Below are 288,358 nucleotides of genomic sequence, written 5' to 3'. Positions count from 1 at the left end.
CACTCACTATATCTGTAGTTAAATATTCACTTACATACTACACCATAATTATTATTATTTTGTTTGTTTCTTTGCATTATATATGTCCATAATTGTTGCATTTGTGAGGGTAAGTCCCTACATTTATTTTAAAGCGCTGCATTCGCACTTTATATGTTCGGGGTATATCACCTAAACTAAGGTGCACATTTTACATATATTTTAATGTTAACCTATAAATAAATTCCAATACTCTGAAATGTAGTCACATTTCAAGTTTCTGTGTCCCAATAGCTCCCAATAAGAGAAGGAATTAATTTCAGATAGAAGTGTGATCCGATACCATTTTACCATACATTTATAAAATTAGTTGACATTTACATTTTGTAGATCATGCTATGCTATATAATGCACTATGTGTATCTTTTTTATTATACAATCTGGCTATAGCAAAGAAAACAAATAACCAGTCACACCTGCACTAAGCAGAAAATCAATTGAATGTGCTAATATTGATTTTTGGGCTGACTTGTGTCTCAATAAATTAGAGCAAGGTCCTGGAGGAAGGGGGAGAAACTCGGGGATCTATTAATGAATGTACAAACTTTCAAACACAGTTATGCTCACATGTGCACAAGGCACCACACTCACATATGATAAATGCTAATCCAATACCTACCTGATAAGATAGCACTGATTGGTTGAACACGTCCATCAAATTACTTGTTGCTGCGAACTGAGCAGCATCAGGGAAGAGAGCATACAGGGTTTTTTTTCAGCTTAGTATGTTTTGTATTTATTTTCTAATCTTTGTGTTATTTAATATTAATAACCAATATTACCAGGAAAGGTTAAAGGATCTTAACATGTATAGCTCGGAGGAAAGATGAGACGGGGAGGGTGAGGCATGATAGAAACATTTAAATACATAAAGGGAATCAACACAGTAAAGGGGGGGGGAGTATATTTAAAAGAAGAAAAACAACTACAAGAAGAGGACATAGTACTAAATTAGAGGGGCAATTTACGTAGAGAGTAGTGGATGCATGGAATAGCCTTCCACCTGAAGTGGTAGATGTTAACACAGTGAAGGAGTTTAAGCATGTGTGGGACAGGCATAAGGCTATCCTAACTATAAGATAAGGCTAGGGACTAATGAAAGTATTTAGAAAATTGGGCAGACTAGATGGGCCGAATGGTTCTTCTTATTATTTTATGATTTATATAGCGCCATCAGATTCCATAGCGCTTATCTGCTGTCACATTCTATGTTTCTTTTTTAGTCTGTCATGGCAAAACTTGCACATCAAAGCACTAATGGGTTTAATTCACTGAACATCAACTGGCAGTGAATTGAAAGCTGAATTGAAAATTTTAGGTTTAAATAGAAAAGCTGTGACTGTGGTTAAGTTGGAGAATTTTTCCAACTGAAAAGGTTTTGACTGTATTCTGCAGTTTTTCTTTCAATTGTATAAAATTAAATTTGTCAGTGAAAAAAGACTTGCTCAGGACTTTAAGCATCCAACACGCCGCTATTTACCTATGGCCCCTGCAGTAGGTTATGTAAAACTATAGTGTTATGTTAGGTAAGTGATATAAAATGCTAGGTTGCAACCACATAACCAGAGGAACCTATGCCAGCTCCCCAATATTAGAAGGACACTATAACCACAGCAATGTGGTCCTACATGTAAGGGAAGCTATGAAATGATGGTTTTACAAGAAATAGGGAAACAAGACTTTCAAATAAAAAACACATTTTATTACTCACATACTGCCAGACTACATGAAGCAATGATCTATAAGCAATCTGTTTTCTTTGTTTTGTTTTTTGTGTTTTTAAGTTTACACAGAATGAAATAGTGATATAGTAATATGTAAAAAAGTAAATGGTAAAACCCACAGATTAAAAAATTCTACATTTTATGAGAAGAGATGGTTATTAATTTGGATGGTTCAAAGTCTACAAAAGCATAGCTGCTTTGGCAGAAGGTACTTCTCTTACAGCTCAGCACATCGACAAGACAAATCGTAGAAACTGAACTTTGACCCACTGTTCTTGCTGAATTCTCATATTGCTTCATTTTGAAAGATTTCATTGAATACAACTGTTTCACTGAAAACAATTGGAAATGACTGTTGTATCATGATAATTTGATTAAACCTATCAGTTGAAAGCTCAACTTCCTCCATCATTTTGTGTTTGAACAGGTCTCTTGTGATAAAAGCTTGCTAAAGAAGTGACCTCACTGTGAACTATCTTGGACTGAGCTTGCACAGATGACATTTCACAATCCTTTTGTTAAACTGCCAGATTTAAATTTGATTAGTAATAACACTGAAATCTTTAACTGCATTCCAAACTTAGTGCCATTGTGAAGTGAATTTTCCTCATTGATTGGAGTAACAAGCGAAAACTGTGATGACAGTCTGATGGAGAAGGTAGAAAACATGGATTGTCCATGATATCTATACTCTATTATATTTGCCATATTATTTGTGGGGGCCATACTATTCCAATACTGCTGATACGAAATAAAGAATTCATGAGCATCTTGACAATTTTTATAAGGCTACCAAACCCTTACAATCACAGTTAATCTCTACACTACTCTAGTCCTAACAAAATGCCAAATGTTTAACCAATAAACTACCAGCTCTTACTACCCACAGCCTTTCAAGGGACACTATAGGCAACGAAACAAATTAATGGTTTGTGTGTATATATCATGCCAGGGCTGCCATCAGAAATTTCGGGGCCCCTGACACAGTTCAAAGTGTGGGCCCCCTGGGCCCGCCCCCGAGGGCCCATTCTGAGTCCACCCACAAGGATGGCCTGTGTGGTGTGTAAAATGGATACAAATTGCACATTTGTATAATGAATGTAGTTTTGTGTGTTTTAGATAAAGTGTGTGTTTGTGTGGTGAATGCAGAGTGTTTGTGTTGTGGTTTTAGTGTGTGTATGGTGAATGCTGTGTGTGTTTGTGTTGTGGTTTAAGTGTGTGTATGGTGAACGCAGTGCGTGTTTGTGTTGTGGTTTTAGTGTGTGTATGCAGTGTATCTGCGTAGGAGTGGGTATTAGTGTGGTTACGGTGTGTGGTCGAGGCTTGCTGCGGTGGGTGATGCCCCCGTGAGGTGGGGTATATGGTGCTCTGATGTTCCGGATTTGGAACACAGGGTCTGATCTGGAAGAGGGGGGGGAGAGGGCGGCCTGTGGGCAGCAGGGAGATGTGGGTCGAGGTATCCCTTCAGTTGCAGTAGCCTGTAGCGTGAGGTCGTAGGTTCTGGGGTCCTCGGTTAGCAGGTTGGTCCGTGGTGCGTGGTGGGGTGGTCTGTCGCCGGGGTTCTGTAGTGTGTGTTTGCTATGCGTCCCCGATGGGGCCCCCGGTCGCCACCTGGAGTGTGGCTTGTGGCGGCCTCTGCCAGGCGTGGGAGGGGGTCGTGTGTGTCAGGTGTCTCAGGTGGTTCTCTTGCTCGGCATTGTCACTCTGGTAGGGGGTGACGTGCGGTCAGGAGTAGTAGGAAGGGGGTAAAAGGGAGGTGGTGATGGAGGGGGGTGACGAGGAGTTAGTGTGGGTGTGCCTGGGTGTGAGAGGTGGGGTGCGGGCTTCGGGTGCCCGGGCCTGGGTCCGCGTCCCAGCTCCCCCCGTCCCCGGGTCCGGCATCGGCGTGCTCGTCCCGGATCCGTCGGTCCGGCGGGTCTGCCTCCGGTGTTCCGTCGTTCCTGTCTGGGCCCTTCGGCAGGGGGGGCCTCGTGGTTGATCCCGGGGGCTGTGTGTCTCCTCCGGTCCCGGTGGGGGAGGCGAGCCATCTTAGCCAGTGGTACCAGGTGTCATGGTAGCGCTGTAAACGTCCCGCCGCCGAGAGGATCAGCTCCTCGATCTGTCTGATGTCCTCCACTCTGGCTAGCCATTCTTTTAGTGTCGGAGCCGTGGGTTGTTTCCAGTGTGTTGGAATAAGACTACGTGCCGCGTTTAGGAGATGTGGTATCACTGATCTTTTGAATCCAATTGTGGGGATTGAGGTTAGTTGGAGCAGGTAGGTTTCAGGTGTGAGTTGTATGTTTGCGTCCGTTATGGTCACCATGACAGCATGGATCGCCGTCCAAAAGGGTTTGATGAGTGGGCAGGTCCACCAAATGTGGAAGAGGGATCCCAGTTCCCTCCCGCACCTCCAGCATTCGGGTTCGCAGGCAGCTGCCATTATGGATAGTTTCTCAGGTGTCCTGTACCAGTGCGAGAGCATTTTATACCCAGTTTCCTGGAATTTGGTGGCTATGGATGCTTTGTGTATGAGCGTAAACACTGTGGTCCATTGTTCCGCTGGGAGTGCGTGTCCTAGATCCCTTTCCCAGTATTTAGTGAAGTAAGGGAGAGGTGCATCGGTGGGTGGTGTAATCTGTATGCGGTAGAGCAACGATATTGCGTGCGGTGGGCTCGGGGGGTTCGTGCACATCGTCTCAAAGGCAGTGAGTGCTCGGGCCGCTGAGTCCAGTCCAGGCGTGGTCTGCAGGAACCTCTTCAGTTGATGGTATTTGAAGAGGAACGACCAAGTGTGCGGGTTATTTGGGACCAGTTCTCCCAGGGGCGTGATTGTGCCCTGTTTGTACACGCCCTTCAACCTGCAGGGAGTTGGTAGTCCCAGCGCTGTAGTGTAGCGGGGGTCCTCCGCCAGAGGGAGTCGTGGGTTGTGCGATACAGGACAGAGAGGTGAGAGCTCCGGAGCCATGTCCTTTTGTAGGGCCAGTCTCCTCCAGATGGTCATTGTGATGACGCATTTCTGCGCTTCCCATATGGTGGGCAGTGTGCAGTCAGGTGGCTTGTTGGTGAGGAAGTAGTGTTCCAAAGCGGTGCGTATATCTGTTTGAATGATTGGGTCTTCCAGGAGGGATTCATTAAGCTTCCACGTCCATTGCGGTTTGTAGGGCCTGGGATTATCGATGGTGAGGATTAGTGGTGCGTGGTCGGACCAGGTTATGGGTGCGATGCGGGCAGATCTCAGCGTGTCTAGGTCCCTGTGTTGGATGAAGAAGTAGTCTATTCTCGAGTAGGAGCTGTGTGGTGTCGAGTAGTATGTGTAGTCCCTTTCCGTATTGTGGAGGATGCGCCAGCAGTCCGCTAGTTGATGCTCGGAGAGAAGGGATCTCATGCCTCGGAGGACATGGTCCGGTATCGTGGAGACGCCTTTCGACGTGTCGATCCTGGGGTCCAGAGGGGTATTGAAGTCCCCTCCAATTATGACGGTGCCTTCTCCAAATGTTTCCAGAGTTCGCAGGGCGGAGGACAGGAATTGCTTCTGGCCCTTGTTCGGGAGGTATAAATTTGCCAGGGTGATTTTGGAGTTGCCTATATTCCCTTTAATGAAAAGGTATCTGCCTTCCGCGTCCTTTATCTCCGCTTCGAATTGGAATTGGATGTCCGCTGAGAGCAGAATGGCCACTCCCTTGGATTTGTTCAGGGGGTTGTGGGCAAAGTATCCGGTGGGATAGTATCTGTTGGAGAATCTAGGGGCCTGGGGAGCGTGGAAGTGGGTTTCCTGGAAGAAGGCCACCGATACCCCTAGCACCCTGATCTCTCGCAGGGCTCTGGCTCGTTTGTGTGGTGAGTTGAGGCCCCTTGCCTTGATCGTGTAGAGGTTGATGGAGTTGCCATCGCTTCTGCCCGCGCCGGGGGCGTGGGGAGCAGGGGGGGGTGAACCCATGCCACTGGGTCACCCTTGGGCCCGAATTGGGTGGTGTAAGGGGGGAGGGGTGGGAGCAGTGAGGAGTGGTGTGGGGTGTGGTAAGTGTGATTGGGTCGCAGAGGCGACAGTAAGTAGGGGTAATGTGCCGCTGGGAGGTGGAGGTCCAGGGACGTAGTCCTGTGGGTCCACCTCACAGGTTGTTGGCAGTGCACCCGTGGAGATCTAATGTTTAAACTTCCTTTATTGCATAGTTTGTTTAATTTAGAATGTCTTATGTTCAGGTATGTTAATAGCCTGCTATAGTCTGCAGGATTCTCCTGTATGTCAATTAAAGTTCAATTTCTTGAAGACTGTATTGCCAACTCTAGCCAGAGCTGGCGATACAGATGGAAGCCCATAAGACCCTCAGGGAAACCTCTGTACCCCCAGGGAATAAGGAAGCTTAAAAAATACATATACCCCCTCACATACACACACTCACAAAGTCACACTTACGCTGTCACAGTCACCCTGTCACATTCACTGTCCCACAGTTACTCTGCCACAGTCAACCTGTCAAACTCACCCTGTCACACTCACTCTGTCACAGAAATCCTGACACACACAAAGGCATCCCTCACACACACAGAGACCAGTCTCACCATAAACACAACACACACATCAAAACCACAAGCAGCAATCCCATGTACTTAAAACACTGCAAACAGTTTTCTCACTAACATACACTCCTGGGTCCAGATTACTTGATACATTAATATTTAAGAGTCTTTCTATCAACCAAAATGTTTATATTGCCATGTTGTCTATGCATACTAAAACAAACAAAATACCTTTAAACATTACTTTCCAGGACACCCAAAATACTAACATTCTGGGGTTTGCTTGGGTTTAGTCATGGGTTAATACAAAGTTCATTGCATCCTCTGTTTATAATATATTTAAAAATTCCGTACTGGACAGTCATTGTGGAATAAAAAGCACATTGTATTCAACATTTATTGTCCTTCTTATATTGTTTATGCATGCATGTTTTGCTCTGACTGTTCAATAAAGTAATTTCTAAAAAATAGAAGACTGTTAGATTTCCTGGGAGCATTTAAATAATTTGACAGAAGATTAATGTCTTTGTTTTACATGTGTAAACGTCAGACACAGCAACAAAAATTAATGAGTAGGGAAATGGTTTGGTGACGTTGTGACTAAAATAAAATAACAGTGTTGCTTTATGCTAATAGTCTACATAGTCTTACATATATTGAGTAGACTGGATCATTTAGAATTACAAGGACAAAGAAAAACATTGATTGATCAAGTAGTAGAAGGTGGAAGAAGATTCATTGAAAAAATACACACAATGGCACTCAATACAACACTTTGATGTTTTAATCTACTAAAGAAAATATTTTTTAAGTCTACTCTACTTCACAACTGGTTTTTATTGCTTGGTTAACGTGCAGTGGTTGCGTGAGGCATATTGCCTGTATAATTATTGCAATTCTTTACCTTCTAGACTTGGATGGAGAATAATGAAATTATCTTTGAAGGTACCACACGGCCATGCTACAAGGAATGACCATCAGGATGGGTGTGCTGTGTACATCCCCCTTCTGCCTTTTATGTGGGCAGACTGCCAATGCCACCCTCCATATGAATATACAAATTGATCTTACATTGTGCTAGAAGAAAAGCTTTCAAAATGTCTAAATTTTAAGAAAAAAAGCAATCTAAAAAATATTGCCACATAATTTACAACTGAGTGACAGAAGAAAGTACAAGACAGGAGTATCTGAACTACATTCAGATGACAACATGTGGGCAATAAGCCTAACATATCATTGTCATGGGAAATGTCAAAGTAGGGTCAGTCCCGTGGCAAGGGGTGGGAGTAGCAGGGATGTGCTCTACAACAAAATTAGCAATCGATTAAATTATTTATGATAAATTATATTTTCATTGCTTATGGTGAAGAGTGATGCAGTCAATGTGAACCTGTTATGACAGCTTTACTTTAAAAACAATCTATATTAAAGGGACACTATCGGCACCAACACAACTCGGGCATAATGAAGAAGTTTTGTTGTACAGATCAAGCCACTGCAGCCTCATTTCTCAATTCTCTGCCAAAGTGCCATTCACTTTGTTTATAGTCACATTTACCTGCATAAGACCTACACAGCCTTCCTAAACACTTCCTCTATAGAGACACCTAATGTTTAAACTTCCTATATAGCACAGTCTGCTTAATTTAGAATGTCTTATCTCCTGCACTGTTAATAGCTTGCCAGACATTGCAGGAGCTTTCTGTATGTAAGTTCAACTTAGAGAGCTTGAGATAAGTATGTATAAAGCAAGTTAACATCTGATTGGCAGGGAATTGAGCAGTGAGACAACAGGTAAAAATCTAAACACCAAATCTGCTTCATTAAACTAGAGTTGTTATGATGGCAATAGTGTCCCTTTATCATAACTCAAACATAAAACAACACATGAGTACTTGTAAAGTTTGCTTCAATGTGTCAATGTTTCTCTTTTGACTCAACCATTGCCAGTATGTATCCATATAGTTCAAGGAAGGAAATAAATTTAAATATGTATCACTAGGATCAGGGCTCGAGTCCTGCAGGAATGCATGGGAACGGCGTTCCTGCACTTTTTTCAAAGCAGGAACATAATTCCCGCTAGTAGTCCTGCAGGACCTGCCCTGCTACCTGCACATGGGGGCCCAGCACACTCTGTGTTCCCTCTCCAGCTGCTCTGTGTCTCACATTTGCAAGACCCGCAGCCACCAAAGCGTTGTCATGGGTTACCATGGCAACCCTCCGCACAGCACGCAGACGAGACTTGCGAGAATTAGAGCTGGAGAGGGAACACAAAGTGTGCTGTGCCCCCGTGTGCAGCGGCTGGCCCCTCCACCATACCACCGGACCACCAGGCGATCTCCCCCCTCCCTGACAACATAAGAAGCAGGGAGGGGGGAATAAAATAAAATATACACACATATATTGAAAAAAAATGCTTCCCCCCTAACACACACACATAAGCACACACACACACACACATCATCCAACACACACACACACACACTACATTCATTATACACACACTGCACTCACTACAAACACTACATACACTATACAAACGCTGCACTCATTACAAACACACTACATTCACTACACACACTGCATTCATTATACACACTCTGCACTCACTACAAACACTACGTTCATTATATGTTGTGGCGGAACCAACCTCGCCACTGGGCATTGGAGATGCCTGTTTGCCCGCCTCCTGCCTGCTGACTATGGCCCCTGGGAGATTTGACCCTTTAAATACAGGATTTGGGCATGTTGCATTGTATTATGCTGCTACTGGCCCTTTAAGAACCATCTGGGGACATACTGTGGAGTTACTGGGTGGCCACCATTTCATGCATCAGAGGCACATGGTGAGAACAATGGATGAAGCACATGGTGAGAACAATGGATGGCGGCCATTTTAACTCACAGACACTGTTGTGACTTTTCTACACGGTGCCATCTCGCCGGTATTTGGTGCACAAAGACATCGTGCAGTAGTTTTAAACTATACAACAGGGGACACATTATACAGTAATTTTTTTTTATATATTTCTCTGTCTGTGATAATTATATTTCCCATTGTGTTCAGTAATTATATCACAGGCAGAGGGGAGGATTTTGTGTGGGAGTGTCTGTGTGTATTGTACGGATTGATTGGCTGTTCTGTAAAACCCTGTGGGCAGTACTAAGTTTGTGGATTGGGAATAAAAGAGGCTGTATGTGCCAGTACAGTCAGTTCTGCTTGACCTCAAAACGAAGTGCCGTCTCGTTATTTGGGGAATTGGATTGTATGCTGATTGCCAGGAGTGTATGCTTTTCCTGTTCAGCTGTTTACAGCATTCATATTCATTCTTATGCTTCTCCGGTTCGGTGGTTGTGGTGTCTGCTGCAGCGCTAGGAGCATCCTTCAACGGAGGTACCCAGTCAGGGTGCCCGTCGATCTGTTACATATGTAATTTTTTTTTTTTTTGGGGTGGGTGGGGGGAGGGGGAATCTTGGGTGAATTCCCACACTTTTTTCCCCAGGACTTGACCCCTGACTAGAATGTTAACATATAACATCATCATTGCAAATTATTGAAAATTACATAATCAAATGTAGTCTAGGAAGAACAAAGTGTTATCATGTTCAGCATTATCTTTTATGCATTCAGAATTCAGAATGAATCCAGTCTCACAAAAGCATAATACCATTCTTAGTTTATGTGAAATGTCACCATCAATTATTAGAAGTCTTTAGTCAAAAACTACAAATGTTTTTTACCTGTCTCTTCCAGGCTGTCAAACATTGTGAGTGATGGTCATTGTATCAGGAGCTATCAGAGTTAAACTATAACACAAGTCTTTGAGCAATGGATGGGAATTATGATGGAACAATAAATTAATGCAGGGTTTACTCTACTTACTAAATATAATTTTTCATCATAGACGTCAACCAATAATATGCTATTTAGTAAGCAGAGTGGACAGGGGTTATCATGGGCACGCTACTTAGCCCCATATGCAGAGATGCATTGTGTGTTCTCACACATTTCTATCATGGCCAGCATTACATTTTTCAGCAATCCGAGCTATGGTAGCTTTTCTGAGTGAACGAACCAAGCAAAAAGATCTGAGTGACTTTGACAAAGGCCAAATAGTGATGACTAAATCACTAGGTCAGAGCATCTCATAAACGGCAAGTCTTGTAGGGTGTTCCCAATATGCATTGGTTATAACCTATCAAAAGTGGTGCTAGGAAGGACAACTAATGAACCAGCGCCAGGATCATGGGCACTCAAGGCCATTGATGCATTCAGCGGTCCAATCGAATCTGTTGCAATTGGCTGGATGCATTCTTTTCTTTACCAACCAAAATCTATACAAAGTTTAGGATTCTAAATATTTATAAAGTGCTGCTTTTAAACAAAAAAAAACCTTGACCATATGCATTCACAAATTATTGTTTACTTTCTTTTTGCAAGCAAGCAATAATTTTTAAGTGCTATTTGCCCACTGGCAGCACTAGCAGACAGTGGTAAAAAAAAAAAAAAAAAAAAAAAAAAAAAACTTGGCGGCACTATGGTTAAACATGTGATGGCCGGACAACACTTGCTAGCCAACTGCCACATTAAAGTTAAGAAAAAAAGTTCCATATTTCTATAAACCTCCCATATACATTTATCTACCTGCCAAGCTTTTGGGTTGGGGTATGTCTGTAAAGTAACAGGGGTGGCTAGAGCCCCCATGGGCATCAGGTGGGGGACTGAGATACTAGGTCCTCCCTATTTAATATATAGCATCCATGCACTGGCCACGGTTGGGAGCTATTCAATTAAAAAAAACAGAACAAGGGAATATCCCACCTCTGCCCTCACCTGTAGTCAGAGGGTAACTGCTACATATTAAACAGGAGTGAGGTACCTAGTGTCCACCCCGAGTAATAACTTTAAACTAATAGGTATAAAGGGGAGACCTAGTGTCAACCGCCAGCCACCCACCATAGGTGGTGGGTGGGAACACTAACTATCATACAAAGTGTCCCCTTCAGCCCACACCCTTAGGTGGCAGGTGTCTGCTCTCATTATCATACAATGGGGGATCTGGTGCCCCCTCAGACCCCACCCATGGGCAGTGGGAAGGGGCTCTAATTACATATGCAAGGCAATTACTCCAGCCTAATTTCTAGTACTAAACCCCCAAGCCTCTATCCACCCTCCCATAAAATAAATTTACCCTACCTACCTACCCTCAACCTAATAATAGTGAGGGGGCAATAAAAATATTACCTGTAAAAAAATGAGATATATATATATATATATATATATATATATATATATACTTACCATCAGAAGTCTTCTTTCTTCTAATTCTTCTTTTCCTTTGCCTTCCAAATAGACCACATTAAAATACTCAACAACACAACTATTGAAAATAAAACAACTATCCAATTGACAAAACAACAACAGCAAATTTAAATACCTGAAGCTAAAAGAAATAGATCCATCTTTGCCCCACGAGTGCTCTTCTCAGACTGAGCTTTCTTTAAGAAGGGAGATGCCTTTATATATATATATATATATTTCTTTATATCTATATATTTGTGCAAAAATAAAAATAAAAATCTGTATGTGAGCAGTAGGTAATTGCACCGGATATCAACTAAAATCTAACGATATATTGTTAAAAACCGTGAACCACTATATCTTTCTTAATAGACAACACAAATACAAATCAGGGCACTCGTTAAAATCAATCTCATTGTTAAAACAGTGGCTTCAAGGGCAAAACGCACCAAGCTTATTAATCAGCATTGATTGGGCAGAGGGTAGTCACCAATGTAATTAACACTTCTGCAAGAAGAAATCACTTTCACAGCATGGACATGTCTGTCATAAGCTGTGGATAATACATTGCCAATACAACCCAGCTCTGCTGCTCGTAATTAGACTGAGCTTCATAAACGAGACTGTCGTCTAATCGCTGAGCTCCAAAGGGAATAGCTACATCTCAGGATAAACTGGTTGTGGCTGGAAGAGCAGACAAAAACAATGTTGAGAAGTCATTTTCAGACACGCACGGTGAAATTGTAGTAGGGCGGATCTGAAATTGCAATTAAAGGTAATTAGGCCAGTATTCACATTGCATTCAAACATCCATTGATTGATAAATTGGATGATATCCTTTAATATTGTTGAGAAAAACCAACCAAGAGCCTTTTGAGTCAGTATAATGATGGTTTTCGTTTACGCACCAGATATTTCATGGCCTTACTTTGCCCTAGTATAATGACAGAATACACTACATTACGTTTTTTTTGGTCTCATTGTATAATTGTTTATTGTATGTATTCCTTTAATATTATTATCTTAATTATTTTACAGCACTGTATAAACAGTAAACAAAATAAAAGAATGAAAAATATGTTTCAAATAGAAATTGAATCGGAAGAGGTAACAGGGCCCTTTTTTATTTTTATTTTTTTAAAGCAAATATCAATGGCACAATCTAGAGAAGCATTGTCCTTTTTAAGTGCACTTTTCCAGCTATGCAGGAGTCCTTGGCGCAGACGGCATCTGTGCTCCCAATCAAAAAAAAAAACAAATGCACTAGCATTTATGGAGCAGAATGATTTCCATAGCAACCAGAAGTGCAGCCTCTCCAGGCATTGGAGCTAATGTTATTATAAAGGTAGATGGATGAAATTTTACCAGAACAATGAGATTTTTGAAGTGAAAATTGTGGAGAATTGACAAGGGATTTGCAAATTACTCCAAAATAACCAAACTGGAAAAAATACTCTCAGTTATATAAAGGAGCTTTTCTGGCAAAAATTTGCAATTTATTTTTCATTTTTTCACAATTACATTTTTTGGTTGGAAAAAACCCAATCCAACGAGTGTAATACAGTCTGTCACCTACATTGGATTGGTACCTTTTTGTAGCACTAGTACTGTATATTGGTATGAAAAAAGAAAGAATGGTGGAACTTAAAATAATCTGCAACGTTGCTGCGAAAAAGTGAAAGTTTAGCTTTAATGCAAGTAGTGTACATGTAGTGTATACCTCCAGCATCATCAATAGCCAAGATCATCAAAGCCAAGATACCCAGCCATTGATAGAACAATGAAGGTGAAGGGTATCAGCAAGAGAAGACGTCATTCACGTACTCCACTGAGAACAAGGAAAATTGTTAACTGTTTTAAACATCTTAATTTGTGCCAGAATATAGTATTAACTGTATACATACTTTGGATCTATTCTGCTATCAATCATGGATTAAGAAATTATGTGGAGAATGTATCTTGGCATGTATTTGACCCTTTAATATGAGCTTGAGGCTGTGCTCCAAGACCAGTTTACAGAGGTAGAAAAGTGGATCGTAAAAAACAAACTGTTCCTGAACACTGACAAAACTGATCTTTGGAACAGTGATCTTTGGAACAGTGCCTAAATTACACAAATTACACAATTCTCACCTATCCATCAAAACTAATTCAAATAGCACACTGACCGCAGTCTACTCTTTCAAATACTTGGGTATGATGTTAGACCCCAATCTATCTTTTGGCCTCCACATAGAAAAGCTTGTATCTAAACGTTATCCAAAACTAGGTGCCCTGTACAGAAACAAATCCTGCCTAAGCCCTTCAGTAAAGGAAAAGATTGTACAGCAAATGCTGATGCCAATCATTGATTATGGGGATGTAGTATACGCATCTGCATCGCAATCCCACATTAATAAACTCAACACATTGTATAACTCGTTCTGCCGATTTGTGCTACAATGTTACTACAGGGCCCACCATTGTAACATGCTAAAATAACTAAACTGGATGTCGCTGGAATCCAGACGCACCCTTCATCTTTCCAGACTTGTGTTTAAGAACTTTTCTGGGAAGCTCTCACCCTACCTGAGCAGAATGCTCTCCTCGGCTTTTCCCACCGCCTATAACCTCCGATCCAGTACCAGCACTTTATTTAGTCTACCTCAATACAAAAAGAAAGCGTCTCGATCCTCCTTCTCCTACAGAGCACCGCAATTATGGAACGACCTCCCGCACACTTTAAAATCTTCCCCAAGCGGAAAATCCTTTAAGAGATCCCTCTCTACATACCTCAAAACAGAATCCACCTGTTAAGGTTGATTATATATTTCCTACCTGTTCTATGTTAAATGTTGTATATATTGTGTATTAATATTGTTTTTGTATTTTATTGTACTACAATCAGGGCCGGCGCGTCCATAAGGCGGCACAGGCGGCCGCCTTAGGGCGCCAGAGGAGGGGGGCGCAAAAATCCGAATCTCCTGCCTCTGGCTGGAGACTCGGATTTGTAAACTCACCTCTCTCCCTGCAGCCAGCACACAGCAGGAGCAGGGCAGTGAAGTCAGCCGTCCTCCTCTGATGATGTCAGAAGGGGGCGGGACTTCTACTGCTCCCAGACTCCCCAGCGGTCCTGACTGCAGCTCCAGCCTCCAGTGCAGCCCCTCCCAGCCGACCACCAGGGGTAAGGTAAGCCTTTGGGAGGGGAAGGGGAAGGGGGTGGGGGAAGGGGAAGGGGAAGGGGAAGGGGGTGGGGGAAGAACTTTTCGTTTTTTTTAATCAAAAGGTTTTTTTTTTCAGCCCCCTTTCTACTCCCCCTGCCCCCACCATACTCCCCCTGCCCCCACTATACTCCCCCTGCCCCCACTATACTCCCCCTGCCCCACCATACTCCCCCTGCCCCCACCATACTCCCCCTGCCCCCACCATACTCCCCCTGCCCCCACCATACTCCCCCTGCCCCCACTATACTCCCCCTGCCCCCACTATACTCCCCCTGCCCCCAACATACTCCCCCTGCCCCCAACATACTCCCCCTGCCCCCACCATACTCCCCCTGCCCCCACTATACTCCCCCTGCCCCCACTATACTCCCCCTGCCCCACCATACTACCCCTGCCCCACCATACTCCCCCTGCCCCCACCATACTCCCCCTGCCCCCACTATACTCCCCCTGCCCCCACCATACTCCCCCTGCCCCCACCATACTCCCCCTGCCCCCACCATACTCCTCCTGCCCCCACTATACTCCTCCTGCCCCCACTATACTCCTCCTGCCCCCACTATACTCCTCCTGCCCCACTATACTCCTCCTGCCCCACTATACTCCCCCTGCCCCCACCATACTCCCCCTGCCCCCACCATACTATCCCTGCCCCACCATACTATCCCTGCCCCACTATACTCCCCCTGCCCCCACTATACTCCCCCTGCCCCCACTATACTCCCCCTGCCCCCACTATACTCCCCCTGCCCCCACTATACTCCCCTGCCCCCACTATACTGCCCCTGCCCCACCATACTCCCCCCTGCTCCCATCATACTGCCCCCTGCCCCCACCATACTACCCCCACCATACTCCCCCTGCCCCACCATACTCTCCCTGCCCCACCATACTCCCCTGCCACCTCTATAGCCCCTGCCCCCACCATACTACCCCTGCCACCTCTATAGCCCCTGCCCCCACCATACTGCCCCTGCCCCCTCTACAGCCCCTGCCCCTCCAAACTGCCCCACCATACCACCCCTGCCCCCTTTACAGCCCCTCAATAGCCCCTGCCCCACCATAGTGCCCCTGCCCCCTCTACTGCCCCATGTGCCCCTCTACAGCACTTATATTTCCCTCAATAGCCCCTGCCCCACCATAGTGCCCCTGCCCCCTCTACTGCCCCATGTGCCCCTCTACAGCACTTATATTTCCCTCTATAGCCCCTGCCCCCTCTATAGCCCCCGCCCCTCTATGTCCCTCTATAGCCCCTGCCCCACCATACTGCCCCCTCTACAGCACCTCTATGCTCCTGCCCCACTATACTGCCCCCTCTATAGCCCCCGCCCCACCATACTGCCCCTGCCCCACCAAACTGCCCCACCATACTACCCCTGCCCCTTAACAGCCCCTCTATAGCCCCTGCCCCTTAACAGCCCCTCTATAGCCCCTGCCCCTTAACAGCCCCTCTATAGCCTCTGTCCCCACTCTACTGCCCCATGTGCCCCTCTCCAGCACTTCTATTTCCCTCTATAGACCCTGCCCCCACCATACTGCCCATGTGCCCTCTACGTCCCTCTATAGCCCCTGCCCCACCATACTGCCCCATGTGCCCCTCTACAGCACCTCTATAGCCCCTGCCCCACCATACTGACCCTGTCCTCCTCTACTGCCTCCTGTGCCACTCTACAGCACCTCTATTTCCCTCCATAACCCCTGCCCCACCATACTGCCCCTCTACAGATCCTCTATTCACATCTACAGCCCCTGCCCTGTCTACAGCCCCTCTTTCCCTCTAAAGCCTCTGCCCCACCATACTGCCTATGCGCCCCTATACAGCCCATGCCCCCCTCTACAGCCCTTGTCCCCACTATACTGCCCATGCCCCCCCTATTGCTTTTGTGCCCCCCTCTTTATCCCCTGTGCCTCCTCTATTTCCCTCTACAGCCCCTGCCTCTGCCAACCTTTCACACGCCTCTACTGCCCCTGTCTCCCCCCTCTACTTCCTCTACCCGCTTCAACAGCCCCTGTCCCCCCTCTACTTCCCATTTATTCCCTACCATACTGTCCCTGTGACACCACTTTATATCCTCAGTGTCCCTCGTTACAGCCTGTGCCCACACCATACTGCCCCTGTGTCCCCCTCTACTGCCCCTGTTTCCCACCATACTGCCCGTTTCCAACCATACTGCCCCTTTGCTCCCACCACAGCCCCTATACTCCCTTCTACAGCCTCTAACTCCCTTACTTCACATCCCTTCCACTCCCTTTTACCCCATAACTCCAGTACAGCCCCTATTCCCTTACTACAGTCCTTACCCCCCACTACAGCCCCTCTCCCCCAATTGCTGCCCATATCCCCCAAACTACAGCCCCTGTTCCCACTTGCAGCCATCAACCTACTTCAGTCCCTAACCCCCTACTACAGACCCAATTCCCCACTACATTTCCTAAGCCCCCAATTACAGCCCTTAACTCCTTAATTAGAGACCCTATTACCCCACTTAAACTCACTACCACCCCCCCCCCCCCCCACCCACCCAAGACTAGGTTCTGGATCTGCCCCTGCTCTGTATGACTATGTCTGTCTGTGTATGAAAGTGTATGTGTGTCTGTATGTCTCTATATGACTGTGTCCGTGTGTTTCTGAATGTCACTGTATGCCTGTCTCTGTATGACCGTATCCATATGTCTCTGTATGCCTTGTTCTGTATATCTTTGTGTGACTGTCTGTGTATATATGTCCTTGCATGCCTGTGTAAGTATGTCTCTGCATGCCTGTATGCCTTGTTCTGTATGTCTCTGTATGCCTGCATCTTCATGTCTCTGTATGTCTGTGTTTGTATAGCTGTGTCTTTATTTATCTATATGCCATTGTCTGCATGTCTCTGTGTGTGTGTCTGTATGACTGTATGTCTGTGTACCTGTATGTGTTCATTGTATGACTGTGTGCCTGTATGGCTGTGTTTGTTTGATTGTGTGCCTGCATATTTCTGTGACTATGTGCCTGTATGTGTGTGTAGCTATATATCTATGTCTATATGGCTTGGGAGGGAAAAGTTACACAAAGGAGCCTGAGGGGAAGAGGGACACACAAAAAACAGGCTGAGGGGAGAGACCCACAGAAAAGGGCTGTGGGAAAGAAAGACACACAATGGGGCTGGGGGGGGGGGGGGGGGGAAGGAGATACACATGGTGGTTGTAAGAGACATACAAGGGGGTGTAAGACACACTAAAGGGGGGTACAATACACTACATGGGGATTTCAAAAGGCTGGATATGAGACACCGCTAAAGATACATCTTATTCGTGTGTGAGGGGGGGCGGCAAAATTCATCTTCGCCTGTGTAGCCAAAAATCCTTGCACCGGCCCTGACTACAATGTATCAATGCGATGTTTTGTAGACCCAAGACATACTTGAAAACAAGAGAAATCTCAATGTATCTTTCCTGGTAAAATATTTTATAAATAAATATAAATAAATTAATAAATTTGAATGCCAGAAAATACCAAACCATTGTTACTGATAATGTACGTCCAATCTATACTCAGTTACTCAGATACTAAAGATTTGGACAGTAACAGAAGGTTTTTTTCTTTTTCCAGCACATAGGATTTCACACGAGGATACATTGCAATCTGACAGCTTTAATTTGAGAACGTACGATCCAGAAAAGGATTTATTGCGTAGTCCCTCCACTGTAGGGAATAGAAAGTAAATGGACAGTTATATGTCCAGGTGTTTCCCTTTTCAAATATGCATGGGTTTCCCTGTATGTTTTAAAATCATTATTTATAAATTAAAATGTAAAACAAACTTACGTAATTCAGTAATAATTCTCATTGAATAACAAAATTAATAGTTTTGTCCAAAAGGTCAAGATGAGTAATTACTTATTTTTATTGTAACAGATTTTACTGCTAATGTTTGTCTGGCGAGCAGTAGGACATTTAATCTACCACCGATAAAAGATTTTACAAGAAAACGCTTAAAAAATAATTCCAGATTCTTTCATTTCTGCTTTGTGAAATCAAAGAAAGTAAGACTGATGGCAGTGTTTATAAGAGTCTTTCCTGTTTTCGGTCCTGCAATGTGGATCTGAGTGTGTTACGGGAAGTGACAAGTCTTTTCTGGAATTCATAAACCTGGGATTTATTACACATCACCCTGACATGAAATATTTGCTCATTTTGCCAAAGGTCCTATCTAGAAAGGGACGGCTGTCTGCTTCACATTCTTGTGCTGGGGTAACTAGTGCGTAATAGATTGCACAAAAGAAAGAATATTCTAACATTTTCTCCTTTGAAGTAGCATTTTTTCGGATAATTGTAGATAAATAAATTACAAGTTTATGTTTCGTGTTTGTCTTGTATGTATTTGATTTAATGTAAAATTAAACTAAGAAAGGCAAGATGTTTGGTGGTCATGGAAGACAGATCACACAATTTTGCTGTTAACAAAAGCTCCATGGTCACGCTTACATCTAATTTTAACCCCCCGCCTGTCTTTATATTTAAAACTTTGTAAACAGTGCACAGGCAGAAACAGAATATAGGTGAAGGTCCAAAGTGATGTAGGGGGAGACAACATTGTGGTCTCTCATAAAGTGCCCAATGGGGGCAATAACACACCTGACAGTTTTACAGTATCCCCCAGTGTGGGTTTCAGTGCTGATCCCCTTAAGGATGAAGGCAATTGTCAAAGTTCTGTACTAAAACAGAACCTACAATTTGCGCTATATGTTGTCCCACCATACGTGCCCCCATACATATTATATGTTGTTTGTTAAAGGACAGAAAGGTATTTTTAAATATCCTATATGTATTCCTAACACAATATTAAATGTGACTATAATATTAAAAAATAGTAAAATATGGGAAAAAAATATATATTCTTCACATTTTTGTGTATAATAATTTTTACACACCCAGTGCAATTAAATAAAAATAACTCAAAATGGAAATACATTTTTGGTAGTTGTACCCACCCTATAAAAATCCCCCTTACACTATACTATACTAACACAACCACTAACCCTATTCTAATCACATACCAACCTTAACCATATCCCGAAAAACATACCCCTACACTTTCCTAATCCCTCCCTACTGCAAAGAATCCCTCTCCTGATATCAGTACTGATAACTTCAGGTGGGCTTACTAGCTAAAACAGTGTGGAGCAATCTATGATCACCATCTATTGGCTGTGTTCAGCATGAGGAAGATCTCCGTAATGGTGATATTCCAGTATGCTGATTACACTGTAATGCATTGCTTCAATGTGGTCTTGTTAGGAAATAATGTCTATCACCCCAACCTGTACTGAATAGGGTCGGGTAAGAGGAGGTAGCCTAGTGAAGTGAATCGTACCACTGGCTCCACCCATAGGGGACAGACCAATTTACAAGGGGAGGGTCTGCCCAAGAATAGGCTGGTCCACTAGGTCACAATCAAGTAGACTGGCCCACTGAGGGTGGACCATGCAGGGAGAGCTGCATGATCCTATTGCATTATTATTATTATTTTTATTATTATAATTTTTATTATTGCCATTTATATAGCGCCAACAGATTCCGTAGCGCTTTACAATATTATGAGAGGGGGGGATTTAACTATAAATAGGACAATTACAGGAAAACGTACAGGAACGATAGGTTGAAGAGGACCCTGCTCAAACGAGCTTACAGTCTGCTCTATGGCATTGAGTGCAGCATAAGCAAACCTATTGATGTGCTTGCGCTATGCGTTTTGAATTTCCTTAGTGTCCCCAAAAGTGGGGCACCAGGGAACAAAGTTGAGATTGCACGACAAGGACTTTAAAACAGGGATTCTCCCACTAAAATTGGGACTGTTAGCCTAGTATAGTGTTACATTGCACAAACAGGTCAAAGCTGTAACCCACAGTTAAGGAACTACTGCTGGCATTCCAGTGCCACTGCCTGCAAGCTAAAGCAAATAGGAGTACCGTATATATGGTATGGAGTACGTGCACCTTCCAGTTCCAACTAGACCAGGGGTGCCCAAAAGGTAGATCACTAGATGTTTTAGAATGACAAAGCATCATGGAAGCTGTAGTTTGAAAACATCTGGGGATCTACGTTTTTGGCACCCCTGCCCTGGAACCATCCAATAATATTCAAGAAGCAACAAGCACATAAGAGTTGTCAAGCAGACACATCAGGAACACAGTCAAATCTTTATTCAATCTAAAATATTTTAAGAGATCTATGGCAATATATTTCAGCACATAATGCACATATCATGGTTGAATATATTTATTACCTGTTATTTATTAAATTTATATATCTTGTTATATATATATTGTCTGTATATTGAATATTTGTAATATTGTATCCTATTGTAACAATGCAATGTTTTGTGGAACCAGAACATACTTGAAAATGAGAGAAATCACAACGTATCCATCCTGGTAAATATTTTATAAGTAAATAAATAAATAACGTATTGTTATGCACTCATTTTTGCCTATTTCAAGGGGAAAATATCTTCCACGTTGTCAATTGTATTCACAAATGGCCAATGGACAGAAATGTTCAGAAATGCCAGACAATTCTCCTCTAAACAGATATTAGTAAACCGCAGAACTAACCACCCTTTCTTTTTCTTGCCAGCATATTATAGACGATCTTCCTGACTATTTGTGAACAATGTATACTTAAGCGGATACACCTGGGATGATCTACAATATATTTGTTATGCATTATAAAAGTCTGATTTGGGCACAGTAATTTTTCAAAACTATATCTCCACAATTCTCACTGAATTTCCAGCTGCAGAGTTTCGTCCATATGACGGGTCGACGCATTTACGAACAAATATTCCGGAAAACAAAATCAGATAATGCAAAAGGGCACATACATGGGACAATTAGAGTACTCCAGAATATATGCATACACTGATCAGCCACAAAATTAGAACCACTGAGAGCAGTGATGTGTATAACATTGGTTATATTGTTACAATGGCACCTGTCAATTGGTGTGATATATCAGGGAACAAGTGAACAATCAGTTCTTGAATTGCATGTGTTGGAAGCAAGTAAAATGGGCAAGCAAAAAGATCTGAGTGAGGGCCAAATAGTGATGGCTTTGACAAGGGACAAATAGTGTATCAGCCTTACAAAACAGTCCAGCGGATTCCTGCATTATCTGCTTCCAACTCAAGAAGGATTATGTCCCCCTTTATTAGCACATCAGCTTGGAACCAGGTATTACAGGCTTTTAATAAAGTGAGCAGTCACATGCACTTTTAAAAACGGTACCTCTCCCGTCTTTCTGAATCACTGCAGGTGGTCCAAGGAAAGGTAAATAGCTTTGTGGAAAGGTATTTTAGCGTCCGCAGCTCACATTCAGTGTGTCCGCTCAGCTTGGCAATGGCACCCTGTAAATACTCTTTGAATATTGCATAGCCCTAATGTTTTTGAATTCTAATATTTGTTGTGTAGGTGTTTCCATCTAAAATACTGCATTTAGCTGTCTTGTTTCATGCACTAGTAACTGATTGACTTGCCTAGGACTCATGTGCTATGGTGTATCTGTCATTAACAAATGCTAAAAATGAACAGCTCGCTCAATTTTTATCTGTATAGAAAACTGTAGACAGGGTGAGGTACAGTTGACAGCAAGGAAAATGGGGGGAAACACATGGTGAGGAGAAATAAAGCACAACATTGCTTTGACAGGAAAGAGTTTACAAGATGAAGGTGGTAATAGACAGGTAAAGATGCATCAGGATACATCATGGTACAGATAAGTGGGATACAAAGAGAGGGTGTTTATTGCCAGGCAATTACAATGGAGACTTTAAAATACATGCAATGATGACTGTGAAGACATTGAATGATATATACAGTGCCTTGTAAAAGTATTCACCCCCTTTGACTTTTTACCTATTTTGTTACATTACAGCCTTAAGTTCAATCTTTTATTAATCTGAATTTTATGTGATGGATCAGAACACAATAGTCTAAGTTGGTGAAGTGAAATGAGAAAAATATATACATAAAACCATTTTTTAGAAATAGAAAACAGAAAATTGGCATGTGCGTATGTATTCACCCCCTTTGTTATGAAGCCCATAAAAAGCTCTGGTGCAAACAATTACCTACAGAAGTCACATGATTAGTGAAATGATGTCCACCTACCTGTGTGCAATATAAGTGGCACATGATCTGTCATTACATATACACACCTTTTTTTGAAAGGCCCCAGAGGCTGCAACACCTAAGCAAGATACACCACGAACCAAACACTGCCATGAAGACCAAGGAACTCTCCAAACAAGTAAGGGACAATGTTGTTGAGAAGTACAAGTCAGGGTTAGGTTATTAAAAAATATCCAAATCTTTGATGATCCACAGGAGCACCATCAAATCTATCATAACCAAATGGAAAGAATATGGCACAACAGCAAACCTGCCAAGAGACGGCCGCCCACCAAAACTCACGGACTGGGCAAGGAGGGCATTTATCAGAGAGGCAGCACAGAGACCTAAGGTAACCCTGGAGGAGCTGCAGCAGAGACTGCACATAGAGTATCTGTACATAGGACGACAATACGTACGCTCCATAGAGTTGGGCTTTATGGCAGAGTGGCCAGAAGAAAGCCATTACTTTCAGCAAAAAACAAAACGGCACATTTTGAGTTTGCGAAAAGGCATGTGGGAGACTCCCAAAATGTATGGAGGAATTTGCTCTAGTCTGATGAGACTAAAATTGAACTTTTCGGCCATCAAAGAAAACGCTATGTCTGGTGCAAACCCAACACATCACATACCCAAAGAACACCATCCCCACAGTGAAACATGGTGGTGGCAGCATAATGATGTGGGGATGTTTTTCAGCAGCCTGGACTGGGAAACTGGTCAGAGTTGAGGGAAAGATGGATGGTGCTAAAAACAGGGATATTCTTGAGCAAAACCTGTACCACTCTGTGCGGGATTTGAGGTTAGGACGGAGGTTCACCCTCCCAGCAGGACAATGACCCCAAACACACTGCGAAAGCAACACTTGAGTAGTTTAAGGGCAAACATGTAAATGTGTTGGAATGGCCTAGTCAAAGCCCAGACCTAAATCCAATAGAAAATCCGTGGTCAGACTTAAAGATTGCTGTTCACAAGCACAACCCATCCAACTTGAAGGAGCTGGAGCAGTTTTGCAAGGAGCAATGGGCAAAAATCCCAGTGGTAAGATGTGGCAAGCTCATAGAGACTTATCCAAAGCGACTTGGAGCTGTGATTGCCGCAAAAGGTGGCTCTACAAAGTATTGACTTTAGGGGGGGGGGGGTGAATATTTGACTTTTGCTGTTATTTTGTCCTATTTGTTGTTTGCTTCACAATAAAAAAAAATAAAAAAAATCTTCAAAGTTGAGGGCATGTTCTGTAAATTAAATTATGCAAATTCTCAAACAATCCATGTTAATTCCAGGTTGTGACACAACAAAAGACGAAAAATGCCAAGGGGGGTGAATACTTTTGCAAGGCACTGTAACTATCCCTTGCAGTGATGTCACAACTCATATGAAGAGAATGGCCACAATAAACACATTCAAAAAGGGTTGAAGAGTTGAAAATGGCGTCAGAAATTGATGCCAGGCAAAGGTACATAATAACATCATTGAAATAAGAATATAAAAGGTGCAATATGTACCGATCATTAAAGGAAATATACAAAGAATAAGTGCTGATCCAAACATAAAAGATACTGCGTTCTCACAGTGGAAACCAGGTGCATCAAAGATCGGGTTGGCAAAACCCAATTTAGTAGATATTAGTAGAAAGTAGGTACAGACACTCAAGGTTTCTTCAAAGAGGCAGATTTATTGAGAACTGGATTTGCAACGTTTCGGCCTTCACAGAGCTTGACAAAGAATAAGTGCTGTCTATGTTGGGTAAGATATGTGTACTAATATAAAAATTGCAATAAATAGAATAAAATAGTTGCAGTGGAAACTTTGGAAATGGCAGGAATATATTATACAGTGACATTTGTGTTACTTTACAATATTTACTAGGAATGAAGTCTTGTTAAAATAGAAAATTAATATGGTAGTAGAATGTGGAATTTATGTTGAAACATTGAAGAGAAAGTAGAATAGTGGATGTGTATCAAGGTCTACTACTAGCACTTAGTGATGTCGCGAACATAACATTTTCGGTTCGCGAACACGAACACGAACTTCCTCAAACTTTCGCGAACCGGCGAACTGGGCGAACCGCCATTGACTTCAATGGGCAGGCGAATTTTAAAACCCACAGGGACTCTTTCTGGCCACAATAGTGATGGAAAAGTTGTTTCAAGGGGACTAACACCTGGACTGTGGCATGCCGGAGGGGGATCCATGGCAAAACTCCCATGGAAAATTACACAGTTGATGCAGAGTCTGGTTTTAATCCATAAAGGGCATAAATAACCTAACATTCCTAAATCACAATGGATATGGATTGACACCTGACATATGACATATTGACACCTTGACATATGGATTGACACCTGTCCTCAGAGACCCTGATACACACTGACACAGAGCACAATAGGGACTGTTCCCCCTACATAGGGTCACTTGGCAGATATGGATTGGCACCTGTCCTCAGGGACCCTGATACACACTGACACAGAGCAGAATAGGGACTGTTCCCCCTACATAGGGTCACTTGGCAGATATGTATTGACACCTGTCCTCAGGGACCCTGATACACACTGACATAGAGCAGAATAGGGACTGTTCCCCCTACATAGGGTCACTTGGCAGATATGTATTGACACCTGTCCTCAGGGACCCTGATACACACTGACACAGAGCAGAATAGGGACTGTTCCCCCTACATAGGGTCACTTGGCAGATATGTATTGACACCTGTCCTCAGGGACCCTGATACACACTGACACAGAGCAGAATAGGGACTGTTCCCCCTACATAGGGTCACTTGGCAGATATGGATTCACACCTATCCTAAGGATCCCTGATACAAGGAGGATTGCAGTGGTTGACGTGGCTGAAGATGCTGGACCAGGAGGAAGATGGCGGCTTTGAGTTTGTGTGCTGCTTGTACTCATGTGTTGATCCCATAGGCGTTTGTGATGTGCGATCATGTGCCTACACAAAGCAGTTGTACCTAGGTGGGTGTTGGACTTCCCACGACTCAGTTTCTTTTGGCACAGGTTGCAATTGGCATCGCTGTTGTCAGAGGCAGACACACAAAAAAATGCCACACTGCTGAGCTCTGCAATGACGGCATTCTGGTGGTGGACACAGCATGCGTTGATTGGCGTGCTGTCGGGCTGACCCCGGGTGCAGATGCATGCTGTCTGACTGTGCCACTAGCTCCTTGCAACGACCTCCCCCTGCTTCCAACTCGTGTCCTCCTCCTCCTCTCTGTCTCCCCATCTGAACTTTCGCCCTGTTCTTCTTCTTGCCGAGCAGGCACCCACGTGACATCCATGGACGCATCGTCATCATTCACCGCTTCACTTGTATCTGACAACTCAGCAAAGGAAGCAGCAGCGGGTACAACATCATCATCATCACATTGTACGTCCATGTGTGTAATGCTGCCTGCCTGAGACATATCCCTGTTATCTACATCCTCTGGCAATAATGGTTGCGCATCACTCATTTCTTCAAACGGATGTGTAAATAACTCCTCTGACATACCAAGTGAAGTGGCTGTGGTGCTAGTGTTGGTGGTGGTGGCAGGCAGGTGAGTGGTATCTTGAGAGGTGCCCTAAGCTAAGCTGGAGGAGGATGGTGCGTCAAGGTTCCGAGCGGAAGCTGTAGAAGATTGGGTGTCCTGTGTTAGCCAGTCAACTATGTCCTCAGAACTTTTCAAGTTCAGGGTACGTGGCCTCTGAAAACTGGGCATTATTCTAGGGCAAAAGGGAATCACAGCACCAAGACCAAGATGGCCCCTGCGGGGTGGCCTGCCTCTGCATGTTATTTTTTTTTTTGGATTAGTGGTACTATGCGTGCAAGCTACTGTGAGACCAGATAGGAGTGGCACTGTGCAGTGGCAGAGGTTGGCAGAGTACATGCTGTAGGCCTGACACACCCGCTTGAAGACAACTAACTGCTATTCAATCTATAACAGTGAAAAATGTTTTTTGGTTTTAAATGCACGCTATTGTGACACCAGATATGAGTGGCAATGTGCACTGGCAGAGGTTGGCAGAGTACACGCTGTTGGCCTGACACACAGACGCTTGCAGACAACTAACTGCTATTCAATCTATAACAGTGAAAAAAGTTTTTTGTTTTTAAATGTACGCTATTGTGACACCAGATATGCGTGGCAATGTGCACTGGCAGAGGTTGGCAGAGTACACGCTGTTGGCCTGACACACACGCTTGAAGACAAGTAACTGCTATTCAATCTATAACAGTGAAAAATGTTTTTTGTTTTTAAATGCACGCTATTGTGACACCAGATATGAGTGGCAATGTGCACTGGCAGAGGTTGGCAGAGTACACGCTGTTGGCCTGACACACAGACGCTTGCAGACAACTAACTGCTATTCAATCTATAACAGTGAAAAAAAGTTTGTGGGTTTTTAAATGCACCCTATTGTGCCACCAGATATGAGTGGCACTGTGCACACTGGCAGAGTACACGCTGTTGGCCTGACACACAGACGCTTGCAGACAAATAACTGCTAATTAATCTATTACAGTGAAAAAAAAATGTTGTGTTTAAATGCAAGCTATTGTGACACCAGATATGAGTGGTGGCACTGGGCAAGTGGGCACAGTATCCACTGTGAGCCTGACTCACAGACACTTGCAGACAACTAACTGCTATTCAATCTATTACAGTGAAAAAAAAGTTTGTGGGTTTTTAAATGCACGCTATTGTGCCACCAGATATGAGTGGCACTCTGCACACTGGCAGAGTAAATGCTGTTGGCCTGACACACAGACGCTTGCAGACAACTAAGTGCTAATTAATCTATTACAGTGAAAAAAAATGTTTTGTTTTTAAATGCAAGCTATTGTGACTCCAGATATGAGTGGTGGCACTGGGAAAGTGGGCACAGTATCCACTGTGAGCCTGACACACAGACGCTTGCAGACAACTAACTGCTATTCAATCTATTACAGTGAAAAAAAGTTTGTCGGTTTTTAAATGCACGCTATTGTGCCACCAGATATGAGTGGCACTGTGCACACTGGCAGAGTACACGCTGTTGGCCTGACACACAGACGCTTGCAGACAACTAACTGCTAATTAATCTATTACAGTGAAAACAATTTTTTTGTTTTTAAATGCAAGCTATTGTGACACCAGATATGAGTGGTGGCACTGGGCAAGTGGGCACAGTATCCACTGTGAGCCTGACACAGAAGCTGGCAGGCAACTGCAATTAGTGAAGTTGCAACAGAGATAAATGGCCATAAAAAAGAATTATACAAAGTAATATTATTCTGACTTGTCATCTTCCCTCTGGTCATTGCGAGCATCCTATTGGATCAAAAGGTTGTGATGTGGACCACCCACCTTCACAGCTTCCAATTAGTCCCCAAGTAAGGTGATAAAATTATAAGCCACAAACACTGTAACTGCATGTTTTGAATGTGTGATGTGTGATGCATATTGTGTTCAATATGTGACAAGCTTCTGTGTCACTTAATGTATTAACATCAGGGCTTTGTCTCTCTCATAAATAGGTTTCTGTTTGCCTTGACATCTCTATGATCACCCTTTGTGAAAAAGGGAAATGTTATTCTATTGTTTATATTCTATCACATGGACTTTTACTGATATTTGTGGTTACATCAGCCAGCGTGTTGGTGCTGCTTGTGTTTGTTTGGATCATGGTTATGTCAGCAGTTCGGTAAGTTCATGGAGAACCATAAGCAATCTTTTCTCTGTAATAAATACATTCCATTAAATGTACAAATCATACACCACAGGCAATGAATCAATCAAACCGTGTCTGTTTTGCAAAGCATTTCATCCTCAAAAACTGGTAATACACAAACAATACTTCCCACAACAAAATAAACCATATGTAAAATAACTGGTATGATAGTATTTGTTTTGTATAAGCTCTTAAAATGTAAGCGAATAAATATAAACTGTATTGTATTGTTTGTTGATTGTTGTTTAATATATTTTGTACTTTCTACACATAATAAAATCTACCAATAGATAAAACATCTATTTCATTGGCATACGTGGCGCAATCATGTAAGGGGAGGAGCAGATACAGAGACTGAACCAGCGCCAAGGGACATTGATGCTAAAATCAGGTAAGTCATAGAATGGGTTTTTAACCCCTTCTGCAACACGGTGAGGGGTGCGAGGGAGGGGGACACTTTAGGGAGCTATAGTGCCAGGAAAACAACTTTGTTTTCCTAGCACTATAGTTTTAATTTAAGCATGAGAGTCTACCCATAAGCATGATGTGCTATTTATGGCATACTTATATCACACAAACACAAACTTGTATCAACAAAAGGATTTTTTAATATAAAGGCCAGGAAAAAAATGAAATATTTATTCAATTTTAATGCAAATTTCCTCTCTTACATGTACCGTGCTCTCCAACCTCTACTTTAACCCCTTAAGGACCAAACTTCTGGAATAAAAGGGAATCATGACATGTCACACATGTCATGTGTCCTTAAGGGGTTAAAAAAATGCAGGTTGAAAAATAGAAGTGAGAACCAAAGATGTCACTTGAATAGAAAGTGACCACAAGGTTACATTTACACTCCACTCCAATAAGATCCTAAAGGAGAAAATAATAATAAATAACAAAAGAACTTTATTAGCAACTCTAAAAAGTACTAGGACAAATTAAACAGTGTGGCCTGATAGGAGGGGGACAGCCCTGAGTGAGATGTTCAATAATAGATAGTCAATAATAAAGCATACCACGCTAGTTCCAAACGGGTATGGATTGGCAGTACGAGAACTAACTGAAGAGGTAGCAATCTCCCCCTTTTTGTGTTTAAGCCCTCATGGAAGTATATCCAGCACTGGTTACGACAGAGCCTAGTGTGATCTTCCAGAAGCAAAAACTACAACGTAAAAGGAATAGTGAGAGATAGGCTAAATGGTGAGAAAAAAGCACACAGGAGAAAATATATAAAATGAATGGTATATACAGAGAGATAAGTAATAGGGATATAACTCTCTCCTCAACCCTCTTCAGTCTGGATTCTGCCCCCTCCAATCCACAGAGACCACTCTGATTAAAGTTACAAATTATCTAATTGCGGCTAAATCCAAAGGCCACTACTCCATACTAATTCTTCTTGACCTTTCTGCTGCCTTTGACACTGTTGATCATGGCCTTCTTCTCCATAATCGTCAATCTCTTGGTCTCTGTGACACAGCCTTCTCTTGGTTCTCCACCTTTATCTCCCAATGTTCATTCTGTGTCTCCTTTTCCAATGACACCTCCTGTCTCAGTTGGAGTCTCTCAAGGTTCAGTTCTTTGTTCCCTTTGTTCTCTCTCTATAGTGCTTCTCTTGGCAAACTCATTCATTTGTTTGTATTCCGCTACCACCTGTATGCTGATGACACCCAGATATATCTCTCCACCCCTGACCTCTCCCCTGCTGTCCTAAAACATGTCACCAATTGCCTTTCTTCCATCTCTGACTGGATGTCCTCCCAATTTCTGAAACTCAATCTCTCTAAAACTGAGTTTTTTGTCTTCCCTACTCCTAATACTGATCACCCTCTTTCACTCTCCTTTCAAGTTAGTGGTACACACACTATCCCTTCTTTGCAAGCGCGCTTTCTTGGCATAATACTTGACTCTGGCCTCACCTTTAAGCCTCACATCCAGTCTGTCACCAAATTCTGTCGATTCCACCTTAACAACATTGCCCGTATCCGCCCCTATCTTACCCAAGATACTACTAAGGAGTTTGTCCAGGCTCTAGTAATGTCTCGCATGGATTATTCTAACCCTGTCCTAATTGGTTTTCCTAGAAGCTGCATTGCCCAGCTACAATCTCTAATGAATGCTGCCACCAGACTGATTTTCCTTTCCAGTCGCTCCTCTCACACCTCACCCCTCTGTCTGCCCTAACATTGGAGTCAATTCAAAGCACTAATCCATACCTATAAAGCACTGAACAATTCTAGCCCATCATATATCTTCACTTATCCGCAAGTATGCCCCATCTCGGTCTCCATCTGTCCATGACCTTCTCCTGTCTGCTGGTCGCACCCGTACGGCCAACTCACACTTGCATGACTTGTCGCAGGTGGTTCCCTTCCTTCGGAATAGCCTGCCTACCATCATCAGACTCTCCCCTAGTCTTCAATCATTTAAAACTCCTCTATTCAGGAAAGCTTATGGCCTCCCAGAGTAACATCTACCTCACATACCTGTCACTTGCTCTCTCCTAAGGGAGGCACTCCTACCTTGTTTGATTGCTAGCTCCTGTCCTATTGTTTTATACCCCAATATAACATAGAATGTAAGCTCTTTTGGCCAGGGTCCTCTTCATCCTATTTTTCCTGTAATTTTTTGTAATTGTCTCATTTATTGTTAAATCTCCTATAATATTGTAAAGCGCTATGGAATTTGTTGGCGCTTTATAAATGCTAATGATAATAATAATAATAATAATGATAATAATAATAATAAAGCAGACAATTACTCAGAACAAAGCTTTTTAAAGACTTCTCATTTGGCTCTATTTGGGATTCTCTGATTGGACAGTCACAGAAAGTCTAGGCTGGGGAAGAAGGGGAGGACTTGCGAAGGCTTCAGACGAGAGATCTGTGCTTTTTTGAATCTATAGAAAGTATGTAAAAAGAGTGAGAGAAAGCAAGGCCTTTGAAAATTTTGTAGACATATATGTCACATACCTAATGTATGTGTAGTTTTCTTTTTAGTGCATAATGAGATTCAAATTACAATGGAGGCACATTACAATCTACTGTTTGATATTTATTGACACATTGACACCTTAGAAGCTGTTGATGAGCTGTTTAGAATGTCAAACATGTTTTGTGCTTCCTGCACAAGCTCCTTGACCTGATTTCACCAACTTGAACAAGTAACCAAGCTTGGGTCTTGATTCAATATTATCAACCAAGCTCAGATAATATTTTATGCATTTTTCTGTCAGCCATTTTTAACAAATTCGGAATGGATTTAATTTAGCTAATCAGATAAACGGGTCGGCTGCTCAAGATGAAAATCCTTGGAAAGCACATTTATCAAGACTTGCTTTCTCTAATTAAATATTAGAGCCTGAATTTCTTTAGATAGGTGATTTTAACTTACCTTGTAAATTTTAAAACTGTATTTTTGTGTGTGCGTTGTTCCTTAATCTGTATTTTGTATACATTTTGGTCTTTACAGCAGCATCACTTCTGAGAAATCCATGTTCCTGCGGTGCTCCCAATTTCCTTTTTCCTATATATATTTGGAATCCAGACCAGATTCCTTTTGAGAACCCCGACACTCCACTAATGGTGCCACCTTGGATGGGAACACAGGAAAAAATTAATTGAGCAGAATCTCTGGAAATAGCTGAAGCAGCAGTAACGTACTAATGGGGGGTGAGGGTGTCAGTACGACCCGGGTAGCACTTGCTAGAAGGGTGCCACTGCAGGGCCAACTTTTGACGTGTGCGGGGTGTGAGAGCTTTGCGGCCTCGCATCACTGCTAACATATTGTTAACTGAATAAAATGTGCTGCATACGGCATGTTTTAATCAGTTCATTACTTGTTTTCCTTCCTGGTACAATCCGCCCGAATAACCTTGAAGCACTATTTGATAGGGAGGAGCTTGGAGCTGCATATCACCATGTACTGACGTCAGTGTGCAGGGCCGGACTGGGAATTCAAAGCAGCCCTGGAAAAAAAATGTATGCCAGCCCCATAAGTTCTTGTGCCACGTAATGTGTATGTGTACACTGGCGTACATATAGCGGTCGCAGGGGTCGCAGCTGTGACCGGGCCTGTCACTCCAGGGGGCCCGGCCGCTCTGCAGACCCCCGCTACCAGGTGCCCGCCATCATCATTTGCGGCCCCAGCCCGCGCGGCAAACCGCCGCGGCCGCATTTTAAGGTGCCCATCGAGTGGCCCTTATAGCATGGGCCACCCGATGGGCAACTTATGATGGGTATGGATTTTCAGGGGGCCCGGTCAGCGCTGCATCGTTTTGAGATCACAAGCTGGGAGGAAGTGACTCCCCGTCACTCATCCCAGCTATCACTGAGAGCCCGCACGGGAGGAAGCAGAGGGAGTCAGAGTAGGAACCCAGGGAAGGTCACCCTCCTGCACTTAAAAGGTAGGAAACAGGAGGGTGACTTAAATATTATGTGTGTTTGTATGTATGTATGTATGTATGTATGTGTCTGTCTGTATTTATGTATGTGTGCCTGTCTGTTTGTATGTATGTGTGTGTGTGTGTCTGTGTGTGTCTGTTTTTCATGTGTGTGTGTGTGTCTGTTTTTATGTATGTATCTTGTGTAAGTGTGTGCCTGTCTGTTTGTATGTATGTGTGCCTGTCTGTTTATATGTATGTGTCTGTATGTATCGGTCTGTCTTTGTGTGTGTCTCTGTATGTGTGTGTGTGTGTGCCTGTCGGGGGAGGGAGTTAGAGGGGGGCCCCATGGATCAGTTTTGAACCGGGGACCCATGGGTTGTGTGTACGCCACTGTATGTGTGTGTGTGTGTAAATAAATATATATATATATATATATATATATATACACCGTTCAATCTTGCCTTGCACTCCTGCTTTAATATAATCACTGTTTTAATACCGGGTGCTAGACTGTGGTCAGAGGCGGCTCTCTAGGCGATTTAGGCAGCTGCCTAAGGCCTTGCGTTGCCTGGGGCCTCGCAGCCACCTAAATCACCTTAGGGCAGACTGTGTTAGGTCCTCGATCAGTGACCGAGGACCCGACACCAGCAGTGGCCCCGGTGGCTTGCTCTGTATGCCGCTGGTTGTGAGCCCCTCCAGTCTGCATGGCCAGAGAGCGCCAATCGCAGACACAGGTCTGCAACTCCACAATGTGCAGAGCTGCAGACCATTCACTCCATCAATACCCCCTCACACCATTAATACCCCCTTCACTCTATTAAACCCCCCTTACACCATTAATACCCCCCTTACACCATTAATACCCCCCTTTACTCCATTAATACCCCCTTTACTCCATGTATACCCCCCTTTACTCCATTAATACCCCCCTTTACTCCATTAATACCCCCCTTACACCATTAATACCCCCCTTTACTCCATTAATACCCCCTTTACTCCATTAATACCCCCCTTTACTCCATTAATACCCCCTTTACTCCATTAATACCCCCCTTTACTCCATTAATACCCCCCTTCACTCCATTAATACCCCCTTTACTCCATTAATACCCCATCTCACACCATTAATACCCCCTCACACCATTAATACCCCCTTCACTCCATTAATACCCCCCTTCACTCCATTAATACCCCCCTTCACTCCATTAATACCCCCTTCACTCCATTAATACCCCCCTTCACTCCATTAATACCCCCTTCACTCCATTAATACCCCCTTCACTCCATTAATACCCCCCTCACACCATTAACACCCCCCCTTCACTCCATTAATACCCCCCCTTCACTCCATTAACACCCCCCCTTCACTCCATTAATACCCCCCCTTCACTCCATTAATACCCCCCTCCCTCGGCTTACTGAAACTCACTACACACACACTTACTACCAACACTCACTACAGACAGACACACTCACAGTATTTAATCCTTACCTGGCACTGGAGTATTCTCTGGGAGGCCACACTCTTATGCCTGTTCCTGCAGCAAGGTCCACTGCTTGTGTGCAGGAGGCGGGGCTTCCATGCGGGGGCGGAGCTACAACGTGGGGGCGGAGGTACCATGCTGGGCCGGTAAGTGCTAAGAAAGGTGCTGGGAAGGGAGACTCAGTGCTCCCTGCGTCTGGCACCAGCCCCCAGCACCTGCCTCCTGAATTCCCTCGGACTGACAGAAGCTGTTACAGTCCGAGGGAAAAATTATTTAAATAAAACATTAGGGCTTCCTGCCGGCCCCAGGTGCTGCGGCCCACCGGGAAAATTCCCGGTATCCCGGTGGGCCAGTCCGGCCCTGTCAGTGTGTACCGCCCTCTCTGTGCTGCAATCAGTGCGCGTCGCAGAAGGATCTGCTCTGAGTGCAGCTGTCTCTCTGCTGGAGCCTTTCCTTGTTTTTATTGCTTTCTTACTGGGTTTTGCGGATGGAGGGGGGTGGGCAGATTGTGATTGTGCAGAGAGGGAGAGAGGAACACTCTGTATTAGAGTATCTATATGTGACTGTATGCTGTATGTGTGTCAATGTGTTTCTGTATGTGTGTGAGTGTGTGTGCCTATGTAGCAGCATGTGTGTCTGTATCTGTGTGTGACTGTGCCTATGTGTTTGTGTGTGTATCTGTGTGTGTGTGTGTGTGTGTACCTATGTGTGTGTCTGTGTATCTGTATGTGCATCTGCGTGTGTATCTGTATGTGTGTTTGTGTTTATAAAGCTGTATCTGTGTGTGGCTGTGTCTATTTATCTGTATGTGTGTATCAGTGTGTGTATATACATATATATATATATATATATATATATATATGTGTGTGTGGGTGTGGGTGTGTATGTGCATACATCTCAGCATGCATCTCTTCAACACTACACACAAATACACCCAGAATTCTAACGTCAACACTACATACAAACACACCCTTGCATTCACTCACCCAGACTCCATATAAAACCATTCTTATGTGCAAATATACTTACACTGCTCAGTGCTAAATAGACAGGGCCGGTGCAAGGATTTTTGCCGCCCTAGGCAAAAAAATTTTTGCCGCCCCCCCATATGTCCAGCCCACCATGTGACATCACAATGCCCCGCCCATATGCTCTGCCATATGGGCCAACGCCAGTCTTCACAAAGTGTCTTATCTGAAAAGACAGTGTGTTTACATTAAAAAGCCTACAGGCACAGGCTATAGACACCAGAACCACTACATTATGCTGTAGTGCTTCTGGTGACTATAGTATCCATTTAATGTGAGGTAAATTAGAGATTAGTGCCACTAATAATATATTGGATTTCCTACTTACCACCAGATGAGGACAAGAGGCTGATGATGGGCTCAGTCTGGCTCCACAGGTCTGGTGTAGAAGAGGCTCTCTGGAGACTGTTTTTAACAGTGCTCACAACAATTAACGAACAGGAAGCAGCTCCATTTTTTAGGGCCCCTTACACAGCTCAAGGTCTGGGCCCCCAGGGGGCATACGCCTACAATGCCCACCCATAAATCCACCTACATGGCCCATCCATGAGTTGGGGATGTTTTATGTGTGCAATTTGTGTAAGGGATGTAGTGTGTTTATAGGGGATGTAGTGTGTGTTTGCGTGTAAGGAATGCATTGTATGTTTCTGTGTGTGTGTGTGTAAGGGGTGCAAGGTTTGTTTCTGTGTATGTAATTGAATGCAGTGTGTGTCTGTAAGGGGTGCATTAATTATGTAAGAGAACGTAAGGGATGAATTGTGTGTTTCGGGTGTGTCTGTGTGTGAGTAGGAATGCATTGTATGTTTCTGTGTGTGTGTGGGGGGGATGCATTGTGTATGTGTGTAGTGTAAAAGAGAGGGTTTGTGGGGTAGGATAGGGACTGAGATGGGAACAGCTTTCTTTAAAAAAAAAAAAAAAAAAAATTCATAGTGCTCTCCCCTCAATTATTGATTTCCCCTTCCCTTCTGTCCCTCCGTGTTCTCCCCTTCTGTCACTTAGTGCTCTCCCTTGGCCCCCTGTCCCTCTGCAGTCCCCCTTGGTGGTCTTCTCACTCCCCCCTCCCCCCTTAGTGGTCCTCCCTCTCCCAAACCACTTAGTAGACATTCCCCTACTCCCCCCACCCCCTTAGTGGTAATCACCCTCCTCCCCTCTCCTTAGTAGTCCTCCCTCCTTACCCCCCTTTGGTGGTCCTTCCCCCTTAGTGGTCCTTATCCCCCCTCCCCTAGTGGTCCTTATCCCCCCCAACCTCCCATAGTGGTTCTTATCCCCCTCCCTCCCTCCCCTAGTGGTCCTTATCCCCCCTCCCCTAGTGGTCCTTATCCCCCCTCCCCTAGTGGTCCTTATCCCCCCTCCCCTAGTGGTCCTTATCCCCCCCTCCCCTAGTGGTCCTTATCCCCCCCAACCTCCCATAGTGGTCCTTACCCCCCCTCCCATAGTGGTCCTTACCCCCCCCCTCCCTCCCATAGTGGTCCTTATCCCCCCCCTCCTCTCCCTTAGTGGTCCTTAAACCCCCCTCTCCCTTAGTGGTCCTTAACCCCCCCCCTTAGTGGTCCTTAACCCCCCCCCTCTCCCTTAGTGGTCCTTAACCCCCCCTCCCTTAGTGGTCCTTAACCCCCCCCCTCCCTTAGTGGTCCTTAACCCCCCCCCCCCCCCTTAGTGGTCCTTACCCTTCCCTCCTGCCCATGTAGCGTGGCCGGGCGGTGCGGAACGCGAGACAGGAACCTTTGTTTCCTGTACCCGGCCACCGGCGGAATGACAGGAAATGCTCACTGAGTGAGCACTTCCTGTCATTCCGCCGGCGGCCGGGTACAGGAAACAAAGGTTCCTGTCTCGCGTTCCGCGCCGCCCGGCCACGCTACATGGAGAGACCGGCAGGAGGGAGCGCTCTGCGCTTCCCTCCTGCCGGTCATAAACCCGGCCGCCCTCCAGGCAGCAGTGCTGCGCCGCCTGGGGCTTGCTAAAGCGCTCAGGCGGCGCAGCATGAGGAGCCACAGCGGGGACAGGGATCCGGCGCCCCCTGGTAAGTTGCGCCCTAGGCGGCTGCCTAGGTCGCCTTACAGGTGGCGCCGGCCCTGTAAATAGAGTAACAAAATAATATACAAATATACAAACACTACTCAATGCTAAATACATGAAAACATTTTGCAGGTGTTTTTTACATTTTAAGGTTTGGGATGTGTGGAGAGGGGGCAGGAGGGGTGCCAAATAAAGGATCCGCCCCAAGTGCCAAATGCTCTAGGTACACACCTGTGTAGGACCCACTGATATTGTGGTACGTTGAAGTAGTGGTTGGCTTAACACGATATGGCAACACAGATATCAAGTACTATCTAAAATATCCAAAAGTAAGTACCATGACCCACTTTTATTTTTTATAACAGATAAACATAAATAGGAAATAATTTGCTGGCTCAAAGCAAGAGCTTGATATTGACTTATATAAAGATAAATTGCTTGAAAAGTTTTTTTTCATTTCTGATGCTGATTCAAACACATTAAATTGAGGTCTTTGTGCTTTGTGGATAGCTTGATTATAGGTCAATACAAAGCACTTGCCTTGAGCCAAAATATTATATATTTTTACATTTATTGTTATAAAAAAAATTGTTGGTCACATCGCACTGGATATATATACCCTATTGTGTTATGCTCATGTGATTCTTGGACAATTTAAAGTATTTTGTAAAGGATTCCATTTATAAAAGAAAGGAGCTGATTGCAAAATCACTTCAATACCTTATGTGGCATTTTGTCACAGATGATTTTTGAGATGAAACAATTTCACAATCCATAGGGTGCTTTAGAAGACAAATCTCAAGCAAGATATTTGATGGCATTTTTTCTCTTTATCTGTAACAAAAATCCAAAGAGATCATGAAGATGAAAATAAATGCGTCTCTTAATTCGCAATAAGTCATCAATCTGAATTTATTTGGTGGCAATAAATGCAAAACATGCATAGCTATAAAATTAAAGGAAGCCACCAAAGACCATAATCACTGCAGCAAGGTTTCCCAATGAGCCATGTATTCATTTCTTATTAATTTATTCTCTGCATTATCCTCCAACATCCATTCTTATCCATCTAGAAAGGTCTGTATATATTAAACCCCTGTTCCAGCCTGGTGCTTTTAAACAAGATTGCTGTTTGTGAAATATATTTAGGTCAGTAGCAGAAAGCAAAGAATTGTAAGTAAACAGTAATAATGCACCATTCCAGCAGACATGAAAGAAGATGACAATACAAATATGTATTTTAATGATGGTCAATAAACTTCAGCCCAGATTCGTGTATTTTAAAGACAAAACTACAAATCAACTTGCTGCTTGGATGCCTGTGATGTTGTGGCTTTGGAGCCCATTTGCGAAGAAATCTACCCTTTTGTGTATACCCTTACGTCTTGTATAATAAGTCTAAAAATGCCATCATAAAAGTGTAAATGTGTCTAAAAGAAAAAGGAAGGACATCGCATACTTAGCCCAGTGAACAAAACCTACACACAGTCCCAAGCTTTAATCTATAATTAAAGAAACAAGTATTTTCATTTAGACATCAAATGTAAGCAAATCACCTGCAAGTCCTATACCAGTGACGGCGAACATTTTTGAGCCCGAGTGCCCAAACTGCAATACAAACCAACTTTTTTTGCTGATATGGAGAAGAGACACTACTGAGAACAGAAAAGAACAATTTGTGTCCAGAAAAACAGCATTTACTAGGTGTACATCTTAAAAAAAAAGAGGGGCCTTTTGTCCCGAACACGACTTTTCAGATGTATTGCATCATTTAACTCTTTAACACCATTCATCCTTTTCTATTTTGTTTGCCAGGGACCCAAATCATTTTTTTATTTTTGGCAAACCATTTGTTAATAATGCAATTAGCTTAATGATGTATTTTTAGTTGTAACATGGTTTGTACTAAAGTGACCTATGTAAAACACATTCATTTTACTCTTGGCAGTACCAAAAGGGTCTCCACAGTCCCAAAGAAGGCAGTGCTACTATCGTAAACCATCAAATGTGAGCAGATGACTGTTCCTTTTCCAACAACTAAAGACCCCAAATTTGTTATCCGCACCCAATGTGGGTCCCGACCCAGGGGATTATGAATGACTAATTTCTATGCTTTATATAGTTCCCAAGTATGAGTGTTGTGATTATACCCTCACGCAGCTTTAACATAGTCTCTGTCTATTAAACAAACTAGTACATTTGGCAAACTAGAGATGCTGCTATCTTAAAGAGCATAATGTCTGCAATTGTTAACTGTTCAAGGAAACCGAAGTACATTTTGACAAAAAGGAAACATCCACAATTAGAGGAAGAACAGGGTGAGGCTTAGAATAATAATTATTGAAAAAAAATGTTTTAACTTTAGAGCCGGGCTTGATTAAAACTTCCTTTACTGATAAGCCACCTATATCACAATTCATTCACAAAGAACATGGATATAAATGGTGGAACAAAAACAGTAATGCAATTTTATATCTGTTGTATCTATCATATAATTTGGAGCAGTGCATACTATTATATGTCGTGAAAACTATTTCCAGACTCATTTCAAATATTATTTTAGCACATTTTGTAAAGTTGTTACTATTTGAAAGAAATGTATTCATATACATTTTGTAGTTTTTTTTAAACACCAGACTTTGAGAGCTATTAAAATATGGATGTAGCTGGGGGACCTTAAAGGCAGAAATTCAGACACTGCAACACAGTGAGGAAATTGAGACATTCTATATGTATTGTGCAGGAGCAACGAGGTTCAGCGTGGAGGCTTTTATTGTAGTTGTATTCTGCATTAGAGTTGGATGAGCACCATGCAACACACTATAATGATAACAGAAGTGGCTGTGGAAGATGATATAGCTCAATAACTTAATTTACCCCCGCAACCACATCATTGACCTACAGAGAATTGTGATGGACAAGGTTGGAAATTAAATAATAGTGAGCAACCTAAATGGGATGTAGAGATGTGCAAGATGGAAACTAACAGGGTGTCATGGTAGTGTACCCCAACACGCAAGATTTAGTCCAACGAGAGACAAGATAAATAAGATACGTCTTACCGAGCCTTAGAATGGCTGGACTCGACGTAGACAGGGAAATGACAGAGTCAAGAACGAGCCGAGGTCACGAGAACCGAGAGACAGAGAAAACAAGAACTAGCCAAGGACTGGTACACAGGAGTCAGGAAACCGGCAAACAAGACAAAGCAGGGATAAAGAGAAAAACAGAGTCAGATACAAAGCCAAGGTCAAGCACGAAAAAAACACTATTAGACGAAACAAGCACTAAAGGGAACTGAATCAGAAACCACAATAGGGCAGGGAGCTAAGGGAAAGGTGAGTATAAATACCTTAGTGTTTAATTTGATTGGCCCCTGTCATATCCACGCCCCCAAAATGTGAGTGTATGGGGAATGTGGAATGACATGGGCCAATGGGAGACCGTTTGGCTCCCACTGTCTCTTTAAAAGCGTGGCCGATACACGGTCAGTGCACGCGGTCATTCTCGCGGTCAGTGCACGCCTTCCGGATCTCCCCGTCGGACGAGCCGCATGCGGCTCGTGCAAATGCAGGACCGCGCGCAGCGGGGAAAGAGGACCTCGACTGCCCCCCGGAGAGTGTAAGTACCACTACACAGGGTTATTCACTACAATCAGAATGGCCCCATATTGAATGGGGCAAAACCATTCGCTGCTGTGTGGTACCATTCATACGGCAAAATCCGTACATTGTTCACACTATTTAACAGTGTCAGGCCTGGATTTCAGCCGGAACAAAAGGGTCATGACCTTTTTAATAGCATAACGGAGATTTTAAACTTGCGAGTTAGGGCATATCTACCAAACAGTGAGCAGCCAGTGGCTACTCACTGTAACTAGAAAGGCCCCATACTGTGTGGATGTGATTCTTATGTTCTGCCCTGCCCCATGGGTGGTGGGGGCTACTCATTTTATTATAACCCAGGGGGACCTAATACCCCACCAGCCCCTACTCATGTGGCCTCCCTGGCTATTAATAAATAAACACCCACTGGTATGAATGGGGTGAAAAAATAGGATGTTCCCCACACTGGATGGGGTCTTATTAGTGACTGGGCAATATTACTTTAGCTTCAGTGGCTACTCACTCTTTAGTAGACATGGAAGGTAGGGCATAAGGGAGGTTTAAAACCTCCTGTACAGCAATATGGGGTTTAAGTTTCTTTAAAAAAATGTTTTACTTTTAATGTGGTGGTTTGGATAGCAAGTCACATGATTAACCCTTGTGCCGCTGAGAGGTTTTTAATAGTACTTCAAATCATTGTTCACTTGCGATAATTTCTGAATATGCATCCTGCCGGATGCATTCAGTCCTAATTCAGTTTAAATGTACCCCTTTGTACATATTCAAATCCTATATTTTACATACGGGTCAGATGCCAAACACACTGATTTTAAACCAGACACTGAAACGTTCGACCGAATGACCAACTTTCGACTGGAAATTGTCATTAGTAAGTATGAGAATTGCTATTCTGGAATTGCCATTCTGGCTATTTTCACCATTTGGACAAAATCCAGTATTTAGAGAATAATTCTGTAACTGAACTGAGTGAATTGTGCAAGTTAGATGAAAAGGACTGAGTCACTCAGAGGGTTATTCATTAAATTGTGACTTTATAGAAAGAATTACACATTTGATGCCAAAATAGATAAATTATGATCATTTTCCAACACAGCTATGTTTTTAGCACATCTAATATGCTTTTAAATTTACATTTCCCTAGTCAGTTTCCTATATCATTAGATATACTTGTAATAGAAAAGAATACATATTGCTAGGTTAAAATGAACATCTTTTGCATAATTTTAAAGTAGGCCTGCAGATTTAATTATTTATCCCGGGCTATAGGAGATTTTGACACCATAATTATCCTAGAACATGTTATATCATTTATAAAGATGAGGATAATAATAGTTCTTAAGCACCTTCACAAAATCCTTTTTTAGAAACACAAAAAAAGGCACAGACAGTGACACCTGCTTGATCTTGCTATTTAAAAGTAATATTCTGTCCTCGGTTCTAATATCCCTTCAATTCTTCCTCCCAACGTGGTCTTTTTCTAGGATGTCTACTAATCTCTATATGAGATGTTAGAATTTTCAGGATCTGTTGATTACCAGTCATTAGACATTAAGTTTTGTACCAGCAAAAATGTAGCCTGTAATTGCTAGGTAGCTTGTGTGTATGAATCAGAACATCACAGACTTCCCACGCAATAAAGCGTACTGTAATTTGGTGTTTCTATGAGTGCATCATGTTAAAATTTTGCAGAGTTGTATTAGCACAACAGCAGCATGTAGAAGTCAGAGCAGGGCACACATGTTAAACTAAGTATTTAAATGGACACTTTAAGCACCAAAACAACGTAATTAACTGGTTGTGTTGTGTAGATCATGAACCTGCTGTCTCAAATGGCAGAGAATTGAGCAGTAAGAATGCAGGGGCATGATCTATACACTAAAACTGCTTTAGTAAGTTAAAGTTGTTTTTGTGTTTAAAGTATCTCTTTAAGAATTATTTCCCTGTGTTTACATTGCAGCACTAAGACTGCCTCTAGTGGCTGTCAATTAAACAGTCACTAGAGGCACTTCCTGGTTGCTAACGGACTTTTGGCTGACGCCGAACGTTCTAACTCCCTGCATGAAAACATCCAGCATCAGTAAAATTCCTATAAGGAAAGCATTTATTCAATGCTTTCCTACGAGAGGGCCTAATACGCTTGAGACACTTGCCTCACATGAGCATTAGCCCACCTATCGAATGATGTCGGAGGAGCCGGAGCGCCGATCCAGCACCAAGGGACATCGTTGCTGGAATCACGAAAAATTATTAAATCAAGATCTTTGTTCCCTGGTGCAAGACCAGAATAACATAGGGCTTGAGAAAATCAAGGTAAAATGAATATTCCATTATTGAAGAAGGTGGGACAATTTTATTCTTGGTGACATATGTGCTGGGTTAATCTCTATCTCTATAGCACTACAAATCAAAGTAATATGAGATGTAAGGGGCGAGGCATCCAATGATACCCTGAACTTGGAGGAGCTACTTTGGATTACAGAAAGTGCTGTTGTTTTGGGTGCCCAGGAATTTCCACCTAGCACCATGGAACTTTGCGCCAGATTGGGGGCTAGCCGCGACCCGCTGAAACTTGGACTTTGATCTAAAATTGGCTAGCCACCTTTTGGACAGAGTGGGTGCTTAAGCTTGCTGGATACACTAGTTGTGAGGGGATGGGGGCAAAGGAACCCAAGTTATGTTGTATTTTGTGCCCCGGTGCAAAGGTGTCTGTCCACTTATTAAATGATCTGCTCAGGTACAGATACCAAGGCGCCAGGAAAGTCGCAATTCTATTGTTCTCCGGGGGTGTGATCACCTGGCTGAACGGCAGTGAATGGGGGTATTGCACGATGCCTTAATATCGAGGCATCGCTGCAATACCGTTAGAGCGGCTTCCAGCGCCCGAATTCGCCACGGACATATCAGGTACGTTCGCTGTCTTTAAGGACCTTTTTTTGTCGGACGTACCTGATACGTCCGCGGCCTTTAAGGGGTTAAAGGAGCACTATAGTGTTAGGAATACAAAAGTGTATAAGACTATTTTACACCTACCTCTTTCCGGTGACAAAGTCCCTCGGCACTGACTTCGACTCTGGGGAATCAATGCTTTCATTGAATCAATGTTTTCCAAGGTGGAAGGCATGCGCAACACTTTGAAGAAGCTTTTGAAGACGCTGGACGTCTCCATGTAACATTTTGTGAAGTTACACTCTTTGTAAATTCTGGAAGCACCTCTATAGGCTGTATCAGAGGCCACTAGAGGCAATCTTAACCCTGCAATATTAACATTGCAGTTTCTCTAAAACTGAGATGGAGTGATCTGGGTGACTGTAGTGAATGCAGCATTGACTCACATTGTTGGATTTGGAAATGCAACAAGCAGAAAATAAAAACATTACATTGTTTTAATGTGCCCTTAAAAAATTGCAGAGTTTTTTTTATTTTGACCATTCCCTGATTCAGTGATCCTGTTGGGCTACCTACAGCACACTTAATGTGTAAACTATTAATTTAAAATAATTCAAATGAGTGAGGGTGTGGCAAGAGATGGGCTGTTCTGAGAACTTTTAGGTGACTTACAAATAATTTATGTAACTAAAATGTAATTTATAACAAGAGCAATGTGTTTTATTTACACAGGCTGATTTCTAAATATGTTTTTTTTTGCAGTTTAGAAACACATTACTGTGAGTATTATTACTGTGGAGGCCTGCTAAACCATATAGAATAAAGTGATGGTCCAGGCACTCAAGTAAATAGCAAAACAGCAGCTCTATTGGAGCAAACACAGAGCAATGTTTCGACCCGACTGGGTCTTTGTCATTTGACTTGATTGCCTGGACCATCACTTTATTCTATGGTATTTGATGTGGGGTCTGACCTGCCCTGGATCTGGTGCGACGTGGTAGCCTAATGAGTGTAGTGTTCTTTAATTTTCTGCTATACCATATAGACCATACCAAAATACTAATCACCTACAAGAGGAACAGAGGGATTTGGGCCAAAATTAAGCACTATCCCTTCTAAATAGGGACATTTGAAGGGAATATGCTTGATATCCCTAGTCTCTTCCTACCTGTGGGAATGGAAAGAACAATTCATTTGGATTTTTGAAAAAACTATTTCACTTCGATGCCACCCAAAGTGGGACGGCTGGAAGGCCTGCAGTCATAATTGTGAAACTCTTACTGACTGTAAATCTTGCAATACTGTTCTGTCAAGTTCTCGCAAACTTTAAGGAAGCATCACTTGTTGTGCGTTTAACTTCAGTGGAATATGTTTAAGGACCCGGAGGGTCCAAGTTAGGTGTATAGCTTGACCTTTTTTCCCTGTTAGTTTTATCTTTCACTGTGCTGAATAAACTATGTTTTAATTTGAGTTTGGACTTATTGTGGAGTTATTTTTTATATCTTCCAGTTTTTCTATTAGGACCTGGAGTTCCACATGGGTAAGTTGTATTACAGTTTTTGGTTTATGTGCTGGGATTATTGTTAGCATGAGTTTGTTAGCCAGGTTCCAAGTATTTGTATGTGCAACTTCAGTATTCAGGCTCCCAACAACACAGGTTTTCCTGCTAGGTAACAGACTGAGACACCACTTCAGTGGGTGGGCATGACAACTTTCCAGGTGGGCCTGCCCATTTTTTCATTATAGGCATCGCCATACACCCTCTGAATGCCTGCCCAACCACCCCAATTCCATAACTCCCAATGTTGGGAGGTATGTCACTTCCATTTTTTATCCTCTCCATCAGACGCTATGGACTAAAATATAGTCACACTCAAGTATTTCATTTGAAATAATAGTTCCAGTCATAAATACAATATAATGCCAACATAAACAATAGCTGAGCTGCTAATCGCATACAAGATTAGTACTTTTAAGGTGCTAGGCTGGGACAGATCATTCCAAATACAAATTACAATTTCAGATATATGGAAAAGCATAGTCTGGAAAACAGCTAGAGCTTCTGGAACGTGAAATGCGTTGATCCCGTATGATGATAATTTTATGCACTGGACATTTTTCTTCTGCTTACCTTCAAGTGATTATTCTAGTTCTACTTGTGTCTAATGAACTATACCTTTGTTTTATGTCTCTGAGTTGTACACTTTGAATACTAAATTCAATCATTAAGGGACTATAAAGGTTATTTGTGTTTTTAAAAACCAAACAACATTTAACATATTTGGATTAAATGTGTTTTCTTTTTGCTTTTTCCACCATTTATCAAAACTAAAAATAGGATTGCCTAGAAAGAAAAAAAAATGAATTACAAATTACATATAGTAATGATTGTAAACAATCGCAAACACTTTCTGGGATTGGTATCTGTCAGCAACAATACCCTGCCCCTAAGCAAAGATTAGCACTTTCTTCAATCCAGAAAAGGCTAAAATTAGAAGTAAAGTGGTCCTTATCAAAAGAAAGAATAAAAAGCATTTAACATGTACTTACATGAAAATTCCACAATGCTTTTAGTGATGTTCAACATAGAAAGCTGCATTTTTGCAAACAGTTAAGAGGTTTATTATAAAGGAACATTTTACTGTTTTCTAATGTATGGTAAATGGTTTCCCGCTATATGATGTTAAAAAATAAATAAAAGAGAGCAAGTGCTGCTCAGCTATTTGAAGATAATAAAATAAAATGATAGCTTCAAATCATGCAGAACAAAAAAAAAAAAAAAATTTACATTCTTAAATCTGTCCATGCAGAGTTATAGTAGATTGTTATTTTAAAGCATGTTAAATTAAACATTGGGTTAGATCTGATAGAAAAAAAAATCCGCTATAAATTGGACTTTCAAGAGTTATTGTTCTCGGATAAAACCTAAAGATCTATGCATAGGCCATAAATGTACCCGCTGTTACAAGCTGGACGGCTTTGAGATTGCCTTTCTTGATGGTTTAAGACTGTAACACTGAACGGTCCCTGTCAGTTAAGGCTATAGAAATCACTGAAGTGGTATAATTTGGGAGTCTTGCAGGAGAGGCTTGTAATTAAATGTCAGATGTCAGACAGTGCTGCTTCCACGCAATGGGGATTTCTAATTTTCTTTCATTCACATCAGGACACTTGTACATTTTTTTCAAGCCTGACCTCTTAGGGTAAGTTCTTTGCAAATACGATTCCAATTTGCATTAGAATACAGGGGTAATGAAGCACAAATTTAAAATCAAAAGTGAATAGCGTCTGCATTAATAAGTGAATAAACCATTGCTTTAAATATCAATTAAGATAATTTTTTCTATAGATAATTCTAAGAGTGCTATACATTTTCAAGATTTACCATCATACTTGCTAGATCACAGACAAATGCTTATCCCACAAAGCAGACACTACATCATGGTAGAAAATGATTTTATAACAGCATATAAGAAGATTCACCGAGACATGCCGAAGATCAATTTTATTAGAGATAAGATGGTTGAAACCCTAATACTGTCATTTTTTTTTCATGTATGCTATTTGGAAAAAAAAAAAAAAAAAAACTAAACAGGCTTCACAAGCAAAATTGTTAAAACCAACAACACCCTGATTTTTTTTTTAATGATTTTTTTTATCTATTTTTTTATTTAAACCTATTGACATTCGAGTAACTCTTTCCCACAACAGAACAGTCACACTGTACTAACACAAAACATGGTCAATTTTAACTTTGTAGGTCTTGGACTGTAAGAAGGTGCACAACCGTTCATTCCTTGTACCAAAAAGGGGGTCAAAAATATACTTATATATTAAACTGCTATTTCTTTATTTACATACCCTATTCATAAATAATTAAACCATAACTTGCTACTGCGCACTGACAAATTAGGATAACGCAAGTGTAAAAAAAAACACAAACCCCAAAACGATATGTTATTGCTCCAACAGACGTATATTAGTGGGTATAGTGTCAGAGCAGCTCAGCCGCCACGTGCTGACTTTCACAGGTACCGCAGAATATGCATGGACGATATTTATTGAATGATGGTAAGAATCTGAAGCCATCAATGTTTCATGCACAAGAACAAAGTGAGAAACCTTCATCCATATTTTAATGAAACATTTCTCTTTCTATATGATGAAAATATACATTGCTTGTTTGAGGAAGATCAGTAAATCCTTGCGGGGAAAAAAGTGCACATTACAACATAAATGTTGCCACAGAAGCCATGTTAAACAAGAGAGGACATAGTTGTAGACATCTGTTGTAGATATTTGTGGAGCTAGCTGAGAAACAACCGATTCTTTAACAAATGTACAGACAGAATAATAAAAGCTCCAAACAATTGTTTTGTGCAAAAATAATAATAATAAATATGTAGTTTCACACTGTAACATTTATTTTCTGTGCAGGTTTAACTTTATCCGCCCAAACAAGCATTGCATTTTTCAAGAAGTCCCTTCAACTGCCAGAGCTGGTTTGGGTTCTAACCACAAACGCTAGCTAAGCTTTTACTTTTCACAAGTCCTCCTCATCAAAGAAGTACTGTACAGTGTGAATGCCATAGTGCAATATCGTACATATACTGAGTGCGATACAACCAGCGTTTCCATTCTCTAAATCACGTTCCTCTTCAGTGCTTGAATAGCCCCCTGCAGTACCCTGCTGTACTGATTAAAATGATTCTTCACAGACCCCTATCCATAGGAAGGGGGCAAACAAGTCTTTTGGCACTTTACAGGGTCCGCACAGCTACTGGGTACAGGAGTGATAAATGTTCGGCCCCCTTGATTGGAAGTTTTCTGGTGGTGTAGAAATGGATGACTTCAGGGACGCTGTCAAAAGGAGGGCTGTTCTGACCCAGTATGTACTTTTCTTTGGTTTTCGACAGTTTCATGTGCATAAAGCCTTGGCTGCTCCTGCAGAGATAAGAAAATATAGTTTAGACACAAAACAAAGAAATTAAATAAGATTTTTTTTTGTTAAAAACCATCATGCCATATTAATGTGCACAAAAAGGCATCAATAAAAATGTGAAGGACATTTATATAGAAACCGTTTCAATACCAAATATTATTCTGGCAAAGCAATCTGGTGGCCTAAAACATACATCTAAGAATGAATACTTTCTATTTAAAGTAAATAGGTGTGATTGAAAGGTGTGGACTAGAGCAGAACTGTCCAGGTCGTTTTTGACCTAGTGATCATTTTATAAAGAATATGATTTACACAAACTAATTTACACATAGAAGGAAGGTTAACCATGCATCACTACAACTTCTAGGAGTATAGTTGTTGAGCAAACCCACAATACCCAATTGACATCACGACAAGTAGTATTGCTGTAGAGCTCAGTGGCAAAATGGGCAACTGGTTATAACCAAAGACTTACACAAGACTTATAACCAAATGCTAGACTTACACAAGCCTGGAATGGGCTACAAGACCATCGCCAAGCAGCTTGGTGAGAAAGTGACAACAGTTGGTGCGATTATTCACAAATGGAAGAAACACAACATAACTGTCAGTATCCCTCGGTCTGGTGTTACATGCAAAATCTCACTTCGTGGAGTTTCAACGATCATGATAACGGTGAGGAATCAGCCCAGAACTACACAGGAGGATTTTGTTTATGATCTCAAGGCAGCTGGGACCATAGTCACCAAGAAAACAATTGGTAACACATTAGGCTGTGAAGGACTGAAATCCTACAGCGTCCGCAAGGTACCCCTGCTCAAGAAACACCATCCCCACCATCAAACATGGAGGTGGAAACATTATGCTTTGGGGGTGTTTTTCTGCTAAGGGGACAGGACAACTGCACCGCATCAAAGGGATGATGGACGGGGCCATGTACCGTCAAATCTTGGATGAGAACCTCCTTCTCTCAGCCTGGGCATTGAAAATAAGTTGTGGATGGGTATTCCAGCATGACAATGACCTAAAACACACAGCCAAGGCAACAAAGGAATGGCTCAAGAAGAAGCACATTAAGATCCGGGAGTGACATAGCCAGTCTCCAGACCTTAATCCCATAGAAAATCTGTGGAGGGAGCTGAAGGTTCGAGTTGTCAAACGTCAGAACTCAAATACTCATTTTACTCCTCGACATGCAAATCAATTTATAACTTTTTTGACATGTGTTTTTCTGGATTTTTTTTAATTTATTTTTTTATTCTGTATCTCACTGTTAAAATACACCTACCATTAAAATTATATACTGATCATTTCAGAGTTCAAAATCAGCAGGGGATCAAATACTTTTTTTCCCCTCACTGTAGTTCATTTTTTGCTATGGCGAACTGTATTTTACACTTCCTGTATGCAATGCTAAATACATGGGTACCCACTGATCAACAAACCCCAAACAAACCCAAGCAAACAAAACATTATTTTTCAGCCAGACTATTGCTACAGAAAATAAAAAAGGGCCACGTCTGTGATTATGATTTCAATGAACCAATCTCACTTTGGTAATATGTCTGCAATACAGACGGGTAATGCCACAGGAAAACTGTCAGCTGAAATAATAGCTCCATAACAGAAGCACTGGGATCCGAATAAACAGCACCATTTACAGCTAGGAGGAAAACAGAATTAATAGGCCACTAAAAAAAGAATGGGGACGGAAATGACTGCAGCACAAAACCATCATAAAGTGACCTATAATCTGTAATCCATCAGGTGCAGGCAAATGAAAACATGGTGCTAGACTTCATATATGGAGCAATGAGATTTGTGTTGTGCTCAGAAATAAGAATCATTATCCGGGAACTGAATTAACTGAATCCAGAATATCTTTTAATAACTGAAAAGGAAATGTATCTAATCAAGTGGTATTATTACATATATGCTCCATAAAAATATACAGAGGCTACGATGCATATACAATGCAATTATTGCAATACATGTAACAATTTAGCTGACATCAAATCCATTCTTGCTGACAAAAACTTTCCAATATTTCAGTTTTGACCAGACAATAGCGCTTCTTTATTAAACAATCAAGTCTCTCCGTATACACCTGTACTGGTTACCTGATTGACAGGTGGACGTTCTTATAGTGGCACAGATGTTTCCAAATGATGGTGCTTAGATTGACCTTTAAAGGTGCAGTGAATACAGGATAGCCAAAAGGGGGATTGTGAGGGGGGGCGGTGGATAGATGCACAAAATAATATTATTCTCATGATTCAGGCTTCGCATCAGGAATATATTTGGTATTTTGTTCAAAGATAAACCTCCCGTATCATTGTCATCTGACAACTAGTGTCTCTATATCCAGGTGCAGCTTTTCATCTGACAGTGCCCAATATTTCCAATGCTTGTTTCAGGCCCAAATAGGGAGGTTCCAGTAGTGTTGGAAATCGCCATATATTTTATACTTGTTATATCATTTTAACAATATACACTCCCCTCCCCCATTTCTGCATTGAAGGGCTCTACTTATACAGAAGCATTGATCATCCCCTCCCATTAATCCAATGCAAAGGGTTGAGGGGATTCGTCTATTATTCATTAGCTCACATTCATAGACCTGCAAGTAAAGGTAAATAAATCTGCAAACGGAGTAGAGGAAATATTTAATTTGTCTCACAGCTTGTTATAGCATATGCATCGCCAAGCTTCTCATATTGTTTTATAACACAACAGAAATATTAGTCACCACATCCAAATAGTGGAATTTCACTAATTTGCAGAAAATGTTCTGTTGCCAGCAACAAATGTTTGATCAACATGCAGTTATTATGGAAATATGCACACCCTTTATGCCACGTCCAACATAAAAAAGAAAATATGCCAACACAACAAAAAAAAAAAAAAACAGGATAGTATTATGTGCACGTAATGCTAACCAAAAAGGATGCCCACCATTATTTTTTTAGGACTCGGAATATCAAGTTATATACTTCTTATCAAGCTAAAATGTAATGGACACAGCAAGCCTGGAGGGTCCAAGACACACTGAACACACATGAACTCTCCAATGTGGACATTCTAAACCCTCTTTTCTATCATGTAAGAATATATCCAAGTTTAAAAGAGGGGAACATAGAATTTCAAAATAATGTGCAGGAACAGGATCCATAAACTGGACTCCTTCTCAAAAATAAGTTTACATTAAATAGTAAATCAAAGGCAGGAATATGCTTTCAGTGTTTATGATATCATCCTGTAATTTGACATTTGATGTAAAATGTATTTCATATTTGGACCTCTATCACAATACATCTGCCTTATATCACAATATAAACTGCATCACTGACATTTACAGATAGTGAGATAACTCTGTTGATCAATGCACTAACTATAGGACCTGTGGAAACCCGGCTGTACACAGTATCTGTGTGAACCACAAACCAAGCATGGACCAACAGCTTGGGAGATGGGAGCTATGCAACATGTTCTCATCGTACAAATATTTCAATGGCTAAAAGAGGAAATAAGAAGTATCTTTTTGTATCACAGGTTGCATGCTGCTGTTTGTTTTTTGTTTTTTAGCATTTATATGCAGAGAGACAGGGACATGTCCTCCTACATTATAAGCTATGCTCTTAGAATTATGTTTAGAATGTCCCTTTAACTAATCAGTTATGAGGGCAACTACCGAATAAACCTAGAGGAACCATATCATGGCTGCTTTTTAACCTACCACTGACAGTCAAATTCACAAAGAAATTATACACAGTGGAAAATACAACAAATCATACAGTTAGCTAAGAGCCATGCTGCCTACATGGATGTAAATGAAGCCAGCCAGGTTCCTGAAAGTGTCAGACAAAAATGGTGTTTCATAAGAGTCCTGTATCAAGTTTCACTAGCCTTAATAATACAGTGTCTATATAAAACATGTACGTTTTGGTAACTATACATTTGCTTTATTTGATGTAGAATTTAACAAGCCAGTTTTTATTTAAACCAACTCAAGATTCAGATTGGTGTGTTTTATTAAATTCAAACAAGAAGGGAATAACATATAGACACACTCACTATTAAATTAAATTAAATCTTTTTAGTATATTTAATACAGTAAAATGCCTATCCAATAACAACACAGACAGTTCAATTGTGTAATATTGTTTACTTTCTCTTTCTATACCATATTTAAAAATAAGGAAACCGTAACAAAATAATACAAGAAATATAGCTTTTAACGTGATTACCATGTTATTTTTACTTTACATCTTGGTTTTACCTCTTGTGAATGTGCTTCTTCTTTGAAATGTCAATAACTTTTCTAACTAATCGCTCATAGGTGGAAAATGTATTTTCTGCATTTTTATTATGCGTAATATGTCCTATTTAGTAAAAAATGAAAGAGTCGATGGGTACTTTAATTATAGACCGTCTGGTTTAGAATCTTCATTTAAATTTCATTTCTTTAAAGGAATTATTCCGTTCTGCTAGACATGATTGCTCAGTTAGACAAGGTGACATCTTCACATACATAATTACGATGAAATAAATACCATTGCAATGACTGTTCATTAAACCTTTCCTGTGTTGGCTGACGGAGGATTTTGACACTAATATATTTTTCTTAGCAGGGAATTGACAGACAATTACAGAAAAAGACGAGTTTTAGAAGGAGTGAGATGGGAAGAGGCTTAGAACAGTAATCTGTGTTGATATATTTTTTTTTAGGTTTTAACACTGTGCCTGCCAGGTAGTTCAAGCAGGAATGGATTATGGTTGTTAGCATTAGCATTTAAAGATCTACAAGTTAAATTAAAACATTCATTTTCTGAATGGATCAATAAATGAGATGGAAATTGTTTAACACCCTGCAATCCTGTCTCTGATACTTGTGACGTCCTGACAGTAACAATCAGATACATCTATATCCCTTTTACCAGAAGAGATTATTAGAAAGTAAAGACTCGAAAAAGATGCTCCGCAATAGCTCTGAAAAACATTACCTCGTTTAACCCCTTAAGGACCAAACTTCTAGAATAAAAGGGAATCATGACATGTCACACATGTCATGTGTCCTTAAGGGGTTAAAAACAAATATTCCAGGCAACAGGATACAAAGGAATGCACAAAAAGGTTTTAGGTAACAAAGGAAAGTAGGAAAGTGGCGTAAGTGGCGCCAACCAAGAGCGGCAGAACGCAAACTTTAGAGAGAAATACTAGTACTACTGTATAACAGGTCTTCCTGTCTATAGATATGTTAGACATTGCTATCTAAAATGTATTTATTGAACAGTTCTTATCCAGAGAGCTTTACATAGATTAAAGGACCACTCTAGGCACCCAGACCACTTCAGCTTAATGAGGTGGTCTGGGTGCCAGGTACCTCTAGGATTAACCCTTTTTTTTTATAAACATAGCAGTTTCAGTGAAACTGCTATGTTTATACTGAGGGTTAATCCAGCCTCCAAAACCTCTAGTGGCTGTCTCATTGACAGCCGCTAGAGGCGCTTGCGTGCTTCTCACTGTGAAAATCACTGTGAGAAGACGCCAGCGTGCATAGGAAAGCATTGTAAATGCTTTCCTATGCGACCGGCTGAATGCGCGCGCGGCTCCTGCCGCGCATGCGCATTCAGCCGATGACGTTGCGAGGAAGGAGGAGAGGAGGAGGAAAGCTCCCAGCCCGGCGCTGGAGAAAGGTAAGTGTTTAACCCCTTCCTCTCTCCAGAGACCAGGCGGGAGGGGGTCCCTGAGGGTGGGGGCACCATCAGGGCACTATAGTGCCAGGAAAACGAGTATGTTTTCCTGGCACTATAGTGGTCCTTTAACACATAATATAATTGGTGAAAATAACATTTTGATACAGTCATTGAGTTGCAATATATGCCTCTAAAACAACTTTCCAATTGATTTATCTACAAAAAAGCTTTAATGGTTACTTCTGTAGATAAGTTATTTCTAAAGTATTTCTAACAGTATTGAATCATTTAGAAAGCTTAGTAAAAACCATTTGAAAAGAAAGCTTATTAAATCAATGCCATTGTTTGGTACAATACTAGAACATAAATCGTCTTAGACTAAACAATTACAGCAAATTATTGAACAAACAAGGATAGCAAGGCCGCATAAAAGAAATTATAGAACAACAAAAGTCCTCCTATGCTATGGTACATATTTCCAACAAAACTAATTGGGTTATAGCTTGGACAGGTAAGGCTGAAAGATGAACAGGTATGGAGAGAGGGATATTGGGGAGGGTGAACTGAGGGGATCAAACCCCCAAAAATAGTTATTGCATATCAGAGAATGTTTGGGTAAAAAGTGACTCTTCAGAAGTTTGCAAAAGGAGAGAGAAATGGCTGACTAAATGTGTGGTAGGAGCTTGTTCCAGTACTAGGGGGCTAGGAGAATGATCATAATAAAAAGGAAGCACATGGGTACAAAGGCTGTTTAAGGGATGTGTTAGAGAGGGTGGATATGGGTATAGTAAGATATCAGTGCGGAGAGATCGGAGGGGGCAAGGCTGTAAAGGGATTTGTACACAAGAGTGAGGTATTTGAAAATAGAGTGCTGCCGAATTAGAATCCAATAGAGTTTTGAAAAAGTGTCATGTCATTGGTAGCTGCATTTTGGATTTGCTGGAATGGAGTGATGGAGTGTCGAGGAAAGCCAAGCAGGACACAGTTGCAGTTATCTAGCCTGGATGAGTATAAAATGCATAAGAAGCATAGCAGCAGAGAATGTGAGAAAATAACTGATCTGAAGAGGTGAAAGTATCAGGTGCAATTAACATCGGCTGAAAGAGTCAAATTTTTTTTTCCTACATTGTGTGTTGTGGGGGAACTGGGCAGGGTATCAAAGACAAAAGAAGGTGGTGAAAAGAATATGTTGAGTTGGTATCTCCTGATCTGTATGAATAAAATCAGCAAATTAAGTTTGAATGGAAACAGTCATTTTCCTTCTATTAGAAAAAGAAAAGTAGAGTGAGAGAGATTAGTGAAATACAATTTTTTTTTACACATTTGTTATGGCAGAAACTAACTCTTTGTTGGCTTGAATTACCTTGTACCTGGTAAGCCCTTTTTTTGGATTCTATTATATATTACAATGAAAGGGTATTATAAGTCATGAGACCAAAGACTGATATAAATATATATTAGATACCCTGTATTCACTTGAACAACCCAGTGGAGATGTTGAGGTGGAAGCTAACCCACACTAGGAGCATACGTTGTCAGTGGGGCTAGCCCTGGTTCTGAGTACCTTTGAGCACTAGCTACTATACAGTGTTAATACTCTGTGTAAATGAGCAGGATGCTCAATGCTCCTTCTCTGGAATAAACACTCATAGCTGCAATCCTGCAATTACAAGAAATGGCCTCCAGACCTGCTCCTAGTATGGTAAGGCAAAGAATAAAATGTGATGTAGGCGTTGTGTGTGACTTTGGCATTAACTGGAAAATATGACTGAGAGAGATATGGCTTGAGGAGATAAGTGGCTGAGAGTAATAAGAGGTTGTGGAATCTAGGAAAGGAGCAATAAGAGAGATTTGGAATTCTCACAGTAGCGCTCAGTATGAACAGGAGGAATGTATGTAAGCACCTGTGTTTCTGTGTTTGTATATAAGAATGAACATCTGTGTATGAGAGTGAGTAATTGAGAGTGGATATTTATGTGTGTGAGAATGTGCTGCTGCTTTTATATTTTTGATTGTCAAACTTTGGAAGAGAACTGAGAAGGCACGGCCATAAGATGAAAAGGCAGTGTTCAGTTAAGTGGTGGAGTCTGGGTTTGACCCAGGATGGGGTCTTGGTAACTCTTCCTGGGTTGATTTAGGCTCCAGCTCTAGATGTATTTGGGGCCTTGAAATACCCCAGGTGCATAATTCGTCTTTTATATATAATATTGAAGTCTGACCTAACTTTGGTTTGCACCCCTCCTGGTTCGCACGTTCTTATTTATCCTTACACTGCAGACTGTCCAAAAAGGATGAATTCCGCAATATGTATGTTAATCTCATTAGATCAGGCATTGGCTAATTGCCAAAAATGTGGTATTCTCTGTAACCAGTTGCATGTTAATGTAACATGTACAGTAAAAAAATTAGCAAATAATTCCTCAGAAAAAGATATTTAATTGTTCATTGTAATGAACAACTACAGTAGAATCTGTTCATTGTAATGAACTCAACAGTAGAATCTGAAGCTAATTTTTAGGCACTGGATTACAGCCTTATATACGTATAGACTGCAATCAGCCTGCAAGCTGGGTGTTAATAGTTTGCCTGACACAGAATGTGTATTGAGATGCAGGATCAATATTCCTGTGTTGTAGGCAGTTATTTCAAATCTCACAGAGCAGATTGTAAATTTTGCCATGGTAGCATTGACTGAAAAAATTGCTTTTAATATTAAGCATGGGCAGTATTCCTTGCACTAAAGCCCAAGCCAAGCAGGGCTTTATTTAAATCAAAGTGTGTCACATACTTTAAACAATTCCACATATGAAATGAATGAAATCATTTAAGGTTATGTGGTTAAGTATGAAAGACTAAAAACAAAGCATTCTTAATAATTTATTTCCATCTGGTCTAGTGACAGCACCAAAAAACAACTACCCCCTTAAAATACCCTATACATTAAAATATAACACCAATTTTCACTCTCTGAATGGATGTTGATTACATTGCTATGGAAACAAAAATGCCTCTGAAAAGCTTGGCTTCACATTAAAAAAGCTACTTGAAACAGGATGAATGGCTGTGTTTCTGCCACTAAACCTCACCTCCTTATATATACTCGTGTGTGTGTGTGTGTGTATATATATATATATATATATATATATATAAAATGACAAAAGCAAGTTAGGTATACTCATTTAAAAATAATAATAATTTAATAATAAATAATTTACAAGCATACACATATTGTAATGTAATGTTACAGAGAGGATTAGCAGAAATTCAGTCCTATTGTCAATATGAGTGTATCCCAATTAACAATATAAGAAATTAGTTAGAAGCAGTGGAGTACTGAGGGGGGGAGATCCGCCCCGGGTGCCACAAGGTAGGTGGGTGTCAATAGAGCTGGCCAGGCTTGGGGTTGTGTGAGCTGTGTAGCTGCACAGGTTGCCATGGCAGCAGCCGACACAGCTCACACACGCAGGAGCCGACAGGAGAAGAGCAGGAGAACTTCTCGGATTGTTGGGGGTGGGGTCAAATCTGCTTCTAAAGGCATCTGCAGCTAAAGGCAGCCTCCACTCGGTGCTCTTACTGCAGCACACTGAGGGGAAGCAGGAAGGAGTCCCTGTTTCCCCAACAACTGCACCAACAACACCAGGGACTTCAACCACTCCACTCCTCCACCAGCCCATACTGTCAGTAAGTGAGAGAGAGAGAGAGAGAGTGTGTGTCTGTGTGTAACTGGGATTGTGTCTGTCTGCGACTGTGTGTGTGACTGTCTACCTGTGACTGTGTGTGATTGCTCGTGACTGTCTGCCTGTGACTGCATATGTGACTGGCTGATTGTGACTGTGTGTGTGACTGTCTACCTGTGACTGCGTCTGTGACTGTGCATGTGTGTGTGTGACTGTCTACCTGTGACTGTGTGACTGTCTGCCTGTGACTTCGTCTGTGACTGTCTGTGCCTGTGTGTATGAATGTCTGCCTGTTACTGTCTACCTTTGACTGTGTGTGACTGTCTGCCTGTAACTGTGTGTGTGACTGACTGTGACTGTCTGCATGTGTGACTGTGTGATGCTGCCTGTAACTGTGTTACAGTCTGCCTGTTATTGTGTGTGTGTATGACTGTCTGCCTGCAACTGTTTGTGTGTGACTGTCTGCCTGTAACTGTGTGTTTGAGTGTTTGCGGGTGACTATGTGTCTGGGACTTTGTGCATGTGACTGTATTTGACCGTATATGTTTATAACTGTGTCTGACTGTGTCTGACTGTATTCGCCCTGCAGTGAGCTGGCATGTAACGTCATCTGCCTCATTACAGGGTGCGCAAGGGACCTGTGCAGGAAGATCACAGAGATCCCAGCAGCAACCACTGATCACCAGGGACTGAGGATCTACTCCAGCCCTCCCAGAGCAAGGTTGACATCTTAGGTGTATGTATGTGATGTTTGTGTGTGTGTGTATCTAATTATTATTATTATTGTATTATTTATATAGCGCCAGCAAATTCCGCAGCATTGTGTGTATGTGGTTGTGTGTCTGTGATTGTATGTGTGTAAGTCTGTGATTGAGTTTGTGTATGCCTGTGTTTATGTGTGTGATTGTGTGTATATATATACACACAACCACAGATATACACCCACAGACATACACCTATTGTGTGTGCATATAAATGTGTATGTGTTTGGTAGATAGCTCCCTTATTTGGTGTCCTTAAATACTGCAATCCCACAAAAAGATAACAAATAAGGGAGTTATCTACTAAACAACTGAAATTAAGAAAAGGGATTTTTAATTTTGATCTTTTAGCTGTTTAGTAGATAATTCCCCAAATTGGTGCCCTTAAGTGAGCTTTCCATATTTAAAGATACCAATTGAGGATGCTGTTTATATGACAGCTCTCTTATTTGGTGTCCTTAAATATGGCAATCCCACATAAGGATAGCCAATAGGGGAGTTATCTGATAAACAAAGATCGAAGTTGAGAGGTGTCAGCCAGCCCACAACAAGAAATCTGGGTGACTAATGTGAATAATATGCAAATTTGTTGACTGATGCCAACGTGCATTGCATGCTGGCATCTGGCAGCCAATGGCAGCACATTACCCCAACCCCTAATGATAGGTTTTAGTGCATCTCCCCACCCCCCCCACCCCCCCAGTTTTGTAGTGCCCCCCCACATAATATTCCCAGAGTCGCCACTGTGTCTGCATGTGTGTCTGTATCTGTGTGTGACTGTGTGTCTATGTATCTGCATGTGTTAGTATGTATATATGTGTGTATATGTGCACATATCTCAGAATCTCGCTAACACTACACAAAAATACACCACATAACTATACTACTGCATTAAAAAACCACACTACATAAAAATGCATGCCTGTATTCAAACGCCAACACCACATACAAACACATGCTTTGAGTCACAAACACAGAAACACTGCTTAGTGCTAAATACAAAAATAAAATAACAAAAATTGCGGTTGTTTTTTACATTTTAAAGTTGGGGGATGGTGGGGAGGGTGGCGGGAGGGGATTGGGGGTAGTGCCATAAATAGGACCTGCCTCAGGTGCCAAATACTCTAGGTACGCCTCTGGTTAGAAGTATATGGGTATCAGTGGAATAGCTTGGCTTTGAGGAATAGCTCATTATGTGAACAAAGGAGATCATTTCGGATTGAGGATTTCCAACTGTGAGATATTTGATAACTGGATGGGTCCTACGACATTGTACTTAGCTAATCAGCTTTGTAATAATATATCAAATTTGTGCAGATGTTTGGGCACAGGGCCCGAAACCGCATGCATTCCATCTACCACTCACTTCTCCCTGTAATTGCATAATAAATAATTCATGAGAAATTCAAAGTAAAAGTGTTGCTAAATTAGCCTCACTTATGGAATTCCCATGCTACATACCATGACTATGGCAGAAAATAATGACATTTGGGAAAGTTCAATGAATGAAAGTTTGTAGCAATTAAAACAAAGCAGGATTTTATGTGTTAGCATTTTCACTACACTGTTACACTGACCAGACTTTCTACGCACATTGCTCTGACACAACCTGCAACTTGCCACCAGCATCTGACTGGTTGCCACTTTTGCCAACTTATTTGGCTGTTAATACCAACAGGTTCACTTTAAAATCAGAAAAATGCCAACTTAAATTTGTGAATAGCAGCTAAATTGCTATCAGATTCCCTTAAAGGGATATTAGAGGCACCCTATATACACACTATAGTCCCTATGACCCTTAGTCCTGCAATGTAAAACATTGCTGTTTTAGAGAAACAGCAATGTTTATTCCGCAGCACTAAGACAGCCACTAGAAGAGATTCCGTGATTTTATCTGACTTTACGTCACCTCTCCCCCGTCAGATGACATCAGAGCACCGATCCTGTGCTAAGGGACATTGGTGCTGGAATCAGGTAAGTGAATAAAGGGTTTTATACCCTTTATTGGTCGGGGTGGGGGACACTAGGAAGGAATACTTATAGGTATGTTATTATTTTGTCTTTCTATATAATGGGATTTCAGCTGTCTAATTATTACACCATATGTCAAATTACATGCAGACATTAGAATAAGGATTAAAAATATTTTTATTCAATTATTCCACAAATCACCACATCCATATAAAAGTAATTCAAGGAGAAAAAAATTGAATGGAAATAAGTCCCTGCCTGTAGGCTTATAATTAGATGTGAAATATATGTATTAAAAAGGTATCTGTATGAGCCACTATTGTTAACCCTACGATTGAACGATAATTACTTAAGCTTCACATGATTAAACTTGATATTGAAACACAATTATATTACTGTCAATGAACCACCTGAAGGTGAACAGAAAATGCTACAAGTTAGATCAAACTTGAGTGACAAAATAAGGCTAAGAGTACTATATAACAAATGTAAATTTAGTATATACAATAGTTAACCAGAGCCATGGCTTTATTAATAACATTGCTCACGACCTATGTTTATTTTATAGAGTGAATTTACCAAGAGCTTTAAAGCCACAATGACCGGCTTCACTCAAGGTCACAATTAGTTGGCAGTAGCTGTGGACCTGAGGTTTTAATTTCACAGGCCAGTGCTTTAATCAGTTCTTCTTATTAAATGGAGAGATTTCATATTCCGGACTAGAAAATGTGTTATTACCTAACTGAGCAAGAGAAATATTTCTATATAACATTTGTTTTAATCTATACTCCAAAAATACAAAGAGCAAAAATAAGAATAATCTTTATGCATTCATAGATAGATAGATAGATAATGCTTATTTTTATCTGCTTTTCTATGTGTTTGTGTGAAAAAACATTTTTCTACTGTTAGCAAGATTCTTTAATGGATTTATGGTTTTGTTGAATAGGACATTGACAATTCTTTCAATTCTTTGAACATATGTAGTGCCACATTTGGGCACCACAAGAACACATGATGATGACTGGATGTAGCTGGAGAATGTTTCACTGTTACCCACAATTTCCTACGTGATTGCTGCTCTTGCATTTTGTATGCATTCACACCTATGGTGTTTTGTGTTGTGTTGTGTTGTTTGCTGGGGTTCAAAGAACCCATACGTTAGAGAGTACCGAAGGTCTGATTCCTATGTTAAATTGTTCTCTTCCATGTTTCCTGTGAGTCATTTTGGCCCCTTATGTTCTCATTTACATTGTGATTTATCTACCTTACTACAGGCAGTGCCTGGAGAAATTTGGGCAGAGAAGATATTTGCAGAGCATGGCTGTGTCTGTGAGTTTGGAATGGAGGCCATATCCAGGTCACTACTCAAAGCGGTTGGCTAGATATCAAACCTCCAAGTGGTGCTGAAGCATCAAGATTAATACTTGTGCCTGAACTGTAAATAATTACCTGCTGCTTGATCCCTAAGTCTAACAGGTGGGTATCAACTATTACAGAAAACAGAAAGATTTTTGTTTCATTAGTGAAGGCATTGCTTTGTTGACATGTCTTAATGCTGCCACAAGACACTGAGCAATTTGAGTAACACGTACAGAGCTTGGAGGTGTTAGTTAGCAGAAGGACACAATAAGTTAGAGGTAAAGAATGATCACTTAGTTCTATAACAGATAAAGGAACAAAGGATGTACGTGCACACAAGCACTCCACAGCTTACACACATGTAGTGTTTGGTTCTTTAGCGAGCTGTTAATTTTTCTGTTTCTACAGATAGATCTATCAGGACTCTCTAAAAACAATATGGAAACTAATCAGAGACATTAACAAGCATATGCCAAGCAGTAAACGGAATAACTGCTATTTAACTGCTGTTACACATGGAAATGTAGTATTGCTTTATATTCTTTAACCCGACTCCAGCTTTTTATGGCACTGGGGAACCAACAGAAACCTTAACAGGGGGTTGAAAAGGCCTATGTTTGAGACTACATTTGTTTTGTGAGCACATCTGTTCTTTTTTCTTTTTTTTCTTTTCATATAACAATAAATGGGATCTGCCAAGTGTGGTCTCAATAGGCCCATAAGTAAGATGATTCTTAGTCTTGTTCACAGCGTTAAAACAGAATACTGTCAGATCGGATTCTATATTCATACTCCGAGAGTACAGACACACAAGGGAGGAGAGTGGAATGACCTCACAATCAATGCACTGCTAGCTTGTGAACAAAAGAATTTCTATTCTCTGAATGCAGGTCTATGCATTGGCCTGAATTTGTGCGTAATGTTCATCTGTGCACACTATAACCTGGAACAGATTCCCTGTGTACGGGAAGGTACACACTTGCCAGAGGCTTCTAGTAGCAGCTGCTACATTTACCAATTAAAAAAAAAAATTTTCAGAGAGTTTCTCCCATTCCATATATATGTGTGCAGAGAACTACAGCTGTAAAACCTGCAGTGCAGAAAAACAAAAATGACTACACGCAGCAACATTAGTTCTGGTCCATTACTGCTTTTTTTGTTTCTCTTTGAATTACAGTACAGGGGTCAGGGGAAGGGAAGATTCTGTGTCTACGTTCACACAAGATGTAGTATCAAGAATGATGTGTCAAAAGCACACACAAACCCTCTGCACTCCGAACAAAGCAAGCATCATGGTAATACAGCTGCATTTTAATATGCATTCCTATAGTCTGCATGGTAATGCCACTTCAGGATATAAACATTACAAGCATGTATATCCTGTGCTACATTAAAGGGGCACTCTAAGCAACAACCTTAGCTTAATGAAGCTGTTTTAGGATTTAAATTATTATAATTATTGGTATTTATATAATGCTAACTTGCTCCGCAGCACTTTACAATATTATGAAAGGGATGAGATATTTACAAATTGATACAGGAACAGTAGGTAGATGAGGACCCTTCTCAAACGAGTTTACAGTCTAGACTCTAGTCTAGGGGTTCAATCTTTACTAAAGTTATTATTATTATCATCGGAAGAAAACAAATATCCAGGCACACCTGAGGTTTCTTCTAAAAGGCAGTCTTTTTATTTGAAACACGAAAGTGGAGACAACGTTTCGGCTCCTCTCTGAGCCTTTATCAAGTCTTTATCAGAGAGGAGCTGAAACGTTGTCTCCACTTTCTTGTTTCAAATAAAGAGACTGAATTTTAGAAGAAACCTCAGGTGTGCCTGGATATATACATTTTCTTCCATTTGATGTCCTTAGGGATTGGCCCTTCCTTTCTTGAGCACCCTGCAGGATGTATTATATTAGTATATGCATTATACTTGTGTTTGTTTTTTTAAAACAACTAGGATTATTATTATTGGCATTTAGGTAGCTTCAACTTATTCTGCAGTGCATTTCAATATTTAACATTACAACATTTTGAATACTTACAATAGGACAGCACCGATGCACTCTTGGCACCATAACCACAAAAGTAGGCAGTAGTGGTTCTGGTGTTTAGAGTGTTCCTTTGACACAGTATTGCCGTATTGGAAGCAGTTAAAAAAGTTATTTGTAACGTCAAAAATACAATTCTTAAAGGGACACTAAAATCACCCAAACCACTACAGCTTAATGTAATTGTTCTGAAGTCCATATCCTGTCCCTGAACGCTTTTTAAGGTAAACACTGTCTTTTCAGGCAAATGGCAGTTTTTACATTGATGCCTGGTGACACCGCTAGTGACAGTCACTCAGATAGCCTCCAGAGGTGCTTCCTGGGTCAGTGCTTCACACTGTGCAGTACCTACATTAATGTTCCTTAGAGGGATGCATTGATTCAATGCATCTCTGTGAGGAGAAACTGATTGGTGCAATGGCATTTTGCCGTTTATGCACAATAGTCTCCCAATGCTTTCCTATTGGGGAGCATTGGCTTGGCTGAGATCGTCAAGAATGGGGCCATAGAAGTGGGGCCAGCCGCGGCATCACCAGCACGGCTTGGGAAAAAAGAGGAGTAAAAACACCTTTCCCATGTGACTGGAGGGAACAGGTCACTTAAACATACATACACACACTCACTGAGAGACACAAACACACACTAATTGACAGACAGACACACACTCACTGACAGACACACTCACTCACTCACAGACAGACAGGCACACACTCCCTCACAGATAGACAGACTCACAGTCAGACAAACGCTCACTCACAGACACTCACTCACGCACAGACACACACTGACTCACTCACAGACAGACATACACTCACTCACAGACAGACAGACAGACAGACCCGCACTTACTCACTCACGCACTCACAAATCATGACTTTTTTTTTTTAATTCCACCCAGCCTCCCTACCTTTGGGAGAGCTGGGGTGGATCAGATTTCCCTGGGGCCCAGTAGGGCTGCTGTCATCTTCCTACTCAGCTCCCTCTCACGCACTGTTTACTCCAGCTCCCGGCATCACTGCAAGGTGACCGAGGGGGCAGAGCAGGAGATTACAGCTCCCTTCCACACCGCCGCAGTAAGTCAGCTGCCCACCTCCCTCCCTGAGCTCTCCATTACCCGACCGCCCGCCTCCCTTAGCTCTCAATTACCGGCCGCCCGTCTGCCACCCTCCCTCCTTTAGCTCTCCATGAGATGAGAATTACCGCCTGCCCACTTTTCCCCCACCCCCTCAACTCTCCGGGAGCCGACTGCCCAGCCCTATCAGGCAGTCACCACGGGGGCTGAACAGGCTCACAAATCCCAGGCGTCTAGGATTAGTCAAGCCCTGCCATAAGTTATTATCATATTAACAATTCAAAGTATTGTTTAATGAGACATATCACTATATTTACCTTTGTCTTTCATTTATTTAATGTTTTTAAACAGTTTTTGATGCTTGGAAGCATTGGGCAGATTCTGTCTGCAAGCCCAAAAAACACATTCACAGTTCCTGCCCAAAACACTGTCCTCCATCTAGATCCCTGCTAGTTTCCCACAGCAGGGTTAAACACCATTATAAACTGCCTGGTGCTTGGAACTGCATGTCCCGGGCGTCGAGCAATAGAAATTCTGTATCCCTGCATGCTTTTGGTGTCACAGGTTGAGAAACCAGAAATTAAGGTATACTATTATTAAGAAAAGCATGTTTTTGATGTGCTCCTGGAAAACCTGTTGTTTTCTTCTTATTTTTTTTCTCTCAAAAAGCACAGACAATCATATACAAAGTCTGTCCTCAGGAATTTAGAGATTATCAACAAAGCTTGGACTCTTAGTGCTCTACGCAGACTTGCTTTAAGGAAACACATTGTAAAGGGTTATGGAACTGTACACACGGGTGGGACTATAATTTCAAGGTTTCATTTATAGATAAGCATAAACCTGGGGAATGCTAATTTATAAAATGATGATATCCCTGAGAAGCTAGGGAGGATCATTATCATGCAAAATCCCCTAAACAAGATAAGCTTGCTCCCCTGGCTGCCAAGAGTTATGTTACTAGTGAACTCAAGTACAGAACACGGTACCAGCTGCTTCATATGATAGTGGACCATAAAGTCTGAATTTAGTCCGTTAGGGATAAGTGTATTTAATTTAAATATCCATTCCATTTCAATTTTACTTAATTTCTTATTAAAATTCCCTCCTCTCCAATCTTTAGTGACTTTATTAATGCCTAGCAAAATAGTACCTTTTAATTCACAATTATGATGTAGTTTGTAATGTAAAGAGACGCTATGTTTCTCGAAACCTTTATGGATATGCTCCAAGGGGACAATTCTTAAGAATTAGAAGAAATTGTACAGACCTAGAAACTTTTGATATACAGTCCAAAAAAAAATTAAAGACTTTATAGAAAAGGGTTACTTTAGACTTTGAAATGTGTCATTTTCTAACATAATTCCCCTATTTATATACTCTTATAAACAATACCTGGTTTTATATATTTATTTCTTATCTATAAATCCATATGAGCTTCTTTTAATATAACTTTTAATTTATTACCCTCCCTATCATTACTTCATATTTTATATTTTTATAAATTCACCACCTAGTAACTATTTCCTCCTTTTAACTTGTATAATAGTTAAATAAGTGTCTTTATCCTTTTATTCATTTAGTCTTAAGGTCTTTCTTTATGTCTGTTTTAGCATTTAATTTTGAAAATATTCCTTTAAGAAATATATGTTTGAATAGTGACAATTAATAGTCTCAGTATAAAGAACACAAATAGATCCAGAATAGTTCATATAAACAATAATGTTCCCTAATATTGAATAATCCAAAAATGTAGAGAAACATAGATCTATAGAAGACTTGAAAACGTTTTTTATTCTGTCTGAGAAGAAATGTCTTGTGCATAAATCAACCATTCTAACATTGTGGGAACAATACTGACATTATGTATCTTTTCTGTATCATATACTATGGGTAATATGCCGTTTTTGGCAAAAGAATGGACTTAATGGCCGCTGAAATGCACTGTAGAACGCATAAAACCCGGATATGCCGAAACTGGAAGTAACGTATCGGCACTAAACGCGGAAGTAAACTGATCAATAGGAGACTTGAAACGCAGGGTATCTCCGTTTCTATGGAGATTAACCGTGAAAATTAAAGCCTACACACCTGGATTCTTCAATCAAAAGGCTTATTTAAAGCAGGAAGTGGTCCCAAGAGTTTACACAGAACTTTTTTTCCAGCTGAGGAAGCCTATTGGCGAAACGCGTCCTGGAGGAACAGTTAGCACTTAAACTCTATTTTCTGGACTTTACCCGAATAGTGTTATATTTTTTTTTAAGTATTATCTTGTTATTAAATCATTTTTTATAAGTAATAAAGTACATACTTTTAATACACTATCGGCACTACTTCCTGCTCTTACAAAGAAGGAATGTGGTCCTTAACCACATACACGATTTAAAGTGAGCCTATTGGATGGCTCTGGGTTTGTGAGTACATAATAGTACATTTATATTACCCACTCTTTTGCTTCAAACAATATTGCACTATATACCTTTCCTTTACACCTACCACCTAGGACAAACCTATAAGGAAGTCTGGACGTAAAGGAGGGAGAGGATCGTTTTAACAGGCCCTAAGGCTCAAGAACTTGAGCTAATTTAATTAGCTCAGAAAATTGTGAGTTGGCACTTAGCATTATCTCTTCCACCTTATTTATACTGTACAGTTTGCACTGATTTGTATTTGTATGCTTTATATTTAAAAGGAAATACCGAAATATTTGTGCCTCTGGGAAAGAGAATATTATTTTAAAGGTTTACCCTTGGACACTGGGCTACTACGTAATCACATTTCTCACTATTTTTATATCTTTCATATCTATTATTTTAATAAGCGCTTCACCGAGAAACTTTTCCTTTCCAACTATCCATGCCAAAAGATAATACCACGGTGTTATAGCAGCTCATTTAAAATATATATATTTTATTTTATTTTACGAAAGATTCATCACTCAATTAGCGCTAGTACTTTTCCTAATTTTTAAGTATGATTTACACTGTTAGAAAGCACTCGCCCTTTAACCTGTAATTGCATATCAGGGACACAAGCCACAATTAAAGTGCTATTATGGTACTGCCACCTACAAGGACAGTGCAGGTTACTGCAGGCTGTTGGGCAAGTAAAATTGGTCATCTGCCTTCAGCAAAGCATTACATACAGTTTTAAAAAGAAATATGTTAGTAGGCAGACATTTATATATATATATATATATATATATATATATATATATATATATATATATATATATTAATATCGCTTTTAAATTGGTCCCTTATATAAGACCTGTCTATGCATTGTTTTAAATAAAATGTGTAGAATAAACTCCTGTTGGCAGTAATTTGTTACGGATAATCACTATAGCTTTTAACCTTCACATATTTATAGAATATAAATGGAACGCTGAGTTTACTATAACTTTTCATTGCTTGAGAGGATTACAAATATACATGCAATAAATCATTATTTAAATCAAGCTGTTTGAAAAAAACAGTCTGCTGGAAGTATTGACAAGCAATAGATACATCTTATTTAAATTCAGTTCTCTCTTTTTGTAACATAAAAAAAAAAATGAAATGTTGAAATATTGGTTTTGGCAAAAGTCAACTTTGTGAATGAAGCACACCTGGACTTTGAAACCTCTTACTCAGCTTCGAATGACAACATATGAAACGCATGTCTGTTTTCACTAAAAACAACATAACATTTTCATTAAGTGAGTATGCTTCGTAAAATTATAGGAGAAAGATGTTCATCCGTTACCTATTACAGGCCATAAGATATGTCAGAATTGATTTAGCTGTTTGTTGTTTAGCTTTTTTTTTTATATATAAAAGAATCTGTCTAAATCGTATTAGATAAGTCGAGTGGAAGGAATACATAAATTAACAAGTAAATACATGAGAAAACAAGAGACAGATGTACACATTGAATAAAACTTGCAGTTGAGCATATGAAGCCCCAGCCTTGAGGATAACATGCAAAAATGATACCTCACACCTTTACAACTCTAGCCGTAGTGAACCATAATCCCATGATGTTCCACAATGCAAAGCTATTTACTACTTTATTATATATTGCTAAAAGGTTAAACCAACCACCATTGCCACTTCAGTGATTTGAAGTAGTCATGGTGATAGGAGTATGTATATGCAGTGCTTCTGCTCGGATTGAGATATGTTTAATTGTGTGCCGGGGGCAGCCGGCACACATTGGCAGCCCAGAATTCTGTATCGAGCTGCTCAATGCTAATTCTGTGCACACTTTACATTTGTCATCAGCGTGCACTGCACATTGGCAACAGACATATACATTTTCCCTTGCAGGTAGTGCGCCTCCAAGGGGAAGCTAGCTTAGCCCTCCCACCCTTCCTGCGGACATGCCCTGTCGCCTCCCTCCATGGCAGGGAGTTTAAAAAACGAAACAAAAAACATCCCTCTGCTTGGCTGCCTGAAGCGTGCACATGTGCTCTGAGACAACAATTGGTACAATCACAGGCTTCTCCATGAGAAGCCTCTGATTGTACCACGAGTGGTCCCATTTGATGTAAGGATGTGGCGTAGAAAGAAGTCTGTGCTGGGGGCGTCCCCCGGCGCTGGATTTCAGGTAAGTAAACACCTTTGATTTACAGCTTTTACTGCAATCAGAGTGGGGGTCCTTATTAAAAGTCCACAATAAGGCACTTTACACAGAAAACTTCCCCCGCTCCAAACGGTTAAAGTAACCCTTTAAGTAAATGATTTAAAAAAGCTATTGGCTTATGTTTATAAGGGACTTACTGGTAAATATAACTGTTCTTTCACAGATTTCTATTTTCTTTCTCTGTGGTTATTTTTTAGTTTGTACCATTACCCAGTGAGAGGGTGCAGTTTGACTATGTTCTTGGCAATATTATAACTGACCTCCTGCAATCTATGTTATCAGAGAAACATATGCGCTGATCGTCAATGAAGACAAAGCACAGAATGAATACGACATACGACATTGCTACACACATCGGATGGCCTTCTCCGATAAGTAAACATCTGTCTGAAGAATAAATAATGTCATGTAGAGTCGTGTTCAACACAAGGCTACAGCAGCAGTTGTGTCACATGTGTGGCAGGAAATGTTAATGTTAACAATCTGTCTCTGTGATAAGATCTGAGGATGGCTACTGCCATATTTCTTATTAGTCTATTTCTAAACACACATGGATCATCACACAATTGATTTTTAAATGAAACCTTAATCTTTTCTGGTGTTGTAACTACTATTTATGATGTATCTACGAGAGAGGCACATTACATGTGAGATTAGTTATTTATTGTGATGGTGCCACCTCTAAGCAATTGACAAGGAGATTGACAGCTGAGATAGTAGAAAGTCTGTCACCCTGTTGTTTATGTAATAAAAGATCATGATATGTGAAGTGTACGTGAGTGATGGTTCTACTGTTGAATACGTTGTTGTGGCCATCACCTTGAACCATGCGCTGGAGTGTCATTTGACCATTGTTTGTCAGTTGTGTGGCTCTACCTTGAACACATTGTAATCTTATCCAGAACAGCAGCCTATACAATCAGTCTTCAATAAAATGAGTGGATTATCCAGTAAGTATTGGCATTTGAATAAGCACTGAATGCTCAGAAATGTGTCTAGGTTTTTTGTTATTACTATTATTATTCTTTTTTCACACCTGCATGCTGGTTCCATGTGCTTTTTACTTGTGAACAATAAAAAGTTTTCTTCCATTGAAAGTTGAAGCACAGTGGCTGTTTTTACACCTGCCAATGAGTTCCTACAATGGCACATCATCAGTATTCATTTTGAGCTGTACAATTCTCCCTTTGAAGGGAAAAATACCTGTTTTCAAGTTAAACTTAACAAATACAATGTATACTTTTACATCCAAATTATTTCCTCATTTTTTTTAACTAGTATCTAGCCCATGGGTCCTCAGACTCCGGACCCCCAGATGTTGCTGAACTACAACTCCCATGATTCTCTGGCTGTTTATGTAATTCAAGGAATCATGGGAGTTGTAGTTCAGTAACATCTAGGGGGCCGGAGTTTGAGGACCAATGAAGCCTTTCTGAATGAATAACAATTTAAGAGTTGAAAGAAATTCTGCAGTATTCCCAATAGAGAGCCAACGCATTTACAACTACTTTTAATAAAACCCTGACTTAATATACGTCGCATTTGATTTCTTTCCCTACATCCTTCCTGGTAAAATATATTATAAATAAATAAATAAATATCTGAGCTCCAAAACCAGTAAGTATTCTGCAAACACTCCTCCATCAATTAGAACCACAATCTCTATATAAAACACAACATATCTTGGAGCAAGTTTTAAAGAGACAATAGTAGAAAGATAGGGAAAATGTATTTAAGGTTAAACACCACAATCTGCTAAATAGTACACAGAGTTACATGGAAAACGATTTAAACATAAGTCTATCCCAAAGAAATTTTTAGAAAGGGAAAATCTATACAGGGAGTGCAGAATTATTAGGCAAGTTCTATTTTTGAGGATTAATTTTATTATTGAACAACAACCATGTTCTCAATGAACCCAAAAACTCATTAATATCAAAGCTGAATATTTTTGGAAGTAGTTTTTAGTTTGTTTTTAGTTATAGCTATTTTAGGGGGATATCTGTGTGTGCAGGTGACTATTACTGTGCATAATTATTAGGCAACTTAACAAAAAACAAATATATACCCATTTCAATTATTTATTTTTACCAGTGAAACCAATATAACATCTCAACATTCACAAATATACATTTCTGACATTCAAAAACAAAACAAAAACAAATCAGTGACCAATATAGCCACCTTTCTTTGCAAGGACACTCAAAAGCCTGCCATCCATGGATTCTGTCAGTGTTTTGATCTGTTCACCATCAACATTGCGTGCAGCAGCAACCACAGCCTCCCAGACACTGTTCAGAGAGGTGTACTGTTTTCCCTCCTTGTAAATCTTACATTTGATGATGGACCACAGGTTCTCAATGGGGTTCAGATCAGGTGAACAAGGAGGCCATGTCATTAGATTTTCTTCTTTTATACCCTTTCTTGCCAGCCACGCTGTGGAGTACTTGGACGCGTGTGATGGAGCATTGTCCTGCATGAAAATCATGTTTTTCTTGAAGGATGCAGACTTCTTCCTGTACCACTGCTTGAAGAAGGTGTCTTCCAGAAACTGGCAGTAGGACTGGGAGTTGAGCTTGACTCCATCCTCAACCCGAAAAGGCCCCACAAGCTCATCTTTGATGCTACCAGCCCAAACCAGTACTCCACCTCCACCTTGCTGGCGTCTGAGTCGGACTGGAGCTCTCTGCCCTTTACCAATCTAGCCACAGGCCCATCCATCTGGCCCATCAAGACTCACTCTCATTTCATCAGTCCATAAAACCTTAGAAAAATCAGTCTTGAGATATTTCTTGGCCCAGTCTTGACGTTTCAGCTTGTGTGTCTTGTTCAGTGGTGGTCGTCTTTCAGCCTTTCTTACCTTGGCCATGTCTCTGAGTATTGCACACCTTGTGCTTTTGGGCACTCCAGTGATGTTGCAGCTCTGAAATATGGCCAAACTGGTGGCAAGTGGCATCTTGGCAGCTGCACGCTTGACTTTTCTCAGTTCATGGGCAGTTATTTTGCGCCTTGGTTTTTCCACACGCTTCTTGCGACCCTGTTGACTATTTTGAATGAAACGCTTGATTGTTCGATGATCACGCTTCAGAAGCTTTGCAATTTTAAGAGTGCTGCATCCCTCTGCAAGATATCTCACTATTTTTGACTTTTCTGAGCCTGTCAAGTCCTTCTTTTGACCCATTTTGCCAAAGGAAAGGAAGTTGCCTAATAATTATGCACACCTGATATAGGGTGTTGATGTCATTAGACCACACCCCTTCTCATTACAGAGATGCACATCACCTAATATGCTTAATTGGTAGTAGGCTTTCGAGCCTATACAGCTTGGAGTAAGACAACATGCATAAAGAGGATGATGTGGTCAAAATACTAATTTGCCTAATAATTCTGCACTCCCTGTATACTGTAGATTTATTACGGTAAATCCATTTGCATTGAATGTGATTGTATCATGATAGCGGCTAGAAAAAGAAATAATGGCAATTCCACAAAACATGTAACAGTGCGTTTTACATTTACCTGTTAACTTCCCAATATTTAATTTTAAGCCTGGGGCTAACCTTTAATATTAGTATTTCAGTTGGATATTTTTGCAACGAAGCAGGATTTGCTCTGAATAAACTTCTGCAGCCTGGACATAGTGTTCTGGCAAGCACATCCAGACACCGGGTTTTAGGAAGAAAAAAAAAAAAAAGAGGAAAAGAAAGTGTATTGCTTTTTCTGGCAACAGCCCAGCCAAAGCTTATTGGAGATCAAAGATCCGGCATCAAAGCTCCGATTCAGTCATTGTTATAGGCTTAACCCATACAATGCTGAGGGGCTTATATAGTATTTTACATTCAATACAAAGAAAAATGCTTTGCACTGGGTGTAAACCACATAATGCTTGTTGTCAGCAGTCCACAGTCCCAATGTCCAGCAGCAAGTTGTCCTTGCCTACTAAACATAAAACAACCCTTTAACAAACTCCCCTAAGCAGAAGACGAAAAAATAAACAGCACAATTTGTATTTTTTTTTTTAAAGACTAACTCTTATCTTAATTTAATAACCAGCGCATTTATGGATAGTTGATCTGGATTATATTTGTCAGTTCATTAAGAAATGCAAAAAAACACAGATCCCCTAAGCAACTGCTTCCAATCTATCTTTGCGGTACATCAGGAAGTGAGAGACTGCAGGCAGCAGTGAAGTGTTTGCTTTGACCAGATGTGACATGTCACGGAATCATACACATCATATGCCAGAGTCTCTATTTCTTCTGTGGAATCCCGCTAATGGAGCTTCCAGGAAACACAAAACATGGGCTATCAGACTTTTAAAAACTACTCAAATGGCTTGCATTAGTAACCATGTGCTTGGTCAATGTATAACTGTTTATTTCATTATAAACCCCTTAAAGAGGAACTTTGACTTTTCTATTTACATCATATGTAAGATTACCAAGGCATAAACCATGCATATCATCTTGACTGTAACATGTAAGCAATGCCTAAACATGCACGCGCCTATATGGCATTATAGAAGAAGCTGCCCAAACTTGCATATGTGTGGGCACAGAGTATGTTGGGAAGATGGAGGCTTCAGCACGTAGATGTCAAAAAGGCCTGAACCAAAACAGTGCACACCTACAGTCCTGCATCAATAAAAAAACAAAACAGAAAAACGTGATGAGTACGACAGGTCCCCAATTACTGGACTGTTTATTTTAAAACCAGATGCCCTGCATGCTCTTACAATAGCAGCAAAAATATGGGGGCAAAATGCTTTTCAGCTTATGCTCTTGACCGCTAAACAGAGAGAAATGTGGAGATGGAAAAAATGCTTCCCTTACTAAACTGACCTCCCGAGACAAATACAATCAATCTAGTCATGGTCTAAAAGTTCATGCAAATCAGCCAATATTTTATCTGAGAAGGTTTTGAACTAGGGATCTCTGCACTCTCATGTTCCTCTCTCATCCTCCATGCTGACGTTGACACCCATATGTCCTAGTTCGATGCAACCTCTTCAATACCTTAATACGATTTAATTATTGTAAGAGAACTTCAAGCAGAGCGAACATCAAGGTTCTACTATGTAAATAAAAGTCTGCTTGTATATTATATAGTGCCTTCTTCACTAACATTATGTCATCCACAACTATGTCGCCTTTTTTACAATACACAAGCTCAGACACTTCATTAATTACACACTGCATAAATTAATGGATGTAAGCGTGTTTTCGAGAGCGTTTTTTTTTTGGGGGGGCAGTGGGGACAGCATTTCATCTATGGACCCAGGCAGCACAAGGCCTTGGGCCGGCCCTGGTGAGGATACTTATTAAGAAACAAAAAACAGTAGAATTGACAGATCTTCTCCATACGGAACAAGGAAGGTGCCTCAATCAAAAAAGGAGGATAGGTGACCTTTATTCCACGCAGCAAGGGCCTTCAGGTGGAGAAAGAGGGCCACCACTGATGTGTTTTGTGTCTGCTGGTAGGCACTTCATCAGATATTTTTTTTTCATATCTGTTTTGCAAGTATTGTTGGTGTCTCTAGGGTTTTGTATTATTTTCCAAGTATGCATATTTCTGTGGGACGGTCAATTTATTAAAGAAACACTCCAAGAACAATAACTACTACAGCACATTATAGTGGTTATATTGCCCGGAGTGCCCTACCGCCTCTTTATAGTAAGTCGTCAAATCATTTGATTATAGTGCAGGGCCTAGCTCATAGGCTGAGAGCAATCAGCTAGCTAGTATTTAAAACAAGCATACGATAAACTTAAAACAGAGAATCTGTATTTTGAACTATTAAACACAGAATAGAATAAGCATCACGCACACAGAACCTGCATATTTCATTGTACACATTTTTGCCTAAAAGACTTGGAGATTACCCCTCCACACTAAGGCAGATGGCCATCTACCAAGAATGGGCAAAAGCCTTTAATTAGCAGCCTACTCGGTTTTAGCTCATGTGTACCACTACACAGGTAAACCAGTACAATTAGCACATCTAACCCAATCAGTCTCCTGAATTGAATTGCCAGGCATGTCCCCCCAGGGCCACTCTGATATATAAAGTATATAGGCTCCATTATAAAAGATCTTGTGTGCTCCACTACCTGCCAATACCCTTAGTATAAATTCTAATTTATCAATAAAATTATCACAAAATAGGGAGACTCGCTTACATTGTCCTTTATCCAAAAGAAACCACTGCTTGGGTTGGCTACAGCTTGTGTCTGACTTGGAAAAAGTGGAAGGTTTGCTTTTACAAGCATTGGAAGTCAACTATTCACTTAGCAGTTGCTAAAATTAAGCTGGCTCTGTTTAAATTACAGATGTCAGGTTGGATGCTTGTTATGTATTGCTTTAAGAATACAACAAATACAATGGAAATAAAAATGCATTGCCGACAGCAATTATTTAATACAACCCTATTTCCTAAAATGTACAATTGGAAGTCATTAGTGATTTTTGTGCTACATTTTAGCAAGTTCCTAACAGCATATGCCTGTACGTCCTTCAATTTCCGTATATAAATTGCACGTGCATAGACTGTCTCAAGTTTAAATACACTTCCTGTGATTGCATGCGGCTGGAAATCGTGCCTTGATGTTTCAGGTCAGTAAAATTTCACAAGGATGTCTGAAAACATGACTGCTTAGGCAAAACACCATGAAGGACACAAGAGGATCATTTCTGTCAGAAGTAATTCAGATTTAAGATAACACTCCCTCTGTAATACAAACCTAACAAATGGCTGAACCCTCCTAGTATAAAGCCTCAAGGAATTTGTCTTCATCCCTAGAAGCAGATGCTGCAGGGTCAAAAAATAGAGGAGGAGGAGGTTGGAAGAAGTGGGACAAGAATATTTAAATGGCAGAACGCTAAATCACGTAAACTTTAGAATGCAATGTTCATTTATATTTAGTTGTCTGCAGCTGGCTTGTGTATGTTCTAAGAAGGAGGTTGTATACATTATTTATAGAATTTTTTTTTATAGCCCAAAATTAAAATCTTCTAACAGGAAACCTATAAAATATTATTGAAGGGCAATAAAACAATTTGTATCTGGGGATATAATACAAATAGTTTAATAAACTGTTGACATTAAAAGAAAGCATGTTTGTATATGCCACCTAGTTATAATCTACCTCAAAGGGACAGTAAGGCCTCAAAGGAAAAAACATCAGATTAATAACATGTTTATTGCATACCTGCGTTCTAATCTTCTATTCTAGTCCCAACCCAGAATAACGAGCACAGGAGTAGAAAAGTTGACAATGAGACACTGAATTTTTAAAAACAAAATGTAATTATTTATTAATTTATAATATGTCCTTGAGTTCCAGAACAGCTGTGCACGCATTAACAGATGTGTGTATGCATACAGAGAACGATTCAGATGCTTTCCAATGAGCCTGAAAGGCTCTTCTGGGTAAAAGGGGAGGGCTTGGAAAAGCTGCAGACATAGGAACTGCAGCTATTGCAAGCTCTTTTACTATATACCCAATGACTAAATGTATACATAAATGCATGCATATATACATTGGTGGTATATGCTGTATACTAAATAGTATTTTTTTATTTATTTTTTTACTCTGGGGTGCTGCTTAGAATATTTTCGTCATATATTTTGGCATATTATGAGTCATATTTATCATCACTGGAAAAAATAGGAACTAGTCTGGGGCAAAGAGTTGACATGTCACCATGGAAACCATTAAATAGTCTCCCAACATTTACCACTTTGCCATAGAATAGCCTGTTTTAACTTAATAAAATATGTCCCAAGTACTTAGTTTTATGGTTCTGATCATTCACATTTCTTTTCCTTTAAACGTAACATACCAGGTAATGAAACTTTTAAGAAAAACATTCTATATTACACTATATAAAAAAAAAGGATAATTCATGACGTGTTTCTAAAGGTAAAACTTAACATTTGCATTGCACATAAATAAATGCAGCATGTTATTCTTAGCTTGTTTATTTACCTAAGAACACATACTGGTTGCTGAAATGCCTTCTTATGATCGCCACATTAATCATTGTCAATCATCATTTTCCGAAACAGCATGAAAGCAAACTAAACAATTTGGAACAAATTAAACACTTTCAATTTAACAGCGGCTTGAATTGCATAAACATTAGCATGAACATGGAGCTTGCTGGAACATTTAAAGAAAAACTGAATTCCTGCCCAGGGCATGAAACAAATGATTGTATACATTCTTGCACAATCAAGTTCAGCAAGGGTGATCTCTCATCAAAGTTTTTTTTTTTTTTTTCTTACAATTAGTTTTGTATTTAAACAGAACCTTGTGCTGAACACTGGAAAGGAACTAGCTTCCTAGCCATTTATCAGTTTGTATTGATTAAATTAACTCTGTTACAAGCTTATCAAGAGCCAATAATTATTAGTTTGAAAATCAAAACCGATACCTCAACGAATTCATCAACTAAAAGTTTTGCTAAATGCCTTTTTTTAGTATGTCCTTTATGCTCCCACCCACCATGCAGTTACTGGGGTTTAGTAATATAATAAATAGGGGGACCACGTGTCCCTGAGCCACGAGCAAATGCGGAGACTAGTGTGCTATTTAAAACATAAGGAAGATAGTAAATTAACATGAAATGCAATTTAAAAAAACAACAAAAAAAAATCTGTGTTTCCGCTCAATAGAATTAGAGGTCCAATTTCTAAGTAACCGTGTTCTTTCAGTCATTACACATATGTAGAAAGAAATGTACACACATGTGGTCTTTTTAGACCTGTCCCATAATATCAGTAACATTGGAAATTACTTAGAAGAAGCACTGACACTAGTCACAGGAATAAATCAAAAGATGTAATTAAATGATTCTATAGAAACTTGTGGCCTGAAAGTACTTTATGCTTTGATGTGGATTTTCTGTTGCAATTCCCTGGTGGTGATTGGTGGGGATAGATCTGTTTACAGAAAGTGTAGCATTGTTCTTGGTTTGTGGTGTCACTTAGGAGTAATTGTCTACGACTTATCTATAAATCTATGTGCATTAATAATTGAACATTTGCATGATTCTACTCTATTGATTAACTATTATCTTTTCAAGTAGAAACTCCAAGAATTAATTAAAATCATATTGTGTTTCCAAAGATACGTGATATGTACTACAATTCCTAGAATAATCAACCAGACATGAATCTGGCCTGTGTGATAGGAATGTATCCCACATTAGCCAAATGCCAATTATGCCAAAGACATACTGACATTTTTTATTAGTTTAAAATGTGGAATGCTGTGCTTTCTTAAACATTATAGCATTTTTCCAGGACAGGTGCAATTTATGGTGAACATTTACTCAAAATGTGTTAATGTTGTTTATATTTTAATTTCTTTAACCCCTTAAGGACCAAACTTCTGGAATGAAAGGGAATCATGACATGTCACACATGTCATGTGTCCTTAAGGGGTTAAAATATAAACCTGACAACCAATGTGTATATTGATCAAACTTTACATTATAAATAATCTACGAAAAAGTGTATACCTACTGACATGCGATGATTGATGGGTGAACCATGAAGGGGGCTGGAAATATAAGGAGCCAGCCTGCTTAGACAGGGAGCGCACATGCCAGGCAAGTGGGCACGCTACCTGGAAAAGGAATGAAAGGGTGTCTGCCCTCGCTATGCAGTGCAAGCATGCTTTTTGGGAACACAGTGGATCAAACCTGTAATGGGACAGGAGCCAAAAACTGGGATTGTGCCACTGAATCTTGCTGTAAGGAGCTAAGCTAGTCTAAGTTCATATCAACTGAACTGCAATGTTCAATTTAGGCTTATATTTCCCCTCTGTGGGGAATACGTGCAGTCCATTAAATATGTGCAAAGTCAAATATGTTTTGTCGTTCTGGCTCTGTACTTACTGCATATTATATTAAGATGAAACAATGACTAAGAGACTGAAATGCAGAATGTCATCGTTGGGGGTATTTGATTTGCACATTAGAGGATTTATAGCCAATATTCTCCATTTCAGCTCCATTACATTGCTATTAGTCTATCAGAGAGATACATTACATAGTCAAATGTGAAAGGGAAACTATAGTGTTTGGAAAACAAAGTTGTTGAGCTGAAGTGGTTCGGGTGCCTATAGTGTCCCTTTAACCCCTTAAGGACCAAACTTCTGGAATAAAAGGGAATCATGACATGTCACACACGTCATGTGTCCTTAAGGGGTTAAGTCTATAATAATCATCTGTAGATGGTATTGTAAGACTGAGGAATGCCTTAGTTGTATATAAAAGCCCCTTTTCAAAATTTCTACCCAAAGATGTTGTCCTATCATATTTTGTAGATATCTTTTTTAAAAGCCCCAGAATTACTTTTTTGGGAGGGGAAACAGAATTTTCAAGGATATAATTAACATGCAAATAAATAGGTAGTTGATGCATTGCCCGTTTTTTGGAGGGCAAAGCTGGCCATTGCTTCAGTTGTTTTTATCCCCTCTTTCGGATCAATATCCTAAGATGTGTTTTAAAGGTTAAGCTCTATGGACTTTTTTCAATCTAGATTACGATATAACTATGTCAATGTTAAAGGGATCCTATAGTGCTAGAAAAACAAACTCGTTTTTCTGGCACTATAGGGTTAATAGTTCCCCCTCCCTCAGGGCCCCCCTCTTGCTGGGCTGAAGAGGCTAAAACCTCTTCAGCCACTTACCTTGATCCAGCTCCCTCTGCGCTGGTGACCTCTTCTTCCCACTCCCGACATCAGCTCCCGAGTGGAGCTGAATGAGCATGTGCGGCAAGGGCCGCGCGTGCATTTAAACCACCCATAGGAAAACATTACTCAATGCTTTTATTTGGGGATCTGAACTCACGCTGCATGAGTTCAATGCAATTTTCTCACTGAGAATCGCTGAAGCGGCCTCTAGTGGCTGTCAGGAAAACAACCACTAGAGGCTGGATTAATCCTCAATGTAAACATGGCAGTTTCTCTGAAAAGGAGAATTAATTATATTTCTCTGAAACTGCTATGTTTACAGCTGCAGGGTTAAAACTAGGTGGACCTGGCACCCAGACCACTTCATTGAGCTGAAGTGGTATAGGTGCCTATAGTGTTCCTTTAAAACATGATTAAGAAGACTTAGATAGGCATAGAAATGTTGGTGCACCATACTTACATTAAAGAGAAACCTATATTTAAGACACAAGTGGGACAAACATAGGAACAGCAAGGATGTAAAGAAGCATGGTAGTGGCTGTGTCATGGATTTGGCATTTATGATCACCTTTAGAAGGCTACATTGGGCCTTTCAACTAATAAGCATTTCTCAATGGTTTTAAACATTCTAATGTCATGAAGCAATTAAAAAGTAATATTTAAAATTATATTATTATTTTAAATTGTGTAGTGGGCAGCATTACCTTTTGAAAAAAATATCAAAGTATGCATGGTCTGCACTACTCATTGCCAATAACCATCATCTTTGTCTGTAACACAAAAGAACCACTCAATGTGACAGCTTTGGAAGTTTGAGATACTCAAACTCTGCATCTGTCTAATGAATATTCCTATAGCATCTAATGCTATAATATAGTGCTGCATTGGAATTTTTGCAAGCGGTGCTGAAGGAGCGAACAAAGGTACTGACAGCATATGGAAAGCAGTCAGCTGTTGGTAATGATCTTCAGACCCTTGTAATTGGAACCATTTCTAAGAGGCCATGCATGTCTTTAAAAATCTATAAACTGTTAAGAGTCTGCTTGACATATCCTTAATGTTACTTCCCAAAAGGCTTATAAAATTAAAATGATTAAAGCATTAAAGTGATCCAGGCATTGCCTGCTATGAAATATAGACTCATGAATACAGGCCTCGTCTAATAGCATAAATTTTTCAATAATGTTTGGTGGAAAACACATGACCTATGGCTCTCCAGGTAACATTTGTAAATTGTTTTCATTCCTATACACTGACTTTACTAGAAAGGGTATTTGTTTTCTTAAATGTGCAAACCACATTAGGAATGTTCTATATAGCTCAGAATAATAACATTTATCTTGAGTGTTGAGTTTTAACAGAGTTTGGGTGGTCGACCAAGACCACTGGTGTTTATAAAAACGTTGCTTACCATTAGTAAGCGATTAAAATCTACCATGTACAAGTTATAATGAACATACCAAGAAGAGATCTCCCGGTGGATAGCCGCAGGCCATTTTACAGGATGTTGCATTCTTTGTTGTTAATATGGTTCAACTTTGCTAAACACATGTGTGGTCTAGAGAAGTCCATGCTGTAATTATGTTCATGGTGAGCATTACAGTTCGAGTACAGGTAGATAGTGATGTCCCGAACGGTTCGCTGGCGAATAGTTCCTGGCGAACATAGCATGTTCGCGTTCGCCACGGACGGCGAACATATGCAATGTTCAGTCCGCCCCCTATTTTTTTTTTTTGTGGCCAAAAAATTACTTAGTATTAGTAAATTGTGCCCCTACTCGCAATACCGGAGGGGTGAGGGGTGACTAGGGAGAGTATCAAAGAGAACAAGAAGACGGTGGTCATTTAACTAGTAACCAGAGGGGTTGTTACTTTCCTCAACTGGCGGGTAGGGACATATTGGGCCAGTAGAACAAAATGCTCAGTGTATGAAGATAAGAAAAGGGACATATTAAGCCTCATACCTGAAAAGCCAGTACAGCGAATACAACAAGAAATGAGCAGTACAATTGGAAGGAAATAGAGATAGTGCATACAAACATTCCATCTAAAGCTGACAAATACCGCTATTGTGCATTTTAATAATGTAGATATTAGAATGAGGATATCAAGAGCTACGTTAAGCCCCTCAAACAAGAGAGAGGTTTACTTCTCACAATTTCTGAACTACATATATGTATAGCTTGGAGGAAAGACGAGACATGGGGGATATGATAGAAACATTTAAATATATAAAGGGAATCAACACAGTAAAGGAGGAGACCATATTTAAAATACCACAAAAAGAGGACATAGTCTTAAATTAGAGGGACAAAGGTTTAAAAATAATATCAGGAAGTATTACTTTACTGAGAGGGTAGTGGATGCATGGAAGAGCCTTCCAGCTGAAGTGGTAGAGGTTAACACAGTGAAGGAGTTTAAGCATGCGTGGGATAGGCATAAGGCTATCCTAACTATAAGATAAGGCCAGGGACTAATGGAAGTATTTAGAAAATTGGGCAGACTAGATGGGCCGAATGGTTCTTATCTGCCGTCACATTCTATGTTTTTTATGTTTCTACATATCACCTAGATGCAGAGTTAAAAAGGTGCATAGTTGGGGAATGTTAGGGAGCTAACACCAGTTAAAAGGGGTTTAGAAGCACAAGATTGTTGAATCAAATCTCCAAAGATCTCTAACTTCATAGAAATGATAGTGTACAGAGCACACTGCTTAAAAATAAGGAAGCAGAACTAAAATAATTCAAATGTAATAACGTGCTGACTTAAAGCTTACGTACAAAGAGAATCTGTTCTCTTAAAAGTCATTAAACATGCATAAGCAAAGAAGGAAATTAAGTTTTATGGAAATGGAATCCATCTCTCAATTGGATTACTTTTTCTCTGCAGCAGAAATAACATCTTTTATAAATGTTTTCCAACCCTAATGTAATAATGAAAGTACTATTCCTGTAAAGGTGAAATTCTAGTCTGAACATAAAGTAAAATTACCTCTCTCTTTATGGAACGTTCAGTGTTTGGTGCCCTGTGGAGGTTCACCTTTCTCAACCACTGTACTTAAAGGGACCACGTTAATGCATTGACAGGTTTTCATATCATAATAATGCTGTGTTCAAATTTCCTATAATTTTGTTTAAAAAAAATAGAAAAGGGCTTTGCAGTTTTCTGCAGCATAATCATATTCCTTTAGCCACGATCCCTCTATGCCCAGGTTGTGTTGTATGGTGTGTGCATGTTGGGAATGGACCTGCCCTACATGGCCCACGTCCCTTAAAAAATGTCTTCATAGACTTCTATGAAGGTGTCTGTGCCACAGCCTTGTCTATAGCTCCATTCAGGATAAAACATGAATAAAGCTATAGGCAAACAAAAGTAAGCAGCGTATTTATATATTTTCATGAATGAAACTGTCCTCAATGGTGAACTACACACCCGAAGAATTCCTGCCCAGATATAAGTTTGGAATTAGACTCCATAGAACTACACTTGGTATTTCATTCGGTTAATCAGGCCACGGACTGATACAGAAGTTTATTTTAGAGCCATCTTCATGTCAAGACTCAGACAAGATTCATTGCTCAACCTGGTTTGTCTGACAACTTACAACTAATTATCATAGCATTGCAAGATATATATGAAAACAGACACTCTTGCTAATTCTTGGGGTCTGTACCAAACAATAATTTGTGGTCAGCTGACATGTTAGGCCCAGGTCATCAAATTATAAAAAAAAATCTCACAAACCACAATGGTGCAGATCTGATTTTACCTATTCTAATTATGACCTAAATGTGTCAATACATCACAATTTGCTATTTAGTGTATAAACCTGCTCGAACTTGGAACTAATAAACCTGTCTGAATTAGTTTGATACAATAATATTTTGGTAGACAGATAAAAGTACAGTTAATGGGCATATTCTAATGCTGCAGATTGATTGAAAATAATCTTTGAATTATATATAGTACACAGCATTTTATTTTTCAAATAAATTATTCTATTTTTCTAGATCAGATCTTTATTTATTTTTCCATGGCTGTCACATTGAGTGGTTCTTTGTTTGTCTTATAAACACAAATATGCCAGCAGTGATCTAATTTTGCTGCAACTACACTTTTCCACATAATTTTAACTACGCATTAAAAAAGTGATCTTTGTTTAAACAATATCTCACTTCATGCGAGTCCTATCATTTTGCTTTACATCCAAGTGTCTAAATGATTTATGATGGCATATGTGTCTTACTGAGCACTTGCAGACTCTCAATGCAAAATGATAACTAGATGCATGTAGGTAGGTCAGAGGAGATGAAATAAGGAGATAACATGTAACAACATCAGCAATTTATTTCCAGAGACCGTTACATACACTCTGGTAGGAACATTGTAAAAATAAGGTCATAAATTTAATGTAATGACCATCTGTTCAAATATTTCAGAACTATAAATGAAATAAGGCAGGATTTTGCTGAATTTTAACTCCCTATTACTATTTGTCTGGCCAAATATAATGGGAGTTGTAGTTTAACTTGACTGCCCCTTTGATTTTTTTTATATTACTCTTAATCACTACATGTTAAAAAATCTTTACTCTGATAAATGTCTTTGGATATTAACATATACACATTCTAAATGACTTGAATTTGCTGGTTTTATAGCTTTCAGGCAATTGCATTTTCAGTTCCATATGCACTAATTATGAGCAGGATGATTTATACTTATGACTTCTGGAAATAGAAAACTCAATATGCATTTGGAAATGTACCTGGAATAAATATGTATGGCAATGGGTTGCTGCTAAAGTTAATTAAATGGAAAAATGAGGAAATCTTTATATATGTAACTGCTTATCTCTTAATTTGATAAACTTTTATTATTTTCTTCAACTTTAAATGACTTCAATTAGGGAAATCCGGGACAAAGAGAAGTAATGGCTACTTTTGCATTGTGTTATATAGAAATTTATGCTGGAGCAAAGTTCTGAAAGAGAGGCAGTCACCAAGAGTTTTCCATTGGTTTCTATGGTAACAGTTACACTATTAGAACTTTGACCCACTATACATAAACTCTGTAAAAAATAATAAGTTCCTTTCTGGCTGTACATGCCATTGATTTAATCTTCCACATACTTAGCACTTGCTTAACGTGAACCAGTAAGCTGCTCAGCTTTTAATATCATTGAATTAAAGGGACACTATAGGCATGCAGACCACTTCATGTCATTGTAGTGTTCTGGGTGCACTGTCCCTGTCCCCTTAATCCTGCAATATAAAACATTGCCGTTTCAGAGTAACTGCACTGTTTCCATTGCAGGGTTAAGACTGCCTCTAGTTGCGGTCTATCAGAAGCAGAGCGAACTTGGCGCTGTAATCAGGTAAGTATTTAAAGAGTTTTCAACCTGTTGATTGCTGGGCTGGGGGTCATTTAACAATAACTGATAAATGATTGCTTTTAGGTAACAGCTTTACAGGGCAAAGTGAATTCAAGGAGAATTTAAAATGTTAGGCCAAATTGGAGTATTTTCCAATTTGGCTACTTTGGCCTTAAATTTGAAATTCACTTTGAATTCTCACTTTAGTGAATAACCCTGTTAAAGTGGAATTGTCACTTTTCTAAATGTAAATGTTTCTCATTCTCTCACCACATTCAATGTTACTGATGCACTTACCTCTGCTACACATCTTAACCCAATAAAGGGCAGCATGATTGTCATACAATGCTCCAGGAGCACTCATGCATGTTTTGGTCACTGATGAGAAACGTCAAAGTTTGTGATCACAGCAAGATGATGATTAATTATATGCTCTGGCAACCTGACACATACAAATTGTAAAATAAAAATAATAGAACAACCCATAGTTTAACTTTTAGTTAACTATAGATTTGTTCCAAAAAACTGCATGTCATAGTTCCCCTTTAAATGTACTTGGTTTACAGGTTAACTAATGCAAAAATAAATTTATGCTGTGACTTTGATTACTGTTAACACATTCATGCCATCTCAATGTCAACCTCATGGAGATTCACCTTGTTATTTTAGACAACAGCTTTGTCCTTGTGCTAATACAGAGTGCAAATCTTTTCGTTATTACAGACTACCATTCTTATATGCAAAAGATTTCCTTGCGTTAACCAAATGATTAGCAAATTAACACCATTTCCCATATAGCAAAATAAAACAAGAACTTCCTGGTGGTCACATATCGTGCAACTGAGAAAACATGTCAGTATTTTGTCCTTATCCAGAATCCTTTCTGATTTAAAGGGACTCTCCAGTGCCAGGAAAACAATCCGTTTTCCTGGCACTGCAGGTCCCCTCTCCCTCCCACCTCCCATCCCTGGTTGCTGAAGGGGTGAAAACCCCTTCAGTCACTTACCAGAGGCAGCGACATGTCCCACGTCACTGCTTCTTCCTCCACCGCCGCTCCTCCACTTCATTACGTCAGCCGGCGGGGGTGACTGATCCCACCCGCAGGCTGGGGAGACCTAATGCGCATGCGCATGCATTAGACCTCTCCATAGGAAAGCATTGAAAATGAATTTCAATGCTTTCCTATGGGGATTTTAGCGATGCTGGAAGTCCTCACACAGCGTGAGGATGTCCAGCGACGCTATAGCACATAGATAATCTGTGCTATGATCCCGGAAGTGCCCTCTAGTGGCTGTCTAGTAGACAGCCACTAGGGGAGGACTTAACCCTGCAAGGCAATTATTGCAGTTTATGAAAACTGCAACAATTACAGTTGCAGGGTTAAGGGTAGAGGGAGTTGGCACCCAGACCACCCAGACCACCCAGACCACTTCAATGGGCAGAAGTGGTCTGGGTGAGTGGAGTGTCCTTTTAATCCAAAATACAAAGTTTTTGGGGACAGATCAGAAAAGATGCCGGGAGATTCAAGTGTATGAAAGTCATACGACTATCTGTTACCATTTCAGCCCTGACATTGAAGCCTGTTATTATATCCACCATACTACCAACGTACACAGCTAGTGAATATTTGATGCATATGCCCCAGTTTCCTTTTTTTTTTTCATGGAAGCAGCATTTTCAAACTGTGGCTGACAGAATGAAGAATGTATAGGTGTCTGGAAAAAGAATAAGCAAAATCTCATCTTTAGGCAAATAACAAATCTGAGCTAACATGATTTCCCTGAATTCATTGATTGAGCAACCAATGATAACAACATAGAATGCAATGTTTAAAGGCAGTTAAAGATGAATAATACTTTATTAGTTAGAAAATTATTAACATACTCACCGGATGTATATGTTTTGTTACAATATAACATGTATTGCTGCTATACTTGTGTTAGTGTGTCAGTATTTGTGGTTATGTGAGCATGTAAGGTCTGTATTCTGGGGTTGTCTATGAATGTCAACGAATGGAAGTCAATGTTGTGTGAATGGGGGGTTTCACCTGATTGTCACTCTTATATGTCTCACAGCAGTGGTACCCGTGGCTTGTAATGACCAGACAAAGGTGACTTAACAAGACTGAAATTATAAATTAATGTTACCACACACAGTGCTTTTAACCAGGGAAGTCTAACCTGAGGGGATATGGGAGAGTAATTTAAGTAGAACACTAAATGGCATGCCAATGTTTCTTGCTATTGTAATTGGCAAAAGTTGCCACAACATTGAATGTTTTCTAATGACAGCTTAATCACTACATCATTTCTGTAACAAACAGCAATAAATTATATCAATTTGTAGGAAAGTAGGAAAAACTAAAATCTGAGTGGCAGCTAACACCTCCACCTCCCATGTAACCCTGTCAATGTATTAATTTACAAAGCAACTACTCCCGGATGTTTTGTGTCTCTAATTTCATTATGTAATCAAAATAGCTGTAGGCTCCAAAATATGGAACAACAGTGTGCTAATTAGAATTCATTTATAAAGAATGTTTCACCAAAATAGAACTCAAAGTGCTTAATAATTTGAAACTCCAATTGTACAAATACACATGCAATCATATTATAAGAGAACATATCGGAATAAGGACCTTATTATCTGGTCTTGAGAAAAAAAAATGGCACCATTGCAATGAGATAGACCAATAGTAAATATGCGCAGTGCTCATAGTTGAGTACCATTTGAATGAATTTAAGTGATGCTGGAGCTGACCATATGTTTAGTGACCTTGTAAACCAAAGGTACTGTACAGGACACATTATCTCATGTGGGGATCAGACGGGAACGCTTTAAACTAAAGAATAGAGCATTATATATTATATTGTCTTTAACGTTTACTTATAGATTGTAAGGTCTTTTGAGCAGGGCCTTCTTATGTCTCTGTTAATAACTAAATGTCAATTATCCCAATTTGATGATTGCAAAGCGCTACAGAATATCTTCATGCTATATAAATAATAATAGTAATTCAAGCTTGTCAGCATAACATATAAGTATGAAGACAATACATTTCAAACAACTTGCTCGTCTGAAACAACTGAAAATGAAAATAAAGAATTATAAAAAATAATACACGGAGGTCCAGGTATGGCACACATGTGCAAAGTCATTTTGGAGCTGACTTGGGCCTGCTATGTGAAAACATTCCTCAGTTGGCATGAAATGCCCAAAATCAGAGTGCTTGTCATTTACACTCCGTATGATAGATTGCAAGCTGGAACCAACTTACTGAAAAGTGAGATCTGTTGATTCATTTAACATTTCCTATTTTTACAAAGCAACAGGAAACTATAAAAACAGAACACAGGCAGTAACAAGGAATTCAGAAAATGTTAATTGTCTTCCCAGTTTGAAGGTGATGTAGAAGTCACTGTTATTACCATGTTTGCAAATAACACACATTGTTTCTGTAGTTTGAATACGGGTCAAATATATACTGTCCACTGTAAAACAATACATCAAACACTCCTATTACTAAAGCAAGGAAAGATGCCAAACCCTATACAGCTGTCAATCCTTCTGACATCACACCAGTGAAGTTTAAAGATTGTGGGTCTCAGACCTCCCCCCCTTACCCCCCTCTCTCTCACTTTTAAAATTCTACACATTTAATCCCTGTTCAAAATCAGCTCCATCTCCAGACATCACAAAGAAGAAAATGGAAACTGCAGATATAATCACGACAGACACATGTTTTTCTATCACACACTTATCAGTAGTCCTTACAATGCCAATAGATGTAACCTTTTTTTTTTTTTAAACAAAACCTGTGAGGATGCCGCCCTGTCACACCTGTCTCCATTGCATATTATAGGGGAAACAATGGACCAACTCATACGGGATTTGTATTAGAGGTATTTAGTATGCTTTTTGTGCACTTCTTTGAAAATCAGGAGAAAGAGAGAATTTGTACAATAAATACATTTTTTTTTTAAAAGGATAAAACTGAGCAATTGCCATGGAAACTGATTGAATACTCTTGTTGATTGCTCTACATTCAATGTACTGTAACATAATTTCTCCTTATGAACATACAAGAAACAGAGTATCCATCGGGAAGGACTGTAACAGACAGCTGCTATCTGCTAATACTGAGTGACTCTGAAATCTGAGTATTTTGCACACCCAACCTAACACACAGAATGTTGCTATTTGTAGAATGCTGCACTTTACATATAAAGGGACCTATTCATGAAAAGTCTATTTGCAGTCATCTTCCTGGGCATCCTCCTGTTGTCACCCCTAAACATCAATGAAACCGTTAATGCATGAACAGACTTTACATTTTTCCTTCTCCTTTCCATATTTCTTTTACTGTTAATTACAATGAGGCATTCTGTGAAGTGGACTACAGGTCCTGCACTCTACAGGCTCATATATATGTATATCCAATAGGTTTCTCTCATCTCATCTGTCACTGAATCGGTATCCTCTATAGACCTCAATGCTTAACTCTCCCACAAGAGCACAGAGCTGATGCCAGCTTCTGGCAGATGAAGGGGATCAGATGGAAGTGAATGGATAGGTTCTGGTAAGTAAAATATACCTTCCCCTGCCCCCCCACGTCCACTGGACTCCCAGAGCCGCGCATGCGCATTAGAGCTCTTCATAGGAAAGCATTGAAAATGCTTTTCAATGCTTTCCTATGGGGAATTGAGCGACGCTGAGGTCCTCACACAGCGTGAGGACGTCCAGCGACGCTCTAGCATTTCTGTGCTTTAATCCAGGAAGTGCCCTCTAGTGGCTGTCTAGTAGACAGCCACTAGAGGTGGAGTTAACCCTGCAAGGTATTTATTGCAGTTTATAAAAAAACTGCAATAATTACACTTGCAGGGTTAAGAGTAGTGGGAGTTGGCACCCAGACCACTCCAATGGGCAAAGTGGTCTGGGTGCCTACAGTGTCCCTTTAAATGTAGAACATTGCTGTTTTGTAATAATAGCAATGTTTACATTAGAGAGTTAATCAAGCCTCTAGTGGTGCTCCCATCTCCATAACTAAGTAAAACTCATTCCTGATATCAGCATTTGATTGGAGGAGCATGGTGTTTTGTCGTACATGCACATCGAATGCTTCTATATAAAAGAATGCTTCTATATAAAAAGTACTGGATTGGACAGTATTGCGGGTGACATCAGTATGCTTGCTGACATAAAAGGTGGAGCTGGAGGCTGCAGCAGAGGAGTCCTGGTGAGTAATATTTAACTTTTTTACAGGGCAAAGAATAGTGGACAGTGTTTCAGGACTAGCCCATTGTACAGCGCTACAGAATTTGCTGGCACTATATAAATAATAAAAGAATAATAATAATAATAGGTTCCCTGTAAACCCAAAGAAATAATATTAATATATAAATTATATAAATACATATAATAATAAATACCTCTGTAACTTGAAATACAATTTTGAGAATTTATTTATTGTTTAGTACCAGTAATCATTTTTCTGATGGGCATATGACGACCCAGTTAATTAAAAAAGATGAACAGTCCTTACACTGTGCTAATACTGAATTATAGCAGTTAATGCACAGAAATAGACAAGTTACAGAAAGAAAAAACACATTCTGTGGTTTCTTGTGAAGCAATAATTAAACAGGCAGATCAGTAGAATATGAAGGTAGCAACAGTGAAACAAAGCCCACAGCTTGAAAGCTAAGCCCAGCATTCAATTCAAACTCACTTTAGAGACAGAGAATAGTCGTGTTTGCTGGTCTGACTGTTTCTCACAAGGTAGCTGCATTCTTTGCAGAGCCTTAGCAAGTTCTCCGCATCTGTTCGGCTGATAGCTCCATGATACCATCTACAAACAGAAGACACTCATTAGTGGGAGAAAAACAAGCAACAACCTGAGCAAGAGAATTCATACTGAGAGATTGAATAGGTTGGGCAACCTGAATTTCAGAGCTGTCATTGATCATCGTTTCAAATGATGCACAGTAGAATTAGCAAGTACTGTTTTAAACAAATTGCGCCACGAGCTGGATAGAAAACATTTCCAATCAGGGCAGTATGACGCATTATTCTAATTACTGTTCCTATAGACACCCTAGTACTTGAAATTAAATAAATCCCTATTACCTTTCAGTGCTAGCATTACTATGAACAATACATGCCGATATGATCTGCAATTATTAGTATATGTATATAATTTGTCCTTCATTTTTTTTAACTCAATGTAAATAATGATAAAATAATGGGTCCATCTCTAGCCTGAAGTATCCCTTTCAACTCTGCTTGTTTTTATTCGTACAGGGAATCTATGCCGTTCACAAGGTGCAAGCACATAATTCTTTATCTGTGAAATGATTGCCAGCTGCAGGCCTTCCATCAATATTTCGTCATGGATGTGCAATGCATAATAATTTTTTATTTTTTTTTTCCTTTTCACTTTACTTTCCAGTAGCCGTTTCCCAAAGGCTAATAATTGGAGTCAGCTTGATTCTTTTTTGGTATTTGTTTGTGTGTTTTTGTAATATGCCATGTTAATATCAGTGCTGTTCTATATTTGTTTCACTAATTATTTGTAATATTTGCCACATTCCCTTGCTAAAAAAAATAAATTCTAAATGTAAACATATTCAAAAATAGAAGCTAAAATAGTTTTGCAGAGGAATGCACGTCAAACAATAATATGTAAGAGATTAGAGTCGACGCTAGGGATCACTGGTCTGGCTAAACAATTCTAATTAATAATTTATGAAGCTCCAATATATTCTTTAAATCTGAACAATATGAATTGGATTCAAATTTAAAATTGGTTAAAAGAATTAGTGTGATTTACAAACTCTGCAGGATTAAAAATATGTTGTTTACATTTATTTTACTGTTTCTATGTATGTGTGTTATGATAAAGACATACGCTGTTTGTTAGAATTACATTTGCAGGTAATTTCTTGTCATCACTCACATTTGTTTTTCCAGTGCTACAGTTGGATCCACTCGCTCTCCCAGAATCCCACAGAGCTCGGGGCTACCATGCTTTATAGGTTTAAAACCACCTCCAGGAGCCCTTAACTGTCGGCGTCTATCAGATGACGGTGATGGAGAGGACTGCCTCTTCTCACTGCCATTGAACTGGGCTAAAAAACAATTGAAAAGACAACTTGTTAAAATACAATGCACTGTATAGGTGACAAAATCAATATTCACTGTAGCTTTAAAGGTCATTCTTTGTCCAGCATAACACCAAAATGTCACTAAAACAATACTTCATAAAGACTTATACACCTTGTTAATTTACTTTATTAATAACTTCTTCATTTGTAATAGAAGGCTTAAGAGCACAAGTAAGTTTTCAAATCTTTTTTTATTAGGAAAGAGAGGTTGAACAAAGGATGCCAATCATAGTAATAATTACAAGCATAAACATATCAACAATAAACACATATATTAATAATAAACACAAACAAATACAATTAAAGATCACCAATTAATATATTAATATATAATTAATATAATTAATATATTATATATATATAAAAAAATACAAAATTGCTTGCACTCCTGGAACAGGTAAATAATGTGCCCGGTGCTGGTCAGGCAAATAGCAGAGAAAAACAGAGAATGACCGCACTCAGGGGTTGTGATATTTACAAGTCCCTGAGTGCGGTCATTCTCTGTTTTTCTATATACAGGGAGTGCAGAATTATTAGGCAAGTTGTATTTTTGAGGATTAATTTTATTATTGAACAACAACCATGTTCTCAATGAACCCAAAAAACTCATTAATATCAAAGCTGAATATTTTTGGAAGTAGTTTTTAGTTTGTTTTTAGTTGTAGCTATTTTAGGGGGATATCTGTGTGTGCAGGTGACTATTACTGTGCATAATTATTAGGCAACTTAACAAAAAACAAATATATACCCATTTCAATTATTTATTTTTACCAGTGAAACCAATATAACATCTAAACATTCACAAATATACATTTCTGACATTCAAAAACATAACAAAAACAAATCAGTGACCAATATAGCCACCTTTCTTTGCAAGGACACTCAAATGCCTGCCATCCATGGATTCTGTCAGTGTTTTGATCTGTTCACATCAACATTGCGTGCAGCAGCAACCACAGCCTCCCAGACACTGTTCAGAGAGGTGTACTGTTTTCCCTCCTTGTAAATCTCACATTTGATGATGGACCACAGGTTCTCAATGGGGTTCAGATCAGGTGAACAAGGAGGCCATGTCATTAGATTTTCTTCTTTTATACCCTTTCTTGCCAGCCACGCTGTGGAGTACTTGGACGCGTGTGATGGAGCATTGTCCTGCATGAAAATCATGTTTTTCTTGAAGGATGAACACTTCTTCCTGTACCACTGCTTGAAGAAGGTGTCTTCCAGAAACTGGCAGTAGGACTGGGAGTTGAGCTTGACTCCATCCTCAACCTGAAAAGGCCCCACAAGCTCATCTTTGATGATACCAGCCCAAACCAGTACTCCACCTCCACCTTGCTGGCGTCTGAGTCGGACTGGAGCTCTCTGCCCTTTATCAATCCATCGATCTGGCCCATCAAGACTCACTCTCATTTCATCAGTCCATAAAACCTTAGAAAAATCAGTTTTGAGATATTTCTTGGCCCAGTCTTGACGTTTCAGCTTGTGTGTCTTGTTCAGTGGTGGTCGTCTTTCAGCCTTTCTTACCTTGGCCATGTCTCTGAGTATTGCACACCTTGTGCTTTTGGGCACTCCAGTGATGTTGCAGCTCTGAAATATGGCCAAACTGGTGGCAAGTGGCATCTTGGCAGCTGCACGCTTGACTTTTCTCAGTTCATGGGCAGTTATTTTGTGCCTTGGTTTCTCCACACGCTTCTTGCGACCCTGTTGACTATTTTGAATGAAACGCTTGATTGTTCGATGATCACGCTTCAGAAGCTTTGCAATTTTAAGAGTGCTGCATCCCTCTGCAAGATATCTCACTATTTTTGACTTTTCTGAGCCTGTCAAGTCCTTCTTTTGACCCATTTTGCCAAAGGAAAGGAAGTTGCCTAATAATTATGCACACCTGATATAGGGTGTTGATGTCATTAGACCACACCCCTTCTCATTACAGAGATGCACATCACCTAATATGCTTAATTGGTAGTAGGCTTTCGAGCCTATACAGCTTGGAGTAAGACAACATGCATAAAGAGGATGATGTGGTCAAAATACTAATTTGCCTAATAATTCTGCACTCCCTGTATATATATATATATATATATATATATATATATATATAAACAAAAGCCTTGCATTCCTACTTACAAAAATGTAGAACCCGGTGCTATATTGCACTAGACATGCAGAACAGAAACAAATCAGTACTCCCAGGATTTTTAAATAAAGCTCCTTTTTACTCCAAAATATCGACGTTTCAGGAACTTTGTTATCCTGATGAAAGCTCCTGGTAGGAACTGAAACGTCGATATTTAGGAGTAAAAAGAAAATTTATTTAAAAATCCTGAGAGTGCTGATTTTTTTTCTGTTCTGTATATATATATATATATATATATATATATATATATATATATATATACAAAACAATATTGCTCCTGCACTCACGCTTGAGATTCCCTTGAGAGCCGGGTGCCAACCAAAAAGAACAGCTTCAATATCCAGAAAATTCAAAGGAATGGTTGCACTCACGTAATTAAAAGTCCAAAGTTTAATGGAGAGATTTAAAAAAATCCAAGATCAACGTTTCAGTCACTACTGACTTTCATCAGGATCATGATCCTGATGAAAGTCAGTAGTGACTGAAACGTTGATCTTGGATTTTTTTAAATCTCTCCATTAAACTTTGGACTTTTAATTACGTGAGTGCAACCATTCCTTTTAATTTTCTATATATATATATATATATATATATGAGCTCCGCGTTCTGTTCAGACATGTTACCTGTCCTGATGAAAGCTCCATGTTGGAGCTGAAATGTTGATATTTTATATGGAATAAATAAAAGCTAAATTTTACTACTTCAACCAAGTCCCAGGAGTGCGATTGTTTCTACACCCATATCTACCTTTGCCACAACCAGCACCGGGCACTACAAAAGTCTTCTTGGAGTGCAAGCTACTACAACGTATACATATATATATATATATATATATATATATATATATATATATAAGCAAAAGCTCAGACCTGAACAGAACTCAGAGGTCCAACAACTGATCCACTGCTGTAAACAAAAGGTAGCCTTCTGGAGTATCATATCAAGATTAAATCCTGCACATTATAATTTCATTGAATTTTACCCACCTGTGTGTATATTCTACGTCTGACTTCCTCAACTATAAATTTATGCTATACTTGTACAGTTTAGCTCTTCCGCAAAAGAGAAGGCAAAAGAAAACTACATCAACACCCTCACAACTATGCTCTCCCGAGAAGGGACAATCTCTGTCCTACTCCTGCCAATACTTTCCTCCCACTCACACCCCATATACCAGCAGAGGTTTCTGCTCTGCTTTGGTTCTCCAGCCCCTGCACTTGTTCCCTCAATCTCAGTCCCTCACATCTCACTTACACTCCTTCTCTTGTTCTGCCCCTCACTAAAATATTCAATCTCTACCTCTCCTCTGGCATATTTCCTTCACCCTTCAAGCATGCAACCACCACCCCGATTCTATATAAAAAAACACAACCTTGACCCTAACTTCCCATCCGACTACCGCCATATCTCATTACCAATGTTTGCCTCTAAGAGAGTTGTGTATGCTAGATTGACTGACTTGCTTGAATCCAACTCTCTGCTCGACCCACTTCAGTCTGGATTTCACACTTGTCACTCTGTCGAAACTGCTAAATACAGTGGTCACTACTCTCTCCTAATTCTCCTTGACCTTTTGGCTGCTTTTGACACTGTTGATCATCAACAATTTCTTCTCATCCTCCTTAATCTCAGTTTATGAGACTCTGCTCTTTCCTGGTTCTCCTCCTACCTCTGCCACTTTCAGTGTTTCTTTTTCTGGCCGTTCCTCTTCTCTGTAATCCCTCTCTGTTGGTGTTCCTCAAAATTCTGTCCTTAATCCACTACTGTTCTCAATCTATACTGCGTCCCTTGTATGTGTGTAATGAATGCAGCGACGAGGCATATCTTCCTGTGAGCCAACACCTCCCATGCCTCCCCATACTCTGTTAGTCCTTACACTGGCTTCCCGTAATATTTAGGTCTCAATTACAATTCAGGTGCTTGTTTAGAAATCTCCTACCGCCCTATCTTCGCTAACACACAAGTATGTCCCGTCCAAACCCCTACACTCTGCTGAAGATCTACGTCTATTCTCAGTTCGTACTTGCACCTCTGACATCCACCTTCAAAACTTCTCTAGGACTGCGCCATTCCTATGTAACTCACTTCCCTGCTCTATTAGACTCTCACCCAGTTTCAGTTCCTTCAAAAGATTATTAAAAACCCACTTTGTGGGAGCAGAGGGACACTATAGTTTTAGAAATACATCTTTGTACCCTCAACAGTGTTCCTACAAGGTTAGACAAGCTAGATAGCATAGTGTTTAAAAACTCTGACAATGGTTACAATGTTTAGGGTGTACTACTCTCAGCCATTAATCACAAATTGCCCATGTGGTCACCAACTGTGCCTCTATAAAATATTTAAGGAAAATATTTTAGGAACACAAAACTATAAATATAGAGTTAAAAACCCTTTTTCACTTGCCTGAGTCCAGCGCAGAGTGACGCGCGCAAATTAGGCATTTCCCATAGGAATGCATTGACTGCTTTCCTATAGTTTTTTTTAAGACGCTGGATGCCCTCCCTCAAAGCGTTACGATGTCCAGCATCATTTCACACAGAGTCAAACACTGTGAAACTGCAGTAAGTAACTGCAGTAGTGGTAGACAGCCACTAGAGGCAGTCTTAACCCTGTAATATAAACTTTGCAGTTTCTTTACAACTGCAATGTTTGTATCTGGAGGTTTAAAAAGTGGTATGGGTGTCTATAGTGACCCTTTAATTCCATATGCTATAGAGTAGCTAAACCAGGCATAGGCAACCTTCGGCTCTGCAGATGTTTTGGACTACACCTCCCATGATGCTTTGCCAGCATTATGTGTGTAAGAGCATTTTGGGGGATGTAGTCCACAACATCTGGAGAGCCGAAGGTTGCCTATCCCTGAGCTAAACAATCATTATTAGAGGAGGGTTGGTGGTATAATAGATGAAATAAGGTAAACTCACCTTTTCATTGCAATCTAAGGGGGTCGGTAACCTACACAACCACAACCAGCTCCAGATTGTTGTCTGATGTTGCAAGTGAGTTTATAAGTCACCAGAATGCACATTTTAGTTAATGAATCCAAGTGTGCAACATTTCACTAGGTCAAAGATCTTGATGCAACACATGTTTTTGGCTCAATACAGTCACATTCACACAACTCCTTCACAAAACACTATTTTATATTCATAAGAGTGCAAGCAAGCAAAGGAGCATAACATTTGCAGCCTTAGGCTCACTGGATTTGGCATTGTAAATATAGCTCAGCATATTAAATCATGTTTCTCAATAAAAGCACCTTTTACACAATATATATTGAAATGCCTAGAACATATGCACAGGGACTTTTCCACACAAAACTACAGGCTTTCAATACTTTGCTTAGAACAAACTTTATTTAAAAGTGAGTATCAGGAGTACATTATTATTAGTAGTATTTTACCGGCACAGCCAGTATTTCAGGCTGCCTGGCCGGTGCCGGTATTGCAATAATACTGGCAATACAAACGCCGGTATTTTTTTCTGTGATTGAAATTAGACCTAATACCGTCACCGGTCAGTAGGTGGCTTTGTGTGTGGAGAGAAGCAGGGACAGGATCTTTATCTCTCTGCCTCTCTCTATACTCCGCAGGGGAGCAGCACAGCACAGAACAAGCAGAGCCAGCAGCTACGAGCCTGTACTGTAATCAGCCTAGATCAGGTAAGTGGGTGGGGGGCACTAATAGTGAGGTATAAGGGGGACACTAGATGGGGGGACTCTAGTAGTAAGGTATGGGGGGACACTAGTAGTGAGGCATGAGGGGGCACTTGATGGGGGACAATAGTATTGACGGATGGGGGACATTAGTAGTGTGGGATGAGGGGACACTTGATGGGCGAACAATAGTATTGAGGGATGGGGGAGACTAGATGGGGGCTTTAGTAGTAAGGTATGAGGGTCTCTAGTAGTGAGGGAAGGGGGGAAAGGGGACAATATTATTGAGGGATGGGGGACACTAGATGGGGGGACTCAAGTTGTGAGGAATGGGGGGACTACATGGGGGGCTCTAGTAGTAAGGTATGGGGGGACTCTAGTAGTGAGGGATGGGGGACCCACTAGATGGGGGACTCTAGTAGTTAGAGATGGGGGGACACTAGTAGTGAGGGATGGGGTGAATATAGTAGTGAGGCATGGGGGACATGCTAGAAGTGAGGGATGGGGACACTAAATGGGGGACTTTAGTAGTGAGGGATGGGGGACACTAAATGGGGGACTTTAGTAGTGAGGGATGGGGATACACTAGAAGTGAGGGATGGGGTACATTAGTTGGGGGCACACTAGTAGTGAGTAACAGGGGGGGGACATTAGATGGGGACACACTAGTATGGGGAGGAATGGGGGGACACTAGATGGGGGGGACTCTAGTGATGGGGGGACAGTAGTAGGAGGAGAGCTAGCTGTGTCCTGTGTTGGGACAACTGTAACAGTACACCAGTTGTTTCCCCTGAATGGTGAGATTTGTGTGCTGTGTGCTCCTATGTCTGTAAAGACAGATACCTTTATTTGAATTAACTATAGAAGAGTTTCTAACTCATATAGATCAGGGGTGCCCAAAAGGTAGATCCCCAGATGTAAAACTACAACTCCAGTGGGAGCTGTAGTTTTACAACATCTGGGGATCTACCTTTTGGGCACCCCTGATCTAAGTAAGCCAAAGCAGCAGGCAAGTTAATTTAAGCAGCAGCAGTTGGTCAGATAACAGTAGATAAAACAGTGAAACTTCCTAAAAAAAATCAATATACATCATTTTATAAAAATAATTACGTCTCATTAAATGTAATAAATGTTTAAAAAAAAAAAAACGAGTAGTGAAAATTTGGTGATCTGTATTATGTGTAATACTTTGGGCTTCAACAATTGGCTAACATGCCCCCAGAGCTATCAATTCTGGATGGTTAAGTCAATGTATTAGACTTCCACATTAAAGGACCACTCTAGTGCCAGGAAAGCATACTCGTTTTTCTGGCACTAGAGTGCCCTGAGGGTGCCCCCACCCTCAGGGACCCCCTCCCTCCCGGCTCTGGAAAGGGGAAAAGGGTTAAAACTTACCTTGTTCCAGCGCTGGGCGGGGAGCTCTCCTCCTCCTCTCCGCCTCCGTTCCTCCCCGTCGGCTGAATGCGCACGCGCGGCAAGAGCTGCGCGCGCATTCAGCCGGTCACATAGGAAAGCATTCATAATGCTTTCCTATGGACGCTTGCGTGCTCTCACTGTGATTTTCACAGTGAGAATCACGCAAGCGCCTCTAGCGGCTGTCAGTGAGACAGCCACTAGAGGAAATAGGGGAAGGCTTAACTAATTGATAAACATAGCAGTTTCTCTGAAACTGCTATGTTTATAAAAAAATTAGTTAACCCTAGCTGGACCTGGCACCCAGACCACTTCATTAAGCTGAAGTGGTCTGGGTGGCTAGAGTGGTCCTTTAAATGCCTCAGCACAGAGTCAAATGACTTAAAACTGTTTGGTCCTAAAAATAATTTGTCTTTAATGACTATCAAAATATTCATGATTCATAGATGACTTAAAACTATAATTCATTATGCTTAATATCACATTCCTCTAGTCTAGTGCAAACGCTTGCATGATTCAACACTACCTTGCTTGCTAGGGCTCTTGAATGACAATATAATGTACATTCCTTGTTTGTTTATAAGCATCAGTACTGTCTGTCCTAGATATTGTGCAATGAAAACTGTAAACGCATGCACATTGCACAACTATCGCAGATGTGTCATTAAATGCTAAAGTAGATCTAAAGAATTATTAAAGAGTTCACATAACTAATTAGGCTCAGCCTAAAAATATTAAAGTATAAGGCCGATATTTTTTTCCTGTTAATTAATGATCCTGGATTATGGGTGGTGACATTTTTTATAGCATGTGAGTTTGCATTCTTTCGATAAAACAACATTTGAATATGTAATTTGCTTGGGCTGCAACTCCTTAAAATGAAATGGCAGGTATTTTAAATGCTACTGCATACTTGATTATCAATGTTGAAAGCATGAAATGACTTGTTAAGCGATTACGTCAACATAGTCCATACATAGAACGTGGGAATTGCATAGTTATAACCTTGTGAGTGCAAGAGCTGTACACAACATATTGCTCTGCGCTATAGCATGCCAACAGATTAATCCTATGCTAAATGGGCCACCTTGTTTGGCAATTTGAGTTGATTGAGAATGGAGGTTACTTTCTGGGTTTCTTAATTTAATCACTGTATTTCTGTCATGTACCAAAACCATGTCCCAGGTTAGGCTAACTTCTGAACTTTCATAAATGACCTCCAAATGAGCTTTTATTGCATTATCATCATCGACGTACCATTCCTATTGCACAATACTGCAGAATGTTTTTGGACTTTAAGATATAATACAAATATGATGATTATGATCATCTTTTAGCATAAACAGACAGTATCCATCTCCTATAAAAACTTTGGATATATGCAGGGGCGGCTCTCTAGGCGGTTTAGGCGGCCGCCTAAGCCTCGCACTGGCTGGGGCCTCGCGCCCGCCTAAACCGCCTAAGGGCAGACTGTGTTGGGTCCTCGTTCAGTGACCAAGAACCCAACACCAGGAGCGGGCCCGATGGCTTGCTCAGTATGCCACCGGGTGCCAGGCCCCTACTGTCTGCCTGGCCAGCCATCAGAGACTCACATCACCTCCCTCTCAGTTACATAGCCTTCCTCACATGTTTTTTTCTGTTGATCCAAAAGAAGGCAAAAAAAACAGTTTGAAGCGCTTCCAATGTTGCAACAAACTAGGAAAAAATTCCTTCTTGACCCCAAAATAGCAGTCAGATGTCTCCTCTGATCAAGCAGCTATTACCCCACTAATTAGAAATTATATCCCTGTATGTTATGTTTTTGCAAGCATTTATCCAACTGCTTGAACATCTGTATGGAATCTCACCATCACCCCCTCTCCCTCTCACTCCCACCCCTCTCTCCCTCTCACCCCCCCCCACCATCACCCCCCTCTCCCTCACACCATCACCCCCTCTCCCTCACACCATCACCCCTTCTCCCTCACACCATCACCCCCTCTCACCATCACCCTCCCTCTCACCATCACCCTCTCCTCCCTCTCACCATCACCCTCCCCTCCCTCTCACCATCACCCTCCCCTCCCTCACACCATCACCCCCCTCTCCCACTCACCATCACCCTTCCCTCCCTCTCACCATCACCCTCCCGTCCCTCACACCATCACCCTCCCCTCCCTCTCACCATCACCCTCCCCTCCCTCAAACCATCACCCCCTCTCCCTCTCACCATCACCCTCCCCTCCCTCCCTCTCACCATCACCCTCCCATCCCTCACACCATCACCCTCCCCTCTCTCTGACCATCACCCTCCCCTCCCTCTCACCATGACCCCCCACACTGTCAGCCTCTTCATGCATTCACAGTCACATTAACAACTCCTAATCCTGTTAATATCACCCCCTCCAAACTCATCTGCCTTCACTCTGCCAAACTGACCCTGTCACATTAACCCCCCTTAATCCTGTCACACTCATCCCTCCTACCATGCCACAATTGCTCTGACACACTTACCTCCATTCGCCCTGTCACACTTCATCATCAAACCATGTAATACTCCCTCTATCTCTCTCACAATCCCCCATCCATTTACCCCCTTCGCCCTGTCACGCTCTTCCTGCCACTGGTACCCCTTTACTCACCCTGTCACAGCCACCAGACATTCATCATACACACACAGTCAGGAAACATAGCTTTGCCATAAGCACAATGCACAAAGTCCACAGGCAAACCCCCATACACACAACACACTTCAAGCAGCTACCCCATACCAGGGGTGTATCCTGGTTTTGTGCTGCCCTAGGCAGGACAAAACTCAGGCGCCCCCCCATTAGCTAACTGTTAGCTAATGGATGCGTATCTGTCAGTGTGTGTGTGTGAGTGTATGAGTGTGTCTGTGTGTGAGTGTGTCTGTTAGTGAGTGTGTCTGTTAGTGAGTGTGTCTGTTAGTGTGTGTATGTCAGTGTGTGTGAGTGTCTGTTAGTGAGTGTGTGAGTGTGTCTGTTAGCTGCTAACAGACACACTCACTAACAGACACACTCACACACACTGACATACACTGACATACACACACTAACAGACACACACAGTCAGACACACACACACACACTCTAACAGACAAACAGACACACTCACACTCACTAACAGACACACACTAACAGACACACTCACACACTAACAGACACACAAGGTCAGACACACTCACACACACTCTCACACTCACTGACACACACACACACACACTAACAGACACACTCACACACACTAACAGACACACACAGTCAGACACACTCACACACACTAACAGACACACACACACACACTAACAGACACACTCACTAACAGACACACACTAACAGACACACTCACTCACTCACATTAACTCATTTTTTTTTTTAATTTACCCCCCAGCCTCCTTACCTTTGGGAATGCTGGGGGGGTTCTCCCTCTCCCTGGGGTCTAGTGGGGCTGCCGGTCGGGCTGCTGGGCTGGTTGCTGGGCGGGCGGCTAGCGAGGGAGCACTTCCTCTGAGCTGTCTGCTCAGCTCCCTCGCGCGCCGCAGAGTGAGGCTGGGAGGCGGAGCCGGAATATGACGTCATATTCCGGCTCCCAGCCTCACTCTGCGGCGCGCGAGGGAGCTGAGCAGACAGCTCAGAGGAAGTGCTCCCTCGCCAGCCGCCCGCCCAGCAACCAGCCCAGCAGCCACCAGCCCAGGATGTCTGTTAGCCGCAAGGCTAACAAGGCATTTGCCCTGGGCGTTTGGGGGCGGCTTTTTTTGCCGCCCCCTGGAAAATGCCGCCCAAGGCAAATGCCTTTTTTGCCTCGCGGCAAATACGCCCCTGCCCCATACACATACGGTCCCAGATAAAAACGCAAAAATGCTCACAGAGACATACATTCACACACACAAGGATACTTTCTGTCAGACACACTCTCAGGCACATACACAGGGAAACAGTGCATCAATGTGTATATGTGACAGTGTGCATGTAATGCAACTCTATTATTTTCACTTTGGTGTTAGTGGGGCCTCATGTTTGAGTTTCGCCTAAGGCCTCATAAAGTCTACAGCCGCCTCTGGATAGATGTTAGTGCAATGCCTCCTGTAGATAAGTAAATACCTTTTGAAACATTGATTTTGTGTACTTGAATTTGAGTTGTTGCAAATTGAAATCTGAATGCCAGAATTTAGAAAAAAAAATACTTGTGTTTGCATTTGCTTTTGTTGGCTTCAACTGAAGTCCATTTGGCAGTTCCTTAACCCCTTAAGGACACATGATGGAAATATTCCGTCATGATTCCCTTTTATTCCAGAAGTTGTGTCCTTAAGGGGCTAAACAACTTGCAAACAGTGCTAATTGGTCAAGGTGAAAGGAGTAAAGTGCTTAATTTGGATCATTTAGCAAAAACATGCCACTGGTTTTTCCTGGTGATAAAATGTTATCCTAGAAATGCAGCTCATCAAAAATAGAATCTAAATGATCAGATCTCTGGGTTGATTTGAACTGAAGTACTATAATACAAGTCTTCAATAGATCTGCAGTAATCATGCATGGATACATATTTGTATTAATTTGTATAGCTTTGTGGTTTTTAATTAATTTGAAATAAACTGAGCCTTTAGCATGCTAAAGGAAAACATGAGACAGGAATGTTATTTTTGCTGATTTTATTCACATACATCAGAAGATTGCAATTATCAAAAATGCTGGTGGCAGGAGACAACACATTTTATAAAAGTAATTATGCTTCAATTTCCTGTGAATAATTTCCCTTTAAGTGAGCAGACCAATTTAAAAGCAATGGCTTTTATCAATCTTACAATATTTAACTATGCACTTTATGAGGCCTGTGTTATACCGCTGCTCCCTTTTTTTTTTAATAATTTAGCACTTTCCAGTAAAGCAAAGTTAAAATTTATGATTGGAGGCTGTGGAATGAATGAAGGTGTGTTGGGACCAGTTATTAAATCAATATCAAATATGTTTTACACATTTTTAAAAAAATATTATTATTACATTTTTTTTCTCTAAATCGTAACTATGCATGGGAGTGATAAACCCTTTCTCTAGGCCTATATATATATATATATATATATATATAATGAATATACCAGTCTGCAGGTGCTGGCTACATTCCTGATCTGCCTCCTTGGCTGACATAATCATAAGTGATGATCTCAGGTGCTGGCTACATTCCTGATCTGCCTCCTTCCAGTCTGCAGGTGCTGGCTACATTCCTGATCTGCCTCCTTGGCTGACATAATCATAAATGATGATCTCAGCCAATCACAATGCTTTCCCATCCAGCGTCAGATTTTTCTCCATAGGTAAGCATTGATTCAGTGCTTTCCTATGGGGAGGTCTAATGCACGCACAGAGCAGGACGAACAGAGGAGGGGATGAAGTGTTGACCCAGCACTGAGTCACATTGGCACTGGAAAAAAAGGTAAGTAAATAATACAGCTTTATGATACAGCTTTGTATTACTGGCACTTTTAGTATCCTTTTAAGCTTCCGGGTGTATTGTGATTAAAAGATTTAATTGTTTCAAGACAGTCAGGTAGCAAAGAGAATGTAAACATGGGTTAGTATAATACAACATAAAAGATCCCCACACCCCTTAAAATTTCCATTTTTCTTTTCTGTATCCCTTCTCTCTCTAAATTATAAAACTTAATAAAAATGTTAAATGAAAGCAAAAGATCCCCACAATACTGGAAAAGTTGCACCATTCCACCATTCAACAACAAAATCAATTAGTATTCATCTATTTATCTTTATTATAATTAGCATCTCATTAAAGGATGCACCAGGCACCGAAGGTGCAAGAATACATTTGACAAAAAAACATACCAGTGGAATGATTTTTACACAAAAACAATAGAGTTGTGCAGCTGTTGAAAAGACATACACAGTACTCATATCTTTCTATCAGAAAGTTGTACAGCAACCATATGGTAGCATATCAGAACCGGCTGTGAATGGTTAAAACATTTATGATTTTATTTGCACAAGCAAACAGAATCCAGTGCTGACTGATGTGCGTTCATAGCTTCATTCATGTGGTTTTTATTAATGAACAAAGCTACTTATGGCTAGGTTTCTGCATATTGTACAGCTTTTAAGTGAAAGCTGGATTGTACATGCTTTAACCCCTTAATGACCAAACTTCTGGAATAAAAGGGAATCATGACATGTCACACATGTCATGTGTCCTTAAGGGGTTAAACGTCTGTGACCAGGAATTAACTGGATATGCTCAGACTGAAAACATGGGAGAACAAAATTGGTTGAAAGTTCCCATCCACTACTTTAATAGAATGTTACAGATGGGCAGCCCTCAATGGAACTTTTTGGTCATGTAGTTTTCCCAGTAAGGACTGCCCCTAATCACATCACAGGCCCGCAACAATGGGCCCTCCCCTGCCATCCCAAGTGTATAACTTCCAAAGTTGTAGAGTACAAAGTACTTGGACAAACAGCTGAGGGGTTCTGTAACCTGAGAATTTACAAGTGTAGGGCACTCAAAAAAAGAGTACTGTTTATGTTTTTTGTATCATCTTTTAATGTATTAATTAACAGCCAGCATGGATTGTCCCTTTAATAGACACTCTACTCATCAAAGGAACAAGAGTGCATTTATAAAATAATGTGCATGACAATTTTTTTTTTACCAAAGCTATGCAAACACTTTTAGCCTAGAATAGCTTTACAGGAGATGAGTAAATATGAATGAAAGCTTCATTGAGCTGTCACATAATATGAACATGTTCTGTTAATCCATTTGGAAATAGCACTTAATTAGCCATAATTTATCACTCCTATGAACTAGAGATAAAAGATAGGGAAGAAAAAACCTTAACAGAAAGAAGTGTTTAGTCTTGAGAGGTGAGAAGAATGTTCTCAAATTAACTTCATGACCCAAAGCGACAAAGCAATATCTTTAATTAGGTTGTATGAAAAAACGGATGTTAAAAAAGTGCTAATTAGTAAAGGGCAATTATGGAGTATTCAGTTTGACAGCAACATCTTTTTTCATCATTATTTATTTTTTTATATACTGGTCTACAACAGAAAACAGTGAAAACAAAATTATATTTCCCTGACATACCACACTCCAAGCAACGGTATCACTACAACTTGTTTTACAACGCTATCACTACAACTTACTTTACAACGCTATCACTACAACTTACTTTACAATGCTATCACTACAACTTACTTTACAATGCTATCACTACAACTTACTTTACAATGCTATCACTACTACAACTTACTTTACAACGGTATCACTACAACATACTTTACAATGCTATCACTACACCAACTTACTTTACAACGCCATCACTACAACTTACTTTACAATGCTATCACTACAATTTACTTTACAACGGTATCACTATAACAACTTACTTTACAATGCTATCACTACTACAACTTACTTTACAACGGTATCACTACAACTTACTTTACAATGTTATCACTACAACTTACTTTACAACGCTATCACTACAACAACTTACTTTACAATGCTATCACTACTACAACTTACTTTACAACGGTATCACTACAACTTACTTTACAATGCTATCACTACAACTTACTTTACAACGCTATCACTACAACAACTTACTTTACAATGCTATCACTACTACAACTCACTTTACAATGCTATCACTACTACAACTTACTTTACAACGGTATCACTACAACTTACTTTACAATGCTATCACTACAACTTACTTTACAACGCTATCACTACAACAACTTACTTTACAATGCTATCACTACTACAACTTACTTTACAACGGTATCACTACAACATACTTTACAATGGTATCACTACAACAACTTACTTTACAATGCTATCACTACTACAACTTACTTTACAATGCTATCACTACTACAACTTACTTTACAACGGTATCACTACAACATACTTTACAATGCTATCACTACAACAACTTACTTTACAATGCTATCACTACTACAACTTACTTTACAACGGTATCACGACAACTTACTTTACAATGCTATCACTACAACTTACTTTACAACGCTATCACTACAACAACTTACTTTACAATGCTATCACTACTACAACTTACTTTACAATGCTATCACTACTACAACTTACTTTACAACGGTATCACTACAACATACTTTACAATGCTATCACTACAACAACTTACTTTACAATGCTATCACTACTACAACTTACTCTACAATGGTATCACTACAACTTACTTTACAATGTTATCACTACTACAACTTACTTTACAACGGTATCACTACAACTTACTTTACAACGCTATCACTACAACAACTTACTTTACAATGCTATCACTACTACAACTTACTTTACAATGCTATCACTACTACAACTTACTTTACAACGCTATCACTACTACAACTTACTTTACAATGCTATCACTACTACAACTTACTTTACAACGGTATCACTGCAACATACTTTACAATGCTATCACTACTACAACTTACTTTACAATGGTATCACTACAACTTACTTTACAATGCTATCAATACAACTTACTTTACAACGCTATCATTACTACAACTTACTTTACAACGCTATCACTACTACAACTTACTTTACAATGGTATCACTACAACTTACTTTACAACGCTATCACTAAACAACTTACTTTACAACGCTATCACTACAACAACTTACTTTACAACGCTATCACTACAACTTACTTTAGTGGGTATACTGCAAGGAGTCGCAGGTCCAGTCTCATTATTTTTTGTTAAATCATTCCCAAAGCCCACCCCATCTACAATGTCTTCATTATTACATTGAAGGCGTAGATGTAGGATTTGGGTGCCAGGGAGACCCCAGTTTTGTTTCAAACTGTTTGAATATGGCAGTACACAAAATAGAACAGACACTAACCAAAGATTTCTTACAACATACTCTTACTTCTTACTATGTAATCAACATAATACGCTTACAAGTACTTGCTTAAAGGAACACTCAACAACAACTATAGCAAAACAAAAACAAAAAACGGCATGACTATTTATATGAGGGGGATTGCACCAGGGCACTCCTGACGCTATCTATGCCTACAATAGCATGCTGTAGTGGTTATGGTGCTAGTGTTGCTCCTGTAAATTATGATTTGGACAGGCCTTTAGAAAGAGAAACAAGGAACTTATTAGAGTCATCTTGTAATGTGCTAGGCTCTGCTCAATGAAACCAGAATGGCTTAAGGCAGACAATGGTGATGGTAATAAGTCATTGCAAAAGAAATACAGCCAAACTAGCACGCTTAAAAGGACACTATAGGCACCCAGACCACTTTATCTCATTGATGTGGTCTGAGTGAAGTGCCCCTGTCCCCTTAACCCTGCAATGTAAAACATAGCAGTTTTGGAAACATCCACTAGAGGTGCTTCTTGGATTCTAATGGAGTTTAAATTCTTGAATTCTAGATGTCCTCATGCTTAGCCTCATAGAAAAGCATTGATTCAAAGCTTTCCTCTGGGGTAGCTCTAATGCGTCTGTGCGGCACTCCCCAAGCATGCACATTAGGTTCTCCCATCGGTGTAACATCACTGGAGGAGGAAACTGAGCCTGGAGAGGTGTAAGCATAAAAATACTTATTTTTTTTTAACCATTTATGCACTGGGGCGGCCAAAACTATAGTAACAGGGACACTACATTGTTAGGCATACGGTTTTGTATTTCTAACGCTATAGTGTTCCTTTGATGTGGCTGTATTTTTTCTAAGTGCAAAATTGGGTCCATACATACATTCTCAATGCAATCTATTAACCCAATATCTAAATGCTTTACTAAATGCAAACAGAGATATATTTAAGAAAAGAACACTGTTACTGTAATGAAGTCTCAGTTCGAAAGACAAAATTCTAAATGCATCACAGGATTTTTCGTTAAAGTGTAAATTGTTATGAAATCAAAGCAATTTTCCAATTTCAGACCACAATAGATAAAATGGGAAAACTATCCAACTCCACCATGTTTTCAGTTTGACTACTGTTGCATAAACTGTGACATTTACATTCAATTCATTTCGAATCTCCAACAATTTGCACTCTAGTGAATCACCCTGTTTGTCTTGGTATTAGTTAGTTTCTAAATGAACAATTAGATGCATCTAAAAGATTAATAATAAAACAAGTGACAAGTTATCGTAGCTGTGTCATAAACAATTACATGTCTATTATTGTTTAAAATAAGCTTCTAAAGTGTCAGTGAGAGGAACTGCATACTGTATTGCCTTAATTTTCCAAAATATGACAATTCACATAAAGCAGATTTAAGATAGCACGCCATAAACACTTATAAGTCACTCTTCAATATTTATCCTTACACAAACAATACACACTTCTCTTTTTGTTGTTGTGATATCAAAATCAGTCCAAAAAAGTTATGCAAGTTTCCAGATACTACAAATACAGCTTTGATTAAAGCAGAGCTGTCCTCTTCATGTGGCATAAGTTCTGCTTTTACTCACCATAGCAAGAACAATAGAAGCCTTGAAAGGGGTATGGTGAACCAATTCTTCTTATATTGCATTTCTGGGTGATTGTCATAGTCATGATCATGGGATGATCTGAGTGCACATATGTGCCTGGCATAACATTACTCTACCTATACGTTTAGGGTAACCGAAACATTCAGAAACTGTAAGAACCAAATACAACTAGGCCTACACAATAAAACAGTATAATCTATATCCCAAAATACACGGTACTTTGTTTTTATTATTATTTATGAAATGTCAAGAAATTCTTTATGACGGTGCAATGGATAGATGAAACGAAACCTATAAGTAACTGATGAAAAATGTGGCAGATAAGAATGAGAGGTGATGGTGGACCTGTTCAAACAAGCTTATGAGTAGAACACTCAAGCTAATGTTATGCAGAATTTAAACTATCTAGATTGGAAACTGTCAGCCAGATGCACAATCTACACCTCAATTTACAATACATAAAATTGAGATCTTGCCAGACCCAACAGGTGCTGAAACTTTTCTTCCAATAATTCTTGCACTCTCATGAATTTTTATGGAAGTGCTGAATACATCTCACAAAACCATGCCCAACAAGTGTTTATAGGATATGTATTTATAAACTGCTCAACAATAGTTCATGAGTAGCCATAAATAAAATGGGTGTAAAAGAAGGCCTAGGGTTGATGATAGCTCCTATCTTAAACTTCATGAATGGGGCTAGTCACAGCTCCAACCAAGTTTCCGTCCTACAAAACCACAAAAGATTCTCCCCAAAGAGGTGGGAACATATATGGCCTACAAGCACTTGTCATAGACGTACTTGCAGGGCCAGGGGGAAGCATTTCTCTGGTTAGCATGTTTTTGCGTTTAACGTTGCAACAACATTTGCCAACCAATGGCATTATAAACAACTGAGAGAGAAGACCTGGTCCGGGGATTGCCTTGAACCATAATCTATGCTAGGAGCATCGTTTGTTATGGTTCTTAGAGTGTCCCTTTAGGTTTGCAAAGTAGCTAAAGCCACATCAAGATAGGGAAAACTTAACAAACAAAATACACACTTCTCCACAAGAGGCTGATTGTGAAGTCTGCTGAAGTCTTGTACGAGAGGATTAAATTTAATTATATCTGTTTCCAACCGCATGGAAAGGTTATTAAAAGCCAATTACCTCCTCTAAATGCAGCGATGCAAAGAGAGGCCCATTCCAGCGTCCTGCCTGTACTACTTAATGCTGAAATTAACTGTGTTTTAATTCTTCATGATAACTTCCCCTCATGGGGGAAAGTCTGAAGGAGGCAAAGTACAGAGCAATTTTCAGCTCAGCTTAGAAGGAAAAGATAACACAGTGTTCTCGCCTTATTTGCAAAATAAGATCTAGTCGCTGGAGCCCATTGAAAAGAATTGTTCTATTATTATTCCCTTATTTATTTATTTTGCCTGTGAAAAGATAGGTTCATTTAATCATTTTTCCTTTCCATGCCTTTCTGTATGAGCTGGTGCTCAACAGGGAAACACAAAATAAAACAAAATATTTAATTAGAAATTTCAGAATTAACCCCTTAAGGACACGCGACGTGTGTGACACGTCATGATTCCCTTTTATTCCAGAAGTTTGGTCCTTAAGGGGTTAAAAGAGGTCTCTTGTGAGATCAGGGTAGCAAACAATTGCACTGATTATTCAGGAATACGTAGTCACGTACATTACATTAAGTTGACAAATAAACAACAAATCCAGTAATTTTCGTTTGTTCTCTATTATAAGGTAGCCTTGCAAGGTATACATAGATCCATTGATCCAGACCAAGACACACGTATCTAGTGAACCATTCGACAATTAAAGGTTCATGAGCAAAATAAAACAAAATCTATGCTGACTTCACTAATGGGCTTCGCATTTCACCCGAATCAATGAATGGTTCTATATTTTGTGTTACCCTAATACAATATTAACCCTACTGTCTAAGATTTCCTACAGCATCCCCTCAAATCATGTATATACGCACTGCCCTGTGACTGATAATGTCAGGGAAAAATAAGTTATCAGAACTTAAGAAGATAATCATCATCCAGAAATAGCTCAACTTTAACCCTTTTTGAATATTTTATTTGTTGCAATGCAGGCCACACATGGCATATTCTGCATTGAAGATTCTGGTAGTGAATTTGGATCTGGAAGAATGCTCCCAGGGCTGAAAGAGAAAATGTTATAGAAACTGGAGGGTCACTGATGGTGTAAGTTATATGTAAAATCCAAAACAAACATTAAAAATTATATGTAGTATGCAAAACAACCATTAACAAAGACAATTATTACTTTGATGATAAAGTTACATATATATGTTTGAAAACGGGGGTATTTTAACAATCGAAGGTGCCTGAATATCTAAACATGGCATTCTGAATGGATTTGGATAGGCTAACTAGAAATGATTGGCAATTATTAAATAATCAATACATTTGGGGTTTGTATGTAGTATATGGTAAGTATTTAATTAATGTATTTTTCAGACTATGAAATTTCATGACTTTCACTTGTAATTAGAAGTCAATAATCAGTTCATAAACCTGTGAGCTTAGAACAAGTTTGAGCAGAACTCCATGCACTACAGCTATCTCAGACTGTATCAGCCTTGAGAAGATTGGGCTAGTAATGTGGCTCTAAAGGCAAATGAGGGGGACACATTTAGCCATCAAATTAAGTAAGAGATTTGTGCAAAGATCCCATATCTACTCAACTCTGATAACACAAAACTCACTAATCCATCAGACCATGTGGATGAAATGGCTACTTGTTAAAGGAACACTATAGGGTCAGGAACACAAACATGTATTCCTGACCCTATAGTGTTAAAACCACCATCTACCCCCCTGGGCCCCTCATGCCTCCCTAAATATAGCAAAATCGTACTTGTATTCAAGCCTGAAGCTGTTGCTCTGCATGCTGTCTGCTGACATCATCAGAAGTGGTGGCCTGATCACAGTGCTTCTCCATAGGATTGGAAGAGAATGACAAGGAGGCAGATCAGGGGCAGAGCCAGCACAATTCAAACACAGACCTGGCCAATCAGCACCAATCAATGAATCTCTATGAGGAAAGTTCAGTGTCTGCATGCAGAGGGAGGAGACACTGAATGTTTGGATGCATTTTAGGCAGCCATAACCCAGGAAGGATCTCTAACAGCCATCTGAGGAGTGGCCAGTGACGTTATCACTAGGCTGTAATGTAAACACTGCATTTTCTCAGAAAAGACAGTGTTTACAGAAAAAGCCTGAAGGTAATGATTATACTCACCAGGACAAATGCAATTAGCTGTAGTTGTTCTGGTGACTATAGTGTACTTTAACAATCTACAATCTTCCATCTAACTTTAACACCCCTCATCTCAGCTTCCCGAAGATCAGAAAATTGCACTTACAACTTCTTTCATTGAAGAATAGATATGTAAACTTATTCTGCTACTACCGAAACAGAAAGCCCTGGGCCCAGGGTTTTCTAACTTTTTTTTTATTTTGTTTTTTAGATACCATTTGCCCTTATTTGGCTAAACGTTTTAATACTGTCAAGTGACCAGGTGACATCCCTTTAGAGATGTTGGAGGCTGCTATAATCACATTACTGGCAAACCACCAACTACTGTTTCTAAATTTTAGGCATATATCCATGTTAAATGCAGATTTAGACATTTATGCCAAATTACTTGCCAATAGACTAAATCTCCTGTTACCTTTTATTGTGTCCATTAAACAAATTGGCTTTGTGCCATGGAGATAAGTCTCTGACAATATGATACATCTTACACCTTTAACTGAACTAGCCCACAAAGGGTTCATATTAAAATGACTTTTAGCTTTAGATGTTTTGCAAACACACTTGATCACCTGAATAGGCAATACATGTGTAACACCTTCAACCACCACTCTTTTCTGGATTGTGAGTAGCACCATAACAAATAGACACATATAGACACATATAGAATGGAATCGTCTTCACTTTTATGCTCAGAAATACACTGAAATATAAAAACTACTTCTCCCTAAGCTTTCTCAAAGCACTGTTTTCTTTCACTTGATCTTCGTATTGTTAAGTTGGTGTCAGGCTGCAACTTGACAAAGGATGCGCCAGACTGCCGGTCTGCCACTATTGTGCGGCCAGCTGGCTCGATCAATGGTACTGTTTGGCCAACAGACTTGTTGCACTTCATGTTAGAGAGTTTTCTTTTTTTAACCAATGTATTAATAGAACACTGACCTTTACCTCTATGTAAGTTGCTGTAAATTCAGGTCATTATTTTTATAAAAAGAGAATATATATTTTTTTACATACAGCAAGTCTTCTGATTTGTGTCTAAGAGTCAAAACAGGCTAGAACTGACTTGTATAATGATGATCCACAGTGAACATATGTGGTTATTTTCTTGCACCATGCAAAATACTCCTAATTATGTTTTAAAAATAAAATGATTTGTATTAAATAAATAATAATGATTAGTAATAAAAACACTACCTTGATCTCTTCTAAATAGTGACCATTTGGACAATAAAGTAAAATTTGTAATATAATATACTCCTTTAAACTATTCATATTACAGTTTTTCAAGAGCTTCTTGTAATAATGTTTCCAAATTAAATAACTCATTTTATCAAGGTATGAGAGTATCTCTGCAGCAGTGATTCTAAGCAGACCTTCCTTTCGCAAATCCCAAACTGGCAGGTGTTTTACATTTAAATAGCAGCAACTGGGAAATCCGCTGCAGGCATTTTATTATATAAGCATATAAAAGCTTTTGCATGTTACTTTATTTCCTCCGGCCTCGGGCATGGAAGTGGCCTATAACTTCAGACACCAAGAAACTAATATTAAGACATTAAAGGAAGTAGCCCCTACAAAATAAAGTTTTAACAGATAAACCCATGTCAATGTGTGTGGTGTACAATACAGAAATTTAGAAGGGACAAGACATGATATCTCTATTTGGTAAGTTATAATAAAACTCAGTGTTTTTTCCCTTTAATTTAGGGAGCTAGGCAGAGGAAAAACTCTCTTCTCTCACTCTTACATTATAGTTTTCTGTCAACTAAGCAGAGGATGAATTGCATCGCCCAAACTGTTTTAACATGATCTACCTCCAAAGACAAAAGAACATGAAAGTAACCTCTAAATTTAAAGGGACACTATAGTCACCTGAACAACTTTAGCTTAATGAATCAGTTTTGGTGTATAGAACATGCCCCTGTAGCCTCACTGCTCTATCCTCTGCCATTTAGGAGTTAAATCCCTTTGTTTATGAACCCTAGTCACACCTCCCTGCATGTGACTTGCACAGCCTTCCATAAACACTTCCTGTAAAGAGAGCCCTATTTAGGCTTTCTTTATTGCAAGTTCTGTTTAATTAAGATTTTCTTATCCCCTGCTATGTTAATAGCTTGCTAGACCCTGCAAGAGCCTCCTGTATGTGGTAAATTACATCTGTTTGAAAGTGAAACCAGTTTTTTTTTTCATGCAGGCTCTGTCAATCATAGCCAGGGGAGGTGTGGCTATGGCTGCATAAACAGAAACAAAGTGATTTAACTCCTAAATGACAGTGAATTAAGCAGTGAAATTGCAGGGGAATGATCTATACACTAAAACTGCTTTATTTAGCTAAAGTAATTTAGGTGACTATAGTGTTCCTTTAAACTATTCCCATGGCATACAAAGCTTATCTCCAGAGCTACTTGTAATAATGGAGGAGAAGGAATGTCATGGAGGACTGGATGAGTGGAAGACTTGGGTTGTACAAAAAAAGGGGATGACGTGCCATCAGTGGATGCCTGCCGCCAGCATAATGTTTGTGCTGATGACTGATACCCAATATGCAGAGAATTGACATTAGCCAACTGGGCTGGCTAATGATGTCTCAATGACTGCTGGGGATGGACTTACACTTCTGGCAGCAATGGGGTAAAAACTCTGTATGTGCAGCGTTTCACAGCAAACCATGACCAGTTCACATCACTGAAGTGGTCATGGTACTTGAAGTAACCATTTAAATCAAATATCGAGACATTTGCTTTAGCGACCAGTAAAATATATAACATTCTATAACATTCTATATTGTACAATTTAGTCAGAATTTTTACATTTCTTCACTAAATATAATTGATGTCACTTTTCAGGGAATACAATTTTAAGTATTCACTGGGATTTTGTTTCTTTAACACTGAATTCTAAAGAATTGAAAACTGAAATTTTAGCTAAAATTGCTAAGCTGTCACTTGTGTTAATGAATGTTTCTAATTCAGCTATTTTTGCCTAAATTTTGCAATTTAAGTCGGGATAGCATGCCTCTTTTGTGGTTCGACAACACTAGATCACAGGTATGATCACCCTGTCCTATTCACCTTCCTCTCCTGATCACTGACATGGGAGCAATATATACAGAATGTTCCACCAGTAGTAGTTACAAATATTAGTAAACACTTTCTTAACTTTTTTTGTTGACACAATGTTTGGTATTTTCAAGCAAATCTCTCATATACAAAGTCTGTGGAGTCCAGAGTAACCTTCAAGAAGTTATACATGGAATCCATATATTGTACTGGTGAAATGGAATATAGACATTAAGGGGGGAAAACTAACAAGTTCCTCCACCACAAGACAGCTGACGTGTAAGGGCCGTATATGCAGCTGGTCAGACCCAGATTTCCAAAATGCATAACCTAGGGCTGCATGCCAATGAGGGTTCTGAATACATTATTTGTGATACAGATATATTTCATGTTAAAATTAAAAAAAATGCATTTACCTTTTTATTCACTAGTTATCATAGTAGTACAACCTATTCATTATTTGAATGTTTGACAGCCAAAGCACAAACAAAAAAAATATTACAGAAGTTGCATTATTGCTATTTTTTTAATAAAAAATGATCATCACACATAATTGGTTTTCACTTCTGGCTGTGTAATATACCTCTTAGGATGTTCAGCCAGCATTAGCTTGCCATTTGTAACAAGTGTGTTGTTTGGGTCTGTGATGGTTGCAAATGATCTAAAAATGTGTGTTTTGGGGGAGCATATGGTAAGACTGGTAGAAGTGATACAATTGTCATGTGAGTTTTGAATTTTATATCGGTGTTATATGTCAGGTGAGGTACCCTATGTGAGATGGGTGCTGCATGCAATATGGTTTTCAAAAGGGTTGGTATGTGGGTACTGTTTGCCATGTGAATACTCTATGAGTGACATTTAACCCCTTAAGGACCAAACTTCTTGAATAAAAGGGAATCATGACATGTCACACATGTCATGTGTCCTTAAGGGGTTAAGGCTCTATTTTTTAGTTGTTGTATAGAAATTAGCACTATTTGTTGTGCATACCACATCTTGGCAATGTGGGTGCTGTGCTGCAGTCCTCGTCTGTTGTGGTTAAGATGTGGTTTATTAGAGAAAGATATTCTAAACGACAAAGTCTGGCTGTCAGAATGTTTTGCAAATCTGACCATGTTTAATTCTCTATAGCTCATTTCAGCTGCAGAAGGATATCAAAATTAAATTGAGTTCTATAAAATATGAACTTGATTCAAAGACAAATTAGACTTCACCAAGGAGATGAACCACAAAATAATCAATTAAATTGACTATTTTCTCGCTGAATGGAATACGCGCATCTGTTTCAGCTATCACCTAATCATGCACGTGATGGAGCTGAAAGCCTAATTTTCTTTCTTTCTTTCTTTTTTTTTGGTCGCACAAAACATGATTATAGAAACAGATGCTGAGATAGCTGAAGTGCAAGGGCCCCTGTTGACAGAATCCTGGGTGGTCTGCTAGACTAATTAAACATAAAATAGACTTCACTTATGAGTGGGAAATCTACATTGTGTCACATTAAAAAAGGCATGTTGAAATTGGACCCATGGGAGCTGTTGGCCATCATTAAAAAAAACAAAATGGTCTAAATATATTATGTAACTTGGGAAATTAAGTCATTATCTTTGAACTTCCTTTCACTCTGAAATAAAGGATTACTTGGAATTAACACAAACAAAAAAGAGGCACATAAACTAATTTCCAAGAATTGCCATAAACCAAGGTTTGAATGGATTATAGAAAATTAAGAAGCTGTAAACCTTGAATTCCGAAAGGAAGCACAGACTAAAATTGTATCAGACATTCTTCAAAGAAGTGAAAAAAATAAAAAGTAAAGGACAAAATTAGAAAGAAGGAGGGGAGAATAGCATATTGTCTAAACCAGGATTTGTGGAGAACTGAAAATGGAGCTGCACATTTCATGTTACATAGTTACATAGCTAAAAGCCAAGTGCCCATCATGTTCAGCCTTTCTCACACCTGTTTTTTTTTTGTTGATCCAAAAGTTTAAAAAAAAAGTACAAAAGTACTTCCCAATTAAGTTCATTTAGGTCATCCTGAAGCTACAATTCCCTAATGAGTTCTTTACAATTCACAGTTTAGTTAATACACCACTTTGTGAACTTTTTAAACAAATATCTGTGGATGTAGGAAGAAAGCTCTTTTACCTGCTAAGGCTGGCAGTGCTTTGTTCCATTCCCATGGCTGGTCATATTCATCAGCAGGTCGATCGTCATCCTGTGGCAACTTGCTTTCTCTCAGTCGTAGGTCAACCAGGCTTTCTGAATCCGATTCTTCAACACCATTGCATTCTGGTTCATACGGTGTGTCATATAGCTGAATATTCTTCTGGGACGGCTTCTGAATGTCCTGCTTCTGAATGTCTGTGTGGAGATAAATAATTACATATAACTTGTACTCAAAATACTGCTTTATTAATTATGCAAATAAACAGAGAATGTACTTTAAATTTAAAAATACTACAATTAAATAAATAATTAAATAACAAAAACACTATTATAATATAAATAGACTCGGTAGCTGCATTAGAACAGTGAAAAAATATACTCCCACTCAACTATGTCAGATACATACACTGCTCTCATCTAAATCCTCTTTACACAAGTTTTAAAGCAAGAGAATTTTTCTCTAAGCTTAAACAAGGCAGAACAGTGGCAGTGTTTGCATCAGAGACAGGATACAAAGATTAATGCAATGAATGACATTTTCAAAAATAGAAAATTAAAATAATCAACGGTAGTAAAAGAAGCTAAGACGTCACAATTCACGTAGAGTTTTACGCCAATAACTATATTCTTGTAAAACAGAATGCCATTTTTTGTGCGTTATCTCGAGGTTGCATTTAAATTCTTAATGTTTCTGTATATAACAAAATAAACAAACAAGCATATGCCACACAGTATATAGTAACACTGCATGGATAATTTGGAGACATTATTTGTAATGAGTAATACTGATTAATAGGGCAAATGATCAGTATATCGATGAGGCTATGTTGTCTAAACTTCCTCCACACAGACTTCTTTTATATAATAAAAAAAAGTAAACTGGAGGTGAAATATAGAAGAATGAACATTTATCGTTGTTTGAAATATTAATTAGACTGTAAGCTCATTGAGCAAGGCCCTCCACCTCTCTGTTCCTGTACGTCCAGTTGTCTGGTTACAATTACATGTCTGTTAGTCCACCCATTGTACAGCACTACGGAATCTAATAGCGCTATGTAAATAATAAAATAATAATAATAGAAATTAGACAAAATCTTATAATATTTCAAGCAATTTTGGATAAATGGGCCTGTAAAGCAATGATCTTTGATTTAATAATCATTAAAGAATATGCTGACTTATATAAAGAAAACACATGGTGGTTTTGGGCTATAGTCAACATTTTAAAGAAAAATTAAAAATAGATGTACCTCTTGGAAAATTAGCCCAGATTCCATGACACCTCATCACAAGGCCAGTTCTTGACCTTTGTCAAGGTTCAATGGCTTTAAAGGGATTTAAGCCGCTAGCTGAAAATCAATTAAATCTACCAAACCATCTGCAATATTAACTGGCTTAGAACATTTGTAGAGAATGCATGTTCTATTTAGTGAATACATTTTTGCTTTACCTTTAATTACAATTTGTTGCCACACAGAGTGCATATCTCTCCTTGGCTTGATTTGCAAGATTTGCTGATAAATGCAAAGATTGAAATAAGAACTGACACTAGTTAACACTCAAACGACTAAATGTGGATGTGACATTTAAAAGCCATCAAAAGTCTATATGATTAAACATCTGTGAAAATTGAATGGTTTAATGTAGAAAGTATGTTTATAGTTCCCTGTCTGGCCAAGTATGAGCCCATTTTTTTTCCATCTTAATGCGTGGTAGATTGGAGATATTTAATCACTGCTGCTCTTTAAAACAGCTTTTTGGACAAGACAATATGGCTTTAAAAGAGCTTAAATCACGTTATGCCGAAGACTGTCTGTAAGGATTAGGAGACTCGGTGTTCCTTTCATAAGAAATAATAATAAAAGAAAAAAGGGGGAAAAAAGATCCATCAACACTGTGCTCAACAAAAGACAAATAAAGGTTTCCGAGACCATTTAGGATGTCAAGGAAAGATTACTGTGCGTTTGTAGCTTATAAGATGCAAGATTGGACTCAAAGTGCACCTGCTGTGCTCTTTAATGGACCTCGGGAGCCATTCACTCTTAAAGTCTTAAATTAACACCTTACCCTCTCTGGCTGAATGTAAAAAAAAAAAACAGTTACACAGGCTTTAATCTCACCAAACCTCCGAATATACCACATCTAATGAAAAGGACTTTGAAATGTGGTAGAAACCATCTACTAACAATGCTGTCTCATATGATGGGAGACTTTTATTATATTCAGAGTAGTTTACAATTAAATTAAAGCACAGTTCGGCTGTATTGCTTTTCCACCAGCCCAGTCAAATTAAATGTTACCTATTTCTGCTAACAAATAAATAATAATAATGTTGACTAGTGATGTCGCGAACATAACATTTTTGGTTCGCAAACGGCGAACGCGAACTTCTGCAAATGTTCGCGAACGGGCGAACTTGGCGAACCGCCATAGACTTCCATAGGCAGGCGAATTTTAAAACCCACAAAAAAGCCCTAAAAAAACAATAAGGGGCGGACCTACTGCCCCCCCGGCCCCCACCCCTGAGCGGTGGGTGGGGGCCCTAAATAAAGAGAGGGGGGGGGACCTACTGTCCTCCCCCTGGCCCCCACCCCTGAGCAGTGGGTGGGGGCCCTAGATAATAATGGTGGGGGGGACCTACCATCCTCCCCCCGGCCCCCACCCTGAGCGGTGGGTGGGGGCCCTAAAAAAACAATAAGGGGGGACCTACAGTCCTCCCCCCGGCCCCCACCCATGAGTAGTGGGTGGGGGCCCTAGATAATAATGGTGTGGGGGGGACCTACCGTCCTCCCCCCTGGCCCCCACCCCTGAGCGCTGGGTGGGGGCCCTAAAAAACAATAAGGGGGGGACCTACTGTCTCCCCCGGCCCCCACCCCTGAGCGGTGGGTGGGGGCCCTAAATAAAGAGAGGGGGGACCTACTGTCCTCCCCTGGCCCCCACCCCTGAGCAGTGGGTGGGGACCCTAGATAATAATGGTGGGGGGGACATTCCGTCCTCCTCTCCGGCCCCCAACCCTGAGCGGTGGGTGGGGGCCCTAAAAAAACAATAAGAGGGGACCTACTGTCCCCCCCTGGCCCCCACCCCTGAGCGGTGGGTGGGGGCCCTAAATAAAGAGAGGGGGGGACCTACTGTCCTCCCCCCGGCCCCCACCCCTGAGCAGTGGGTGGGGGCCCTAGATAATAATGGTGGGGGAGACCTACCGTCCTCCCCCCCGGCCCCCACCCCAGAGCGGTGGGTGGGGGCCCTAAAAAAACAATAAGGAGGGGACCTACTGTCCCCCCCCGGCCCCCACCCCTGAGCAGTGGGTGGGAACCCTAGATAATAATGGTGGGGGGGAACCTAACGTCCTCCCCCCAGCCCCCACCCCTGAGCGGTGGGTGGGGGCCCTAAAAAAACAATAAGGGGGGGACCTACTGTCCCCCCCCAGGCCCCCACCCCTGAGCGGCGGGTGGGGGCCCTAAATGAAAATCCCCCCCCAATCAAGGTGACTAGGGGTCCCAAGCCCCTAGTCACCCCCCCCACCCAAATACAAGCTATCCCCTACCTACCCCCCTCACCCTAAAAATAGTGAGGGGGGAATAAAATAACTAACCTGTAAAAAAAAAATTAAACTTACCATTTGACGTCTTCTTTTTTCTAAAATCTTCATTTTTCAGCCCTAAAAAAGGGCAATTAAAAAGCCATCATACCCGACGAACTTAAAATGAAATTAAGAACCCGACTGCAAAAAAAAAACCAGACGAAAAAGAAAAAACCCGAGCGTAAAAAAATAATCCATCTTCACCCATGGAGGGCTCCGCGCAGACTGAGCTACGCAGGGCGGGGGGAAGGCTTATAAAGCCTTCCCCCGTCCTGCAATTAGGCTAAGAACACTCTGATTGGTGGGTTTAAGCCAATCAGAGTGCTCTTTGTCATTTTACACAGCGTGGGAAAGTTCTTTGGAATTTTCCCACGCTGTGTAAAATGACATAGAGCACTGTGATTGGATGGATTTCTATATTGGTATTTAGGGCCCCCACCCGCCGCTCAGGGGTGGGGGCCGGGGGGAGGACAATAGGTCCCCCCCAATTTGTGTTTAGGGCCCCCACCCACCGCTCAGGGGTGTGGGCCAGGGGGGAGGACAATAGGTCCCCCCCCCTTTTTTTACTTTAGGACCCCCACCCGCTCAGGGAGGGGGGACCCTTTTTTTTTTTTTTAAACAGTAATAGGGGGCGGACCTACATCGCATATGTTCGCCGTCCGTGGCGAACGTGAACACGCGATGTTTGCCGGGAACTATTCGCCAGCGAACCGTTCGGGACATCACTAATGTTGACCTTATTTCTGAATATAGCTCAGCATGCTTAAAGGAAAACTATAGTGCCAGAAAAACAAACTTGCCACCCTCCTAGCCAGGTGGTGCAGAAGGGGTTAAAAAAACATTGTTTCACTTACCTGTGTCCAGTGCCGATGACCCTCTGTGCTCTCTCAGGTTTGCCTTCTCTCCTCTCCCAACATCAGCTGTCAGGGGAGATCTCTTTCGCCAATGGCTGTGCTCGCATTTGTTTGACGCTGGAAGTCCTCATGCATAGCGTGAGGATGTCCAGCATCAGTTAGGCCACCAAAAGTCGCTTAACCACTTGCAAGTCCCTCTAGTGTCTGTCTGATTATGTAAAGGGTTAATAAAACAAAATTTCACTTACCTGATTCCAGTGCCAATAGCGCTAATTTGGGCTCTTCCGCTGCCAAAGTCAGCTGATGAGTGGAATCCATTGTACAACGCTGCGGAATTTGTTGGCCCATTATAACTAATAATAATGATAATGAGGGAGGACATCCATCGTCTCACGGAGTGAAACTCTGTGAAAGAGTAGGAAGCACCTCTAGTGGCTGTCTGGTAGACAATCGCTAGAAGCAGTCTTTACCCTGAAATGTTAACAGTTTCTCTAAAATTGTAATGTTTTACATTGCAGGGCTAAGGGGACACTGGCACTGCACCCAGATCACTTCAATGAGATGAAGTAACCTGGGTGCCTATAGTTTCCTTTTAACCCCTTAAGGACACATGACGTGCCTGACACGTCATGATTCCCTTTTATTCCAGAAGTTTGGTCCTTAAGGGGTTAAAGTTAAACTTTCCCTTTTCTGGATAACAGACTACTGAATAAAACACTACAAATTACGTATAACTTGTGTTAACCTTTTCCTTTACATTTTAGCATTTGTTAATCCAGTTCAGACAAGGAATCTACAGGGCAAACACTGCAAATAAGCAGGAGAAATACAAATGTTTCACTCCTCTTCAATGTATGCTTTCTCTATGCTGACTGTGAACTGCAAAAGACAAAGTTTATATAACAAGGAAGAACAGGGGGCTACCGTGGAGGTGACCAATTTAAGGATAAAGAGGTGTGGACTTTCCTTTTTTTTTTTTTACACCTCACAAATAATTGTTAAATAATAATATTGGAAATCCTGACAAGTGACAGTGATTGAAATTTGTTATAACAGGAATGTTTTTGCCAATAGTTCAGTCAATGCTACTATAATCTGCCACTGGATCGTATTGCCAGCTGGTGGTTGGCAATGGCATGCTGAACTGAATCCCATTCCTGACTGCAGTTTGCCATGTTGAATTTTATTTCAATGGTTTTTTTTTGGCATACTAGTCATGCTTATAATTTGACATGCTGTATATCACATTATATTATTATACCAAGTTATATTTTGGCATTCCGGGCGCCATTTCTGGATACACTGTCTGTGGCATGTTCTATCCCATTTCTTTCTGTCTCCTATCTGCATTTACAGTAATGTATGAATGTTCCATTACTGGTTATAATTTGGCATCCCGGATCTCATTTTCAATTACAGTATAGCAAACTGCATCTTGTTTACCTTAACCTGGAATGTACCTGACTTTCAAATAAATTGCTTGTATGTACTTAGAATTTGAAGCCTCATTTTAACCCCTTAAGGACACATGACATGTGTGACATGTCATGATTCCCTTTTATTCCAGAAGTTTGGTCCTTAAGGGGTTAAGAATGTTTTTAGACCTGATGGTCACTACCCTCTGGTCCCCCCTAAACAAACTCATTTATTGACAGGTGGACATGACAAAGCTGCTGATGTGAGCACAGGATCTCTGCAGATAAGCTTATCAGGATGACCTGCAATGTTATTGGCTCCTAAGAGGTTAATATATTTCCACATATTTTTATTTTCCATTAATAAAAAAGCATTCCATGTGAAATCCGATTTCAGACTTTCACCCCGTGGAGACTTTAATTGAATTATAAAAGCAGATGAAGCTAACCGCCATGAAATGTTAGGAAAGTGAATTGCAGATGCAGATCGTGCAGCAACCTTTGTTAAGATCCACACTGTGATATTCAGGTCACCTCCCTAAAGGAAGAATAAAAATTTACTTTGCTTACTTTTTGCTCTTCTTCAAAGGTGCCAGTAAGAGGGGTGACCTATGCATTGTGTTTGTAAATGGGCAGAGTTTTCAGTAAAAGCCAAATGCCATACATTTAAAACAAAGCTAGGTTTCTTCTTTCAACATAATTCGAAAAAAGCAAAAGCTCCCCATATTAAATTTGCTCCAATGTACTTGACCTATCTAGTTGGAATACATTTGAATTTACTCTTATAAGTGCATAGTTTGATCAACAATAGAAAAATCATGTGTACTTGTACAGGACTGACACCGAGCATCAATAAGCCACCGTGACCCAGAATATAACAATTAGGTTATAGGTCTGTATCACTCTTCCTTTCAGAAATTCTTGCAGCAATAAAAACTAAAACAAGCAAGCCCCATAGCATCTGCAAATATAAGTTTTTTTTTGTTTTTGTTTTATATTTCTTTTATGTTTTACAAGCAGAATGATCATGCTGTTTTATTCTTAATTTATGCTGTATGTCTGACTGTCCTAGAATAATCAGAGCACACCGTGCAAATTAAGTCAGTACCTTGGAGGCAATATCCTAGCATGCATGTGCTCATATGCCATTTTTTTTAGCAAATACCCAATCGCATATGCGTACACTCAGAGCATCATGGGGCAATGATTTCCACCCGAACATAGAAGCCGTGAGCAGGTACGTAAATTTTATGCTTACTTCTGGTTCGCTATTCATTTTAGTAAGCGCTTTACTTGTCATTGTTAGAGAATTGGCTTTTTTGTTTTAAGGGATTAGCTGTCGCTGACCACTTTATTATTTTTTTTTTATATCAGAAGGGTTCTTAAAAAATGTGGTAGAATTTAATTGGATTACTGTAACAGAAATCAACATGGATGGTGACCAATAATGACATATAATGTCAAACAATGCAAATCAAAATAAGAGTACAGAAAATTTCTCTTCACAAGGCAGGCTGGAATATATGCATTAAAATGAAATTATAGTTACAAAATTTGATTGAGTCTAGATCATTATGGTGTAAATTGAAGCATCCTAGAGCTTCAGATGATTTATTTATAGGAAGAGGGTTTAACGAGAAGAATGGCAATTGTTAGACTATCTGCATGGAAATGTGATTTAAATTGCCGGTGGAAATGGAAAGACGAGTGAATTGCAATAAGGAACATCTTAATGCTGGTGTTAAGAGAGCACAATTTATGGATGGCTATGTAATTGCTCAGTGACGGTTTGTGGGTCTCAAAATGCCTTATTTTTCAGCCTTAATGATTATCCTTACCTCCTGCTCTTTGAAAAATCAGTAGAGGTTTAAGGACATCTGATTATTGGAGAATCCTAGCAACATTGTAACTGAAGATGTCAACATATCCAACCTATTGGCCCTCTAATGCAGGCTTCCTCTGAAGATAATGACTTGGGGGGAAAAAAAGCCTCTAAATAACATGTAATTGAACAAACGTGTTATCTTTTGTTGAGGTCATTACTAACATTGTACATCACAATGGAGTATATAATAATATAGGGAAATTGCAAGCACAATATTTATTAACGTGCATAATGTTTACAGTTTGGCTATTACTCTACCTTAAAGAGTATGTGTGTACACGAATGTAGAAAAAACTCAAGAGTAAACATAGCCTTTCAGATATAAGGGAGAGTGACTAAGTTTAGTAACACAGGCTTAGTAACACAAGTTTAGTAACACAGGCTTATCAAACATATAAATGTTGCTGTGTGCACCTCCGCAGTCCTGCAGGAGTAGCTGGCAGGGCCGGACTGGCCCACCGGGATACCGGGAAATTTCCCGGTGGGCCGGTGCACTTGGGGCCGCACAGTGCAGCAGCCCTTCATCTCCCCACACAGTACACAGTCTTGTGGAGGTTTGATGAGCTGAGCAGCTCCAGATCGCACTGTATTGCGTTCACTCGCGAGCAGCAGGCACTCCAAAGTGAACTGTCAATGCTGCTCGTGAGTGAAGGATAAGGAGCAGGGAGGGAGGCAGTCCTGTGCCTGCCTGTCAGCCTTCACACACAGGAAGCATGTGACCCGGTAATCAGGCAGAGCAGGGCAGCCCACGCGGGTCCTCTGCCTTTTGCTTCCTGTGTGTAAAGTGCTGGCAGGCAGGGAGAGGAGTGGGGCCAGACAGAGCTGCAGGCAGGGAGAGGAGTGAGCAGGGGGCCAGACAGAGCTGCAGGCAGGCTGCTTCTCAGCCAGGAGCTGAGGGAGCACGGAGAAAGGTGGGGTCAGTGAGCTGTGGCACCCAGGTATTTAATGTTCATTTCCAGGATTCATAGGGTGTGTGTATATTTGAGTGTGTAATTGTGTGTGGGAGGTGTTTTTGAAGATATTATGTGAGTGTCAGTGTGGAATTCTGTATGTGTGTGTCAGTATGGATCAATGTATGTGTGAGTGTCAGTATGGATCAATGTATGGGTGAGTGTCAGTATGGGTCAATGTATGGATCAATGTATGTGTGAGTGTCAGTATGGATCAATGTATGTGTGAGTGTCAGTATGGATCAATGTATGGATCAATGTATGTTTGAGTGTCAGTATGGATCAATGTATGGATCAATGTATGTGTGAGTGTCAGTATGGATCAATGTATGTGTGAGTGTCAGTATGGATCAATGTATGTGTGAGTGTCAGTATGGATCAATGTATGGATCAATGTATGTGTGAGTGTCAGTATGGATCAATGTATGTGTGAGTGTCAGTATGGATCAATGTATGGATCAATGTATGTGTGAGTGTCAGTATGGATCAATGTATGTGTGAGTGTCAGTATGGGTCAATGTATGGATCAATGTATGTGTGAGTGTCAGTATGGGTCAATGTATCGATCAATGTATGTGTGAGTGTCAGTATGGATCAATGTATGTGTGAGTGTCAGTATGGATCAATGTATGTGTGAGTGTCAGTATGGATCAATGTATGTGTGAGTGTCAGTATGGATCAATGTATGGATCAATGTATGTGTGAGTGTCAGTATGGATCAATGTATGTGTGAGTGTCAGTATGGATCAATGTATGTGTGAGTGTCAGTATGGATCAATGTATGTGTGAGTGTCAGTATGGATCAATGTATGGATCAATGTATGTGTGTCAGTATGGGTCAATGTATGGATCAATGTATGTGTGAGTGTCAGTATGGATCAATGTATGTGTGAGTGTCAGTATGGATCAATGTATGGATCAATGTATGTGTGAGTGTCAGTATGGATCAATGTATGTGTGAGTGTCAGTATGGATCAATGTATGGATCAATGTATGTGTGAGTGTCAGTATGGATCAATGTATGTGTGAGTGTCAGTATGGATCAATGTATGGACCAATGTATGTGTGTCAGTATGGGTCAATGTATGGGTGAGTGTCAGTATGGATCAATGTATGGGTGAGTGTCAGTATGGATCAATGTATGGATCAATGTATGTGTGAGTGTCAGTATGGATCAATGTATGTGTGAGTGTCAGTATGGGTCAATGTATGGATCAATGTATGTGTGAGTGTCAGTATGGGTCAATGTATCGATCAATGTATGTGTGAGTGTCAGTATGGATCAATGTATGTGTGAGTGTCAGTATGGATCAATGTATGGATCAATGTATGTGTGAGTGTCAGTATGGATCAATGTATGTGTGAGTGTCAGTATGGATCAATGTATGGATCAATGTATGTGTGAGTGTCAGTATGGATCAATGTATGTGTGAGTGTCAGTATGGATCAATGTATGGATCAATGTATGTGTGAGTGTCAGTATGGATCAATGTATGTGTGAGTGTCAGTATGGATCAATGTATGTGTGAGTGTCAGTATGGATCAATGTATGTGTGAGTGTCAGTATGGATCAATGTATGGATCAATGTATGTGTGTCAGTATGGGTCAATGTATGGATCAATGTATGTGTGAGTGTCAGTATGGATCAATGTATGTGTGAGTGTCAGTATGGATCAATGTATGGATCAATGTATGTGTGAGTGTCAGTATGGATCAATGTATGGATCAATGTATGTGTGAGTGTCAGTATGGATCAATGTATGTGTGAGTGTCAGTATGGATCAATGTATGGACCAATGTATGGGTCAATGTATGGGTGAGTGTCAGTATGGATCAATGTATGGGTGAGTGTCAGTATGGATCAATGTATGGATCAATGTTTGTGTGAGTGTCAGTATGGATCAATGTATGGGTCAATGTATGGGTCAATGTATGGATCAATGTTTGTGTGAGTGTCAGTATGGATCAATGTATGGATCAATGTATGGATCAATGTTTGTGTGTGAGTATGGATCATTGTGCGCCAGTGTATGTGAGTGTGTGGGCATCAGTACGTGCCAGTGAGTATCCATTAATCAAAAATCTGTGTTTATGCTTGTTTTTTTTTTTTTTAATGACATGTTGAATTAAAAAAATCAAATATAGCTTTGCTTTATCTATGTTATTTGTGAAAGTATTCTGCATAGATACATATGCACAAATAGTATTATATCACTATATATATATATATATATATATATATATATGTATATATGTATATAAATCGCAAGCATTATTTTAATAATTATTATGTTTATAATATATAATATTTTCATGCATAATACACTTGGAAATTACACACACACACACACACACACATATATATACATATACATATATAATGTATGATGGGCTTGACATTTGCCAAAGGGTTATTACTAATAGTTTTAATTTTAAAAAGTGAAAATCTAAATTTCATAATTTAAACCAAAATAGCGGATTTGAAACAAAATTTTAACTTGGGTATAGTGACAGCTTGACTATTGTAGCCTAAATTTAGCAATTTACATTTTCATTCACAAAAATATTAGCTTAGTGGATAACCCTGCCTTTCTCTCAGTCTTTCATTCCCTGGTATCAAACTACATACAACGAAGAGTGCGCTCATAGGACTGAGGACTAACCAAAATAAGATTAATTTAAATCAGACGTGCAGCAGCATTCAGTCAATGTTTCATTCCCATTACTGGACCTTTCAAAATTATAAGGATGAAACGTTAAAGTAAGATGTTGCACATCTGATTAGAATAAAACAGCTCTTTTGTTTATTTTAAGTCCTGTGAGTGCGCTCCTTCTTGTTGGTTAAATAATTGTAACTGTATATCTGTCACAGCTGGCGCAATTTATGATGGGGCTGGTATAACATTTTTCCAGGGCTGCTTTTTATTCCCAGTCCGGCCCTGGTAGCTGGTTCTTGTACTGAGGGGTCTTGAAAGGTCTGCTGAGTTGGGTGCATCTCCCACCCTGGCCAGAATTTTGATGTTAATGGTTTTTCTCCTCCTTTTGGTGGAAACCCGTGCCCTAAGAAGCTTTGGCTTTTGGGCAGCTCTCCATTTGGATAGGTGGTGAGAGGAACGCACCTTCAGAGAGGTCCCTGGCTCTGATCATGGTTGATGGACCTTAGCAGCGTCCTTACTCTGCGGTTCGGCAGGAGAGGTGTAGAAGGGAGGTCTGTGCTCTATGCGTTTCCAGAATGCGAATTGAGCCTCAAAATACTCCTTCCACTGCCAGATTTCTGGGACCTTCTGAGACTGCATAGGTTGAGGCACCATTTTGGATTTGTCATGCGGTTGGCTCAGCAAGAGATCCTGCCGTGGCAGATAAGTAGGTTTCCCAAGCGGGGACCGAGATTACCCCTACTGGTCCAAGGGGGGGAGGGGCTGCGGGGCTCCTGGTTCTTAGCTTGTCGAATCGGTCCCTGTCCCTGGAGATTGGCCACCTCTCCTGGCTACCAGGTCGCCTCTCATGTTAGGCCACATTAAGCTGCGGTATTTCTTGTCAGATTGCTGTGGGACTTGTTTCCAGAAGCTCTCATTCAATTCAGCAGTGAGTCACCTGCATACAGGGCTGTAAATATCTCGATTTTGGGCAGTGAGGGTTGAAATTAGGTTCATCTGTGTGAGAGCACTCAAAAACACGTCCTGCCATCTTGGCTGCTAGGCCCCACCCTAGATCTTATTGTGATAGCAGCCATCTTCCCATGATGCACATCACACATTCTATGATTTCGTACATGTTAATTCATATTAATGAGCCTCATGTAGGGAATCATTTGCAATGCAATATTTAAATCAAAAATGAAAAGATTGAGTTAAGAAAAAAAAATATAAACCTCTTTAGCTATTTACACTGTGCAATCATCACAGAGGTTACTCTTTATTATAATAAAAAGGAAAACTACAGCAGTTCATTTTTTTTTACCATGTGTGCCAAAATATCCTTCCCATATTAAGGCTGAAACCATTATTAAACCAAAATGCAGCAGAGGGACTGGAGATAAAATGTACAAAAAAAATCTAGAAAAATGGTTACTGTGGATACTTAAAGTAGAACATTGCCACTTTTAATTAATTCAAATTATGTGTATAGATTTATATTTGTATGACAAGTGAATTTAATATAAGGTTATAGTGAATATTTTATATTTGTGTTTTTTTTATAGTGCTATGTACTAGAGACTGGTCATATTACAGGTATGCAGCTTCATTGCAAGTCCTTGTGTTTCCTATAATGTTATTATGAATTGTACCTCTTATTGTAAAGCGCTGGGGAATAAGCTGGCACTATATAAATAACAATGATGATGATAATAATAATAATAATAATAATAATAAGAAGAAGAAGAAGAAGAAGAAGAATTGTCATGCGCAAGAGAAGAGAGAAGTCATGTGACTTGCATGTATTTGAGGATAATGCCCCTGGGAATTCCATGCTGTTTTTGTGTATACAATGAAATTTATATGCACCTTCTTCTCCAGTGTAAAACAGAAAAATCATGGAATACAAATATAGTAAAATTGGCATCAATTTTCTCTAAAGATAAAAGACAGTATCTAGCAGATGGCATCAAAGGCTGAAAGATACCAGTCTTTACCCAGAATTCACAAGTAAAAAAAAAAAAAAAAAAAAAAAAAAGCCAGACTTGAAGGAGCCCGGAGCTTAACTGGAATAGCTTTAGGTAAAATGAACACAAAAGGCATAACACTTGTGCTATTGATGAGGCATCTGAGGTTTGAATCTCATTATATCTTTTCGTATCTCTTAGGTTTTCACAAGGATTTAAGTTGTCAAGGTAACTTTGATGAGGGGTTTGTATGGCAAATGATATGCCACTTCGTTCTCAGAAAAACCTTTGCAAGGTCTTATCTCTTCCCACTTGAATATACATACGGAGGTGGGATGTACCATTTCACAACAGGGTGTGATTTGTGGGAACTGTGAAACCGTGCCTTGGTAAGATGCATATACAGGAGGGTGGTCAATTAAATAAATTGTGGGTAGAAATTCTGGGTAGGAATAAGACGGCCTAGGACAATGTGACAATCACAGAAATAAACACGTGCCTGGATGGTTTACTTATTTTAATAGCACATGAAGCTGAAAGCAGAGCTATTATGAATGTCTTTGCCTTGATTAAGAACTGTTCAGGGATCTAGATGTCTCACCTCTTGCAAGTGTAATAAAAGGCATACCTCCAAATAATATGGAACAGGGTGTGAGCCATCGATAACGTGCTGTGAGGTGAGATGATTGTACCTGAGATGATTGTCAAAGAAAAAGGGGCAAGGCTTGGAGAATGCATGCAAGACTCAACTCTTCCCATACGCAGAGAAGCATGAGCTCCCTCATGAGCCGATCGCTCCATACCTCCCAAGTGTTCCTATTTAGGAAGAGTGTCACTCATAGAGGTTGAACATGAGACTAATTTGTCAGGTGAGCAGTGGAGATGTTGTGTCGAGTATGTTACATACTAGATGACATGCAGATTCATAAGCATTGATTGTTCGCATTGAAAATGCAGCATCATGCTGAACCTGAAACGTGTGTCTCCCAGTTCAAAAACACTGCTTATGACCAGTGGTGGCCTTAAAGGAACACTATAGTGTCAGGAATACAAGCATGTATTCCTGACACTATAGGTGTGAAAACACAGTTTAGGGTCCATCTACCTATGCCTCCCATGAAAAAGGTAATTTAATCCTTTTCCCACGCCACACAGGTCTTGTCATGCCCTGCCCGAACTTTGCCTCCTTGGGTGAGATCATCAATTTTGATGATTTAATCCAATCTAATGCTTTCCCGTGGCAGAACGCAGTGCTGAGCCAATTAGCATCTCCTCATAGTGATGCACTGAATCAATGCATCTCTATGGGGAACATTCAGCATGTCCATGCAGAGCATGGACACGCTGAACATCAGTGCTGCACTTTGTACAGCACTGAACCAGGAAGCACCTCTAGTGGCCGTCTGAGTGACTGCCACTACAGGTGTTACTAGGCAGTAATGTAAAAACTTATTTTTCTCTGAAAATGCAGTGTTTACATTAAAAGGCCTGCAGGGACATACTATATACACCAGAACAACTACATTAAGTTGTAGCTGTTCTGGTGACTATAGTGTCCCTATAAAGGGCTGACTGTTGCAGAATTACAACTGCTATGATGCTGTGCCAGCCTGTTAAAAAGTTTTAAATAATTGCCATTTTATGACAGTAGGTGTCTACTGTTTGCCCACCAATACTCTGGTGCATATCAATTACTCATGCCAGTTTACATATAAGGCAACATCTCCCAGAAAACCATATAACAAATATTTTACATTTTAGTTTTATGTAAACATAAGTCGCATGTACATACTATATCACAATGCATGTTTGAGTACACTTGTCTCTTTTTCACTAACATTTACCTGCTGGCATTTTGTCTGTCTGCTCGTTGCTCGGGCATACTATTAGCCTGCAGGCTATATTGTGATTTACTTGGCTTGGCATATTTTATCATCTGGATTTAATCAAAAGCTGTGGGTTTGATTTCAATGCAGTTATTCTGGAACACTGATACCAAACAGATGAGTGCCAAGCTAAAGTGTTTGCTGTGTTTCCAGCCAAAAAAAAAAAAAACAAGCACATTTTGCTGTAAGCACCTACAGTTCCTGAGGCAGGCAGCTCATTAGATTTTTATCGGTTCCTTGTGCCGATGCCCAAGGACAAAAAAAGAGTTCACAGAGGATGCAAGCCACACAGATGGACGTGACAGTAGCCAGAAGAGGAGAATGTACGTGCAAATCATGTTGCGGGTACACAAGGCAGGGATCCCAATTACGATGATCGAACCATCTGCTTGTGCTTTTGGGAAAAAAAATCTCAGCTGAAATGTACATCTAAATTGCCACAAAATACTTACTGCCCCAAATGAGAGAGAATAGAAAAAATAAATAAAACCCTAATAAAACTCCATCATAAAGCAGTTTGCTAATTATTTCAAAGCTATAGATGTCAACAATGAAATCTACTCAAGTGGTTAAATGAAAAGAAATGGCTTAAACAGGTACTCCAAGCACCATGACCACTTCAGTGGTTTGAAGTGTTCATGGTGCCTGGAGTCTGTATGTGCAGCATTTCACCTTGAAACACTGCACATACAGAGATTAACCCTTCCTGCCGGAGATAAACTCCACTTTAAGCAGTGCCATAGGGGTATGAGCTAGTAATTGGCTGAGACTGTTCTGTGAACCCTCTCAGCCAATGAATAGGGACCATTGCAACTTCAGGGTTCTGTGCATCACTGGATCCAGGTAGGGGGGAAAACCTTTGCTAGAAGGCTGTAGTGGTTATGATACTTAGAGTAACCCTTTAAGGGCATCTGCGTCTCACATTATATGAATAAATCACTTTGCAAAGTAATTGGTAACACCCAATACACTAAAATCTCATATATTAAGGTAGACTTAAAATGTATGTGTCTAAAATAAAAAGTAGACTTTTAAAACTAATTCATCAGCAAACCTCATTTCATTTATTTCAGTCCATGAAGTCCTTCACTTATTGGTTAATTGCCTAAGCCTTTAATTTTGTTCTGTAGCACATTTTTGTACAGAAACATTTTAGGATATTTTTTACAGATATCCTGTGTTCACTGAACATTCATCATAAATAAAGATCAAATGAGCGCACAAACATTTCCTAAAACTATTGGCTTCACTAATAAAATAAAGGAGCACCTTATTCACTAGTGACAGCACAGACGTTTTAACTTTAAGCCCAGATGTTATTAAATTAACCCCTTAAGGACACATGACATGTCTGACATGTCATGATTCCCTTTTATTCCAGAAGTTTGGTCCTTAAAGGGTTAATCATGTGTCACAACGTTACTCATGACATCATAGCTCCTAATCTTATTAGATATAGATACAGAAATTGGTGTGCGCATGCCTGAAAAGGGATGGTGTTGATGTACAGACTCAACCAAAAAGGGAGGATACTACCCACAAAATACCTGAAACGGATCAGAAGTTAGGCAGACCTTCAGGAAAAGAGTAATGAAATTGATATGGAGACATTAAAGGGACACTATAATCACCAGAACAACTACAGCTAATTGTATTTGTTCTGATGAGTATATTCATTCCCTTCAGGCTATTTGCAGTAAACACTGTCTTTTCAGAGAAAATGCAGTGTTTACATTACAGCCTAGGGATACCTCCACTGGCCACTCCACAGATTGCTACTAGAGGTGCTTCTTGGGGGCAGTGTTGCACAGTGTGACTGACATTCAGTGTCTCCACTCTCTGCATTGAGACACTGAACTTTCCTCATAGAGAGGCTGATTGACCAGGGCAGTGTTTGGCTCCACTCCCTGGCCCACCTCCTTAGCTGAGATCATCAGAATTGACAATCTCAGCCAATCCAATGCTTTCCTATAGTGAAACATCCGGTGAAGTGAGCCAAGAAAGCAGATCCAGCACTAGGTAAGATTTACTATATTTAGGGGTGCAAGGGGAGGTGTGTGTGTGTGTGTGGGTGGGGGGGGGGAGGGAGGGGGGAGGATTAGATTGTGTTTTTAACACTATAGGGTCAGGAATACATTTTTTTTTTTTAATTATAACATCCAGCTCCAGAGATTCAAAATGTTTAGCTATGTATGTCCTATAGGGACGGAGGGATGGATTTGCGTCTATGCAAATTAGAACAAAAATAAAATGTTACCATCACTGTCCTATTTAAATAAAATGAAGCATCCGTAGACACTGGCATGTTATTTTGTTTTTTTCAATAACCAGCAGGAGCAAACAATATTCTTTTGCACTTTTCACTGCACGCTGAGTATACAACAATCTTACAGCAGCCCCCTGCTCAGAAATAGCTCTGAAAGTAAATTGCTGTCTCCTGCATGTTAGAGAAAACCATACGATTAATCTGAAAGATTTTTCCCAAGTCGTTAAAACTTTATATGTTATTGTTTTCTATACCGTGAATTGTAGAAAGGCATTTTGCAAAACTAAGGGCGCAAAAAAATCAATTGTAAGTATAGATGGGATAAATAATTTTCCAGCTCAAATATTCAATGCTAAATTATGCAATTTAAGTTTACAATGCAATATCCAAGTAATTAAACCCCAAGAAAGGATTTGTATTCTATTTGTATAACATCATCACTGCTGAGTGCTTTTCACACAAAAAATAAATAGATCCCCCGCCCCATTTTCATTTAGGGCCCTGGGACGCTAGGTCCCCCCTTTAATTTAATAGCCCCCACTTGCACGGCATGGGTGGGGGCTTGGGAGGGGGGACACTATGGTGCTTTTTTTTAAACAGTGAGCAGCCACTGAGTGAGGGAGGGCATGGGGGGCTTAGGAAGTGGCAAGAAGCACTGCTCCCTGCCGCCTCTATTTTTACATATAGCGCGCCGGTAGCTCCCTCCTTATAATAAACCAAACAAACATTTCTTTAAAATTTGTATTCATTTATTTGTCTTTCTGTCGAATGAATGCATAGATGAAATTCCCGTTCGCATGCCCAAGTGTTTAACTGGGCATGCGCGGGAATTTCACAGCGCTATCTAGTGTGGGCAGATGACGTATCCCACAGGGACTTCATCTACCCACACAAAGATGTCGGCGCCCAGGACCTAGGTCTGGGTACAAAATAAAGATGCAAAAATAGGTAAGATGGGGGCCTTAGGAGCATTTGGGGGTGACTAGGGGGACAATTAGATGTAGTGGAGTCGGGAGGGGAGTTAAAAAAAAACGGGATTCGCCCATGACAGTGCCGCTTTAAGTAGCTTTTTTTAAAAAAAAAAAAAACTTTCTTCTGGTTGAAAAAATAATGTAGAAGCACAAAAAAGGTCACGCAAAGTGGGCATGTCAAGAATGGTCACACTGTACTTTTCCTTATTTATAAGGAATCTGTTGGCATTTTTTTAAAAGCATATTCTCTTATTACCCGCAGTATGCAAGCATTTGAAGTGTAAATTTAAAATTATTTTTATCAGCATATTTTAGTTTATACTGCAATGAATAATTCTAAAGTACCGATTGTTACTCTTTATAGGTGTACAATCTAATAAAGTGCCAGACAAAGACCAGAAATGGGAACATTTCAGCCAAGGATATTCCAGGTCAGTCAGCCTGCCTCATTCCTTTACATTGTGGGGCAATTTCTCTAGTGTTCTGCAGGGGAGTGGTCGAGGGGAGTAATAGTGAAGTGTGTTTCTTCCTGAAAGGATCTCCGCTAATTCAGTTACAGTAACAGTACAGGCCTGTATAATTCCCTCGTATTGCAGGCACATGGTAAGTAAGAGGATAGTAAGGCAGGTCAGCTCATATGTAAAACGGCAGTTACTGAGTTTTATAATTATTATATGACCCGGAAGGCCAGTTGGAGTGGTTGTCTGATCTCTTCAGTCAGCTCAAAACTACTGTGGCCTAGCAAGTATTTGCCAGATTAGCTCAATGGCCAGTCAAAGCATGCTCTAGACTAGAGTCTAATGCATGATTATACAGTTGTGTTGTCTGAACATGTTAAAATTACTGATCCCTCTTAAACTCTGTCAGTACAAGACGTTTCTGTGTTTTCTTTCATGGGCTGTTGGACACCACGGTCAGTCTTTTAAAAAACATGATCTAACTATACATTTTCACTTACTAGGGACTTATATAATAGTATGATCTTCAATTTACCTTAACGAACAGTGGTGTTATTCCAGAAACTCTCTTAAATCTGATACCCTATCTATTTTCAATGGCTTCAAACCCATTTTTGTTTCTGTGATATGATTACTTATATTATTGTTTCTTACATGCTGATTTTTATTCTTAAAAGCAAATGATTTAAACAAAAACACATTTTTAAAAGCTCCAAAAAATTAAAAATCAACCAAAAATAAACATTAAAGGGTTACTTCAGTATTCAAGACCACTTCATCACTTTGAAAAGCTGATCATACAGAGATTAACCACTTAGCTGTCGGAGGTGTAACTCCATCTTTGGCAAGGCCATTAGCCAACCCAGAACAAAGTTCCAGACTAGTTAATGTAAATTCTAAGCAAAATATTTGTTTGATACTATCACGCATAGCATGTTAGTACCAAACAGCCAATGACGGCACACCATCACCCTCTCCCTGCCACCCCTAGCCTCCTCTCTGACAATCCTCCTGGCGTGGGGGAGTGATAAAAAGCAAGAAGTATCAGGCGTCAGGGAGAACATGGACTCTATGATGGAACAGAGAGTATTTATTTATTTATTTTAATTTTGGGAGTGTAGAACACCTAAGAAAGGGTTACCAAAACCGTGTTTTTTTGAAAACACAGTTTTGTTTGCTGAAGTACCCCTTTAATGAGAATTTTGTAAGGTTAGCACCCTGGAGATTGTACATATCTTCATATTACTCTGAGCATCCACGGTTGGACCCAGATGCCCAGCAAACACATCCAGATATTTCAGGTCAAACTCAACAGTTTCATAGGCATGGCAGCTATAGTACACTCAAGCACGTCTGAGAATTCTTACAGTAGAAAACATTACATAAAGTGGTCACTCAACAAACGGTAGTGACCTTGCATTCAAACCTCAGGTAATTAAAACATTGAATCTATGCATCTGCTATGGATTTGTTGGCACAATGCATTGACTAAAATGTGTAAATGATGTGTACCTTGCTGTCATCCACAAATATAAGAACACTCAACTACAAATAACAAAATAATCAAAAACACAAACACCATGCAATTTACAGCTTGCTCACTGGCATGTGGATTGCAGCAAATGGTTTGTTTGTATCTCAGTAAATCTTTCACATAGTGCCAAGGTTGCCAAAGAACTTGATATGAAATGGATTTGAGATAATACATCCACACGCTTGTTCTACTTTTTTTCCTTTCTGCCTGGAGACAGGAACATAACCCCAAGGTTGAAGTAAAATAAATCCATAAATTCTTCTAGTCCTCCTGGCCCCTAACTATTAATATTCTAACCATAAACGTCACGATAAATACTTCAATGAATTTGTGTGCCCAAAATCTTTTTTCTGACCTTTAAATATGTACTGTTCTTTGCATGCTAAGTTTGCTATAGAAATGTACATTTATGAGGAAGCAATTAAATCTGAATAAATACAAAAAGAAAGAGTCCCACCGGCAGACTGAGCCAACGCTATGCTTGAGTTACCCAACTTTGTTGCAGATCCAAGATCCGTTGCTAACTGTGACAAGAGATTTAATGCAAGGTGAAGAGGGCATGTGAGGACTTGTCAGCCAGCAGCTTCTGACATTTGAGGAATGACCAGTTTGCCTGAAAATGTCTGCAACTGATCCTCAGGGAAGAATAAAATGAAAAGTCAAAGTAACTATATATACTATTTAAATACTGTATATATTTAAAAACGTTTGACAAAAGTAAACTACACTGAAAAATAGAATGAATGAATACAAATATATTTTCGAACTTACTGGTGAGTAGGATGTGAATACAAGCAGTTGATGCACCACTGATATTTCAAAATGGCAGGCAAGTAATCAATGTTTTATGAGATCATGGAGAAGACTGCCTATTCATCAGTTCCACCATGCATACAACTGTTATTGCAGATTGTATATTATTTAATAGGGTTAAAAGTTGAAGTAGTATTACACAACACTCTCTGACCTATCACTTCCCCGTAATGCTGGCATGATTTGGAATGGCATTAGGTGAAGCATTACTGTGCTTTAGCTATACAATCATATACAATCACTGCTAAACTCTTCTAAATATAAAAAATTAAACAAGGGACAGTGTCCATAGACTCCTGGCACCATAGTTAAAGGGACACTATAGTCACCTGAACAACTTTAGCTTAATGAAGCAGTTTTGGTGTATAGAACATGCCCCTGTAGCCTCACTGCTCAATTGCTCAATCCTCTGCCATTTAGGAGTTAAATCTCTTTGTTTATGAACCCTAGTCACACCTCCCTGCATGTGACTTGCACAGCCTTCCATAAACACTTCCTGTAAAGAGAGCCCTACTTAGGCTTTCTTTATTGCAAGTTCTCTTTAATTAAGATTTTCTTATCCCCTGCTATGTTAATAGCTTGCTAGACCCTGCAGAGAATTGAGCAGTGAAATTGCAGGGGAATGATCTATACACTAAAACTGCTTTATTTAGCTAAATTAATTTAGGTGACTATAGTGTTCCTTTAATTTAATTAGATTAAGTATTGTCCTTTTGAAAAAAAATAAAAACTAAAGTTACTTCCTTCTTTGCTCCATTGCCAGCGGTTTAAGTAAAAAATCAGGAGTCTTTCAACAGCCAGACTTAAACTCACTCCACACAATTACATAGGGACATTTCTCAGCATACATGTACTTTAGAGAAGGGCATATTAGGTTTGGTTGGGGAGGTAGTGTCACGGCTCCCGGCTCTTTCGTCGGCGTGGCTGCACAGAAACAAAGCAGTCATGCCAAATGTTTTTATACTTAACCAGGGAGTGGCAGATCACTGCCCGATCCCCAGCAAGTGCGGTGTTATAGGGATTTAAATAGGAAACGTATTTTCGCCCACAACAAAGATGGCGCCAACGTGCGTGCAACTTCACGTCATAGACGCGCAGGCACGTTTTGGGGTCAGAGGCCAGGTACAACCAATTACAACTGCAAGAGGTTATTTACACCGAAAATAGCATTTTGTCAGTGCCCTGTTTTGGTTTCCATTAGTTGGTTGTCAGAGAGTGCATTTTTTTTCTAGTTCTTTTTGGCATTGGACTTTGGCTTGTATTGTGACGTTCCCTTATTCTCGTATCCTTGACCTTTGGCTTGCATACTCGTTGTGTGTCTCTTTCTGTGTCCCTGACCTTGGCTAGTATTTTCACCATTCTTATTTACATTAAGTCCGGCCATTTTAAGACCCGGTATACCTTGTCCTTGTTCATTGTGTGTTCTATTATATGTTAGTTCTGCATGTTGGGTCAGGTAGGTTCTGATGACATCGTACATTACTGCAGCTTATTAGACAGCAGCATTTGTAATACAAAACCACAGCAAGAGAAAATGGGGAATGCATACAAAAAGTCTGTGGGTGAAATTGAACTAGCTTTTATTTCATAATTTGCGACATTCTATAATTAATGGAAACTTATGTGCTTTTGTTTTGTTCTTGAGATTCATGGTGGATTATAGCAGCTATGCAATCACGGTCTAGTGTGGATTTATTTTCAAGCATATTAAAACAGTTTGCTTTTAAGCTGCACTTTTATCCATGAACCATTCGTCCCTACCATCTGTAATGGAAGTTGTAATAAGGTTTTGATAAATCAGAATGACAGAGCATATAATATGGGGATTGAGCCATTTTCAAGGTATGATCTCAACCGTGCCAAAAGCAGGTGGGAAGACTCTGCAATTTAAGAGAGGAGGTAAAGTGCTAATGGAGGGCGAAAGGGCAGGAGAAATTAAGTGGGGGTTCAGAGGATGACATTTTATGGGAATAAATGAAAAATGAAATGCTGCAACACCTGCAGCTTTGTGGAATAAGGAAAAGTGTTTTTCTTATTATTTGCGTAAATCCTGCTATTAATTTATGCATAAAATCAATCATGGGACCAAACATGTTTACTGGAACTGAGCCAGCGGCATGCACCTCGATTTCACACTGAGAGCAAATTGCCAGGAAGAAGCAGTCATTATCTTTCATATTTTATAAGTACAACATAGATCGCTATAGTTTTTGAAGAATGACTTGATGCAGGTTGACAGCAGCAACAATATCTTTAAGACAACTTGCTGGTAAATGAGGGAGCAGAAGCTGTCAGATTGCAGAAGATGTTAAAAAAAAAAAAAAAAAAAAGATGTTTTCACCTCATTTATATCTCTGTGCTTAAGGCATGGAGTGTTTAGATAAGAAACCACAGGCAAAACCTGCCACCTTTACCTTTAGCACAGCATAATAGCAAACACAGCAACACTCTAGACCTGTCTGTGGGGCTTGACTCAGTAATTCAAAGTGTCAGATGATGATGTACCTTCACAGGAAGGGCCTAGAGTAAGGGCAACGGTAGAGCTAGCTATATCTAGGTAGTAAGAATATATTTTTTTAAAGAATAAATAAAAATGAGAATTACTCTTGCCATTAAAATCATATATCTTTCAGGAAAAGTATAAATATTTTTTTCTGATACATTTAAACTGTAGAAATGTAAATGCTTTTCCCTATTCTAAAAGAATTGAGTTCCACGTCTGCAAATGGTGTGAGAATCCAGCTCCCATTAAAGTCAAAGTGGGATCAATAATGACAAATCTATGGGGGGAAAAAAACATACTCAAAAATACTTAAAAATTAAATCTACTGGCATATTGAAAAAAATAGCACAATTATTAGAGGTACTTTTGGCCAAACAAAGCAATCTTAGCTTTTAATCAAAGAAACCAACCAATCTCAGTTTGTCACATGTACACTCTAGGCTCCAGAACCACTACAGCTTAATGCAGTATTTATGAAGCAAAATTATTGTTCCTGCAGTTTGAACATTGTAAATGCTGCCTTTTCTAAGAACAGACAATGTTTATCATTGCTGCCTAAGCCCACCTCTATTGACTGTCACTTGGACATCCACTAGAGGGACTTCCTGGATGCGGTTCTGCAAAGACTGTAGGACCGACGGTCACTGTCTCCACACTCAGCATTAAGACACCAAATGCTCCTCATACACTGAGTCTAAGGAGATGCTGACTGGCAAATTACTGCTTTTGCCATGAATACTCACTAGCCTCTCAGTGCTTCCCTATCCTTATGGGCTGGGTGAATTTGTATTGATGATCTTTGCCAGCAGAGGCAGGACGAACTCTTCAAGAATTCTGCAACCATACGCCTACCTATTTAGCTTTGCCCCTCATGACTGAAACACTTCCTTATCAATGTATGCACATAGTCTCAGCCCCAACAGCACTGAGTGAGCAGCTTTTAATTCACAACCTGGATACAGACAGTCAGATGGTTCCTATAATGTTAGAAATACAGCTTTCTAGTCCATAGTGTTCCTTTAATTCTGAGTTCCTTTACATTCTGAGTGTCTTTTATTTTTTCTACCCAATTAACCTACTTAACCAAATTAACTATACAATGTTGTAAATGCAACACAAGTTTGATAATTAACTTTACACATTGCATGTGTTTTGTTTTTTTATATTGCACACATATCTGTTTTATAATGTATATGTAAAGTTTTGGAATACAATCATTTTTTAGCTGGTAAAACCTTTATTACTGTAACACAGTCTTTAAACACCCAAAAGGTAGTTTAAAGAATTTAAAAGGCATATCTTCCACTTCTTAAGTTACAATCAATAACTTGTAAGCATCAAAACAGTTAAATTACTAAAAGGTCCCTGTGGGGGGTCTTCAACTTCAACACTAGGGTCACTCATTGCGTTTGACTTCTATACGCAAGAGGCCACCGCAGAATTGGGTTAAAATGGAAAGGCTTCACTTGAAGTGCAGACCGAATTTCTCATGGGTGAATGAATAATCAGACTGTCAAAACGATCAGATGTCACACCATTGCTTCTAATATTTAATGCAATGCTTTGTGGTCCACTAAATAATATCAGTGTAGAATGTGATTAAATTTGAGTTATGAGCAAATAAGTCAAGTGCAAATCACAGGAGTAATCAAAGTTTAAAGACGACAAGTGGATTGCTGTATGCAGACAACTGTTTGTACAAGGTCATTATTTATGTAAATTCTAAGATATATGGAAGAGGCACATCAACATATTATATGGCAAATACGATACCTTGCCCTATATACAAAAATGCTTGATCATTGCAAATCTCCCAACACTGAGCATTATTAACCCCTTAAGGACCAAACTTCTGGAATAAAAGGGAATTATGACGTGTCAGACATGTCATGTGTCCTTAAGGGGTTAAGGAGCACTATAGGGTCAGGAACACAACCATGTATTCTTGACCCTATAGTGCAAAACCCACCATTTAGGTGGCTTGCACCCACTTAAAAGGAATTAAAACGTACCTTATTTCCAGCACCATGCGGGTCCGCCGGCACTGGATCCGCTCACCCATGATGACATCATCAAAATTGCCGATATTGGACTGGATCAAATCCAGCGCCGTTTTGGCCAATCAGCACCTCCTCATAGAGAAAATGATATATTCTATCGAAAAAGGATAGAATATGAAAAAAAATACACCCCCCGCGTGCACAAATATCCCAACTCTCCCAGATGTTCCGGGAGCTATCTCCGTTCGCCTTCATCAAGTGAAGCACGTGTACTTTCTGCCTCTCTAAAGATGGCGGCCGCTGTTGTGCATAGTGACTAGGGGGAGGGGCCGAGTCCTCCTTTTCAACCTTGACAAAGACTGTGTAGGTCGAAACGTTGTGATGGAGTGGGTTCAATAAAATTGCCTTGCTTGTACCTTGGAGTGCCTGGGCCTTTCTTCTATTTGTTATTCAGCATTTGGTCTCTGGTACTGAGACTGTCCGAGTTGCACCCAGCTGCATACTGCTTAAAGGGATAGATCCACACCCAACCATAACTACTCCTTTTCAACCTTGTCCCGGCTCTGGCCTTTCAGGCTCACTCCTAGTACAAGTCGCTCCCGCCCCTGGGCCTGCCGCAGCCTCCATTTCCTCCGCGCCCTCACGCGAACTGGACTGACTGCACAACACTCGGCGATGTCTCTCATTACAACCAGCCGCCTGTGCGTCTGCATCATCGGAAGCCAAGGTGAGCCGTGACCGGAATGGAGGACACTATAATCGCACATTTTCCCTCTAAAGGTATCAAACTCCCAACAACTACAAAAGGTTGTGAGTGCTGGGAGCAGCTTAGTCCAGTGCTTGCATCCAAGGTTGGATGTGGAAATGAGTGGCTTCGCAAGGAGAACAACCACTTGAAAATGGTTTGACAAAAAAAATAATGGGATGGTACTTAAAGGCTTCTTGCATCTTACCATTATAAACAGATTTAGTGGATATGATGGTTAGAGTGCCCCTTTAAGCTTCTTGTCAAAATATATACAGCTGAAATCCACTTTCTCAAGATTATTTAGCTGCCAGCTTTCAACCATTAGAAAATTATTATTTTTTTTTTTTTATTATTTTATTTCTTTTTATCTTCTCATAGCCCTCAAACTGAATTATTGTACGGTAATTACTGTCACTTTTTGGCTTATGGTTTCTGACTTTAAGCAGCATTTGTCTACTTTAAAGAATAAATGATTTTTACAGCTTCATGAAATGTAAACATAAATAAATGTTTAATTAAAATGTTGGTTTCCCTTGATATCTACATGTTGACTTAGAGCTCTCCAAACATTTATGTCAGCAAGCTATTCAATATTGACAAACACACATGGACATTGTCATTGAGGAAGGAGTACTATGCCCAAAATGTTGCTCATTGATGCCCTGTAATTAATTGCAATTTTATTTGCGAACCCATTCCCCCCCCCCATTTGTCAAGTGTTTGTCTGAAATATGTCACCCACATTTTTAAATACATTCTATTATCATACAGTACAGTTATGTGCAAAATAGAGCATTATATAATGAAATAATATAAATATGTTTTCAAAAGCCTTGTTTCCCCTTACACATCAATGGGGATGCATGCCTAGATGCCTACACTGAAGTCTAATATTAATAAAATTATAGAAAAACTATTTTAAAATCATTTATGGAAAAAAGTCATTTTTGGTTTTGGTTTTCGGCCAAGGGCATCCTGATTTTTCAGCTTTGGTTTCAGCCCAGAAATTTCATTTCAATGCATCCCTACTTTTATTAAGGATAATAATGCTAATAATTTCCAAATCAAGATAGATAACTAATTTGACATTAATATGATGCATTTTCCCTGATTATTATTCTTTATTATTTAATTTTTAATTTAAGCTACGACAATGCTATACCTGGGAATATAAACCTATTTTTCCAGAGACAGCCCCTATACCTATACTACTACTACTATATAGATAATACATTAACATACATGTATATAAAGTAAAAAAAAAAAAAAAAAAAAAAAACACATTTAAACTTTTTGTATTTCCTGCAACTCTGCAGGATGTGCAGGATTTGCATTCAGCTCTGACCAAACCAGGATGTGATTGATGCTTACTACAATTTCTGTAGCATGACTGGAGACTTTCCAATTGCAAGAGCTTCATATGTACAACAAGGGATTCGAGAATTGAAGTCCAAATGACAGTTGTTGCTGTACAAATGCATCTGAATTACAACTCCCAGAAACTAATATCTTGCAGAATGATGCATTTGAAAAAAAGGAAACAATTCTTGTTGGGAGGGATGGGCAGAAAGGATGGTCCTTTAGGGCAAAATGAAATGGTAATAAAAAATAAATAAAACCTACTAAAAAGAAAACACATCATAATTAACTGTAACAATCTATAACAACATTCCAATATTTCCACCAAATATTAGATTTGCAATACTATCTTTAATTTTTCATCAATATAAAACTGAAGGTAGTGGCATCTGTGACTCCTAAGGAAAATCTCCCATATTATTGCCAAGGATCAACACTCTAACACACAAGCCAGAGGGAAACAATTATACAATACAATAAGAAAAACATATATACCGGTCCTTAGAGTGACTGGGTTTAATGAACGAGTGTAAAATACAGTCTGTAAGCAGACAAGAATAAACTGAGACAGGTCAAGCATTGGAAAAATCAGGAGAACAAATAAATAGAGCCAAAGTCAAATATTTCAGAGATCATGTCAGGTAAAACCAGAATAGCACACCACAAGTCCAAACACACTCTTGGGGCAAAGTAAAGTTATCATTATGGTTTGCCCCAGTTTGCTTTGAATTGTCCTCCATTAAAAATAATCCTAGAACGTGCATGACCTGCATTGTTTGAGCGACACAAATTGTTTCAGCGTTGAAAAAATTATACACATCCCGGAGCATTTATATATAAAATGCAAAGGACAACATTCCACATCAATGTCGATGCCAGAATGATACTCCGTGTCATCGTCATAGAGTCAAAATTGACACAGGAATGGAGCACAACGTCAATACGAATACGTGAGCACACTGAGGACACTGAAGGCATTAAAATTATGTCAAACTATGGTACATTGGTAAACTGTACCTCCCAAACTTGGGAATGTGGAAAAAGAGATGGAGCAAGCCAGGAGTGAGAAACTCGCTGATGGGGGTGGATTCACCTGGAAATTATGGGTTCTGTCTAGAAAAATGCACATGCCACACTCAGGGCAAATTTGTCTGGTGTCCTTAGATGTCAGACACAGTAGGGACTATCCCAAAATATTTGGGACTATTGGATGTTATATTTCATGTCAAACCCAACTTACATTTAGATTTGTAAATTATCTGGTAAACAAACTCAGGCTGGAACTGTTGCAAAGCCACTGCCGCAGAGACATACTAGGAATGGCAGATGGATTATTGTAGGATCTGGTAGACCTATAGTTCTGGATAAAAGGCATATTGCATAGTCTGTTGCTTTATATAATTTATTTTCAGCACTTTCAGGGGAGGGCTGGCAGCGTTAGGCCTGGGGGGCAAATCCAGTCAAGTGGCCCATCGCACCAAGAGGAGAGTAAAAACACGTTTCCCATGTGATTGAAAGGCGGGGCAGTCACCTAAACAGACACACTCACTGACAGGCGCACACACTTGCTGATTTGACACACACTAACAAACACACACTCACTGACTGGCACATGCACACACTCACTGACAGACACACTGTTACAGGCATACTGACTCACACAGACATACAATATGACACACACAAAGATATCGGCATACTGGCTCACACACACACACACAGACAAACTGGCACACCCACAGAGACATACTTGCACACACGTAGACAGACATACTGACACACACACACAGACATATTGACACACAGACATACTAACACAGACAAACACACAGACATACTCATACACACACACACTTTACACTTTTAAAGCCAGCTTCCTACCTTTGCTGGTACCTTTCCTAAGGTCCAGTGTGCTGGCTAGGGTGCTTGGGAGTTGGGGTCTGACTCTGCTTGCTGTGTATGGACCACCCGGTGGTCCCCCTTAGTTTGTGTGCCCCAGTGCAACCACAGTACCAGCACCACGGGCCCATGGGGGGAACCAGGGGCGTAACTGGGGACCGCTGGGCCCCTGTGCAAGAATTAAAGTAGAGCCCCCTTGTCACTCTACCTTGTGCATATTCTGGCTCCTCGTCACTCCCCACTAAGCAATACACATGGTTGAAATGTGTGTGGTTTCTTTGTGTGATTGTACTGTTGCTGAGTGAGTGTTGCATGCATCTGTGTAGTTGGATGAGTATGATTGTGTGGGTGTGTGAGAGCTGGCTGAGTGTGATTGTATTTGTGGATGTTTAAGAGGGAGACAAAGAAACAGAGAGGGAGATAGAGAGTGCCAGAGAAGACAGAGAGGGAGGGAGAGACAGGGAACCAAAGGGAGACAGAGCTACACATGTAAAGATATGGAGAGGCAGAGAGTGACACAAGGAAAGGAGAGCCAGAGACAGCTAGAGAGAGACAAAGAATGACACAAGGAAAGGAGGGACTGAGACTGCTAGAAAATTAGAGAGACCGAGAGTGAAACAAGGAAAGGAGAGCCAGAGACAGCTAGAAAGCTATAGAGAGACAGAGAGTGACACAAGGAAAGGAGACACTGGGACAGTTAAAAAACTAGAGAGAGACAGAAAGAAAGTGAGACACACAGAAAGAAGTAGAGCCAGGAAGAGATAGCCTCGGATGTGTGCAGGGAGAGTTGAGGTAGAGTATTTCACTCACCTTGATCCTGTGTGCCACTACTGCAAGCTGGGACAGGGATCTCTTGGGGGCCTGAGGACTGCTGGGCTTGCTCGGAGCTCCCCTGTGCAGTCCCAGTGCTGGCATCCTGGGAACTGAGGGAGGGGCCCTGCAGGCAGGATATGGAGGCAGCTCTGCCAGAACTCCACCCAGGAAGAGGTGAGGGTAGGCATTGAGTTCCGGTGTGCCTCCGCGGCACACACAAACAATGAATGCAGCGGGACCATGCATCTGCACCCCACTCTGCCTCTTAGTGAGGTTACTGGCCAATCACCAATCAGTGAGGTAGGATAATTGCTATTTAGTATACTGCAGAATTAGCAATATACTAAATAGCAGTTTTGCAAGGTGAGCCAGTCCTGCCAGCATAGATCTACAGAGCAGCCGAGCCCGGTAGTTCAGCCACTGGGGGAAACTCTTTTCTTTTTGGATGTGGGCGGCCCTGGATTTAGGGTGGCCTGGGGGGGCAATTGCCTCCCTGCCCCCCAGCCCAGCCCGCCCCTGGTAGTGGTGTTATGGAGACAGGCTCAGGCAGTGAGTGTAGTGGTGTTATGGAGACAGGCTCAGGCACTGAGGGCAGTGGCGTTGTGGAGACAGGCTCAGGCACTGAGGGTAGTGGTGTTATGGAAACAGGCTCAGGCACAGAGTGTAGTAGTGTTGTGGAGACAGGCTTGGAGACTATGATGAGGCCTAATAGAAAGCAGTTGTTGTTGGGAGATTCTATCATAAGAGTTGTGGAGCTGGATAATAGTGGTCTTGTGAGATGTCTTCCTGGAGCTACTGCTCACAGAGACAGGAAACGTATTTGTAATATTGTTAAGCGAGCAAAGCAGGTAGGGGTATTGGATGTACTTGTCCATCTAGGGACAAATGACTTGGCTTACAATGAGGTTTCAGGGGTAAAGGAATATTTTTGTGTTTTTGCCAATGATATGCGGCAGGTTGCTTCCACACTGTCATTCTCTGAAGTTCTGTCTGTGCATAACACTCAGAACGACAGGCGGATGCGTATTAGGGACTTTAACTTGTGGCTTGGTGAATGGAGTCAGGAGAAAGAATTTGGCTTCATTTCTCATGGTAGCTATGTTTGGAATGGAAATAAACTGTACAAAAAAGATGGTTTGCATCTTTTTCAAAAGGGAAACATGTTCTCAGTGAGCAGTTCAGAGGTTTTGCTAGGATGTATTTAAACTAGGAGGGGGGCAAAAGGGTGATAAACATCAATCCAATTTCCCCCCAAAACAAGGACAGAAGGTGCCAGTAGAAAGGTTGTTAAAAATTTTTTTCGCAGTTTAGGGAATAAGATCCATGAACTTGTGGCAATAATGGCAACTGATAATGTAGATTTAGTCGCTGTTACTGAGACATGGTATATCGAGAAAAATGACTGGGACATAGCAATACCTGGGTACTCTTTATGTAGAAAAGACAGGGAAGGCAAGAAAGGGGGAGGGGTGGCCCTGTATGTGAAGGACAGTATAAAATCTAGCCTAATAAAAGGCAAACATAGAGTTTGGGTTATGTTAGAATTTGGTAATCACACAGTAACTCATGTAGGTGTGATTTGTAGGCCCCCAGGACAAATAGAAGAATTAGATAATCTACTAGTTGAAGAAATAGCAAAAATGACAATTAAGAGAGAAAGTTATCATCATGAGTGACTTTAATCTTCCTGATGTGAACTGGAAAACCAAAACCGTTGCTTGTGCCAGGAGCACACATAATCTAAACTCCCTACTGGGATTGTCTCTAAAACAAGTCATTGAGGGGCCAACTCATAAAGAGGCCATAGTAGAATTAGTGTTAACAAATGGAGATTTGGTATCAGATATTACTGTGGGTGAAAGTTTAGGATCCAGTGATCATCAGTCAGTGTGGTTTAATATAAGAACAGTGACTGAGTCACACCACACAAAAACAAATGTTTTAGACTTATTATTAGAATTGGAATATGTGAAAAGGAGTCATTATCAGAATGGAGCAGTTTAAATGGAGTCCAGGAGAAATGGGATTATTTAAAAGTTGCACTGCTGAAGGCAAAAGAAAATTGCATTAGGCCTGGCAGTAAAAGTAAAAAATGTAAGAAACCACTCTGGTACTACGTAGATGTGGCCAAAATAGTAAAAAACTGAAAGTTAGCATTTAGTAATTATATTAAAAAAAAAAAAACAGAGTGAGGAAGATAGACAGATCTATAAGATTAGACAGAAAGAGGCTAAGCAAGTTATAAGAGCTTCCAAATCACAGATAAGAAAATAGCACAGTCAGTAAAAAAGGGGGCAAAATATATTTTAGATACATAAATGAGAAAAGTATAGTAAAACAAGGATTAGTTAGATTAAAAACAAAAGAAGGAAGGTATGTAGAAGAGGATAAAGGTCTAGCTGACTGCCTCAATGAATATTTTTGTACAGTATTTACAGATGAAAATGAAGGAAAGAGGTTTCAGTTAGGAAAAAGGACAATTCAGTAATTTGTTACATGTGAGTTTGCAGAGGAAGAGGTTCTATTTCAACTGTCAAAAGTAAAGACAAATAAGCCAATGGGACCTGATGGAATACACCCAAAGTTATTAAAATAGCTTAGTGGTGTACTAGCAAAACCATTAACAGATTTATTTAACCAATCATTGTTAACATTAGTAGTCCCAGAAGATTAGAAGTTAGCAAATGTTGTGCCCATTCACAAGAAAGGTAATAGGGAGGAGTCGGGCAACTATAGGCCAGTAAGCCTTACTTCAGTAGTGGGGAAAGTGATGGAAACCATGTTAAAGGATAGGATTGTTGAACATCTAAAATCACATATAATTCAAGATCAGAAACAACATGGGTTTACTTCAGGGAGATCATGCCAAACTAATCTTATTGATTTTTTTGATTGGGTAACTAAAATAATATATCAGGGTGGTGCAGTAGACATTGCTTACCTAGATTTCAGTAAGGCTTTTGACACTGTTGCACATAGAAGGCTTATCAATCAATTGCAATCTTTAAGTTTGTATTTCAATATTGTTAAATGGGTAAGGCAGTGGCTGAGTGACAGGCAACAGAGGGTTGTAGTCAATGGAGTATATTCAAAGTATGGGCTTGTCACCTGTGGGGTACCTCAGGGATCTGTACTTGGACCCATTCTCTTTAATATTTTTATTAGTGATATTGCAGAAGGTCTTGATGGTAAGGTGTGTCTTTTTGCTGCTGATACTAAGATATGTAACAGGGTTGATGTTCTAGGAGGGATAAGCCAAATGGCAAATGATTTAGGTAAACTAGAAAAATGGTCAGAAAAGTGGCAGTTGACATTTAATGTGGATAACTGCAAGATAATGCATCTTAGACGTAAAAAAAAAACGAAGGGCAGAGTACAGAATATTTAACAGAATCCTAACTTCAACATCTGCGGAAAGGGATTTAGGAGTAACTATTGCAGATGACTTAAAGGTAGGCAGACAATGTAATAGAGCAGCAGGGAATGCTAGCAAAATGCTTGGTTGTATATAGTATTAGCAGTAGAAAGAGGGAAGAGCTCATGCTATTGTACAGAACACTGGTGAGACCTCACTTGGAGTATTGTATGCAGTACTGGAGACCGTATCTCCAGGGGTATATTGATACTTTAGACAGAGTTCATAGAAGGGCTACTAAACGGGTTCATGGATTGCAGGATAAAACTTACAAGGAAAGGTAAAAGGATCTTAACATGTATAGCTTGGAGTAAAGACGAGACAGGGGGTATATGACAGAAACATTTAAATACATAAAGGGAATCAACAAAGGGAATCAACACAGTAAAGGATAAGACTATATTTAAAAGAAGAAAAACTAACACAACAAGAGGACATAGCCTTAAATTAGAGGGGCAAAGGTTTAAAAAAAAAAATATCAGGAAGTATAACTTTAATGAGAGGGTAATGGATGCATGGAATAGCCTTCCAGCTGAAGTGGTAGAGGTTAACACAGTGAACGAAGTTTAAGCATGCGTGGGATAGGCATAAGGCTATCCTAGATATAAGATAAGGCCAGGGTCTATTGAACGTATTTAGAAAATTGGCAGACTAGATGGGCCAAATGGTTCTTATCTGCCGTCACATTCTGTTTCTATGTTTAACCGTAGCGCACACAAAGCTTTAATTCTACTTCAACTCTAATAACAAGGTACAAAAAAATATGGCAATTTGGAGGCCTTAGTGAAACATACTTGCGATATATGTATTCCTATTTGCAACAACTAGGCACTTTCAACGCTCTGAGCCTTCTGTGAGTGAACACTGTCATATCTATGTATCTACTTTAGTCCATTACTACCGGTGTCTTCTGCCATGTAATCACACACATGCGGTGAAAGCAAACATACTGTCACAACAGGAGAGAAGAATGGTTTTATTGTCATCTACAGCAATATAACCATTAAAATGAAGGTCAAAGTTAAGCGTTTGCACAGCAGAGCACCACCAATGAAATTTAAGCAAGCAACCTTAATTTAAGCATATCAAACATCCAAAGAAAGGATCTATTGAGTCTTAAAAGGTCACATAAAACAAATATCAGTTCCACATTTCTGTGATTACAGGCAAAGCAATCTACAAACAAGTCTGACAGTCTTGAAGCAGAACACTGCAGTAGTAAACGGGTTATACAAGAGAAATAGATTGTGCAATATCCAGACCAGAATAAGGTCACAGCAGGGAGGGTGAGCTACCTTTAAGAAAAATACTGAATCCAATAACCAAGAAAAAATATTGTTAGATGTTACTGTTACTTCATTGACAGTGTGAAGAAAATACAATCAGCTTTATTCCTAAAAAACTAAATAAGAAGACATGTCCTTATAATGCCTAGCAATCATTAACTATTAAAGTCACAGCAGCAATGTCCAAGATCCATGTGACTGTTGTAGTTTATCATTAAACTCAAGACATCTGGAGTGATATTAAGTAATGGGTCAGCATCAAATCAACACCAAATACTTTCACAGGCAAACCCTCAAACTATGGTTATGTTAGCATCACCTATTATAACTCATTCATAGAATGTGGTGATCACCATAATGTTGGCTTGTAATGTGATAATGTCCAAAACTCAGGGTTGCAGATTAGACTCCCAGCAGGGTCAACTCAGTCGAAAAAAACTGTGTCCTTGTTATTTTATCTGATGTTATTATAAAATGTCACATTTGTGAAAATATACACTGGACCAACATAAACATTTATGCAATCCATCAAATGCCTGCAAGCAGACCACTTTGTTGTACTCCCATGAGGGGATGAGTATATAAACTGAAGCTTCCCTTTTATTAAACTAATCAGTCATCTAGAGTACAAATAATGTTTAAACATTTCACTTCATAAATAAGCCTTCATGTGTAAATGTATTTGGACTGGAGCTAATTTTGTCTAGTTTATGGATCAATATCTACAAAATCTCTCGATTGGGCAGCTGCCTAGGGCAACTACGGTATGTGTGATCTACAAGATGTTCTATGTTTCTCTAACCATTCTGAGAAGGTAAAAAAAAAACCATAAAAAATACTATCATTGTTACTATTTACAGAGCACCAACATATTTTACACTGAACATCAAAAAAACAAGTCAAACATTAAAAATGAGTTTAATATGCAAAGGTGACAACACACAATATGAATGAGGTCAAGCCAAAAGGTTGACATTTTAGATATAGTGCATTAGTTGTGTTTTCAGTTTTGCTTTCTTATAATAGTCATATCAACTGTATTTACTTTTTTATTTAATCAAACAGGAAGTACTTGCTTAAGTGTGGTGATGTTTCTTCCATATATCATCAGATACAGCAAGGTATATTTGGTGTCTGTTTTTCTTTGTTAAATGTGATCATTGTTGAGGTTACATTAGCTTTAAAGGTTGCTTTGGCAGTTGAATTTGATAAAGGAAAAATGGCTCTGTTAATGTGTCAATAAATCTTAGAAGTAGCTTGACTATGTATTGTAATGAGGAAAACTGGTAATGAGGAAAACTGTTTTACCATGGTTTGCCAGATTACCTCATCCTACCAGTTTCCAGGTCTCCTCTGTAGGCTGGTTTGCAATATCTGGCTTCTACAACGCTGCAAAAGCCAGATTTTGTTTTGCGTTCATTCATTCGCATAGAGTGTCACCTGAATGCTCTCAACCAATGAATGAGTGCCTGTGCACTGAAATGTTCATAGAACTGACATTATGCAGCACAGAACTCTGATTATAGGCTGTCTGATGGCCCCCCAGTGACACTGCCGAAAGTAAAGTCACACATTCAGCAGCAAAGGGGTCAACTCGCATGTTCCGTATTTCAAAGCAAAACACTGAAATGGTTATGGTGCGTGGAGTAAACTTTTATGGTTAATCAGCAGTGTTAATATATCACTAATCTTTAAACAATGGTTTGTGATCAAGTCCTATATTTACACCTGTATACCTTAATATACATAATTAAAACACTATTACTACTAAACAATAACAACAATATCATCAAAGCATTAAACCATGTAAGGTAGCCTTAGCTTTTGCATTATTTATAAACACTGATCAGCCACAACATTAAAACCATCTGCCTAATGTTGTTTGGTCCCTCTTGTGCTGCCAAAATAGCTCTGATGCATTGAGGCATGGACTCCACAAGATCTCTGAGCATGTCCTGTGGTATCTGGCACCAAGACATTAGAAGCAGATCCTTTGAGCCCTGCAAGTTGCAAGGTGGGGTCTCCATGGATCAGATTTGTTGTTCCAGCACATTCCACAGATGCTCAATCTGATTGAGATCTGGGGAATTTGAAGGCATCAACTTCAACTCTTTATCATGTACCTCGAACCATTCCTAAAAAATGTTTGCAGCGTGGCAGGCTGCATTATCCTGCTGAAAGAGTCCACTGCCATTAGTGAACACCAATGGGTGTACAAGTAGCAATCACTAGGTAGGCGATACATGTCAAAGTAACATCCACATGAATGCCAGGACCCAAGGTTTCCTAGCAGAACATTGCCCAGAGCATGACACCATCTGCCATCTTCCTGTAGTGCATCATGCTGCCCAGGGCCAGAATAACCCTCCTTGCTGCCCAAAGGCCAGTTTACTCAATGTACCCCAGTGGGCTTGACAAATTTGCTTTCAATCTAGGAGCCAGCTAAAAAAATTAGGAGCCAGTTTTTTTCCCCAACGACAAAAATACAATTCTTAAAGGAACAATATAGTCAACAGAACAATCAGCTTAATGTAATGGCTCTGGTGAATATAGCCTGTCCCTGTAGACTTGTCAATGTAAAAAAAATAGTTTTTATATTGCTGCCTACTAATACCTCAAGGGGCTGTCACTCAGATGGCCACTAAAGTGTCTCCTATCTTAGTCCACAATGTGCAGCACCTACATTCAGCATCTCCACGTTCTGCATGGAGGCACTTAACGTTCCCCATAAAAATGCTTTTAATTGATTTAATGCATCTCTCTGAGTAGAAGCTGATTGGTAATTGATAATCTCAACTAAGGAGGCGAGCCAGCTACAGCGAGACCAACACGGCGCTGGAAAAAAAGATGAGTAAAAACATAATTCTCAATGCGATCAGAGGGTGCTGGTGACCTAAACATACACATTCACTGACAGACACCCAGACTAACACATACACTCACAGAGATATACACACACTGACAGAGACAGACACACACACACTGACAGAGACAGACAGACAGACACACTCACACACACTGACAGAGAGACACAGAGACAGACAGTCAAGGAGAGAGACAGACACACTTGCCAAAGTCAGACAGACAGACACAAAACTTATTACTTATTATTGATTCACCCAAATATAGACACACACATAAACACAAACATTCATACATACACACAGACAAATACACATGACAGATAAACAGAAATTAAAAAATAAAAATTCATATTTTTAGCCACCCTCCTACCTTTTGGGCTCAGGAGGGTGGCTCCTGTGGGGTCCAGTAGGACTGGGCAGCAGCAGGTGACATTTGGTTAGTAGGGCTGGCAGCGACTAATGGGAGTAGGCAACCGTTGTTCCAGACTCCCTCCTTCCGCCTCCTATCTCTCCAGTCCTGTGCAGTTCAGTGTGCGCCGGGAGGAAGTAAAGGGAACTGTAATAATTTTCTCCCGGCTCTGAGGTCATGCAGGATAAAGGCCTGCTCTTGGGCATCAGAGCGGGAGGCGGGCGGGGAGCAGGGTTCTAGGGTCTGGGAACAATCTACATGACTTGCTGTTTTGAAGATGCTGTGACCCAGTCATCTAGCTATCACTATTTGTCCCTCTGACCCATTATCTGAGATCTTTTCGATTGCCCATCTTTTCTGCTTCCAACACATGAAATTCAAGAACTGACTGCTTATTTTCTGCCTCATTTATCCCACCCCTTGACAGGTGCTATTGTACGATATATCAGTAAAAATGTATCATATGCATACATGTCTAAATAAAAGCAGAAATTGAAACACAATCCAATAGGACTTAAATGGTTACTCCAACACCATGACCACTTTAGTGATTTGAAGCGGTAATGGTGCCTGGAATCTGTATATGGAGTTTAACCACCTTGCTGCCACATTGTGTAACTCCACCTCCAGTAGCGTCAATGCAGTGACATTAGCCAGCCTTGGAACATGAATTAATTCTTGTATACTCCTATGCACAGAGCTGCATTCATTGGCTGAGAGCAGTCAGCTGTTGCTTTCAGCCAATGCATTACTGGTGGGATTGGCTTTTGCAGAAGTTGGGTGCGGGTCACTGGTCACTTGAGGAACCTTGATAACCAAGATAAGAAGGCAAGCTTCTGCAAAATGATTTGTCCCATTACTGAGAAACAGGGCCAGAGTATTCCTTGCATCGGTAGATGTTGTGATGCTTGGAACAACTCTTTAAAGGGACTGTAGGCACTATAACCCTTTTATCTCATTGAATTGTTCATAGTGCATCGAATAGCCTGGAACTTTCCCTCCATTCAGTGTCAAACCGTTTTTGAGCAGTTTAATACTGAATTAGGGTCCTTGGCTTCCTGTAGCCCCGCCCCTATTTGAGCTGTGGCTATGGCAAAGATAACACATTTCATTGTAGTCATTCCAATTCATACCTGCAATGGTACTGTGATAATTTCAGTCAATCACAGCTCCCTATTGATGCCCGATGGTTTTCTCATTTGCCCAAGCAGCACAGAGGCTCTTGTTTAGCATTAAAACATTAAAAATGGTTTAATGCTAAATGAAAGCACAGGCCTAGGGAACGCCATACACTATAACAACTTTAAAGAGATAACGCAGATATGGTTCCTGCAGTGTCCCTTTAACAGGTTTCATTTAGCAGGTGGAATACACTGTCATGTCCTTTAGGTCAGCAAATTACCAGGCCGATTGCTAGTGCACATGGCAGAAATTCTAGTTGTATAGGCAGCTGTCAGGTTAGTATTTGTACTGTGCTATCTGCTACATGAGGAATAATTCCATTGTGACTTGAGAATGCTTACCTAGTGTACACATGCTTCATACTTGAATAGGGCGGGCCCCATACAATGCCAATAATGGAGCAACACACCGGAAATTCCAAAGCTTTTTCTAAAATTATTTTTTTTTTCATTTTTATTACCTCTTCTCAGTAAAGTTCTCATCGAGAAAGTCCAAAGCAAATACCGTTCATGTGAATAAGAGGAAGCTGTTTATCACAAACATCTCAGACGTGGAAAAAAATGTGTTCTTTTGCCCTGCAGGGAACACAGTGACAGCATGTGCTGATTTCAGGGAAGTCAATTAAAAAAAGAAAGTAAAGGTTGAGTGTATGGATAAATATGCCGATAACTAACCTATGTTTATTAGCATATAATATTATCACATCTGTGGTGGTGTTTAACGATAATTAATGCAAATAAATGTTGTGTACATTCACTAAACAGTATTTTATTTTGCTGAATTGATAACAAGTTATAATGTTTTGAACCAAACTTGCCAACACACAATCTTGCTTGCTTGAGAAGTCTGAGAAGTCATTAGCCAACTTACCCAAAATCAGTGTTCTGGGGAAACATGCTAACTGGGGCTTGTCTGAACAGGATTAGACAATATAGTTTGTATACTGTCGAAATTATTGAAAAGCTGTATATATTTTGAATAAAATAAAACCTCTTCTTTTATTTTTTATTTTTTATACTGCGACTGCCATTTTAGTTCTAATGGCAGAATTTCAGCATTTTCATTTTTTGCATTTTTCCTTTCTTTGTAACAAAAAATAAACATAATAATGTAACTTTGTTTTTGTCTGACTTCATGCCAATTAAAATACACAAATAAATAAAAATGAAATTTGATCAAGAACATGTGTCTTTCAAGAGTGATAAAGCAAACACAGTTAAAGGACCAGTATAGGCACCCAGACCACTTCAGCTCAATGAAGTGGTCTGGGTGCCAGGTCCCCCTAGTTTAAACCCTACAGCTGAAAACATAGCAGTTTCAGTGAAACACTGCAGGGTTTACACTACAGGGTTAATCCAGCCTCTAGTGGCTGTCTCTCTGACAGCCACTAGAGGTGCTGCCGCGATTAACACTGAGTAAATCGCACTTATTTGACGCTGGAAGTCCTCACGGACCTCCAGCGTCAAAAAAGATCCCCATAGGAAAGCACTGAGTAATGCTTTCCTATGGGCAGGTTTGAATGTGCACGCGCCTCTGGTCGTGCATGCGCATTCGGCTCCACTTGGGAGCTGAAGTCGATGGAGGAGGAGAGGTCACCAATGCCAAGGGAGCCCGGTGCTGGAAACGGGGCCCTCGTCACAATTTTGGTGACTAGGGCTCTATAGCGTTAGGAATTCCTTTAAGTGTTAGTTTTATAGTGTTTTTCCATTTGGGCACATGATTTCTCCTATTCTTAGAATGAATTCAATTAAAATATAACTAACTTATTGGCTGCATGAGTGCTCCAAAAATGTAGTACTTAGTGCACTATTCACCTAGTGGCATTAAAGAGTTAAAGCATATAAGCATATTTCTTTTGGCAGTGAAATCGCCTGCTTTCACTAGGGACCACCATGTCACAATACAGGGAAGCGAACAGCAACGTAGCTTGGTTATGTGGTCTTCGGAGAACCCGAGGAGAACTAGATGAGTCACAGATAAATATCAACAGTGGAGAAGGAAAGAGTGTCATTTGTAACAAGAACTTGTCATTTCTCTGGAATGTTTTTTTATTATATAAGTTGTTTGGTGGTGACTAAAAATATACCATTCCTTCTAGATATAAATTTATTTCGTACTAATTGTATAAAAGTTATAATTGACTAATTCTGCGGCTTCCCCTGATTTACCTGTTCATTCTCCCTTTGGCCACTTAAAGGGAGCAATGATATGACAGCACTATACAGCCTTCACATAGGACTATCTATCTATATATTTAAATATTACTACAGAAAATATAGTTATTACTGAAGGTAATACAGATCTGCCTACCTAATCACAACATATGGTAGAAAATAACTTGGGCTTTAGCCAGCAACACCCTGAAAAGAATGTCAACACGTGAAGAGTTGACATATGTGCCACGGTGTTAATTAACAGTGATGGGAAATGTGGATAACTGTATGTTGTCACACAGCTTAATAACAGAGGTATGATTAGAGGTATGACTCTTTCATTCTTATAGTGTGATACACTTTGCCATTATACAATTATACTATCATTCAGAATTACATAAATAAATGTACCGTACTTATTCTATCATTTGTTTTCAAAGGTATTAAGGAATATTCATACGAGTATAAATAAACCCTTCAGCCGGTTGATCTGTTTCCCATTGGTTGAAGGGACATTAAGAGTATACCAGCAGCCAATAGGAAGTCCCACATTTTTAAACTACTGGACGTGTGAAAAAGTATTGTTTTCATTTTATAATTGAACATAGTAATTCAATTGTAAATATGTGATATTATAAACACTAAGCAACATAACCTCGGTGTCTTATTGAAGAGGTAATGGGGCAAGAAGGTTTTGGGTACAGTCCCTGTTTTTAAGCATTTGGTCAAGAAAACAGGTATCTCCTATCATTGAAAGCTTATCCCTTGTGATACAAGTGTGAGGATTTGCATATGTTCATTATCTATACAAACCTGAATGGCAATAGATATGTGCAGGCACTAGGCTAAGTGGGTATGGTGTGATAGTCAAATTATATTTCTTTATCTTTGCACGGCTCTAAGAAAGCCTAATAGCTATGTGAAATGGCCTGTTTAATTAAAACTGATATTATTAAATGAGCAGGACATTCCATTTAGGATTGAGCTCCTTAAAGACCAACTTGTTATAGCAGCATGGACTGTCGGTGGTCTTCAAGGGGATCAAAATAAATGAAGAAAGAAATTATGATGAACAATCAGTGAAAGCAGTGACATTCTGTTTAAGAGTTGCAGTTACAAAATGAAATGTACCCTGGAGTTAACTGTCAGGCATACCTGCCGGTGTCTAGCTTAAACAGACATTCTTCAGGATAACCTTAGATGTTCAACTGCTTTGTTACAGCTCTTTGCCCGTATTACCCTCTTATTAGCCTGAATAGGTTAACCAAGATTTTCCAAGGAGAAAATCTAGATTCTGTACAAAAAAGAACATTTTAAAAGTGCATTATTCTAATTCTACCTCTATTTCATTGTCTGTGGTGAATCTTAAAGCAGACCTCTAGCGGGCTGGGATTGTTAAAGGTGTCATCTGTTTTAAAGAATGAAGTCATAGCTTCCAAGCAGGTGGGATAGTGATTCATTGGGATTCATGTAAACTACTTGGAACCACAAAGTCTTGTGGCTAACTGGTCTTCAGATATATAGATGAGTTGTATGTTTCTACAAGACATGATGTAATTCACATTTGGTTTTATTATAATCAATAAATGTGTTTTTTTTTATGTGAAAGAAACCAGGTAATATTTGTTCATATAAAGTATATCTCTCTCTATATAGACAGATCTAGATAAAGAAATAGATAGAAGCAGATTTTTTAAAATGTATTTGAAATATATATTTATTCCACACACCAGAAATCACGGTAATGACTGATAGAATAATGGGTATGAGTAAGAAAGAATTGTTATAATGTAATTATGGATGAAGGGATAAGCAAAACAATTATCTTTGTTCACATTGTCACAGACCACAGGCATTACACAGCATGATAGGGGTGTGTTGCAAAACATACATGACAATCATGAACATGCAAAGCATCTTATTAAAGGGACACTATAGTCACCAGAACCCCTACAGCTTAATGTAGTGGTTCTGGTGTCTAAAGCATGTCCCTGCAGGAAAAGTCAGTGTTTACATTGCTGTCTACAAACACCTCTAGGTACAGTCATTCAGATGGCCACTAGAGGTTCTTCCTATTTCAGTACTACACTATGTGTCCAGCACATAGGTTCAGGGTCTCCACTCAGCTGCATCTCTATGAGGATATGCTGATTGACACAGCACAGTGTTTACGAGCTATAGCCTTCCAATGCTTTCCTATAAGAAAGCTTTGGATTTGCTGAGATTGTCAAGATTGATTATCAAGGCCATGGAGGCGAGGCCATCCGCAGCAAGACCAGAGAAAAGGTAAGTACGGAGGGAGGCCGGGTACCTAAACAGTTACTCCAGTAATAAAGTGTTAGGAATACATGCTTGTATTCCTAATACTCTAGTCTTCCTTTAATCATACAAACTTTTTACAAGCTAAAATAGCATTATTCTGTTCTGCTGAGAACATTTGCACTCGAGCTGCTTTTAACAGTGACTCTCATCTAGACTATGATATGACACAATGTAAAAGTGGCATTCTCCCTCATTATGTATCAGCATAACATTGTGTAGTTACTGGTACCCATTTGCAGTTTACAGCTCTCTCCCTTCCAATAAGGTGCAGAAGGTTATCTAAATGTGGAGCCGTGAGCAGAAGCATTCTGCTGGTTTTCATGGTGACTGCTTTACTTTTAGAAAGTTGGACCATTCTCATACTTTGTACATAACCTCCATGGTGTTTGTTAAACGTAGAACACAGCAATATTGACACAATATTAACTCTATTTTAACATAACAAGCTCATGCACAGAAGGCACATGTTTGTCCCATGCTCACTGAGTTCTGGTGATGGAAAACATGACATGGATGAGCACAAAGCCATCTATTATAGCAAGCAACCCATACAGGCCCTTTAAATAATGTGCTGCTATTACAGTTAATTTTAATGCAGCCCATCTAAAATGTAAGATTAAATGTCTGCATAACACTCACAACATTGTCACAAAATAATGTTTTTTTAAATCACTACTGCACTAATTTCCATAAATTTAAGACATTATCATAGAACATACTACTGTGTATTCAATGCCCCCTGTCTGCTCCCCTTTACTCACCACAAAATTCAATAAATCCCCTGAACACACAATAATCAACATCTCTGTCTAGTGTCTAGAGGGTTAAATGGTAAGTAAAGCTAATATAAAATAATAGGAATAATTTAGACGAAATTTCCACGGAACATTCTGCCCGTCCATGACTAATAACATTTATGCAAAATCTTTGCCGTAGTGCTACCCCCAGCTGCTAGACACATTAGAATAAACTTTTTTCCAAGGTCGTTTTTTTTTGACAACTGCTGTGAAATGTAATTAAACAGTGGCACATATTGTTTAGGGCTTCCTTCATTTCCTACCTTCCTTTTCAATGCCGAAGAAGAACAAAACATTAGCACTGATCATTCACAATGTGTGTGAGGCATGAGAGAGCAGTAAGACTGCAATAACCATGTTATAAAGCCTTACTTTTAACAACTATCATGGTCATTTTTACCCTTAAAATATTGTATTTTTCAATGTTGGGTTATATCTGGTATCTGAAGCAAGAGAGGTTAAATGAGACTAAATATGAAGTATTTTTTAGAGTTATTTAAATCAGAGAATATCTTTGAATTCGTTTAAACAAAAAAACTGTTCCGACAATCTCTTAAAGGAACATACATCAAGTTATTTTTTTTGTATGAGACGATTAGATTTATGGGTGCCCCTAAAAAAAACCTTCAAAAAGACCCCATAAAAAAAACAAAAAAAAACACATGTCCTCATGGATGTGTAGCAATTGTCACCTAATAATACAATGTTTATCTGTAAGAAACATCGAATTAAATAAGCATTTGAAGCACACACATTTTATAACTGAACTGAATATATTTCCATTTTATAATTTAATCTATTTCTGTATGTAGCTACTAGTAGTAGTGCCACTACTTGGCATGGACTCTGCAATATGTAAACATTGCTGTTTCTCTATGGTATCACTGTCTTAAACCGCAAGGCTGTAGGCATAGTTAGTGTCCAAGCACCAAAATCATGTCATTAAGTGATTGTGGTGCTTAGACTGCATCTATTTAGGAGGGACACTCCCAATTTTGGTCTTAAATCCCTCTGTTCTCTTTTTCTATCCCAATGTTCCTCTTTTTTTCTATCCCAGATGTTGGTGTGTCTAAGTATATACGAAAATGCCACAGCAATAATACTCACATGAATGTGTCTTTAAACTACAATAAATGGGGGGCGGAGCCTAACTGCCGAGCCGGGAGGACGCAACTCACCAGAGCTCCGGCAAAAAGCGACCAAAATGGGGTATAAGCCGCTCGAAACGAGCCCATCTACAACCAGGCCACTCAACAGAGGCTGGAGGAACACCTGGTGAACATTTTGAACCGCAACAAAAGTGTTAACTCTGACATCGGCGGCAACACAAACCGCGGCCTACCACACGTGCGCGCAGACGGGAGGCGGCCGATCCCGCTGCTCAGGTACTTGGAGGCTTAACGACCGGTGTAGATCCCACCAGAGACCATTCCCTCCCCCCCACGCCGGTAAGGGTAATTGCTGGCACCCTTAACAACCCACAGCAACTATGGGGCACAAGAGACAGATGCAGATAGAAAGGCGGGAACTACAGGATATAAGGCTATCCTTTGAGAGGACACCCCTGCCAGCCCCGCACGGGCGGCACCGGCACCCGATCATTATAGTGGGCAAGAGGCCTCAGATGACTCCCCGGAAGAGGGGGAATCAAGTAACTCTCCTCACCCAGCTGGGGTATACCTACAAGCTGACTCAGACGAAGATTCATCCCCATCCACAAAGGGAGACATTAAAAGGTTATTAGTGGACCTAAGAGAAGTGTGGAAGTCAGACCTCCAGGAAACAAAAGCTGACATAAAAGCCCTGCTGCATAAAGTGTCAGCAGTTGAGGTCAGAGAACAGGCCCGGGACACTCAACTCAAGACAACTGCACAACAGGTGGAGGGTCTCGCCTCACAGGTCAAGCAACTGCACAAAATGGTGACCACACTGGAGTCCCGGCATCGGCGACAGAATGTACGCCTGAGAGACATACCTGAACAGGTAGAGGGGGGGACATACTGCCATATGTTCAAAAGCTGATTACCTCACTGGGAGTTCAAAAGGCTACAGACACCCCATGCATCCTGGCTGCCTTTCGGGTGCGCAAGGCAGCAGTGGCACCAGCGGACGCACCGAGAGACGTTATTGTCACAACCAGAGACATTGCGGTGCGGTCCGCCATCCTGAACAAATCCAGAACAATGGGTCAAGTGCATTTTGAGGGTCATACTCTATCCATCTACAGTGACCTCCCATTCCCTGTCCTAGAAGACAGGAGGCAGCTAGCACCGGTAGCCAAAAAGCTACGAGACTGCTCAGTCAAGTACCGCTGGAATGCAGAAGGCTCCCTGGCCGTCGCACAAGGCACGGAAATACTCACCCTGACATCCTCGGATAACCCAGAGACACTCTATCATAAACTAGGCCTATCAACCACCTGTGCAACGGAGGAAGCTAACGGGGCATATACACCACGTGAATAAAGAGCCTCAGGGGGAGCGAACCAGCAGAGCTGCCTGACTAAAAGACACGTCCATGCCGTCAGGGACAGCTCGGACGCTCCATAGCGATTGCTATTAAACTGACTATATGCTGTTTCTGTTGCCCTGGGCGTTATAAACGCAATTGCCGTTTACCTATAGGGTCGATCACTACACCTAACCTCTAAACAAACACTATCGTTTTTAACCGATGCCTTTCACATTTTTAAATTCTGAGCTGTTGTATAATTGCAACTTCTGTGATAGTTAAAACCAGCAAACCGACAGCGGAGTGGCAACTCTACAACAGCTGGGAATCTACTTTTTGCATATCTCCGTGTTAATGGCACACTCTAAGAACCATAACCACTACAGCTAATGGGATTGACAAAAAGTGTGGCTCTCGTGGACCCTCTTCTGCCAATAACTTTCATTTACACAGTATACATCCAATTCTGGACAGCAATCATAGCTAGGCTGCAAATGTTGAACCACATGCAGCATTACAATGAACTGTTGTGATTTTGCCATTTAAAGAGTCCCTTTGAGACATTTGTATCCAACATCTTAAACTCACTTAGGCATGTCAGTGCTTTCCTACCTGACATTTGTGCAGTCTGCTAGTTAGAAAATAGATTTTATAAAACTAGTACAGTGTACAAGAATATGGTATCTAGTAGAAACCACTGCTTGTTTTTTCTTTTAAATCTCAGTCCACAGATTTTTTTTTTTTAACAGCTATTTCTTTTCCCCAGACATTGACCTGCTTGGGAAAACACACACTTGGCATGATGTTAAATATTGCATGTACATGTATAGTCTTTGTTCTTATCTGAATCTGCACATGGGGGCTTTAGTCAGGCATTCTGAGGGCGTCCCTATGATAAGAAAAGAAGGTGTGCTTGTGGTTCCCAATAGAGCCTTTATCAAGCCACACACACACAGTATCATTTCAGTATTTTATCGGTTTTGTATGGAGAAGTTCCACGTTATCTGTGTTAAGCTTGTTATGAACAAGGATAGATTTCGGTTTAGGACACTTAATGCAAGATTCCTGAAAAACCATTAGTATACAGATGGGATTGCTCACTAAAATGGGAATTATCAAATATAGACAAAGAAATTGCATACTTTCAGCCAAAAGAGCTTATCTGGAAATAAAAACGGGAGGATTTTACCACTTAGGCTATTTTGCCAACAAATGATTGATTCTTTTTTGAATTCTAAATCGTTCTCGATGGATTTTGCAAAAAAGCGTGAGAATTTTCATTTACATTTGTTATACTTCCCAGAGCTTGCACTGCTTAACAAACATAGCTCATTGTAATATTATGCAATGTTGTTTCATAACTCTCTCAATTTTCTATTTAAAAAAAAATTCCAACTTGCACAACTAATATATTTATTGTATTTATTATTATTTTTGTGTTTGATTTTTAGGCTTAATATCTTATTAGAATTATAGCAAATACACAATGAAGAATTGATGCTGCTCTTGGTGTAGTTTAATTATTTAGGTTTAATCATCTGTACAAGCAGGGAAATTAAGAAATCAATAGTACTTTAATCTGTTTAATTCTTTAAAAAATATATTGGACAAAGCCTTTAATGTAGTGTATCATTAAATGTGAAAAGTGTTTGTCAATATTTCCAGTGGAATTCTATGTCTTATGATAGCACCTTTTGGCAACACACATGTAAGGAATATTCCGAGCATCATAACCACTGCAGCCTTCTAAGATTGCAATGGTGCTGTCCCAGTGTAATAAATCCAACTGTTGTAGATTGGTTTGAAAGCTTACCTGAGTCCCCCAGGCAGATGCATCAGTGGGAGACCAGATGCCATAGTATCACACTATTTGGCTGAGAGCTAATCAGATTCTCTAGCAGCGGCAGGCCCCTGGCGAGACTCAGGTAGGTTGTCAAACCTTTCTCTTCCTTTGAGAAGCAATTCCTACAATTTCTAGATACATCTGTATTTATACATATACCCATACATCTGCATTCATACACGTCTTCATTCAAACACATACATTTGCAATAGTAGAAAAGCATGGGCACATTTGAATCTGTCTTTGAGGGGGCTTGGTAAAGGATCTTACTGGAGCTGATACACTGCCTCTTTTCTCCAATAAATCTGTCCCTTTTGTGAATGTAGTGGAGGCAAACGCACAGCAGACGCAGGGTAAAAAGTAAAATCAGTCTAAAACAGTATGTTTACTTACATTAAGGGGGTGCCAAGGCTTCCCTGCTACTATAGCTATTACAGTGCACTGTTTTTGACAGAGCAGTTAAAAGAAACTTTGCCTACCCCACGGGCGGGGTAACATACAATTCATGGGTCCACAGATTACCTAGGAAACACCATACTCACAGGGGCCAACACTTCTCTCTCTTGCTTAGCAGTTTCACTTTCCTCTCCTCCCTTCACTTCTCTTTTATTGCTATACTCTTTATGTTAATTTGTTGTTCGTAATATATATTAAAAAAGTATTGGACAGCGGGTACTCGAACGAGGTCTCTAAGGCACACTTGATACCCCTCCACTCACTTCGAATATACCCAGAACCTCATTGCTGTCGGCATAACTTGAATGGACTGTTATCAATATGGACATGATGTCATTACTTATGCTGTAACAATCTGTTGTTGCCTTGAATGTACGGTCACCTCACTGCCTGCTGTCTATATGCAAATAAAGAATATTTAAAAAATACTGTAGAAGAACATGTTAAAAAAAAAATATATATATATATATATATACATACAAGTTTATAGACACAATAAATTCACAGCTGAACCCCAGTAGTTGTTTACTATTAACTCGTATGGAACGCCTTTTGTATTTGCTGGGGAAAATTAAGCTGCCAGATTTGTCCATATGTGATCTGTAGAAGCCAAAAGGACATGTCTGTTACATAAATTCTGCCAACGTTTAAACACAAGCTGTAGTATGAAAAGGAAATAAAAGACTAAGGGATTTATTCACTAAACATTATGCTGCAGTGAGCTGACAACAGACTTCTAAAACTAGCATTAAAACAAAAACAAACAAGCAAAAGTTGCACATCTGATGAATTCTTACGAAGGTATTTTGGCCTTAAAGGAACACTCAAACCACCATAACTACAACAATGGTTGCGTGAGGCACTCTCCCGGAGTAATTTTGACAACTTACCTGTGCCACAGTCTAAGCACAGCTAATACAGGAGCGCAATAATTGGCACTTAACTGATGCTTTTACCCAATGAGTGCAGTCCAGCACTTCCCTGCTTAGGTCAGTGGAGATAGCCAGCTTGGAGAGACTCCAAGTGCAAGTGCTCGGGAGCAACCAGTGAAGTTGTCAATTTGTTCTAAAATGGTTTGACAGATTACTCTGGGGTGCCAAGGCACTCCTGGCCCCATAGTTGCTACAGTGGGCTGTAGTGGCTATGTTGCTTGGAGTGTTCCTTTAATATATTGGTTGTCAAATTACCATAAATTCTTTTAAATGGTGGATTCAGGTATTGGCAGTTACAAAACCAAGGACTTGCTAAAGGAGCAAAATGTTTAATGAGACACTCCAAGAACCCAAAACACCTGCAATCCTTGCATATGATATCATGCAAAGAGTTCCTCTGGTCTATCTTCTTGCACTCTGTTATTTATGGCTCAAATGATTGCACAAATTCACTCTAAACCCCCTACTTTTTCATGACATGACAAGTGGGATGTTTGTACAATTTTTTTTATTTATGGTGTAAGCCCACATCATACAAGTCCCCATAAACTCTTACAGGATCTCTCTTGGCACTCTAAGACTTAAGACTTTAATTAATTAGTTTAATTCATTATATTCAAGAATGGAATTACTGATGATTGCTGAACTACATAAGAGATTGTTGACAATCGACAATTAAATTGTACTTTCCTACCGATCCCAAGTATATACTGGGAATCTGGTTAAATACTCCAAATTATTTTGCATGTGCCATTGAGATTTTAAAAAAATGAATCTCTATAATAACTATCCCATTGTGTGCATTGCTATATTTCGAGCAAACAAAATGGGTTTTATTCGCTAAACTGTTTTTTTTTTTTTATTCTCCAATGAACACAGTATTGCTGGTTTAGTAAAGATATACCAGAACAAACAAAAAAACTTCTTCTAAACATACAACATGTGCAAACAGGGGCCAGCACAAAACCCTGCTGAGTGAGGCTGCCCTTTAACCACAAAGCTAATATTTATAAAATTATATGTGTTCACAATAATAAAAGCAAAGCAAAAACAAACGGCAAAGTAAATGTGCAACCACTTCCTCTTCCAAAATAACTAATTGAGCTATCTGACACAGCAATGAAAGATTGATGTACATTTCCCTTAAAAGAATACTCGAACATTAGGAAAACAAGCATGGATTCCTAACATTAGAGTGATGTATGGTCTATTTAGATGTTTGGGTCCCCCCGGAAGGAATGCAAAAAAATAGATTTATTTGTCTTATTTTCCCTGACGCGCTGGTGTCTCCGTAACGGTTACTTTTGCCATCTGAGATCATGAATACAATTATTTCTTCATGGGAAAGCATTGGGGTGAGGGCTGATGAGCTTCAGCAGTGCTCTCTGCAATGTCCTGTAGGTTTAGTGAGCAGGTTCACCCTTTTTCCAGGTGGATCTGACCATTTTGGGTGTCACCAGTGACGTGAGCCATGTCACTGAAGACACCCCCCTCAGGACCTGCCCAGGCGTACCGTACTCATCCCTCCAAATGCTGGGAGTTTTGACAGTCTCCCTTTAAAGAAACACTATAGGGTAAGGAACACAAGCATGGGCCTGGCTATAGTGTCCTTTTGGTATCTACCATCTACAACAAAAATCAGTTCACAACCTCAAAAAAACTAAAACAAATCCAACATGCAATAATCTACTGACTTTTATAATCGGTTGTATTAGTCGGTTGCTCGATAAACACTCCAATGTTGAAAATAAGTGTATTTATGTTTAATGTTAGATTGCTCCTTTTTGTGCTAGATTATTGGGCCCCCTTGTTTATACATATATAAATATATAGGGTCAGAAATACACGTTTGTATTCCTTATCCTATAGTGTTCCTATAAAGCAAGGGAAAAGGCTACTCAAGACTTAACAGTGTAACAGCTCTTGCTTGTCTGCAAATGTTTACCATAAAAGAGATTTTTCTAAAATAAGGGGTATGAAGTCACCTTTTCTCCAGTGATGAGACAATTTCCTCTCTCCAGCCTGAGTGCCCCACATTATGATCATCATAGAAGCACTGGGGACCTACAGTGCATGTATGGCAAACGCTGTGCTCTGCTAAGCTGGTGCTTCTCTTTGAGAAGCATTCGTTTCTGTTTTGAACAATAGTTCAAAGTTAATGATGCAGGAAACACTCATGGCTGTCTGCTTAACAGCTGGGAGGTGTAACTAGACTGTTTTATTAAGCAGCAATTTCTCTTGAAAGTGGCAGTTTTATAACGTTCCTGAGGAGGCATGCATTAAACCCCTAAAGCATTTCAGCAAGCAGACATGCTTTAGGTGTGTCGAGTGTCCCATTAAAAAGGTTTGCCACAATTCACTTGTTTATGGACCACAATGAAGCCCAGACTGCACATAACCATCAGCCTGCTTCACGTGATGCTTTGAATATGCACAATTATTCCCATGCTATGCACATGAAATCCAGGCATACCAATAATCAGCATTATACATCAGGAGGTGCATATCTTGAATCGAAATAGAAAATAAAGAAAAAAACATAAAATAAAAAATATATAGTTAAAACTCAAAAAAATAATACAAAAATAATAAAACCAATATAAATAAGCAATAATTGCTGCAAACCAATAAATAAAATTTCAAAAAGTGGCTGGTTTGTCTAATTGTTCAGAACACTGACAGCATCACAGATTAGCAGTCGAGGCACGATTATCAGCGGGTCTTCTATTTGTAAGAGATAGGTATAATAACAGCGATACTTATGGAGACACCTGTACACTGACAGAAGGAGCCCATGTAAAACCCCTAGGGGCAATAGGCAGGCAGCTTTGAAATTAAATTGAAAATAATCAAAATTAAAAAAGTGGTTAGGTCAAAACATGAAAAATAAAAGTCTGCATTTGACAGGAACTGTGTAGGACTATATGTTGCAATATGCTGTATGCGATTCACAGGAAACAAACAAGCAAGGGCAAGACAGACAGGTGCAGGTGTTTAACATGAAGCTGCAGGTTTGCAGGAAGGAAGCTTTTGTCCTACCTGTCATTAGCCGCTGAGCTTCGTACGGTTCCATGTAGCCGTTATTCTCGGGTACTACACCTTTATTCTTCTCACTTTTGGCATCAAATGGATCTGAATAGTCATCAGGTATTACAACCTTAAAAAAACAAAAAGAGGTTGGGATTAATTAACATACTTATATACTTACTATATTATACACTACATTTTCTTTCATTGAAACTTGCAATTTTAAATTAGCTTTTAAACATAATTACGTTATTCTGAATGCTATTGCACCAACACAGTAATGTTCTAAAAACAAGTGTTTACTGTATTTATTTAAAATATTGTTACGTTATTCACTAAAGACTGAACTCTATTGATCTGAAAATGTAATTACATGATTTAGGAAAAGAGTATGCTGATTAGAACAAATTCTCCAACTCATATTAATCTATTTTTATATGGATGTATTTCCACAAGTATGCAAGGACGTATACATTGTTTTATTTGGCTTTGTAAAATCTACTGACATCTATTAAAATATTGCTTACACATTTCAATGTTAATTTTCTTCATTTTTATGGGAGTATAAAAATTGTGCATATTACATTTTAGACTCCAGGTGAGGTTGGTGGTAGCAATAGGAATAAAAAGTACATTAGCAGTCTCTATGCGCACGTAACGGAGACTGGATCTGTACAATCTGCTTGGTTTTGCAGGCTATGTTTGCGTACTGCAGCACTGCCTGTTTCAATAAATGTTAATTTGAGAGGTGCTGTGAACGAACCAGCATTTAATGCAATGCTTCTCAAAGTTGTATTTTGTCTAGGGACACAGGGGCCATTGTTCCCTACTCTGTGGGATTTGTCACAATAAAATGTAAAAAAACAAACAAAAAACAAAACGGAAACAAACACATACAATGGTTCAAGTTATCTCATATTAGCTAATAAACACTGTAAAGAGCATGATATCTTGTAGGACTCACCTTGCACCGTTGCAAGCATTTAGAGCCATTTATTAGATCTGTCAGGGATTTTTCCATCTATTACTTATTTTGCGCCCTAATCAATATTTTAAACACACACCATTTTTTTCAAAGACCACACAGCTTTATCAATCTTTCTGACACATCTCTTTTTTTCTGCCACTCTAAATTTGCTACTTTTCTGAAATGGAAATTTCTGTGAAAACTGGCGGCATTTACTATGAAGAAAATTATCACTTTTCATACACATTAGTAAATACGATCAAAATAATAAAGGAGTTTAATTGTCTCTCTCCTTCCAACCTCCCCTTCCCAGTGGTAGAACTAATGAGCTTAGGGACCCGGTGCAAAAGTAGTTTTACCCCGTACTGCCCAAAGAAAAAAATGAAATTGGCAAATATAGCCTTTTGTTATACATTTGTGCTTGCATGTTTCCTTACTTTTTTCATTGATATAAGTGATGCAAAAATATCCCAAACATAGATGCACATATTCATAGAGGAACACACTCACAGATACGCATATACCCACACACGTACACATAGGAAAAAGGAATGGAATACCTCTTCTCTGTATTTTAATGTCTCCTGGATCTAACTGAAGGAAGAATGTGCCATCTCGTCCGTTTTTTGGCAACATCTGCCCTTCTCCCAATCTATTTATTTCAGGTTTTACTATTACAATTTGAAACAGGTAATAGCAGAAGCCGCAAAACATGAGACCAGGTGGCACATAAAGGGTGAAGCTGGTATAAAAGGACAAAATGGTAGACAGAAGCGCTATGTGCATTCCAGTACCCTTCATGCCGATTCAAACATACTCTTGCTAGTTTTCTAACGGAGAGAAATGTGCATGCCAGTTCACCCTCTACTGTTTTCTATACTTTTTCCTTGGTGAAAATATGGGCAGAAACAAATCAGTCCTTGTTTAAAACAAATTGATGTTTTCTACCCCTTACGTAAGTGAAAGTCTTTGTTGTAAGTGATTGAACAGAAGTTTTAAATCAAAGACACCTCGCTGTTTTGTTGGCCACTGTTTTATTGGAGCAATTGATTGTCCTGATGCCCTCTTTATGTCTCTCCATCCCACACTATTTATTTATCTCTCCACTACTTGTGTCTATCTTCCCATGCGCAAAATTCCCCTTCTCCAAAGTATGTACAACATCATTATAGCCCCAGCATATGTCACGTTTGTTCCTCTGCACCAGAACTTGCTGCTTAATAAAAAGACACATTTTTTTTTTTGTGTTTGTTTTTGTCTGTACTGTCACTCAATGAAGTGTAACTTCGGTATATCTACTTCGGTATGTCTGTACTGTAACTCAATGAAGTATAACTTCGGTATACCTCTGCACATACATGCTTCCCTCTGTTCCATAGCCCCCTAGCCCCACTTGTGTCTATCTGCCCATACCGCCACACACTGTGCAACAATAGACTAGAAGGCACTTCTTTTGGTCATCTGAGTGACTGGCACTAGAGGTGTTACTAGGCAGTAATGTAAACACTGCCTTTTCCCTGAAAAGGCAGTGTTTACATTAAAAAGCATGCAAGAACAGACTATAGACAGGAGAACAACTACATTAAGCTGTAGTGGATATTGTGACTATAATGTCCCTTTAAGTATGAGCTTTTCACTGGAAGGTGTTGACAAACAGACAAGGTCATTGCTGCAAGTATAAGGCAGAGTGGCTTATAAAAAAAAAAAAAAAATGATATGGTTATGTTGGCACATATTTTCCAATATGAAATTTCTCTAAGATTCCTCCTGTAGTGAATATACCCCAATACAATTGCATTTGCCTTGTGATATACCGAAGTTACACTTCATTGAGTTACAGTACAGACAAAAACAAACACAAAAAAAATGTGTCTTTTTATTAAGCAGCAAGTTCTGGTGAGTTGACTTAATAGTGGCAAAGATAGAGCAGAAATAAACATGATAGATATAAAGTAATGACGACTGGCTGGTAAGAGAATACGACCAAGCATACAGAGGAGTCTATTGTGAGTCATTCTAAAATGTGTCAGCACGCAGTCAGAGTGCGGCTGCGTAGGTGGCTTAAATTAGTATTATATTAACACGCAGTAAATCAATACCACTATTAAAACATTAGACACACAGATTTGCAAAAAAACTCTGGAAGTTGTGGCAGCTGGTTATGTCTCGCAGGAGTTTAGTTCCAAACTTCAATTATGTTTTCTGTAGAGACCAATTATTTCCAATCTACAGCAAAATTCTGCTGGGGCGGCAAGTCTAGGTACTGAAAACAAATCTGCAACAACTGCAAAATAATAACAAAAGCAAAACAAAATATACAATAGAAAAAAAACAAAACACTGTGGTAAAGTTAAATTGGAAATAAGCATTGGAACTTTGAAGTGACAAGTTCGGTTTTAGATGGCTTATTTTATAGCAGGGGATATATCACAAAAAATTCCATCCTGCTCAGAGATAGGAGTTGTAGTTGAATGCAGATAAACTACTAAAGATTACAACTGGCTCTTATACAGTCACCTTTTTAATAAATAAATAAAGTCCTAAACATGAATCATTTTCATCACTAGTTTTTTTCAGATTAAGGGGAAGACAGATAGCATTAGGGGTACACAGACCTTTCTGATGACATGTGTACTGAGGGACGTGCAAGACATAGCATTAGGGACACTATAGTCATTAGAATAACTACAGCTTAATGTAGTTGTTCTCGTGAGTATAGGCAGTCCCTGCAGGCATTTTCATGTAAACACTGCCTTTCTTTGAAAAAGCAGGGTTTACATTACAGCCTAAGGACACCTCCAGTGGACCACTCAAGGTGCTTCCTGTGTCAGCGCTGCACAACTTGCAGCACTAATGATCAGTGTCTCTGATTGGCGCAGCGCAGCATTTTGCCATGCTAAGGTAAAGCATAAGGTAAAACATTGGATTGGCTGACAATGTCAATTCTGATTATCTCAGCCAGTGAAATGGAGCAGGGGCAGGGCCAGGCACGGCTCTGAAATAAAAGTAAGTTTCTACCCTATTTAAAGGGGGCCAGTCACCCATGTTTTTAACAATATAGGGTCAGGAATACATGTTTGTATTTCTTTTCCTATAATGTTTGTATAAAGCAAGGAAAAGGCTACTCAAGACCTTACAGTGTAATAGCTCTTGCTTGTCAGGATTTTTTTTTTTACCATGATAGGGATTTTTCTAAAATAAGAGGTATTAAGTCACAGTGGATTTACAACTGTAAAGTGCCTTTGGCAACCACTGCAGAACATTGTAATCTATTTTTACTAATTTTATTGGTATTAAATACATACATATATATATATAAAAACATACATTTTCTTTCCTATCTCTTCATTTAGCGAGTTAAAGAGAATGTATGTATTATTACATTTGCAATAGCAGAGCATGTTAGCACTTGGAAAGAATGGAAATTATTATAAATAATGCCTATAGCTAAATGTGGTGTATAGGGCATACTGTGACTGTATTTTAATTCTGTGCTGCAGGTAAAAATAAAAATGTATGAGACCCCCAGCTTGTAACAGCTTCCATAATGGTATTCTCATGGTTTCCGGTTGACTGGGCCACACACTATCAGGGTCCCAGAGATCAGAGAGTCTAAAGACAGCTTATTCAGATGGTGCACTCATTTGCTGGTACTTGAATCCCGTAGTTGCGACATTCTCACTTATTCAAATTAATGGGTTACTCCAATCATTTTTGGCTGAAGTCACTAGCTGTAACTAGCCCCAGGCACACAACTGCAAATATATCTGGATGTGCAGTGTTTCAATCAGAAACACTGCACATCCAGACTCTCATCATCATTACCAATTATAAAAGCAGAAGTGGTTGTGGTGGCTAGAGTAACCCCTTTAAAAAAAAAAAAAAAGTAAAATTCCTACTCAATGGGACTTAGGACCATTCCATACTTTGTCAACACAGTGATAGGTTTGCAAAAACAATAAATTATTGAAAAAAAAACAATAAGAAAGATACAGGCATTTCATTTCCTGCATTTGGTGCAATTCCCCATCCTGTGCAGGGTCTGCTCTTGAGAAGACAAGCTTTCCATAGCTTATATAGTTTATATGCCTTACTTTATGGACAGCAGCAAGGTCTTCAATGAATTGTTGTTCAACTGTCAGCTTTCTACTATAGACAGCTTAACAGCTAAACTATGGTTTGAAGACAGTCATGATGTCATGCATAGCAGTGTTTTAAGAGCAGAAAGGAAAACACTGTAGCCTTTGAGAATATGGTAGAAAGTTAAAGAGGCAAAACTAATAATTATCTTTCAAAACCACTAATGATAATTAAAGGAACACTCCAAGTACCATAACATCACAGCTTGACTTCTTACCTGAGGTCCACCAGCACTCCCCCTACCTCCATTACTTGACATGTGCACAGTCGTTATTCGGCATGTGCCATAACCCCTCCCCAACATCCTTTAATAAACACAGACACCAGTTGTTTCTGTTGGAAATATATAGTCCACAGCTTTATTAATTATCATCAATAACTTTACAAACTTTTAGGGTCATTGCCAAACAATAAAGATATTTTAATCCAATCTCACTCCATAAATAAATACACCTGGCAATGACCCCATACCAATATAACAGTATAAATAACATATAACATAAACCCGGCCTATCAAAGAGGCCCATATTGAACTGCTTAAATTGTAGGGGTGTACCAAGACACCCCTACACCCCCAGATTCGGAGCCAACGATGAGCTCGAACCTACCACCCAATTGAACCACTCCTGCCTAATCCAGCCTAATTCGTGTAATGACCACTTCATACTCCACCTACTTCCCATTTATCCTAGCCCTTCCCGCCGCTGTGACCAAACAACCATTAAACCACAGGGAGGTGGAAGTAACAGGTAAGTGTAAGTTGTAAATTAAAATGGCCACTCTCTAAGATGGCTGTGCTATATCCCCTTAGACCCCACCCCCATAACCACATGTCTAAACTTCTGCCCCCAATTATTAATAAAATACATGCCTACTTTCTGGCCCTGTCAAGGCCCATTCCCCTAACTGTGTTGCTCCATGGGCTACATCTCTGTCTGAGATTAGCCCAGTGATGCAGGGTTTAAATCAGTGGCTGAGAGTGGCCAGTTGATGCTCGCAGTCAATGAGCTAGTCCTCCACTGCAGGGCTTAGCACAGGAGAGCTAGTGGAAGCTTATGCTTAGGAGTAGACTTTCGGTTCTAATGTCACAAATGTAATCCTTAACAGCCACCATGACAACTGCATACCACCAAACATTTCACATGGACAAAGAGGGACACTTTATTTTTAGGGTAGAATTGGGGATTTGGCCAGGGTTGGTGTCATTCTGAGAAATTATAGATAGCTTACTAATAATGTATGCAACTAAAATGTAATTTAGAACAAGAACAATGTATCTTATTTACACAGACTAATTTAAAAACACATTTATTGTAGTTTAAAGACAAATGACTGAGAATTTGTGATGTTATTACACTCAGACACACCAACATTATGGAGTTCTTAGAAAAGAGGGGCATTAGGACAGAAAAGAGGGATTTTTATTTATGTAAACAGATTTTTTTCCAGACCGCTTTACACTTTATGCAAATATAACACTGGTAATTATACAAATAGGCAATGAATATTCAGACACACTGAAGCCAAAGTCAAAGCAGGCAAAACAAGGTAAATGTTGGATGGAAGGCAGTTATATAATGAAGATGTGCAACAACGCATTTCACATTTGTCTTCATATATTCTAAATCAAAATGGTGATTTCTCTAATCTGTGCAAGAACTTGTCACCTTTTAAGCTCTTTATCACCAAAAGATGACTGGTATATCAGGATCCCGGGTTTGCTCTAGAGGTGGTATGTTTGCAAGGTTTCAATATCTTTGCTTAACAAAAGAAAAAAAGAAACAAAAAGGCTACAAACAATTAAGAGTTGCAAGATAAGGCCTAGAGCAAATACTTCTAAACATCCCATTCAGTTTTACTGAGATTTTTGTAGAGAAAAAAAAGAGCAAGATAAATATTTGTTTCCTGACATACTTAATGGCTCTTGAGGTGCTTTTTTATGGTTCAATTCCACCTGAAATTACACAATTATTGAGAATACTTTAACTGCATCACACGTGCAAGATGCTTTGTTTGAGATGACAAGAAGGCCCAAACTCAAGTTGTATAAAGTTGTATAAAGAAAATTCTTTTGTGGGATGGCACAATCTGGATAATTTAGACAAAATAATTTAGCATCAGTGGCTTGAAATGAGCTCCCCTTGTTATCGAATCATACAAAGTGTTATAATAACTTGTTAAATAAAGTACTAATGTTTAATGAATAAGTCTCATGATGGAGTTTCTCCGATACGTCCCACTTTTGTTTAATGAAAGTTAACTTCCATATATAAGATGGCATGCCCCTTTGGAGTTTTTCATTACATTTCAATAGAATGAGAAAATACACTCCAGACCACATGAAGAATACATTTCTAAGTGTGAGTGGAATTGTTACAATGCAGCCGCCCATCCCATGTGTTTTTCTTTGGTTTTTACTATATATATTAGCTGATGTGTACTGTAGTCATTGCTGCCGACCCATGAGTGATGGGAGTGAGCGCAGGACTTTTCTTTTTGTATTTGTATTCATTTTTTGTATCACACAGCTTTGTTACAATGCAGCCGCCCATCCCATGTGTTCCCTATTAAGGGTTAACAAGTATATAGGGGTGTATACAAAAAAATACCCCTTTCTGTCTCAATAGAGATATTTTTGCCAGAGGCTCAAGGAAGCAAGGTGAAAGGTCAGTTTAGGACCCGTCTAGGGGGGTCTGCCTTGACGTTGGCAGGCGGGCATTACCTCCAATGGCCATTGGAGTAACTAAATGACCTCCATTTGTTTGAATATACATAGGGATTAAGGAGAGAGCGCAGGTAACTTTTTTTCTTTGAGTGGAATCGTGGCAGAATGTGGTATGGGTTTCCCTGGCTACCATTTCCTATCAGAAGTAACTAACAGTGCATGGTCGAAAAAGGCATTTTCTCAATTGATATAAAATAGATACCTCTGGCATCTTAGAGCTCACATGCAAGATTATACATAAAAGATCCCACAGTCTCATGCAATCCTCCATAGTTGTTTTGCACCCTTGTGCTAGAGTGCAGCAGTAATACAGGTGGCACCTAGCAACTTACAACAGACAAAAGAGGGAGAGTATCAGGTAAGTAGGTATATATCTACACCTCCCGCTGCAACCATACAAGCATTTATTAAGACAAAGCAAGAAACATACTTGGGCAAAGTGTTTGCATTATTTTCTACTGGTTTCCATTGTATTCCTGTTTTGCATTAGTAAATACAGTCTTATAAAATATGCATTTGTGTCTTCTCATCCATGTGTAAAATTGCCTGTGTACTTCAAAACAAAAATGTTTATGAGTGCATTATTTATACCTATGTTTAAAATAATAGGAAAACCTTGAGAAAATATGGCATATCTTAAAGGGGAACTCTAAGCAACATAACCAATGAAGTGTGCTGTAGTAGTTATGGTTCCAGGAGAACTCTCTCACCATCGACCAGGTAAACTAGTTTGAAACCATCTGTGTCATCTGGTGTCACCTTGATAAAGCCCCTCTGCAGATATAGTTACAGCAGAAATTCATGTTTCTGCTTTAGATATAACATTTTAATCCCTAAGTGAATGGTATTCATTGGCTGTCCTTTACATTTCTTTCATGTAAAAGATTCTGACATATTTAGTCCGTCTTTGCCATTTATGTGAATAGCCCATTGCAGGCAACCAGCAAAAGTGCTCTGTTTTCTAGCTGTACATACAATGAAGAAATACGCTAGCTGAAGAAAACAAGATCTATTGCTATGGAGCCCTGTGGTACACTTATTACCAAGCAGATCTCAGCTCCTTAAAATAGGGAGACAGTAGAACAGAAACGAGATGACTTCAGATTTCAGGTGGCAAAAAAAGGCTCTGCTTTATAATGAGAGGTAGTCAGCAAGTGTACTATACACACAAATAACACATAAAGCTGTGAATGATCCTCTCGATTGCAAGCTTGTTTGAGCAGAGTCCTCGTCAACCTATTGTTCCTGTAACATTTTGTAATTGTCTCATTTATTATTAAATTCCCCCCTTTATGACATTGTAAAGTACTGCGGCATAAGTTGGCACTATATAAATGCCAATAATAATAATGTGTGTGTGTGTATATATCTATATGAACATGTGCAGACACACACACACATTGTGTAAATGCAAATAATATTAATATATTTGTACCAACACTAGCATTCCCAAAAGGGAAGTCATAAATATTTAAACCGTTAGGGATCGCTATTTGCTGACATTAGTCCACAATTAGTAGGGTTGATATCACACTGCAGTGCACACACAGGTGATCCACTATGTGTGCTGATGCCATATGTATAATATAGACAAAAAATGCCCATAAAAAGAAGAAAAAAATGTGGTTTTTGTCCCTAGAAATCTTGAAAAAATGTATATATTTGTCTATGTATTTTTTTGAGGTTCTGTAGGGCACGGATAGGCATTGTGTCTAGGGCAAAATAAATAATGTGTAGTTCCTCAGAAATAACAGCAAATTAGAGAATGCAGAGACATGATATTAGCGACTGCAGAGACATGGTTGTGGTGTTCAGACTGCCATTTCAAGATGGGTGTATCATAGCAGATATCAGTTGATCACCCTACAGGTACACACGCAGTTTTACATACACTGCACACAATCAACTATTCCAGGTGAGAGAGAATACCTCTAACAATGACCTCCTGCTGATTTTATGCAGGGATTATAATGGTGTTTAACTTTAAATGTACTTAGCATTTTATTCCCTATGTATGCATTCTATTAAAGGAGTCAAAGTAAAGAGAAGAACATTGGGCTAAATTTGTAATTCCTTTATCAATTCCTGACAATTGCTGGTTTAACTTATAATTATTATTGACTAAACACTGAACTGCAATGTTAAAAAAAAAAAGTTTCTAAACCATAGCCTGGCTATTCTAGCCTTAAAGCAGATCTATCACCATCTGGGGCCTGGATAATTTGTAAAGACAAAAGCGAATTTGCTGTTCAGGGTCCGGTGGCTGGGTGAGGTGATGGAGGCAGGAGAAGATCATATTTACTTACCTGAACCTGTCCCTTGTTGGCACCGCCGTCCTCTTTCGGACGTTTCTCTTCAGATCCAGCGCTTCACCCGCCAGGAGCCGATATCACCCCTGTAATCTTGCCCATGCGATCCTCTATAAAAAGTGCTTATTTTCCACTAGTCACGGATGGGGAAAATGACAAGGCTTGATGGCAGTAGATTCGCCTAGTGTCAGGTTTGTATGTGTAGGAAAAATAATCAAACAAAGTAGCCTATACTTTGTGCCTGTATATCTTTTGACTGGGTTGTAATTTCACTGAAATTCCAACACAGTTAAAATAACTATTTAATAAAGATTACATCTTTTTGAAATTCTTATTTTCGAGGGGGCAGTGTGAAGAAAAACACCTTGCTGAAGAAATTCATACATTTATAAATTAACCTTCTTATTCCCTTTAAGCTGTCAATCAGAAACCCAGTCATTTTACTTCCTGGCTGGTTAACCTAGTGGAGCTAAACTGAAGAGGCAGGGAACTGCCCATAGAACTTGTCTTGCAAAGACTTCTCTTTGAGCTGCATTTGGAAGTCTGTGATTGGATAGCCGCAGAACGGCTGGGCTGGGGAAGAAGGGGAAGGCTTGCAAAGGCGAGATCTGCAGCGTTTACAAGCTGTTTTTAGCTAAACCACCAATGAAAAATGCATAATTAAATACATCTTTGTCTGATAGTTGACTACATGCATGTTTTTATTGGGGTATATCTACTAAACAGTTACCTTTTTTATTATTATTATTTGGGCAGTGCAGTGTTCAGTTTTCAACTATAATTCCATCATTTGTTAATAAATCCCATTGTATTCAGCGTGTGAAAGTCCGACAACTCAAAAATATAGGAAGACTAACTTGTCATGAAGATTAGGCTGTCACATAATAATCCAATATATTTCGCTTTGATCTAATAATGAACACAACAAAAACTAAATGTCACGATTCAAATTTGTGTTGTTTTAACGCTGAATAAAAATCAACGAGTGAGAAATTGAAAGATTATGTTTTGTGTCATTAACATGAAAGACCGATACTGCATTGCTTTGGATTCAACTGTGTTTTTAGTGATGTATACACAAGCTGCAATCAGAAGGCCTGTCACAGGCAGCACACACTGTACAAAGACAACAATGTGCATCAGCCAGCAGTAATTTTTCATCAGAAAAAGGGCAGGTTTATCTGTGAAAGCCCTGGAGCTGAAACACCATCCATTTTCCCTTTGTGATACTGGCTTGTCATGAGCAGATGGATGGTGTCTCAGACTCCCTGCTGATTCCACAAACTCCACATGCTTACACTGTAATAGTCTTTATTTCCAACCTACTGCACTTAAAGCGACACAGCCGTGTAACGCGTAAGGAAAAGATAAAACATCCAACAGAAAACAATCAATCAGCTACTAAACAAGCAAAATGAATTAACAATTGAAACTTCAATTTCCTATTTGTTTGTTCGCATACAAAGGGCTTAAAACGTATCTTATTTCCTATACAATCTCTTGGGTGCAACACATTTATGTGGCTTAAGTGGTTTAAATGACAAATCTACATTAACATACACACACAAATACGCCACGGTCCTGATTTAAAACTCCTTCCCTGCAATCCCACTTTTTATGTGTGGTATTCTGCTTCTCGAGTTTCACCCACATTCTCCCCAATATTAGCAGGCGTGCCTATTCATCAGGTTTTGTAAAACTCCAACCAATTATGTTTGTATTTGTCTCTGTAGCAAGAGTGTGCAAAAAAACAACAATGTGTTGTTTAATAAAACTACAACTTCCATGATCCTCTGCCAGCCTTTACATGGGTTGGGTATTCCAATACCTCTGTTGTTTACTATGGATGAGTAAATGTGTGAGTAAATTCCGCAATGTATTCTATGGGAACTCTGTCATCTTACAGATAATGAAAACAGTAGTGGTACAAGGGACAGGATCCAGATACATTGTAGCAAAAAGAAACAGAGCAGAAATTAGATTTTGGGAGCCGATACTGAGAGAACCTCCAAAATGGGGGGGTAACCCCTACAGAATAGATAGGACAAAAATAATAGAATAGGAGGGTTTTCGAGTATCAAAAAAGATGGTATTAATATAGTGATATAGGTGTAAGTGGAAAGATACCTAATTCAGTCAGTATATGACTGAACAAAAAATGCAAATAAAAAAATTAAATAAAACATAACATTTAAAAAATACTGGTATAAAAGGTGGGATATGCCAAAAGTGAATGGGCACGCACCAAATGATAGACCACAAGGAGAGGATCTACTAAATGTAGAAAACTAACCTGCCTGTATTCCTTATAGATAAAGGAAGTAAAGCGTTGAAAGGGTTGGACTACTAAATAAGTTAAAGTACTAAACCTACAAACCTCAAAATAAATGTGATCTACAGAGGTTAGTATGTCAAAAAACTCTAAAACAATCTAGGTGAATACTAGAATAAACTGAAGGCGCTGGAAACCACTTGACACTAAACTACAGTAGAAATGTGGATTAGACCAGTCATGTCCAAAGTCTGGCCCGCAGGCCATTTGCGGCCCGCGTTCCGGTTTAATACGGCCCCACAGTTAATTTGGTAAATCTATCTGTTGTGGCCCCCAGTGAATCCCCAAGCGCCGCTCAGGACCCCTGGGATCTCTGGATCTTTGAACTCCGCGGTCCTGAGCGGCGCTCGGGGATTCACTGGGGGCAAAGAGATCGCAAGAACGCAGACAGACGTGCTGTGACCTCAGTTTGTGTTCTTGCGATCTCTTGGTCATCACGGGATTTGCGTGATTTGATGCGCGCGATCGCGGGATTTGGTTCCTTCTCCCTGCTGGGACAGAAAGAGAGAATGGACAGAATAAAAAGGTGCAAAATAAAGAGGGAAGGGGACGAATAAAGAGGGACAGAATAAAGAGAGAAGGGACAGAATAAAGAGGGAAGGGACCGAATAAAGAGAGAAGGGACAGACTAAAGAGGGACAGAATAAAGAGACAGAATAAAGAGAGAAGAGACAGAATAAAGAGACAGAATAAAGAGAGAAGAGACAGAATAAAGAGATGAAGTTAAAAGTATGCCGTTTGCAATAAACTTTGCATAAAATAGTTAATTTGCATTCAATTTTAATGGTTCAAAGAATGTCAGGCAAAATGGTTGGCCCTTACGCATGTTCACTTCATCAAATCTGGCCCTCTCTGAAAAAAGTTTGGACACCTCTGGATTAGACAGTGAAATGCAACAATGTAACAATCGGGAATTATGTGATACAGACTGATACATGTAGCGAGTAGAGAATGGCTGTACTGAAAGAAGAGCACAAACTAACAGCTGCTAAAGATTCCCTCATGTGCCTTCGAGGACACCCCTTAATAAAAACCAGTCCCTAATATGTAGATACTAAATAATTCAAACCAGCCCACCAACCTCTTAAAAACCAGAGTGGTATCCAAATATGATAGGAGTGTGTGGAACAAAACCACAATATATTAGTGCCTAAGTCGGTATGTGAGTAGCGCAGGTGGATAGCAGCATCTAAGCCCCTGACGTGTGTTTCACCTTTCGGCTCATCAGGTTCATCAGGTAAAGGTTGTGTTTTTAATTTTTTCTATTTGCATTTATTGTTCAGTCATATACTGCTTGAAATAGGTATCTTTCCGCTTACACCTATATCACTATATTAATACCATCTATTTCCTTATTTCTTGACACTCAGAAACCCTCCTATTCTTTGCTTTTTGTGCTAGGATCCAGATACAGTTCAATATGTTATTTTTGATGGGGATCGGTTAGTAAGAATAAATGTCATAATGACCATAATTTGGTCAAAAAAATGTTAAGAATTGCTTTGAAAAGCTGTAATAGCACAGTGTTACAATTAAAAAAAATGAAAGGATTATTTTAAAGCTATTTATCCATAACGACGTCGACAACTTTTCTTGCTAACTTTCTGCATTTCAGCCCAAAGCAGGAGTCTAATTAGCATAAAAAGCTTTTCTAACGTATTTGAAGATTTAAAGCTTTAACATTGTTTTAGTTGTAATGCTATGTAAATGCAGTAATTCATTATCCACGAGACGGTGTAAAAATTAGGACTACGAAAAGCCTGCTTTAAAGGAGCACGTTAATGTTAGGAATAAAATAGATGAATGGGAGGGCCTAATGCACGATGGGGGGACAGTGCACACGCATTAGGCCTTCCTTATAGGAAATCACTGAATCAATGCTTTCCTATGGGGTTTAGTTTGACGCTGGATGTGCTCATGCATTTCAGGGTTAAGGGGGAGACAGGAACACTGCACCCAGACCATGTCAATAAGATAAAGTGGTCTGGGTGCTTACAGTGTACCTTTAAGTGCACATAACAATACACCTTGACTGTGCAGTGCAAACTTGGGCACCAGTTCTCCCAAAGAACATTATAACCAGAACAAGTGTTGTAGAGACTAAATAATTAATGAAGGGAATGAATAATTTTAGTTCTGAAGTAATATGTTCGACATAAAATTATTTAAAACAAGGCTGTGTTTTTTTTTAAATCTGTTCCTTAAGTAAGCAGTGTTTTGGAAGTCAAGAAACTAAATTACGATTTTACAGCCTTATGAAGAATGGCTATAAAGTTGTAGTTGTTTACGAAAGAATGGAGAATATATGACATTATTATATAACATTATACAACTATACTACACCTACTGTTCCCAGACGTCATACGTGTTTTGTTAGAATGAAATGTTTGTGTTGCGTAACCACTGTACAGCGCTGTGGAATATGTTGGCGATATATCAATAATTGTAAATTGTTTAGTATATTATGGTGGAATATACTTATAATCCATCAACAGGTTTGATTAATTACATTTTGGTAATATATTAAAAAAAATTCTTCTTTTCTTTTAAAGAATCTATATTTAACATGAGCAGATGCGAGATTAAATATATAATAAGACGTGGGTGACAGGCTGCAGAAATAATCAGCTCTGATAGGAAATGATTTCCAGAACCTTGATCCCTAGACCTCATCATGCGGCACTTACTGACAGGCACGGTTATACACACAAGCTACACTAGGCAGAACCACACCCCTGTACAGCCAGTCTACTCCTGGCACACTTAGCAGGGACTCTAACAAAAGAACAAAGATTTGGTTTTGGAACACAGCTCAGGGCAGAGTTGATTTGTGCTCACTGCGGTATATTAATGTCAGGCAGACTGTAAGCAAACCCAGAATTTAACCCTCCTAGCATCTAATGGCATGCACATACTGGGATATATTTACTAAAAGTGAGAATTCAAAGCGAATTTCAACTTTTTAATGGAGAATATGGCTGATTTAGAGAATTTTTACAGTTTGGTTATTTTTACATTAAATTTGGACATCAGACATAGTGATCCTATTTTGCTTACTGATGCATTACATCTTCCGTTATATAGGATTTTATTTTTTTTAGTATTTTTCCAACACCTATCACAGTTATTCAATAAATCATTGCCCAGGCTTGACTAAGGAATTTCAAATTGTAGGCCAAAATAGCAGCAACAAAAAAATCAACTCTGCTACATTTCCGTTTCAACCTAATATCTGAGCTTTCGTGCAATTTTCTCACAAAATAGCTTGTTTTTAAACAATGTGCATACGAGTTTTATAGAGTCTCAATGCAAACTCATTGTAGTGTGGCGTATCACACTGCTCCACGGCCTTAAAACTCACTGCAGAGTGCTGCATTACTAAATGTATCACAGAGCTCCACATCATTGCAAAACATAGTAAAGTGTAGTGTGCATCAGTATATTATAGAGTTTTACAACAATAAACTGTGCATTCAGTATGAACTTTATTGGAAGACAGTTCACAGTAATTTGGAGCATGCTTAAGTAAATTATTGGAAAAAAAAAAAAAACAGAAATGAAACTCACAAAAATGCATGCAACATGTACTGATGATTTCACAAGACAAAACAAGGGCAGGTATTAAAGGAACATCTATACTGATGATCTCAGCCAATCCAACGCTACCCCTTAGGGCAGGGTGACCAGATCCATGTTTTCTGGGACACATATCATATATACATATTGATGGACAGCACATGAAAAGGGTAGCCCTGTAATATGTAGAATTTCTGCAATTAAGCAATTAGACAATGAAGAATCCTGCAGACTATGCATTATACATACTGCAGGGAACCCGTTTTCACAAATGTGACAACATTATATGTGTCCCAGTAAACATGGTGGACCTGGTCACCCTGCCTTAGGGAAGCATTGGGAGTAGGCTAGTGTGCATGCATTCTGCTCTGTTCTATTATGTAGCAGACTGACCATGTAAATTCGATTGCAATTTTACTGAAACACAAGGGTGTAGATCTCTCATTTTCTCCAAGAAACATCTCATAAATCCTAGAAAATGTAGTGAAAATGAGGAAATGTAAGCAGGAGAACTACATATGAGTTCATGTGGGAGGTGAAACGTGCTGTTTTCTTGAATTTCTCATTTTTTTTACCCTTCAATAGACAAAGAACAAAAAAAAGAGCTGTTGTACTTTACAGTCAAGATATTAGAATTTCTCATATAGCATAATTACCTGGATATAGTAAAAATGAAACTAGAATGATCTATTAATAATTACCTAGTGTAATCTACTGTAAACATAACCGGGTGCCCAGAATATTTTCAGGTTTTGTTTGTTCAAAGGATATTCTGTTCAAAGATAATACAGATATCTGCTTAAAGCGCATCTGTAATGTCAATGATGGCTTGGTGTCACTTTATATCATATATTGTTACCTATACATTGTGCTAGTCATGCTGATAGCACATGCATGTTTCAAAAGTTATTCATACATTTATTTTTGTTTATTTTAAAAATAGTTTACCACATCTGGCTCATGGTGATATCCAGGAATCACATAACAAATAGCATGTGGCTGAAATTGAGCATAATCAGATTGGATCTGCCCTTTACTCATGGCTCTGGTAGCCTACAGTTGAGTCGTCAACAAGGCAACTAACATGAAATGCATGATTTGGAGAATCTACATTTCTTGGTTATGAAATTTGGTTTAAGATGTTACACTTGCAGGGCAGATTGGCTGTCTTTCAAACCGAAACTGAATTGACTTTGTGGTATGTGGTACCACTTTGTGGTATGCAATTATGTGATATTACAAGATAGTACCAAGTTTATAACGTTATAAAAGAAAGACGGAATCAGGGCATTCTAGTGTGCACCTTTAAATGTACAATGCTAATGACCAAAAACAGCAACACATGTTACGTATATACGTACGAATACAGGATTGCAATTATTATTGAGTTAAATAACATTTAAAAGACATCACTCTACTCTCCCCACCCATAACCACTGACAGTTCAAAGACTTTTAGCCTAATCATGGAAATAAATAAAATAGATAGATAAATGGGCAGAGTGCAGACTTCTTAAATAAATGATAATTATGTTGTCTAAAAAAAAGTTAAAATCAGATCTTACTGCAAAGCGTTAATTTAAACTTCTTGAGAAAAGTGCTGTGAGGTGAAGATTTTTTAGATGAGATATAAGTGAGACACCTCAGCATTGCCCATTCCTTCAAAGCGTCTAGACGTGTGCTTTTCAGCCCTAGCCCCAGGGCTGCCTGGCTAGGTTTTGGGAATGCCCAATATCCAATGTATATGTAAACTAACTGCTTACATGTGTTTACAATACACAGGTGTGTTGGTTGTATTGAACAGCACTCTACTTCTAAGGATGTCTCCTTAAATGAACACTCCATTAAAAATAAAAAATAGCGATGTACATGAGTGTGATTAAACAATGGGATCAAGGGATGTACTTTTATGACATGTGAAACCTAACACAACTGACATAATCGAAAAACATAGCACATTTCTAACTAGAGAATTTTTGCAGCTCCAAAATCTGGCGGTCCTTAGTATAAGAGGGAGAGAGACTGTTTTTACATATGAATGCATGAGTGTAAATTCAGAGTGTTTGTGTGTGTAATGTAATGTAGTGAAGAATCTAGAGGGGCAGGCAAAGGAAGATAATAAAGTGCATGTCTGCACACAAAGTGTTGACAAATTTTTGTTCAGGGTTATCTTTGTTTGTTTAAACTAGAGAAGATGGAAGAGATTAGCTAGAAAGGTTAGAATTAAATAAATGATCTTTGTAATGGATATAATAGATTAACTTTGAGGTATTGGCTTCTTATCTGTCTGTGTTTCTGCATGGCAATTTAAGAAAAGAAAATTAAGTATATTATTATTATTATTTTGTTATTTGTATTTATCTATTGCAAAATATTAGTCATTATGAAAAGGTAAGAAAAAAAAAAAAAAAAACCCAAAACCTAGTTCATTACTTATGTCCTCGATTTAATATTGTTGGATAAGCTTTAAAATTGATCTAATATTTTTTTATAACATTTAAAAATGATGTCATATTATGAAAAATATTTAGATTTTATAATATTTTGATTGTTTCGGATATACGGAATTTTTTTATATATGATATATTTTTGATCATTTAAAAAAAGACATTTAAAATTTTTAGCCAAAATTAGTAAAATATTTGGAAAGCTTATCCACCAATATTAAATCAAAGCCTATGTTTGGTAAAAAAAAAAAAAAAATCACTCAATGCTATATATGCAAACACAACCTAACGCCACTGATAGTTTTTTTTTTTTTTTCATTTTCATGCGTAATCAAAGATTTGTTGCACAAAGGAGTCTTTTCTACAGAAGTAGACCACCCCCCTCCAGTGCTCCTCCAGAGTAGATGTGCATAACGGTTATATTACAATTAATTACCAAACCTCCAGAGAAAACTGGGCAACAGACACCTCCAAGATGCCATTCACAGAGTCCTAAATGGGGGCCAAATGTTTCGTACAGCCTTCTGCACATGCAGTTGTCATAGACTCATTAATACAATGTGAAAAAGAAGAAATCTGATTCCCTGCTACAGTTTTCCATGGGAGCACAGTAAATAGACTACATGGTCATTTCTGGCACTTAACTATTTACAAACTTTTCAATATCAATAAAGCCAAGATTTGCTACGGCTGATAGCTGAAAAGTAGAGAATGAGATATATCAAAGGAGAATGTTACTTGACTTAATTACGTTTTGTTTTTTTAATGGATTTTTAGCTGACATGTCAATTGCACAGGCTTCATTATGGTAATTTTGTATCTTATTTGCGTTATTTGCTCGTATTACTTTGTTAAACTATTATAAGTAAAATTAAAAATGACTGACATTTGCAAACCGTATGACATTAACATAAAGACAGATTCAGTAAATAATTTTGAGCACATAAATGAGAAAGGTACACTTTAAAGAACAAATAATTTTGTTCACACACAGAGCTAGCCTAGTTTGTAGTAAATACATTTACATTTTTTATGTTCATGCATATCAGCCTACATTTTCTTCAAATTAATAAACTTTTTATTTCAGTGCTGTGCTATCTCCACATGGTAGCATGATCCTCCTCCGATGTAGTCATAAAACCTAATGATTTTTGTCCAATCAAAATGGTCCTCATTGAGAGGCATTGTAGACCAGTGGCACAGACATCCACCAATCCAGAGCTTCTATTCTGTTAGCATTAGATGAAAGCGGTGTTCAACATCGACATACATGAGATGCCAGACGTTAAACAGATTCAAATATTGAATCTATTTCAGTCTGAAGCCCATAGGAAATGTCTGTCTGACAGCCACTAGTAGCCGGAGAAAGTGCAAAATGTAAATTTCTCAGAAACAGCAAAGCAACAGAAGCTTCATTATGATGAAGTACTTTTGTTTGCTATAGTGTACCTTTAATTATGTTACTTTTGAGAGCATCATTAGTTTCAAAGTGCTGTTGCGCTGTTCAAAAGACTATAAACTACATTGGCATAAAATCCTAACGTATAAAAAATATTTATTACATACAAGGTCAGGCACCGGCATACTCCAATATCCAGAAAGTAGTATTTTATTCATAAACCTTATTTAATTAAATGCATAAATAAAACCATGAAAACAAATATGGAGACCTTTACATCAATATAATAGCTTACAGAAAGCACACTGTATGTAGTGTTGTTAATATTAGGTCAAGTTTGAAAAGTCAAATGGTAGCAAATAAAGGGCTAGGTAAGTAGTCTTGCAATAAAAAGCTGTGTATACCTTTGCAGTTTTAGGTCTTGTCCACGTGTGATAACTAGAATATGTCCCACATTTGAGAAATTATTCCTATATGATATGAACCATTAATAATGTATACAGTCTGCATATTATTCACGTATGTTTTCACCTTTCATGCTCTCTACACTACTTCTTGATGAAGTGGTCTGGAGTGGCCTGACATCAAATGATATATATATATATATCATTAAAAACTAATGTTTGAACTACTCCAGTCTGGAGTGACATTTAAAATAGATAGGCTCATAGGTGTGTGCTTGGTGTGCCAAGACACAGTCTAATGCAAATGACCCTGTTTTAGTGTCTACAGCAAGCATGTCAAACTTGCATCACACGGGTCGCCTGCGGCCCACAATGAACATCTTTGCGGCCTGGTGAGCTGCGAGTACATGCTTGGTGTTAAAGCAGAGTAGGCACCTGCTTTCTCCACATTGCAGGTGCCTACTATGCTACAATTTACCCAGCTGCAGAGAAAGCAGAACGCTAGCGGCAGTGAGGGAGCTCAGTCTTCCTTCTCCTCACTGTTCTCTTGAGTGCGCCCTCTGGAGTGATGCCGGTGCCAGAATATAATTTAATTCAGGCCCGGCATCACTAAACTGCACGCGAGGGAGCAGTGAGGAGCAGGAAGGAGATCTCCAGATAGATTATCCCCACTGGACCCCAAGGAATGATGTGAGTGTGTGCAAGAATGTGTAAATGTGTGTGTCTGTTAATGTGTGTGGGTGTGTCTGTGTGTCTGTCTGTCAGTGAGTGAGTGCGTGTATGTCTGTGTGACTAGCAGTGAGAGAGTGAGTGAGTGTGTGTCTGTCTGTGTGTCTGGCAGTGTGTGTATGTCAGTGAGTGTGTGTGTGTGTGTGTATGTCAGTGAGTGTGTATGTGTGTGTGTATGTCAGTGAGTGTGTGTGTCTGCGTGTGTGTGTCTGTCAGTGAGTGTGTCAGTGTGTGTCTGCGTGTGTGTGTGTGTCTGTCAGTGAGTGTGTCAAAGAGTGTGTCTATGTGTGTTGGGATGGCTGCGGCTGGACAGTGGAGTACCTGGAGGTGCACGGAGGCATGTGCTCCACCTTTACAGGGTTTCAACAAGTAGCGGGAGGATCCGCTTTGGCACAGGGTGCGGATGGTGCTATTTGGGGTATACCAGAGGCTGGACTCCGGAGTCGCATACTGGCAGCGGCAATGTGAGTGGAGTCTGCTTGTTGGCTAGAGAGGGTGCTGGGATTTAGTAGAGGGGGGGACTGGGATTTATTATGGGGGGGCTGGGATTTGAATATTTAATAGAAAATAATTTATCACCATCTCATTGAACACCTGGTCGCAAGTAAAATAAAAAAGTAAAAAAATAAAATAAATTGTATATATATATATATATATATATATATATATATATTTGTGTTAAGGGCTCATGATAGTACAGAAGATACAAACACTGATAAGTGTAGGATGGTATTAAAAGAGCAAGTCGGTTGTGGTGTGCCGGAACCGACGATGAGGTAGGCCTGTAAATAAAGAGGGCCCACCAAGAAGAAATGTAAAGAGAAAAGGAGCTAATAATGAGGAGTGGGTGGGAGGGTGATGCAGCGCTGACCTCGAACGATATGGAGCAAGGTAAGGGGTGTCCCTTAAGTAGGGAAGAGGTGTGTCATACGCCCCTCCCACAATTACAGGCCAAAAGGCCTTAATACTTGTGTTAAGGGCTCATGATAGTACAGAAGATACAAACACTGATAAGTGTAGGATGGTATTAAAAGAGCAAGTCGGTTGTGGTGTGCCGGAACCGACGATGAGGTAGGCCTGTAAATAAAGAGGGCAAAAGTAGAATATCACATTTATTACATACCAGCAATATACATACTTTAACCAGACATGTCTTGAAAGGCATTTCTTACTTCTTGTACCGGGTTAGGTATGTATCTAGAGTAAGCCGATGATTTCCAGCGCCCTAGTGACTTGATAACATGAACTGGAATGTTTGCACTGGATGCTGTGGAGGCCGCTCCTATGCAGAAGGAGTGGCCCGAATAATTAGCTGATTTGAGGCCCAGCTGTGTAAGTAAAGACCTGATGTGTGTCATAAAGGTGGTGGTAGTGAGTACCGAACCTTGTAGACTGAAAGTGGTTGAGATGGTGGTTCGTTGTTATGCTGGGTATATGAGTCCAGTAGTTTGACAAGGCTCCACCGGTTGTGAGTAGGATAGTACTTAACCTCTACTGAAAGTGAATGTTGACTGGTTTTGGAGTGAGGCAGAGTCAAGATATAATAGTCCATGTGTTTTGTTAAGTGTGAATGAAGTAGGATGTGAGTGGACTGTGTTGTGCTGATGGCGGTAAATTCTCTTGGTCTCAAGAAACCATAAACAAGGCTACGTATATGGCGGTTTTAACGATGAGGTTTGTGTTGTTGGCAAAGGGTTTAAATCTAGTGAATTGTATAAGTCTTTAAAAATATGGAAATCTATGGGTAGCCTCTGGGCCGTACGTGGGGGTTCGGATCTCTGAATACCCCTAAGGATGTTCTTAATTGGTAGGAGGACACTTGATTTGTCTGGTTGTAAAGTTAGCATGTGATGTTGGATGCCTGTCAGATATGGTTTGATTGTGTTGTATGATAGTTTGAGTTTGAGGTGGCAAAAAGAAGCAAAGCCCAACCAGGATGTCACGATGAAAGGTTGTAAGATGTTGTGTTCAGAAAGGAATCTTTAAATCAAATGAAAGTTCTATCGTAAGTTTCCCGGGTATTAGTAGACGGTGTTAATTGGGACAATGTTCTGCTATGTTGCATAATAGCATCTAGTCCATTACTAGATGGTGGAATAGTGGGGTGTTCGTGGCTGTGAGTGCGGCTGACGGGAGTATTTGACGAAAAGCCTGGAAATTAAAGCGAGACAAATTGTCAGCAGCAGTGTTACATACACCTGGAACATGAATACAAAACAAGAGAAAATTATGACATGCAGCCAGCCAAGTGAGTTTCCTCAAGAATCTCATAATAGTCAGTGATTTGGATCGGCCTTGTTTATAATGTGACAAGTTACTTGGTTGTCTGAGTAGCAACGTACAGACGAACCTGCCCATAAATGCACCCATGCCACGGCAACCGTCACGATGGGATATATCTCAAACAGAGCTGAGGTAGTGGAAAAACCCTCCAGGTCCTGAACTTCTGAAGGCCAGCTGCCCCAAAGCCATTCGTTCCGGAAAAATTGCTGCAAAACCTGTGGTAGACGCCGCGTCTAACCAAATGGTAGGTGAGGAGTCAGACAATTTTGGAAGGAACATGCTTTTACCATTCAAGGTGGTTAAAAATTTTCTCCACATAATTACGCCTGCCGTGGCTTGGGTATCCAGGGGTGACCTGCGTCCATCAAGTCTAAAAGTGGGAAACATGTAAAGGAGTTGTGAGATGAAAGCCCGGCCTTGAGGTATGATGCGAATGGCAAAATTCAGTGACCCAAGCAGAGACTGTAATTCTTGCGGTTGCAAGTACCGAGTTGTATGTAGAGATTATGTTGATCAGAATGTTTTCTACCTTGGGCGTGGCAGGCTAGCTTGCATGGTGGCTGAGTCTAGTATGATACCCAGGAATGTGATGAAGGTATCTGGTCCTTCAGTCTTGGTGGAGGAGACTGGGACACCCACCTGTTCGAATAGACTGATGGTTTCTTTTAGGCTACTGGGAGGGGAAATATTCTCCTCGACCAGTAAGAAATCATCCAGATAATGTATAACTGTAGGGCATCTGGCTATATTTAATAAAACCAGCATAGGGTTTCGGCGAATACGTCGAAAATGGCCGGACTACTTTGGAACCTAAATGTTAAACGTGAGCAAAATAGTAGTTCCCTGCCCACTTGATACCATGCAGGTGACACAGTGTAGGGTGGATAGGCAGTAACTTGAAAGCATTGTGATATCAGTCTTACTGAGCCATGCTCCGGCCCCTGCCTGCATGATAGCCGTAATGGCGTGATCTATGGTGGAATATTGCAGTGAAAATTCCTCAGAGGGTATGAGGGAGTTCAGACTAGGAGTGGCAGAGGTGTGAGGTGTTGATAGATCAATGATAAGTCTCTGTTTGTGAGAAGATTTCCCCGTGACAATACCGATGGGGTGTGTCCGCTATGTGGTGAACGGAGGGGACTGGAAGGGCCCCCATAGGAAGTCCTCTGCCACTTCCTGGCTATGAGTGTCTCCACCGCTGTAGGGTTTGTTGTGCGGATTGTAAATTAGGACATTCCAGGATTCCGGAAGGCATGTGTATGAGGCCTGTGTGAATCCTTCTGATAGACCCGAGATAATGAATTCCACCAAATGTCTAGATGGATGATGTGGCAGTAATATCGTAAGTACAGAAATGTTTATTGATGTTAAGTATAGTTTTGGGATACATTTTATTTGGACACAGATTTAGCATGTGCCCTGAAACAGATGGCTGGAGAAAGTGATTGCAACTCAACCAGTGCTGGAGGGGTCGCAGCGGCCGACCCAGCCATGGTAAGGGGTGTAGTGAACGATTCCCCAGGGGTGATACTGGCAGGCTAACTAGGCCTGAAAGGCGAAAAATTAATCTTGTTTTGTGACAGGTGAGGCCCTGCTAGTTGCCAAGTGGCTATGAGAGGCTCTGTCTATGAGTTGGCGCGAGGGGTTATTGAGGCCACCCGTCGTAGTGGCAGGAATCGTAGGCCTCTCGGTGATAGTAAAAGAAAACAGGGGGAGGGAGTGACAGGTGAGGCCCTCTCTATAATATTGCGAGGCGGCTAACTCACGTGTGGCCCGATGGCGTTTGCCTCCGAAACGTTGAGGCGGGGTGTTGGCCTCGCGGACCACTAAACGATAGGCAGAAATGCCAAGAAGGGAGGTACCTATTTGGGCCTATACCCCTAACTTGCCAGTACTCTATGGCCTAGAAGAATGAAACGTATGTGAACTACAACGTGAGCAGGCTTACGTACCTGGTAGTATGTATGAAGTTTTGAGATTCGACAGGTATGAAAACCTGGATAAACCTAAAAAGGGATAGAGTGAGAATGGATCCTGTGAGACCTGTGTAATCTGTATAGGCTGGGATTAGGGCTTCTAGCAGTATGTGTGGGAGGTGTAAAATCTATGAGTATGATAGTGACATGACTGCCCATGCTTGGTGACAAGCGTTACGCTGAGTCCGATACCTGGCAGCAGGGGATTGGCCGTGAAATGTGTATATATGGAAGGTGATCAGATGATATGCATGTCACTAAACTGATCTGGGAATGCAAGGGACTTTTTAATGTGAAGTGACAATATGCAGAATCATAAATGTTGCTGTAAAGTGACATATGAATGTATGAACCAGAACGTGTGATTCAAAAACCGAAAGTCTTGTGAGACGTATATGCCGTGTTCTTGAATACTCGTGTTACGTCGTCTGAGTGTGTCAAGAAAAGGCCTGAGTTTGTAAATGCCATGTGAAATTATGTGAAATGGCAATCTATGCAGAAAATGTTGTAACGTGACGTATGAGTGGTTGAACCAATGCGTGTGATTCAACCCGAAACCTACTGTGGAAGGTAGGACCGTGTTCTTATATACTCGTGGTATATCGTATGAGTATGATAAGAAATGGCCTGAATAGTTAGTGCCATGTAATCGTAATGTACATGGTTGTAATAACATCATATCTCCATTATACTCTTTGAAAATAGGACCGTGTCCTTGAACTCGTGGTATGTCGTACGAGCATGACAGAAAAAGGAGCCGTAATGTAGGCTAACCATAACAGTAATATACATGTAATATCTGCATTGTAAAATAAAATAACTATTATTATTAAAACCATATATATATATATATATATATATATATATATATATATATATATATATATATATATATATATATATATATATAATAAGCAAACTGAAACAAAATAGACAACCTAAGATCGTGTAAAATAAGTATTTGAAAGTTTAACCGATTACTGTGCAGGAAACGTATGATTGGTTGGATCAGTACGTGTGATTCAACCCGAGTATGCATGAAAAGGAATTAAATCCTTGTGTCATGGTTAACAACAAAGAAATGAGGCCTGTAACGTAGGCTAATTTAATTGTAATGAAATGGATAATTATATTAAAAAAAAAAAAACTCCAGTAAGCGTGGGAGTCCAATGTCTATACAGAAATGTTGAGCTGGATTCATACCCTTGATGTAATAAGTGATACCTTAAAAATAGCATGAAAATGGTCTGTCTATTTAACCAAGCAACTTTTTAACCAAATGTAAATACATGAAATGATGAAATGTAACTCATGAAAAAGATCTATGTGAATACATAGCAGAATAACCGAATCTTAGTATGAAGGGAAACAGAAGTTAGCATGAACAGCTTAACCGTATGCATTTTAATGCGAACAGCAATCGTGCATAGAATATACTATGAATAAGTGCCGACCAGAAAACACAAACCGAAATGACAATCGTTTAAATGAAGCAAGGTTGGTTTTTACATGTAATGCAATAATGTCTGAGAAGCCTGTAGTACACTGAATGACCGGTAGGGGTCAGTGTGTAGGCGAAAATGCAGTGGTTCGATGGTTTGTACATGAAATGCAATAATGTCTGAGAAGCCTGTAGTACACCGAATGACCGGTAGGGGTCAGTGTGTAGGCGAAAATGCAGTGGTTCGTTGGTTTGTACATGAAATGCGATAATGTCTAAGAAGCCTGTAGTACACCCAAAGACCGGTAGGGGGTTTAAACGAATGATATGCATGAACATGCAATGGTTTTAGAACAGACTTAGACAAAATGCAGCCGTAAAGTGAGGACCTGACCCGTGCATGGTGCCGTGGGACTGATGCCTGGCATAACGGGTAGGTTGACTTACAGTTTGTGAGTCACTTGGACACCATCCACGGCGATGGATTGAAGAAAGAAGGTGGTAGGCCGGAAAAGCCTGTGGCTGGATTCCTGACACAGCTCTGCTTAAAAAACCTCATGGAGTAATCAGGTAAAATGGCATCTGGATGACCCGGAAGTGGAAATGATGCAGCGCTGACCTCGAACGATATGGAGCAAGGTAAGGGGTGTCCCTTAAGTAGGGAAGAGGTGTGTCATACGCCCCTCCCACAATTACAGGCCAAAAGGCCTTAATACATATATATATATATATATATATATATATATATATATCTTCCAATGGTACCCAGCACACACTTTCAAAATTCAAAGAATGCCGGGTGCATTACAGCCATAGCCAAAAGACTTATAAAATATAATGAAAAAGGCTTGCACTCACGGTCTGTTATAGTAGTAAAATAATTCTTCTTTATTCCAACATCTTTTTAAAGATGTTGGAATAAAGAAGAATTATTTTACTACTATAACAGACCGTGAGTGCAAGCCTTTTTCATTATATTATTTATATATATATATATATATATATATATATATATATATATATATATATATATATATATATTGTGTACCTCATTTATTAAATTAGCATTTTTAAGTTACATTTAGACTGTATTTTCTCTGGATGCACACCCTAAGGCAACATGTACTACATGCCTAAGAATAGTCTCATATATATATATATATATATATATATATATATATATATATATATATATATGGAACATGGGGGGGTGGTTGCACTCACCTGAACATGCTTAAATGGGGTGCTGCTGGGGGCCATGTTATACAATAAACAATACACAAGATCCAGCGCACTCTCCTATCTACTAAACAGCAACTTCAATGTTGACAGATTTTATTAGTTTTTAAAGGGTTTTTTTTTAAAAAAAAAACACCTAATCTAGGCAAAAAATAATGGGGATTTAGTTACATTATATGATCATACATTGCATAAGCCTGCCACAACGTCAATGTACCCCATCTTTGGCAGGTCCTACTCTCACAGTCTAATGCCTGCTCTTATGGGATTAAACCACTTACTTGAGGAACAAATTCCATCTGAGGCTCTCTGCAGTACAAGACTAAATAGGGACCTGAGATGAGGCACCTGTGACAGGGAGGGGTGCAAAACCTTTTAAAAACTAATAAAATCTGTCAACATTGAAGTTGCTGTTTAGTAGATAGGAGAGTGCGCTGGATCTTGTGTATTGTTTATTATATATATATATATATATATATAGATATATATATATATATATATATATATATATATATATGAGCAGCCTCATCATTGAGTAAAGTGTATCAGAGACGTGAATGTAAATAGCACTGCATGAATAATTACATAAACAGTGTAATATTGTCAAGGCAAGGGTTTAAATGCCAGCTTTATACAGTGGACAGGTGGGTACAACTCTTAATAACGTCACTGCATCATAAGTATATAAAGTCATCGGGGAAAAAAAAACCCAATATAAAACACAACTGCTGAAAAAGCAAACTCAACCAGCTACTCTTATTGTTGCTACTAACTAACGTGGGGGTGCCTGCAGTGGTTCAAACTACAGTATTTTGTTGGGTTAGACAATGCAAAACAAAATACACAAAAACATTTAAAAATAATATAATACTCAAATCAAAGTTATTGTGTTTTAATTTATATAATTTATTTTTGAAATGATGTTATTAAAATAATTTTTCCATTACCCCATTAAACACTAAAGTATGTCACAGTTGTACGATGTATATTGTAAAAATCATAATGTATGCAATGTGACCCAGTGGTTTAAATATGGCACAGTAAATCCCCAGTGAAGCATGCACTGCGTACATTTTCATCAAGTAGATAATTAGTGTGATGAAGGATAGCTTTTTGTTATTTCTTGTACCAAATCCACAAGTCAAAATAATTGTCCACCCTAAACCTACATGTCTAGAACATGCTCCTAATGCTGCCTCACTCATTAGTGTCATTGCATAATACAGAAAAAAGTCTACAATAATAATCAGTCATTCTGTAATACTTAAATGCAAGGTCCCAGTAATGGGAATCTGCCAAAATCCCCTGTGCAGCAGGAGAAAATCAGATCTTTAATAAGGAGCCAACTTTGAGGACAGTGATGGCTAATTCTGCACTGCAGATGTAAAATGACCTAAAATTCTACTCTAAATTTCTCCTTTTAAGGAAATTCTACAGCCTCTGAAAAGATTCGGAAGCGGCTAGGATATCTAAGTCAGTCCCGGTCCAGCTTCGGTTTATTTTATATGTAGTTATGTGGTCACGTTTAGTGAAACTGCTCACAAAGCTAGTAAAAGCATTAGAAAACTTCAACTGATTGCCAAGAAGCTTCACTCATATTTTTTCCTGCATGAATCCATCTGCTATAAATCCACGAGAGTCTGTATAGGTCAAACAGGAGTTATGCAAACCCATAGCTTCACATGGGATGTCACCGATCAGATTCGTACTTTATAGTTTTAATGCACTGGGTGAAGGCTGGCAATGACATAGAGCTCCTAGCACTATAACCTATTTACTGAGAATAAGTGTTTATGTTGTTTAGAGTATCCCCTTAGGACTATATGGGGTGCTTCCAGTAGCCCATTCACTTTAGAACTATTTGAAGGTCACCTAAAAATGTTGACCTAGACAGAGTTAATAGGAGGGCTGGCAAGCTGGACCAATAGCTTAAAAGGGTTGTGGACCTCACATCTCTGTTCCACAGATTAAAACCACTGAGTTATGTTACGATGTCTGTTGGCACATTACAGAACAAGTGAGGCAGTCTCACTCCTTAAGTACTGTGCTAACAGATATTGTGGCCTGTGCAAGCCCAACACTAAAGACCCGCGACATCAATGTTCTTCAGGAATAACCCACTAGGATATTCCCTATGTTGCTGCATTCTAAGCTGCCAGACAATACTGATGGGTATACATCATGTCACTAAAGGTGTTTTTAAATGACCACATGGCGAGATGTGATAATGTTCACAATAGGCATAGCATACACCAGTTTGGATGCCAATCTGGAAGTGAATGGGCAGATTTATCTATGGGCCTCAGGACAGTTTATGCTTTTTTGACACAATTTATTACATCTGACAGTTTTTTTGTTTTGAAAAAAGTGAAACCTTTTTTGACTATTTTAAGAACAATTTAATAAATATGAACAAATTACAAGCCAAAAATAAGACATGTTTCAGAACATTTTGATAAATCTCCGCCATTGCCAGATCCCTGTGAAACAAATTGTCATACTACACAGGTCAAAGATATGGAAGTTGTAGAGATAAATGGTGTTACATGCCGCGACTCCAGCAGCCTTCACATGCCAAACCCATATTTTACATACTCTGCAAGAGTAGGGCAACTAACAGCATACCCGTGAGTTTTGTCTGCAAATAAAGCCTATTAATCTGTATCTCACCTCCGCCTCCCCTCCCCCATCCCACATGCCAAAATGTGCTATCCCTCCTCTGATAGAGTGAGCACAAATAGTCCTACTTCCATAGAATGATTACAACAGAGCAGACCTTTCCATACAAAAGTGTTGTAGATAGTAACAAAAGGATTACAGTGCTAACGCAGAACACAGAACATTGCCACTTTGCACAAGGAGCAGCATCTCACCATCAGCATCCTAACACAGCCAGAAGCTGAAAACTAGCTCACGATTTTGCAGGATTAAAATTTCACTTGCTGACAGCGGTAGCATTTCCATCAGCATGTTGCGGCAGATTGTTTTTTCTTTTGATGCCTCCTGCCATGTGCTAAGCAGACTGTTTTAGTAAGCAGTATTTACATAACAAGAATGCAGTCTGCACAGAAAGAAGATCACAATAATTTGGGGAAAAAATAAAGATCTATTTTCTCAGACACACACAGTACCTCTGTAAATAAAGAAAAACATGTCTAAAATTCGTAATAGTTAATTTAAAATTGTAGGCCAAAAAAAGACAAACTGAAAATTACCTTTTTTTGGCAGATATTTTTTTTTTTCAAATTTGGCTGTTCTGGGGAAAATTATAACTTCCATTTAAATTCACTTTAAATAGAATAAGTGAATAACCATGAACACGTGGTTTATTCATTAATGAGATGACAATTACACTTTGAAAAAAACTCAGTAACTCAATTAACAGAACTTGGTTCAACTCAGGTTAGGTTGGCTGTTCCAGAAACCTAAGCTATTTATTAAAAAAAAAAAAACAGCGTAGGTCAAGTTAAAAATTAATTTTCTCGTGAATGGTAAACTCAATAGTTAGATGCAAAAAAGTGAAGTGAGTCCTTTGGCAAAAGATGTGATACAAAATATATTTTTTTTCAGTTGCTTGGTCATATTATAAAACCCTGGGGCATTTAAATGTAAACAAAACAAAACAGGAGTAGATAAGCAAATCACAGGGAAATATTTGGACAGGATGGTATGAAGTAGTTATGGTATGTAGACTACCCCTTTGATTTATACTGCTAAGCTTACATCAGCCCCTAAAATTTAATTTACTAGTTGTATTTATTTTACTTTAATAGAGTCCACAGCAAGTGTTGCTTTTTTTAAGAGAACATTTTTTTTACTAAATGCCAAGGAACCAGTTAGCAGAGTTGGGTATGTAGAAATCAGGTAGAAACAAACTTCTCTTCTGTACTTTTAGGCATTCTTCAGCATCGTCTTCCCATAATGTCCTATATATATAGGCATTGATTCCCCCTGCACACTAAGATTCATGAGAAATCTGAACTGTGCTTCAAAATCATGGCAGTGCCAGAATATACATAAATGTAATGCAAATATTAAAAAAGGAGGATTGGCCTATTAAAAGAAAAGAAACAACTAATAAGTATCTTTACGTTAGCTATTAGAATGTCTTTCCTTTAAAGAGACAGTTCCTCCTTAATAGCTTTGACATTTGTGGCATACCCAGATTAGGGGAATACTCAATGAACATTTGGACTCCTATGGAGCTAAGACACTCTGCCATAGAAGGATAGAAATTAGGCACAGCTTAGTATCGCACTGTGTTTATTTTCCTGGGAGTCTCTCAGCATAAACCGCTGATTTCATAAAACATCTGCCAAAACGTCTAGCCAGCTGTATTTCAGAAGCGTCTTGTGGAATAAGGGGAAAAAAGGTCTCAGTTGCTGCATCCAAATTGTAAGAGAATATAGTTTCTTAATAGTGTCATCCTGAATCATCCAACAACTGTATGGATAGTAACTTGATATACGCCAGACTTTGGACAGTTGTAATGAGAGTTTTGTTTGACTATTTCATAGACATTTTTTCAATATGTTGTAAAGGTCTTTTAAGGTTATCAGCAACCTATTGTCTGAAGTTCTAGCACACTGTATGTGGCTCACAAAGCACAACACAGAGAAAGATGCTTATGTGCATACCAAGAGATAGCTGCTCTATAAATACAGATACAACTATAGAGAGAACAAACAAAAGCAATTATAGTATCCCAAGATATAGACATGGAGCCAGACAGAAAAAAAAAAAAAGATATTCGGATGGTGGTTTCATAACATAATCGCAGGCTCCCACAACAAACATCCCCCTACTCTACTGTTATTCTAACATTTACAGCACTACTGTGTATGGCGACGATATATTAAATAATGACAGTCAGACTGAGCGGAATGTAGACAGATGTAGATAGTGATGCACAACAGGGTGATCTGGCATGGTAACATAGAGAAGACGCAGCAAGACAGACAGACGGGCTAGGAGAATGTGAGAAAGTGAGAGTGACTGACAGACAGAAATAGACAGATCCTTCACATGGAGTGGTTTAATGGTCAGAGAATGCTTGCTCCCACCAGCTGTTAACAATGCCTATTTCTGTGTGGCATGATGCGGTGTTATTTTGGCTAATCAACAGCTGCTGGAGATACGCTAGAAGAATGTTCATGCTACTTCTAAATACTTATCTGTGTTTTCATTTGGATGGATTATTGAAGATCCACTCTTGAAATCATTTGTTGCTAGCATAACCAAAAGCTGAACATTAGAGTAGAAAAAAGTAAAAATAAGATAATATATACTGGGCAAAATGCCAACATATCACCTAAGGAATATGTGTTTCTTGTCAATGTCACAACACCCATGCAAATTAGGTATCCTAATGATGTCTTATGATCAAGTTAATTTTCACGCACAAAATGGGTTACGTTTATATTTTGTTGTTTTGTTTTTCCAGTTGCCTCCTTCCCTTATGTTGAAGCCATGAAGGCATATTGATTCTCTTTCCTAACCTCCAAGCTTTCCCTGGGATCCAACAACATTGAAACAAGGCACAAATTATCCAGCAATGTTCAATGTATTCATCTCAATGAAGTGGTCTGGGAGCAGTGGCCATGTCCTTTTATGCCTGCAATGTAAAACTTCATCAGTAGCTATCCTCTTGACAGCCAGCAAAGGTACTTTTGCTAAACTGACCGAGTAAAAGTCAAATATAATGCTTTCATATGGAAAAGCTTGGAAGCATGCACAGTGCTTGCCACGTATGCATATCAGGTTCCCAATGCAAATCTATGAGGAGCATTGGATTAGACCAGGGGTAGGCAACCTTCGGCTCTACAGATGTTTTGGACTACATCTCCCATAATGCTTTTACAGCCATATTGCTGGCAAAGCATCAAGGGAGATGTAGTCCATAACATCTGTAGAGCCGAAGGTTGCCTACCCCTGGATTAGACCATCACCAAGGAGGCCATGTCTCCTCGATAACATTGCAAGAGACAAAGAGGTGAGCAGTGCCAAGGAAGCTGGAAAAGGGTAAGTAATATTTTTAGATGTATTTTATTTGAAAGGAGGAGACCTCTATTTAACTAGGGACAGGGACACTATAGTGTTAGGAATATAGTTGTCTATGTGGAATATTACATTGATTCTTTAAATATTTTTTTCTCTGTTTATGCAGCTCTAGCACATCACCCCTGGTTGTTATTCACACAGCCTCCAAAGTCAGATTTAACAGCACAGTGTTTATTTTAGAAGTTATTATCTCCCGCAAGGTGCAATAAGGAAAGAAAAAAAACACTAGACGTTTTCTGGAATTGTGTAGGTAGGCTATGTGAGTTCAGACGAGGGAAGTATGGCTAGGGCTGCAAAAATATTGTGATTTAAAATTGCAGACAATTGAGCAGTGAGCGTGCATGGGCATAATCTATAATCTACTAAAACCATTTCATTAGGCTATTTGGTGCCTCAGCACTGAAAATTTGGTGCCCACACGATAAAATGTTACTTACCATTTATAACGTTTTACAATTATGCATCAATTATTCTCTACAACACTTACATGGCAACAATACTGCTTCACATAAAACAACTTGGTCCATACACATCAACACGGATGTGAGAGCAATTTGGGACACATCTTGGGATCACATATTCAGTGATCCTTGATAGTCTCAATCCTTGCTATAAAGTCATGTTCCATGCAACAAATCTTATAAAGTCTAAAGTTTCCATTTCCCTAAAGAGTGTAGCATCATCCAAAAGTGAATGGAGAAGCAGTGGCTCTACTGCACATACTCTTTTTTACTCTGTTTTTGCAAGGCTTCCTGGGACAGATTATAGAGGATGCTGGATATTACTGTGTATATGGAGAATTTAAATGAAGACAAACAGCAAGTCTGTATGAGGGGAAGCAATCTTACTCTCTGCAAATCAAAATTGTATAGGTAAAGCGGGCAACAAATTAAAATGGATATCTGCTATGTTATACATAATGAATATCGTTTATATGATGTAAAGAAAATAATAAATGACCGCATTGCCATATATATAATTCCTAGATGCCTTAAATGAATACAAAAATTAAAAGGCAAGATTTTACCCCATAGCTTCCAAATAGATTGAACAATGCTGACATATCTACATGCAGATGCTATACAATTACTATTACTAACTAATGCTTAATGGCAAACTATGGAATTGATAAAATACCATTGATCAAATATTAAATCAATAGAGAAAGAAATGTAATACACTGCCATAGTAGTGGTTATGGTACTACTGTGGGTTTCATGCTCTCGTTCTATATCTAACTGATTTTAAACAATGGATCCCTGAGGTACTATCAACTACAAGTGTGGGTTCCCTAGGCACCTGCAGTCCAGGCCCCATGATTGCCTACTATAGTAATTCCACATTTCCATTTGCAATATCAATGCCGGTCATTTTTGGGAGGCAGTGACAGGCTGAGCCCATCCACTGACAGATAATACCTCGGGGACCCATTGTTTTGGTCAAAGTACTTTAAAATGATTTGACCCATTAACTAGGGACAACACCTACAGCCTAATACCACTGCAACAATGACATGTAGTGGTTAAGATGCAGTGGTTATGCCCCTTTAAGTAGATGCCATCAGCGATGTTCTTTGTATCGTCACACACTATTCTAAAATCTCTCTATATTATGTGCTGATAATTATAAAATATGTTCAGCTGAATGCATTTGTGTGCAAACAGCATTAAGATACTGTTAACAATGGCTCATTTCATAATGGCAGTGCTACAGTAAGATTAGGAAAGGCAGAGAGAGGTCTAGGGGGTTATTCAGATTTATGAAGCTTACTGTTAGGGATACTACTTTTAATGCTGTGGCATTTTATCTTTGCTATAATACAGCACATCAGTTTAGGCAGATATTTCACAAAAGTCAACATTTTAAACTGAATAAAATGCCAGCCTGTAGAGATGAAATCAAGAAACAACGTGGGTCAAAATTCAAAGGCAATGCTTCAACTGGCTATTATCAGCTCATATGGAACTATTTCATATCCCTACATTTGCTAATATAGACTATGGCAGCAATTCTTTAGTAAAAAAACAAACAAAAAAAAACTTTGTATTAATACCTATGGGTTTATTTTTTCAGCCCCTCCTCATCACATTCCCTGATCACATTTTTGTTATAAACCAGACACAAAATAAGCTCTTGTTTCATTGTGATGATTTTCTTCAAGTTACATTTTCCAGTTCTAGGTTATAAAAATGTAACTTTGAGATTGAACATAGAGTTATATGGTAAATATGTAGTTCTTTTTTCTGTGTTTGCTCACACAAAACCAGCAGAACATATTGTCATGCTGGGTTAATTCTTGAACATTTCTCAGAAACAGCACTTTTTTTCACTTTGCAACACCCACTAGCAGCATTGGTCTAAAATGGATTCAAGAACCAAATCTATTTAACATCCAGCTTCAACATGGAAAGCATTCTCAAGCCAGATGCTGGTTGTGCATCTAATGTTTACTAAGAGAAACACTGTCTCAGTGCTGGAATAATGCTACATTTACTTAATTTGATTGTAAAAAAAAAAAAAGGGGGGGTCCAGTGTTCTCATATATGTAAGAACCACATCGAACTAAAAAATAAAAGGTAGTGTTGCTTCAAGCAGTAATAACCAGAATCCACCCCACCAAGCATTGCTCATTTGAGGAACCTGCTTTGTTGGGATTTTATTACTTGTTTCAACAAAGTTTGAGTCACAGATGATTCATATAATTTTTTTTTACATTTAATCTTGTGTTTATTAAAGTTTTATATGATTTAACAACAAAAAAACACATCACAACAAGTCAATCAACAGAAGGAACAAAGTGCGATCAAGGTGTATTTAAAATCAGCAATGTAGCCCTTAACTGTGATGAAGAGTCACAGAACTATCCCATGCTTCATGTTAGAAACTGCAGATAAAGTCTATACCAGCGGTTCCCAAACTGTGTGCTGGCAACTGTGCCTCACTCTCCCCTGCCAGCTCTGGAAGACCGGAGGGGAGATCAGAGATCTCCATCTCCTGCCTGCTATCACTGTGCTGACAGCCGGCAGGGGAGGGAGGATGAGAGGACCCGGGGAGCTCTAACATGCAGCTCTGCCGGGTTCTCCTCTCACGAGTTTGGAGCGCTGCCGCGGTTATCACGGCAAGGCTCCAAATCTCGCAAGAGTGAACTCTAGCAGCTAGAATATTGTTTTGACTTAGGGTGTCTTGGAAAAATATTGAAATATTAAGGGTGCCTTGAACCTAAGAAGTTTGGGAACCACTGGTCTATACTATAAACACAGAGCTATAGTGAATTGTAGACATTAACTACAACATTTACGTAAAAAGCTATAGCCCTGAATGTGCCCATTTGGTTTTTAATTCACGCTAATTCAGTATTTAGTTAAAAAAAAAAACTCTAAATATAAGTATCAATTTCACAAATACATATATAAAGAGATAGACAGACAAACATACACACATGGCATATGTTAACATAATGAAATGTGAAATGACAAAATAAGGATTTTCATTTACTTAACAAATTGTGGCGAGATGACGAGACTTGCAAAATCTAAGGCAAAAAAGTGAAGTACCAAAAAAATATTTTCTCTAAACAGAGTTGGAGATTTGTTTCCTACTTGACTAATTTAAGCTAAAGTGATTAGCCCATAAGCTAAAAGAGGATTGGGATTTACATGCATGTGTCTATTGCTGTGTGGTATTAGTATGATTATTTTAGATGTGATAGGGAAAAGCTCTCTAAATTATAGCAACAGTGAAAATCACGTCAAGATAACACAACTTTGATCTCAAGTAATGTGAAAGCTTTTATACATGCATGCATTCATTTCTTTTCATTTATTATCTAGAAGAAGTGCTACTTAGTGGAAAAGCCAACAATACCATTAACTTCAGACAGTGCAATTGATTTATTATAGGAAGCCATTTACTCATCTGCTTTCCAAGCATACTTCTGTTAATACATAAATCTTTCTGAAACAGGTCAGACTACAAAAGTGGTATTTTTCCAGCCTTCCGTTGCTCATATACATATATCCATATTAGACTCAATAGGCCTTTTCAGATTTTCTTCCACTTTAGGCCCAAAAGGCATTGCAACACTAACCATGATCCTCCTTTACAAACACATTTACATTATTTGTATGCAGGGTTATATGCTTAAGAAGAATTCTAATTGAATTTAAAATTTTAGGCCAAAATAGTCGAACTGAAAACATAATTTACTTAGATATTTTTTTCCATTTTGGCTATTTTCATCTTAAATTTGAAGTTCTGTTTTAATTCTCACTTTAACGAATAACCCTGATACTATCAGTACATTCTAGACATTGGAAAAGGACACAAGTCTTTTCCAACCTATATCACTCTGTAACTATGAATAACAATACTTAGTCATACAAACACTGTGCCTCCATTTTGTTCGAGAATGACAACTCCCATAAACGTGCCACAACAAGGGAAGCAGCTGACAAAAGGTTTATGGAAGTTAGAAGGGTCATACTTGTATACATAGAATGGCTCCAATGTTGGCTCACTCTCTGTTTATTTACATTACCACATGAGCCAAAACCACAATTAATCTGAGCTGACATTTTTCATTCTGAAGTCAAATAAAATGTTGTTTGTGATCTCCTTTGAGGAAATATCACATGTTTGGGGAAACTGAATGGCCTCAGATGTTAAACCTCTGGTAAAGTCATCAAAGGACATTCTTAAAAATACAGAAAATACTAAAAGTTTAAACAGATGTGTTATTAGTGGCAATTGCTTTATAAAATGACCGCTGCGTGTTTTAGGTCCCAAGGAAACCCTGTGCCTTAACTCATTCCTAAACAGTCACAGAACTTGCAAATCTCTCGTTTTCATTAGCAGCTAATATCTTTCAGCAAACATTTACACAGAGAAATGTAAAACAACTGAAGCATTTGCTAAGAAAATAAATGCAACATGCATAACATAAGCCAGAAGATGACAGGAGAACTAAGTAAAATCAATAAATAACAACAAAAAATGGACTGGAAAAATATACTTGATACGTGATAAAATGTGTATGTGTTTCCCCTTTCATCCCTCAAGGAGCCCGACTCAACACTCAATGTTTGGTTTGTTTTTTTAAAGTATCTGCTGCCATTTCTACCACTGACTCATAAAGAGAATAAGTGGCAATTTCCTGACCTCCATTTGTAAAGTTGCACTTTTCACCTGTGTGTTGAATGTGTTTAGTGCTAAGGCTATTCAAATGCTTTAGTTTGACACACCATAAAGGATGTTAGGCCACACAATTCCTGCAACTGTTTATATATGCATGATTGGTGGCGTGGCTACAGCTGAGGCTACAATCCTTACAGAGCCAAACAGGAAACCTGTTCATTTGAATCTTTGTTACATTGCAATATAAAATGAGCACACTACAGAGAGGGTATTCAAGTCAAATGGTATTGTCTTGTAATTATCAGGTCTGGCAGTCTTAGCCTTAGGGTTAAAGAAGAGTTGCCCAACCCAGGAGCCATGGCTCCTAAAAGCATTACTGATGGCTTTTAACTTTAAGCACTGACAGTCTCTAGTCTTATTCGCAGTAACAAAGTGTTGTGGGTCATTCGCTATGTAGTTAATTAATGGCTGCACTACAAAACTGAGGACAATAACAGCAAGATTTAGCTAAATAAACACCTTTTTTTGCAACTGTTTATTTCATGTGGTCCATATTTTTACTTTTAAATATTGCATTTTGAACTTAAAAATTGCATTTGATATCTAAATAAAGCATCTCCTGTGTACCAGGTACTGAACCGATGCTGTCTCTGTGATCATTGGGTCTACTGCATACACTAAGGGTCATGAGAATCAATATCGGTCCTTTTTTTTTTTTTTTTTTTTTTTTAATGTTTGTCATTTGTATTGTATTTCTATGTTTTACACTGTCAGGGAGATATCCTAATATAATGCTTCCAAACCATACCCAACAAAATTGTGTAAATGTTTATATATATTGGGTATTTTTTTTGTCCAATCTGCCTCAAAAGCATGTTATGTCACACTTCAATTACAAGCAATGCTCATCCACAAAATAATGACGCACATTTGATAATAAAAAAAATCAATATGAAGAAAACTGGCAAATCTATTGTACAGAAACGTATTTTTCATGTTTTTAAATAAGATAATATATGTATATCTATTCAACAACCTACTAGATTACAGAAATACTTTGCATTTAAAATGTTAACACTACCCGCATTGTGCGTGATTTGATAATTACATTTTTTCTTTATGTACACAATATATTGTGGAACACTATCATAATTAATGCATTGTTATGCTCGACCCTCAATAAAATAATTGAACCACATAATTGAAATGCATACGGAATAGCACTGTACTACATATAGGCTTCCTATACAAACAGAATAGCACTGTTATGCACTGTTATTTTTGTTTCCACAATCAGTATATATTGCTTCTTTCTTAAGTGACAAATGTTAAATTCCCTTTTATTAAAGAAACTCTCCAAAGCTTGCTGAAGTGCTTTATGGGTTAATAGAGTGTCTTTATAAAAGCACCCATTTCAAGAAAAAAAACATCACATTTATAGTGTCCTGAATGTACTCTCTCAAACTGACGGGACATTCCTCTTTCTGATTGCTGTGAGCCCCAGCACAAAGCATAAGGCAATGTGGGGAACAAAGCATGAGGCAATGCTTCTCATAGAGAAGCACTGGCTTTAATGCAGCTCAATGAGAAGCACTGCCGCTGGTCATTGCTAAGCCTGCACACTGCATCCCAATGCTTCTCTATGAGAAGCATTGTATCGGCTGGTAGATCATCAGTACTGTAGATACCCTGAAGACATAGAGGAGCTGGATCAAGACATCATCTTGCAACTGAATTTTATGTAAGGTAACCTAATAATAATATAAATTTACATTTAAACACTACAGCATCACAGACAAATGTTTATATTTGTAATGCTGAAATTTCTTTAATCAGTAGAGTTTCTAACCATAAAAGGAGATTCTCAAAAATTGTCCAATTAAAAAAGTATTATCGCATACTACAATAAAAATATATAATTATACTATAATGTATAACATAATACATACACACAAATCCATAATACCACAAATGTGGCTCCATACTGAGTGCTATATTTACGCAGTGCACAATGGGATTGTGATCCCTTGGTACACTGTCTAACTAAAATATAGCACTCGGGAGTATGAGGAGAGTGGGGTAAATAATTAAATTAACTTTGAAAAAACATTTTATCGCATGGCTGAATTTTCCCTTTTAAGACACGTGACCCAGGAGATGTAATCCCCATATTGTAGGGCAGCACTCTAGGGAAATAAGGATGCAATAGCTAAATATGTGATTCAATGCTCATTATAGAAGGGAAATGGTGGCAGAGACTGTGATGTCTACTAGATCACTAAACCACAATTATGGGATATTTAGGCAAAGCATTCACATGATCAGCAACTAGATGCAGATGTGAAGACACAGGTGCTACAGCATTCCTTGCAAAAGATGTTTAAGCCCACAATCCTCTTATTGATTGGTAATCCTAAAATAAATCAAGATCTTTAACAAAGGGTTTCTTCTTCTTTAATATGTGGATACGCTTCCACAGTTGTAAGTATTAGAATGTGGCTTGTTTTCATTTATTTTTTTAAATTTTTATAATGATTTCCACATCATGATAACAAAAAACATTTTAATAAAAATGTCTGCTGTATGGTAAAAAAAAACAAAACAAAAAAACAACTGTAAAAAAATTGGGACACTAAAATTGATTAATAATAATAACAAACAGAGTCTGGTTTAAACACTGAACATAGCTGTGTTGTATTCCAAAGGATAATTAGTAGCGGGGGACTAAAGATTATGTTACATGTACGATTTAAGGGAAGACAAGCCAATTTGGTTTGGTAATTACTACAACATAATAGCGAACATCTGACCAGAATAATCAGCAGCATATGTGTGAGAGCATAAATTAGCAATATACTGCCACGACCTATACAGACAGGGACAGGGGAGTTTGATGGGGAGTCACACTTCACAATCAGTCCATTACAGTCAGTTAGCACATTGTCCCTTTAATAGAGATGCTTACCTTAGCAACCCAGATATTTCTCAAATGCATCTCCCAAGATGTTCAACCATTGTAAAGCATTAGGCTGGCTGAGCATCATATGAAATGTAGTTTAGAAATATATGATGTGACAAGGCAGGACATCTCCAACCTATCCCAGCCTTACATTTTGTGTTACTTTACCCCACTCCTTTTCTCAACCCTTCCACGCTGCGCAATTTGTTGCACTTTTTAAATAATAGTAATAGCAACCTACAACTTCTTTTAAGAAGAACCGTGTGACTATTTCAGTGCAGCGATCTGCAGTATAACGACAGAGCACTGCAATGTTCATTTAAACTGCATTTATTAAAAGAAAATGAATGGTTATAATCAGTGGGAAAGAATTTTGTGTTTTGAAATAATAGTGGGAAGGAGTGGTTGTAAAGTAGATATGTATAGTTCTGGTAATCCCCTTTCCTATTTTTATACAAGAAAGCCCTATATAGCAGGAGATCTCAGTTTCCCTTAGTAGGGTTTATAACTCAGCTCAATTCACAAGGAGCCAGGCTGGCTGAGATATACTCTGAGCCCGGAGATGGGTGGCAAAAATATCAGACCAAGGGTACATTGTATTTCACGTTTCACCTTATAATTGCGAACTATTCAATGCTCTACCTCTTGCATGCCACCCACTCCCCACCTGAAAAATGATTATTTCATAAAGATTCTATTTTTAGAAGTAAATTAGGAGACTGCACTCGCCAGGCTACCAAGGAACACCGGATCCAGGGAAGGCCAAGGCCCCAAGTAAAGTGTATGAAATAAAGTAGCGATCCAGGTATTTAAATGGATAGCAAAACAGCAGCTTTATAGGAGCAGAACACACAGCAATGTTTCAACCTGACTGGGTGTCTTTATAAAGTAATCGTTTCAAACACTCAATATGACTGTGCTATATTTTCACTGAAATTAGAAACCCAGTCAAGAGATATACCCTCTGCCTGACTTTCCCGAATTCCTGAAAACAGACGGCTGCATGGAATGGGTTGTATCTAAGGTGAATCCCACAATCTCGTAGGATCTTCCAAAGACTTCAATGCTATACTCTCATGGATATATACTCTTCCCCAAGTTTATCTCGTCGGGTAACTCTGCAGAAGATCAATATTTCCTTGTCTTGAGCTAGGAGATATAAAATTAAGCAAACCCAGAGGTGCTAAGTTAAAAGTTTCAAAGGCAAAAAACATACAGGTCACACACATAGTTTCCTACTTGATAGGCACACACCTGCATTGGGATGCATTGACGTAAAAAACAGAAGAAAAACAAACAAACAAAAAGCCCCAATATTATAAAATCTCCTCTCAAACTAGAACTAGCCTTGGCTTGGAAGAATTACGTATCCCACTGACGCCATACCACAAGTATAGATATCGAGAAAGCAGGAAATCTCTCACTCTCACACTAGACCATCATGGAATGAGGTGGCACCTTTACTATGGTATAACCTATTATTTTACTACTGAATAGATGCCCCATAAAAGGTGAGTATTTGATTAAGAACGCAAGTCCACGTGAAACTGTTTGCCTGTGCATGCACATCAGGCATTGTGTTGTGGGGGAGAAGAGGTAAGGGAGCCTCATCACTGGATAAAGATAACTTAAGCCTTTATTGGTGGGGGAGGACTGTATTTTACTTGGGACAGGGACACTACAGCGTTAGGAATACAGGTTTGTGTTCCTTCAGGTAATTGCTCTGTAGTTTCTACAGCTCACAACATTTTGGGCAGGAAGCAGTTTTAACATTTATAAAAACACACATAAAGTTCAATTCAAGTAAAAGGTGCCAAATGTTCTATTTTGTATAGGTTTTGCAGATGTTTGTAATCTGAATCACAATAAAATGGGCTATTTGAAGGCAGAATAAATGTCATCACAAGATCTAAGCCTTTGAAGTATTGTATCTGCTTTCTATCTTTATAGTTTTACTAGAAGACTATTTTATCATACATGAAACACTAGCAGCCTGTCGGGTCAGGCAAGGCCGCAGAATCTAAATTTAACCCATTTAAAACAAGACAGTCCTTGAATTATGTTTACCAGATCCACCATGCTTTTCTGGACATATTTCACTTACTATACCGTGAATTGTCACAGAAATGCAAAATTCAGGCTAGCCTAAGGAAGTTGTCATATATTACTTGTAGAGCATTTCTTCTAACTTGGCTTTTTTAGTCATAACTTTGCAAGTTGTTTAATGAGCTCACCATTATAACTTGATTTTCAATAACTGTACTATTATTAGCTGAAATATCCCAAGTAAAGTCTAAGCTTTTTCATGTTTATATGTACAGGAGGGATGTGGAATTTATATAGCCCAAAGCCCAGTTTCAGGCACAGGCAGGACTGATATATGGACACAAGGATGGGCATGGCTGGGCAAGCGAGTATGTGGTATACTCCTCCTGCAGGGGAAAACCATAGAATTTGCTCCCTTGCAGTCCTGTACTCAGTTATAAGCAGAGGACAACGAATTAGCAATTAACATGATCTGCACCCGTTCGAGGTGCAAATCTCAGGCTCCCACACAGTTCCAGTATTTGTATTAGGCCAATGGGCTTATAGCCTAGGGAGGTTGGCTGGCTGCAGTGGTTAACTTGCTGTTATTATACCTCCAATCTTGGTTGTCCTTCTCCAGTTGGCAGGGGTGTGGCTACAGGCTCAGCAAATGCAATCTGCTCGCTGGTGGGCGTCCTGCTTTTCCCACTGTTCTAATGCTCGCTCCCTCTTTAAAAAAGTTATACTGGATACATAGTCTATAGGTCAAGTCAAAAAGGTCAACTATAGTGAGGTGCTATTTGTTGCGCCCTCATAACGATTCAGTGCACAGAGACCAGCCCCCCACAGGACCATAATTTACTTTTAACCACTGGGGAATTTCAACCCCTGCTGGACTACCAGGGATCAAAGCCTTCCACCCTTAAGAATGGTAAGCAGTAATGTTGGGGGTCTGAAACACAGAACACCCTTGCACACACTTACACCCAACAACTCTCCCACATAGCACAGAGTCTACACTCCCACACACATTATACACAGTCTATATTACCTCATAATACTTACATCCACAACCCCCATACATTATACACTGCCAATTAGCATCCATCACAATACAAACAACCAGCACACACATTACACACAGCCAGTGCACAACATACACAAATATTACACACACACTAAACACGGCAAGCTTGCACACACACCAAACACACTTCAAACTACCACCATAGTACGAGGGAGCAACTCTCTAGGTAGGGGCTCCAGACTTTCTAATTAAAAGTATTTGTGGCTCAGGACTAATAGTTTTTATGAGCAACAAGTTGATTGGGCTACCACCATGGACAAGTGGATTTTCAAATAATTTCCACACTCCTGTACAGGCCTACAAAATACACACTCAAAATACACAATATGATCAAGCCTAGAATGATGAAGGCATTTTTGGTTTTCCTTATGTATCTAAAATATATTAATTTTCAACCTTTCATATGCTAATATATGATAAGTATTAGCTATGGGAATTAGCAGGTGAAAAGAGTTAGTTATGCTGCCAGCAAGATAATATGTGAACATTGGAATATGTGCTTTCCGGCTCTGGGAAATTTACCATAAGTGTTTAGATATTCAGATCTATGTTATAAACTATAGGTCTTCTTAGCAGAAAGGAGTTTTATAAATCCAGAGCTCACCACCGGCTCCTTTGCAGCCACACAGGTATATTGACGTTATGGCAGGCTTGTGCAATATATGATCATAAAACGTAACTAAACCCCCCATAATTTTTTGCCTACGTGAGGTGTTTTTAAATAAAAGTATTACAATCTGTGAGATTTTAAATCATGGTTTAGTGAATAAGCGAGTGCGCCGGATCGTATGTGTCTATATATATATATAATACACAAGATCCAGCGCACTCTCCTATCTACTAAACAGCAACTTCAATGTTTACAGATTGTATTCGTTTTTAAAAGGTTTTTTTTTTTTAAAAACACCTAATCTAGGCAAAAAATAATGGGGATTTAGTTACATTATATGATCATACATTGCATAAGCCTGCCACAACGTCAATGTACCCCATCTTTGGCAGGTCCTACTCTCACAGTCTAATGTCTGCTCTTATGAGATTAACCCACTTGGGGAAAAAAATCTTTTAAAAACGAATACAATCTGTAAACATTGAAGTTGCTGTTTAGTAGATAGGAGAGTGCGCTGGATCTTGTGTATTGTTTATTGTATAATATGGCCCCCAGCAGCACCCCATTTAAGCATGTTCAGGTGAGTGCAACCACCCCCCCATGTTCCATATATATATATATATATATATATATATATATATATATTACGAAACAGCTGTCCATGACTGGTTCACTGGTTTTGGATCTTTTCCAAAATTGTGTTCCAAGCAGTTGTATACTGCAAACACAGATTAAAAGGAATCCATGTTTAAAATGGAATGAGGCAAAAATTTGATTCTTTGTTAAACTAATTTGCATATGCCCACCCAGAATCCTTTGCAGTAGTAACATCACTGCAGATTTGGGATTTCTGTGGGAAAAGCAAGTCTTATGGCTTGACTGGTGTGCAGATTTTGTTTAACATTGTATTAACTATATATATATATTTATATATATATATATATAGTATACATAAAACGTGAGTATACACTCAAAATCATCCAACTTTGAGCAGCAGTAAAAGGCTGAGACTGGACTAGCTGCCCTCAGGTGCAGACACATCAAAAGAAGCAGAGTGTGAAATATCTCTAACTCTCAAATACCTTGGAAATAAAATAAGAATCTTTCATTTCTAGTCTTTCAGTTCCTGTCTGTTCCCTTCCATTTATTTTTCAAGGCAAATACACTTTAACAGTCACTCCTTGTTTTTGATTATGTATAGCAGTTTTTGAAATATGAGCAATGAAGTGATTTTCAATAAAAAAATAAAAAAAAAAACCTTTTAGATCCTGTACATCCACAATTTACTATTAAAACGTCTCTCAAATTAATTAACTGCCATAAATATTGATAAATGGTCAGTCTTGGTTATCTGCTATTAAATATTCCAGAAACTATAAAACTGGATGAAGGAAACTAAAAGCACCCTCTTTATTGCTCCTCCAATACAAAATCATTTAAAATATTGGCCACATCCATAAATCTTCTTTATACATCCAACAAGCCATTATACAACCAGCAAACCTAATTAGTGGGAGATTCTTTGTTGGAGTTAATAAGCACCCAGGAGGGGTCCAATCATTTAATGGTATGCTGACTAGCACTTAGTGGGGAGTTCGAGATAACATGGGATGATCCATTAAAATAAAATATACTGTTTAAACAATAATTTATATTTAATAATAACAAAGTATTTAACCAGGAAAGGTACATTCAGATTACTCTGGTTTTCAAGTACGTCCTGGGGATGTTACCTTAGCCCAACACCCAGGGGTTGTTACCATTACCTCGGAAGGATGAATGGCTGAGTCAACCCTACCGGGTTTGAACCTGCGACCCAAGGGTTGAACCGTTATATATGTTACAGATGGTAGCAGAGTATCTAAATAAAAACAAATTTAAAAAATGTGTCATCAGCTTTTTTTTTTTTTTTTTTTATTCATTGGTTTGATATTGGTATAGCCAAATAATCCTCACACCCTAGATCAGGGTGTTTTAAAACTACAGTTTTTTACATTCTACATGCATGCAAAGCATCATGGGAGTTGTAGTTCTACAATATCTGGGCATCTACCTTTTGGGCATGCCTGCCCTAGATTGTCTCACAAAAACAAGGCCTGGTCTACCACACCAGGCAAGACACAGCAGGGATGGTTTATTAAAGTGTCTTAAAGTGGTGCTAATTGTAATAGCATTACAATTATCAATGCACCTGCTAATTCTGCTGGTTTCCATGGTGACTGACACATTTTTTAGAACTTTGCACCATTTTTCAGATCAGAACACTTCCAAGGTTATTCACTAAACACCAAGTTTTAGAGACTAAAATCCAAATGGCAACATATAGACTGAAATAGCCAAGCTGTGACTAAAGATAAGTTGTTTTGCCATTCAGATTTAATGTAATAAAATTGGGTGTTTATAGAATTTCCTTGTTAAATAAATATCCCCCAATGTCACATATCAGTAGTAGACCACAAAGCTTAGCAGAAGTCTAAAAAAAAATCATGTATACAGATTGGCTTTACTTCACAACGCTAAATGTTCAGCAGACCAAACAAACAGATTAAGGAAGGCTAAAAGAGCGGCTCTGTATGCTTCCTGATTGGCTAAATCCACCCTTCCCTCACAGAACTAGAAAATTGTTTTTCAATCTCTGGATTGGAGCTAAGTCTTCTGAGCGTCTACCTTCAGCCTATACTTTAAAAAGTAATCCAGAAGAGAAGCTTCCACATACTGAGACCAATGATAGATTATTTAGAAATGAAGTTAGCATGTTGCTGGGTTATACATTAACATTCCAGTAATACCTAGTCTGAAACGCTTTTATTTTGGCTGGGGTTTCAACAGCAGCAATCAGTCTGTAAAATCCCGGTGCAATAGATATTAATGCTGTCTTATCGTAGACAGCTTTATACATACTTACCAGATCCAGCCCTAGCTTTTAAGATACATCACCCAGAAGAATAAAATTATAGGTGTCCTATACAGGTTATGCTTTTATGAATCAATCCTCAAATTACATGATGCTTTATTAGTAAAAAAAAATTGGCACCATTAAAAGGAGACTATAGGCAACCATACCGGTCCAGCTATTTAAAGTGGTCTGGGTACAGTGTCCGTCCCTATTGCACTTAGTTCCAGAGAAACTGCAATGTTTACATTGCAGGACTAAGTCTGCCTCCAGAAGCTGTCTCCCATTTGGTCCATTATCTGACGCTGGGCATTCTCACTCTCTGCATGCGCTCTAGTGTCCGCTTGTCGCGGGACACAGGAGGAGGCGGAGATGGACATCGGATGAGATAAGTTAAGTATATAAAATGTTTTTAACCCTTTATTGACCACCGCAGAGGGGTGTGAGGGAGAGGGAGGCAGAGGGGGCTATATGGTATGCCTTTAACCCCTTAAGGACACATGACGTGTGACATGTCATGATTCCCTTTTATTCCAGAAGTTTGGTCCTTAAGGGGTTAAGCATGAAAGAACAGTCTCCAATTCAAGAACATCTTGCATTAGCATCCTGTATCAGATACAGGTGGTTTGAAATTAAACTACATTTACATGAATACACTCATGACTATGGATGGCTATGATATAATACAATTTTAGTGATCTGTTTAATGCAAGTATTAGTGGGCCCTAATGGACTCAAACTGATTTCTAAGAAATAAAAAAAAAGAATTAAACATTTAACAGAGTTGATAACAATTTCACATTATTTTATTCAGGTTTCCTGATGAATACACAGTGTGCGGTCAGACATATCCCTTAGAAAACAGCTGCTTGAAATGAATGAAGTGTCATGTTTGATAAGGTTAAGAGGTCAATTGTGCCAACAATGAAACTGATCTAATAAACTGCATGTCTCAAAGGTTAACTGTAACCAGACCTGAACACTACTTTGTATTAAGAAAACATACAAAATAGAATCTGCTTCTACATTGCTGCACAAAAAGTACTGGTGTCGAGAGGTAAATGTTGTTTTAGGTTATAATAATTACTCATGAAAATAGTACATTTACTTAGTGTCACTTATTGTAATATTCCTGGGGACTCGCGATGTGTTAAACTGCTGAAGATGGGTTGACACACAGCTGACGGAATAGCCCCACAGCCTGCTAGTTTGTTTAAAATGCACATCACCATTTCTTGATGACTTACAACTAAGTGCAACACAGGCAGAAGCATGTCAAACATTTTGATATACATTGTATAATTGGTATTCACTACCTATATCTTGTGTTAACCTTTTTTCTTTTCATTAACGGGATCCTATAGTGCCAGGAAAACAAACCCATTTTCTTGGCACGAAAGGCTCTTGGGGAGCCCCCCCTCCCTCGGCGCTGGCCACTTACCTTAATTTAGCACCGGGTTGGTGACCTCTCCTTCCCCGCCGATGTCAGCTCCCAAGTGGAGCCAAATGCGCATGCGCGGCCAAGGCGTGCGCGCATTCAAACCCGCCCATATAGGGATTTTATTTGACACTGGTCGTGAGGACGTCCAGCATCAGATAAGTGCGATTTACTCAGTGTAAATTGCGGAAGCGGCTGTAGTGGCTGTCAGGGAGACAGCCACTAGAGGCTTGATACTAGAGGCTTGATTAAACCTGCAATGTAAACATAGCAGTTTCTCTGAAACTGCTATGTTTTAGGCTGCAGGGTTAAAACTAGGGGGACCTGGCATCCAGACCACTTCATGGAGCTTAAATGTATGTTATGGACTTGCACTAGGGGCTGGATAAAATAAAAACAAGACTAATGGATTAATATTTCACTGGCAAAGTTCCATTTGGTAGGTCCACTTGGTAGACAGCACTGGCCTCCAGTATTGCAAATCTAAAGTTTTATTAGTGATTTTTCTTAGATACATGTTATTTTTACCTTTTTCTAAATTTATGCAGGCACACGCATCATCCAATCACATCCCACAAACTATTCTCAACGCCCACCTAATCACATACATCAACTAAGTCCCATTTCCCCACCAAATCACATGCAACACATGCAGTCACATATTGTTGTCCACCACACCAAGCATTCACATATCTAATCACTGCCTTAATCTACATGGTTATTCATTAAACTGGGAAATGATCAGCGAATTTCCAAATTTAGGCCCAAATAGAAAACTAAGAAAAAAATACTAACAATCTAACTAAACTCAGAAATCTACCGATTTGAAATCTGAAATACAAAAAGTATGCAAAATAGTGGATTTGGAAAAATTCTCCAACACGGCTATGGTGACAGTGTGACTATTTCTGCCTACATCTTGAAATTCAAATTTTAATCCAGTACAACAGTGAAGTCAAAATCCTTAGCAGTGTGAAATGATTAAGGCATATAAAAGAAACAAATGTAAAATGAGGTGAGGAAAGAGGAGGGGATACTTTAACAACACCAACATTAGCATCTAAAAAAGTCCTGCATCCAGGTTCCATTGAACCTTGGCTCATTCCTGAATGTAATGTAGCCGGCAAACTTGATTTCCAGGAATCCTCATTCAACTCAAGCAACTAAGTGTGATTCAATGTTGTTTCATCAATGAGCATGTTGCCAAGGAAACACTAAAGCAAACGGACTTACCCATGACTCAATGATTAGGTTCTGGAAGTGAAGCTTGATCAGTCATCATAAAACACACAAAAAAAAATCCCACTTACTACTTATTAAAATGTCCAAATAGTTTTTTTTTGTGTACTTGTTAAACGGCAGTATATGCCGCAACCTCCACATGTTGATGTAGTATTTATGAACCTATTAGGATGTAGCTACGGGTGCCCTGTTTCTTGGTCAAACCATTTTTGAGGGGTTGAAGAAAGCTGGGGATCTTCACAGCCTGGTCCCTGCTCACTGTAATTGCTCATTTAGAAGCACCCCTTAATCATTAAGTGTTAATTTCAACCATATATGGATAACAATGATTGAGTGGGTCAACTACATGTACAGATTATGGTGCTTAGACTGCCTCTTTTCTTTGTAGTCCTCATTCCAGCAAGCAATTATAATTTATTTAACTTCATTATATCTTTGCTTTACATAATTCTCTGTATGCTAAAGATACCATTTATTATGTTCATGCTACTATAATTGCCATAGAGTGATGTTTATTGACTTAGATCACATCTACATATCTGAGCATGCAAACATTTTAACAGACACATGTTTGATGAGTCATGAAGGCTTTAGTACAGATTTCACATTATACATTTCAAGTGGAAACCTGATATGTTTTTCTTCCTTGCTCTACAATGTACAAACAATCTCCTTTATTTTTTTTTTATTTTTTTTTTTTAACATGACATAGAACAAGATGCTGGCCCTGTAAAGAACTGCAGACATGCTCCAGTTCAAAAGGAATTTCAGCAAATCATTTTGAGCTACAAATAAAAACAAAATGTTCTAATTACACCAAGACTTAAGTCAGCTATAGTGTAGTATAGCGTCCAGGTAACAGCAGACCTAGACACATTCTAATAACCTTGTTTTATGGAAGTGGATCAGAGAATGGAGTCTAGTCGGGTCAGAACAGAAAGATGCATAAGGGACAACAATAAATGACACCATAGTATCCACTAACATAAGTAGTAGTTTTAGTACTTAGCTGGCAAATAATTTTCAGTGCTGTCTCCCCGACAGTGTCTGATGATTTTTGAGACGTGTGACAGAAACCAAGAGCACTCAACATTGAGTGCCTGGACCTACTTTCTACTAATAACTACTAAACTGGGTTTTGTCAACCCAGTCTTTGATGCAACTGGTTTTTAATGTGAGAGTGCGATATCTTATATCCTGAATCACAAACCAAAAACATGATACTGAAACACTCTTTGCACCATACCCACTACAATATTATGGTTATGATGCTTAAAGTACCCCTTTCATCTGATTTACTATGCTTCCATTTTAATGTTACTAAAAAGGTTACTGTTCTTCTACTGATCCCTGATCCTTAGGCATCTGTGTGTTATGGTATATTGAAACTTCAAAGCAGAATTACACAGCTTCAGGGTACCTAATTAACATTGCTTGAACTTTGACATTTACTTATTATAACAAAAATGAACTGTCATGTCCCTAAATCCTTTAGTTTTACACTACAGTTTGTTTAAAAGTGCCACTAAATCCTACACATAACTTAAATATCTCTCTCTCTCTATATATATAGCTTCATATGCTCTTCCACAATAAAACAATAACATGTCAGCTTACTGAAGTATTGATGGAACCTGTCTCTGCATTCTTATAGTTGACAAATTTGTCAAACTAAGAAAATAAGGATGATTTAAAGTGGTCTCAGAGCTTCACTTTCAAGCCCTGTCAATCAAAGAGCTGAGTGTTACATCTCCCGGATATGTATGCATACATAGCATGCTGACTTGCAGAGACCTGTATGCTATACAAGTCTGAAGACTGCCCCTGTCCACTTGTATGCACAGGAAGTCCTTTCCATGTCAGTGTTAGTACCAATGCTCGTTGGTATATGAGAGCTAGGAAATGTAATTAATTCATGAGATCTGCTTTAAAGCTATATTATGACAGAGAAATGTGTCAAACATGAAACTGTTGGACACGGCCCTGGCACTATAAACATTTCAATAAGCTGAAGTTGGTATTGTACCCATACCTCCTAAATGTTCCTGTGTAGGAGGGACACTCCCTATTTTGGGCCAAATCCCTTTGTCCCTCTTTTCCATTATATTGTCCCTCTTTGCAAGGAGCTCTATACTGTTGGTGAATCTGTGTATATAACAGAGCTCCACAACAACAATACTCACAGTAATGAGTCCTTAACCCCTTAAGGACACATGACGTGTCTGACACGTCATGATTCCCTTTTATTCCAGATGTTTGGTCCTTAAGGGGTTAAACAAGAATAAACGTGTTTAGAAATCAGTATGTGAGGGGCGGAGCAGACGTGCTGGGCTTGAGCTCCAAAGTCCCACACTGCTTTTGCGGTGATAAACCTTGTAATTCAGCAGGCACCAAACGCTAAATGGCACTATCTTGATCCGAGGGGCACGGGGCAACTACTCACACCTTGAAATCGTGACTTTTACCCAGCTGAGCACCAAGTCACCCAGCTGCGGCCTATGGTGGAGGGGGTTGGGGAGAGGCGGCCGATGTTCTCACTCCTGGACACACTATCTGACTCAGCCGCACTCCTACCCCCACCCCTTAGACCGGTGGGGGATATCCCGGTCCCCACAGGACACACTGGGGCAACTCACCCTGCAAATACCTTGTGCTCTGCATAGCACACTGACGCCTGCACACGGTCCCAAGATGGCACCTGCCTCTCAGCCGGATGAGCAGGGCATGCACGCGCCTTACCACGGCTCAACCAAATCCACAATGCAGTGCCTAGATAAGATATTTCAAAGCGTCTGGCTGCGGATTCTGGAGTGTGAGCAGACAACCCTAGCTGATAGAAGAAGGGGAATGCTGCAAGCAGTCTTAGTGGAGCAGACCTCTCCTGGGCACTATTACATAGCAAGCACCCGGTTACTCTGCCGTACGCCCGCCTGGGCCGAGAGCCGCTGAGGCACTGCCTCCAAGCATCAACCACCGAAACAGAGGATTACACACCAAAAACGGCGTACACAACCAGTGTCCTCTGCTTACCCTGGAAGGGGGAAGGACTTGGTCCCCGTAAGTTCCTGAGTCCATTAACTAAGGATGCTGGCTCTCACATAGGCCTAGGGCCGAGGGAGCACCCTGATCTGCTGTACTTCTGCAAAGCACTACCTGTACACGCACCGCTCCAGCCGCTGACAGGGATAGGTTGTGTCTGCTGCATGTGATTCACCTCAAGGGTGGCTGTCAAGTTGTTGGTGTTTGTATGGCATTTAATTCATCTTTAATACTTCTTGTACTACTTGCTCTTATACTCTTGTGATTTGTTCTCACATAACTATGATTTCTCTCACCCTAATTTGCACGAATATTGCAGAGCGGAATGCCACTACCTGAATACGGGGGCGCCCCGTTGTCCAGTGGCTCTCATTCATTACTTGTTACTCTTGTACTTTAGTACATAATTCTCATTAATCTACATGTCTTGCCTTTTTCTCTTCGTATGTATGAAAGTTTTACAAACCCTACCACATGTTTGCCTAGCCTGATTCTCACATTATTTAGAAAAGTGAACTGTACCCTCAAGTTGCCACACAATGTTGTACTCTAGGAAGCATTTTTGTATTTTATGCAATTTGTTATTTTCTGTAATCTAACACGCTTGTTATCGCTGTTGTGGCGCTACGAGATCCATTGTAATTTTCATGCAGAGCAAAAAAAAAATAAAAGAAATCAGTATGTGTAAATAAGATACAATGTTCTTGTTTTAAATAACATTTAAGTTGCAAACATTGTTTATAAGTAAGTCAAATTTTATAGAACAGCCCTGGCCACACACCCCACTAACATCCCTAAAATTAAAGTGTCCTTATTTTCCTTTTGATATTCTTGGTGGTTTGTTATACCTATACAATTCCTTTACGATAAACAGTGCGTTTCCTCTTCCCAGCTCACAACGTATTACCTGAAGTTATCATGCAGCCACATTTAGCCTACATACAGTACTAATGGATGGATTTCTTTTAAAAATGCTCAGTTTACATTTAATTCACATTAAAAAAAAAAAAAAAAACCTGTACAAGTTATATTTTAATATGCTTGGTTCAAAAAATCTAGGTAAGATTTTCTCTCTTGATTTCATATGAAACTAAGTGCATTTCTATGTGGGAGAAATAAATTGTGTGTCAGCCTGTTTTTCAGCCTGCTTTTAGAATAAAGGATATCAGTTACCAACAGAGGAAGAGAATGCATTTATTCAACCCTTTATTGAGCCAAGTTTACATATACTTTTTCAAGGTCACAAAGGTCACACACCATTTTATTCCATGTCCTCAACAATTTTAACAGTATCAAAAAAAATGTCCCCAGTTTTTTTTTCTACCCTATTCAGCACTATAGGGGGATTGCATGATGATGGCTGCAAGGCCAAAATCTTGTTTCTAATTAAAAAAATATATATAAGCTTGAATCCATGTTGAGAATATTGGCAATTAATCCTGAGATGTCTTTTTTGGCATTGTAAACCATGCTGTATTTAGTATCCATAAGAAAAGAGTGAAGCTGTGTCAAGAGAAAAATGGTCTGTCCTCAAACTTGTAAAACTGACAGCTATGCTTTTAGAAGCCATAAATTATCAAGCAAATTTCTCTCAGAAAGAGACTGCAGTGTGTGGTTTCATTCAAAAGTGGAAGAGGCATAGCAGAACTGGCATGTCAGAACTCAGCACTCTAAATACACATTTAAAATACTTTGAGGTATTGAAGGACACTATTCTATGTATTTAAATTACAGAGGTCCATAAATTTTATGACAGTACAGGATTGCAGCAAAAGGACGGCAGAAAAAGGGGAAAAGAAAGTTTTTAAAATACTAAGTGGTTTGGCAAAGAATGCCCAAATCACTAGGTCAAAATGAGGCGTTTTTTGTGTTGCCATACAATTACACCCAAGATCAGCAAGATTTGCGCAAGGAAATTGTATAATGTAACGGTTCAAGTAACTCTGTGGCTATGCAGCTGGCAAGCAGGGATTTAATCAGAGACCCAAGAAAGAGAAAAAAAAACCAATTTAAATGTTCTTGCGTTGGCATGAATAAAGGGTTGAAAACTGTATTCTAACATAGGCTCCAAGGGACATTATTGTATCTATAAATAACAATAAAAATGCAAAATATGTCTGCAAAATTGTTAAACACTGCAAACGTTTTTGTGAAGAGTGTAAGGGGAAAACCCTACTAAATGTTGTGCTTTTCCTTTATTTGACAAACATCCCCCACTCAATGAAAGGCGAGTAATTCTTACCAGTAAAATAGTGGTGTAAATAAGACTGACATCACGTAACAATGTTGCATTGTGGGTAAGAGCTGGATGCATGCTTAGTAATCATTTTATTTAACCAGAAACTGAAAGAACAAAACAAAAAACACTATAAGTTCTTGCAATGGCTATAGTGCTGTGAGACGCTGCCCCTGAAAATTGACCTCTGTAATACTTTCTGTTGTCTTTATTTTCTATTAACTCTCTGGTGTGCTGACCCCACATCCTTACTTTTGATAACATTTAGGGAGGCATCACTTTTCATTCAACATCCAAGTGCTTGCAAGTCAGCCTTTTGAGTATGCATTACTGTGGTATGAGCACTGACACTTGGCCTACTACCTTTTCCTCTACTAATGCATAGTTATGTGCATGTAAAGTAATTGAGACACTGTGCCCATGTTATGTGGGCATTCACTGGTTAATATTTCTGTAATCCCTCCAAGTAGGTACAAATATGGTATAAATATACCCAATAGAAAAGAATGGAATTAATATCAATAATGGCAATTCTGCTTTGGAATGTCCAAATAATGCATACATCATTTACACACATGAATACACAAACTAAATCATGATAAATGCCCTTGATGAAAGGAATATTTAATCAATTATTAAGTTAGCAGTCTTTTAACAAAGATATTACTCAGACTTTCCAAGAGTTCATTGAAACACAAAACAACTCCTGGCTGCATGACTGACCAAGAAAATGTGAGCATTTACTAAAAGCTTCAAGTCAGACCCAGGGAACTCCCGCATTACAGAATCTAATCTTGTCAGTGTGAGTACTATACATCTCATTACTGTCAATAAGTCCTAATTAATATGAGCTACAGTAGAAAAAATATTAAATGTAATGATATATGGGATATTAGATCTCCATGGGGAATTGACCAATTAACTCTCACATAATCATGGACTACTGCAGGTCGTATCCACTTTAGGGACATATCACGGGGATTTTAGTATACTAAAAACAAAATAATAACAACATACATTTATTTTCAATAAAGTCATGTAACATTTCCAAATAAACTGGGCTGTGCAGAAGGCATGTAAGTGTCATTTAGAAAAATAAAAGCGGTGTTTCCTCAAGACTCTAAGAAAAGACCAGCATCTAATGTGTTTTTGTTTCAGAAATCAAGTAGAGGGCAGAAAAGAAAGGAGGGTGAGTTTACATTAACGGACATAAAAAATATGTGTTTGATGTAGGAAATCTACTTTATTTTTACCCTGCTGGCATGATGCAATTGTAAAATACTGTAAAGAGACACTTAATGTAGTGGTTCTGGTGTCTATAGCATGTCCCTGCAGCCTTGGCAGTGTAAAGACTGCTTTTTCGGAGAGAGGGCAGTGTTTACATTGCTGGCTAGTTACACCTCTAGTGGCAGTCACTCAGACGGCCAATAGAGGTGCTTCCCAGTGAACTCTTTCCACAGAGATGAATTGATTCAATGCACTTCTATGAGGAGATGCTGATTGGCGCAGTGTGGTGTTTGCGCAAAAGCCTCCTAATGCTTTCCTATGGAAAATCATTGGATTGGCTAAGATCATCAAGTTTGATGTACTCTGCCATGGAGGCGTTGCAAGTTTATGTTTCTGACATTAGTGTTTCTTTAAGCACTTAAAGGTGTCAAATTCACGCTTAAAAAAAGTGCAGCAAACTTGAGCCCAGGTGTGTAAAGTCACCACTACTACAGTATTTTGTCACTGATTGTGTAGAGGCAGGCTTAAATACAAGGAAGTATTATTTCAAGGAAAGGGTGGTGTTCTCCTCTTCGCAGGAGTCCTACACAGTAATGGAATTCCAAAGTACTTGGGATACAGTAGGAGCCCTAAATTTGGAATGAGGACAGTTGCTGATGTCTGAGGTCAAATCACTTCCTGAAAAGTCAGAATAAGGGGTGACAGGTGCTTGTTATTGCACACTAAATTCTAAAATGTCCTCCCCACATTAAAAAAACTTAAAGTTTAATAGCAATGTCTAAAAATGAAAAAACTTATTTAGATATGTTCTGTGGTATTTAGGTTCAGGGAATAAGACTGTTATTTCTCATATCTTGACAGGATTTCAAAGCAATAAGCAATCATGAGTGCCAGATTTTTTCTCTGACTATTCAGCCTTCCCTCAAAAACACAAGCCCACCCTCGGCTTTTACTGCTTTAGATAAACTGGACATCTCTGCTAGCTGGACATCTCTGCTGTAGCAGTGGATTGTTATCTATTTCTGGGTAAATAGGTCATCTACACACTTCCTCTAAATTTTAGAGTCTAAAATGCGTACATTCTAATTTTACAGAAAAGTTCACATTTCAAGACAGGATCCTCTTTCCTTCAACATTTGTTGGATCCATGAACACAGAAAACAGCTGCAACAAATGTACCTAAAAAAAATGTACATTATTAATGCTGGGACTGGACAGTTTTGCTTTCACCAGTCAACGTAACATGGAAAGGAGCCAAAATACAATTCCAACCAGGTCTTTCCTGTAAGTAAACTCATGACTACTTCAATTGGAGGAACAGTAATGAGTCAGAACATTGACACTGTAAACTACCTAAGGCTGAGTCCATGCCAAAGGCTTTAGTTCCCCTCATAACTCAGCTCCCAGAATGCACACACACATTTATGTTCACTTGACAGCTTACTGAAAACTCTATATTACAAAACCCAAATTATATTGACTGGCATCCTCTCAGTTGTCAAAGTGAAAGACATGTCAGCTGGCTGTTGCCCAAACACTCCCAAATAAAACTGGAAGTGCCCCACCCTCTTAAGGCAAAAAATAATTAGCTGCATTCCCGGTTAATGTTCATAGCTCAAGGTTGTGCCAAAGAATTCTAGATGTCAGAAAACCATTGCACTACCAAACAAAATTGTCCATGTTGCATGATGGATGGTGCAAGACTGTGAAACCTAATGGATGCTATAACCAAGCAGTCAATACAAACTTCACTGAACATGATAGCAGTTGTAGTTATTTTAGTACATGTCATACCAAATGAATTATGGTCTTTATTGCACGTAATTAAAAGCACAATTCATTTTGTGAGAATACCAATACATCAAATGCAATGTGAAGTAGAGAAAAAAATAGTCAAGCACTGTCCAATTTTTAAGTTCGTGACAGTCATGCCTACAGCAGAAACAGGAAAGATAATAAATTACAAACTTTTAAAGTACAGACATACTAATCAGAAGAACATGTGACGTAACAAAAAAAAAAAAAAAAAAAGACAGCAGAGGAAAACCTGTACAAGAATGAAAAAATAAAAAGCAAGGTCCCCAACTTCTCACTTTTACGATTTCTCAAGGGAGTAGATGTGGTTATGACCACAAAATTAAGTTAGCCTAGTTAGAATAGTTCGTTACGAATTGTGCGCAAGATGTGGAAAAATTTAGGTAAAATAAGAATTTCTTCATGGTTAAAAATGGACTTAAAAATAAAGGAATTCTGAAGTAGAGTTCCAAGATTTGAACACATCATTTAACACATTTTTTGCATGAGGGTCAACATATAAAATGTCTGCTAATTTCTGTTGTAGTAGAAATTTGTCAGGTTTAACTGTCAACCAGGTGCGGAAGTATAAATATTGGAGCAATCACCGGGAACAATCTGTAGGTTTCCATGGCAACTGCTCCTCTTTTCAAATGTTACCTCAGAATTGCTCTTTAAGGCTGCTGCATTTGTGGAATAACAGTTTGTGTACACATTAGAAAGCAGTAAATCACATTTAATGAATACATGAAATTAATAAAAGAAAAAAGAAAAAGAAAATCTTGGAAGAAAATATAATAAAATAAAAAATGCACAGATTTAAAGCTAATGTAGGTAAGCTACTTACTTACATTAGCTTTAAATCTGTGCATTTTTTATTTTATAATTTTTTCTTCTAAGATTTTCTTTTTTATTTTTTTTATTTTATTAATCCTCTCAGTGGCTTGTGTATTTCGAACTACATTCCTTGTCAAATGATACAAATTACATAAATGGTGAAAAAGACACAGCAATCTAAACAAATCTCATAGATCCCCTGAACTATGTCTGAGGAATCTGCAAAATGTCTCTAGAATGTTCTAAGCTTTTGGTTTGGCTGGAGGCAAAAACACTAATACAGTAGAAACAAAGCAATAAAACAGTTTGTATTCTACAAGGGAGATGTTTAAAGACACAAATAAAATAAATATTCAGACAATCATTTACTAAATATATTCTTAGGTGAAAAAAATGTGTATTTTTTTTTTAATCACTGCTGTTTATACTTCACTGGTTTCACATAACACATAGAAAATAGGAAGATAAAGGATGCGGCTAGGCAGATATACATTAAATAACTTCCCTTCAAAAGAAAGATACCACAGCCAAAACTTTTTTCATTAATTACATTTAATTTATATTAAAATAAACACATTGGGGCTTATTCACTACAGACAGAAAATGTTAGTGAATTGAAAAAGAATAGTGAAAATCAGCAAATTGTCATTACAGCTCCGACAGTTCAGAATGTGCGCATGCAAGAAGCCTTTGATTGGACCTCGGGGCGACTCCAGTGACGTAAAATGGGGGTGCACCAGGCAGAGATGGTGAGTTTGGGCCAGTACTGGATTAAGCTGAGTAAAATGTTATTTGAGCATTTTTCGTAGGGGGGACTGATAAAATAATGCCAATAGGGCATTATTCTATCATCAGTGAAAAAGGGTTGGGGAAATATATATAAATACACATATATCTTCAAAAAATACATCCCTGTAGCAAAAGATGTATAGAATGTGTAGATAACGAGATACAAAAGTACAGTTTAGAAAACCAAAAAAAGTCATTTTATTAACCAGGCAGGTTTAAGAACTCGTAAAATGCACTCTTCCTTTAAATAAATATAGAACATCTTAAAATGTAAGCATCGGAGGAGTAATTCCCCTCCTGAGAATATCATCCCCCTTTATTTAGAGTCTGGCAGTGCACTGCAGGTTTGTATTAATTCTGAAAAAAGCTGGAGGGTAAAGTTCAGGGCAAAACTTCCTTTCCCAATGTCTGTGTTTATATCTGCCGTTCTGGTAAAAATACACTTTATCGCTCTTTAAAAGCAGTTTATGTACAAGCTAACATTTTATATAACACTTTTAACAAATAGGTTACATAACATTTTCATGATTAAATTTAGCACCAGTAGGCTAAAATATAACCAGTGTGTTAGCACATACTAAAGTATACCACATTTGCATATGTGCAGGCTAATTGGAAACAAGATAATAGCCTACAAAGAAGCAGTCTGCCTCTGACTAGGAACCATTACCATTACAAGTTATAGGGGTAACAATATAAAGTCCCTCTTCACAAAATCATTTACAGAGGTAGTAACCATTTTTAGAACAGGTTTGCTAATCTTTTAGAAACAAACGAGAGCAAAAATGCATCACACAACAGATAATCTTGTGTTCAAACAACGATTAGTGGTGAGAAGAAATATTTGGCACAAACCACATTTGCTAATTCTGTTCTGCCCCTCCCCATCTCCCCCCCCCCCCACCCCTTTTTATATGTTCCTTAATGCTTTTTTTTCTGTTTTATGTTACGAAGTGAGGCTGGAAGATTTTATTTCAAATTTACAGGATTGCTGCCAATTGTTGTTCAATGAGTTAAGCTATGGCATACACAAGTTTTTGCTAAGCCAATATATATGACATGCTAGCAAGGGATAAACACCTACTGGGAGGCTCATATATCACCAAATCAAGGGAGTCTGCTTCACACTGTGTGACATTGAGAAACTCCCCATTAAATTGATCAAACCTGGAGATTTTCCATGTCTGCTCTTATCAGGCCTTGTTCATGCTGATGATCAATCATTAGGAGTATAAATTACCTAAAATCTACAGTGTTGCAGCTTCCATACCTCATTATAATTCAACCTCAATGAACACAATAGACCATCACATTGAAGTAGTCTGGGTGTACTGTTACTGTCCTCTTAACCGTGCAATGTAAAACATTTCAGTTTATGGGAATGCAATGTTTGCATTGCAGGGTTAAGTCCAACTCTAGTGACTGTCAGTAAAATTCATGCTTCAATGGTTCAATGCTTTCCTATAGGGAAGTTTAAATGCGTGCATTTGCATTAGACCCCAATGCTCATTAGGCCCCCAAACGTCGACCGGGGAGGAGAGTTGAGCACCAACAAGGGAGCCTTGGCGCTAGAACAAGGTAATTAAAAAAGGGTTGTTAACCATTTCTATAGCGAACAAGAGGGGGTGACCTAAAGTCACTATGGACAGGGACACTATGACATCAGGAATACGATTTGTAAGTATAGCAAGATCATATTGGTTATTACAGTGACACAAATATAACAGATTTCTACAATGTAAATGAAACAGGTGCTGTAGAAGTAAAACAAGTTAGCAGTGTTTGGTTAAGTGCAATAAAACCCCTGCTACTGTGTCACTCCACACAACAAATAAAAACAATGTAAATAAATAGGCAAGTGCAGGAGAAAATGCTTAAAATGCACTTTGAGAGAGACCTGTGGTAGGTCGAAACGCGTCAATGCGGTTATGGATCTCTGTAATTGGACTCTGTTGGACTTTCTCTGTGATTGGACTCTGTTGGACTTTCAACTCTCCCATTTTATTTGATTTGTGCTGTTTAATAAACTTGAACATACTTCTACAAGAAGTTTTTCCTGGCATTAGTGTGGGAACACTATTTCAACACATATCAAGCAAAAAGGTGGGGAAGGTCCTGGAATGCAACAGAGGAGATTCTATTCCTACCTTAGAGTCTGTGTCAACTTTAAATGACTCAGGAGTATGTGAGTGGACACATTCTTATATTAATCTATGATTTTTTACTCTGGCATACTGCACCAGAAGTTGTGCTTTATTTCAGAGAATGTTCCCTGAGGGGATATATGTTTAATTGTGTATTTGGTAATCTTGTGTAATTTTACCTGCACGTGCTTTTACATGTATACTAGATTTCTACAATGTAGTCATTTAGGATTGACCCAAATGAGTATCTTTAGCAGATGCACACACACATACACACAAACACACACACAAATAATACAACTTTTTTAAAAATTTGTTACACACAAAAATGTTTCTGCACCACCTTCACCACACTCACGCACACCTCTTGTCTTTGGAAATGATATATTAAGAAGGTTTCAACATGCTGACATGTCAAAGATGCACTCAAATCCCAAAAGTAGTAATTGCAGTCTGTGCATACGAGGCTGACGGTGTACCCCTTCAAAGGCTTTCCATTGGGGATGCACCCTCATATTTGTCAGAAAATGTGCTTTATTTGCTCAAGGCAAATCTGAGGACCTCTCTCTGGTGTACCCTGACCCAAGACACTTTTGAACCCATCTAGGATGGTGAACCTAAAGTCATTTGGACGGTAAGCTAATGATACAATAAATAGTTCTAAGTAGCATCCAAGTTGTCCTTCACAAGGTGTGGTTAAACAGGAAGCTTGCTTTGAAGGTACATACAAACATTCCCGTTTTTAGCTTCCCTTCTTACCCATTCCTGGCAAACGCACTAAAACAACAAGGCCCCAGCAGCATTTTGCATTGGAAGACAGGATGGATTTAGATGTCACTTTTTTCATAGCTGACCCTGAATAACACCACTCTTGTCAAGGCAAATGATTTGCAAGGAAGCAATAGAGAGAAACCACATTTAATTGGTTGCTTTTCATTAAGTCTAAATGTCTACTCCGGGTAACATTACAGCAAAGCTGTCAGGAAAAAAACAACGTCATGCAATTGTTTTGACATGAGTGATAAATCGTAATGGATTCCATCACGTAAGTGGGTTAGCTCTGAAATCCTTTAGCATGCCAGAGGCAGTGAGAAAGAAAGGCACATTAATTCTTATTCAATGAAAAAAAAAAAGTGGTTTTAAAATATCAGTTGGATTTTTACTGCACTGCTTCAAAAGCATAATTTTACAGTAAAAAAAAAATAAAAAATTGGAGCTACACCAAAAAAAATCAAAATCCAATGCTTCATTTTTGTAGTTTATTTTCAAGGATGTTGTGAACTATGTAATATGAGCAGAGGACACAAAGTGCTTGATGATAAATTGTACATTTCATTAATTTTGAAAGCTTTGAAACTTTTATCGACTTTGGTAAGTCAGCAATTTAGTAAAAAGACAAATTTTCAGTAGTAGGTTTACAGAAACAGTTTAACGTGAAAAAATATCTTTACGTGTAATAAAGAGCATTAAAAATATATATGCAGCATTTTTCTAAATACCTACTGGGTCCCATTCGGAGCAACAGTCAAAAAACATTAAGATTTGGAAGGGAAGAAACTATATGGACAATCAGAAAGAGAAGAAGAGATGTGCGGTGGCAAAGTACAAGACAAGAGAAATATAAGTGTAAATGTGCTATTAAAAGATACATTAGGACATATTTTTATATCTAAAATATATTAGAAAACGTTTTAAAAATTCTGGGTATTCAGTGCTATAATAAATGTAAAGTATATTTCAAGCGGCATATCTGGTTTACAGAAGAAATTATCAATTCAGCTATGATTCCACTGGCTAACCAAACGTTTCAGCCAATTTTACTGCTCCGTTTATGTCACATGCACCCATTTCCATCACAGATGCTGGTTGGCTAGTTTTACAAAGTCTACTTTGAACAAAGGATTTTTAATTTCATTTATGAATATTTCTATGGGCAATGTGTGAGAATATGTGGACACTAGTAACTATGATGGATTTCATAGTATTTTTTATTTATAAAATATTTTACCAGGATGGATACATTGAGATTTCTATCGTTTTAAAGTATGTTCTGGGTCCACAAAACATTGCATTGTTACAATAGGGTACAATATTAAGTATTCACATTTTTTATTTTTTTTTAATCGGGTAAAATAGAGAATTAAGTCCACCTGATGCACACAGATCTTTATGGATAAGAGGGCAAGGCAGGTAATTAAAGTGTTTTAGGGTTATTAAAGATTAGGCATTCAAATGGCACTTGACGTAAGAGGGTTTTATACATTATTAATACTAAGAACAATGGGAATTTCCATGGAACTTGGCATTGCAGGAATTATGGGCATTACGAGGGATAAAAGTGACTTGTTTAATGGCCAATGAGACCACCAATCCATAATTTAGGTTACCCCTATTTTGCCTCACAGGAGATAAGGGCAGCGGCAAGGAGAGCAACTGCTAGACATGTTGCATATGATGTATCTAAATGGGAGACACTGTTACTGTTTATTAAGCCGTAATCATCCTTAATATGAACCGGTGGTAGGACAGCATGAACTTTAAAACCTGTCTTAGGACAGTATCTCAGCGTCACAAGATATAGGGCTTTTATAATGCTGATCAAATTCGGATACACTTTCAGCAAAATAAATTAACAAAAATAAAATTATGTCAGCACTGTGTTGGATAAAATGCAGACGGCAGTATAAATGAACTAGGAGCACAGACGCAACATAACATTATTCTTGCTTTTTATTAGCTTGGCGGCACCAAAGGGAGACAGCAATATAAACAAATCAATATTTTTGCAATTGCTTAATAGCTGCTATTGCTTCCTCTACACACATAGACAATATGCAAAGGGCCAGAGGCTCTGTGAACCATTCTTGGACGCAATCGAAGTTTCACAACTAGGAGAGAAATTCCTGCTCTATAGCATCAAGCAGCAGACGCTACAATAAATACTCAGCTCCATGACAATATTAGTTCTATGTTTTCCATTACCTTCTCTCTGATCAACTAGTTCTACGCCTTTAAAGAAAATAAATAAATCAGCATAGTCATAATGGCAGCAAAGCTTTCCTTAAAGAACATCCCTATAGACTTTATTCACACCATCTGATCAGATTTACTTAATAAAGCATTCCCACCTTTTATTGTTTGGAACATGGGTCCTCAAACTCCGCCCCCCCAGATGTTGCTGAACTACAACTCCCATGAATCTCTGGCTATCTATGTAATTCAAAGAATCATGGGAGTTGTAGTTCAGCAACATCTGGGGGGGCCGGAGTTTGAGGACCCATGGTTTGGAATATGAGTAACGTGCTTGGTGGAGAGTGAAGGTGTGATGGACAGTAGCGTCCTCCAACAATGGCCGATACAAGGCCAGGACAAAGTACAATGTAAAAGCTTGGAGTTTAACATTCATTTCATATCTGTTGAGTTTTGTAGTTTTGTTTCTTTTTTTTACATTTTAGGTTCAACCCTTTTACTTAGTCTTAGGGTGGATTTACAGTATTCACTATTTTTAAGTAAGAAAAGTACAAACTGGTTTATTAGTCACAAGTGAGTAAGTGAGTAAAGACCTAATTTGTCCTTGTTAAGTGTATAATACAATAACCCTTTGAGCACATCACTCTGTCAAATATATAATAACTTATTTAAGCATTTGTGCACCAGGTGGAAAATTCACACCATGTGGCAGCAAATTGCTGCACAATCAAACATTCGTCTTGTGTCCTCAACTTACTTTCATATCTCACATTCTAAAGCAAATCCTGAAGCCACTACTCTAGCTGTCAAAGTGCACCAGGCATTCTATTTTAGGCAAGACAATATACATAGCACAAATGTCTCTCTGGCAATGACAGCCCAAATCAACCCCTATGACTGACTCGGGCGTTTTTCTCTATCAGGCTCTTATCTGTCATAAGACCTCCTGGCAATTCAGCCACACGCAAAGAAGATTTTGAAATACAAAACTGCAGGGTATATTAATTACATAAACAGATTCAACAACACAGAGTGAGTGATACAATTATTAGAAATGATCATTTTCAAGAAAATAAAGATATCAATGTCAACTTGACAAGGACATGCAAAAAAAAAAAAGAAATGGAATTGGTACAAAAGCTGTAAGTGGCTAACTGATAACCTCCATATAACAGATGCAATCAATACCATGACTGATACAGTGAGTATAATGGCTAACTAGTACCATGAGTGCAATGGGTAACTGATACAGTCATAATAAGGGTTAAAGGAAAACTATAGTGCCAGGAGAACAATGTTGATTTCCTGGCACTATAGCTCCCTATAGTGTATCCCTCCTTTGCGGCCCCTGCCCGAACGTGGTGCAGAAGCGGTTAAAAAAAAACCTTGGCACTTACCTAATTCCAGCTCCGATGTCAATCACCGCTGGTTCAGGCTCCGCCTTCGCTTCTCTTCCACCGACGTCAGTGTCGTTAGAAGAAAACATTGTAAAATGGTTTCCTATGGGTTGTTGGGTGACGCTGGACGTCATGAGGACGTCCAGCGTCATTTAGGCGACCAAAAGTCAGAAGTCCCTCTAGTGGTTGTCTGGTAGACAGCCACTAAAGGTGAAGTTAACCATGGCAGGTAATTATTGCAGTTTATCAAAAACTGCAATAATTACCATTGCAGGGTTGAGAACCTGAAACACACCACAGAGACCACTTCAATGAGCTGAAGTGGTCTAGGTACATAAAGTGTCCCTTTAAATGATACATGTCCACATAATGGCTAACAGATACAGTCATAATAATGGCTACATTTTACAGTCCGCATATATTCTAACAGATACAGTCATAATAAGGGCTCAATGACAGAGTCCGTATAATGGCTAAATTATGCAGTCATGGTTATTTATTAAGAGTGATAATTCAAAGTCAGCTATGCTGTCAGTTTGGCTACTGTGGCCTTAAATTAAACATTAATTTGGAATTTTCACTTCAGCAAATAAACTGTAGTAAGAGCAACAGCACAATTATACAGTGAGTACAATGGCTGAATGATGTAACAAGAACAATGGATGATAAGCCACTAAAACCAATATTAGGCTGCTGTAAGAGCCCTTGAGTGTTCTTAAGTCTCTCAAACTATTATGTTATCAGGTGAAACACGGGAGGTATTACACGTGCATAACTCCTACTCCATTTTTAATAAGTGAGTATTTCTAGATCTTCTGAATATGACTGGGACAAAAATTCTGCTCGGGCAATTAAAGGTAGAGCAGCCCACTATGAGGGGTTGAACCAGATAGGAGGCATGTTTATGTTAGTGTGATGCCCCACCAAATCATCCGGTGCTCTGTGGTGTAGTAAATGTCCTGTTTTTTTTTTTGTTCAATGTAAACATGCGCAGTGTTTGCTAGTGATTTGTCTCTGGTGTCCTCAATAGTGGGATACCAGAAATGTAGTGTGTGTAGATGCATGGGGTGTAGTGTGTGTATATAAGGGGGTGTATTGTGTGTATATAAGAGAGTGTAGTGGATGTCTATAAGGGGGTGTACTGTGGGTGTATATAAGGGGGTGTATTGGGTGAATATAAAGGGGGTGTAGTGGGTGTATATAAGGGGGTGCACTGTGTGTATAGGCGGTAGGATAGTGGCTTCATTAATTAACTTTTTTTTATGTATCACATTTACTTCCCTCTTCCCCTTATTACCTTGCAGGGGGGGAGAGAGTACGTTAATCTCTGGTGGTCCAGTGAGAGTGGGGGGCAAGCTGACACACCGCAAGCTGATCCCTGGTGGTCCAGTGGTCTGGTTATTTGGTCTGTACCACCGCAGGGTTCAGACCATGTCTCTGCCTCTCGTGAGCGCCATAATTTCAGAGCGTTGCTGTGGGTTACCAGGCAACGTTCTGTTAATAGCGGAGCTCGCGAGAAGACAGAGGCGGCCCAGCACGCACGGAGCATGCCCAGATCAACTCTTTCACTACGGCCCGCAAATATCTTCACCGTCCCCTAAAGGGACCGTGGTCCCTGTAAGGGCCGGTGCTGCCCTGCATGGGCCGGCAGGGGAGATGCAGCCTTGGCCCGTGGACATCGCGGGCCACCGGACATTGGCCCTGTTTGCCCAATGGCCAACTCTATGGTATAGCTCACATATCTAAAAATTATGAATGTTCAAAGGTTTTGAAATTTTGAATAATTTTTGTACACTGCTAGATTTGTGAAGCAGAATACAGTGCATGATGGACATTAGTAAATAAGTACCACAGTTCCAAAAAAATAACTGTGAAATGGTAATCAAGAAAATTGTGATTTGTGGGTCAAAAACACAAATTGAGTTAGCCAAATACAGGTAATTGTAGTACAGAGATAGAGCGTTTCCTGTTATTTTCAGTGTTTCACATTGATAAGTCAATTCGTATAATTATTTTGTTTGTTTTTTCATGTTGCTTCTACTTGTGTTTTACTAAACTTCCATGCAGTCAACAAAATTTCAAGCATGTGCAACACACTAGCGGAGTTTTAGCCCATATTGTCATAGGTGCCAGGGGATACTAATATATTATTTATTTGCAAACACTAGCATCAAAAATATTGGAAAGGACAGATAGACGTTTCATGGTAATTCATTTACCACTTCAACAAAACAAATTAAATTGTGGCATTGTTTAGAGGGAACATAAAAACATACTCCTGGATGGGTTTGTTCACCCCTCACTGTCTATCTTTTGCTGCAAACGTTCTGTCCCTTCTGCAATAAACGCCTTCATAAACTGTATAGCTCTGGTACAGCAACCTATAAACCCATAAACCTATAAACCCACACTCATTTACTTTGGTGAACTCTCCACAGGTGTTTATCAAAAAGAAATTGCAGTGTCGCTGCGTGTCATCTGTATTGTTCATGGCATATATGACATATATGCACACATATTTCCCATCCTAATTTCATACCTCTAATTCTTGAAAGGTATGCTATAGTTATAATGTCAGAATAGCTAACATACTTACGTCTTTCTTAAACTACAAAGTCAGCTGGCTCGAATGCACAAAACTCCAACCAAGTTCATTTGAGATGTGTCTCTTTCTGCTTTTATAAAGGTTATTTGCATTTACTGCCGCTTCAGTGAGAGTCCACAAAAGCACTTAGTGGCTTGCAATGTTCTTTAAGGCAAAACACGTATTTATCTAGATCTCTGGCTCTCTGTTAGGAATGGAGGGGGTGTGACACCCAGAAGGTAAGAAGTCAATTTTTTTCTAGAATAGTTTCATTACTTAGATATTCCCATGATTGTGTAGACAAGTATTAGGGCCCACATTTTTGGACCACTTTGGACTTGCCAGAATTTATTTATCAGATTTCATTTCTACATTGTGCTAGCAAAATCGCTAGCAAAATCATGGATTTCTTCAGAAAATACTGCAAAATATCCCACTCCCCTTCTCTCCTAGAAGAGAGACTTTCAGCATAGACTCTTTGCTGATGTTGGTCTGCCTGAGAACACACCTTTGGGCCTGAAGGCCCATTTTCAGTGAGTTCCAGCTTCCCACACAGAGGCAGTCCTAGTCCAAGTTTGAGGCTCACGATGGCTGGCTAATGGTTTATGCAGGTTAACTTTAATGGTCTCTTGGACACTGTAATGTCCCACGTGCTCTATGCTTTTATTTCACTCCTAACAAGGTTCTAGAAAGAAATCCGATTCCATTGTTAAGTTTAAAATAAAATTATTTAGAAAACTTTAAACATTATCTTCCAGATATGGCGGGTGCTTGAATAGCCTGCATCTTTAAGGTACACAAGACACAAGGAAATTCTCTAATGGAAACTTAGGAACAGGATATATTGATCCCAAATTCCTTAGCAGGTCAAGTTTAAAATCAGTTTAAAATTTGCCCCTAATTCTACAAGGAAAACAAATTGTTTGTGTATGGATCTCTACACTATTTATGCCATTTATTTCTCTTTAACACCTGTACACAAGAGAATAACACAAATGTTCACATAATCTCAGCTTCAACGAAAAGCTGATAAACATTGCAAAAACCACGCATATTTCACGAATGTGGGGTTTCAACACAAACATAGAATGGTGTGCTTTAGAAACAGATTGTTGGCAAACAATAGTCATTTTGGTAAAGGATGTGTAGGTTCCAAAAACTGAATCCATGACATGACTGACAATTAGCTTGAACTATACCACTATATCTCCTGGCCAGAAACTGCTGCAAAGCTGTCATTTTTCTTTAAAGGGACACTATTGTCACCAAAAAACAACTTTAGCTTAATGAAGCAGAATTACTGTATTAATCATGTCTCTGCAGTCTCATTGTTCAATTCACTCTCATTTAGGAGTTAAATCACTTTTGTTTCTGTTTATGCAGCCCTAGCCACACATTTCCTGACTGTGACTGACACAGCCTGCATGAAAACAAAATGGTTTCATTTTTATTCAGATGTAACTTGAAAGTGTCTATCTCCTGCTCTGTAACTTAACTTTAATTACATAAAAGAGGCTCCTACAGGGTCTAGCAAGCTGTTAACAAAGTGATTAAACGGAATTTGCAGGAAAGGAAGTATAAACATTAGATGACTCTTTACAGGAAGTGTTTATGATGGCTGCGTAAGTCACATTCAGGAAGGTGTGCCTATGGCTGCATAAACAAAGTGATTTAACTCCTGCATGGCAGAAAATTGAGCATTGACACTGCATGGGGTATGACCTATACACCAAAACTGCTCCATTAAGTAGTTTTGGTGACTATAGTGTCCCTTGAACATTGTAGTTGAATATTTTTTAATTCTTACACAGGCTACACTCACAGCCCAGAATCTATACTATAGTGACTCATCTCTATCACATAAACACATACAATACAAGTGACTGTATGCTGCCCCTACCCCTCTCTTAATCAGTTAAATTAACAAGTGCCTATCGACAGTTGGTTGGGACCACACATTTTTTTAATAAGTTGCACACTGAAAACATTTAAGGTTATATATATATGCATATGTCAATCCATGTGTGCATCCCAGTCTGTGAGCATGTTAGTTTAAATATGTTTGTGCCAGTTTAATGTGTCATTGTGTGTTTCTGTCAGTGTCATTCTGTTTGTGGATGTCTGTCAATTTCTCAGTCCGCGCTTGTATCTATCAATATGTGTGCCAGCCTGTGTGGCAGAACTCTGTGCTTATGTGTACTGATCAGCGTGTTTGTTAGTCTGAATCCATCTGGATCTGTATGTCAGTTTGTGTGTGTGTGTGTGTATCTGTCTGTCTACATATTGCTATCAGAATATGCGAGTGTGTTTGTGCCAGTATGTGTTAGTCAGCCAGTCCTGGTAGAGACCAAACAACATCAAAAACTATATGTAGCTTTTAAGGTTAAATATTTTTTATTATGAATATTATTTATGGAAAGAAATGATGGCCACCTCTGTTCTAGGTAATGCATTGAAAACATGTTCAACTGACACTGTAGTATGTTTAAAGAATAGAACACGAGAGCTAATGAAAGGAGCATGTTCAGAATGACAAAAAGCATGATGATCTGCTTCTGAACACACATGCAATTCTCACTCACATTATTCATATGATTTGTGCACATTTCACTGTGCAATGCCTCTTGCTGGATGCTCCACAAAGGAACAAATCCAATAAAAACACAGCTTAATAGCTTGCAGACTGGAGCTTTGTTTCTTGGCTGTGAGGTGAGTATGCTGCAGCCCGTTATTCAACAAAAAAGTAGATTTTTCGTTTGTGTTTTTTTTATTCTTTCTTTCTTTCCCAGCTCTTTGCTAAGTAATATTTTATCAGAGCAGAGAGGTAAGACATACCAGGAAAGCTTAAAAGCCATTCTTTATGTTACAACTCGATTCTGCTAGACCTTTTCTTCATTCAAAGGTTAATAGGGGTGAAAAGGCATGTGAAGAGTTTGTTACAGTAATAGCCAGAAGGCAGATAATGTTGCCGCTAAACCAGCTGTCATACACTATCCTGGCAGCATCATTCCTCCTCTTATGGAAATTGCAAAGTATGAATTCATTTTTTCTAAGTGCTTTACCACAATGATGTACAAAAGGATATCTCCACATGCCCTAACGCCTGCAAAGCAACACAGGAGTTAGACAAAAGCTGGGGATGAACTTTCTTTTACCGATGCTTTGACATAAAACATGCACTATCGGTAGTGCCAGGAATACAACTTTGTATTTCTGGCACTACAGTATCCCTTTAACTCAAAGTATAAAGTGCATACTGTGCCTTTAACACACGGAAAACAGGGCAATATTAGAAAATTTAGGAAATATGATTTGTGTCACATGACACTGTTTTAGCCTGATATGACCTTCAGGGTGGACTGTGTTGATTAATAAACCGTGTGCAATAGATTTTCCATAAACTGTAACTTTATATCAGATGTGTAGTTCCTTTATTTAACCAGGAAAAATACAGTGGAGCTTTAGTCACCAAACAGTAAATTGAAAACGGAATTTGCCAAGCTTAGTATAATTTAGAGAAACGTTCAAGCGCAGCGTTCTTTTCAAATTCCGTTTTCACACAATGTACTAGTTAGTGAATATGTCCCATAAAGATTTTTCATTTTTTTGTTGAAATTTGTGGAACAGCTTGCAAACATAGAACAATGAGATATAGTGTTGAGGAATGTGTTTCACATTTTTCTCATATAATTAGGATTAGATGTCATCATTGTACAGTGCAATGGAAAATGTTGGCACTCCACTGGTGTCAAAGTACAAAGTAGTAAAAGAAAAATAAATGTATCTCAGCAAGAAAACCAGATTTGCACAGTCAAGTCAGAAGACTATTTTTCCCATGTGCAGTGCTGTTATTACTGCAAGGGATTCTGGGTGGACGTATGCAAATTAGTTAAACAAAGAACCATATTTTTGCCTCACTTATTCCACACTGGATTCCTTGGAGTTTGTGTTTGCTGTATACAACAGCTTGAAGCACAACTCAGGAAGATAACCGCTCAAGTCATCAGCACGAGGCTGCTTGGTATTTGCTACTGAGGCTTGGAATATTTTTGGAGCACACCATGAGATATATCTAGGATTAAAATATATCAACCCATGGTGATTTATGCATTATTACATAAAAGCTCCACTCAGAAAAAAAAAAACATTATTAGCCAATTGCACAGGGAGTAGGCAACTTCGGCACACTAGATGTTGTGGACTACATCTGCCCAGATGCTTTTCCGGCATACGAGCATTATGGGAGTTGTAGTTTACAACAAACATCTGGAGTGCCAAGGCTGCCTACCACTAGGCTGGGAAATACTCTCTTATTGTGTGATCTGTAAAGAACAATTACTATCAAACCTTCATTGATGTTCGAGTGGGAAAATGGTTTAGTGTTTACATTCTATGTCTTTTTTTTTTTTTTCCATTTTGTGCAATAAAGAGATCTTCCGCAATGTCATGAAAATTGACGTGACGAGAACAGCAGAAAATACTCACAGACCTGACATTTATGAATGGCAGTTGTACTGAAGGCCAAAAGCACAGCATGTTTGCCTGCATACAGCAAACAAGGTCAAGTATTAGTGTACAGCTGGACTGAGATCTCAGAGGGATTTCCTGTGCTGGAAATCTGTCAGTATTTCATGGCAAGAGACCATCAGAATCACAAACATGTGGGTATTCTCGTCCAATGCATTGCAGATCCACATCTACAAACATTAAAAAGCATAGCATTCCAGGCCATTGACCATTCGTTTAACTACACGCTTACTGTATTGTGTATTGTGAAGCCAAAAGCAGAACCCATAAGGGAATTTTTCATTAATTGTTATGAACTGAAATTTAAATTGTAAAATGTTGGCTAGCTAAGCCAAGTCCTGGCTATAGTGAAGTAGTTCAAGGCTTTTTATACATCAGCTATGTTTATCCTAAATGTTGCCATTCAGCTTTTCACTTTATCACAATTAAGATTTTTGGTAAATACGCTTCGTAGAGTGATACTTTGGATGCTTTTACATCAAAATGCACACAAATTCAAATACAGGATGGTATGATTACAGACTAGCAGAAAAAATAAATATTATCATTATGATAATTTATATAGTGCCAGCTTATTCTGCAGCGCTTTACAATATTATGAAACGGGGGAATTCAACAATAAATGAGACAATTACAAAATGTTACAGAAAAATAGGTAGAAGAGGACCCTGCTCAGACAAGCTTACAGTCTATAGGAGGTGGAGTATAAAAATACAATAGGGAGGACATCAAGGGGGACAGCAAACAGCAAGGTGGAAAAGTAGCAAAACTGGTGAGAGTGTATGCCACACTATACAGGCACGCTTACAGCACATGTAGAGTGATGCATGGGTAATACACCAAATTATACAGAAAGCCATCAGTGGTTAGCTCTTAATATGACACAGTACAACATCCTACATGGGATGGCTGCCAACCAACCTTCTTGGCTTATATATATTTAGGAAAATCATATGACTGACACATAATGGTGTTTAATATTGTACTTTAGTGATTTGAAATCTAAATAATAATATTTAGGCGAATCTCTGAATTCAAATGTGAAATTCCTTAGTCAGTTCGAAACAATGCTTAGTTTAGTAAAACCAATGTCTTGTGTGAGGCTAAAGCTTGGCCTTATACTAAACACCGGTTTTACTAAACTGAGCACTGTTTCCAACTGACTAAGGAATTTGACATTTGTATTCAAAGTCGCTGAGTTGTGGAGTGATTCCAATTCTACTAATTTTACCTAAAATTTGAAATTCCCTGGTTAATCGCAGACAACGCACAATTTATGATGTTTTTGTAGCATAACATAATACATGACAACTCGTCTCTGGTTATCTTAATAATGACAATGCACTTGGCTGCCACATTATCTTCATTTCAATAAACAGTCGCTGATTAAAATGTATTTATTTTACAGTTCTTACATAGTGCTCTTATACTGTGTGGACACATGACAGTGTCATACAAATCCAACACTAAAGATTGCACTAGGTAATCCAGGAAACTAGCAAAGTATGCAATTTTTCGATAAACAAACCCTGCGCCAGTCTACCCATGTAAATGATTTTATCAAATATGACACATGAGGCACATAAAAGATGCTGGAGAACTAGCTTAAATAGATATCAATGCAGTTTCCTTACAATGCTAATGCAATGCATTTCCTTACAATTTTTGGGTGTATATTTAAAGGATAAAATGGATATATAATGGAATGGCATCAGATCCATCACAAGATTTTATTCATACCTTCTTTGATCACAAAACAAATGTGTTAAAATAGATAGCAGTTCGAACCCTGAGTATTATCTATCAGATATGCTCTACTCTCCCCCCCCCCCCCCCCCCCCACACACACACACACACACCTATACCAGCAAATGTATTAAATTCCTAGAGGTATGTACCGCATGACACAGGACTACATTAAATAAATGACATGGCTGGCTGAGAGTTATGGAAAGCCTAGTCCCAGCTGCCCACGTGTCCCTAGCCCTGTTCTATGAATGATGCCCTCAGCACCCTCGCTCTTACCTTGTCTTTCTTGGGTTCCTCGGTCTTGGTCAGGGCCGGGCTCCAGGTGATCCCCACGGTGCCCGTGCTCCCCCCGGTGTCCCCCCAGCCGCTGCTGTCTATCTTAATGAGCCGGTGCTTGGGGGACACGATGTATTTGAGGTCGGCCCCCCCTGCCAGTTGCTGCTGCTGCCGCCTGCTGCCGGCCGGCCTCCTCTCGCTGTTGCTGCGATACAGGTGCGGGGAGGAGGACGAGGAAGAGGAGGAGGAGGTGGTGTTGGTGCTGGAGCCAGGGTAGGGCTCCTGGAAGAGGCTGCTGCTGCTGATGCACCCTGGCGGCGCCCTCCTGCCCTCCGCCTGCTGCTCCTCCCTGCACATGGCCCGCAGCTTGCGGAGGGAAGAGCCGGGCCCGGTGTACGGATCCTCGAAGTCCCTCTCCTTCTGGGCCCTGTAGGCGCGGATGAGGTCGCTCTCCTCCCGGCAGTGTCCGGGCAGCGGGGAGGTGTGGTGATGGAACTGCTGCAGGTGGAAGGAGCCCTCGGGGCCCCCGTTCCTCTTGTAGTCCGGCCGAGGGGGCTGTGGGGGGCTCTTGGTCTTGTTGTTGTTATTATTGCCCAGACTGAAATACTTATTGAGCCATTTGGCCATGGTCAGACTTGGTAAGTGGGTGCCACCCTTGCTGTGAGTCCTGCTGCAGCACTGCCCCCACACTGGGCACCAGGCTCACATGGAACCTGGCCGGGGCAACCTTCCAAGTCAAAAGGGCCAGCCCTTGGCACACTGAGCTGGGTATCCCCAGACCAGGCTGGCACAGCTCACATAGAGTGAGGGAAGAACACTGAGTATCAGCGTGAGTATCGGTACATTCGAATCCTCAATGGGAGAATAGACAGTGAGAGTGAAAAGTGCACAGAGATGGTGTGGAGTGCTAGCTCTGTTTCCCAGTTAGAGTAACCCGTAGATAAAGATCTCTCTCTCACGTTAAATCCAGTTTTCTCTTTCCCATTCAAGCTGTGCTGTCACATCCAGTTTTCAAACAGTCTCTTTCAAGTTTCATGTAGCAACCAGAATCCACAAGGCAGGTAAGTGGATTAAAGTACAAGATCCAAAGAGAGTCCACAGTCTGATCTGCTCTCAGAATCCCTTTCACTTGTTGATTCGAATTCCAGGGTAAAAAAACTCTTGTTAATTCTTTTTTTAATCTAGTTCCTAGTGAGTGAACCAGGAAACTCCCAGGAGTCAGCTTTAAAGAGTGCAGCTCCTAATCCTCCTGCCTATAGAGTACAGTGTGAGAGGGGAAGCTGGGATCACACAGTATAGGACAGCTAGTGCTGACAGCTCCTCTGGCTGCTTGTTGTGAAACTGCTAAAGCAGAGCTCACCTCTTGCTGTGATTGTGGGGAGGGGCAAAGGCAAAAGTGCCACCCTCTCTGCTGCCAAACTGCACCACCCCCTACTATAACAACACTAGTGGCACGCCGAATGAGCTGCCCATTCTGTCTCCTGCTAGACAGCCAGGGAATCACACTGTGTAGCATGTGCTGGGATTACTTATTAACTAACGTTTAGCCGGTATCCTTCAGGTGCTTTATACACTGAGGCTGGTGTGTCTGCCCCTAGAACTTCTATCTAAAGAGGAGATTTCTGTATTTAGTTTTTGTGATATATGTATTCAGAATATACTGGCATTGTCTAGTGGAGCCTGGGTTTGAAGCAGTAAATAACTGCTCTAAATAAAGGGGTGGCATTTAATTGTTTTATATGTATCGTTTGATATTTATATAAATATATATATCTGAGAATGGGCAGTTGGAATGTTTGTTGTTAAAACGTTAGAATGTATCAATCTTTTCATGGAATGCAAATATTTCCCCCTATTCAGCAGGTATGCTGCCCCTAGTGTAAATATTGAAGAGCTACAAGACAATGGGTTTTCTTGAAAGTTAACCCCTTAAGCATAAATTACAGACATGCCATTATTGTTATTATTGGCATTTATATAGCGCCAACTTATTCCACAACGCTCTACAGTATATGATATGAAAGAATCACTGATACTCCTCACAGGTTTGTATTTCCATGGGATGTTTCTAAAAAAAATTGTAAAATTAAAGGCTATTGTAAAGAAATATACTGTAAATAAATATACTGTATTTAACAGAAAAGTTAAATCGCTTTTTCGTGATTGTCACATGCAAGGTGGTTTGTTTTTTTCCTGTAGAACTTTCTTTGTGGTTTTATCTTTCAGAGTATTACTTTAAGATATGTTAAATGATGATGATGATATATATATATATATATATATATATATATATATATATATATTAGTTAGATACACTTTGATCTTAAAAGAACACCCCAAGCACCATTTTCATAGGTACAAGAAGATACACTGTCCCATTCTCCCTCCATATAAGTAAAGCAATTTGAAAAAAATGCAGCTGTAAGCACAAACACTCACTGAGAGATGTCACACAATGAATCTAAGATAGTAAAAAATAAAACAAGGTAGGCACACTCCAATGAAACATGCAAACTAACCCCAAATGGAGCCCTATAATGGTGAGATGTAGGGTGCTCAATTACATGAGGCTCTATCCCCAAGAGCCCAAATACATGCAAATACAAATTGAGTAAGGCGCACAACCATAAATGTCTACATACAAAAAAAATCTTTATTCAATGGGTACACACTAATAATGTATCTTATTACATGAGAAACCAAGAAATAAAAACATAACATATAATCAAGCAACAGCCAGAACAATTCTGTATATATATATATATACGCCAAATGCATAAGGCATGAAAAGCAAAATATCAGTATTATAGATAATAGTATAAGATACCCATACATTCAAACCCACAAATGCAAATACATATAGAAGAAAATATAGCAAGCATACCAGACCTAGTGAGAAGCAGGGACAGAGTCAATCACCAAAACACCCCCAACGTTTCGGCAAAAGTGCCTTTATCAAGGGCTACTGCAGCAAACCAAGGCTAAGCAGCATCATGCACAAACATCATAATACATCAAACTAATAAAAGCTGATAGAGAATAAACTGAAAAGGATGTGTGGAGTCTTACAAGGCCAAGAGGCTGAGAGGAGGAAAGGAACTGATGAAAATAGAGAGAAGGGCAGGTAAGAAAGACATGGAGGAAAATATAATAGGTCTAAAAAGAACAAAATGGGAGTAGCTAAAATGGGCCATTAGAGGGAAACTGAAACAGACAGACATAGACAGAGCATAGAGTTCTATGCACTATTACACACTACAGAGAGCTGTAGCGGTTATGTTGACAGACACCTCTTCGTGTGGTCCCCCAAGTAATACTCAAACTGTTGTTGAACAGTCTTCTTTTTGTGCCCACTCTCCACTGTGTGAGTGACTTATAACTAGCAATTTGTAAAAATTCCCCCAGCTATAAGCCAGCCTCCCGCCTTCTCTTATTTTAGTTGGAGGGAACAGTCAATCTGGATGCATTGCTTCATGCACAAGTAGGAAGAAACTTTGTTTCCTCCTTGGAGAGAGATGACCCACAGCTGTACGTTCAGGGACATATTCTCCCTTCGGGCAACTAGGTCTGGGTCTGGGGCTGCAAGGTAGAGAAGAACAGCAGATCACTTACTTAATATGTATCCAAATCTGGAGGGAAATGATAGCCTGGAAGAGCTGGGGCAATGTAGCCCTGTCAGTGCCTCATGAAAATAAGCATATCTCTATGTATTTATGACATAGCTCACTTCCATGCAAATACTTGGGCAGCTGTATTTAAAAGAAATAACTTTCTGACTTTAACAAAGCTTGTTATATCCAAACTTGTTTAATACGATGTGCATCATAGCCTGACTGCCTTAGTTGCATTACATTTCTCAAAAACCAGCAGTTTCCAATATGAAATTTCGAATCTAAACATAGGTGAGGTCCTAGAAAGATTCTCCAGTCACAATTTCCAAAACACTAGAACACAAGAACTGATATTTAGCCTGTATGTATACATATATTTGTAAAATTGTATTTACTTAGTTCACATTAAGATTAGGGTTGTGTATGAGTTGCGTTTACTCTCTGTCGCATCATGTGACACCATGCATTTTAGTTCACTGTAGAATCCGGAGAGCTGGAGATTAGACTGTGTGGAAAAAGTATACAATTGGCTGAAAGCACTCAAAATATTATTTGCACGTTGTAGATGTTGTATGTAGTTAATTTTATTTTGAATCCATAGCATTTCGGAGAGTGCACAAACATAAATATAAACTCTAGTGTTCATTTATCACATCTGACTTGGGGGATTTCAAGCAGTTCCATGCGATTAATGCCTTGAGCTCTTGGACAGAATTCCTTGCAGTATTGATGATTTAGCATGCAAACACCACTTAAAGAAAATTCCATAAATTGGACAATCCACAACACAGCAGCACTCTATACATGTATAAAGGGCAGGTAAAGAACACTTTAACTTTAAAAACAAAATGTAACGTTAGTGTGTTCTTGTGTTAATTAAGATTACTGATGCCTTCCTCTTGTTATAAATATACTAGTTAAAAATTGCTATAAAACGTTCTTTTTTCAGGCCAAGCTCAGTCTCCAAGTTGCTGCTGCTGTTCCTCCACTGACGAAGTTATCAGTTTTGATTATTTTTGTCCAATAAAGTGTTTCTTAAGGGAAACATTGACGACATGTGCTCCGTTGTGGCAATCACCGCAATCTGCCACATACAGACATACACACACATACAGATACACACAGACATACAGACAGACATACACACACATACACACACACAGGCAGACATACACACACTCCCATACATATACACAGACAGACATACACACACACACACACAGACAGACATATAAACAGACATACAGCAAGACCTACAGACAGACATAAACACACACACATACAGACACATATACAGACATACACTCACATTGTGCTATATAAATGCTAATATTAAAAATAATGAACTAGATGAACAACAGTTTGTTTAATCTTTGCTTTATACCTCCTGCAGTGGATCTTGTCTTGGAACCAAGAGGAGCAATAGGTCCCTTGCCTGATTCCTTCCATACTACATGCGACTGGCGATGAGCTTGAATTACTTTTCCATTGATCAGTTTTTAGTCTTGAATCTTGAAAGGGCAAGTGTAAATTTGCAGCTCTGTACAAAATCAAGCAAACAGCCATGTAATGTCCCTAGACTATGGTCTTTATTATAGAGCGTATTGACTTTCAATGGGAACCCGCTATATGATGCCACCTTTGCATATAGAACTTATGATTTGCTTGAGCTGCCTTGTTATTGAGAACTGGAAATGTTCAGGGTCTACAATACCTGAGCCAAGAAATGGAAGGCCGCTGAAGAAGGAAAACCATGAGTGTAAAAAGATATGAGCGGAGTACTAATTGACGGATACCTGCATGCAACAATCATTTAATGCATAACAGGTATGGACTAAAAAGAGATAAATGTTGTTGCTATAAAAGTGCACCATGCAGAAAATCTACCTTCTCGCTTTAAAGCTGTTGAGCTCTCTTATTAAAGTTCAAAGAGGAAATACAAACATTTGGAAACACTTAATTTGCTCAGAATGTTTACATAGACATTAATGTACTGGCAAACTATTTCCAAGAAATCTTATGTGACAGTTTGTGAGCAAACATGTGTCAGGCCTCATGCAAGAAAGGTTGATGCATCTGGAAGATTGAATTATCTGTATACCTGGAAATATTTGATGAGTTTCATGTAAGCAATTGATACAGTGCTCTGAAAAACAAGTTTGAATTGTGTAATTCAAATGGTCAGGAATTGATGTATAATAAACTGCTTTCTGTTTAAAACTTCCCTTGTGGCTCTCGCGAGACTTACGCTGGGAGCTGACAGAGGTAGCTGCACGGACGGCGCGGAGGAGGAGAGAGCTGACAGGAGCTGCAGGACAGGTAAGTAACGCTCTCTGCAGCCCCCACAGCCCCCACTGAACTACCAATGCTGGACCACCAGGGAGTAAGAGCCCCCCTCCCTGCCATATATCAAGCAGGGAGGGGGGACGGAAAAAAAATAATAATAAAATAAAAAATAAGATGAATAATAATTAAAAAAATATATTAAAATAATTATAAAAAAATAATAATAAATAAATAAAAAAATAATAAAATTGCCCACCCCCCACCACTGCAACACACACACACACACACACACACACACACACACACACACACACACACACACACTGCATTCATACACACACACACTGCAACACACACACACACTGCACACATACACACACTGCACTCATACACACACTGCACTCACACACACACACTGCACTCATACACACGCTGCACTCATACACACGCTGCATTCATACACACACTGCATTCATACACACACTGCATTCATACACACACACTGCATTCATACACACACACTGCATTCATTATACACACACTGTAAATAAATATTCAGTTAATATATTTTTTTTTTTAGGATCTAATTTTATTTAGAAATTTACCAGTAGCTGCTGCATTTCCCACCCTAGTCTTATACTCAAGTCAATAAGTTTTCCCAGTTTTTTGGGGTAAAATTAGGGGCCTCGGCTTATATTCGGGTCGGCTTATACTCGAGTATATACGGTAATCACTCTTTTCAGTTTTATTCTCAAATAAGGCCAATTTATTTTAAATTATTACTGTTTTAAAAATGCCAACCTGTGTTCTATTTTATATTTGCTGTCAAATTTACTGTAAAATTGCATAAAAATATTTTTCTATACTGAAGGTCTTTTAATCCATGTGTTAATTTTCTGTTCTCTTGCATAAACTGATTATAATACTTTCATTAAACAAACTGATTAATGACAAGGATAAAAGGTTTCAAATAAAGACTTGTTATGCATTTTACTGAGTGAAACACCTTTCTCTGCATGAAACACTTGAAAATAATAAAATCTCTTTGGTTAAGCTTTATATCACTGACTGAACATCATATGCAAATACTGCAACTACTATTAAGCATTAGTCAATAATACATTCCATACAATATTAAACTTAGTATAGCAGGAACTTAATTTAAAACCGGTTTTCACAAAGCAAACACTGACTAAGAAAAAAGTTATACTTTTATACATGTTCCTATTATCTTGGAGGGTGGGGATACAACCTTCTCACAACCTGCCTATACAAAAATAGTAATGTGTATAACCCCTTCTGTTTCACGTTTCCTTTTTAAATCCTTATATTTATTTCAGCCTTTAGATCGTAAGCTCATGTGGGCAGGGCTCTTTTCACCCACTGTTCCCATATGTCATAAGTGTTTTCTTAGAATTAAATGTTTTTTTTTTTTTTGTTTCTTATGGTAGAGCATTGCGAAATGTGTTGGCACTGTATAAATAATTGTAATCAAATCATGCATAACTCTTATTGCAGAAGCTTAAATAAAAAAAGGATTTGAAAAGTACAACCTAGAATGTGAATTTATAGTTGTGCTGCATCAGCATGCACCAATGTTGTGCAATTTCAATAGTTAAAAATTACTTTTTATATAAAAGGGACACTATAGTCACCAAAACAACTTTAGCTTAACTAAGCAGTTTTGTTATATAGATCATGCCTCTAAGGTCCACTGCTCAATCACCTGCCATTTAGGAGTTAAAAAATAGGTATGTGCATGGGCAAAAAATTTGGTTCGGTTCGGAAATTCGGGTAAGTAAAAAAAATTGCCTGCTTCGACAATTCGGACCAATGGCATTCGGTTCAGTTTGGCACTTCCGAAATTCGGGACTTCGAAAATTCAAAACTTTGGTAATTCAGACCCTAACCCCTAACCTCTAACTCCTAAACCCTAACTGTAACCCACTTTTGGAACTTCAGAAATTCGGAACTTCGGCAATTCGAACTTCGGACATTCGTAAGCATCCAAATTTCAGAATTGCATGAAATTCATCCGAATGTACTTTCGAATCAAAGTGAATTGCACATGCCCATTAAAAAAAAACTTTATATAGTCCTGCATGTGACTTACACAGCCTTTCTAAATACTTGCTGTAAAGCGAGTTCTAAAATGTAAACTTCCTTAATTGCACAGTCTGTTTAATTTAGAATTTCTTGTCTCCTTCATAGTTAATAGCCTTCTAGACCCTGCAGCGGCCCTCATGAGTAATTACAGTTTAATTTACAGAGCAGGATATAAAAACTTCTCTAAAGCATGTTATCACCTGTGTTTCCTTTTCCTGCGCTCTGGATTTTGCCGATTGCCGCCAGTCCTGACCTCTGGACCATCTGATTCCTGCCTGACCCTTCTTCGGATATCTTGCCTTGGATTTTCTGCTTCTTAATTAAAGCCCCCGTGCCATCACTGACCTGACAGAATCCTGTTCTCAACCTCAGGATCTCTGTGGTTATTTCTTGTAAGGGAGAGCTGTTACTGCACCTGAGTTCCAGGGTGCAGTAACAGCAGGGCTCGAGTCCTGCAGGAACGCGTGGGAACGGCGTTCCTGCACTTTTTTTAGAGCAGGAACGCCGTTCCCGTTTGTGGTCCTGCAGGCACTCAGGGGGCGGCAAAAAATGCCGCCCCCAAATTCCCCTGTGTTCCCCCTGTCATGTGTTTGCAGAGTATGTGTGTGTGTCTGTATGTGCCTGTCAGTGAGTGTGTGTGTCTGTCAGTGTGTGTGTGTCTGTCAGTGAGTATGTGTGTGCGTCTGTCAGTGAGTATGTGTGTGTGTGTGCGGCCCACATAAACTTAAACCTTGTTTATGTGGCCCATGCCACACTTTAAATTTGACATGCTTGGTGTAAAACATTGCCATTTCTAAAAAATAAATAAAAAAATCTGCATTTGAGTAAAAACACATCCCATCACATAATTCAATGTTTGGAGGTCCTTATATTATGCTGTGACTTTTTGTTGACAGTAAAAAAACATAATATTGTATATTGTCTAAATAACCTGGCATATTCTTTTAGCTATTATTCTTTATATTATTCTATTCCTCTGTATTGGTTTCAGTATTACTGGTAAACCTGGGAAAAAGAAACCCATTCAATAGTAAATTATGAACTAAAATACCTCTACTTAACTTATCTGTTTACATAAACTGCACCTTTCCAGGCTGTACCTGAGATTTGTATGCATTGTGTCCATCAACATCTTCATCCTAGACAAGTTGTTGGATATACCATTTGCAGAGCAGGGCATGCATTTCTTCATTCTTTATAATGTAGAACCATCTTCTTAAGTTTATAAATTGTGTGATTATTTTACTAAAATGGATGCCCATTTTATTAGTCTCAAATATCATTTATGAACCTCACTTTAAAAAGAATGGATCTACAGACAGTTAATTATTCACATTTATCCCCAGCACCCATTTAGGTTGTGACAACCTCAATAGCAATTACCTGTCCAAGGTCAGTGAGCACTGTAGCAGCAAGATACATAAATGTGACATTTCAAATATTTGCACTGACTTTGATTTTTTTAATGTTCTAGGCCCTATAGAAGATTGCACTGAGCTGGACCTCACTGTATTAGTGAGCTTGTTGTACGTAGATAATGGTAAGCAAGGTGATGAACCACGCCCCCAGAAAAATAAAATAAAATTGTACAGAAATCGGTAATATATAACAGGGAAAATATTTACATCAGTATTTATTCAGTATTTATATGCAGGGATGGGATGGTTTCTATAACCTTAAAGGAAGCAGAAATTGACTACAAATAGTGCAATATGTAGCAGTAATTTGGACTATTCGAGTTAAAGATGCCAACTATTACATATTGCACTATTTTTTTGTCCATTTCTGGTCGTTTAGGGTTATAGTAACCATCCCATCCCTGCGTATATAGACTGAATTTATACTGATGTAAATATATCCCCTGTTATATATTACCAATTTCTGTATTATTTTATTTTTCTTGGGGCGCGGTTCATCACCCTGTTTGCCATTATCTGTATTGTTAGTGAGATTTTGGGAATTCTCACAGATTTACTGCTGCCCACCCATCGTTTCACTTTGTAGTGAGCGCTTATTTCTATTCTATTTGTTGTACTTAGAGCAAGCGTCAAAATACAAGAAAGATGCGGTCTCCATGACCATTGAAAAAATTGTATTTGTAGTGCTGTCCCCTTTTAAGCTATCACATTAAACTTACATTTTTTCTTTGTTTGTTTGTTTGGAATTTACTATTGTGTCATGCTTGGTGGCATTGGAGTGCCACCCTTTTCTTCTAGCTAACACTATGTCAATTTCCTTTATAAGCCCTTCTCCAAGTGCCTGTATTAGCTGAATAAATTTCACGGGTGATTAAGACTTAAGCATTCCTTTTTTACTACAATGCATTTAAGAACTAGTTTTAACTAGACGAGATAGGGGAGAGTTATGTACAAACAGTTAAAACACTCATCATAAAGTACTGAACAAAAAATAAACATGAGGCAGTGTTGCAAGAAGTTTATAACGCATAACCAATATATAGGTTATACAGTGATAGGTCTGCACATATTTAGGATGTTTATAATGATGCAATTATCTAATTGCCTAACTTACTTATGTGCCTCGGAATTACACTATTCAAAAATAATGCTCAGATCTGACTCAAAACTTTAAACTGCCTTTTTATATACAGTAAATCAATATTTTTGACGCACATTCTAAGATTAGGCCTGTGCAGAAATGGCTCAGTGCAATCTGGTATCTGGTAAAAAAAAATTAGGTTAAAGCGTCCAAACTCCAGAAAAGTATATGAATTAGGTGCTTAGACAGTGATGGAATTAATTTTTTTACCTTAATATACCCATGTTTAGGCAAAAATCCCTTTCTTTGTTTTATAGTTATTGGCCGCTCTAACAATTCTTGGACGTTATTTATAATTTCTGGGGTTTTTTCAGCAAACTCATTTTTGGCTACACAGCAAATAACTGAGAATTCACGAGCTTCTAACAGAGATAAACTAATGCCATTTAGGGAATGATGCGCTGGATTTATGGCTCGCAATACACATAGTGCTTTGAAAATGTGTTAATTTTGTTTAAAAAATTTGGGCAGTCTCTATGAACTTACCACCTGTGTGTTTGTCATTCAATGGGCACTCCACCAGCCTGTAAGAGGGTTTAGGTTCAAGCAGAGATCTCTAAATTGAGGTTCATGGCATTCCGGTCTATCATATACAAGGTTCTCCACCACTAAAAAAAACAGATGGATATAATGCAAATTATATATTATGTCCTCTTCTACAAAAATCTCTGAAATCATTTTTTTACTTTACTTTTTTTTCTTGAGTAAGTTCTTTTTTAGAGAGCTAAACTTTTGAAGTCAATTTAACTGACAGATAACTGAAAATATATACACTGGTTCAATGTTTATAAAAAAAACAAAAAAAACCCTAATAATTCAGAGAGTCTTTTTTCATACTGTTCTGGTGTTGAACTCATCAGACGTAAATGCAGGATGCTTGTGTATTTTAATTACATGGCTCCAGGGTAAAAGATGCAGAGAAAAAGGATATGAATCCTGTCTGCCTCGGAATGTGCTGCACAGGTTCTAAGATTATATTCATGCTTGGTATGCAAAGCATATATTTTCATCCATACATTTTGCAGTACACTTTTTTGCATGTGGATATATTCTATTATGCAAATGACAAGCTGCTGGAGGAATTAAGTCTTTGAAATATCTTCAGTGCCTTCGGCTGACCGTTTAAATGATCTGTTGGGTTTTCGTTTCTATTTTTTATTTTTTTTATTTTGTGCTTTGGCATCACAAGCTTAGTAAGAAGGTTTATGTTTCAGTAGCATTTCTCACCAATGACAAGCATGCCTCCTCAAAGAGTGTATGTTAATTGGATGTCCCTCCAGAGCAAAGTGCCCTGTGTTTGTTTTGCGCAGTGCAGGCAAACTTAAAGGAACACCACAGCATTAAGAATACTAAAGTGCATTCCTAACGCAATAGTGCCCTAGTAGCCTTTTAATTCCCTGTAGAAAGTAAAAAAGTAAGTTTACTTACCTTCTTGGCTATAAGACCATCTGATTGAGATAGCAGTTTGTCTGATGGCCAGACCATGCCTGATTGTTAATAATAATTGTTCCTGTAGGATGAGACCTCTATGTAGAAATATAAACAGAGTTATATTCAGTTGCACAAATCTACATAAATAGTGAAGAGACTAGATATATATTCTATCTATAAACCCTGAAGTGTGATATCTGTGTTCTAAACCTTTATCACAGGGTAAATATGGGGACAATTTTTTATCTTAAGTAGCAAGTTGAGCAACTTATCCAGTCCAACTAACTTGAGAGATAAAGATTAAAAATGTTTAATGGCTTTCTAGTCAGCATATATTTAATTCTGTATGTTTCCCGATTCTCTTTGGATCAACCACTAGATTTCCTGAAAGTTGAGAGGGACCTGTCAAATATATTATAAATTTGGAGAAGGGCTGTGTCTCCTCCAAATGAGGGCCTTTTTAAGATTAAAGGGGATAAACTGCACCTGCATCTCACTTGACTCTCTATAGCAGTGTTCCCTAACCCAAGATTTATGTATTTCCCAGTTTTTTCCAATGGAGATACTGACAAAACCTGGAATGTTGGTGGTCCATGAGGACTGGATTGTAGAACACTGCTGTAAAGGGTATAGCATTATAACTCAATCTGTTTACTACTGAAAAATGTCAACTGTGTACCCTGTCAGTGCTTGCAAATCTGATTTTGGTTTGTTTGCTACACCTTAGAGTCTTTCTGAGATAAAAGGATAATCTAGACATAGACACGGGCACGGTGCCTAGATATTTATCGGTCACACCTCCTTGATGAGGTCCACCAAGACCAAAACTGTGATCTGGAGATGATTTCTCTTTCTTGTGGAGATCTGCAATCATTCAGGGTAGGTACTGCCCTTTTGGGTGAAACTAATTTTAAATGTAAATGGTTTATCTACTGTCTATAATGACTCTAATAAGCTAAAACTATACTGACAACTAAGAACCTGTTAATTGGCAAGTTATTTGAGTTGTTTCCTGTTCTCCTGCCTGTTTTTGAATTTTAAACCCTCAAAACACTGATGAATATATTTCTCCCATCCCATGGCACAGAGGGTGGGTGTAAGGGGCTGTAGCATTGATTATTTCTGTTTATGAAATCCTCATCCAAGGAAGAGGCAAATACAAATGCTAAACCTCTCCTGGCGACTAGAGGGCCTTGGAGACCACTGTCCATTTTTATTTCCTTCTCAACGGGGTATTAGTAGGAGGCTGGAGTTTGCCAATATCATTTTTGCATACGTAAAGGGCTGGTGCATTTTTTTTTTACCTTTAACCCCTTAAGGACCAAACTTCTGGAATAAAAGGGAATCATGACATGTCACACATGTCATGTGTCCTTAAGGGGTTAAGCCGTTGAGCTTATTTCTAGCACATAGCAAACCAGTTTATGGTATTTTCCCATCACCTCCGTTGTTCTTCAATATTGGTATTTAAAAAAATGAATACAAAAATATTTTCAACCACCATCCAGACTGCCGACCATTAAGGCAAAATAAGATAGCATCATTCATGGTTTCTAGTGTAGAGAATGGCAGAGTCAGCTTCTTGGGTGAGTGTGAGTTATAGGATTATGAATGTCCCATATCTAACCTGCCACTCTTTACAAAACACAGCAATGAAAGGGTGTTCTTGTAGCTGTATGGTTTGTTTTTAACTTGTTTTACCCTCATTATTCATCTTTCTCTATTGTCCTCTTTCTTTTCTCTGATCCAAAGTATGCCATGCAGCATATTTCATTAGGGTGTGCGCCTGGAAAATATATTTGTAATGAAAAGCAAATTTATTATATACTCTTTCATACATATTCATTTTTAATCGTCACAATAAAACCTGTCTTTTTATTTAGTTACTAAATAAACATTGCCTTGCAACAACAGTTTAAAATAATTAGTATTATACACAAAATATAAATTTTGAATATACTGATAATAAAGTATTTACAAAGGTACAGTCCATAGTCACGATCTTTGTATTCAACCAGACTATGAGCTATTCCATTCCTTACCTTTTGTGTCACTTTACCCCACTCCCTCTAGCATGTAAGCTCATTGAGCAGGGCCCTCAACCCCTCTGTGTCACGATTCCCGGGAACCCAACACGCTAACAGACACACACACACACAGAAAAGGTGCCGTACCGGACCTTAGAGTGGCCGGGCTAAGCACACACAGAATAGTCAGGAGACAAGCCAAGTCAGGGGAACCAGAAGACAGGATAACGATAAACAAGCCGAGGTCAAAGGGTAGGAGAAAGTCACAAAGTATAACAAGCCAGAGAGTACGAAACCAGAAATCACAAGTTCAGAATCAATACTATACAGCAAAGACCACAACAGGGCAGTGAGGAACAGGAAAGGTAAGTATAAATACCCTAGGTTTAATTCTCATTGGATAACTTCCAATCAGAATTAACAATCACACGTGGGAGATATCTAAGCCTCCCACTGTGATTGTGGTACTGTTGCTTTAAGCCGGGTCACTCACGTGACCCCGATGTTTGCATAAATTAACGGCCTTCCAGCGTGCAGCGTTATACATGCCTCCCCTCCTAGCTGCCCGCGGACCCCTGACACTCTGTTCCTGTGTGTTCAACTTGTCTGGTTACAACTACATGTCCGTTCGTCCACCCATTGTAAAGCGCTGCGGAATTTGATGGAGCTATGTAAATAATAACATATATTAATAATACTGGTGAAAAACGTTTTATATAGACCTTAAATTAGGATGTGGCACAGTTATTACACATGCCTTTGCTGTGTATAGAAATATTGCAGATTAGCTCCAGGGAAATGAGTGGGGAATCATAACGACATAAAACACAATATCTATTTATAAGTGAAAGTAAGAAAATCAATAGAATGAGACCTTTGCTTTAGTATGATTCTCATTCGCCACCCCAGCCCCTCCATATGTCTCACCCCTCCAGCCCATCCATGTGACTCATCCCCACACAGTCCATCTATGTGTCTCATCCCCCCACAGTCCATCCATGTGTCCCATCCCATGTGTCCCATCTCTGCACAGCACCTCCCTGTGTCTTATCTTGTGGGCAGAATAAGACACATGGAGAAACTGTGGGGGGATAATACTATCTTGGTTTTTCCTCCATTTTACATATTTTATGTTTTTCCTTTACTATATTTCTACCATTACTGATTTGAAGTATTTTCCCTATATATAGAAGGCGTATGCCTGAAGTTGTGGGAGGGATTTTATGCCTATTTAAACCCAGCATACCCCCTTACTCACCTGTCTTCGACGATTTCGGAAATTCCCTCCCACCACACCCTCTTTATATATCATTATATCTGGGTGGGCCCTCTTTTGCAGGCCTAACCTCGCGTCGGTTTCGGCACACCTCAACCAACTCTTATATATTAAAAACTACACACAGTTTAATGTGCGCCCCTTCCATAATCCCGTACACAAATATATATATGGATATATATATATGGTTTAGTAAGTATAGTTTAATTTAGTAAGTATAGTATATACATATTATTATTAAGTAAAAAAAGATTTATTTTGTTTTCTTTATAATAAAACTATAAGTACTAGCACTGGATAATGGTAAAATGGCCTTATGCATAGTACAGACCAAGCAAACTGGTTTCATTTAATTTGATGCTGCTTAGTTGTTTGACTATGTCCTTTGATGCATGCATGTCTCCCAACCATCCCAGTGTCGGTGGACAGTCACAATTTTCGGGTCTCAACTTTGGACACTGGTGTCTTGCTTTTGAGGACTCCATGGAATCGCCCCAAAAATGTGCAGCACCTTGGGGCACTAGGACCCTTCAGAGATCACTGCAAGAGTGCTCTCTGTAGGGTCTGCCCTCAGTGGTCTGGTCTCAGATGATTGGCAGTCAGACCACACCATTTACGGTTGGGTGGAGTCAGTGACACATTTGCATAAATTGCTCGCCAGATAACTTGTGAGTACACGAAGAGATCTAACTGCCACTTGTTGTCAAGAATATTTATTTTGTGTGTGGCAAATTAAGAAATGATGGGTATGAACATTTTTTTTTTCAACCTATATTACTATTTTACTATGGAACTGGCAAGATTCAGCTACCCCAGCAAGCAGAGTGTAGGATAAGTAAACAGAACCTTAGAAAGGAAATCATACAATAGGTACGTATTGCCACGTCTGCATTCAGCTAGGTCAGACACATGAGGTCAGGGATTACAGAGAGTTATCAAGACAAAAAGGCTAGAATCTTTAATCTCTGCACCATATAAAGGGACATAACTCCCTCTTTGGACTTCCTGTCAGCTTTGGCGCATGGCCATCATGGTCCACATCACATTTGCCCAGTTTGCCCAATGGCCAGTCTGGGCCTGGCTTATATATGCACAGAAGGGAGATTTATATATGCCCATATGTGCATTTTATGTATGCATGAGAGAGGGTTTTATAAATGTCAGTAAAAGCAGTTTATAGATGTGCAAGAGATGTAGACATAGTTTTCTTTATGTTTAGCAGTCTTATAGATGCACAGAAAAATGGTCTCATACATGCCTGATTTTTCCCATTTCTATGTTCCAATTAAAATGGTTTTATTTTTGACTGCAAGTGCAATGTCAAATTTACGCATACTTTAGGGATTGACTCAATTTATAAATTAATGGAAAAGGCATTATCAATTTTTATTTTTTTTAAGGAAGAGAAGCACTTGAGAATTTGGTGCATAAATGGGTGTTGGTTCTGTTTTCGCTGTTAATTGTCTGGATTGGTTGCTCTAGCAGTTTAGCTATACTGAGGTTCTAGTTGAAAAACTACCAGTAATTAATTTCATTTTTTAATTAATACAAAACTTTTGTGTTTTTTTATGTTTTTAAATCTAATCTTAACACCAAGATCCTCCCAAAAAACAACTGCTTTCAATATTGACAACGTTTCTCTTTACAACAATGCGTTAGCAGTATATGCCATGCGTGGGACAAAATCAAATATCAAATCTCAAATTGAATTTTGTTTTCTGAATATTTATTTATGCTTATTGACTGTAAATGATTTGTAGATGTTTCTTCACAAACAGCTTTTATACGCTGTAGTGACATTTTACAACATGGCTGCATGACTGATTAGAACATCTTGATTAGGGGACAATATTATCAGCGGCGATGGATTTTCATGAATCTAAAAAAATCCAAGTTTCAAATATGAAGGCTGCCGGCTTATTTTGCGCGCACCAAACTGGTTCAATCAGTTGTCTAAGATGAGTCATCTCTAGAGTTCATATGAAGGTCATAAAGATATAGCTGATTTAATATGAAAAAAAAAACACAGTTGGCATCACTAGAGTGTAAAAAAACAGGGATAGCAATAGTTTATGCAAGTTCTGCACTGATTATCCGCCAATCTTTCTTGTTTATTTTACACTGTTAAGTGCTTTAAGCAATATTTATCATAAAAATATTTTAAAAAATCAGCATATGGCACTGCTTCTTTTAACAAATATTTTTAACTGCCAAACTTACAGTGTATCTGCTCAGAACCAACTTGCTATTTTTTTCATCCAGTTTGTAGGGGCATTATGTTTAACCCAGCCGGTACCTAAAACAAGACATTTAGATAAAAGTGGTTAAATGGAATAAAAAAGCAGTGGCATGAAGCTTGACAAGAACCAGTTGGTTATCTGCCCAGATCAACCCTTGCAGATAATTATTTTATCATAATTGCCTTTCCAAAATCAGCCCAGTCTGTATTTCATTGTTGCAGTTTTTCTCCTTATCTAACACTTACACAGATAGTTGACACATGTCCATTAAGAAGGATGGTAAAAAGTTACTACTTGGCTGCTGGACGTATCATCATTAACATTGGTTAAAAAGGTTAAAAAATGTAAATCTCTTAGTTTGGAAAAACGGTGCATCAGAGGGAATATGATAACATTATACAAATATATTTGGGGTCAGTACAAACCATTATCTGGAAATCTATTCATAAACAGGACTGTACATAGGACACAAGGTCATGCATTTAAACGGGAAGAAAGGAGATTTAGTCTAATGCAAAAAAAAATGTTTGTTTTTTTTAACTGTAAGAACAATAAGGATGTGGAATTACCTGCCTGAAGAGGTGGTTTTATTAGAGTTCATACAGATGTTCAAGCAGTTGGATAAATACTTGCAAAAACACAGGGATATAATTTCTAATTAGTGAAGTGATAGCTTCTTGATCCAAGGAGATATCTGACTCCCATTTTGGGGTCAAGAAGGATTTTTTCATAATTTGTTGCAAAATTGGACGTGCTTCGGTCTGGGTTTTTTGCCTTCTTTTGGATCAACAGCAAAACATATGTGATAAAGGATGAACTTGATGGACTCAAGGCTCTTTTCAGCTAAGTAACTATGTAACATTATGGCTGCAAATATGCCACCTCATTGAAGAATGTTGTGATAAACTGAGCATACAATTCTGCAATTAAGGAATATATCAAGCAAAGGATATTTATTTATATATTTAAGAAGAGGGGTATACACAAACTGTTCATTTATTACTATATGCGGTTGAGAAAAAGAAAAAATATTTGGTACAACCCTCTAACACAAGGCTGTCCAACCTGCGGCCCCCCAGATGTTGCTGAACTACAACTCCCATGATCCTTTCAATTAAAATTAATCGTGGGAGTTGTAGTTCAGCAACATCTGGGGGGCCGCAGGTTGGACAGCCCTGCTCTAACATTTCATGTAGAGTTTAACCCCTGTGTGACATGTCATGATTCCCTTTTATTCCAGAAGTTTGGTCCTTAAGGGGTTAAAGTCCAACGACCTGGTGGTATACGCTGGCAGTTCTTATGGAGTAAGAGTTGCCTCTGTACATGGCAGAAGCAGTAGGCATAGTTGTTAGGCCATTAACTGAAGGGTCAGAGTAAGGAATAAACATTAGAAGAAACAAACATTAAAAGAAAAGAAAACAGGCTTGTGTTATAAAAATGAGCTTATGTCCCTAATGGGCCTCTGCTTGGTCCCTCCAGGCCTCTCAGCTGCGATCTCCCTTCAGGGCTACCTGACTAATGGAGGTTGCTTCTGTGTTGGTCGCCGTTCCGCGGCCGCCATGTCAGAGTTTTGTCACCTCTCGGTGGTGAGTTTCTCCGTGGGATGAGCCCTGTTCTCTCCAATTGTAACAGGGTTCAGCTGCGGCAACTGGAGCCACCTCAGAAAGTCTGTGGGGTCATCTGTGGCGGACAGCGACAGCACTGCTTCCCCATGTGCTACCACCAGGGTACCTGACGCTCCCCACCGGTACCTGACTCCATGGTCTTGGAGCATTTGGTGATCGGCATGAATTTGCGTCTCTCCAGCAGGACAGTGAATGGTAAGTCAATGGTGAGTCTCACTTGACAATTATCCACCTCGGTGTAGGGTGTGTTCCGTGAGCGGGTCAGGATTGCCGTCTTCACCGCCGCTCTCCAAGTGAAAGCGCTAATGTCCCTGGGAGCATCCACAGGGGCTGCCGCGGCCCTTCTCATCCGGAATGCTAAGGCCATTGGCGGCAGCCCTCCCTCTCCCCTCACCTCCATCACTGTGGCCATTTTGTTGGCGAACTCCAGCACTGTTTCAGGTGCCACCATCTCGGGCACCCCACGGATGCGTATGTTTTTCTTATGATGTCTAGCCTCCATGGCACTGACGGTGCGTGTGAGTCACTGGAGTTGCTGGTAGAGATCCTCTACGTTAGCTCGGGTCTCTGTGAGGTTGTTATCTTGTTCCTCCTCTCGGGCCTCTACCGCTCCTATGCGGGCCTTGATGCCGCCCATTTTTCTGCGTACCCCATCCAGGTCCATCTTCCAGACCCCTCTGAGCTCGAGCAGGAGCCTTTTAATGTCCTCTTTAGTAGAGGGTGATGTGTCCGAGCCAGAGTCATCTTTCCGGTATACCCCACTGGGGGCTTGTGTTGACACTGGTGCCTCCTCATCTGGAGATATCACCGACTCACTGGAGCCTCGAGGTCTGCTAGGCGCCATTGCTAGGCGCCATCTTAGGCTGTGTTGGCTGTTGCGGCCTATCAAATGACCACCTAATATGAAGCAGTTTGGAAGCCTCAGAAGCCAGCTAATTTCTGTGTTTGCGCCCCATCTTTCTTTTGGTGAGTTCAGGGTTACCAGGAACCCAGTTGTGGAGTTAGTCTGCAGGTTTTTTGTTGCTTTTTGGTGTGGTTTTGGATTATTTTCCAGGAGCTCTCTGTAAACACGTCTGCTTAGATGTACAGCTAGCCACGCCCCTCCTTAACAGCTCCTTTTATGTATTGAATTAAAGATATTTTTTTATCTTAAATGAAATGCAAATATTTCCTGGTAAGGGACTGATTAATTCCACAGTTTACAGTTTGTATTAGCCACAGCACTGCAGGCAATCTTATTATTAAAGACTCCGCTATGCACTTAAAGACGACATGCTTGAAAATTAGATGACCATTTAATTGACCGATATACAAATAGAGAAATGCTTTAATCAAATTAGAGATGATGAGTCATCATGAACGTGTACTGGAAATCTGACTTTTATTAATAGAAAAGCCAGTAAATTCTGAAATTATGAATCTCCATTACTCTTATTACTGTCTCTTAATGCTCTTTATAAATAAAGCCTCACTCTGTCCTATTTTCTCGAAGAACTAGATAAATTGTATAGTCATCATGTTAAAAAATTACTCCTGAGGCTGGGATGTGCAAATGTGATTGAGGGAAAAGCATAGTAATTTGTTTTGCAAATTAAAGTCAAAGGGCTTTGCTATGTGCCTTGCGTGTACAGTTTTATAAATAAGAAATATGTTATTTTGGATTTTCAACCACTGATCTGCTTCATATTTTTTCCTATTTTGTTTGTTAGAAACACAAGCTGCACCATCCCCTACAGCAACGGAATATTGTGCTTCAATATAAATGCTGAACATGCTGGACAAAGTGCTCAACAAAATTGAATTAGAATACAATCTTGATCATTATCATTATTTTTCTCCATCAAAGTCTTTGTAAATGCTTATGTATCAATTGAATTATACTTAGATCAGGAGCTGCAAAATGAATGAAACTGGATGAAAAATAAAACAATTGGTTAATGTTAAGTTATAATGATTGATTGTTGCTATTAACTATGAAATATGGAGCAATTTACAAAAATAGGCTGTTGACCTTATAACGATTGTGACCATGGTATGCTTCATGCGTGTAATTATCATACATGTAATCCTTTAGGATTTATAATTACTTATTTTGGCTGTTTTTTAAATCAAATTCGACTGGATTTAATGCCAGACGAAAATCAAGCAGCCACACCCAGTAAACAAGATGACTACCTGAAATAAAACCGCCAGTTAACCCATTAAGGACACATGACATGTGTGACATGTCATGATTCCCTTTTATTCCAGAAGTTTGGTCCTTAAGAGGTTAATGTGCATTGGAAACACATTTATCTACCTTTTTTCAAAGAGCAGTGAACAGCTAGTGACTGACCAATGTTTGCTGCCCAGTCGCTAATAAAATCAAGGTTGGGACCAAAATCTGTGAGTATGGACAGGTCTTACAATTTATTAATGGGGGGGGTGGACAGATCACTGTCCACTTCCACGCCCACTCCCAGCTGGGGGCTATTACATAAAAAATGGGGGAGACATCATAGTGTCCCTCCCAGCCACCTCTCATGGGTGGCAGGTGGCGACTATTTGAAGAATATATAAGAGGGTGGACAAAGGCATGTCCTATCAACTACCCGCAGGCTTTAGTTGGGGAGTAATTAATGACAGAGGATGTGGACGTACAATTGTCCACCCCCAAATGGTGGACAAGTCATCACCCACCCCTTGGGGTGACTTACCTAAAGTTAGAAAAATTAAATAAATAATAGTGTATTGACTAATAAAACTAAAATCCTGTCAAAGTTTTTTTTATACGTATCATCTTCCATCTTATTTTCTTCAGCCTCACAAAACATCAAATAAAAAAACATGAATCACTGATGTTACTAATTAAAATAAATAAAAAAAAAACTCACAATAAATGAATCTATGTTTGCCAATAATTTAGCAAAAATTTGCTTGCAAGGACTTTCCCATGCTATGCAAGTTCAGTTGTAGTGCTCTGATTGGTTGGCTTGTAAGCCAGTCAATTAGAGCTTTTAGACAGACAAATCTTACTTCTTTTGAGACCTGCATATGGAATACAAACATATATTCCTAATGCCATTAGGCTAGCCAATATCATAGCGGGTTTTGCATAACAGTTCCCTTGCCTATTTTTTCTTCTGAATTTATGTTACTGAATCTTTGGCATGGAAAATATAAGCCAAAGTGCGATATGAGCATCAGAACTAAACATTTTCTCTGGCCAAGTAGGCTACAACCATTTTATTTTTGCTGTGCTCATGTCTAATGTAACCTTACTTACACCTACGTGGTGTAGGAAAAAGCGTAGGACATCCTTTTTGTTGATGACCTTGACCTTATCCTTGACAGGTTAATACTACAAATAGTTTAAACATGTGTTTGGAATTCTAACAGTAGATGCTGAGAACTTACATTTCTTAAAGGGACAGTCCATTGCCCAAATAAAATAAATACATAAATAAATACAACCACTGTTTAGTAAATATTCCCCCATTGAAACATACATTTAATTATGTATATTGTCATTGGGGATATATCTAAAAACAACTTGCAAAAGTTGCAGATCTCTTGTCTGCATTAAAAGAACATTTGACCCTGACCAAATGGATAAATATATATTTTAGAGGAGCACTCCAAGCACCATAACGACTACAACACATTGTAGTTATATTGCAGTGGTCTGGGTGCCAACTTCCATCACCCTTAACCCTGCAAGGTAATTATTGCAGTTTTGATAAACTGCAATATATGGAAGCATACACAAAAGAAAAAGGTAACAGTAACATCAACTGATCACTGATTGGGGTATATGCCCTATGTGTTTAAATGTGTTTCTGTAAAAAAAAAAAGAAGAGAGTGCTTGAGGACTGATATTGCATGTTACTGATGACCTCTTCCATACCCTCATGACAGCAGACATGTCTTCTCATATGTACACGGCCTGGGGGGGCCACGCTCACGCTCGCACCAAACGCCTACACAAGGCCGTACCCATGCACATGACACAGCACCATACTCGACCACTTAGTGCTATGCACACACTTAGCACCAGGCTCTGATGGCTCGGGGTGACTGATTTCAAGTGCTGACTCACTCTACATGCTTACACCATGTTCACACAAACGACACATACTCGACTACTTATCGTGACATTATAAAAATGTGCACAGTATCTCTATGCTATGCCTCTCAACTTAACAATGAGTATATGCTGTTGGGGCACTGCAAATGTAATAGCATCTGCTTATCTCTTGCACGCAAAAAAAAAAGAAGAAAAAAAAAGAAGAAGAAAAGAACAAGAACGAAAACATCTTCTCCCAGTTACATGTGGACGTTTATGGCATATCAGGGGGAGCTACTCTGGCCAGGTACTGCCCCATTGATCATGTTAAGAGAAGTTCATGCACATTTGTTTGGGTGTGTGCTTGGAGTGAAACTAAAGTCTGAGTCTTCTGGGTCTGGTTCACCACTGATGGGCTGTGTCCCACTTTGAGGTGTTCGTCACTGAAGTGTCAGTGGCTGTGGAGTGTCCAGGTGCCTGTGGTGGGGCCATGTCCCCTGTCAGTGGTGTGGCCTGCAGGTCATGTTTCTTTAAAAAGGTATCTGGGTCGTCGGACAAAGTCAGGGTAAGAAACTCGTCTCCCAGTGCTGCTTGAAGGTGTCCCTCTGTTCCCCAGCGGTATTCAAATAAGTTGTCTCTCAGCCTCTTGGACACCAGGGCCAATTTTCTCTTCTCCAGCAGGACAACAAACAGGATGTCCGCATAGATCGCCAGGATGCAGCCTTCAAACTGTATGTTCCCAATTGCCCTTGAGTGGTTGAGTATTGCGGCTTTCGCTGTTATGTCTCTTGTGATTGCGATGGTGTTGCGGGGAGCCAAACTAGGAGCTGTGGCAGACTTGGCATTCTGAACGTTGAGGTGATATGTGGTGGGTCAGTGCTTCCCTTGACACCCATAGAGGTGATTATAATAGCTTCTCGTCACTGACAGACTCTGGAATTCCTCTGATCCTTATGTTTTGGCGCCTATGGCGCATCTCTAGCGATGTCACCACTCGGCTCAGCTGTTGCACTTATGAGGTAAGTCCTTGTATTTGTTCTTTATTTTGTTGGATCTGGCTATCCCTGGTAGCCATTCTCCTTTCTATTGCCTTGACTTTTTGGTGAATTACACCCAATTCTGTCTTCACCTCCAAAAGGTCAGACTTCCAGACCTCTCTTAGATCAATTAGTAGCTTCTTTATGTCCCCTTTGGTCGAAGAGGACAAGTCCTCATTAGGACTTGTCTGATGATTGATACACTCCGCTGAACTTATGTGAGATGAGAGATCCCTCTTCCTCCTGGCAGTCCTCAGAGGCATCTGGTTCGGTATGTGCCTCAGGCACCATCTTTCGAGTTAGCTGTGGCGCCGGCCTCTCAAAAGATAGCTGAATGTCTCTCACATGGGGGGTTTCTGAATGATGGTGCCTTCTGTTCTTGCTCCCCATCTTGTCGTCGGAGATTCCTTTTATCGCAGCCAGTGTCTCTTTACTGTGGAATCCGATCGGAGCTCCACTGTAAGATGTCTGCTCAGTACCTCTGTCGGCCACGTGATCCTAGAGAATTCCTTTATGGTAGCATTTAAAGATTTAATACAATATATTTTGTATTCAAGTGGATCCTTGTCTGTAATATGATTCAGGTCAGCTCAATAAAATGAATTCTACATATCTGGATAATAACTATATTATGTTTTAGTAAACCAGTGTTTTCTGTAATAAAATAAATAGCTCCGATATTTTTACTGCTATTTCCGTAAGTGAAAAAAAAACAAAATCCTCAGGGCTTTAGATTCCCTTAATTTGCTCTAAGAAGGAAATAGTTGCAATAACCCAATTTCTCACCACCATCAACTGTACGATAATGATGAGTAAGCCAGATACATGCTCCTGAAAAGGTAGCACTAATTGGTGTTAGATATACAACAAGCACTGCAGATGGGAACATTCACTAAAACATTAATAATTGGCACCCATGATGCACCAAATATACTGAATAAAATTGAATCACTCAGGATTTTTGTTTTATGTAGCGGGTATCGCAAATGACAGTTTAGTTGCAATGTTTTAGAAACACAAAAACACAATTGTCTTTTGTGTTATAAATTTAATTTCTGTCATATATTCCTCTGCTTTTTAAAGAAAATAATGTAATGCCTTAAGGAAATGTCATCTGGACTGATCTGGCTCTTTCTTTGCAGACCATGCAAAAAAAAAAAAAGACAATAATTTAATCTTGCATACCATCTGCACAGATAGGAGGCCTTTACCATGCTTTTAATAGCATCTATGGAAAATATAATCCAATATCTCTATTGAAGATGGTTGAATTAATTCTCACAACAGCTGCTAAGCTGACCGCAGCATTTTTGGCCCGCAGTGCAAGACTCATCCCAATCTGCAAGTCAAACTAGGTATTTCATTTCTTGCGAACAGACTAATAGCAATGTATGTGCTGGTAGTAAGGGCAGATACGCCCTGGTGTTCCAGTTTCAGAAGTTAGTTACATTGTAGAAATCATAGCCCCAAACAATTGAGCATTATGTGAGAAATAAGATTGTTATGGATTACATTTTATACTTCCTCCACTTTTCAAGCAGAGTTCAAATGAAAGGCTAACTGAATCTTATCTCCTGACATTGGAAAGTATGAATGTGGGATGCCAAGGGGAAAGGGGGGTTGGGGCAAGTCAGTGAGTTTATCACAGTGGTTTTAAAATCCCTAAAGGAAAGCATTGAGTCAATGCTTTCCTGTGGGAAAGGCCTAATTTACGAATGATGTTCACTGCACATGTGCATTGGTCCCCCACCATCAGTTGACCAATGCACGTGCGCAGTGAGCATCCCGCGTTCATTAGTTGACCCAGCACAGAGGAACACTGAGGAACAGTGTAAGCATATCCGATGCAGTGTGCTTATTGGGGACCTTTCCCTCATGTCCTCAGAAACAGAATACCAAAGCTAGAACTGTTGAGAGGTATGTACATAATAAATAATACTTCATGCTTGTAACAGAGAAGGCAAATCTTAAAAAAGCAAATCTTAAAAAATCTTAAAAAAGATCATTACATTCCAGACCCCTAAAGCACTGTACAAAAAAAAATACAGATATCAATAGAAATTGGCACTTTAATAAATTAACATTGCTACACACCCCCTGGCTTCCAATCAGACAACTGGTCCTATTATTTCCTGGTTTGGTTAGCTCAGTGGAGCTAAACTCAATAGGCAGCAGTTGCTCAGAGCAGCTGCCTTGCAAAGACTTCTCATTGAGCTGCATTAAAGTTTGTGATTGGACAGCCAGAGAAAGTCTGGGCGGGGTTAAAAGGGGAGGGTTTGGAAAAACATCAGACAAGAGAAGAGATGTGCAGCTTTTGCAAGCTGTTTTTAGATATAACAATATAAGAAAAAGGGTGCGCTGTGTCTTTAAGACAAAAAAGTGTGCAATATTTCTTTAAAACGTATTTCAGTGCTTGTGGTAATTCACAATTTCTATATTGTGGGTGTAATACTATCTTATACACACGTGAAAATACAACAAAAGTGCAAATGTGCAAATATCTCTGATATAACAGTGCTAGAGTGCAACACAAAATTCGGATAAATGGAGTGGATACAATACCCAGCTGTATATACCCTGGATTGGGTTACTCCAGACTACTTTTCTAACCAATGAGAGGACATAATGGGCGGATACACGCCCATGAGAGTGGATTTAAAAAGAAGACAGCAGCAGGATGGGAGTGTGATCTGAGGAAGCCGAATCTGAGGCGAAACGCGTCATCACACACGTCCCGTGGTTACGTCACTAGGCTCCGCCTCCAGGAAGTGTTTGCGGTATTGTGTTAGCCGGCAACCAAACCGAACAGAACATTTTTCCAGAGAAGGGCTGAGGGAGCTAAGTGACACCGTTTTATAATTGTGAAGTTTTGCAGATATTAAAGCCAATTTCGTTTCAAGCTGCTGCTGTCTTGTGAATCTTTTATATACAAAGCGGATACAGTTAGAGCAGACTTATCTGCTCTCCACTTGTGAGTGTACCTATAGAGATATTGTCTCCACATGCCAATTTATTATACGGTATCACGCTATGTATTTTTCTTTTTGCTTTTTATATATATGCACAAGTAATCTGGAGTAACCCAATCCAGGGTATATACAGCTGGGTATTGTAGCCACTCCATTTATCCGAATTTTGTGTTGCACTCTAGCACTCCCGGGTCGTGTGGGATAGGTTGCGGTAGGCAAATGTCGCTTATTGGGGCTGGATTACCCCATCTTCATTTATACTCAATTAATAACTACCATCCGATAGAGTAATATATCTTTCTTCCAGATGCCATTTAGTGTCTGCAAGTGACACTGGCGGACGACCCAAGAACGAACCTGCATTCCTATAATCTGTCACCACTGGTTTATTTACACCAGGTTGGAAGCATCCACCTGCTGGCAACCCCCCCCCTCCCGGGGCATTGACTGAGCTACTTAATGCTTGGACTGCATTTGAATTGCAGGTCTGCTACACAACCCTGCTGCCACTATGCCTTACAGACCCTGCACACTGTTCTTCCTATTTTGTCTTAGTGATGTTGTTCTTCTTTTTTCTCTTTTTTAAGCCTATGCCTAGCCTAACCAGCCCCTATTAGTTTGCGTGCCTCCCAGCCTGTTCGGCAAGTAATTGTATTACCTTAAATGTAACTAAGCACCGCCTGAATGGAACAGATAGGCGTAGATGAGCAAGCGTTGACTCCTGCCAAAATCAAAATGTCTAGTAACCTACAGCGACTGTTACTACTCACTTAAGCGATTTATTATGAAAGCTGTAGTCATAACGTGTACCTAGCCTGTACAGTTAATTTAACTTTCACAAGGGGCCTGCTATATGTTACCCAGCGTGTACCTAGACAGAATTGTCACACATATTCGCGGTTGAACCCCGCTTAGCATGTAACCTACTTCTAACACTAACTTAAGCAAACGCACCGTTAGCAATGTTTATCCTAGTTAATGTGACTCACGGAATCGTTATTTTAGATTGCTCCTTAACATAACGTGTTTAATATACGCTTCAATTTAAAGTATAGGCATAAGCATTATCACACTTTATCGTAGAAGGTACCTCCTAAATAGACAATCTAGTAGGAAGTACGGAGAGAAATGGGTTATAGGGGTGGTGGTAAGGGCATAACCCTGCATATAGCACAAAATATTCAAAAAAAGTAAAAGGTAAAGCACCCCGTATCAAAACCGACTGCTTTCCCTTTAAACCACCCCAGAAAACAGCGTCTAACCAAAACAAATAAATTTTATTAAATAACCATTAAAAGCAAATCACCTAGGAACTCCTATGGCAAGCCTATTAGTCGCAAGGTTATAGTAGCAATTGCAAATGAACAAACACCAGTAGTTGTAGCAATTAAAACTTATACAAAGTTACTGCTAATAGTGGAATATGCAATGGAAGCCCAGCCTTGCAAAAAGTCATGGCTTGCAGGGTTACTGACACTTGAGTAGAAATCGAAAGGATAGGGGAGATAATATGCAAAAAAGAAGAAAATGAAAGGTAGGAGTGTTTGAATCCAGTCAAAAACAGAAATGAGCTGGAAAAGGTTAAATAACCTAACAAATAACAAAACCTACTAGAGCTCACCCCAGCATACTGAGCCAAACCCGATCAATCCTAGAGATGGCTATAGCACCCTTTATCAATAGGAGTCCGTAAGGTGTAGATAACAAAGTAAATAAATAAGTAAAGTGAATCCATCACATAGGTGAAAAAAGCCCTGCCCAACGCGCGTTTCGGCGGAATGACCGCCTTTCTCAAGGGCAAAGTAAGCTGCTATCATTCCTTTACTTCCCATCATACAACATGAATACTAATTTATAGGTACATGCACACACATTCAAACACAGTACAAACATGTATATTACGTTATAGATATGGCACACACATTCACATATAATGTAGCAATTCATAGAAATTATATATGTTTTTAATAGGCATGTGTTGAGCATGGTGTGAGAAAAATACTAATTAGATCACTTGGCTAAGAATAAAACATGTCAATACAAAAGTCAGGGTTATGGATCGTGTGAGGAATTAGACATCAAACAAATAACGATGAGGGATCTGATAAGAAGGATTTGATACCCGTGACGTGTTTGCGTTTCTCAGATTGCTCAGCACAAGAGAATTATGATGATTCTCATGGCAGCTGATAGAAAAACGATTCTTCACAAATAGATTGACTCTACACCACACTCTACTGATATATTCAGAGATAAATTCTTTTTCATGTTTTGCACACATTGATTAGTGCCCTTGGAAAGCAAGGAAAAGCTTGCAAAATGTTTCTTCAGTTGTGAGGAACCATATATATGTATACATTAGACCTTAAATTTCAGTTTAGGTTAATGGGGCTTTTGAAGCTAACATTTTGTGGGTTAAACTCCCTTTTTGGTACTCACCTCACTGAGGTCCCCAATGTGTCCAGAAAATAAATGACAATTAAAAAGAGAGACTGAATCACATTTATAACAACACTCTCAAAATTGTATTTAAGTATTTTCAGTTTATTCTCAGTGCATCTCTATTTTTCTATTATTGCAATGCATATTTAGTAGAAAGTCACTCTGCCAGATTGAAATTTCCCAAAAGTGTTAGTCTATCAGACTTCAAAGAATTCTTGTATATTTGAAGTTTTGTCTCCTTGATTAGAAGGGACCATGGATATTCTATTACAATAGGGTATTAGAACTCAACAGCTGCCTTCGCTGATCTGAAAAAACAGACATTCAAATAATACAGTCTTTGAACATAGATAGTGAAAATAACCGTTCCTTTTTGTTAATGTTTAGTGACAACTGTAAATTGGTAGTTATGCCGCTCTAAGCTGTGATCATTCTAACTAATTTCTGTTAAAACATCCACAAAACAGGCAATAGTAAAGGATTATATACTCGTTGGTTTCAAATAACTCTGGTCAGTGGGATGTGAAAAGTTCAAGTGTCTCTTGAAGGAACATTGCGGAGTCGGGGCACATCAAATCCTGGTCTCTACAGGCGTTAGTTACAGTGTATAGTTACTATTATAGAAAGGTTAAACAAGAAAATTGCACTAGAGTGGTACCCGACTGTCTATCCGTAGAGATAACATCATCTGTTATCTGTGTTTCTAGGAGGAGATAGCATCACCTATTATTTGTGAGAAAGAAACCAATTTTCCCTCAGCTGCATAAAAAGAACAATAAACTGTTGTAGGTCAAAAGGTGGACAATTTTGCAAAGTTCTAAAATCCACTTCTTTTTTTTTGTAAAGATAAAAAACAGAAAGGACAGCTGATAGTGTCCCATTACGTTTTATGTGTTTCCGTCGAAGGATTCCCTGATAAACTCCTCAATGTAAGTCAAATTAAAATACAGACTTCTTATCCACCCTCTTTGTGTGTCTGATTTGGGGGGGGGGGGGGGGGGAGAATGGAAAAAGTAAAAAAATGAGGTGGCTTTGACTTTGGTAGAAATAGCCATGTCCACTGTCTTGTTAAAAAAATAAAAATAATATTCAACGCACAAGGCATTACACTGTTTCCAAATGGTACTGAAAGTGTTAAATATATGGAATCATACAAATGGTGTCATACCCCTGTTGTAGCAATATACCTGGTGAGCCACATTAGTTTCTAAAAAAATATTTTTTATGAGGTGTGAGTACAACAATCGCGACAATAAGCAGAGTGTGCAAAGTACATTTACAAAACAACTATTTTAGAACAAAAGTCTTAGTTTACACATACATATATAGTTGAACTTTCACTATTCCTAAAGTAGCTGTTTTCCATCTTATGCCTTAGTAGGAAAACCATAGTTTTTGACCTCATTCTACCCATTTTATTTAAAATCCAGAGTACCACAGGGAGAGTTGATTGACCCATTGTGGGCAAACAGTAACACACAGAGTAGCAGACAAACAATATGGTGGGGTCAACACAACCGTGACTCCAACAAAAGAGATATCTTCCAAGGATACCAAATCTTGGTTATTGTGACCACGATAGGGCATAATAGCACAATAAGAAGGGCAATGTAGGGGATGACAACCAAGTGACAGGGTGGGCAGTGACTCAATTGGCAGGTGAGAGGGAAGTGTGGAACCACTAATGACGTTGAGAAAGTGAGTGATTAAGATTAGAAAAGTGACAGTTACTCTGGAACACCATAGATCGTTCTGAAGAGATGTGTTTTAAGGGCATTCTTAAAGAATTGAAGATGAGAGGAGAGTCTGATGGGAGAAGCAGGTTGTTCTGTAGGAATGGAGCTGTCCACGAGAAGTCCTGTAAGTTAGCAGTATGGGTACGAACAGCTGACAGGAGAAGGTCACCATCAGAGTTGTGTGACCTAGCAGGGGTGCACCTATAAATTAGTGAAGAAATTTAGATTTGTTGAGCTTTGCAGGAAAGAGTTAATTTTTTTAATTGAATCCTAAAGGGGGCAGAGACAGTTGTAGACTTTGCGAGGAATTAGGCAAAACACGAACATGAGGCCATGACAGATTGCAGGACCTTTGCCTAGGATTTTTTATAATAATAATAATAATAATAATAATAAAAAAGGTGTCTAGGGACCCTATTATTTTATTACTGAAATATCTACTCTATATCGGTTTATGCTGTAAAATAAATGGGTATTTGGGCATGTGAATTCCAGGGCTGCCCGTGTGCATAGCTCTGCGGAAGAGCTCTTGCATGGGGAAATTACATCAGTTTGTTAAAGGAACATTAAAGGAATACAATCATGTATTTCTAATAGTAGAGTGTTATCCTACCTTTTTTGATTATTGCTCCACCCAAACTAAGAGAAAAATATTTACTTACCTTTATTCCCCCGGGGGTGTTAGTCTCATTTTTGCTGACTGAGATAATCAGTACAGTTGAACTTTGCCAATACATTGTTTTGCCTCGTGCTCTGTGACCAATCACCATCTTTCCATAGAGATACATTAAGTGAGTGCATCTCTGTTGGGAGCATCCAGGTTCTCCATGTAGAGAAGGGGGATGCAGAAATTCACTTTAATTCTCACTACATTAGGCTGCAGTGGTTCTGGTGCCTACATTGTTCCATTAAGCAATTTAACAATACCATTCTTATGCAATTGCTGGTAACTTATCTCACTTGTGTAGACACCAGATAACAAAAGGTGGACACAGTTTTGTGCGTGCGTGGAGGTTGCCTGTGGTATTGTGTTTGGAGGCTACATGTGGCGTTGCGCGTATGTGGAGAGGTTGTAGGCAATATAGAATGTGTGGGGGATGTTGCATGTGATGTTTGTAGGGAGATTGCATGTGGTATTGCATATACAGAGATGCTACTTGTAGGGTTGTGGGCGTAGAGGGGGGCTGCTTGTGTAGGTGCATGTTTTGATTTGGATGTTTTCAGTGTAGTATATATATGGAGATGTATGTTTATAGTGTAGTGTGTGTGAATAAGAGATAACTGTATGCTAATGCTGCTTTAATAGGATCAATGGAACAAGTGGCTGGATGACGAAAAAGGAAAAGCCTAGACACCTCTTGTTCAGTAACTGGAAAGGATGACTGAAAGGTAGGCAACATAGACAGATTAAGAGAGAGAGAGAGAGAGGAATGAAGGGGGGAGAATTATTTCCTTAACGTATTAATCTTGTCAGTAAAATTTCATGCAAAGTTATCAATCTTGTCAGTAGAATAGCATGCAAAGTTATCAATCTTGTCAGAAGAATAGCATGCAAAGTTATCATCTGTAAGCTTAGTTTAGTATGGCCACAGCAGGATGAAGTTTTCAAAGAGACACCTGGGATTGTGAGAGCATGTATTAGTGAGAGAGTAGAAATATCATTGTTTCAGAAGGAAGAGGGGTGTACTGTATGAGCGAAGCATGAATTCGTAATGTGGAAAGTCTGACAAGGTGCAAAACGTCCCCCACCTGCATTGAGCTGAATGGGAATATCTTTGAAGTTAGTGGGTTGACTTACTGTGTCATGGTTGGCATGGTTCACATGCCCACATTATGGTGCATGTTTTGAGTGGGGCTGCTTGTCCAGGGCAAAAGGTGAGGGTAATATTGTACAATGATATATTTAGAGAAATCAGGAGGAAGTGGAAATGGATGAGAGCTGACAATGGAGACCAGCTGAAAGTTCCAGAAGGTCAAGATAATTAAGGAAATGGGGTATTAGATGAGAGACTGAACATACATCTGGAAAAATGGGGTATTGCCAGTTACATGTGTGGGAGAAGTAGAAAACTGGGATAGCTCAAGGGAGGAAGTAATAGAAAAAATGTTCGAGGCTACTAAGATCAAAGGTGGGTTAATTGCATAGTTACTTAAGCTGAAAGAGACGTGTCCATCAAGTTCAGCCTTTCTCACATCTGGTTTTCGTTGTTGATCCAAAAGAAGGGAAAAAAAAGTTTGGAGCACTTCAAATTTTGCAAAAAACTAGGGGGAAAATCCTTCTTGGCCCCAGAATGGCAGTCAGATTTATCCTTGGATAAAGAAGCTTTTGCCCCACAATTTAAAAATTATATCCTTGAATATTCTGTTTTTTTAAGTATGCATCCAATTGCTGTTTATTCCGCATCCTTATTGTTCTTACTGTAAAAAAAAACTTTTCTTTGCCTTAGACGAAATCTCCTGTATTCCAGTTTAAACCAGGATGTTGAATTTTCTAAGAATTGCTGAAGGAATATCACATGAAAGTAAGATGTGAAGTATGGCAGCAAAGCGATAAAGGAAGAGGAGGAGGGAGCCACAATGATTGCAGAGATGGGTTTGAACAGGCACGTTGAGTTAACTTCAAATACGGAGAAAACAAATGATGGGTTGGGGTGAGCAGAGGTTTGAAAGAGCAGTGGGGGAAAGAAGTAACCCTACCACATTTATTTATTTTTATTATTTATTATTGCTATTTATAAAGCGCACACAGATTCCGCAGCGCTGTACAATTAGTTGAGAAACGTACAATATACACATACAAATACAAGGGGTAAGAGAGCCCTGCCCGTAAGCTGATATCTAGCCATTGGAGCTCTTTTATACAAAGTGCTTGGCTAGATGGCCCGTGAGCTTACAATCTAAAGGAAACCATGGGGATTTGAGACAAGAGGTAGCAGGGGAAGTTCGGAGGTGATGGCTGAAAGAGTTAACAGAGAGAAGCTATTGGTAAGATGTTAGGGGAATGAAGAGGTAATTGGGTGAGAATCTCAAGCAGCTGGGGAAGCATGCTATATCTTTAAGGGGAGCCTGGGTGGGCGGGAGGAGGGGAGGGTGGGTGGGAAGTGGGGAGAAAAAGTGCAGTCTTCACGGAGTTGATTGTGAAGTAAGGCCTGAGGAATAGGGATGGAACAGTCATATGAAGGTATTTACGACTGGGGAGGGGAAAAGGAGAGTGTGGGGGGGGGGGAGGGGGCAGAGTAGGCATGTGTTATAGACTATTGAAAAGTTTAGCAACCAAATTCTATCACCCAAAATATTAATAACTGTCTACATGAAATATTGGTCGGAATCATTAAATGACAGTGGTACACACTGCATGCACATAACATTACAGTGGCAAACTACAGGTATAAATTGTAACAACTCTATAGTAACATATGAGAATATTGTAGCAATCCAGTAATACGGGGGGTGGAGTATCTTCCAAGCTTCAGTCAGTACCTGAGAGTGATGGGTGTTTTTGCAGGATGGTAAATGCAGTCTTCACTGAGTTGATTGTGAAGTAAGGCCTGAGGAATAGGGATGGAACAGTCATATGAAGGTATTTACGACTGGGGAGGGGAAAAGGAGAGTGGGGGGGGGGAGGGGGCAGAGTAGGCATGTGTTATAGACTATTGAAAAGTTTAGCAACCAAATTCTATCACCCAAAATATTAATAACTGTCTACATGAAATATTGGTCGGAATCATTAAATGACAGTGGTACACACTGCATGCACATAACATTACAGTGGCAAACTACAGGTATAAATTGTAACAACTCTATAGTAACATATGAGAATATTGTAGCAATCCAGTAATACGGGGGGTGGAGTATCTTCCAAGCTTCAGTCAGTACCTGAGAGTGATGGGTGTTTTTGCAGGATGGTAAATGCAGTCTTCACTGAGTTGATTGTGAAGTAAGGCCTGAGGAATAGGGATGGAACAGTCATATGAAGGTATTTACGACTGGGGAGGGGAAAAGGAGAGTGTGGGGGGGGGGAGGGGGCAGAGTAGGCATGTGTTATAGACTATTGAAAAGTTTAGCAACCAAATTCTATCACCCAAAATATTAATAACTGTCTACATGAAATATTGGTCGGAATCATTAAATGACAGTGGTACACACTGCATGCACATAACATTACAGTGGCAAACTACAGGTATAAATTGTAACAACTCTATAGTAACATATGAGAATATTGTAGCAATCCAGTAATACGGGGGGTGGAGTATCTTCCAAGCTTCAGTCAGTACCTGAGAGTGATGGGTGTTTTTGCAGGATGGTAAATGCAGTCTTCACTGAGTTGATTGTGAAGTAAGGCCTGAGGAATAGGGATGGAACAGTCATATGAAGGTATTTACGACTGGGGAGGGGAAAAGGAGAGTGGGGGGGGGGGGGGAGGGGGCAGAGTAGGCATGTGTTATAGACTATTGAAAAGTTTAGCAACCAAATTCTATCACCCAAAATATTAATAACTGTCTACATGAAATATTGGTCGGAATCATTAAATGACAGTGGTACACACTGCATGCACATAACATTACAGTGGCAAACTACAGGTATAAATTGTAACAACTCTATAGTAACATATGAGAATATTGTAGCAATCCAGTAATACGGGGGGTGGAGTATCTTCCAAGCTTCAGTCAGTACCTGAGAGTGATGGGTGTTTTTGCAGGATGGTAAATGCAGTCTTCACTGAGTTGATTGTGAAGTAAGGCCTGAGGAATAGGGATGGAACAGTCATATGAAGGTATTTACGACTGGGGAGGGGAAAAGGAGAGGGGAGGGGGGAGGGGGCAGAGTAGGCATGTGTTATAGACTATTGAAAAGTTTAGCAACCAAAGTCTATCACCCAAAATATTAATAACTGTCTACATGAAATATTGGTCGGAATCATTAAATGACAGTGGTACACACTGCATGCACATAACATTACAGTGGCAAACTACAGGTATAAATTGTAACAACTCTATAGTAACATATGAGAATATTGTAGCAATCCAGTAATACGGGGGGTGGAGTATCTTCCAAGCTTCAGTCAGTACCTGAGAGTGATGGGTGTTTTTGCAGGATGGTAAATGCAGTCTTCACTGAGTTGATTGTGAAGTAAGGCCTGAGGAATAGGGATGGAACAGTCATATGAAGGTATTTACGACTGGGGAGGGGAAAAGGAGAGGGGGGGGGGGGGGGGGCAGAGTAGGCATGTGTTATAGACTATTGAAAAGTTTAGCAACCAAATTCTATCACCCAAAATATTAAAAACTGTCTACATGAAATATTGGTCGGAATCATTAAATGACAGTGGTACACACTGCATGCACATAACATTACAGTGGCAAACTACAGGTATAAATTGTAACAACTCTATAGTAACATATGAGAATATTGTAGCAATCCAGTAATACGGGGGGTGGAGTATCTTCCAAGCTTCAGTCAGTACCTGAGAGTGATGGGTGTTTTTGCAGGATGGTAAATGCAGTCTTCACTGAGTTGATTGTGAAGTAAGGCCTGAGGAATAGGGATGGAACAGTCATATGAAGTTATTTACGACTGGGGAGGGGAAAAGGAGAGGGGGGGGGGGGAGGGGGCAGAGTAGGCATGTGTTATAGACTATTGAAAAGTTTAGCAACCAAATTCTATCACCCAAAATATTAAAAACTGTCTACATGAAATATTGGTCGGAATCATTAAATGACAGTGGTACACACTGCATGCACATAACATTACAGTGGCAAACTACAGGTATAAATTGTAACAACTCTATAGTAACATATGAGAATATTGTAGCAATCCAGTAATACGGGGGGTGGAGTATCTTCCAAGCTTCAGTCAGTACCTGAGAGTGATGGGTGTTTCTGCAGGATGGTAAATGCAGTCTTCACTGAGTTGATTGTGAAGTAAGGCCTGAGGAATAGGGATGGAACAGTCATATGAAGGTATTTACGACTGGGGAGGGGGAAAGGAGAGTGGGGGGGGGGGAGGGGGCAGAGTAGGCATGTGTTATAGACTATTGAAAAGTTTAGCAACCAAATTCTATCACCCAAAATATTAATAACTGTCTACATGAAATATTGGTCGGAATCATTAAATGACAGTGGTACACACTGCATGCACATAACATTACAGTGGCAAACTACAGGTATAAATTGTAACAACTCTATAGTAACATATGAGAATATTGTAGCAATCCAGTAATACGGGGGGTGGAGTATCTTCCAAGCTTCAGTCAGTACCTGAGAGTGATGGGTGTTTTTGCAGGATGGTAAATGCAGTCTTCACTGAGTTGATTGTGAAGTAAGGCCTGAGGAATAGGGATGGAACAGTCATATGAAGGTATTTACGACTGGGGAGGGGAAAAGGAGAGTGGGGGGGGGGGCAGAGTAGGCATGTGTTATAGACTATTGAAAAGTTTAGCAACCAAATTCTATCACCCAAAATATTAATAACTGTCTACATGAAATATTGGTCGGAATCATTAAATGACAGTGGTACACACTGCATGCACATAACATTACAGTGGCAAACTACAGGTATAAATTGTAACAACTCTATAGTAACATATGAGAATATTGTAGCAATCCAGTAATACGGGGGGTGGAGTA

The 288,358-nt window shown here is 39.4% G+C and overlaps 1 protein-coding gene across 2 annotated transcripts; it reads right to left on the bottom strand.

Moving 5' to 3' along the window:
* Positions 1 to 47,541: 47,541 nt before the first annotated feature.
* On the bottom strand, positions 47,542 to 251,669 carry SHB (SH2 domain containing adaptor protein B). 2 transcript variants are annotated; one of them, XM_063455274.1, is made up of 6 exons: positions 250,343 to 251,669; positions 173,373 to 173,490; positions 119,665 to 119,880; positions 93,237 to 93,408; positions 92,010 to 92,129; positions 47,542 to 48,995 (listed from the first exon to the last, which is right to left on the bottom strand). In XM_063455274.1, the coding sequence occupies exons 1-6, from the start codon at positions 250,967 to 250,969 to the stop codon at positions 48,812 to 48,814; spliced, it is 1,437 nt and encodes a 478-aa protein (XP_063311344.1). In that variant the 5' UTR covers positions 250,970 to 251,669; the 3' UTR covers positions 47,542 to 48,811. The 2 variants fall into 2 exon arrangements, with proteins under 2 accessions (XP_063311344.1, XP_063311345.1); XM_063455275.1 differs by lacking the exon at positions 119,665 to 119,880.
* Between the last annotated feature and the right edge of the window lie 36,689 nt (positions 251,670 to 288,358).

The sequence above is a fragment of the Pelobates fuscus genome, chromosome 5 (assembly GCF_036172605.1).
Source record: "Pelobates fuscus isolate aPelFus1 chromosome 5, aPelFus1.pri, whole genome shotgun sequence".
NCBI lineage: Eukaryota > Metazoa > Chordata > Amphibia > Anura > Pelobatidae > Pelobates > Pelobates fuscus.
The sequence above is the reverse complement of the archived record's forward strand: the minus strand, read 5'-3'. Positions and strand labels throughout refer to the sequence as shown.

Coding starts and splice junctions, on each gene's coding strand:
- SHB (XM_063455274.1), bottom strand. CDS start 250,969: ATGGCCAAATGGCTCAATAAGTATTTCAGTCTGGGCAATAATAACAAC. Junction 119,881..173,372: donor AGCTCAGCGGCTAATGACAG/GTAGGACAAAAG, acceptor ATCTCCACACAG/ACATTCAGAAGCAGGACATT. Junction 92,130..93,236: donor GTAGCACTGGAAAAACAAAT/GTGAGTGATGAC, acceptor TTCTGTTTGTAG/ATGGTATCATGGAGCTATCA.